This window comes from Armigeres subalbatus, unplaced genomic scaffold, assembly GCF_024139115.2.
Source record: "Armigeres subalbatus isolate Guangzhou_Male unplaced genomic scaffold, GZ_Asu_2 Contig561, whole genome shotgun sequence".
Classification (NCBI taxonomy): domain Eukaryota; kingdom Metazoa; phylum Arthropoda; class Insecta; order Diptera; family Culicidae; genus Armigeres; species Armigeres subalbatus.
In genome coordinates this window covers 261447-495220 of record NW_026943327.1, presented here as the reverse complement: position 1 = coordinate 495220, position 233774 = coordinate 261447, and the positions used below count along the sequence as shown (strand labels likewise).

The 233774-nt window shown below is 40.6% G+C and overlaps 12 protein-coding genes across 13 annotated transcripts; 4 read left to right on the top strand and 8 right to left on the bottom strand.

The window, feature by feature from the left end:
* The first annotated feature begins 10270 nt into the window (after positions 1–10270).
* On the top strand, positions 10271–11697 carry LOC134204386 (uncharacterized). 2 transcript variants are annotated; one of them, XM_062679202.1, is made up of 2 exons: positions 10271–11162; positions 11323–11697. In XM_062679202.1, the coding sequence occupies exons 1-2, from the start codon at positions 10361–10363 to the stop codon at positions 11340–11342; spliced, it is 822 nt and encodes a 273-aa protein (XP_062535186.1). In that variant the 5' UTR covers positions 10271–10360; the 3' UTR covers positions 11343–11697. The 2 variants fall into 2 exon arrangements, with proteins under 2 accessions (XP_062535186.1, XP_062535185.1); XM_062679201.1 differs by having other exon boundaries at positions 11233–11697.
* Positions 11698–45293: 33596 nt separating this feature from the next.
* Positions 45294–47237, top strand: LOC134204389 (uncharacterized). Its single transcript, XM_062679205.1, has 3 exons — positions 45294–45638; positions 45805–45969; positions 46750–47237. The coding sequence occupies exons 1-3, from the start codon at positions 45423–45425 to the stop codon at positions 47011–47013; spliced, it is 645 nt and encodes a 214-aa protein (XP_062535189.1). The 5' UTR covers positions 45294–45422; the 3' UTR covers positions 47014–47237.
* An 8036-nt stretch (positions 47238–55273) lies between these two features.
* On the bottom strand, positions 55274–57074 carry LOC134204387 (uncharacterized). Its single transcript, XM_062679203.1, has 4 exons — positions 57005–57074; positions 56615–56946; positions 56191–56547; positions 55274–56127 (listed from the first exon to the last, which is right to left on the bottom strand). The coding sequence occupies exons 1-4, from the start codon at positions 57072–57074 to the stop codon at positions 55402–55404; spliced, it is 1485 nt and encodes a 494-aa protein (XP_062535187.1). The 3' UTR covers positions 55274–55401.
* A 21420-nt stretch (positions 57075–78494) lies between these two features.
* On the bottom strand, positions 78495–92185 carry LOC134204398 (uncharacterized). Its single transcript, XM_062679214.1, has 8 exons — positions 91795–92185; positions 81586–81828; positions 81225–81520; positions 80485–81158; positions 79837–80171; positions 79380–79604; positions 79085–79323; positions 78495–79023 (listed from the first exon to the last, which is right to left on the bottom strand). The coding sequence occupies exons 1-8, from the start codon at positions 92167–92169 to the stop codon at positions 78495–78497; spliced, it is 2916 nt and encodes a 971-aa protein (XP_062535198.1). The 5' UTR covers positions 92170–92185.
* A 10352-nt stretch (positions 92186–102537) lies between these two features.
* On the bottom strand, positions 102538–124113 carry LOC134204408 (probable Ufm1-specific protease 2). Its single transcript, XM_062679229.1, has 5 exons — positions 123884–124113; positions 103751–104504; positions 103437–103691; positions 103225–103374; positions 102538–103166 (listed from the first exon to the last, which is right to left on the bottom strand). Exons 1-5 carry the CDS (start codon positions 123920–123922, stop codon positions 102574–102576), a joined length of 1791 nt encoding a protein of 596 aa, XP_062535213.1. The 5' UTR covers positions 123923–124113; the 3' UTR covers positions 102538–102573.
* A 1144-nt stretch (positions 124114–125257) lies between these two features.
* Positions 125258–127913, bottom strand: LOC134204402 (MAM and LDL-receptor class A domain-containing protein 2-like). The gene is made up of 4 exons (XM_062679218.1): positions 127778–127913; positions 127513–127716; positions 126515–127443; positions 125258–126457 (listed from the first exon to the last, which is right to left on the bottom strand). The coding sequence occupies exons 1-4, from the start codon at positions 127854–127856 to the stop codon at positions 126158–126160; spliced, it is 1512 nt and encodes a 503-aa protein (XP_062535202.1). The 5' UTR covers positions 127857–127913; the 3' UTR covers positions 125258–126157.
* Positions 127914–127984: 71 nt separating this feature from the next.
* Positions 127985–130330, bottom strand: LOC134204401 (MAM and LDL-receptor class A domain-containing protein 2-like). The gene is made up of 4 exons (XM_062679216.1): positions 130181–130330; positions 129912–130124; positions 129506–129841; positions 127985–129443 (listed from the first exon to the last, which is right to left on the bottom strand). The coding sequence occupies exons 1-4, from the start codon at positions 130272–130274 to the stop codon at positions 128050–128052; spliced, it is 2037 nt and encodes a 678-aa protein (XP_062535200.1). The 5' UTR covers positions 130275–130330; the 3' UTR covers positions 127985–128049.
* A 16560-nt stretch (positions 130331–146890) lies between these two features.
* LOC134204405 (uncharacterized) lies at positions 146891–184120 on the bottom strand. Its single transcript, XM_062679225.1, has 5 exons — positions 182924–184120; positions 152559–152802; positions 152253–152492; positions 151950–152124; positions 146891–147294 (listed from the first exon to the last, which is right to left on the bottom strand). The coding sequence occupies exons 1-5, from the start codon at positions 183663–183665 to the stop codon at positions 147145–147147; spliced, it is 1551 nt and encodes a 516-aa protein (XP_062535209.1). The 5' UTR covers positions 183666–184120; the 3' UTR covers positions 146891–147144.
* A 12402-nt stretch (positions 184121–196522) lies between these two features.
* LOC134204384 (epoxide hydrolase 1-like) lies at positions 196523–207902 on the bottom strand. Its single transcript, XM_062679198.1, has 6 exons — positions 207649–207902; positions 207408–207532; positions 207241–207353; positions 197096–197264; positions 196887–197026; positions 196523–196824 (listed from the first exon to the last, which is right to left on the bottom strand). Exons 1-6 carry the CDS (start codon positions 207847–207849, stop codon positions 196553–196555), a joined length of 1020 nt encoding a protein of 339 aa, XP_062535182.1. The 5' UTR covers positions 207850–207902; the 3' UTR covers positions 196523–196552.
* Positions 207903–214748: 6846 nt separating this feature from the next.
* On the top strand, positions 214749–215483 carry LOC134204396 (uncharacterized). Its single transcript, XM_062679213.1, has one exon. It carries the CDS (start codon positions 214749–214751, stop codon positions 215481–215483), a length of 735 nt encoding a protein of 244 aa, XP_062535197.1.
* Positions 215484–219047: 3564 nt separating this feature from the next.
* LOC134204406 (uncharacterized) lies at positions 219048–221483 on the top strand. Its single transcript, XM_062679227.1, has 4 exons — positions 219048–219614; positions 219682–220010; positions 220568–220938; positions 221018–221483. The coding sequence occupies exons 1-4, from the start codon at positions 219324–219326 to the stop codon at positions 221377–221379; spliced, it is 1353 nt and encodes a 450-aa protein (XP_062535211.1). The 5' UTR covers positions 219048–219323; the 3' UTR covers positions 221380–221483.
* LOC134204407 (epoxide hydrolase 4-like) lies at positions 221402–222772 on the bottom strand. The gene is made up of 2 exons (XM_062679228.1): positions 222348–222772; positions 221402–222292 (listed from the first exon to the last, which is right to left on the bottom strand). Exons 1-2 carry the CDS (start codon positions 222540–222542, stop codon positions 221480–221482), a joined length of 1008 nt encoding a protein of 335 aa, XP_062535212.1. The 5' UTR covers positions 222543–222772; the 3' UTR covers positions 221402–221479.
* Positions 222773–233774: the final 11002 nt, after the last annotated feature.

Below are 233774 nucleotides of genomic sequence, written 5' to 3'. Positions count from 1 at the left end.
GAAGTCCCGGAGACCCATAGTGTTATATACCAATCGACTCAGTTCGACGAATTGAGGTGATGTCTGTGTGTGTGTGTGTGTGTGTGTGTGTGTGTGTGTGTGTGTGTGTGTGTGTGTGTGTGTGTGTGTGTGTGTGTGTGTGTGTGTGTGTGTGTGTGTGTGTGTGTGTGTGTGTGTGTGTGTGTGTGTGCAAAACTACACATATTGATACAAAAGTCTCTCTCATTTTTCGGGCACTTACCCTCAACCGATTTGCTCGCAACAAGTTGCATTCGACGCAGAATCCTGTCCCATTGTTTCCTATTTGAAATTGGCCAGATCGGACTATGGGATCTAAAGTTATGGCCAAAATACAAATTCATACGAAAAAATCGCGTAAAAAATGTCACTCATTTTTCAGGCATTTATCCTCAACCGATTTGCTCGCAACAAGTTGCATTTGACGCAGAATCCTGTCCCATTGTTTCCTATTTGAAATTGGCCAGATCGAACTATGGGATCAGAAGTTATGGCCAAAATACAAATTCATACGAAAAAATCGCGTTAAAAATTTCACTCATTTTTCGGGCACTTACCCTCAACCGATTTGCTCGCAACAAGTTGCATTCGACGCAGAATCCTGTCCCATTGTTTTCTATTTGAAATTGGCCAGATCGAACTATGGGATCAGAAGTTATGGCCAAAATACAAATTCATACGAAAAAATCGCGTAAAAAATGTCACTCATTTTTCGGGCACTTACCCTCAACCGATTTGCTCGCAACAAGTTGCATTCGACGCAGAATCCTGTCCCATTGTTTCCTATTTGAAATTGGCCAGATCGGACTATGGGAACGAAAGTTATGACCAAAATACAAATTCATACGAAAAAATCGCGTAAAAAATGTCTCTCATTTTTCGGGCACTTATCCACAACCGATTTGCTCGCAACAAGTTGCATTCGACGCAGAATCCTGTCCCATTGTTTCCTATTTGAATTTGGCCAGATCGGACTATGGGATCGAAAGTTATGGCCAAAATACAAATTCATACGAAAAAATCGCGTAAAAAATGTCACTCATTTTTCGGGCACATATCCTTAACCGATTTGCTCACAACAAGTTGCATTCGACGCAGAATGTCTCATATTTTCTTATTGATGTTATGGTCAAATTACTATTTATTGTGAAAAAGAGTTCGAAAAAATCTAGCTCACTTTTTTAGCACTTAGACTTCATCTATTGACGCTCGCAACAGATTGCATTCGACGCAGAATCTTGTCCCATTGTTTTCTATTGAAAATTGGCTAGATCGGACTATGGGATCGGAAATTATGGCTGAAACACCATTTTTGCCTTTTTCTACGAAAAGGCTGTATGTTCGCTCCAAAACCAAACTTTTACAGAAGGCCTGGAGACTCATAGTGTTATATACGTATAAGCTCGATGAACTGCGATGATGTCTCTGTGTGTGTGTGTGCGCGCACCAAAAGTGCGAAAAGTTTAGCTCACTTTTTTGGAACTTATCCTCAACCGATTTAATTCCAACTATAGATAGTAGAATATATAGATGAGCGAAAGCATGGCTGAGTCGATTTTTCTGCCCGTGCACACGCACATATGACGTCACAGCCCTTAACGTTTCCATTGAAATCGTGACGTCATGCTCGTTTGGAGACACGTTTGACAGTTTGTTTGGAGACAGAGGATTTATCTTCACTCATCTATATATTCCACTATCTATAATTCCAACAAGTTTCATTCGACGCGGAATCCTGTCGTATTGTTTTCTATTGAAAATTTGGACCATGGGCACAGAAATTATGGCCAAAATATAGGGGAAAAGTGGGTAAAACCGACACCTTAAGCTAACTTTACAGTTTCTCAATCTATGAAGCAATTTTCCGGTCTAGAAATATCATACAACCATACTTTGGCTCTTCATGCATCAGTCCATGAGGTCTCACGACATTATTTCTTGATAGAATTTGATTTATGATGAAAACGCGAACAGTCCATCTTCCAGCCCAAACAACTGGGGTGCGGGTAAGATCGACACCACATAAGGGTAAAACCGACACATCAAGTCGTTATGGAATCGATCATTAGAACAATTCTAAATGATGTTACAACATGATTGAAAATGTTTAACAACATTCATTTTGATATTTGTGTATGAAATTCATGGTTAGGGGTCACTCATAAACGATGGTTGAACTAAATTTTATATATTCTAAATCATCACCACATATAATATTTTATTTAGTTTCTTTAGTGGGTCAGCTGAAAAATATATAGAGTATAAGAATGTTAGTAACAAATTTACTAACTACTGTAAATATTGACCTACATTTAAATTTAACTTATTTTAAAAAGTTGTTTATAACGGCGATTTAAAATAAATACGTATGGTGCAGTTATGACAAGAAATGAAAATTACTAGTTCCGTAGGTGACAAGCTACATGTTCACAGGGGGAAAATGGATCACGAAGAACAACACTAGAGAAAGGATTGAATATATTCAAGAGTAAAATAAGCCTAAAAATACGATTTTTCTTTGAGCGCTATTGTTATCCGACCTGCAGGTTTTCCTTGACGACTCAATATTACCTTCTATACCTATTGTCACGCCCAATGATGATATGGTATGCAATCAGTCTATGATTAAGTTATATTCCCCGGCGCCTCGTTTTCCAATACTTGAATTATATTATGTGAATGATGAGTCTAATAAAACAGAGGTATTTCGTGATTCGATGGCAGGTGTCGAATTTACCCCAACTGATAACATAATAATGATGAGATACATGTGGATGTTCATAATTAAAAAAAGTTAACTATTTTTCCACAACATACACAAAATGATGTTCAATTATGGATCAGAGATGGATTAAATACTGAAAATCAACAAATTATTATCGCAAAAGCTTATACACCGATGCCAAAATTTTACATAACTCATCTCCTCAATGGTGATCAATGCTAATTATATGTTTATTATGACTCTTACACGTCTTCACCAGTTACAAAATGACAAGAAATACAAGAAATCAAACGTTTATTCAAAGTGTGTCGAAATTCTGTCCGATAATCACTTGAAATCAGAGATTTGAAGTGGTGTCGGTTTTACCCGCAGTGTCGGTTTTACCCATAATTCCCCTACTATGTGTTATAAAAAAGCGAGTAAAAAAGTCTAGCTGACTTTTAATGGACTTACCCTCAACCGATTTACTCACAACAAATTGCATTAGATGTGAAATCCTGTTCTATTTAGAAAGTTGGCCAGATTGGACTATTACCTTTGAAATTATGGCCAAAATACTTTTTGCCTTTCTTGTGCAACAAAGTTGTACCGAAAGGCTATAATTTCTTTCCGAAAACGAACTATCGGATGCTTCCACACTGATACACTTCCCTTCCTCTTCATACGGGAGTTTGGTAGAAAGACGGTCATGAGATTTATATCATAATAAATATTGCCCTCCGCTCGCTTGATGGGAATGACATTTTCGTTTTCTTTTTGTGTAGTCGGAGCTTCAGTTCAATTTACATCCAAAAGTGATATCCTTAAAATATATGACTGGGTAAAATAAAACGGGTATGTACGTCAAAAAGATTGGAATAGGAAACAAAAATGTCGAAATTCTTATTAGCATATTGTAGATCAAGCTGAAAACCGAACCGAGGTCTCGCAACAATCGCATTTTCTCGCACTTCCGGATGTTGCAACTGCATCGCGAGTAGTGCGCAACTGTGCCATAGTCGGGCACCACTCGCGATGCAGTCGCGACATCCGGGAATGGGACAAAATACAATATCTTTGCCATAAATAATCTGATTTTCATAGAACGGACAAAGAAATTTGTCTTTTTTACTCCTAGCTACTAGCTCATCTATTTTCAAGCACACACATTTTACGAAGGTCGAGAAAGGCACCATCACCGCTAGGTGGATTAATCTGGGTTTTTAAGTAAAAATTTGACACCCAAATTTGGAGGAACGGCGAGCCAGAAGAAGAGAATAGAATCTGTTCCGACTTTAACTAATTCCTTATTCCGAGAAATGTTATGAAAGCTGAGCACGTTAGAACACTGAAGAAAAAATCAGCTAGCATTGCTTATTGATTTTATTTATTTAGCTTGCATCTAAAAGTTAACACTAAATCAACAATTTGAAGCCACAATATACGGCTCGATGCCACATTTCTCCATTCTCGAATGCGTCTCACGCTCGCCAAGTCGTTCTGTACCACCTCGCTCGCTGCGCACCATGCCGTCTCATACCTGCCGGATCGGAATATTTGCTGGGCTGCTTTCCGGCATTCTTGCAACATGCTCTGCCCATCGTACCCTTCCGGTTTTAGCTACCTTCTGAATACTGGGTTTCCCTGTAGAGCTGGGCGAGCTCGTGGTTCATACTTCGCCGCCACACACCGTCTTCTTGCACACCGCCAAAGATGGTCCTAAGCACCCGTCTGTCGAATACTCCGATTCTTTCAAGTCTTCCTTGAACATGGTTCAAGTTCCATGTCATTGCTGCATGCATTGCTTATCACAATGTTATTGATTGAACTGATTTGTTTCTTTTCCGAATAAAACAGTAAAACTGTTGCTTGAAAAGCTTCGCAATGTTTAAACAAATCAGCAACCGCGATGCATTTTCTTGGTTTTTATATGTTCCACCGTTATGGGGCCCTCCTTAGCCGTGCGGTAAGACGCGCGGCTACAAAGCAAGACCATGCTGAGGGTGGCTGGGTTCGATTCCCGGTGCCGGTCTAGGTAATTTTCGGATTGGAAATTGTCTCGACTTCCCTGGGCATAAAAGTATCATCATGCCAGCCTCATGATATACGAATGCAAAAATGGTAGCCTGGCTTAGAAACCTCGCAGTTAATAACTGTGGAAGTGCTTAATGAACACTAAGTTGCGAGGCGGCTCTGTCCCAGTGTGGTGATGTAATGCCAATAAGAAGAAGAAGAAGATGTTCCACCGATTGCGCACTACATAAAATTTGTGGTCAAAATATGTATATCAAGAATATAAAAAAACAGTACAAAGTTCAACCCAAATAGAAAATAGTCGAGTTTGTTCCTTCACTAATAGGGCATGGAATTAAGAAGATCTTTGTATATAGCTGCCAACATAGGTGTGAATGTTAGCGAACGTAAGCACGAATGAGACGTCGGTCGTATGATATGGCGACAAGAAAAAACAAAAAACACAAAAGAACCATATTTACTTATAGGCTAGGATACACACAAACCGGTGGCTCTTTATTTAGAGCAACCTCCTAGTTACCATCTAATTCATGAGCACATGCAGCATAGCATTATATACACAGTATATGTATATACCTAGAGTAGAACAGAGAAATAAAAAATGGAAGAATAAACGTAACAATCAAAATTAATGTCGTACGATGAAGAATATCACACCACATATAATAAAAGAAATATGCATAAATGATCTCCTGTCTCCAATCTCCATTTACATTCCTCTCATAGCTCTTCCCTGGTATACGTCGTTCCATTTAAATTAATCTGTCATAAAATCCCCCAAGCAGTTATCACTTTGAAAAAGAAAAAAATCATAATATCACAACTGTCAGCAACAGAACCTATCCCCAAATTATTACGACGCCTTCTGAAGACTGTTGGTTTATAATGATGCTCACATGGATTCTGGGAACTGAATGCAATCAGCGTTGAAAAAGGCGCGGAAACTTTGGACTGAAAATATTTTCCTAATTTATTCGAATCGTACCTAATATGTAATCAGCGCAGTAGTGTGCGGTTGGCTGAGTTGGCTCTCGCCTAGAGCGCCAACCCCCAGAGGGTGGTGAAATTAGAATTTAGTTCATGAGAAACAGAACTATTTTATTGGATACGAGACCAATTAACAAATAAGTTTCGAGAGAAAAAATCTGAATGTATGAAATTCGAATAAGTCATTTTCAAATCATACTGTTTGGTAGTTTTATTGGCCGGTTAACGAGAGACTTCTGGAACCTTGATGCTTTTCAGCAGTGAGGGCGAATTAAACCATCATCATTGGCTTTACATACCCTAGTTTGGTTGCTCGTTATATTTAGAACAAACTTCTACTTGATTTAAAAAATATTACAACCCAGTGATCAGAAATTACTTCAACCAAACATACACAACCAGAAACGTACATTTCTAGATTAGCATAGCATAGCATAGCATATGTGATAGTACAAATCGTGTATATTGTCGCAAATTGGTACTTGGGATTAGTACCTTTTCCTATACAGTAGCAGTTGTATACGTCCTTACAATCACGGAAGGAAGGGAAGGAATGTTAGTTCAACATCTACTAGTGAACATGCAGGGAACCCATACTACCTTCATAGCTGTCTCGGAAAGGAAAATTATTATTAGTGGGTAAGGTGAATAATAGGGAGCTCTATTCGGCAATATAGAGCGTTTGTCAATAACAGTATATACTGAAATATATTTAAATATATTCAATAATTTACTTACGAACCGTCCAAAGTGCGAACATTAACAACAGAACCAAAAACTCGGATTTTATGAATGTTCTAAATCCTACCTCCATATTCGTACATTTCTGGATTGCTGAAAAAATATTATTTAAAGTATTTAATAGAAAATGGGTACAAGGCAAAACCTTTTTTTGCGCCAAAAACGGGGTGCGCAAATTAAATCAGAGCGATATTTAAAATTTTTAGCTGAAAAAGGGTTATTTCGAATTTTGAGCTTGAAAATGTATGCAATCTTTTAGGTAAGCAAAGTTTAACATTCAACTTACTCTTAGAGAAAAATATATTAAGCTCGTTTAGTGGAATGAGTTAATCTTTGAATTATACTGTCTACTTTTCCTTGTTTTCACCTGATTCAAATTGTATCCCATTCTTGGTTGTTTCTTTCTGAAGATGTCAATCCTTCTTTGAACCATGCTTATTGCCACTGTTCACACAATCTTTTTACGATCAAATTCGTTCCTGATCGTCCTGATCTGATTTGCTTTGTCACACATTTTTATTTCACTTTGCAGCAACACGTCATTAGCGATTGTTCTCCTCAAATTGAGAAAAGTATTTCGCTCATGCCGCTTTTCTCAATTTGAGGAGAACAATCGCTAGTATTAATAAGGACGTGGCCTTCCTTAAGAAGTGCCTAAAAGAGAAACTGACACCCGTCAGCCATAAGATTAAGATGGGATCTCATGTACCAAAAAGTATTAATAAGAAAGCAGAGTCCGAGTTCATGAAGACATCGATAAAGAGGCATTACGCTAAATTAGAACGAGTGACTTTGGAATGCTATAATATGCATTTGAAGTTAGCTAAGGATAACCCGGAATCATTCGACCTGTTTTTGAAGAAGGTAAAGAGGGCAGAAGAATGTGAATCAGACCGGAAGCGGAGACTGCACAGGAAAAAACTGAACAAATTGCGAGTGAAATCAGCAGAGGAAATCCGTACTGACAAACCCACCGTACAGATCATAGAAGGATTCGTCGTGAACTGTCTGACACAGCAGTTTACGGAGGAACAACTAGCTCACCTCAACAAGGGACTGGGGTATGCGATCACACAGAAATCAGACGTGGAACAGATCATCGTGGACATGGAGACAGCGATTTCGGAAACATCGAGCAACAGGATCAAAATACAGCGAGGAACATCGTGGCAGACGCCATCAAAGAAGGGCGGCACGGGACAACGAACCATGACGAAAGGAGGATTCTAAAGGAGCTTAAGGAAAACCAGTATACTACGTAAAAGCCGATAAGGGAAAACGCAGTAGTGGTAATGGATAAAGAGGACTACGACGAACAGATGACGACGAAAATCAACGGAGGACCTTATAGACATTTGAGAGTGGATCCGCTACCCGGATTAATACGACTCACGGACAAAACAATAAAGGAGTGTAAGGCGATCATCGGAGAAGCCTGAGTAAAGACAGTAAACCCGGTTCTACTCTAGGATTAAAGGACTACCAAAAATCCATAAACACGGCAAGGAGATGCGAGATAGTTTCATCAGTGGGTTCCCTACCCAAAACATAGCCAAATGGTTGGTAAAGGAGTTCCAAAGTATGCCGAAACCATTCCCCAGCAGGTCAGTCATCAACACCCAGGAGTTCGCCCAGAAGCTGCTGTTGGAATCAGGACACATCGAAGAAGAGGACATAATGGTATCATTCGACGTAGCAGCATTGTTCCAGTGAAAGATGCTCTGAATCTTCTAGAGGATTGGCTGCTAACACAAAGGACGGAAACAACATGGCGAGGAAAGGTGAAGATGTACCTAAATCTGGCAAGGCTATGCATGACGGAGAACTACTTCACATTTCGTGGCAACTACTACAAACAGACGAAAGGAGCACTGATGGGAAATCCGCTATCACCGTTTTTAAAGTGCGAACTGTTCATGGCGAATCTGGAGAACAACCTACAAGAACAAGGAATACTACCCCAGAAGTGGTGGAGATACGTCGACGACATTTTCAGCATCATCAACCGAAAGGATCTACCCAGGATTTTGGAAGCGATAAACAACGTGCATAAGGACATCAAATTTACCTTCGAAGAGGAAAAGAAGGTAAACTACCTTTCTTGGATTTACTTAGTCATCAGGGAAGCAAATACAACATTAAGCCTCGAAATCTACAGGAAGCCCACGAACACCATGAGAGTCATCCCACATACATCGAACCATTCGTACCAACATAAATGGCAGCATTTTCATCTGTTACATGATCCACAGGATGCAGACGATACCCCTGAGCGAAGAAGGAAAACCAAGGAACTACAATACATCTTGGAAACAGCGAAGATCAACGGATACCAGGAGAGGACTATACGAGCGATCATCAACAAGAAGGAAAGGACCTTACGACGAAATGGACATACAACGCTGACACCGATAGAGGAGCCGCTGAAAAGAGTTTCGGTCCCATATGATAAACACATCACCAACCAGCTACGCCCTCGACTAAGGAAATTCGGCATCGATCTAGTATTCTCCAGTAGAAGCAACCAACTCAAGTCTCTATTGGGTTCAACGAAGGATAAAGTAGAAATGTTGAATAAGGCAGGCGTTTATAAGATAAGTTGTTCCCAATGTGAAAAAATCTATGTAGGCCAAACAAAAAGATCATTAGATATAAGGTTCAAGGAACATATGGCGGAAGTGAGTAAGGCGAAAAGAGAAAACGATAAGGGATTACATTACGAATTTAGATCTAAGGTAGCAGAGCATGTGTATAAGGAAAATCACCCAATTACGGCATCAAATATTAAAATCTTAAGAAATGTCTCTTCCCCATGGAAACTCGATGTAGCTGAGAGTTTGGTACAGGTACAAACAGCGCTGTTGAATAAGGATCAGGGAAATGGCAGCTCTTGGCTCTTCAAGTTTCTACCTAAACAATAAAGTGATTTACTGTATAGGTAAATAAAGTAGGCAAATAAGATTAGATTAGGTACCTAGCGTAGTATAAATAGTGTAAGTTGCGATTGTTTTCTTCAAGTCGAGTCAAGTACAAGACACTGAAGACGACCACACAGTTGTGGTCGAAATACGTATCTGCAAAGATAACGAAAATTAACTGGTGGAATTAAATGGACAGTACTTAATTCGTCTTAGACGGTTTACTCTTAGAGGTAATTATTTCGCTCATGCCGCTTTTCTCAATTTGAGGAGAACAATCGCTAGTATTAATAAGGACGTGGCCTTCCTTAAGAAGTGCCTAAAAGAGAAACTGACACCCGTCAGCCATAAGATTAAGATGGGATCTCATGTACCAAAAAGTATTAATAAGAAAGCAGAGTCCGAGTTCATGAAGACATCGATAAAGAGGCATTACGCTAAATTAGAACGAGTGACTTTGGAATGCTATAATATGCATTTGAAGTTAGCTAAGGATAACCCGGAATCATTCGACCTGTTTTTGAAGAAGGTAAAGAGGGCAGAAGAATGTGAATCAGACCGGAAGTGGAGACTGCACAGGAAAAAACTGAACAAGTTGCGAGTGAAATCAGCAGAGGAAATCCGTACTGACAAACCCACCGTACAGATCATAGAAGGATTCGTCGTGAACCGTTCGACACAGCAGTTTACGGAGGAACAACTAGCTCACCTCAACAAGGGACTGGGGTATGCGATCACACAGAAATCAGACGTGGAACAGATCATCGTGGACATGGAGACAGCGATTTCCCGAAACATCGAGCAACAGGATCAAAATACAGCGAGGAACATCGTGGCAGACGCCATCAAAGAAGGGCGGCACGGGACAACGAACCATGACGAAAGGAGGATTCTAAAGGAGCTTAAGGAAAAACCAGTATACTACGTAAAAGCCGATAAGGGAAACGCAGTAGTGGTAATGGATAAAGAGGACTACGACGAACAGATGACGACGAAAATCAACGGAGGACCTTATAGACATTTGAGAGTGGATCCGCTACCAGGATTAATACGACTCACGGACAAAACAATAAAGGAGTGTAAGGCGATCATCGGAGAAGCCCGAGTAAAGACAGTAAACCCGGTTCTACCTAGGATTAAAGGACTACCAAAAATCCATAAACACGGCAAGGAGATGCGAGAGATAGTTTCATCAGTGGGTTCCCCTACCCAAAACATAGCCAAATGGTTGGTAAAGGAGTTCCAAAGTATGCCGAAACCATTCCCCAGCAGGTCAGTCATCAACACCCAGGAGTTCGCCCAGAAGCTGTTGGAATCAGGACACATCGAAGAAGAGGACATAATGGTATCATTCGACGTAGCGGCATTGTTCCCTAGCGTTCCAGTGAAAGATGCTCTGAATCTTCTAGAGGATTGGCTGCTAACACAAAGGACGGAAACAACATGGCGAGGAAAGGTGAAGATGTACCTAAATCTGGCAAGGCTATGCATGACGGAGAACTACTTCACATTTCGTGGCAACTACTACAAACAGACGAAAGGAGCACCGATGGGAAATCCGCTATCACCGTTTTTGTGCGAACTGTTCATGGCGAATCTGGAGAACAACCTACAAGAACAAGGAATACTACCCCAGAAGTGGTGGAGATACGTCGACGACATTTTCAGCATCATCAACCGAAAGGATCTACCCAGGATTTTGGAAGCGATAAACAACGTGCATAAGGACATCAAATTTACCTTCGAAGAGGAAAAAGAAGGTAAACTACCTTTCTTGGATTTACTAGTCATCAGGGAAGCAAATACAACATTAAGCCTCGAAATCTACAGGAAGCCCACGAACACCATGAGAGTCATCCCATATACATCGAACCATTCGTACCAACATAAAATGGCAGCATTTCATCACATGATCCACAGGATGCAGACGATACCCCTGAGCGAAGAAGGAAAAACGAAGGAACTACAATACATCTTGGAAACAGCGAAGATCAACGGATACCAGGAGAGGACTATACGAGCGATCATCAACAAGAAGGAAAGGACCCTACGACGAAATGGACATACAACGCTGACACCGATAGAGGAGCCGCTGAAAAGAGTTTCGGTCCCATATGATAAACACATCACCAACCAGCTACGCCCTCGACTAAGGAAATTCGGCATCGATCTAGTATTCTCCAGTAGAAGCAACCAACTCAAGTCTCTATTGGGTTCAACGAAGGATAAAGTAGAAATGTTGAATAAGGCAGGCGTTTATAAGATAAGTTGTTCCCAATGTGAAAAAAATCTATGTAGGCCAAACAAAAGATCATTAGATATAAGGTTCAAGGAACATATGGCGGAAGTGAGTAAGGCGAAAAAAGAAAACGATAAGGGATTACATTACGAATTTAGATCTAAGGTAGCAGAGCATGTGTATAAGGAAAATCACCCAATTACGGCATCAAATATTAAAATCTTAAGAAATGTCTCTTCCCATGGAAACTCGATGTAGCTGAGAGTTTGGAAATCCACCGACAGGTACAAACAGCGCTGTTGAATAAGGATCAGGGAAATGGCAGCTCTTGGCTCTTCAAGTTTCTACCTAAACAATAAAGTAATTTACTGTATAGGTAAATAAAGTAGGCAAATAAGATTAGATTAGGTACCTAGCGTAGTATAAATAGTGTAAGTTGCGATTGTTTTCTTCAAGTCGAGTCAAGTACAAGACACTGAAGACGACCACACAGTTGTGGTCGAAATACGTATCTGCAAAGATAACGAAAATTAACTGGTGGAATTAAATGGACAGTACTTAATTCGTCTTAGACGGTTTACTCTTAGAGGTAATTCCTTCATTTTCGCTTAACTCTTAAGCGGTGCTTTCCCATACGCATTGTTTAAGGCATTGTTTAAGGATATATGAATGCTAAACATAGCTGCGTTGAATTGCAACTTGCTCTAATGATGGAGACCCGGAATGTCCTCGCCGACAGATAGTGGTCAATGATTTTATCAGGTACCTGGGAAGATTGTAGCGTTGTAATTTGTACACCAGCCCATCCTGCCATATATTGTCGAATGCCTTCTCGACAGCGAGCGAGATATAGTTGTGTTACGCAAACTTAAGTAGCCTTCAATTAATCGTATTGACAAACAGCTTGGATAACCCTGAGATAAGGGTAATGGGACGAAATTTTTGGGAGAGGAAAGATCCTTCCCAGGTTTTCAGATGGGAATGACTTTGGATGACTTCCGCAATTCTGGGAAATATCTGAGACGGAGAAACTTATCGGTGAGAGGTGCTCGAGTTAAAAAATCAGGATGTTCTCGAAACTCGGTGACTTCAATTCACTAGCTGAGATCTCTAACTCCTCCGAGAGGTGGTTTGAGTCAGATATATGTACACAGTACGAACAAAACCTGTAAATTTCCATTCAAGTAGATGTAACAAATCTGCTCCGTGTGAAACAACATAAAGTTATAGGTTGTTTCAAATTTACGCGTACTGGAATTTTACAGTTCTTATTTTTATTGAAAAACAAGAAAAAATAGGAGCAGAGCATGGGAATCGAACTTTGGTTCGCAGAGTAAGAGCCTAATTTGCTATCCTCTCGGTTATTTCCGCTTCTTGATATAGAGTCGATCAAGATGTAACAGGTTAAACGTTTTGGAGATAAGATAATTCGTTATTAGGCTAAACGATAGCTTAAATTTACATGACACGGAAACTCCTTCGAGCTGGAATCGTTTGAGACTCAGTAGGGAAAGGGGGGGCAATATGCCCTAGCTAAGCAAACACTGCTGTTCTCCCTGACTCGCAGACAGCTGGGGAGGGGTCGTCAAGCCCTTGGACATGGTCCATGCTGTCCCTGCTGTCCCTGCTGCCCCCAGGGAGAACTGCCTAGGGCGTGGTGGGATTTAGCAGTGGGCTCTGCTAAAATCCCTCCCAAAAAACCACAAATGCCCGTAATCAGACTCTATCAAAGCGACTGTGTGCCGCTTCAAAAGCACAAGCCCAGGGAGTGCCAATTGGCATGGGGAGTGTCCCTACTTCGGTAGGGTAGCGCGTGAGCTGCTTCGGCAGGGAGTGAGTGATCTGGTTGTGCTGAGGCAGGAGTGTCATAGCGTGTCACCGCTATTGTCACCTCGAAGCGCAGCAGAAGTCTGAGTATGGACTGCACATGCTGAGGTAGGATGATGTAGGAGTCGAGGTACCCATCGACACCTCGAGGCATTGCAGTGGAGTGTTAGAGTGAGCACCCGAAAAAGGGTCACATGGAGCGAATGTTCTTTGGAGAAGCTGCTTCGGCGGCAGGGTAGCAGTGGGTTGTACCCACACACCTACAGTTGTGCACATGTGGTGCATGGGGAGTGTCCCTGCTTCGGCAGGGTAGCGTGTGGTCTGCTTCGGCAGTGGTGGGATTGATCTGCTCGTGCTGAGGCAGGAGTGTCGTAGTATAATATCTGTAGGCCCAGGCAGTTACCGCTATTGACACCTCGAGGCATGGCAGCGGAGCGCCCGGGAGAGCATCCAAGTAAGACTCATATGGAGTGAATGGTGTGCGAGCACCCAAGTCAGTCTCGCATGGGACGAGTACCTGTGTGAGCGATAATGAGCGAGTACGCTTAGTACTGCCATCCCCCCCCAAGGGTAGTACTGCAAGGTAGTTCCTGGGGGAAACGATTGTGGAGCCTAAGGGAGTTTAGTCGGTATTACCGGTATGGTCGAGTCCGACACTCCAGTACACTTCCGTGTGGTAGTTTGGCAACTAAAATGCACGTGTACTGGGTTAGTGTGTAAATGCATTCTCCCTTGTAAAAAAAAAAAAAATAAATAAAATAAACAAACAAACACTGTTCTATTGTCTTATTTGTAACGCTATTCATGGGTATTTTTAAATTATGCATCAGTTAAACAAGATAGCTAGTTGATGCCATTCAAAAATTGTCAAAAATCTCAATCATATTGATAATATTCACATTTCAAAACAGTGGTGATATTCTGTTGCCGGAAAACTCATGAGGCAAAACGCCTTTTAGCTGGCAGCTCCTAGGGAACAAAGTACCACGCGTCGGCGAAGCAGCATTCTAGTATGGATAGTCCGTGGAGACGCAAGTACTTTGTAGGTTATTGCCACTAGGGCGTTTTGCCTCGCCAAAATGTTAGATGTTTCTTCAAAATGTGGAAATTTTCGGTTTTTCCGACCTTCCCATGCACTATTTTGAAACTTTTTTCGCCTATCCTACATAATTTTAGATCTAGTTTTGTTACGGACATCTTAATGACGGTAAATATGAGGGAAACCACAAAAGGCGGGGGGCGTTTTGGGGCCTCTTCCAATATGCTGAATGCATCACAGATTTCTCGCCGGAAGAAGCAAGAAACATAGAGTTGCAGCGATGAAATGCAGCATCATAAAGGCTTCTTTATTTTCATATGCGAAGATATCCGTTTAAGTAGATTCTTATATGAATAAAATAGGTGCCAGCTGCGGTTTGCGTAAAATACGGTGAAGTTTGTTTTGATTTGTTTTGACAGCCACGTGCTCGCTCACCAAGGTTTTCGATAGAGTCATGTAAAATTAAGATATATCCATTGAAATTTCAATGATTTTATCACATAAATTTAAAATTATGATCTGATACACATTCGGTTTCCAAATTTTACATTCAATTATGAATTCCGACGTGGCTAACTTTCATAATATTTTACTGTGTAGTTAGCATGCTAGTTAACGGGTTAAGACTGACGAAGTTCTGCCCAAGATTGTGTAAGCTGACGGAGTGACGACTTATTTCTCTCTCAAGAAGCTATCAAACGATTCTTAGAGCCAGAGCGTAAAATATTCATTTTCGTGAAGCTACTTCAGTCCGAATTTTGACAAACATCGCATGATTATTCAAAACATAGAATGAAATAGTCAGACGACTACTCCACGAACTCATTCATTCATTCATTCACTGAATGTGTTTACTATGTGCAGAAAAAAACATAATTAGCATTGTTTATATTGATGTTTACCATTGAAAGTGCCTCACGGATGCAAGTTGGATTCAGTTCAATGTGATAAATCACTTCACCCATTTAAAACGTGTTTAGATTTCAGATAATTTATCAATTTGTAGAATGTGGATAAATATTCAATGACTAATATTCAATCGAATATTGACATTCCAGTGCCGACTATGAATGCGTCTGAAAGTGAGCTGACAAGTGAAGAAAGAAGAACTTCACCAAAAAATTTCGATTAGGGTAAATCACTACTTGGGCCTATGGACCCGATTCCCGGCTCACTGCACAGGAAACTAATGATTTATACTGTTTGGAAGCCGTAGGTTTATGATTGATAATTTTTTAAAAGTCTCCCATTTATCTTTCACAATCTATATACATAAAAATGAATTTCTGTCTGTCTGAACCTTATAGACTCCGAAACTACTGAACCGATCGGCGTGAAAATTTGTATGCAGAGGTTTTTTGGGCCGGGGAAGGTTCTTAAGATGGTTTGAGACCCCTCCCTCCTTTGGAAAGGGGAGTTCCCATACAAATGAAACAGAAATTTCTGCATAACTCGGGAACTAAGCAGAGAATAAATCAATTTTAGGCGAAACGAAGTTCGTCGGGTCTGCTAGTACTCAATATTTTTCAACCACTTGTTTTACTCCTAATTGATCCAATTGTAGAAAATAAAAATGTAGATTCCAAAATTTCACTGTCCGATGCCACACCACTGAGCCGGAGTGATTCTTTCCACTTTTACAAAAAGGTATCATCAAATAAACACCTACCTGAAAATCGTCACAGTGCTCGATACAACCATTGCTTTAAGTTGTTAATCACCACACTATAATTCTAAACACACGCACTTCAATTCTTCCTATTAGTTCGTTTCACTAGAACTTATTTAAACATATTAGAATACATTTTAAAATGTATTCTCAAACCGAACAAAAAATCACCTCGGCCCAAGAACTTCTAGCCGCACCGTGCTGCCAAAAGGTCAGGAGTATGAAAATGATCCTTCATCGTTAACAGGAAAACTGTCTAATACGTTGACGCTATCATGTTATTTATAATACTCTCGATTTCAAAAGGTGAAAAGAATATTGTTTTTAAGTGTTTGGAAGAAATTTGGATGAGTAAATATATCTTCTCAGCCAATTAAAAATGATTATGAATAATACCATCTGGCATCTTGTTGTCGTGGAACGTGCATATTTTTGTTTACGTCTCATTTTCTACCGTCCCGAGAGAGAATGAGAGTAAAATGTTGAGAGATCGAGTAAAATTTTGTTTAGGCCGGGAACTGGTTTTACGTGTGCCGGAATGGCAAATCGCTATGACTGAAATGAGTGCTGCACCTCGTTAATTTAAATCAAACAAAAGCTTTTTTGAACGATATTTAGCACGAATAGCTATTTTTAAGCAGAAGTGAACCCCATTGCAGTATTATACAGCCCACAAAATTCAGGAAAAGTTGCTTCCTGTCATAAATATCAATTAAATAATGCAGTCGAACGCATGTTAGGCCGGGAATGGGGTAAGAAACCCTATTTGACACTCTGCTTAGAGCCATTGCTGTCTAATGGGCTCAAATGTGGCCGAGTCTTGGATTTTACACGGACAGAAAACAATTTACATTGAATCAAAAAATATGATTGTTGTTTTCAAGTAGTCAATTTTCATAGAAAATACGTCAAAATTTATTGTTTCAATCAGATTTGTTGAAGTAATATCAATGGCGAACTATTATTATTTCAACAATATTTATGGAAAAGAGCTTTTTCAAAAAGCTCGAATGATTTACATATATACATTTGAAAATGACCTCAGTAGATTTTGTGGATATAATTTCAAATTAAACATGTTTCCGTTATAGTTACAATAGCCATTTAATAAATGTTAACAAATGTCACTCGAAAAATGTATAATGTCGATTATAATTTGAGGGTAAATTTATCCGATTGTGGAGCTGTTATCCAGTATTCCACGCACGATAATGGGGGCCGACGATAATCAATCACAATATTTGTCTTTTCATTATTCTCCTGTTCCAGAATGAAGGGGTGGAAAATAAAAGTGTCAAAGTGTGAGAAAGTACCGTGACGAATTTATTTTCGCTCAATGCAGGACATCGTATACGCAAAAAGCTAGATAAAGTGGGATATCATTTTGAAGTTTAGTGTCACTAAATGAATTGCTTAGTCAGTAAATACTCATGTACCATTTTTCAATTTCCTAACTACAAAATGTTCGTCTTATATTCCTCTTATTAACTACGACTATGTTACCCTTTTAGAATACCTTTAAGTTGGCTTGATATATATGATTGAAAAGCCAGTCCAGTAGTTACGTACTTTTTATTTTACAGAAAATATGATAACAGCCGAAGATGAAACATACCCAGGTAATCATCGTTATTATTGTTCGCCTTTTTGACTATTATAGGGCCAGTATAGAGCTTATTAGCTCATTGTTAGCGTTATAAATGCATGTACAGCAAATATAAATGCTTACGATTACATATTTTGGTTAAACAAAAATAATTGGGCATTTTGAAATGCACGGCTTGTTTTTAGTGTCAACAGTCGTCGGAATTTAGACAACTTTTTTCCCAGAATTTTCAAAAAAAAACCTGCGCGCTTCATAAGATTTCTGGTAGGATAGTTGCCATTCATAAAGGTACGTTTTATTATGTTTTTACCATGAATCAATCTGTTTTCATTCTGATTTTGGCTTTTGATTAGGTATTACAAGACATGATACTCATAACACCCGGAGGGGAGTAACAACTTATCCTATCAGCGGTTCGAAAAAAAAACTCGCTTGCGCTGGAGAAATTATAAATATTGTCAACATAGTCAACGATGCCTAATAGGTTAACAATTCCAAACAGGTATGCAAATTATTTCCTTTTTCTTCTGATTTTACAACTCAAAAATAGATTTGGTTTCAGATCGGCAGTTGGTTCTCCTCTATTATGAAGCGGAAGTTGTGTAATTGTTTAATTGTGTACTGTGTCGGTATAAATATTTCGAACATATTTGGTAACAATAAAAATATGAATCATTAAACCCAAAAAACATTAGTAATATTTATTCAAATTCAAGAAAAATATTTCAAAAAGAAAAGCCAATGAATTTAACAATCTTTTTGTTTGAATTCAACATAGATCTCTTGTTGAATCAACAATATTATTGTAATCGATCGAAGCTTTTAAAAAAGCTTTTGAAAGCTCAAGTTTTCCAATCTGCTAAAAACAACAATACTGGATTGTTGAAACAACAATAATTCTTGTTACCGCCAAAACAATGTGAAATTCTTTTTGAATTTATGTGAAGAATTGTTGTTTTTAAAATAGTTTTTTCTGCGTGTAGAATTTTGGTCAATTTCCAGAATTACTTAGCACAGTCTGGGAGAACGCAGATCTTATTGGTCTTACATATTATTTTTGTCAAGCGATTGGAACATGTCTTAAGCGCTGGCAGTCTAGTACGTTGGTACTGCCTGCGAGTGACATTTCGCAAAAAAAATGTTTGGTGAATGTATAATTAGGGTTAGGATATTGCTTATCTACCAAGCCAAATATTTGGTTCATGTGCCTGGGACAACGCCTCTTGGATGGCATGTAGCTGCTGGTCGATTTTCTTCGCTATTGCCGGATAATGCTGTTGTCGTCAGCGATGATAGTTCCTCCGGGACTGCTGATGCCGATTTACTGAGAAGCCCACTGCCAGGGTTGTTACGACTACGCAGATTTCGCGATTTTCGCGGATTTAACGCGGATTTACATAACGATTTTAGAGTTTCGCGCGGATTTGGCGTGGATTTAGTTTTAGGTGGAAATTTAATAAATAAAATGCTAAATCAAAGGAAGTTTATTTGAAAATTAGTTCGATGCCTATCTGCACACTCAGTTTTTATTTCTGCAGCTCGGCAAAATCCGCACAGCCCAGCAAAATCAAAAACTGATATTTCGTCAAAAATGAGGTTTGTTAGCTGGGTTTCGGCAAATTATTTGCTGATTTTTAGCATCTTTGACAGATATCTTGGCGAAATACATGTTTACTGGGGCTCGGCTGTGCGAATTTCGGTAAAAGTTGATCAAATTGCTGAGATCCCGGTAAAAAATAAGTGTTGTTGATAACAAATTCACGTTTCAAGGTTATTAACATTATTTTTCAGATATGTCCAAGTCCTTATTTAAACAAATGTTATGAGGAGAGATACGCCACTTGTTGTCATTATTTATCCATTCTAAAACACGACGCACACAAACCATTGCCTATTGAAGGACATGAACACCCATTTTCATCTTGTCAATTTCTTTGTAATTCCAAGATATTTGTCAGTTTCTGATTAGTCGTTTCTTTTACGATGAACCACTCAGCATAATATATTATATCATTCTTCAAAAGTCGCCAGGAATTCTTTCATAATATTGGAACATTTTATATTTCCTTTATAACATTCATCTAGAACGAATTAGGGTTTATACAGCAATTGAAAACATAAAAATGTTCTGTGATTTAATGCAGATGCGTAAAGCACTGCGTAAAGAGGATTTCTGCAGCATTAAAAACCCGAAAAATTATAAAGACATTTTTGGAGAAATTTCCTGGAACGGTGACCGCAGGAATGACTATAGAAAATCCAAAAGAATGCCGCATTGAATTTACAAAAGAGTTATAGCGATGATCACAGAAATTTTTTTCCGCAGGAAATCACCAATTAATTTGGGAGTTCTGAAGGGATTTCTGCAAGTTAGCTCAGAAGATTTTCCGCAGGTTGTTCGTGGAAAATTTACTTGAACTCACGACAAAATTCCCAAATGAATTACAAAATAATTTCCAGGGGATTTTTTTGTAAGAATACTCGGAGGAATTCCCACAGATAAATTGGAGTGACTTCTGCACTTCAGAAGATTCAAGGGCAGTTAGATTTCGGCAAATATTTCCATGAAAATTTCCGGGAGAATTTCCGGAGGATGACCCGCAGAAATTTCTGGGATGAATCTGCGCACGAAAGATGAATTTCTACAGAAGTTCTCGGAGTTTTTAAATGAAATTACAACGGTCAAAAAAATTTCTGCACAAACTTTTAGAAAAGCTTGTTACAAGAATTGAAGGAGAAATAACGGACTCATTTCTGTTGGAGTTTACGCAAATTATTCTGCCATATTTCCAAAGAAATTTCTTCTGAAATTTCTAAAAATATTCCTCTGGAATTTTTGAAGGAATTTACGCTTGATTCTGACTTAAAAATCAACGGAGCTTGAGCAACTATGTTAGATTTTGTATTATTTGTTTCTTGATATGAATTCAAATTAATTGCATATTATTCGGCAACTCGGCCGTACGAAAACCATTTTTTTGTTAAATATCTTGGCTGTGCGTGCATATGCACAGCACATGTTTCGAAATGGCAAATTGATATGAAATTTGCGAAAAAGAATCCACGTGTCTGGGAGGGACTCGAACCCTCAACCTCCTACTCTCTAGATAGGCGTGATAACCCCTACACAACAAGACCACTTAAAGGCCACGTTTGCGGAAAAGCTATCAGAATCCGAGTACCAACCTCCACCGCGGTTAGCTCTCTTTTTTGCAAATTGAATTTCTCTCGGATGCTTGATTTGTTGCCGAATAATATGCAATTAATTGTAATCAAGTGTCGGTCTTTCACCGTCATTAGTCGTCTGAGTACACGCGACCGCTTACGTAAGGCAATGAAACTCATCAAATGCTTTAGCCAAGCAAGCCTTTGGCACAGCAGAGTGCGATTGATTCGCATTCTATACCATCCCGCCCAATCCGTTGTTGGGGGGCATGGAGTGCGATCCTCTTGTTTAATAAACAATGTGCACTCGCTTGACTGTGGATATACAACAGTAAAGCACATGTGAAGATTGGACAAATCAAGCATCCGAAAGATATTCAATTTGCAAAAAAGAGAGCTAACCGCGGTGAGGGTTGGTACTCGGATTCTGATGGCTTTTCCGCAAACGTGACCTTTAAGTGGACTTGTTGTGTAGGGGTTATCACGCCTATCTAGAGAGTAGGCGGTTGAGGGTTCGAGTCCCTCCCAGACACGTGGATTCTTTTTCGCAAATTTCATATCAATTTGTCCATTTCGAAACATGTGCTGTGCATATGCACAGCCAAGATATTTAACAAAAAAAATGAATTCAAATATTTGTTTTACATAAGTTTTTTTGGTGATCAATAACTACAACAAAGCTGCATATTTAATTACTGCGGTTTTGGCAGATTTTTTAATATTTGCCACGGTTATCTTTGATCAATTATGATCAAATCTGACCCTAACATTCATTTGTATATCAACGTACTTTGTGCCGAATTTTATAAAGTTCTATCAACAAAAAAAAACCATAATTGAAACAGATTTTACGACCGTAAAATCATTTAAAAAAACCCTGGCAATAACGGAACAAAACATGCCAAAGCCATCATCTAATCCAAAAAGCGGTACTTATGTAAATGATTTTGACTGTTTAGTTCTTGTTCCCTTAGATTCAGTACTTCTAGTAGTGAATAATGCCACGTAGAAGGGTTGTAATACTTACTGCGGTTTTATTAGTCCTGTTAGCATTTTGATACAAACATAGGTTGCAGTTTAAAATCATATTTCAAATCAGTAATATTGTAAAAAAAACAACTCGAAGAGAAGACGTTCAATAAATTGTTATACAAAAATTGACATTTAACATGTATTTGCTTAGAATTTAGATCGCGCGGATTTGGCGCGGAATGGATTTCATGTCACGCGGAAATTGCGCGGATTTGATTTTAGTCGGCGCAGATTTGGCGCCTGAAATATTTCAGGATCTCCGTAACAACCCTGCACCTCCGAATCTACTGATCTAACGATTGGCACAAAAATTGGATCTTTATCGTCAGAATAATCCATTATCTTTCCAAGGCGTCGGACCCAGTACTGCTGTATCGAGCAATCGACGACGGCAATCATTAGTTCATGCTGCACTGACCTACAGTTTCAAATTTTACTAGAAGTCAAGCTGATTTTACCATCCAATCGGTTGTCGGTCTGCACCTAGAATGTTGGGTCGGTTAAGCTCGCTGATCTTCGCTTTTTTGAGTCAAATCGAATCGATGCCATCATCGGAGCCCAAATGTATTATCGTCTACTACTGGAAGGTTTCATCAATCTTGCACCGGAGCTATCCCATTAAAAGGAAACGGTTTTCAGGTGGATAGTCTCCGGAAAAGTTAATACGTTGAATTCGGTCAACCTGCTACGACGCTCGTTTACAGTAACGCCGATTTGGAAAACCAGCTTGCACGGTTCTGGGAAGTGAAATCGTACCACTCGAACGAGACCCTCTCCATAGAAGAACGGAAATGCGGAACCCTCATTTGCTGCTAACATTACCCGAGATTGCACTGGAAGGTTTGTGGTTTCTTTGCCGAAAAAGCCAGATGTTATGAACAAATTAGGAGAATCTCGTACCACCTCGTACCATCGCTACTTGACGTTTCCTGTCGCTGGAAAGACGGCCTCGCGCAAATCCTTCGCTTTTAGAGAAATATGCAGCCTTCATGCTGGAGTACGTTCAGCTGGACCATATGGCACCGATCGATACTATGAAAGGTGCTTTCGACATACTTCTCTGCAATTCTGGAAGTCTTTTCGAAGAGATCTCTTGGAAGGTGCACTATTTCGCGTTGGGTGGTACCTTGTAGAAATCCAGTCAACGTTGAGCTGGATGGATTCAGAGGTGCATCCGAAAGTGCATATAGACCAGATCATTTAGAAATGGGCAACTTTTAAATGTGTGTATTTTTTAACTTTTCGTTCAATCGAAAAACTTTCTAATAATGGAGATACACGTGGATGACCGACAGGGTACCCGTTGTGCCCATAAATTGATATTTTTATAACTTCAACAATTTTCAACCTATTTAGATAATTTCAGCCGTTTTGAAAACAGAAACTCGTATACTTTTTGTCCACTTGTTGGCAAAGCTTACAGCCTTCGTCGCGAAAGTACAATGGTTGTTTCGTCAACTATGAAATCATGGGCAGATATATTCTGCGTTATCGAATAAATTTCGGAAGTAAGGCTTAAAGGTCTACACACGTAACCATACGTCTCAAAAGTGGTACATGCGGTATATTCCTTAGAAAAGATTGCCATCACAACATATGTTCCGTGTTATCCAAGAAATCTCTGAAGTAAGCCCTATAGAATCTACATGCGTTAGACCAGAATGTAAACTTGCCATTTCTAGGACGAATCAGAAAATATTCCCTGAACACATTGAATTCCAAGTACCACAAGCAACATCTTCCATATTTGAAACAAGCTGATAAACCTTCAGTAATGAGTGTAAATTTTAATGTCTTACTTAACGAATTAAATGAAAAGTTTTGAACATATCATGAGAACTCATTCTATTCTAACGCAAGCAGGACACGCTACATCTTTCAAATAGCGGCTTGTTTAGCTAATGGGGAAGGGTCGTTTGGCCGTAACCCATTCGGCCGAAAGCTATTTGGCCGAATGCCACTAGGCCGAAAGTAGTTTGAACAGACCATTAGGCCGAAAGGGTCATTTGGCTGAAAGGGTCGTTTGGTCGAAAGGGTCATTTGCCCGAAAGGAACGTTTGGCCGGAAGGATAGTTAGACCGAAAGGGTCAATAGGCCGAGAGAGTCATTTGGCCGAAAGGGTCATAAGGCCGAAAGGGTAATTTGGTCGGATAGAACATTTGAAAAGTGAGAAATTAGGAGTAAGAAGAGAGACGTCTCAATTCACGCTCCACAGTTCTCACTTCTCACTTGAAAAAAAAATGAGGAGCGCGAAGTGAGTAGTGGGACGTCTCACTGCGCGAAGTCTCACTTCTAATTTTTCATTTTTCTCTTCTCACTTCTTACTGTAAAAAGTGAGTAGTGCAAAATGGGTAATGAGACGTTTCACTACTCACTTCGCACTACTCACTTTTTACAGCGGGAAGTGAGAAACGAGGAGTGCGAAGTGAGATGTCTCTTTTCTCATTCCGAATTTCTCACTTTTCAAATGACCTATTCGGCCAAATGTCCTATTCATCCGAATTACCCTTTCGGCCAAATGACCTTTTCGGCCAAATGGCCCTTTCGGCCTAATAACCATTTCGGCTAAACGACCCTTTCGGCTTAATGACCCTTTCTGCCTAATAACCCTTTCGGCCAAATGACCCTTTCGTCCTAATGACCTTTTCGGCCAAATGATCCTTTCGATGAAATGGCTAAATGACCCTATCGGCCAAACGACCCTTTCGGCCAAATGACCCTTTCGGCCTAATAACCCTTTCGGCCGAATGACCCGTCTGGACAAATGACCCTTTCGGTCATATGACTTTCGGCCAGATGGGTTTCGGCATAATGGTTTGTTCGGCCAAATGGTTTTCGGTCAAATGTGTTTCGGCCAAACGACCCTTTCCTGACTTCTTGGATAATTATGGGTTGTTCCATGTCAGAAACAAAACAAATAAGTTGCTCAATTAATGATTTGGTTAATTGCTATTTGCTAAAATGTTTATGATCGGTGACATTACACTTTGTGCTCAACTGAGCAACATTTTATATTTGACAGTCCCCTGCATGTTCTCTAAAAAGTGTTGTGAAATGCAAATAACTTTGTTGATTACATATGTTGTGCATTTGAAGGTAGACTCTCCAAGAAAATTGTTGATTTGCTGGTGTTTTTATTTTCTTTGTAGCCGCAAGATCTTGTGCTTTCTGTTGCATGATGCCGTATAAAATGCAAAAGTGGAGGCGATATTGGTACTTCCTCGTACAACATGTACGTATATCGCCTCCACTTTAGCATCTTATGTAGCATCTTACGACTACGATTTTTTTAGGGGCAAAATCATGCCGAAAACACTAAATCGATTTGAAGCAAACCTAAATTTCAACCAATTGAGCTGAAATTTTCACCAGACGTCTATCTTAGCATAAGAATTGAGAATACCAGTTGACCGGTCGAGTTAATAAAAACTTTTTGAAATTTGAACAGATCTACTGTAGATCATAAGGCCTTACTCCAAAGATATCTTGGATGCAAGGATGCTAACGATCATTCAGTAATTTGCGTTCGATCATTTAGTAGTTTGTCAATAACACATTCCAGAAGCTGAATTGGAAAACATGGTTCTGCATAATGGTTCGTTGTTTGAATTTCACTAGTAACGGAGTTATAGCTATTGTTTCAGTAACTTAGACTAAATGATAACAAAATTCCAATCATTTAGTTTAAGTTACTGCAACTAGCGCTCTAACTCCGTTATTAGTTGAATTCTAATAACGAACCATTAGGCAAAGTTGTAGAAAAACCTTCGCACTAGAAGTTCACCATACAACATATTTTGAAATTCAGCTTCTAGAATGTGTTATTGACAAACTACTAAATGATCGAACGCAAATTACTGAATGATCGTTAACATCCTTGCTTGGATGATCCGGAACATATACTGTGAACGCATTCTATGCTAAGTACCACAAAGAGCATGTCTTCTTATTATTATTGGCATTATATCCCCCACAGGGACAGAGCCGCCTCGCTGCTTAGTGTTCATTATGCATTTTCACAGTTATTAACTACAAGGTTTCTAAGCCAGGTTACCATTTTCACATTCGTATATCGTGAGGCTAACACAATGATACTTTTATGCCCAGGGAAGTCGAGACAATTTCCAATCCGAAAATTGCCTAGACCGGCACCAGGTATCGAACCCAGCCACCCTCAGCATGGTCTTGCTTTGAAACCGCGAGTCTTACCGCTAGGCTAAGGAGGGTTCCGTATTTGAATTTAGACGACAGACCTTTGGTTACGCAGGCAGACCCTAAGATTTTACTCCATAGATTTCTTGCACGACTAAGGCCACACTCCAGAGTTTTTTGTAGACCTAGAAGATATACTGATATAATTAACTGATTGTGGGAGCACATAGTTTTTTGAGAATAGGGCACAAATCATTAGCTTACTATTGAAAATTATATAATTTCCAATAACATTACTGCCGTAATCTGAAAAAGTGACGTATGCGCCATTTTACAACATACATGTTTTCCATTTTTCTGTTAAAGAGTACGATGAGTACTACTCGTTAACACCATTTTAGGAAAATGGCGTATACGTCACTTTGCCAGATTACGGCAGAGTATGAATCTTAGATAAATTATCAATCGATTGATGACAAAATCTTGGAAATCCGTTGAGAAATTATTAACTTATTAGCCTCTAAACCTATCTTTTTTCGTGACGGTCTCATTTTTTAAATTTTGAAGTCACGTACCACACAGGTTACTCCACTCTAGCCTTAGTTTGAAAATAAATAAAATAAAGCATCAATGATCATCAAAAATGATGAAGGTTTTCAAAACCCTTTACCCACAATGAAAGTTTTTTTTCTCAATTACTAATGTATTTAGGTCCTTCTTTTATATCACGCACTTGCTCTGGAAACGGAAATAAAATATGATTTCTTCCTTCATTTCTCACCGTATGTCAACCTCTGACCTTGGCATACTAACTGTCTGGCACACAGTTTCATACAGAAATGAAACCTTTCCGTTAATTTGCACTCTTTCCTACCGCTTCTACGAACTGAGGTTATAAGCAACAAAGTTTTACACAATAACACCCAAAGATTGGGTCAACTGAACAAACCAACCCAAATAGTTGTTGTTAAGTTTTGTCACGGATGTTTGTTTTGGAACAAATGTAAGACAAACATTCGTGAGCAACGCGATACATTAGGTACGTGCCTCCCTTGCGGAATGAGTTCGCTAAAATATGGGCCACAACCAGAACTATATAGCATACCCCGATGGTATAATGTTGGTTAGATTGTGACGGAAGGTGAAAATATACTTCACCTTAACATTCATCGTGCTATGAGATTAGCATTGAAATGGCACTCACGGAATGGAAGGTAAATATCGCCCATCGGAACATGACATGTTTGCTTGCGATGGATAAGAAGCTAAAGCGTGCCCACGTTAAAGTTTGGACATTTTGATATCAACGATATTCAGTTTTCATGTTACTTCTCAAATCGTGAGGGACATTTTATTTCGCGGCCAACATCTTTTTCACTGGTAATAACATATTATGAAAATGCCTTTATTATCTGAGACACTGAAATTTATCGTGGATGAATACATTTTTGGTATAAATGCATTAGTCTTCTACTGGTCTATCGGTCTTCCTCTACAGATTTGGTAGATTCTTATGCAGAAATATAAAACAAAAAATCGTTAGTGAGATGTACTTATGTCTAACGTACATAATGCCCAGCAGATTATACACGATCAAAGGAATGCGGTTCTGCAATATTTTTAGCAGAAACAGCCACTTGTTGAAGGGTTCTGAAACTCGGAATGCAACGTTTCAAACTTAATAATTTATTTCTCAAATGAGTTCATACGAAAGTGTTTTAAGGGCATTTGATTCATCTGGCCAGATTACCAAGCAGTGAGGGGATACCAGAATTCCGGAACGCGCACATACATCAAACATAAATACAATATACTCTCCAATGAGCTTTATTTATCAAAATTACAAATTTTGGACGTGCTACCCAGGTTTCAAAACCAATCAAAGAGTTGCCGCATCTTCTAGGAAAGAAGCTTGTTCACATTCCAGGTTGTTCCGGAATGGAACCAGAAATACCGAGTCTCATCAAACACCTATGATGCAAAATCAAACCTTGAGACACCGGTAGACAAAACAGTTCCGGGGTAAGACCAGATAGACCGAATATATTTTTACTGGCATGTTTTGCAGTACCATGAAGTTTGAGAATATCGCATGCTAGGTTTCAGAACCGATAAAAATAACCAACTTCTTGTTGAAACCAGCGATTCAGAATGTTTGACCAAATACCCTCAGAATGCATTCTTATGGCCATGGGCATGTTTTGAAAAATCTGGAAGTTTCAGAGCTGATCAGAAAATCAGCATTCCGGGCTGTTACGAAATGGGATAGGAATTGCTAGGTAAGAGGATAAGGACCGCGAGATGGGTCTATTTCATTCCTTCAGGTACGACGTATGAGTACCAATGGTACGCATTACCTAGCATTTGCCGTGCCAATCTATATTTGGTTGGGTTCCAGCCAAATCCCACCAAGCGCCAAAGAAAAATTACCTCTTTTTTGCACAAATTTTCGTGTAGCAGATCAAACTGATCCCAAAGCGTATCGAATATTCGTTTACCCAACGGAGGATATCCAACAACAAATTTACGGATGAATTGATATGAATTACTTTCGGCTTTAATTCTAAGAACAAAATACCAAAAGTCAGTCAAAAAGGCGCTTGGTGCGGTTTCGCTGAACCTCGACCATTTGTCCATCAAATAATACTACAATAACGTATTTACCTACATCAAGTTATAATTTTCAAGCAAGTCAAAGTTTTTATTACTAAATTTTGAAAACAATGCTACGAGTTTTGTTGTTTTCTTTATATGTTGTTCTTCTGGAATAAATGTTCGATATGTTGCATACAACGCATGTCGTACGCCACAGCTGAAATAATATAATTTTCCACTTTTTACATCCACACGTTTACATATGGGATCAATGGCACGAATAAATGCTGAACAAAATGGATTTATATCCCATCCCAGATGCACTTCAACTGAGCAATTGCATTTTTAACGCATACGGCTTGCCTGAAGACCAGCCAATCAGGGGACTGACATTGTCGAAATTCAACTACTGACAGTTGTTTCAAAGTTTTTATTTTGATTTTGAACGTGGTTATCAATATAAGAATACTTCAAAAATACAAAACCTTGTAGTTGAGGTTTCGTACTTAAGATATTATGCATACATGCATTCTTGTTCGTGACAGCAAAATGTTGTGTGGGCTTCGTAACCGTGCTGTTAGCGACGTCAGTCATCTAGACGCATCTGATGCGAGTTGTGGTTTCGATTCCCGCCCTGGTAAGGAGAAAACTTTCCATAAAGCAGAAAATTCTTCACTATTCCACTGGGTGTTATGTGAATGTTCTGTCAGTTGTCAAATGCTAGATGTTATGTTTAGTCTGTGCGAACTCTGGTCAACGATGGTGATTCTTTTCATTTTTATAAAAAATAAATAAATAAAATAATCAAATGTTAACAAGAACTTTTGTAAACGAATGTGTCTTATTATGGCTCAATTATCAATTCTACTTTATCATACGTGAAAGTGAGTAATAAAATAAGAAATACCAAGTTTGACGGGCGTATCAGTCTCCTGCATCCGACAACGTGTAAGTAGGAGTGTGAAAAGCACGGGATGGTACCAGCGGTTTTCCTGGTCCTCTGAAAGCACTTTCCACGGTTATTTCCAATGTTATGTGTGCTTTTGCAACATTTATATGCCATAAGAGCAACAAGTAAAGCTACATATTAAAATAATGAAACAAAAAAACACCATTTTCGGCATATGACATTCATTTTTTTATTATTGCACTGTCAATTGCCATTTCAATTTTAAAATGAAAAATTATCTTGCTACGTCGAAGCGGAGTCAAAACATGCAACAGAGCACGTAAACTTGTCGTAACTGACTGTAAATGTAATGCACAATTGAGACATGCTGGGGCAGCACTAGCACATGATTATTTGAACGTGCTTTGGGCTTTCGCATATGGGGTAGTTTGAAATCCAAGTTATGTCCATGCTCGTTGCGAATACTTTTCTCCATCATCCGCTAATGAAACAAAATGAAAATTTGTTTCGTTTCATGAATAACAAAGTACTGGTTCTGATGCGCTCTTGCTTCGTGCAGATGAATAAAGCAAAAATACTGTAGCATAACATGTTGAATGTAGCTAATAAGGTAGATAAATTTGGAAACAGAACAGCAGATAGTTAACTAGCACACTAGAATTCGTAAAGTAGTCATATATGTAATCGCCCCATCGTTTAGATAACAGTTTGATATTTTGTTTTTCATAAAGATGTACAGTGTATTGGAAGAGTTGAACTTAATTATAAGGGGTTGAAATTTCCTATTGAACGTAAAAGCATTTCCACTTAGAGAGCATTTCCGACATTATTGCTTTAAAAATATGAAGTAAGCATGAGCATCAGCATGATGTCCGTACAATTCGTAGTTGCTACTACGCGATTGACCAGAGCCTGGGTGTAGCTTTCCATCATCATTATGCATGTTTCGGTATTTTACAGCTTCAAAAGTTCATAACAGTGCCGACGACGTTCTCACGGTCATCGGAGGAGGGGGTAGAATTTTAGAGTGATACCCGTTGTTACTTGACACCTTTGCATCTCCACACAGTTGACGAAGAAAGGATTTGAAAGAGGTTATCTATATAAATAAAAATGATTTTTTGTCTTTTTTATATATAGAAGGATGAAGGCAAATCGGTAAAAAACACCTGAAATTATCACTCAGGGAGTGGGGTTGACAGAAAGCCGACCCACTAAGCCCACCCAAGTAGCGGAAGGTTACTTGAGTTACCCTCTCTACCAGATCCCTGATATACCCTGATCCTCCCAGGAACTGCTTCCCAGCATGACTTCTGGGGGATAGGCAGTACTTAATGTACTCGCTCATTCACGCTCACACAGGGCCGCAATCTTGTCACTCGACCAGTATACCGGGCATTTGCCATTTCTCGGCAGGGCTTTCCTTGGCATGGTGGCATTGCACGCGCGTGATAGGACAGCTACAAACGCATTCCCGCTAAGACCTTCAGTGTTGGCTTCAAGTCCCAGGGCCGCGGTGAAAACTTCAATGTCGGAGTGATTGGTCCTTCACTAACGGACCTGACAGGGGTCCCCGGACCACGGATGTTGCATGCCACAGTTGATCTTAAAGCGAATTGATACGAAAATTATTTTAAGCTTTTAGTGGAATGTATTTACTTTTCATAAGACGAGTTAGTACAATTCCATTTAATTCCATCTGTACCTTTGACAGATACGTAAGGTCGTCTTCAGCGTCTCGTACTTGACTCGACGAATGGAATTGTACTAACTCGTCTTAAAGCGAATTGCTAGATGATCACTATGGGTATAACCCTCATCCACCCTCCAGTCCAAGTCTGGTACCAGACCAGGACTGACAAACGTTACACTACTAAAAATCCACACATATTTATTGGCAAAAATCCATAGATTTAACTTATGATGTATATCAGCGCACACATAACCATTCTCCACGCGAACTACTTATAAAATATATGTATATCCAAATAAACTTTATGTGTGGTCTCGAATTAGCAATTATTTAATTTATGTGTGGTTCTATATCGATTATATTAGGGTGGAGCTATTGCAAAAAATTATAACGGCGACACATATATCTTATATAGATATTTTTGGCAGTGTACGTCAATCCATAACTCAACCCCGTTCCTTCTGAACGTGCTAGCAGAACCATCATTGACTAGCACTGCGTCAAGCTTCGCTAGCGCCTCTAGTAACGCTTGACCCCTTTGATTGGTGCAACGGCTGCCCCACTCCACTGCCCAAGCGTTAAAGACACATTCCAGCGTAACACGACACCATGAGGAGCCGACTTTCAGCGAGAAATTAGGTCTGCATTCGAAAAATAGCCTCGGGGACATATGATTAAACAGGTGTAAAATTATCCTCACTAAATTTCCTTTCTGATAGAATATTCATTTTGAGATTTTTCGCTTTGAATATGATAAATATAGCGCGCTGCATTTCGTAACGCGACACCATCGCAGAATTGCACTTTTTCGCATTTTGAAATGCAATTGCGTTTTTCAGCTCTGGTATACGGTTTGGAGTCTCGATTTATTCTAAGCATTTCTCGTATACATCAACAGAAATGAGGCTGTGAATTAAAATCGCAAGAAAAAACGGAAATTATAATGAAAATAACTGAATTGATATGAACACCGCCGCGTTACGCTGATCGACAAACAGTCTTCTGCAAATGGTGTCGCGTTACGCAAACGATTTTATCGTTGATAGAATACGTAATTTCAGGTGATTTCGATGCGACATGTTATATTCGACACAGAATATTATCACATTATCTATCGTTGAATGTAGTTCGAGCTGGTGGTTACGATCTGGAGTTTCAGTTATTAAAGTTTGAGGGACTAACCGGCACAAATATAAAACTGAACCAATTCCATTCGTATCACATATTCAGTTCTAGAAACAAATTAAATGGTAATGGGTTTTCCTATTTTTATATTAGTCACACCCAAGTATGACCCGGATCGGTTTTAAGTACGTGGTCAGACGATCGATCCCCCTAGAAGTGAGTTTTTTTTACACTGAAAAGTTCTATATTGCCTTTTTTCTACGTTAACCATTTTGAAAGGTGATGATGGACCACGAAGCTCAGCAATGTTGAAGAGGATTATTTCTGTCGTTTTTTATTCTACGTTTCAACTGGAACGTTGTTTGTTTTCAACTTTTTATTTATTTCCGAAAAGATTGGAATACGTCTCATGTCTCAACCAACGTTTATCACAAGAACGTATGCGTAGTGCCCTGAGTGCACTACTACATTTTCAATCTTTACGCTATCATCAACACTACTCACAAAATAAATACTCAATTTTGAAAATAGTGTTTATATCCTGGTGTAAAATAATTGTCTTATTATTGTATATTCATTCAGGTCAAAGCGAAGTTTATTAGGATGCCTGATATAATATGTCTTTATTAACGAACCAGCCCAATGCTGGATCATCTCGATTAACATAAAATGGATTTTTTTTCAATTTATCACTCAGCAACTCTCTGTTAACCTTTTTCGATAGGCCCTTATTCTTGCATTGATTTGGTGAAGTTTTTTGCCTGACGCAATTCATTATATTTTCGACTACCGGTAACCAACACTCTTAAATTATTTCACCGATATTGACTGTGAAAATCTCTGTTAAAGTTCTTAAGATGAAATATCGACTAAATTGACGTATGTTCACGGCATCTTCTTTGAGCGCTGACGTACTCGGCTGTGACGATCTTGGTCAAAGAATAAAAAATGCCGAGCTAGTGAGAGCGAACGAAAGGAAAATTAACTAAAATATCAAAAATCATCAAATTAAATGGAGAAAAGAAAACACGAGTCTTTCGGTTCCTCAAAGCTAAAAATATATTTAAAAATCAAGATAAAACTTGTATTAAAAAACATAACTGCGGCTCCGTAACGCTTCACGTCAGATGAGCCTTTCAAATTAACGAACCATTGAAAAAAATATAATCATACTTGGCATCCACAAACAAGTTTGACGGTTCGTGACATGGTAGAAGGAAACCGTGTTCGTCAGCAAACTGTCAGTTACGTTTACTCATATGAGTGGCATGGTGATATTGCGTGAAAAAGAGAGAGAATTAAAAAATCCTCACAATTTTTAGAAAAAAAACTCAGTTTCACGTGACTTATTAACGGACGACCCCAAAGGGGTCACCAAACACCAAACATTTGTAATTTCCCACTACTCCGTAACATTTTTGTATGGTAACCTATTTTTTGTAGTATGGAGAGTTACCAAATGACACACCCCGTTACACCCCCAATTTTGTTACGCTATTCATGTACAAGCCCTAAATTACTTGAAATAAACCATTGTGATACTGTATCAATAAACCGAAAGCATTTTATCCCTTATTACAGAAGCACATTCAATTCGCGTAACGCGACACCATATTTTTGTACCTAGTGTAACTTCATGGAAAATGGTCCGATTTTGGATCTTAATACACGAATAGAAAGCTCTTGACGAATACTAAGAGAATCCGAAATATTACTTTTTCAATGTTTGTACCTTTTGTCTAGTATCAATTATACGACTATTTTCGTAACGCGACACCATTTCAATGTCACTGTTTTTAAAGTACAAATATTTCATGTAAACTAAAATTTTCGAAGCAATACAATGTGCACACAAAAAGATCATTAAAAACTGTATTTAATTACGTATTCATCAATACATTTTCACCCAAATAGGTGCGATAGAGCACATTTGTAAAAAAATGATTAGGGAGTCTTTTTTTTATACTAAAAGTCTGCTACTTTGATTGGCTATTAAACAATGTTCCGAAAACATTTTTCAGTGGAAGAAATGTTTTTCTTGTAATTCAATATGTATGTTTTCCTGTCCTACAGATATTGGATCCTAATTTTTAGTTTGAAATTTTGGTCCCTTGGTGTAGAAGTGCGTGGATTGTGTCATATACTGTAATATTGGTGTAGTATTTATAAAAAAAAAAACAAAGAATATTAGTAGGGTGGTTCAAAAAACGACCCAGCCCCAAAACGTTCACTCGATTCCGTCTTATGCTCCGAGTGTCCTCCAAAAACCAATTTGAACAAAAACTGGTTGAACACTAGCCGGTTCAAGTTTGTATGAAAACTAGTATGAGAAACTAAACCTTACACTGGCTACAGCGCCTCTCCTCCAAACGCTGGCGAAATGAGAACCCACATAACTTAAAGCAACATTCCGGAGACTTCACTGAACGAAAACCAAGTCAAGTTCTGGCTATTGTGTTGAATTACACGTTTCACTGATGCCTTCTGAGAAGCCTAATTATCATGCTAAAGATTCGCAACCTCGATTAAAATCGACTCCCAACCATTGAAACGACCATTCAATGTCCATTGTCTACTCTATGGAGTTAAAGCTCTTGAATATTTCATCCAGTCATATGGTCTCCCCCTCGCCAGCGCCCAATGACGGAGTGCCACAATCAAAATAATGTGAAATTCTACCTCGCCATATCAACTGTCATACAAACCTGAAACGACCTGGGCACGGTAAGCCTCTATTCAAACCAACCCAAACCATCGGATGACACCCAAATTATGAATCATAATTGACTGAGGGTGGCGGAGCAAAATCATTTTTTGAACCACCCTATGTATTAGTTTGCTGCTGCTGCTGCCAGTGTTTACATTCGCTCCGCGGTCAGTTTTTCGGTCGTTTTTTCGGGCAAAAATAGCAGTTTATATTAAGCTTTCGGTTCAAACGAGTCACTGATTTCAAAAAGTGATGTTCAATTTGCATTCTATCAACATTTCGGGCTGCTCATGTGCGGAGAAGTGAATAAAAAAAACTTTATTTTTCTATGCCCTTTACGAAGAAGTGAAGTGCAGTGATAACCCCATCAAATCGCGAACGGCTATTAAATTGGCACGAAACTGCTTATTTATGATATATTTCGAGCCGAAATAGATAGGAATCTTTGGAGAAACATGTTCATTATCTCGGGAAGTGAATAAATATGCTGTGAACAGGTAAGTAATTTGAATATTACACTTTTGTTCGATGCTGTTCGATGTTTGCAGCAAAGATAGTAGCTCGTGGCTCCTCGTGTAGCAGCGCTTGCGCTCGAAGCGTCCGGACAGGTGCGTATAAACTGATCCTCGACAGCAACTCAGAAGCATCGTATTCAGATGATAAAAGCTTGGCAATAAAAACACTCTGTGCCACATTCCACCGCTTGGCTAGAGTATCCATCCCGAGTAGACGACAGCGATCAGCGTAAGCAGGCAAGTTCAACGGGTCATTCCATGGAAGGTGACGCAAAGCATATCTGACGAATCTTCTTTGGACAGCTTCGGACCGCTCACTTCATACAGCTTGGTAGGGATTCCAAACAACAGATGCAAACTCTATAGTATTGAGCGTACCAGAGAGCAGTACAGTGCTTCGAAACACAACGGATCTTGGAACTCATTGGAGATTTTAAACATGAACCCAAGCTGACGATTGGCTCTATCGATGGTATTTGAGAAGTGGCGGCTATAGGTAAGCTTTTCATCCAAAACAACTCCTAAGTCTTTAACATGATCAACCCGTTGAAGTTGAGAACCAGCAATACTGTAGTCAAACTGGATGAAATTAGTCGTTCGTCGGAAACTTATGACACAGCTGGCACTTCGGAATGGATGAAATTAGTCGTTCGTCGGAAACTTATGACACAGCTGGCACTTTGGGATGCTCAGAACCATCATATTCCGAGTCATGGGAGATTTCGAGAAGGTTCTGTAGCTCATAGCAGTTAGTGAGGTCTCGGAAAACTACATACACTTTATGGTCATCGCCAAACCTCCACGTTGCAGTTTAAGGTGGTTATACAACAAAGCCACAAATCGGCCATCTTGGAAACCACGTGCTTTTTCTAGTGATTTTTCGAGAGCACGAATTGAAAGAACCACAACGCCCATGGGGATGAAACATCCGTAGATCGTTTGCTTACTCATGCTAAACAATCGACTTTAATTTCAGCATTGTACAAAAATTATTACGCTAGATTTGAACTTTTGATGTTACGAGTAGAAAACCTTGTGGTGAATTTGAAATACACCACATGGCTTGATTGTATAATCACCTTAAGGGTTACATCCTTTATGAAAAGCGAGGATAGCAATGGTCCAAGGAAGCTACCTTGTGGAACTCTAGAAAGGTTCGAGAAACAGTCGGACGAATTGTTTCCAATACTGACCGACATTTGACGTCCCACCAGATATGGCCTGAGCCAGGTGCATAAAGCAAAAGAACAGCCAATTTTTTCTAGTTTTGCAAGCAGCAAGTCATGACTAACTTTGTCCAAGGCAGATTTATGAACGGTGTAAACAGTAGAAGCATAAGTAGGGTAGAATACGGCATTGGCAGGGTGCGACAGTTGTTGGCACCCTCAACAATATTTGCGTTTTCCAGCAAACATACACTATTTATGAACATAATTTTGGTTCAATCACACAATTTCAAGTCTAGGCTTTCATTTGAATAAGTTGTTTGTGTAAAAGTAGCAAAATTTGACGAATTAATCAACGAAACAAATTTGCACCAAGGGCTCATTCACAAATTACATAACGCAGAAAAAAACACAATTTGAACCCCACCCACCCCTCTGTGACTTGTTGGAAACATTTCCTCTATACCCACCCACCCCTTTCGGTGACGCGTAACGTCGGACTAAAAATTCACAAAAAAAAATTAATTGATATTTTTAATGAACTCTACTTTAACTCTCTACATAGTAAATAATAATGCTGTCAAATCTTAATTTGATTAGTGATTTCATTTTTTATATTATTCGTTACCCGTAAAAGAACTGAACAAACCCACCAACCCCCTAAACAAGCCGTAACATTTTGTAACGGAATATTGGGTACCCACCCACCCCTCAGGGCGTTATGTAATTTGTGAATGAGCCCCAACGAAATCCTTGCCATTATTGCATTGCCCAAGAAAGCAGCACACGAAAAGTAAACTGTTACTTACTTTTTTGGATCGCCTATTTCTCGTCTTTATTGTGCATGACACGACACATTAAGTACGTAGACTATTTTTTACACTTTATCGCCGCTTAATTATCACCACAAAGAGCAAATTTATGCACTATTTGCTCTATGTTTCACTAAATAAAATCGGAACTGTTCGTTTTCTTTGACAGCAGCACATTTCGGAATACAGCGAGAGAATGTGTTTGTGAGCATATCAAACACACGCTAAAAAGATTCCACGCTTAATTCTATGTGATTTGATTTTGGCAAAACTACGAACAAAATATCCGGCGTTAGCATTTATTTTTAAAAAGTGTTAAAATACAAATGCTTCTATTCAAATTTTTACGCAGACCATGAATTATATCAAAAGTGATAGCCACACCGTAGTATTTTAACCCTTATGTTATGCCTTTTGCAATTTCAATACTTTCCAAGCTAATCAAAAAATTCATAACCATTCCCGTCCTATATAGCGCATTTCAACAATAATTAATTGCCTACTTTTAGGGTATTATCTATTATTCAACTGTGAAACGTAGTGTAAGAATGGGATGGCTCCAGCGGCTGGATAGGACAGTGCTGCCCATTATCCAAGATATGAAGACTCACGAGTTGGAATATTTTGTTAATTAACTATACTAGCAGAACCGACGAGCTTCATTTCACCTAAAATTAATTAATTATATATTTTTGCCTTTCTCGTACAACAAAGTTGTACCTGAAAGGCTTTCATTTCACTCCCAAAACGTACTTTTTATAGAGCGCTTGTAGACCCATAGTATTATATACCATTCGATTCAGCTCGACAAACTGAGCAAATGTCTGTCTGTCCGTGTGTGTGTCCGTGTGTGTGTGTGTGCGTATGTGTGCACATTGAAACATTAGACAATTTTTCTAGTACTAAACCTGAATCGATTTTGCTACAACAAGTTGCATTCGATGGGGAATGTTTTCTTCTTGTTCGCTATTGAATTTCATAATGATGGCACATCTCAAAAAATAGTAAATATTCAAAGAGTTATGAGACATCATTATTTCGTAACAAATAAGCTATCGATTTTCTAGGTTATGTTCTCCCAAGACACAATTTATTCGAAACCGGCACACTGACAGCATAGAATACACAGCTTACACGGAAGAAAAAAAAACTTCACAAAAAAACATAGAAACCCATTAATGAGTTAAAAAGTACCTATTTTAAGATTTCATGTATACACTATAGATAGTAGAATCTATAGATGAGCGAAAGCATGGCTGAGTCGATTTTTTTGCCCGTGCACACGCGCATATGACGTCACAGCCCTTAACGTTTGCATTGAAATCATGACGTCATGCTCGTTTGGAGACACGTTTGACAGTTCGTTTGGAGACAGAGGATTTATCTTCGCTCATCTATATATTCCACTATCTATAGTATACACTGAAAATTCTAGTTTATTTTTTCAAAATGACCTAAGAAACATATTTTCATGAATGAATTTTAATATTGCGATCAACAGACCAATATGATAGCTTTTGATTGCGGTGCACAAATTAATTCATGAAAAAAAGGTGACATATGTTCTTTTTAAAAGTTAAGCGTCATTTCTGCCATTTCTTTCCCCTATGGGCCGATGTGAGCAGTGAGAAGTGAAAAGTGAGACGAGAGAAGTGCGAAGTGAGGAGTGAAAAGTAAGAAGTAAGAAATGAAAAATGAGAAATGAAAAATCACCAGATGATCCGAAATGACAAAACAAATGTTTTTCCAAATTTAACCTAGACTATCCTTTGAAAAGAGCTGGATTTTTTTTGCTAATATTTTTAAATGGATAAAATAGAAAAACGACGCATCCCACAATAAAGTGTTGGATGGGTGACCATCGCCAAATCAGTCAAAATTTCTAGTGCACATATCAGACACAATCCAAATTGAGCCCTACACTGAAAAAAATCAGTTTAAAAATTTTAAAGTCGATTGAAATTTGAAATGAAATTTTGTCTCAAGATAGGTGATTATGTTCCCTACCAACCGTCCAACAAAACTTTTTCTTGTCGGAATTATTTTCAGTGTATTTTCATCTGAAACTAAACCAATGAAAGCCATCGTTATAGAACCCCAAGCAAATCTATTTTTATGATACATTGTCTAATTTAGTCACTAAATATAGTTTGTTTTTAAATTAAGAGTAATATTGAAAAGGGGTTTATATCTTCAAAAAAATATTATATTCCATTATTAGCTTCTTTAGTTGCGACCAGTTACGACCAAAACATTGTACTCTGCCTGACTGTACAGGAATACTTAATATGAGTATATATGTATACATATGTTAAATCCACCCCTTAAAGACACTGAAAAAATCAATTCTGTCAAGAAAAAGTTTTTGTTAGAAAAACTTTTTTCCCTTAAAAGTGCCCGGCTTGCGATGTATGGACGGTTGGTAGGGAATATAATCACCTATCTTGAGACAAAATTTCTTCCAAATCAAAAAGAGCGTTTTTTTTTTTGCAAATTGACTTTTATTTTTTTAAATTGATTTTTTTAGTGTAGGGTTCTATTTAGAGTTTTCAAAAAGTTTTATTAGAAAGTTTGAATGATTTTGCGACAGTCACCCATACAACACTTTTTTGTAGGAAGCGTCGTTTATCGATTATATCCATTTGAAAAAATCAGTAAAAACAAGTTTGACCCTTTTCAAAAGATAGTCTGCATCAGATTTGGAAAACCTAAGTATGCACTTTTCTTTTTACAGCACCTTTTAAGTATTGACCAATAAATTTACAAAAAGTCAACTTAACAATAAGAACACTTGCAAGTTCCCAAAAAGTCCTATTTGGCTTCATGCATTTCTATTACATTTCTCGCATAACTTTTCAAAAGGACCTAAGTAACATTTTTTCATGAATTCTCGCTTAACTTTTCAAAAGCACCTAAGTAACATTTTTTTCATGAATTGATTTGAATACTGCAATCAATAGTTTTCTTGTTGTTCTGTTGATTGCAGTACTCAAATTAATTCATTAAAAAATGTTACTTAGGCCCTTTTGAAAAGTTATGCGAGATTTATAGTACAGCAAAAAGCCATCTAGTAGAAAATCTAGAAGGATTATTCCATTGCTGACAAACGTTCATTTCGAACCAAACACCGCAAGTTGCTGGTTGATTTTTTTGTCATATACTCTGTCTTGCTTAAACCAACAGCGAATAATCTAACGACTACTTTCACGAACACTTTATTGTCAGATTTTCTGGATATGATACACTGCGCGGCGTTTGTAATGTTCCCAAATGGGTACTTGCACAAAACTTCACGCGGCGAATGACTGTCGAAAGGTACGGCCGCGACAAACGATACACCGCAATGCTATTCATCCATAAGAATCAAGTAAACGGTAGAAAGCGCGGCGGTACCTTTCATGAAAGGTTCGCCGCGTGCAATTTTGAGAAAATCATGCAATAAGGACCAGCCACTTTAACCGACCGTGTCCATTTAGCAGGGATGGTGTTGAATATAAACTGTAGAATAAAAAAAAAACATGAGAAAGAAAGTCGGCAAATAACCGGACAATATTGAGTGAAACATAGTAAGTGTGTAGCATTTCCACATTCGGTGAATAAATTTCGCACCGTGTATACTGACAGCATTAAAGTTTGTGTTGCTTCTTTCGTGCTTTATTGATGATGCTAACCTCTCAAGCAAAGCTTTCCAAAGCTTCAAATGTGGAACACGAAAACTAACACACGCGCTATAGAGACCGAAGCCGATGACTTTATCCGCTCGCATCAACACAGTTGTAAAATTTCATCGTTGAAATAAAATCGCATTCGTACATGCGTTCTCGTGCGCTCGTTACGTTTGCTGCCATTTTTTTCCTGCTTTGGAAGGAAAGAAGAGGCGTGTCATTGAGGCTAACTGCTTATTGGGTAGGGTGGTTTGGGTGGAATGATGGTGTAGTTTGGGCATTTGGGTGATTTGAACATAACGTTCGTTTTCATACACCTCATTATTTCCATATTATGCGGCTTTTTTCCATTGATATTTATGTGAATTGTGTTGTTAATTTTCACAAATGTACTTGTACAATTATTACACAAAGACATGCAAAATCAATGTATGACATACAACTAGTTTTATTGAACTTTAATATTACATTGGTGAAAAAACACTACGTGGGAATCGGCCCTAAAACAATTGTAGACGCGCTGTCTGGACAGTTAATCCATATTGTATTTTATAATGTATTTTTTAAAACGTGCCGCTGCGCTAATTATTGTACTATTTACCCACGATCGCATATTTGTAACATATGCATTTTTTCCTTTCTCGTACAACAAAGTTGTACCGGAAGGCTATATGATTGCTCCAAAAAAACTTTTGATAGAAGGCCCGGAGACCCATAGTGTTATATACCGATCTACTCAGCTCGACAAACTGAGGTGACGTTTGTTTTTTTTGTGTATGTATGTGTATGTGTACAAATTTTGTAGACACACGTTTTAGAACTTAGAATTATCCGATTTACTCGCAACAAGTTGCATTCGACAGGGAATTGTTTGCTATTGAAAATGGGCCCGATCATTGTTTTTCGGAATTATTGAAAAATCATTGTTTTTTCCCACAGGTCCCCCTTGGAAAAAAAATAAAAAAACAATTGTTTTTGAATAGTGGCAAGGCAAAAATATTAAAATGATCGAAAAATGTGATCTATTCACCCAAAGAGCTTTTTTGACCTTTTTAAAGTGATTTTTTCAATATATTTTATAATGCACGAGAAAGGCATCATCACTGCTAGGTGGATTAATCTGGTTTTTCCATTTGCAATTTATTTAAAAGGCGGTTAAGTATTCGAAATTTGCAAATTTGGATTCTATTTTTTAGATCACTTCTCGATTATAGCAGAAATTTGTACTTCATTTGTATGGGAGTTCCCCTTCCAGAAGAGGAGTGGTCTAATACCATCATAAGAGCCTTCATAGTTCCCAAAAACCTCTACATACAAATGTTCAGGCCGATCGGTTCAGTACTTTCCTAGTCTATACGGGCAGACACAAAAATTCATTCTTATGTGTATAGATTTGGTTTTACGTAGTTTACGTCGAGCAGTCGTGTCTTGTACACAACCCCCATGATTTTGTTTGATGTACCAAACATATCATGTAAGGACCTTCAATTCTAAGGACCGCAAAGAGCAAGTTGTATATTTGAAACTGGTTGATGGTCGTTTGCTTACGCGTGTAGACTGTAAGGCATTAAAAAAGACAAAAGATGTAAATCTCGGCAGCAAACAAAAAGTATATAAGCTCCCTTCTCCAAAATGGCCAACATTATTCGAATAGGTTGAAAATGGTATAAGTTATGAAAATGTCAATATCTGGGTACACGGGTACCCTATCTGCCATTCACGTCTGTTTTTGATTGGCCGCATAAGGGTTAAATTTGTTTTACAATGTGTTTACATGCTTTTGCCTATCTGTCTACATGACATAAAATTGATACCAAGGCTAATGTTTTATTTTAAGCCAGTTTTGATAATTAATCAATTTTTTTTCCAAAATTGAGTGAAGCGAGATGAGCGTGCGGCCGATTATTATGAATGAATTTTACTACTCGAGGATATAAACAATCAGCATTTGGCACCAATACATTACCAGTTTTCTACTTCCATGTCTAGTTGCTAAAGGGAGCAAACTCATTGCTGATAATATAAATTGCTATGCCAATAGAAGAAATATTGACCTGTTACTTTATATTAAATTTACTGAGTTTGTGGTAAAAGCTGTTATATTTAGTGAACACCAATCATCAAAGAAAGAGCATACAAATGTATACCAGTTAAACTGTACCTGTGTTTTAGTGTAATTATTCATTATTTTTATCATTCAATTTGGCGAATGTCTTAGACTGCCAAGAATAGGTATTTTCCCCTACTAGAACGCTAGTGGCGCTGTAGTCATTTAAATTATTTTGCCAAATTATGCTTCAACAAGCATCAATTGGCCATAATTTATGCATCATGTTGTAGTGCATGTTTAATTCCATCACCAACATCGGTTTGACACTTGTAGTACCGGTACTTTGGCTGCCAGGTCAAAGTAACCTAGATGTTAGTCACGCGAACAGGAGCGACATTAGCAATCTTATACTTTTAAATCAATTGTGTAAACGGCATCTATTTGGATTTTTTTACACATGTTCCCCATGCAAAATGAAGTTAAATTGGTAAGATTCGTTTCCACAGAGCGGCCGGGAAAGAAACCATGCTTATAGGGGCTGATGTAATTTTTGCAGGAAGCGAACATTCGATCGTTCATCAGCGACTCGAACACTTTCGACTCCACTCCGAGTGATGTAATGCCACGGTAGATTCTCACATCATGTTTGTCGCTTTTCTTGAAAACTGGGAACATAGTAGAGCATTTCCACTGCACAGGAAATTTACTCTGCTGGAGTGATAGGTTGAATAGTAGACAAAGTGGAGCAGCTAGAATATCAGAGTGATTCCAGAGCTAGAACATCCCGTGATTTGTCGTCACTAGGGAGACCTTTCAAAACGACTTTGAACAATCGCTCAGTTTTGTCGTCGTATGTGAAGAATTTATGGCGCTTCTCAGTTAAATACTGAAAAAGACGATTGCGATCGTCAAAGGATCCCGGCAAAACGCGACAGTCACCCTTCCTAGCAATCTGAAATGAAACCTTGATCCCCTGAAGGTTACTCAATATCTCATTCCGGAAGCCAGAAAACTCGGCAACAGATACCACAATTGGCGGAATCACCTGGGCTAGAGGTAGATTCGATTTGCTCAATTTCATCATTAATCAAATCGAACTGGTTGCTCGTTCGATAGGAGAAGAATTATTTCCGATATTAGAGTTAGAAGGAATATCTGAATTCTCCAGCTTCCTTCTATTTTTTCCGCGCTTTGGCAGGACGGTCTTGAAACCTTGTTTCTTAGAAGGAAGTGGAGCATTCAAAGACTCCCCCTTCCTCTTGTTTTTATTAATACTCATTGCTGAGCGTGGAGACGTGACCTTCTAAGAGGTTTTTAACCCAGAACGGTGTCCCTGCAAGATTACCACCGCTTGTCACAATTTTACTTCCGCAAACGGGTTCAACGTAAAACGAAGGCACGGGTCCTTGCAAAGACCGTAACGGGATCAGTGGGTACAAATAGCGCTGAGAAGCACTGTTGAAATTAAAATAGCTTCGGGTAGTATTAAAAACTTCCTTCCGCAAAGAGAGAAAATAAAACCGCACAGCATGATGCGGTCTGACAGGCCCTGATGATGATCCAAACTTCCGGATCAAAACGTTGGCAATGATTTAAAATTATCAACATTTTCATGTGACTGAAAGCTGAAAATCCTGATTATAAGCAACAAATCCAGTCAAAATCCTTAAAAGTTCCTGAAATAGCTTGAGACCCCTCCCCCTCCTACTTGTATGGAGCTACCCCATGGTGATAAGGCTGGAAATAAGAAAATCAAAACCGATACATTCACCTTGGTTTTGTTAGGTACAATATGAGGATTAAATCTTATTGAAATGCGGTGACGTGAGAAACACGAGAGTCCCTGTTACATAAAGACTGAAACCGAAAATAAAATAAATATCATGGTAGCCCTTGATTTACATTCTAGGCCGTCAATAACAAGGTTCCATTTTTTTGCATAAAAAGAATCCATTCCACTGACATAAGCTTTGAAAATCTCCTTCCACACAATTCCGTCCGGTCGACCGCACACAATAATCGCCAGAAATCCGGCCTGCCCGGCAGATCGACAATGTCCTGCTATCGATCGATATGTTCCGGTCGGCTTCCCAAGCAGCAGCAACAGCAGCGCATCCCATTCTCAAATCAGCACCAATTAAGTCTGACCACCTGGGTCGGGCTGCCGGTTGGTGGCTTCCTGCATCAATTCGAAACCCGATTGAACAGTTCGTGGCGGACTGCTCTGTTCATCAAGTGGTACGCCGTGCTGATCAACGTGGTGGAAGCGGTGAGTCGGTGGATGTCATTCCGTGCCGTACGAGCGAACGTTAGTTAGGCAGCAGCGGCCACTGAGTGGTTTTTGCGATGATGGAAATCCCTCGATAATTAGAGCTTTGTGCAATTTTCATCTCGTTTGTGTTGACAATTGTTGCGCTTCTTTTCTTCTCCGCCAGTGTTTTGCTCTTCATGAGATGACCGAACGGAAGCGAACTGGCACGGGCGGAAATATATCTTCAGCAGGTGGGGGTCGGTTCCGGTGTATAAGCAGAAATATGCATTTCGTTACGGAGATGGTCATGCTGCAATCTAATGGAATGGCAATTTATGGTTTATTGAAGGTATGCTCCCACTTTAGTAATTTAATCTCGAAATATATTTAACAAAATATGGAATCACATAACTCAGAAAATTAAAAGGCAACTTGCAATTTTATAGGAAACTGTTCCGTTTTCCATCCCACTGAAGATACATTCATTTCATCGCGAAACACGGAAATACACCCCCAATTTCGTCGTCTCTTTTTGCTACCATGCGGCTCACTGCTAAAAAATCACAAAAACTAAGAAACAAATCAAATTCCTTTCAGGGCTTTGTTTTTCGTGGAATAAATATCGAAGCTAAGAGATGAAGTCCAGGAGCAGTAACCCTAAGTGTTATGTTCGGGTGAGAGTCATTCTCAGCTCCCTGAGGAGTATGTACCCTTTGCGCTGGCCACAATAGATACTTATACGTTTACATTGATGGAAACGCTAATAGCACACCTAAAAGCGGGTCAAGTTCCAATTGAAATGTAAAACCATTAGAAGAAGAAGTATTTTAAGATTGAAATCGCTGTAATCTAAAATATAAATTGTGGTTTTAATTATGGTTTACTTTCACTAAACAATCAACAAACAAACTCGATTCTCCGTAAATGAGGAACTAACATATTTTGCCCTCATCACAGAATCGTAGAATCTGTCCTCCCCTAGTACCAGTATAAAATATTTCCATCGGCAAGCCACTAATCGTCCAACATAGACCGCTCGTTCCAACGTCGATCTTGTGTGGCGTCAAGTGATATAACAAACCAACACTCCCGCAGACCTCAGGCCCCGCTAATATTACCCTATTTCCAGCCAAACACCCTGCTGCTGGTGCCATACATTGTGCTGCATGTAATCACTCTGGTGCTGGAGTTGAACTATTTCATAACTCGGACTGCCCTCGGTTGGACCTGGGACCGGCCACCAACGTCGGGCACAAGTGCACACTCAATGCCATCATCCTGGAAGCCAAAGCGCGGAACGACATCACTGTCGATGCTGGTTTTTGTCGCATTTAATTTGCTGATAATGATCGGAGCGAAATTTGCCACCACTTTGGACCCCGTCTCGTACTGACGATTGGACAACGAACCGGGGAATAGGAGTTATGCGTGACCAGGAAGCCAGGATGCCACTTTGCCTATCTTGCCAAAAGCCACCGGAAGCACTGAAAAAGCATTCACTTTTGGCATCGCTGAATGGACCCCGTACCGGCAAAGTAGATGAACGACAGTGAGTGGCTTCTGCCAGATTCAGCCGGCGTTCGGTGCTTGTGGTTTCTGCGGTGGAGCTTAAATTATTTGGTAAATTCAAGCTCTATCTGGAATAAGGGCGAATGTCGCAAGAGAGGATTCTCTTCGTCGACTTCCCCTCTTTGAAATAAAAGTGACAAGCAGCTGATTTCTCTATGGTTTATCACCTCAGAACGATAGAAAACAATGCGAACTTGCATTCTGAGGTGATAAACTGCAAAGAAATCCTCTGCTTGTCACTTTTATTCAAATGAGGGGAAGTCGACGAAGAGAATTCTCTCTTGAGACATTCGCCCTTTTACCAGATAGAGCTTGAATTATAATAAAGGTTGTGTTGAAATTTATTGCTGCAACAGGTTTTGCGGTCACGCTGAAGTGTTGGATGTTATAAACGGAGCATAATTGAACATTTTTTCCTACATTTTGGCACGTAGGGAAACTTTTATTTCTCAACAATATTTGATCTGGTGAAGACAGTTGACTCGATAATGGTTTTCAGAGTTATTCGTTTAATTAATTTCGGTGGTGAACGATTATCTGATAGAGCTTGTTTTATGTCGAAGCGTCTTTTAGCCAATTATCGTAAGCATTAACAATATGACCGTACAATTTATAGTTACTACACCGTGATTGACAACAACTTGCGAAATTGAACAAAGAACCATTTGAATAGCGCTTCGGATTAGACATCCATTCTTAATGTACACGTTTTGGAAACTCACGTATTTTCTGTTAACAACGAAACTGGTTTGTTAAACTATTGAATAGGGACAAACGTTGATTAATATTTGGCGAAATAAGAGCCTTTTTAAAACAGCCCTGATTTTTCTTTAAAAAAAGGTTTTCTCCCAAATCTTCATATAATCATCATTAGTAGATGATGTTCCACAAAGTTTTCATAAATGTAATTTAAGCCAAAAAGGTATTTACCTGTCATAAGACGAGTTTATACAATCCCATTGAATTCCACCACTTAATTGTATCTTGACAGATACGTATTTCGACCTCAAAAGTAAGGCCGTCTTCAGTGTCTCATACTTGACTCGACTTCAGTCGACTTCAGTCGAGTCAAGTACGAGACACTGAAGACGGCCTTACTTTTGAGGTCGAAATACGTATCTGTCAAGATACAATTAAGTGGTGGAATTCAATGGGATTGTATAAACTCGTCTTATGACAGGAGTGTCTTCAGTGTCTCATACTTGACTCGACTTAAGTCGAGTCAAGTACGAGACACTGAAGACGGCCTTACTTTTGAGGTCGAAATACGTATCTGTCAAGATACAATTAAGTGGTGGAATTCAATGGGATTGTATAAACTCGTCTTATGACAGGTGAAAACATTCCACTAAAAAGCTCAAAATAATTTTCTTATCAAAAAGGTATTTTTTTACAAGGGAGAATGCATTTACACACTAACCCAGTACACGTGCATTGTAGTTGCCAAACTACCACACGGAAGTGCCGGACTCGACCGTACCGGTAATACCGACTAAACTCCCTTGGGCTCCGCCATCGTTTCCCCCAGGAACTACCTCCCAGTACTACTTCTGGGGGAAGCCAAAAAGGTATGCATTGGATCATTTGACCAACGGTATATGGAAATTTGATTACATTCTTAGAAAGTTGCAGCTTTGGGCAATTAACCAACAACTGATGCTCATATCAAATTACTATTTCATGTGCCACCAAATTTCTATGAAGCTTTTTGTTATCGCTACTCAATATAATTCTGCCACAGATATCTTCTTCTTCTTATTGGGATTACATCAGATATCTGAATTGATATAAATATTGTTGGGCATTAGGAGAGAACAGAACTTACCCCTTTTGAAAACTGTTTGAATACTTTGAAGTGAAATGAATTCGAAATCCTTTAGGAATCTCACTATGGATAATCATAAGAGTTTAAAAATATCACCAGAATCTCATGTATCTTCAATACATCAAGGAAATTCAAAATCCTTGGAGCTCATGAGTCACAAGTGCCAATGATTTAGGATGGATTTTCTTTGATTTCTTGAAGATACAGATTTCTATGTAAATTTCTCCGAAGTTCTTGTCAAAGTTTTAGATTACCATGATTATGCATAGTGAGATTTGGAGAAATAATTATGATTTTTTCATACAAGTGTGGTACACCTTACTCATGAGCAGAGATGCATTCTGAACATAACATGAGCCAAAAGTGTGCCTTACTGTTCTTAGTTTGAGCTCTGAACACAGTTCAGCGTGCACTGGGGTGGTACGCAAGCAAAAACGATAATGGTATCAAAGGTTCCCTAGAATCGAAACTATGCAAAAACATACGAGCATGATTGATTTCTATCCGATAGATGCCCACATGTTCCATTACTAGACGAAAAATGTGGGCAGAATGCATCTCTGCTCATGAGCCTTCCATTTAATACTTTAATAATCCTTTCTGGATCTCTAAATTTTCTCAAAATACCCAAACACCCTTTCAAAATTATAAAAGGAAAAAAATCTTTTTAATAATGATAGAAAAATCTACAAAGCATTCGAATTTAGCAAAAGTATTACACAGATAGAAAAATCCACTGAAATTTACGCCAAAAATCATGCACATAAGTGGAACGCCATTTTTCGCGTAATTCCACATGGGATGTAGCCTAAATGTATACAATATTTGACGTGATTCATCAATATTGCATACAAGTTTCAAGCAATCTTGTTAGGAAGATTCCAGCGTAGAATAGCGTAATTTTCCGCATGTCAAGTTTTATGCGCTGTTTATTTTTCATATTTTTTTTTTCTGTGTAGGACAAAATCTAATTTAGATGGCCAAAAAACTCAGATTAATCCACCTAGCGGCGATGATGCCTTTCTTGTGTATCATGGCATGTTTTAATTCATTTATTTAGTCTACATCTAAACAGATAACACTGAGTCAACAATTTGACGCCACAATACACGGTTCGAGGCCGCATCTCTCCATCCTCGAATACGCCCCACGCTCGCCAAGTCGTTTTGCACCTGGTCTGCCCATCCCGCTCGCTGCGCTCCACGCCGTCTCGTACCTGCCGGATCGGTAGCGAACACCATCTTTGCAGGGTTGCTGTCCGGGATTCTTGCAACATGTCCTGCCCATCGTACCCTTTCGGCTTTAGCTACCTTCTGGATACTGGGTTGGGTTGGGCGAGCTCATCATTCATTCTTCGCCGCCACACACCGTCTTCTTGCACACCGCCAAAGATGGTCCTCAGCACCCGTCTCTCGAATACTCTGAGTGCTTGCAAGTCCTCCTCGAGCATTGTCCATGGCTCATGTCCGTAGAGGACAGCCGGTCTTATTAGCGTCTTGTACATGATACATTTGGTGTGGTGGCGAATCTTTTTTGACCGCAGTTTCTTCTGGAGCCCGTAGTAGCCCCGACTTCCACAGATGATGCGCCTTCGTATTTCACGACTAACATTGTTATCAGCCGTTAGCAAGTATCCGAGGTAGACGAATTCCTCGACCACCTCGAAGGTATCCCCGTCTATCGTAACACTGCTTCCCAGGCGGGCCCTGTCGCGCTCGGTTCCGCCCACAAGCATGTACTTTGTCTTTGACGCATTCACCTCCAGTCCATCTTTTGTTGCTTCACGTTTCAGGCGGCTGTACAGTTCTGCCACCTTTGCAAATATTCGACCGACAATGTCCATGTCATCCGCGAAACAAATAAATTGGCTGGATCTGTTGAAAATCGTACCCCGGCTGTTACACCCGGCTCTCCGCATGACACCTTCTAGCGCTGTGTTGAACAACAGGCACGAAAGTCCATCACCTTGTCTTAGTCCCCGGCGCGATTCGACCGAACTGGAGTGTTCGCCCGAAAGTTTTGCACACCATCCACCGTTGTTTTGATCAGTCTGGTAAGCTTCCCAGGGAAGCTGTTCTCGTCCATAATTTTCCATAGCTCTACGCGGTCTATACTGCCGTATGCCGCCTTGAAATCAACGAATGGATGGTGCGTTGGGACCTGGTATTCACGGCATTTTTTGAAGGATTTGCCGTACAGTAAAGATCTGGTCCGTTTTCGAGCGGCCGTCAACGAAGCCGGAAGATGATCTGGGATATCACTTTGTAGGCGGCATTAAGGATGGTGATCGCTCGAAAGTTCTCACACTCCAGTTTGTCGCCTTTCTTGTAGATGGGGCATATAACCCCTTCCTTCCACTCCTCCGGTAGCTGTTCGGTTTCCCAGATTCTGACTATCAGTTTGTGCAGGCAAGTGGCCAGCTTTTCCGGGCCCATCTTGATGAGCTCAGCTCCGATACCATCCTTACCAGCTGCTTTATTGGTCTTTAGCTGTTGGATGGCATCCTCAAATTGCCTCAAGGTGGAGGCTGGTTGGCTTCCATCGTCCGCTGAACTGACGTAGTCATCTCCTCCGCAGCCTTGACTTTCACTGCCTGTACTCTCAGCGTCATTCAAATGTTTCTCGTAGTGCTGCTTCTACTTTTCGATCACCACACGTTCGTCCGTCAAGATGCTCCCATCCTTATCCCGGCACATTTCGGCTCGCGGCACGAAGCCTTTGCGGGATGCGTTGAGCATCTGATAGAACTTGCATGTTTTTTGTGACCCTAGCAGCACAATTCACGTTGATTTGGTTGAAATAACTCATATATGACCAAATTTAGTCATATATGAGTATAATAGACTGATTTACAACATGTGTGTTGCTCGGGGAACGGCACAGCTGTTTCATCTCCTCGCACTCCGTTTCTTCCAGGCGGCGTTTCTTCTCCTGAAAAAGGCGGGTCTGCTGTCTCCGCTTCCGTCTATAAAGATCCACGTTCTGTCGGGTACCTTGCTGCAGCGCAACCGCCCGCACTGCGTCCTTCTCCTCCAGAATCTGTCTGCACTCCTCATCGAACCAATCATTCCGTCGACTTCGTCTTATATACCCGACGTTGTTCTCCGCTGCATCGTTAATGGCTGCTTTGACTGTATTCCAGCAGTCCTCAAAAGGGGCCCCATCGAGCTCACCCTCTTCTGGCAACGCTGCCTTGAGATGCTGCGCGTATGCAGTGGCGACATCAGGTTGCTTCAGTAGCTCTAGGTCGTACCGCGGCGGTCGTCGGTACAGAACATTGTTGATGACGGATAGTTTTGGGCGCAGTTTAATCATCACCAAATAGTGGTCAGAGTCGATGTAAGCGCCACGATATGTCCTGACGTCGATAATGTCGTAGAAGTGCCGTCCATCAATCAGAACGTGGTCGATTTGTGAGTCTGCCTGCAGTGGTGATCTCCAGGTTTACTGATACGGAAGGCTGTGTTGGAAGTAGGTGCTGCGAATGGCCATATTCTTGGAGGCGGCGAAATCAATTAGTTTTCGTTCGTCAGCCGGTGAGCGCTGAACTTCCCAATAGTCGGTCTAAGCTCCTCCTCTTGGCCAACCTGAGCGTTCAAATCTCCTATGATGATTTTGACGTCGTGGTTCGGGCAGCTGTCGTACTCACGTTCCAGCTGCGCGTAGAATGCGTCCTTATCATCATCAGTGCTTCCGGAGTGTGGGCTATGGACGTTGATTATGCTGATGATTCTCAAACTTCATTGATCGACCACCACCCGATCACGCGCCTTTTCATATCGCCCATCACTATGAAAGCTGTTCCCAGCCCGTGTGTGTTGCCGCAGCTCTGGTAGATGGTATGCTTACCTCTAAACGTTCGCACCATTGATCCCTTCCAACAAACCTCCTGCAGCGCTACGATGCCGAATCCACGGTCCTTGAGCGCATCGGCGAGTATGCGTGTGCTCCCGATGAAGTTGAGAGATTTGCAGTTCCACGAACCGAGTTTCCAATCGCTAGTCCCTTTTCGTCGCAGTGGTCTTCGCCGATGGTTCCGGTCCGTACTCTCTTGTTGATTGTTGATTGTTCGTTGCGTGAGATTTTTTTTGGCTGGCTTGCAGGGCCTGACACCAAACCCCCTAAATTTCCGGAGGACCGTTCCTCCTTATTCCCAGTGGACCATGGTGCACAGTTTCACTTAGAGTCCCTCGCGGGCACTCGGACGATGATCAGCCGCCCCTAACATGGAGAACAGACGCTGTTGTGAGCCGAACCTGACATGAAGAACAGACGCTCAGTAAGATTGGCACCTCCGGAGAGGAGCAAACCCCCCCTTCCCGGTCAGCATACGACTATAGTTCCCAACGCGGTTGGTTACCCGATCTTCCCTAAGGTTGCTCGTATCCCGGCCAGCACCACGGGGAGGTAGGGATAGGAGTTGCTGGGTAAGAGGCTAAGGACCGCGAGATGGAGTCTACTTTATTCCTTCAGGTACGCTAAGTACCTACCAATGGTACGCTTTACCCTGCATTTTCCATGCCGTATCATGGAATGTATTGAGAAAATAAAATCACATGGCGGCATCACCGAAGAGCACCTGAATCGCGATGTGGCAAACAACGGTGGCGGAATGGACAACAGTGGCGCGCAGGACATGCGACTTCCGGCTCCGAATCTCCAGGAAATCCAGGATGAGATCAGCCGGCTGAAAAAAAACAAAGCCCCTGGAGTTGACCAACTACCATGAGAGCTGTTTAGATACGGTGGTGAGGCACTGGCTAGAGCGCTGTACTGGGTGATTGCCAAGGTTTGGGAGGATGAGGTTCTGCCGCAGGAGTGAATGGAAGGTGTCGTGTGTCCCATCTACAAAAAGGGTGATAAGCTGGATTGTAGCAACTACCGCGCAATCACATTGCTGAACGCCACCTACAAGATACTCTCCCAAATTTTATGCCACCGACTAACACCAATTGCAAGAGAGTTCGTAGGGCAGTACCAGGCGGGATTTATGGGTGAACGCTCTACCACAGACCAGGTGTTCGCCGTACGTCAGGTATTGCAGAAATGCCGCGAATACAACGTGCCCACACATCATCTATTTAAAGACTTTAAAGCCGCAAATGATACAATCGATCGGGACCACCTATGGCAGCTAATGCACGAAAACGGATTTCCGGATAAACTGATAAGGTGATGTGATGTGCGTGGTGATGTGCGTGATTCGAGTTTCAGGGGCATTCCCGAGTCCCTTCGAAACGCGCAGAGGGTTACGGCAAGGTAACGAGATGGTCTTTCGTGTCTGCTATTCAACATCGCTTTGGAGGGAGTAATACGAAGGGCAGGGATTGGCACAAGTGGTACGATTTTCACGAAATCCGTCCAGTTATTTGGTTTCGCCGACTTTTTTCGTAACTTTGAGAGGATGGACGAAGCCTACATCAGACTGAAAAGCGATGTTAAACGGATTGGATTAGTCATCAACTCGTCGAAGACGAAGTACATGATAGGAAGAGGCTCAGGAGAGGTCAATGTAAGCCACCCACCACGAGTTGCTATCGGTGGTGACGAAATCGAGGTGATTGAAGAATTCGTGTACTTGGGCTCACTGGTGACTGCCGATAACGATACCAGCAGAGAAATTCGGAGGCGCATCATGGCAGGAAATCGTACGTACTTTAGACTCCGCAAAACGCTTCGATCGAAAAGAGTTCGCCGCCGTACCAAACTGACTATCTACAAAACGCTTATTAGACCGGTAGTTCTCTACGGACACGAGACCTGGACGATGCTCGTGGAGGACCAACGCGCACTGGGAGTTTTCGAAAGGAAAGTGCTGCGTACCATCTATGGTGGGGTGCAGATGGCGGACGGTACGTGAAGGAAGCGAATGAACCACGATCTGCATCAGCTGTTGGGAGAACCATCCATCGTTTACACCGCGAATATCGGAAGACTGCGGTGGGCCGGGCACGTAGCCAGAATGTCGGACAGTAGTCCGCTGAAAATGGTTCTCGACAACGATCCGACGGGAACTAGAAAGCGAGGTGTACAGCGGACAAGGTGGATCGATCAGGTGGAGGACGAAATGCAGCCATGGACCGACCCGAATGGAGAAGACTTTTATGTAATGCACAGGCCACTCCGGCTTTAGTCTGGTAATATAATAAAAAATTGTAATTTTCTGCACCGTTCATGATATACACAATTTTCTGTTATCTTTTTTTCTCATGTTTATTTTTAGGTAGATGAGTTGTCTAATACAAAATAAACTGTTTTTGCTCTCCTAATTCGAAAAAATAACTCTTTTTGCGAGTACAAGCACCATCCAGGATAAAATTTATAAAATAACTTTTTTATAACAAACATCAAGAAGTAACATTTTCGAGACTGTTCGTGAGAATTCAATTAAATACCAAGCAAACTCTCGACTGGTTTCGGCTTAGCTGGATGCTTTGGAATATCAATCTGCCCTTCATGGATCTCTTCTTCTTCATTCGTGGCGATAATAGGAATCTTCTGCTCCTCGGCTATTTTTCCTGCTTCCTTTCGGAACGTCTCAAGGCTGGAACTATTATCTTTATTGATATCGGCGGGGGTGTCATGTTTTTCAAAAATAGGATCCCTTACATCTGTATTATTTTTCATATTATGGGGACCATCATTATCTCCCTTTGACACAAATGCAATGACCACGTCAATTACTTTGTATAATGCACGTAACAGAAAACTCGAAATTGTTTCTAACAGATTGGTTGATTTCTGCAGATGTTCAATGGCCAATTCCAAACGATCAATCTCTTCATCGAGATTATCATGGCCAATAGATTTTCTATTATTATGTTTGGTTCTTCTTGTGTTGGAATCATCATCCTCGCTCGTCAATTGTGATGAGAACACTTCGTGAACTGAGCTCAACAATGGATAATTTCCATCTCCACAAATTCCCGCTCCATCATCGTAATTCAAAAGAATTGAAACTCCTTTCAATCTATGTTTAGTGCACTGAAGCGCACGTTCTTTAGCCGTCTCCAAGTTGTCATAAAAAAGCTTTGATCTACCATCAAACAATATGCACTGACGATCGCTTCGCCAACTGCAGAACCTTGCACCTTGATCACGCAGCTCACAAACCTTAAAATTCAAATCGGGTCAATAATTTAAAACTGAATAGTTATTACTTTAGCTCGAAACTACCTGTCCATATGGTATCAAACCTATTGATACACACTTTTTGAAACATTTTTCATATTTGGCCAATGGGTCTTTAGCAATCCCGGCAGTTTTCAAACCTAAAACAATTTTTTTCGGAGGGATTCCGTTTGCCAGCAACTGTTCGATCGATGTATCTGCATATTTTCGCACAACGAATTCTTCACCCTGATCTACATTACCAATTAACTCATCCTTGTAAGATGTTACGAAATCAACGTTCTGAATGATTGCATTGTTCAACGGTCCCGATGATAAGAGTGGTGCATCCATTGATAACGAAATGATTATTTTTGAACTCAATCGTTGTCTGAGCTTAGCCAATATCTGACCAAAGACTATCTAATTTTCGAAAAAGAAAAAAAAAGAATAATATTGTTTTCACCATGTCGCATCCATATGAACTTACCTGATCCGATAATTCCAATACAAATACATTGAAATCCAGATCGATTCCGTCGTATAAACCATCCTTCACGCATTGCTCAATTTCGTGGCAAAATTGCTCGCTGTCTTCCTCAATTCTCAGCTCAAAGGATTTACACTGAGTGGGATCGAGCATGATCTTCGCTGTGGGCACCATCTGCTTCAGGAAGGTAAGTTTTTCTCCGGCACACGACCGCACCGCTTGGCCGCGATCGCAAACATCATCGCACACTACGACGTAATCGCATTTTTCCAAATAAGATCTTAGCGATTCGTCTAGATCGGTACGTAGCCTCCAGTAGCAGACGATTGATGCTGGAACAAGATAACAATTTGATATCCCGTGAAATCAAAGCAATCAAAGATACGCAACCTCTTGAAAGATGGCCACATGCTATTCCAATTAATTGCAGACAAACCAGAAACTTCAACCACGTGCACATTGCATAGAATAAATGAAACGTCACTTGCCAATGATTGAATCTGCATTGTGCTCTCAGTATTTATGGTGAACCAATGAGACGAGCCTTATCATTCCACATGTCGAATGGAGCAGAAAGACAGGTACCGAGATAGGTCACATGATCTCTAATTATTTATTAGTTTGGGGATGATTCCCAGTCGGCTTATTATTCCGATAAACTGCCGCTAACCGCAAGTCGAGTACATCTGTATATGGAGGCCCAGTAAAGCACAGAGGCACAAGATGCTGAGAAAGGTCTTATAGTTGAAGTGTTACAATTTTTCGTGCACCAACGGCGCAACCAGAGTAGCTGTGATTGCGTGACGCATCAGTGGAATTTGAAAGTTTCTTGTAGCTCTGCTTTATTGTCCTTTAGAAACCGAAATAACCGAAATAATTCATCATGGGTGACAATTCCAAAAATACGGTTCCAACTTTTGGACCCTAAATAACGAACCTATCAACTCAAAGGGTGCAACGATCGGCATTACTTCCTGTATGTAGCCTCAAGGTCAAGAGCAATTATTTGATCATCGGTACCGCCCTTGGTACCGCCTAAACATGAAAGTTCATTCATAGCAATTGTTTTTTTCCCGTGGACAATGAAGCTGATACAAATATTTAAAAACAATTATGTCTCCCCCCCCCCTCGGTTTTTTTTGCCCAAAAATTATATTTTGAGGGGACAACAAAAAAGAATTCGGACAGTTTTGAGGATTTTCAAAACATTCTTTAACAAATCCGAGGAGTTTTATTATTTTTTTCCATTTTAATATTTATTTTTTATTATCCCCCCCCTTGACCTTTCGTAGATCAGTAGGATAATAGTAGTTTGTGCAACAAGTTGCAAAAAGATGATTTTTTCAGCACGAGTTGTACGTTTATCCAACGAGGCTTGCCGAGTTGGATAAATACTACGAGTGCTGAAAAAATCGAGTTTTGCAACGAGTTGCACACGCTATTTTTTGCGATGACGGAAAATGGACTTTAATTTGATAAATCTGTACCAAAATTGTACAGTCTAATTTACTCCACTTGATCATTATTGCCAAAAAATTATGTTGCTGCTGAGAACAATCAGATTCCATGTTACCGTGCCACATTGCATAGTTCGATAAGCCGTGATGCGATATATGTGCTTGCCTTAGGAAATGTTTGATATCATATCCACCAAACTATTCATTTTATTACGGGGCGCATAGAATACACTATTTGAGCACTTACTAAAGCTAATTTAGTAAAATATAGTCATGTAACTACTGTTCTGATGTTGGTTTTTCATTATAGCACCCAAATGAGTGTTATAATGAATATTATGCAACCCATTTGAGTTGCATAATGTTCATTAAAGCACCCATTTCGTTGGTATGGAAAAGTAGGCCGTTTTATCACTCAAAGACGAACTGTAAACCAGATATTATGATCAGGAATTGCAAAAAAGAAATTTTAGTTACCAGATAAAGATTGTTGCTTTGGTTCACTTTGTTCTGCTGTCCGAAACATGTGTGGTATCTAACTGTCAAATCGTATGTATTCATTGACATTTAGCTCCCCTTTCCTCGCCAGCAAAAGATGTTCCGGACAGCGACGACAGCGACAATCTTTATCTAGTAACTAAAATATCTTTTAGTAGGACATAATTTAAATTAAATATTTGTAACGGCCTAACGAAAGATGGTGTAAGAGTACATGACACATAACACGCACTTCTACGCCAAGGGACCAAAATTTTAAACTGGAAATTAGGGTCCAATATCTTAAGGACACGAAAATATATATATATATATATATTGAATTATATATATTATATTGAATTATTATTATTCGGCACGGCAAATGCTGGGTAAAGCGTACCATTGGTACTTCGCGTACCTGAAGGAATAAAATAGACCCCATCTCGCGGTCCTTAGCCTCTTACCCAGCAACTCCTATCCCTACCTCCCCGCGGTGCTGGCCGGGATACGAGCAACCTTAGGGAAGATCGGGTAACCAACCCCGTTGGGAACTATGGTCGTATGCTGACAGGGAAGGGGGGGTTTGCTCCTCTCCGGAGGTGCAAATCTTATTGAGCGCCTGTTCTCCATGTCAGGATCGGTTCACAACAGCGTCTGTTCTCCATGTTAGGGGCGGCTGATCATCGTCCGAGTGCCAGCGAGGGACTCTATGAAACTGTGCACCATGGTCCACCGGAAATAAGGAGGAATGGTCCTCCGGAAATTTAGGGGGTTTGGTGTCAGGCCCTGCAAGCCAGCCTTTAAAAAATCATAAGCAACGAACAATCAACAAGAGAGTACGGACCGGAACCATCGGCGAAGATCACTGCGACGAAAAGGGACTAGCGATTGGAAACTCGGTTCGTGGAACTGCAAATCTCTCAACTTCATCGGGAGCACACGCATAATCGCCGATGTGCTCAAGGACCGTGGATTCGGCATCGTAGCGCTGCAGGAGGTTTGTTGGAACGGATCAATGGTGCGAACGCTTAGAGGTAATCATACCATCTACCAGAGCTGCGGCAACACACACGAGCTGGGAACAGCTTTCATAGTGATGGGCGATATGCAAAGGCGCGTGATCGGGTGGTGGCCGATCAATGAAAGAATGTGCAGGTTGAGGATCAAAGGCCGGTTCTTCAACTTCAGCATAATCAACGTCCAAAGCCCACACTCCGGAAGCACTGATGATGATAAGGACGCATTCTACGCGCAGTACGACACCACGACGTCAAAATCATCATAAGAGATTTGAACGCTCAGGTTGGACAAGAGGAGGAGTTTAGACCGACTATTGGAAAGTTCAGCGCTCACCGGCTGACGAACGAAAACGGCCTACGCCTAATTGATTTCGCCGCCTCCAAGAATATGGCCATTCGCAGCACCTACTTCCAACACAGCCTCCCGTGTCGGTACACCTGGAGATCACCACTGTAGACAGAATCACAAATCGACCACGTTCTGATTGATGGACGGCACTTCTCCGACATTATCGACGTCAGGACATATCGTGGCGCTAACATCGACTCTGACCACTATCTGGTGATGGTTAAACTGCGCCCAAAACTATCCGTCATCAACAATGTTCGGTACCGACGACCGCCGCGGTACGACCTAGAGCGACTGAAGCAATCTGATGTCGCCTCTGCATACGCGCAGCATCTCGAGGCAGCGTTGCCGGAAGAGGGTGAGCTCGATGGGGCCCCTCTTGAGGACTGTTGGAATACAGTCAAAGCAGCCATTAACGACGCAGCGGAGAACATCGTCGGGTATATGGGTCGAAGTCGACGGAACGATTGGTTCGACGAAGAGTGCAGACAGATTCTGGAAGAGAAGGACGCAGCGCGGGCGGTCGCGCTGCAGCAAGGTACCCGGCAGAACGTGGAACGTTATAGATGGAAGCGGAGACAGCAGACCCGCCTTTTTCAGGAGAAGAAACGCCGCCTGGAAGAAGCGGAGTGCGAGGAGATGGAACAGCTGTGCCGTTCTCAAGAAACACGCAAGTTCTATCAGAAGCTCAACGCATCCCGCAAAGGCTTCGTGCCGCGAGCCGAAATGTGCAGGGATAAGGATGGGAGCATCTTGACGGACGAACGTGTGGTGATCGAAAGGTGGAAGCAGCACTACGAGGAACATCTGAATGACGCTGCGAGTACAGGCAGTGAAAGTCAAGGCAGTGGAGGAGATGACTACGTCAGTTCAGCGGACGATAAAAGCCAACCAGCCCCACCTTGAGGGAAGTTAAGGATGCCGTTCAACAGCTAAAGACCAATAAAGCAGCTGGTAAGGATGGTACCGGAGCTGAGCTCATCAAGATGGGCCCGGAAAAGCTGGCCACTTGCCTGCACAAACTGATAGTCAGAATCTGGGAAACCGAACAGCTACCGGAGGAGTGGAAGGAAGGGGTTATATGCCCCATCTACAAGAAAGGCGACAAACTGGAGTGTGAGAACTTTCGAGCGATCACCATCCTTAATGCCGCCTACAAAGTGATATCCCAGATCATCTTCCGTCGTCTGTCACCATTAGTGAACGAGTTCGTGGGAAGTTATCAAGCCGGCTCCGTTGACGGTCGCTCGACAACGGACCAGATCTTTACTGTACGGCAAATCCTTCAAAAATGCCGTGAATACCAGGTCCCAACGCACCATCTGTTCGTTGATTTCAAGGCGGCATACGACAGTATAGACCGCGTAGAGCTATGGAAAATTATGGACGAGAACGGCTTCCCTGGGAAGCTTACTAGACTGATCAAAGCAACGGTGGATGGTGTGCAAAACTGTGTGAAGATTTCGGGCGAATACTCCAGTTCGTTCGAATCGCGCCGGGGACTAAGACAAGGTGATGGACTTTCGTGCCTGTTGTTCAACATTGCGCTAGAAAGTGTCATGCGGAGAGCCAGTGTAACAGCCGGGGTACGATTTTCAACAGATCCAGTCAATTTATTTGTTTCGCGGATGACATGGACATTGTCGGCCGAACATTTGCAAAGGTGGCAGAACTGTACACCCGCCTGAAACGTGAAGCAACAAAAGTTGGACTGGTGGTGAATGCGTCAAAGACAAAGTACATGCTTGTGGGCGGAACCGAGCGCGACAGGGCCCGCCTGGGAAGCAGTGTTACGATAGACGGGGATACCTTCGAGGTGGTCGAGGAATTCGTCTACCTCGGATCCTTGCTTACGGCTGACAACAACGTTAGTCGTGAAATACGAAGGCGCATCATCTGTGGAAGTCGGGCCCAGGGTTCTTATATCAGGGTTCATTCACTTCGACAGTAGATGGGAAAGACTAGCGCGGGGGTGAAAAATTCATTTTCAGTGCAAAACATAAACAAACTCGGTGGCTGCCCCATATAAAAATCCAAGATGGCTGAATCATGTAATTGGCATACTGCTACACCTTGGTCGGGCCTACTTCACCTTGGTCGGGCCTACTACGGGCTCCAGAAGAAACTGCGGTCGAAAAAGATTCGCCACCGTGAACCATGAGCTCGCCCAACTCTACGGCAAACCCAGTATCCAGAAGGTAGCTAAGGCCGGAAGGGTACGATGGGCAGGACATGTTGCAAGAATGCCGGACAGCAACCCTGCAAAGATGGTGTTCGCTTCCGATCCGGCAGGTACGAGACGGCGTGGAGCGCAGCGAGCGAGATGGGCAGACCAGGTGCAAAACGACTTGGCGAGCGTGGGGCGTATCCGAGGATGGAGAGATGCGGCCTCGAACCGTGCATTGTGGCGTCAAATTGTTGATTCAGTGTTATCTGTTTAGATGTTAACTAAATAAATGAAATGAATGAATTGAATTATAAGAAAAACATTTGTTTCACTGAAAATTAGTTTGGGAACATATTTTAATAGCCAATCAAAATAGTAGACTTTTGGTATGAGAGAAATACTTCCTAATCCAATTTCTAGAAATGTGCTCCATCGCACCTATTTAGGTTCAAATGTATTGGTAAAGTAATGATAAAGTAGAGTTTATGATGGCCTTTTTGTGAGCCAATTGTATGGCTTCGAAAAAAATTGTTTTCTTGAAATTTGTGTACTTTGAAAACAGTGACATTGAAATGGTGTCGCGTTACGAAAATAGTCGCATAATTGATACTACACAAAAAGTACACACATTGGAAAAATAATACTTCGGATTCTCTTAGTACTCGTCAAGAGCTTTCCTTTCATGTTTTAATATCCAAAATCGGAGCATGTTTCACGAAGTTACACTATGTACAAAAAATTGGTGTCGCGTTACGCGAATTCAGTGTTTTACTGAAATGACTTTCGGTGTATGTATACAGTATCACAATGGCCCAGAAATATAGAAAAAAATTATTTTTAGTATATTATGGTTTGTACGTGAATAACGCAACAAAATTGGGGATGTAACGGGGTGTATCATTTGATAACTGTCCATACTAAAAATGAGTTCCCATGCAAAAAATGTTACGAAGTGGTGGGAAACTGCAAATTTTGGTGTTTCGTAGAACTCGTAGGGGTCATCCATAAATAACTCATGAGAAATTTGAGCTCATTTTTTTTGTTCTAATAGATTGTGAGGCTTTTTTCTTCGCGCTCGATATCACCATGTACTCATATGAGTAAACGTAGCGAACAGTTTGCTCCCGAACACGGCTTCCTTCTACCCTTTCACGGACCTTCAGACTCTTTGCGGATGGCATGTAGAATGTTGTTTGCTTCAATTGTTTATTTGAAAATTCATTTGTCGTGAAGCGTTACGGAGCCGCAAATAGTAGCTTGTACAACAAGTTGCAAAAAGATGATTTTTTGAGCACTTTCTATTATTTGAATTGAAGTCGAAATAAAATCAAACTTTGCTAGGAGTTAAAAGTCAATTTAAATGAATATCGAACGTTATTCATTTGTTGGAAACAGCTGAGTTTTACATTCAATTTCCATTACTTTTTGCTGTGGAGAGTTTATTGCAGAACCATTTTAATTAACGTTTTTACAGCTATAAGGTAACGGTACCAATAGTGGAGGTATTAGTAGATCCACAAAAGAAAATATTTTTGAAAAATTGATAATTATGGGAAATTTACTGCTTTAATATCTTAGTCAATAGATAAACTAATAAATTTGCTAACAAAAATGAGAAAGATGTCATTTAACATCTACAATTACCAAATATTGCTTGCACCACTATGGGTACACTGTTCCTTTAGTGGCGCTAAAAATTAATTTTGGTTCCTATAGTGGTGCTATCCATTGGTTTCTTATGAGACTCGCCACTATTGGTACAGTTGCACCACTATAGGTGCAAGGGAGTCAATTTTGTTAAGGAAAATCAATATTTTCAATAGTTTTTCAAGCGAAATCTTAAGATAAATTGCATTTAACAGGATATTTAAAGTACGATGCATCAACTGAAACCATTGTAAAGTGTATAAATATGATAAATCTTATAAAACCCCACTACCTCCACTAAGGGTAAGGTTACCCTATAAACAAACCTTTTTTTACCTATTACAAAATACTTCAAACGCCAATTGTCTATTGACCCTACTAAAAGATATGCCAGCATCAGTTTTGTTCATAAAACAGTCATTAATATGACCCTTAGAAAAATTCTCTCTTTTGAAGAACTTAGAAAAGGCAATTCATAAGTTCAAACATAACCTTATAAATGTTTCTTTTTATACATGCATTCGATACAGTGGAATGCTATTATTCATTGTAAACAGTAATATTGTCTCTTGTGTGCGTGTGTGCGTCATCCTCTATCCCTCACCCAACCGGGGGCGTTGATTAAGTAGTACTACGAATAATTTGATCAGATCTCATGCTCCGTAATGGTGCCCTTTTTGTTACGACAACTAGTACGACAAAAAGGAATCACATCTGAAGCAAGAATTGTTTTTTCAGGATGTGGAGGAAAGGGATGTACTAGTTGTTCATAACAGGCACAGCAAAACTTCACAAGGACGCCCTTATTCATACTAACTACTCAGGGAGTAGAAGGTCAAGAAGAGCCACCGTTGCTAACTGAAGCGTGAACCGGATACCTGGGACTCCCACAATATCCGCGGCAATAGCAGCAAACGATGCCCTGTACGTATTTAGTTCATTTTTTTTGTATAGATTGATAAAGTAATGAAGGAAAGAAAAGTAAAGAACTGGAACGTGCTCACCAATTTAGTTTGTCCAAAAAAGCTCCAATTTTGAATAGCAAACACCAAGGATATCCGAAGAGACCACATAATTTCCTTAAGTTTTGCATTTGTTATTCTCCTTTGCTTCCAATGAAATCGTGGTAACCACGTGGCGGCTACGAAATTTTCATGTGAAGTTATCAGCTTCCGATAGCTGTTATTGTCCTGGCTGCTATAGTCAAGTTGATTCAGCTCAGTACCAGCTCACAATTTTGATTTAACACCTTGAAATGAGCAGATATTAGGAAACGTTCAGATTATTGAAAATTGAGTTCTTGAATCGGGTCTCAAAGCATGGGTGCGATTTGTGGAAGCACTAAATAAATTCATCATCCTTGCAGAAATCAGCGGCTGTCTCTTGACGTTTAAAATTCTAAACACGCAATTGCAATGAACCGAGTGTTAAAATGCACTGCGGATCAAATCAACCTTTACGTGTTTGAATGGGGAATAGATTTGAAGTCACTTAATTTTCTTCTCACTAATGTTTGCTGGACAATTGTTCGGTAGTCATTACACCATGACCGCGACGTCGGATGGTAACACTATCACACATATTGGCACGGGATTAAATCGCGGAACATATCGGACAGCTGGTACCGTGGCACTATCGAGGAATGTAGATCAATTCTCAAACGGATAAGTTGGAGGCCATGTGATGATGTATTTTTAAACAGTAATATTGTCTCTTGATATGGAAACTTAATTTTTAACCCACTTTCATTCTCAATACAAGAAGCGCATAAAATGTTGCACATTCGAAAACCAAGCTCGAAAAACAAAAACCAATGTGCGATTGCCAGAAAAAATAATTGCTCGAACATTATTCAACATGGAACTGGAAAGGGGCAGATATTTCTTATTGAACTTAAATAATATACATTGATCACATTTAAAGTTGAAAACTCCGTTCCGCAGCGGTTAGAAATCTTATCTGCATCGTTCAATATAAATTATTACTATAGTAATGTATGAACAGGTAGGGCTACTGCTCCTGGACTTCATCCCATAGCTTCGATATTCATCCCGCGAAAAAAACCGATGAAATGATATTTGATTTATTTCTTATTTTTGTGAATTGTTTCAGCAGTGAGCACGCATGTTAGCAAAAAGAAGGGACGAAATTGATGCCATATTTTTTTTTGTTTCGCGATGAGATTCGTTCGGTGAGATGGAAAATGGGGCAGTTCCCCTACATACATACCTAATATAATTTAACCTAATTGAATTTATTACATTCATAGTTTCAATAGGCTTTCAAAATAAGCAGGTCGAAACGAAAACGCATTCATGTATTATACTCAATGAGGGATATTGATATGAGGAAAAATCCGTTTAACAATTTTCTACTTCAGGCCATTTTACCTTTCCGTTCTTAAAAATCTCATCTTTGGTACAAGCTGCTGCACGAACTGGTAGATAGATGGTCGTTAACGACACGTCGTCACGACTATAACCGCAGTTATCTTTCCACTCGACATTTTCTAGCTCTGCAAAATCAGTGAAGTGTTATTCTGTTGTTGTGAAGCAACTCGACCAACTTCCCAACAACGTGATCTAGCACCAAACAAAGTGTGCGAACCATCAGCGATAGCGGAAACAACTTGTGCTGCAGAGTTTATGCGAAAACTTTCCCTCAGACCGATAGCACTGGCGCTGGGGTACACTTCGACAACGGCAAAAAAAGTCAGGTTCAATGTTAGACGCGTTTTAACTAACTGGTTGCAATGTGGAGAACGCATCGAACCATAAAAACAGAAGCCATGATATGGAACATTGCTGAAAATCTGATCTAAATCTAAATGGTGGAATAATCTTCGGAGCAGAATGGTTGCTAGGAATAGGCTTGACACTAAACTAATGGAAAAATGTCCAAATTTCAGGATTTATTAAAATAAAACTTTGTTGTACGAGAAAGGCAAAAACAAGCAGAACTACGATCGGATGTGATTTTCCTCTTCTTTTGTATGTAAAATCGTAAGAGCCAGTTCGCGAGAAGCGCGAGCCCCTCCTCTTGTATCGATCTTCTCCAATTTGGATGAAATTGTCAGGATTTGTTCATATACACGCTAACTTTCATCTACTCAGTGACTGAGTAAAATTGTATTGCTCTCTCTTCCTATCCCACGAAATTTTACTAAATTTCCGTCAAAAGCAGAACAACTCAAAACTATGAGTAATCCTGCTTTTGACGGAAATAGAGAAAAAAAATTTATGGGAAGAAAATAGATGGCAATACAATTTTACTCAGTCACTGAGTAGATGAATGTTAGAGTGAATGTAAAAGAAGACATCAGTTGATAGCCGTTACTCAAACCATTCGGACGTGTATTACCTTCTTCTTGTATTTCGGCGTGCTCCAGAATGAGTGTTAGAAAGAATACTCTGGTGGTATACTTTAGCGTTCTTCCAGTGCGGCCTGATGTCGCTCAAGTGCAAAAGTTTTTGGAGACTGAAATCCGCCTGAACCTCGCGGATGTATAAAGCATTCAGTTGCACAACACACGCAACTGTGTTTTTATTGAAATGTTGGACAACGCTGTAGCGCAGCGTTACGAAAAAGCGCATAATATAAAACACGATTTTGTTTGTAAAGAAAGGCATTCCAAAATCCCGTGTATGTGGATAGCGAGGCAGTGACAGTTCGAATACATGACCTCCCCAGGGATGCCAGGCATACAGACATGTCTGTATTTACTTTGGGCTGCCAAACAGAATCCTGTTGGGCCTTCCAATTAAACCATTCTGAGCTTTCAAACAAAATAGTTATGGGGATTTCGTACGGAATTCTATAAGGATTCCAAACGGCATCATTTTGGAATTCCGAGTGGAGCCTTTTAGGCTTCTGAAAGTGATCCCTTTTGGGTTCCAATCAGAATTCTCTTAGAATTTCTAACGGAAAGATTATTTGAATCCTTTCTGAAACCTAAAAAGATTCCATTTAGAAGTCCAAATTAATCCATTCTGAAGCCCAAAATGATCCAGTTCAAAAGCTCAAAAGAATTCCATTAGGGTGACCAAAAGATGTCCGTTCGTACGGATTTCCGAACTTTCAAACTCTGGGCTCCCCAGAGAAATCCGTCTGGACTTCCAAACTGATGGAATTCTGAACAAAATCATTCTAGAATTCTGAACGGAATACTTTTGGTTTTCCAAACGGAATTCTTTTGTACTTTCGATTGGAGCGTTCTGGGCTTCTGGACGGAATCCTTTTCTGCTTCTGGACAAGAGGTTCTGATTAGAATACTTATGGGATTTCCTAGGAATCGATTCGAAAACCCAAAGAGTTCTTTCCGAAAAACAAAAACAAAACAAGGTTCTTCTCTGGGTTTCCGAATAAAATTATTTGGGATTCTGGAAGGAATTCTTCGAGGGCTTCAAAATATTTTTTTTAATAGATTTAAAAATTAGGAGTTGTTTTTCCACTTACCCCAGTGGGATGGGGTGAGTTGTAAACCCATATTACCATGACCTTCAATTGTGATGAGTAGTTACTTTTAACTGAAATCAAAACTATAATTGCTCTGAGTATCTTTTGTTGAATAGTTTCTTTGGCTAACGGAATAGGTCCCCAAGGAATTTTCGTAATAACAAGTGGAGGGCTGGTTTTGCCTAAGTGTACGTAAAATCTATTTGTTCGCCCTAAAGATGAACTTTTTATAGTAAAAATGGGCCTTACAGGATTATAAACTAATAAACTTAGTTTAACGAATGATTTGAAATGATGTCTGTGTGTGCGTGTTTTGTATGTGTGCAACACACGTACAAAATTATCACCTATTTTTAAGCACTTGTCCTTTACCAATTTGTTCGCAAAAAATTGCAATCAACGGCGAAACTTGTTATGAATATAAATCAATGTGAATTATGGAATATATTCACCTATTAGTGCTATTTTTATTTCTCTTATATTTTTTTTCATAAGTATTTCATCCACTTCTCCCTCAGTGTTTGATACCTGGGGTAAGTGTAAAATCTTTGAATTATTTGATTTCATGGTACAAACCACTACAAATTGAATGGGTTTAGTTTGATTGTATTATAATGGTCACCTGTGATAAAAATTCACTTGAAAAAGGGACAATTGGTGCAAATAAGAATTGATTTTATGAATGCCAAAATCAACTTTTTGCGAAACCTTAAATGACAGTTCAAGCGTTAACCGTGTTAGTGTATATATTATTCAAATTTCAACATACAGGGTGTTCAATAAGTTCGAATACAAATGTTTGATCATTCACCCAACCAGCGGATGGCAGATTTTAATACAGTTCTGCATAAGAACCTTGCAGAAACTGTATAATAATTGAGCATATACAAAATCTGTATTATTTCAATAAAATTATTGTATTGAAATAATACAGATTTGTATTATTTTAATACAATATTTGTATAAAAAGCTTACAGAATTGTATATGCCCAGATTTTATACAATAATTGTCAGATTTGTTTTTTGGGTGCTGTGTTTGTAAGTCCAATGTACATATTCTGTATTAGTATTGGTGTCAGCGTTAGCGGTATATATACGCTATCGGATGTGTGTGGTGTTGACATTCTGTCACTTGTTGTTTGTTTATTACGCGTGTTGAAAATGGATTGGGGCATCATAAATAGCCGTTTTTAAATGTCAAAATCGTTGCGGCGTACTACAAAACTGAGGTTTTGGGGACGATTGATGCCCCCAGTGGCCCGGTGCTAAGACGGAGATGAGCCATACTTGTTCCAATAGGACGGAATATACACGAAAATTGCGATTTTAGGCTAATATGGGGACAATTTCATCGACTTTTTGGACAAAACTTTGCGACCTCCCAGCTTCCCGGATTTGAACCCTCTTAACTTTTTTGTTTGGTCCTTTATTATGTTAAAGTTGTACCTTGGACCAGTTCAAGACGTAATTCTCAAAATCTGGAACGAAATGCCCATGCAGATCGTGCGTTCCGCTTGCGATGGGTTTTAGAAACGTTTAAAGCTCATGAAGAAGTACAAAATTGAGGTCATTCCAAAAGAAATGTTACAAACGTTCCTTATAAACAATACTTCCAATGAAATGCAACTGGGAAAAGAAATAATTTAAACTAAATTTTTAAACATTTTTTGAAAGTGTATTCGAACTTATTGAACACCCTGTAGTATTAGTGTGAGCATCAAAGTACACGGTTAGAAAAAAGTAGCTAATTTTAGGTACTTTTTGACCCTTCCTTCGGAAGTGTCTATAATTTCACTTTGTATGCGTTACGCAGGTGTGTTACGTATTAATCTATCAAGAAATCTCGTGAATTATAAAATAAAATGTATGGTATTTGAAACAAATTCACTTTGACGTTGAAAATATAATTATAACAAATGATATGATATGGAATTATATGCCTATTTTTCTGATTTGTTTCAAAGAAACAAATGATTTTTATTGAGGAACATATAGAAGCATGTACAAAAAAATCTTCTCAGAAAAGCAAAAACGTAAAAATTGAAAGGGATTTCAAAAATTTCTTCAGTAGAAGCTAGATAGCAAATGTTAGCATGTTTTAAGACACTAATAGATCACTTGTATGCATGTATGTGTGCGTATGTGTGCAAATTCTGAAATTTACTACCATAAAAATCTCGCTCATTTTTAAGGTATTGAACAAGTTTAGTTTTACCAAATTAGGCATCCATAAGGTGAAATATATGTTATTATTGAACGCTATTGAGTTTCGCTCAGATCAATGACTGATTTAGTTAGTTCTGGTTAAATTAATATCGAGGTCTCTGGAAATTACGAGTACAATATATGCAACCTGCGTTACGATAGTTGCTGATAGTCACAATAGTTATTCAATCCGACGAGCGCCTTGTAGATAGGCAGCATGAAGTACAGTACGTTATCATTCGTTAAGTTGTCACTCAACCCAAGACATCCGCCTTTGGGTAGGCAATTATTTGGCACTTTCACGGTAAATCGCCGTGGGAAGCTAAGTAGTTTTATCTCGTTTTAAATACCGGAGTCTGAAAAAATTTCCTTATAACTAAGGAAGGGTCAAAATCTCACTGTAGGTGATTTAATCTCGGTTTAATCTATTGCATCTCCTCCCTCTTCCCTTAGTTGTCAAAATGAAGAGCAAAACCACTCAACAAGGGCAGTAAAGTGTGGGAACCCAACGTTAAGTAATCTCATGTTTACAAAAGTTGAGTAAAATCCACCTAACTTTTGGTTAATTTCTATTTAAAACTAAATATATTTTACTTAATATTAAGTGAATTCTACTTAATTTCGAGAAAAAATTACTTAATATTAGGTTCCCACAGTGAAAAGTACCCAATATTAGGTACTTTTTTTACAGTGTATATTCTTGCACAATGTTATGATGTGGAAAAAACTGTTAAATATGTACAATTTTTCGAGTCGATTTCTACACTTACCCCCTTTTTCCACTTCCCCCATTGTACCTTACCAAAAAACGTATTTCGACCTCTACTACAGCAACCTTACTTGTCATCAGTATCTCGTACTTGACTCGACTAAGTCTTACACCGACTTTTTCATTATTGAAACCTCGATATTCTATACGTAGTCAAAAGTGCACGGTTTGTAAATAGTTTTCTAATTCCTGTTCCGTAATCCGGGGGAACATTGATCAGTGGGGTAACGTTGATCAGTTTCACCAAAAAAGCACTCAAAACAAGTATAATAACTCGGAGACGAGCCAGCCTCGGGCTGAAAAGACTTTAATAAAGTCAAAAAAAAAAAGTATAATAACAAAAAACCCAGAATAATCCACCTAGCGGTGATGGTGCTTTTCTCGTGTATTATAAAACAAGAAAACACATAAGGATAAGAGTAATAAAAGAAGCACATAATAGAGGTCAAAATTGCACTTTAGGGAGATAGATTCAGTTATTTAAGTCAATTCACATTTATTTGCATTCATTTGAATGCATTGCAGACTGCCGTTCTACGCATGCTTGTACCAAATTTAAAAAAAAGTCAATTGAGAAAATAACATTTGAAATTAAATCGTAATTTTCATTGCAAATTTTAGAATATTACGCCACAGGGCCACTCACACACTTAACTCATTTTACAGTATTCGGTAAATTTTACCGAATTCTCAACAGCAGATCTGTTCGGTAATTATTTTACAGATTTTTTGTAATTTTTTCCATTGTTCAACTGTCAAAATCACCGAAAATCCGTAAAATTATTTACCGAACAGTTCTGCTGTTGAGATTTCGGTAAAATTTTACCGAATTCGGCGATTTATTTTAAGTGTGCAGCAAGCTCCATTTAATTGAAATCATTCTAATTTTTCACCCACAAGTAAATAGAATTCACGATCATTATCATGAAAATATTTTGGCGGTACAGTTATGCCGAGAAATACAGCTCTTATTTGGTGGTTTTAACTATAGATAGTGGAATATATAGATGAGCGAAGATAAATCCTCTGTCTCCAAACGAACTGTCAAACGTGTCTCCAAACGAGCATGACGTCATGATTTCAATGCAAACGTTAAGGGCTGTGACGTCATATGCGCGTGTGCACGGGCAAAAAAATCGACTCAGCCATGCTTTCGCTCATCTATAGATTCTACTATCTATAGTTTTAACGCATACCGGTCCCGCTCAGTGCATGATATCGTAAATGACTACTGCGATTGACATATGACTCTCCATGCTTCATCTATGGAAGTGATCTGTCCACGTGGTTGCAGTGATTATATAGCCTAAAATGACAATTTTTCAAATTGTCCCCATTAGTCACAAGAACAGACTAAGTTTGAAAGATATAAACAGAAAATACTATTCCAATAAGTGTTGCACCATTATGAATCTTTCATAATCATGAATTTAATCACCGCGAGATAGTTATGCGTAGAAATTGAGCAATGCAAGACAAAATTTTCAAAACGACTTATCTGCTTTTGTAAACATTAAAAATTGTAATTAATTGTATACTAAATTGAAAAAATTGTAAACATTTTGTAAAGATTCAAACGACGATTTGACGAATCTGATAGCTTTTCCACGCAAACCAACACCACCAATAGGTAGGTGAAGGTTTCCGCTACCTGTTGATTGTGTTAGATAAGTCGTTTTGAAAATTTTGTCTTGAATGGGACAAATGGACTTGATGTTGTTTTCAATGATTTTTCGAACAAAGTTTGATATCTATGAAAGTTTTCGAAAAATATACGTCAAAACAGATTGTTCTATGGTAAAAAGTCAACACCCACAAAAACTAACATGGGACAACTATAAGCAGAAGAGCAGAGCAGCTTTTGTAAAAAAATGAAGTTGTTCGAACTAGAAATACTACAATAAGAGATCGGCGAAGACGCCATCTTGTTTCCAATCGAACCGTCAAAAGCGGTTGCAATTCGACTTGTTTACATTTTGCATCCATAAGAAGCAAGCAAAAAGTTCAAGTGCGGCCAATCTTATTTTTACAATATCATGCATTTTCATACGTTGCCATTTCGACAGTTTTTCACTCCGCCGGTCTCTGGTTATAGGGTTGCTAGTTCGAACAACCATTTGACAGTTGGTTGGCTCGGTTGAAAAAATCAAAGCGGTTTAATTTTCTTTTGACCTGTCGGGGGTGGAGTCAAAGTTTGCCGAACATTTAAAGCGTTTACAGTGAAGTCGCACAAACCCCCATATATTTTTTAATGGTTGGTGTTCAAGTTGGCATGTTGGTCGTTCGTGTGTTGGTTGTGTTCGTTGTTGGTCGAATAAATTGAATGTTCGTGTCGCGGTTTGTAGAACTTGGTCGATACTTGACCAAACGAGAGGTGGAGTCAATGTTCGTCAAACTGCTTGACCGTGTGTATGCTGCATTCTACATGATGTTTTTTAGGTAGTCTCCATACAGATTCTACCTATGCACTTCTCGAAGCCGGTCTGCAATGTTAATTTGCCAGAATGGTTGCCAGTTTCGAATGGTTTCACGGGGTTGTTTCGAATCAGATGATCATCCGCTTGCAAATTCATCGTGGCTACATCGCAACGAGAAACTTCTTTTCTCTTTTGCTCGGATTCATGCACATTAAGGTGGCTCAAAAAACACTTTTAAATTTTTTTTTGGACAAAATTTTAGCCGAATCGGTCAACGTTTGGGCGGTGCTGAACTAGATGGAAGTTCATATGGAAAAATGTATGCAGAAACATCAAAAAACGTTGATTTGCAGTTGGACGGTACGATTTCCGATGAAGAACTATGATACCAATTCAGTTTTTTTGTGGAATTGAATACAGAATGTTAAGCTGCAAACCGCGAGAAGATTGGAGTTTATTAGGCAAAGTAATTTGCATTTTACTGGAGTGTCCTATGGGTGAATTTATTTCTTTTCAAAGGTAAAAGAAACGAAATTTGCTCAAATCCCGCTTCAGAGAAATGCTAATAACTTCGCCGGGTAAACATTAATCTTTTCGCGGTTTTTAGTATAGCATTCTTTAATAAATCCTTCCAGATCTGAATGAGTATTATAGTTCTTCATCTTAAATTGTGCCGCCCAACTGAAAATCAATGTTATTCGTAGTTTCTGCATACATTTTTTCATATGAACTTCCAACGAGTTTAGCACCGCCCAAACGTTGACCGATTTGGCTGAAATTTTGTCCAGAGCATCAGGGCATCATCAAATAGAACCGAATAAAAGGGCGGCCAATCAAAAAAATTGAAAAAAGTTTTTTTCGTACTAATTTGAAGCACCCTAATGCACATGCATGAACTCCTACTTCCTATGATCTTTTCTAGCAACCCTATAACCAGAGACCGGCGGAGTAAAAAACTGTAGAAATGGCAACGTATGAAAATGCATGAAATCGTGAAAATAACACTGGCAGCACTTGAACTTTTTGCTTGCTTCTTATGGAAGCAAAAAGTAAACAAGTCGAATTGGAATCGCTTTTGACGGTTCGATTGGAAACAAGATGGCGTCTTCGCCGAACTCTTATTCTAGTATTTCTAATCTTTTCCAAGCGGCGACCGCTCGTTCATCCGCAGCATGGTGAATTGGGTACTAAAATGAAGAATCGATATTCGATTTTCTTTCAGGGAACGATGAAGTTAATCATCCTGAATGTGTAAGTTTTTCTTTCGACCCAAAAGTCGAAAGAAACATTGTTTAAATTGAAAATTAACAATAGATTTAAAGTGCCTTATCGACATTTTTGGTCTTGTTTGACGTACGGAATAATATTATTGAAACGCACTAGCAAAACACCGCACACACTCGTTTCAAATCACTCAGAGACTGAGTGAAATTGTATTGCCATCTCTTTTTTTCCCACGGAAATGTTACTCAATTTTCGTAGAAAGTGGAACTACTCAAAATTTGCAATTTTTTTTACAATTAATATACTATGACGTTTTAGGTAAATGCTTCATTCGATCTGATATGTTACCTTTTCAGCTACAAACGTTGCACAGCCCAAAACATGTCTTAAAAAATTTGGGGTTGTATACAAGACACGACCGCTCGACGTGAACTTCGTAAAACCAAATATAGTACACTCAACCAGCTATTCCGCTCTAAATAGAAGAGAAGGAACCATCGACAACCACGACAATGCTACCCAGCTTTAGCAGGATCTCCCACTCTATGAGAGAGATAGAGACTTCACTGTCTAGCGGCTGGGCCACCCCATTCATACAACCCAGTTCAATAATAGATAATACCCTAAAAGTAGGCAATTACCAAGAATTGGAACGGGCTGTATAGGGGATGCATGATGCATGAAAGAACTAAAATTTTCAATAGTTTAGCGTTGATAATCAATAGTTTCAATACTACTGGCAAATTGGTGGAGAGTTTACGAATCGATTGATATATAAATCATTAAAATCCATTGAAAGATAAAGGACCTATTAATGTTACAAATCTTACATGATTTCGTGACGGTCCCCAGTTTTGAAATTTTCATTTGTCACCCTGTATCCGAGTCTTCCCCTTACACGGAAGAAAAAAAATACCCAAAATTGAGTATTTTTAAACTTACTTTTGAGTTATTTTTTCTCTTCTCTTTCATCCACTCTTTCTTTTGTTGTCAAAAACAAAAGAGCCAAACAAACCAACGACGCCAGTTCAATACGGGAAGCCAATGTTGAGTTTTATTACCTGAGGTCGAAATTGAGTGAATTAAACTTACATTTGGGTAAATAAATTTTCCGTTGGGTACTTTTTTAACATGGGAGTAAAGGCAAACTACTTCGACCCTACTTACTCAATTTTGACTTCCCGTACGGATGTTCGAGGTTGGGTGAATTAAACTCACTATTGGGTAGTTTATTTCTTCCGTGTAGACGTAGTTTACGTCAAAATCTCAAACATCAAATAGTAGTTTGTACAACAAGTTACAAAAAGATGATTTTTTCAACGAGTTGCACATACTATTTTTTGCAATGACGAAAAATGGACTGATAAATCTGTAGCAAAACGGTCCAATCTGATTTCTTTCACATGGACATTCTTTCTAAAAAATCATCTTGCAAAAAACAATCAGATTTTACGTTATCGTGCCACATTGCGTAGCTCGACAAACCATGAAGAGATAGATTAATCTACCTTCGGAAAATTTTGATGTTCTGTCCATCAAACTATTTCAGTTGTTACGCAAATAATGCACTATTTGAACACTCACCTAGCTAATTGAGTCAATTGAGCAATGTAACACTGCTGTTATACTGGTTTTCCATTACAGCACCCAAATAAGTTGCATAATGTTCATTAAAGCACTTTTTTCAATGGTGTGGAAAACTAGGCCGTTTCATCACTCAAACACAAACTATAAACTAGGTATTATGATCCGGAATTGCAAAAATATAGTTTCAGTTCCTGGTAATAATACTTGGTTCGTAATAATACAGTTCGTCTTTGAGTGACAGAATGGCCTACTTTTCCATACCAACGACATAGGTGCTTTAATGAACATTATGTAACTCTAATGAGCACCCATGCGGTAACAGAACAGTAATTAGGTACATAACTACATTTAGCTGTTTACGTTTGGAAGCTTGGAACATGGAACTGCAAGTCGCTAGGTTTCGCAGGTTGCGACAGGATGGTCTACGATGAATTACATCCCGGCAACTTCGACGTCGTGGCGCTGCAGGAGATTTGCTGGACAAACAGAAAGTGTGGCAAAGCGGGCATCGAGCGACCAACCAAACCAACCAACCAAAGCTGTGGCCCCACCAACGAGCTGGGAACCGGCTCGACGACGATAAAGAAGCGTTCTATGCACAGCTGGAGCAGACATACGAGGGATGTCCACTGCAGGACGTCAAAATCGTCATTGGCGACATGAACGCACAGAGGAAATGTATAGACCGGTCATCGGACCGGATAGTCTGCACACCGTATCGAATGACAACGGCCAACGATGCATAAACTTCGCAGCCTCCTTTCCCCGCAAAAATATCCACAAGGCCGCATGGAGATCACCTAACCAAGAAACGGAAAACCAAATCGACCACGTTCTAATCGACGGTAAATTCTTCTCCGACATCATGAACCTCCGCACTTTCCGCAGTGCGAATATTGAATCCGACCACTACCTCGTTGCAGTATGCCTGCGCTCAAAACTCTCGACGGTGTACAACACACATCGAAGTCGGACGCCGCGTCTTAACATTGCATTGGGCGGCTACAAGACGGTAGACTAGCCCAAAGATACGCGCAGCCGCAGCAGCTGAAAGTGGCACTCCTAAAGGAAGAGCAGCTAGGCGCAAGGCAGGGTCTCTTGAAGATGGCTGGAGAGCTATTCGATCCGCAATTGGTAGCACCGCAACTGGTGCACTTGGCACGGTACCCCGGATCAGAGAAACGACTGGTATGACGGCGAATGTGAGCATTTAGTGGAAGATAAGAATGCAGCATGGGCTAGATTGCACCGCACACCGCACGAGGGCGAACGAGGCACGATATAAACGAGCGCGGAACAGACAAGACTCGATTTTCCGGAGGAAAAAGCGTCAGCAGGAAGATTGAAGAAAAAGAAAGCAGAAACAAGAAGGAACAAGAAATAGAGAAGAAGAAGTAACAAGGAACAAGATAGAAGTAAGAAGGAAAGAGAAAGAAGGAGTAAGGAAAAAGAAGTGGGAAGTAGAAAAAAGGGCGAAGAAAAAGCGTATAGGAAGGAAAAGAAAGAAGAAAGTGAAAGGCAGAAAGAGAGAATATGGACTACGATATCAATTTTTGATTCTCATATTTTACATCTCACAATTCACATCTCACTTTTTACTTCTCATTCTTCACTTATCACATCTCATATCTTCCTTCTCATTTACCATAATTCACTTCTCATTTCTCATTCCTCACTAAACACTTCTCAATTCTTATTTCACACTTCTAACATCTAAATTATCACTTCACACTTCTCACGACTCGTTTGTTCACTTCCCACTTCTTATATACTATTTCTCATATAAAGTTAGAAATGTCTCATTCCTCACTTTTCGCTTCACACTTTGCCTTTTTTACTACTCGCTTTGCATTTCTCACTATTCTCGACTCGCAACCGGAAGAAAATATTTTCACCTATTCGGCCAAACGGATTACGGTCAATCGACCCATTCGTGAAAACGGCATTCGGCCACATTACGTCTGGCCAAACGGAAACGGTACTCTACCAAATGGCTCGACACTCAAAATAGCAAGAGGAGCTCCATAAATATGTCAAGCTACGTAATTTAAGCCATGCCCTACAAGTAAAAAAAACAGTCCTTCAAAAAGACTCAACAAATTTTATTCTACCTCCCCACAGGTAAACCAGGCAACCCTGCAGCTCCCGCTGGACTACTAAACAGACCGAGATCGAGCCCGGTTACTTTCTTAATTAAGTCATTAACTGTTTTTAGCAACGCTTCAAGAAGCCCAAGTTTCTCGCCAAACTTATCCATGTTATTTTGATTTTTGGTCATAGCCTCACTCCCATAGGATCCATTCGTGTTATTCAATACGATCACTATATTGCCCATGGAGTCATTCAATTGCTTCAAATTCTGAATGGCATCCCTAATGGTCTCATTTGATGCAGTTAAATTCAACAGTTTCTTCAGCACCTCCAGATAATTGTTGTAATTGCACCGTGGTTTTCGTGTAGGCAGGGTATCCGTCGGATATGGTATAGGTACCGGGAGGAATTTGGTATCGTTGGTAATCTGAACAGGGCCGGTGAAGGTGCACGCAGTTTGGTTGCACAAAACTCGAAGGAACGGGATGCATGTGCCATTCATCCGATCGAATAGTTGCCCGGGCGGACACTGATGAAGAATATGGCTACAAGGAAATTTACGTGTTAGAAATAATGATTAATGACGATTGAACTTTTACTGCTTACTCTCCGTTGGAACAGCTGAAGAATTGAGATCGATCACGTGGATTCGGAATGAAGCCTTCAAAGTCACATGGTTCTTTCTCTTCCAGCAGAACAGATAGCCTATTCAACAATGGGTACGATCCCTCTCCACAGACATTGCTTGAATCATCACGATCTAGCTGAAGAATAGCTCCAAAAAGATTTAGGCAACGGACCGTACTAGATATGTTTTGCAGTTGGAGCACCTCTGTTGGACAATTCTGTCAATGATGATTAATGAATATTGTGATGAAATTCCATAACTTTGGCAACGTACTATCACAGATGGAAGCGTCACGTCAATTACTATTTTACGGGAGCTCAAACCTTGCGCTATGAGGCTCTGTACAACAGAAGTCAATGGACAATTCACTACGTCTACTGCGGCATTCAGAGTGCTGACCAGCACAGTTCCCAAGTTGGGATTCTCAATCCTGACGCCAATTATGTATCCTCTACCAACAGTCTCGCGCAGTTGATGGAGACAGCAGCTATAGGTTGTCTGGAAGAAGAATGTATGGTAACTTATCCCTATATCTTTATATTACGAACCATCTATCAGAATTATATTGTTACAGATAATTCGTTCCAAAACAGTGCATAAAACCTTATTGATTCATTCAACACGGATACTCAATTCATCGAGCTAAGTTCTAATAGTTTTACAAATAGTTATGAGACGAACTTTTTGCCAAAACATAATGACCTGATTATCAAAACCACAAAACCATTACCTCATTGACTCCATTCATTGTTGGATCACACTGCAAATCCACACCACGGAAATCACTTTTTTCAAGCTGACGTTTGACAATATTTGTGAAGGAAGAACAACCATTTGTTGTCCCAATCATGTTCGAGAAGTAGCCACATGCCGACGAACCGCTGTACATCGAAAACAAATCGGTGAAACCTGCGCAGTTACTCGTGGACCGCCCTCCTTTAGTTTGTATAGATTCCACCGGGTACACGCGATATGTGCACTTTTTCAACACTTTACATCGTGGTTCTTTTGTAGGATCCTCGATACGACATGCCACATCATAATCTTGAGCTAGCATTACGCGAGCTATGGTAAATAGCAACAAAATCACTGAGAAAACCCGATGCATGACTAATAGTAACTTTCTCCATTGACCAACTACTTGCAATTGATGAAATTAGGTGTTCGCTACAAGTTTATATATTTATAAACTCATTAGTGATATGAGGGCTGGATATGACTTACGATACGGCACGTACCTCGCACGCATTATGCAGGGCTCCCTATCCAGCAAGAATGTGATAGAAATAATTTTTCAAGTTTATTAACCTCTGGCACATATATTACAAATAAAAAAATAGTATAATAACAAAAATAAAATGCTACCGTCTTCCCAGACCTGACAATGCACCGGTAGCTCCTGACGCAACACTTGTGTCAACTGGTGCGGCCTTGCCGGCTAGTCCTCCTAAGGCACCGACAGCCCCTGCACCTGGAAGACCACCGCCTCCTCCTCCTCCTCCACCCAAAAGGTTCAATCCAAGCAGATTATTCAACAGATCTAACACTGCCTTCAAGAGCTTCTCCAGCAGTCCCATCTGCTTTTGCATTTGGTCCATCTGTCCCAAGGTACCACCTATTGCATCGTCGTGAAGCAATAAGCTGCTCAGAAGATTGTTCACTTGACCCACAATTCCTCCCAAGGCTTTCTGTAGGTCTCCCGTGAGGCTATTAACTATTTGAAGAGTTCCTTCCAGTTGTGTATTGTCCAAAAGGTCCAACAAGGCGGAAGTTTGATTGTTCAGGTAGAAAATGCTTGTGATATTCAAACACTCATCTGAACCACCGGAATTAGAACCTCCGCACGTCGAATTGCATCCAGTATAGTTGCCCTGACAGCTTCCCGGATTGAGAATGGGGTACGGAATCGGGATGGGTATTTGTTGGCAACCGCCATTAACGGCTCCAGTCAAGGTGCACGAGTTCGAATCGCAGTTGACCTGAACCACCGGTTGGCAAGTGCTGCTACATAGGTCAAAGGCTAGCCCTGGAGGACATTGAAACTTGTTTGTTCTGAAATGCATAATCATATTAAGATGTTGGAATGTTAACATTATTGAAATTAATTTGATCACCTACATTCCATTATTGCACGAATGAAAGCTGGAGCAGTCTCTGGTGTCTCGAATGTAACCCTTAAAATTACACGGCGCAGGTGTACTAAAAACCGGAGGCGCATAAGTTGTCACTTCACACCTTTTCAGCAACGAATTTAGCAGCGTAAACAATGGATAACGACCTTTCGCACATACACCTGCCGTGTCATCGCGGTCTAGTTGGATTGTAGCCCCAAGCAGTTGTTGATTGTCGATAACATTAACCGTATTTTGTACCACCCAGAACAAATTGTTCACACCGCTGTCCAATGGGCAACTCTAGAAAAGTAACTTTTTTATAGTATTGCAATTATTGTTAATGGTGCGTCGTTCATTAAACTTACCACTATTTCGGGTAGGGTAACATCAAGCAGAATTTTCAGACGGCTCACACCTTGTCCAATCAGGTTCTGGGCCAAGGCAATTTGCGATACACATCCATTCAACGGAATGGTAATCAAATCGACAACGTCACACAGTACGGTTACCACGGACGGTTCGATATTGACGCTCTGTAGAACCACCGAAATCACATAACCACTGCCAATTTCTTTCCTCAGCAAGGTCAGAAAATCTGCATAGTCTTGCTGAAAAAAAGAAGATTTTTTTTATTAATGAGTGAGAAAGGGATAAGTTTGATAAAATTGATTGCACAGCTTAGTTCAAATAGCATAAGCATATGTACTGCCGCAGCTTTATGCAGTACTTCAAGTGAACTTTTCTTTTTTGGATGCCAATCTGTACTGAGATTGAAAGAGGCGAGCCAGCCTAGGGCTGCAAACCTCTATAATAAAGACAAAACAAACTGCGAATGAATGTCGAGTTGGCTGTGATTGAATGCGGAATTAAGATGTTGGCATCAAAACAAATCATATTGAAATCAAGTTGGTGCTGCTGTTTATTCTCACAGTAGAGCTGAAACACTGTATGTCCGCCAAAGCCTAGTCTCTGTATACTACAGTTGGTATTCTCCTAACCCTTTTTAACTGATTGAACGAGTATATACTGTGCTACAACAGTTGGTAGTACGTTACATCGGAACAGGAATAGTTTGGTTGAATTAAAGAGGATTGAGGTACAATTAGTTTCCTCAGGTAGGCTTCAGTGTTATATGCCAGCCGAAGCCTATGGTGCCATCCCGTGAGAAGAAGCCACCTGCACAGAAGCTGTTAATGATCCAGCTGAAGAATACCCAGACATCCGGGGAAACCATTTGGAGATTTGAGGAGGGCTACCTACGGACAACAATTGCAAGTCAGGTTGACATGCGGTTGCAGAATATTGATTAGTTGTGGCAGATGTATGGGGAGATTCTGGCAGATATTCAGGCACACGATTCGAAAAAGAACGGCGTTCAGTGCTTGGTCATGCGACCCTACACCTTGTACGACTACAACAAATAAGGCTGCAGGTGTTCAACGGAGACATCGATGAATGGACTGGTCAGCGCCCATCGACTGACGACGGCCTACGACTATTAATTGATTTCTCCGCCTCCAAAAATATGGCCATACGCAATACCTACTTCCAACACAGCCTTCTGTGGGTTTGAGTAAGTTATCATCAGCGTGTACGTGTATACATCAACACCTCAGCATGTTAATCGGTGAGCAGCAAACCATGACTCGGCCTCTTCTTGTCAGATATCCGTGGCGTGCACAGTGCACTGCACACGCACCGACGGAGAGCTGCTGTCATCGAATTTCGCTCCGGCCATTTGGGACCACACACCTTCCGTATCGGTACACCTGAAGACCACATCTGCAGACAGAATCACAAATCGACCACGTTCTGATGTACGGCACTTCTGCGATATTATTGAGGTCAGGACATATCGTAACGCTAACATCGACTCTGACCTATATTTGATAATGGTTAAACAAACCGACTTGTCGACAAGTCGAGTCAAGTACAAGACATCGAAGACGACCACACAGTTGTGGTCGAAATACGTATCTGCAAAGATAACAAAAATTCACTGGTGGAATTAAATGGACAGTACTTAATTCGTCTTAGACGGTTTAATACATTCCACTAAAAGCTTAATATATTTTTCTGAATGGTTAAACAGTTAAAGCAGCTATTAACGACACAGCGGAGAATAACATAGGGTATGTTGGACGAAGTCAACGGAACGATTGTTTCGACGAAGAGTAAAGACAGTTTCTGGAGGAGGAGGACCCTGGCAGAGGCAAGGGACCCTGCAGAACATGGAACGCTATAGATGGAAGCAGAGGCAGCAGACAAACCTCTTTCAGAAAAAGAAACGCCGCTGGAAGAAGCGGAATACTAAGTGCAACAGCTGTGCCTTTATCAAGAAACATGCAAGTTCTATCAGGAGCTTAACGCATTCCGATAAGGCTTCGTGCCGCCATAATGTGCAGAGGTAAGGATGGACTGACGATAACGGATAACAATTGACTAACGAACATGTGGTTATAGAAAGGTGGAAGAGTACATTAAAGAACACCTAAATGGCGCTAAGAGTGCAGGGGGTGAAGATCAAGGAAGCGGAAGAGACGACTACGTCAGATCAGCGGACAATGGAAACAAAGCAGTTTCCACCTTAGGAGAAGCTAGCCATCCAATAGCTCAAGAACAATAAATTAGGTGGTAAAAACGGTATCGGAGCAGAGCTCAACAAGATGGGCCCAGAAAAGCTGGCCACTTAGCTGCACAAACTGATAGTCAAAATCAGAGAAACTGATGGTAGCTGTTCACTATCATAGGAGTGGAATGAGGGATCATATGCCCCATCTACAAGAAAGACCATAAGAGTATGATAAGTTTCGAGTGAACACCATCCTTAATGCCGTTTGCAAAGTGCTATCCCAGATCATCTCCCGTTGTCTGTCACCAATAGTTAATGAGTTAGTGAGAATTTATCAAGCCGGCTTCGTTGACAACCGCTCGTCAACGGACCAGATCTTTACTGTACGGCAAATCCTCCAAAAATGTCGTGAATACCAGATCCCAATAGATGGTGCATGGTGTATATCGATTTCGAGGCGGCATACTACAGTAGGGGAAACTGGCCACACATGATCCCCACTTTTTGTTTCTGATATATATCCCGATGTAACATGCAAAAATCTATACGCTTCAAGATGGACTTGATAAACAATATAATTAGTTACACGGGTAAACATCCGTTCCCGGAATTGTGAAAATAATTCATGACTTCATGAATCCAACTTGTTTTAATAATATGAAAATACATCATGAATATAAATCTTGATTTCATGATTTACTTTCGGGTAACGCAACCAATACGTTACGATTTAGTTGTGGAGATCGAAAAAAAAACTCGACAGGGTATTTGAACTTAAGTACACTGAGTGCGAGCCGGGAGTACTACCTGACCTGCCATTTTACGCATAATTATCCCATGTATATAGGGAATTCCAGCAAACATGGGACAAAAAACCATATGACGGCAGTGACAGCTCTTCATACTTCTTGGAAAGGGAGTGTTCGAAGTATAACCGGTTATGGATTTTGTCGACTGATGAGGATTGCGCAGTACCATGAATAATGTTCCTGGAATCATGAATTATAATCATGATTTCATGAACAGACATGATTCTTGATTCAATGATTTTTTATTCATGATTGTGGGTATGCATTTATTTCCGTGTATTCAAAAACATCATTGGAAGCAATTTTTTTTTTCATGAAAGTTATCAAAATATTGATTTTTCTGAAAGATAGAAAAATTGACATTTTCAATAGAAGGAATAACGGCTTTGGCAGGTTTTGTTCTATTATTGGCAAGGGGTTTTTTTATGACTGACTAGGCCTAAGCATTCTTTGCATATCAAAGAATATTGTGGCCAAATTTCATAAAATTCGGTCGACAGAAACCCCCTGCCAATAATAGAACAAAACCTGCCAAAGCCGTCTTTCCCCCTACTTGCTTGGAGACTTTTTTTTAACTAATTTTATTTGCTAATTATCTAATACATGCATTCATCGCTTAGACTAGGTGTTCCGTGTTTTCTTAACACTATCATCCTTATTTGCTTTGTTACTTTTAGTTATTATTAATACATTTCAATTCCCTCTGGCAGTTAGGATTTTTCCTCTGGTTTAATTGAACCATGTAGGAATTACAATGTTTTTAACTTAAACTAAATCTAACCTAATTTATACTAAGGGTACAAGGAGCTAATCATTGCAATAGAAGATTGCAACGATTTTTGTTCAAAATTGGAAATTATTTTGTTGGACATTTGTTGCAATGTCTCAATATTAGAAATTCAATGAAGTTCATTGGTACTATACCACGGAGGGTACTTCAGAATCATTTTCAAAATTTTATTTTGAATCCTCTGAAGTGCCTTCTTTCTGGTATTGCAGCAACTAGTCCATATTGGCACAGCATACAACATGGCAGGTCTAAAAATTTGTTTTTAAATCAAAAGTTTGTTTTTAAGACAGTTTAAAATTCTGGTAGTTTACCTGAAGTGAGCGATTTGAAATTAAGATTAATCAATTTTACAATCAAACCTTCATACCAAACACTGTCAAATGCTTTCTCTATATCAAGAAGAGCAACTCCAGTCGAATATCCTTCAGATTTGAATTCGTAACTCTTAATAACTGATGAGTGGTTGAATGCCCATGGCGAAAACCAAATTGCTCTTCAGCAAAAATAGATTTGTCATTAATATGAACCATCATTCTATTTAAAATAATCTTTTCAAATAATTTGCTTATTGAAGAAAGCAAACTGATTGGGCGATAACTAGAAGCCTCAGCTGGATTTTTGTCCGGCTTCAAAATTGGAACAACTTTGGCTTTTTTCCATTTATCTGGAAAGTATGCCAATTGAAAACATTTGTTAAATAAATTAACCAAAAAGGATAAAGAGCTCTCAGGAAGCTTTTTGATAAGTATGTAGAAAATACCATCATCACCCGGGACTTTCATGTTTTTAAATTTTCTAGTAATAAAATTTTATTGCCCTCTTTAAGCGCTGGAATTGGCTTTTGAGGTTTTAAAAGAATTTTCGTTAATTTCCAAAAGGGTTTCGAACTGGGATCCAACTTCGAGACATTATTCTCAAAGTTGGTATTTCTCAGTATAGCGAAACGTTTTTTAATTTCATTTTGCAAATCTCGCCAAATAACTTTCAACGCGGGATCGCGAGTTCTTTGGTATTGCCTTCGCCTCACATTTTTAAGACTGATCAGTAGCTGAAGATCGTCGTCAATAATAATGGAGTTGAATTTAATTTCACATCTAGGAATTGCAATACCTCTGGCTTCGACAATTAAATTTGTCAAAGATACGAGCGCATTGTCAATATCACTTTTGGTATCGAGAGGAATATCAACATCAAAATTCCTGTCGATATACGTTTTATATAAATCCCAATCAGCTCTATGATAATTAAAAGTAGAGCTGATAGGATTATAAATGGCTTCTTGTGAGATTTCAAATGTCACAGGAAGGTGATCAGAGTCAAAGTCAGCATGAGTTACCAATTGGCCACACAGCTGACTTGAATCCGTTAAAACCAAATCAATTGTCGAAGGATTTCGAGTGGATGAAAAACAAGTTGGGCCATTGGGATATTGAATAGTATAATATCCCGCAGAACAATCTTCAAATATAATTTTGCCGTTGGAATTGCTTTGAGCATTATTCCATGAACGGTGTTTGGCATTGAAGTCACCAATTACGAAGAATTTTGATTTGTTGCGAGTCAGAATTTGAAGATCAGCTTTCAACAAATTCTTTTGCTGCCCATTGCATTGAAAAGGCAAGTAGGCTGCAATAAAAGATAATTGTCCAAAATTTGTTTCAACAGAAACTCCCAAGGTTTCGAAAACTTTGGTTTCAAACGAAGAATATAATTTATGTTTGATACGTCTATTAATGACAATGGCGACCCCACCACAGGCGCTGTCAAGACGATCATTTCGGTAAATAAAATAATTTGGATCTCTTTTAATGGAGAGTCCTGGTTTTAAATATGTTTCAGTTATAATGGCAATGTGCACATTATGAACTGATAGGAAGTTGAATAATTCATCTTCCTTACCCTTTAAAGAGCGGGCATTCCAATTTAAAATTTTCAAAGAATTATTTGGATCCATTAAAACGAAGTCCAATAACAATTCTTTGAGTAAATTCGATACCAACCTGAACAGCTTCAGGAATGGTATTTGCTTTAAACATTGCATCAATCATGTGATGCAATTGTTCATTAAGAAAATCAAAGTCGGAAGCAGACATGCTACCTGAGTCGTCAAAACGAACGTTATTTCCCGTTGAAGAATGGGTATGAAAACCATTCATCGTCGGTAAATTTTCAGAAATGAAATTTTGCCTGCCTGCAGCGATGCTAGCATAGGAGGGCGTGTTTGAAAAATTAGAATAACTTTTCGTTACCCGATGAGAGGTAGGAGCAAAATTTGTTCGTTGATTGTAGTGGATATGAATTGCTCGACCGGCAAATGATTGCGGATTTTGAGCGTTTGAAATATGTTTACCCGGCGAATCTGGGATCCTACAAATGCTCGGAACGATGGGAGGGCAGCAGTTGACCTCCACAAACGTAATTTGTAATTTTGTAATTTTGTTTATTTTTATTGGACAAGGAAACCTGTTAGTGTGACACTTTGTATCAGGTCAACAAACGTCAAATCAGAGACTAGCCCACAGGCAAACTGGCGGTAAACGAGATATAATCTTGGTTTATTTTTCCATTCAATGAGAAATGATCGATAAGGTTATTCAGTTCTAGAATAATAAAACTATGTCCAGTAAAATTAGACACGTTTTGGTTGAATTTTTTCGAAGTTACTAAACTTTTTTCCTTTAAAGAGAGAACGCTAAAATAATAAAACCTCTTTAAAACCCTTAAATTATATCAAATGTTACACAAATTTAATCATCAGTGGGATAAATATGTAATTATTATTTGAGAAAACAGGGGGAGTCGTCGATTTTCCCATAGACCGCGTAGAGCTATGGAAAATTATGGACGAGAACAGCTCCCATGGGAAGCTTACCAGACTGATCAAAGCAAAGTTGGTTGGTGTGCAAAACTGTGCAAAGATTTCGGGCGAACATTTCGTTCAAATCATGCCATGAACTAAGACAAGCTGATGGACTTTCGTGCCTGTTGTTTTGCGCATTGAAGCTATCATGCGAAGAGCCGGGGTACGATTTTCAACAGATCCGGTAAATTTATTTGTTTCGCCAAAGACAAAATACATGCTAGTGGGTGGAAACGAGCGCGACAGGGCCCGCCTGGGAAGCAGTGTTACGTTAGACGGAAATACTTTCTGAGGCGGTCGATTATTTCGTCTACCTAGGATCCTTGTAACGGCTGATAATAATGTTTGTTTTGATATAGGAAGGCGCATTATCTGTACAAGTTGGGCCTACTACAGGCTGCACCAACCCGAGCAGCACAAATCAAAGTAACTTATATGTGACCAAATTCAGTCACAATTAAGTTGTTGCAACCAGATTCACTTGACTTGTGATGCTCGGGAAATGTATCATGTACAGAACGCTCATAAGACCGATAGTCATCTACGGTCATGAGACTTGTGCCATGCTCGAGGAGGACTTGTAAGCATTTTGGGGTGTTCGAGAGACTCGTGCTTATTAGGGACCATCTTTGGTGGCGTGCAAGAGAATGCGAAGAATGAACAACGAGCTCACCCAGCTCTGCGATCCAAAAAATCGGTAGCGGATCTGCACACTCTGACTGACGGTTTCGAACAGGTCGTTCAGAATCTGGACCAGGTCGTCCAACTGGAAGATTAGAAGGACGTTCTGCTCGTTAACCTTCTTACTATTCGACTGGATCCGGCAACGCGCCAAGGTTAGGAGGAGCATGCCTTAACTAAGAATCGATACGATACGTTTGCAGATCTCTCGGATTTTTTGTATCGTAGGATCCGAATTCTGGAATCGCTTCTATTGAAGGTAATAGACTCCATGCAGGATATCACTTCATGCTCCACAGTCATCGGAACAGAAGGCGTCAGCTGTGTATTCCAGCTACGGTTATATACAAGGCGAACCTTCCTCTATATTAGTGTTCTTCATCCCAATGTATATCGGTGCGAGAAAGAGATGTGGTGTTAAGATCGAACTCCCTGTGTATTCTGCTTCAGATCGGGTCACATAGCGAGAGACTGTACGACGTACGTACAAATATGTACATGGGTCCTAGCTGTTATGGTCGTAATCGGGTCCGCGACGTTAGACATAAATACGTTAGGTATAAGAACGTTAGGCATAATGTACGTTAGGCGTAATGGACGTTTGGCATAATTCTGCCTTCTTTATGTCGTAGGCTGTTCTTTGGGTCATTTTATGCCTATCGAGTCAACAGTATTATCCTTCAAGCTTTTGCTGGCTACTGCGATCGTTATCGTGGAAGAGCTGACTATAGTAGCTCCCGACGCGTGCTCTTTTGAAATCCGGCTCCGTGAGTATGGTTGATAACATCGACAGAAGGTATATGTCTCTGTTCTCGCACGCGAGTTACGGCTTACTCGTAGAACATGAATTTTCTCGTCCTTCCAAAAGTTACGATGGATTTACCTACGGCAAAGTTGATTACAACACATGGATGGGTGATTCCCAATGCAAAAAGATAGAACTGGCGGATCCGAGTATTTTCACTCCACGTTCAGTAGGCATGGTACAGCGTATCGATTTTTTTTTTCGATTTCTTTAATGTCGTTTTCGGTTTTAAACCTGGGTCAGGTCCGACCCCGACTCTGAATAACCGAACGAAAAACGAATCGGGATCGAGTCAGTATGATGGTATTAGTGAGAACTCAAGCCCTATCATCTGTTTTGTTTTCAATTCGCACTTTTATCAGCTGGCAGAAACAGACATATTTTATCTATTGAATTTTGTTATTAGTGTTATTTTTTTCTTGTTTTATGAATTATGGGGGAAATCAGACGTTTCTTTTGTTAATTGTTCAATGATTAAAATTACTATTAATCCATCAATGAATTAATGTAATTAGGAGCTTGTGATGAATGACGACGGCAATGTGGATTGCCGTGAAAGAATTTATGCCAATCCGTGTTTCCCGGTAAACTATTATGCTGATTCTATATGGCTTTTTGGGTAGTCATTGTGTTACAGTAGATTTGAATTATTAATTATGTCATTGAAATGGAACAGAACAAGGAAATATGCAATACCAAATTTATTTGGATTTGGTGCCTTTTATTTTAAAACAAAGAATCAAATCGTACAAGAGTTGAACAGCATTCTTTTTTGCTATTTGCATTCTTTCTGCTATTTTTCTCCCCAGAGGGGACCCTTTGGGATAAATTGCGATTTCGTCAGAACTACAAAAACCAAATATACAAAAGAGGCTAATAATGTTTCACTACAAAATCAAAACAGGAGATTTAACATAATAAATATCAATGGAATAAATATGTCTTTGTCGGTTTTTAACGAATTACAATTAAAAACCTTACTTCCACTCAAAATTATGCACAATTCGTATGAAAACTGTTCCTAAATTTGTTGAAGGCAACATAGTTGCTAAAGCCTTATAAATGGTTAATGCCAGGGTTAATACATTATGTGTATATTCTTCAAATCCGTAACCTTGAACAAATTATGCACAGAACTGCAATAATGAATAAAATAATGGTAAGAACATTTTGGTATAAATAACTTCATAGCGGCAGATACTCTGGTACGCTATTTTCCTATTGATAGAGCAATTATACCTAAAGTACTTATATGTACGAATACACAACGTAATAGTGAATAAATAGCAGCTACCTTCTCGTCACTGCATTTTATAAATCACATTTTCCACAAAATGTTCAACCCTCATTTTGTTTATAATGGAGCTACCATCTGAGGTAATCAGCGAAAAATATGTCGATATCTGAATCCGATTCACCATCACAGAAACTTGAAGACAGGACAGCATTAAAATATAATCAATGTTTGCGTGGAAGACAGCAACAAAATTGATAAATTTAACAAATGAAACAAATAAAATCAAATACCCATCCGTGTCTTTTACGTTTTCATTATCCTTTGGCGTAAACATAAACACCAGCTTGACTGTTTGTGTTCGAATGTATTGGTGAATCTAGGTTGGATCTCGATAAATCGGCAGAGCGAACCTCATTCATTTTGGGTCGGATCTGGTGCGGATCGCGATCCAACCTGAACGAATAACCGAACGTTTTGACAGCTGTTAGAGCGGATCCGGTGCAGAACTAGGTTCGACCCAGCAATAACCGAAAACGACATAAGTCTGCACACTCGGAGAGCAAAAACCGACACTAAACGAATCGGTGATCGAATGAGTGGTCTGCGAAGGTTTGTGAAGGTCTGCTAAACCCCACACAAGACTTACGTTTCAATTTTTGTACAGCAACTGCAAAAAAGACCGGGACGGCTTTCAATCTGTTGATTTTCAATTATCTTTCGATCATCTACTTCCTCATACTTTGAGTAGAAATGACTGATAAAGCCGATAAACATCTCATATTTAATTAACTTATCCCTATAAAAGTCCCCCTAATCCTACCTGATTGATCTGTGGAAGCCCTGGATCGCACTGAAAGTCCACTCCCCGGAATCCACTCTTCTGCAATTGCTTCTGTACGGTTTCCACCAGAGTTTTCCGTCCTTTGTGGCAGTTGATCAGATTTCCAAAATACCCGCATGAGCTCGGTCCTCCGTACAGAGAGAACAGCTTATTACGGCAACTCATACTATGCGGTCCACCGATGAACTGTGCCATTTCCACTGGGTGCACTTCATAGAGACACTGGTGCAATTGATCACAGTCCTTCACCGCTGACACATCGCCAATCCGACACACTACGGCAAACTTTTCATTGCACAGTATCCGCCCTGCCATCAGCAGCAACAACACTGTCACGATACAGTGATCCATCATCTCGTCCTTCGCATTATTGTTTTACCAAATTCGCGTCGATACCGGGCAATCCCGCTCAAGAGAACTAGCGGGCGTAAACTTCCGCAGGCTGTTTTTATAACCGGGAATCAATCGCACGTGCTAGACGGGCAATGAAGAACGCATTTTCGTCACAAAGAATACCGTTTTTCGGTGGTACAAATCGGAAACATTGCTGATAGCGTACGACGTTGCTCCAATTATACGGACCAGCGTAGTCAAACGCATGGCTACTTGAAGCGGAAGTTAATAAACTGCATTGTGTCACGTGTGAAGATTCAGCAAGGTTAGACTAGTTTTTAGTAAATAAATAGGGTGTACAATCATAGTTTGAACTAGTGCAAAAGCGTACCATTATTTGAACCATTTCGAAATTAGCATTTCATTGGTAGGAAATTAACTTAAAATAGTATGAAAGCATATTTAGCTATACTGAAGTTATGTAGTTCATTTAAACATTTAATCATATTGTTTTAGTAGTAAAATTAAGCGATTTTGAAACGTCCTGAAGTTGCAGCAGTTGTCCAGTGTTACAACTTTAAAAAGCAATTTTTATCTAGAATCGATTTACATCACCGTAGAATCGACCAAACAATTTTGAAATAATTGAAATTGTTACATTTATACCAGGTGACAATTGATCAAGGCTAGAGTATTTTGTTAACATGTAAAATGGCAATTTTCTTATCAATAATTTAGACGATTGTCATACGTTTCGTGTTACTTATCCAAAACGAAACGATAAATAGGTATTCAAATTTGTGTCTCTTTTGGGATTTTTCAGTTTGTGTATTTCATTCCGAATTTGGATTATAATTGAGAGCTGCTGCCAGTAGTTCAAATCATGATACGAAATTGGTTCAAACCATGATCAGAATAGCTCAAACAAACCATGGTACGTTTAGAGATGTCGTAAAATCCCGATTAATTGATTAGTAACTAATCGATTACTCTCGATTCTTGTCGATTATTGAATCAATTAATTGTTGGTTAGTAATCGATTCAAAATAATCGATTATCATAACGACGAATCGATTAATCGAAGTAATCGATTAATTTACGACATGCGACATGTCTAGGTACGTTGCTTTTAATAGATTCGTACGCTGCTTGATGGATCCAAATCGAGCGTCTGAAACTAGCTTATTATCCGTAAGGGTCAGATGGACCCCTGGCTACTCCCCTGGACACTGGTCTAGCCACGGTGTCCACTTGGGGTGGGCTTCACAACAGCCTCTTTCAATTGTGTTTAGTTTACAGGGTCGTTCATGAAGTGTTAGGTTCCTGGTAGAGACTGACTTCCCGTTTGGTCATTAACAATTTGATTACAGAAAACAAGCAGAACAACAAAATGGCATGGAATGTAATATTTTAGAATCTTAAAACTAATCAATTTGGCTCAGACAAGAAAACCCAAATAACATTTTTGAAATTCCTGATAATAATATCTGGTTTACAGTTCGTCTTTGAGTGATAAAACGGCCTACTTTTCCATACCAACGAAATGGATGCTTTAATGAACATTATGCAACTCAAATGGGTTGCATAATATTCATTATAACACTCATTTGGGTGCTTTAATGAAAAACCAACACCAGAACAGTCGTTACGTGACTAAATTTTGCTAAATTAGCTTGGGTAAGTGCTGAAATAGTGTATTCTATGCGTCTCGTAATAAATTGAATAGTTTGGCGGTCATGACATCCAAAATTTCCAAAGGCAAGTACATCTATCGCTTTACGGCTCATTGAACTTTGCAATGTGGCACGGTAACATGGAATCTGATTCTTCTCCGCAGCAACATAATTTATTGGCAAGAATGATCATGTGGAGAAAATTAGACTACAAATTTGGAACAGATTTATCAAATTAAAGTCCATTTTTCGTCATTGCAAAAAATAGCGTGTGCAACTCGTTGCAAAACTCGATTTTTTCAGCACTCGTAGTATTTATCCAACTCGGCAAGCCTCGTTGGATAAACGTACAACTCGTGCTGAAAAAATCATCTTTTTGCAACTTGTTGCACAAACTACTATTTTAGTTTTATGACGCTCTTGAAGACCATCATTTACTCTACAAGAGTGCCTTAAAACCATTGGGAAACCAAAATGTTACTGGGGAACATTTTAAACATTTATTCAATAAACTTTTGTGTTGTAATTTTTAGAGCATTTTGTGTGAAATGTGTTTAATGTGAGATACAAATTATTTTATCTTACTTGAGTTTTATTCTCTACAACCTTCTAATACTTTCACACATCTTCTCGTTGCGGCCGATCGATGGTCACACGTTGGTCGACATACAGCAGAACAGCAGGGGTGCACAAACGATGACGGCGAAGCCCGCAGTAAAGGGGTACTGGGCTAGATGGATGGTGACGGTTGTCTTCGCTTTTCCGTGTCATGGGGGCACATAAACTTCGTCGCGATTCACACAAGGGACCCACTAGTGACACTATGACCGTAATGTAGCGTTTGGTCAATGTTCCGATTGTCCAGGGAGTGGTACCTTTTCGCGCGTGCACTTTGCAGTATGGTCCCGCCCAACCGGAGCCGACGATACCAGTTTTTACAGAACACCACCATGTGCTTTCACTTGTTCTAGGCACATTCATCACCGTCAACTCGGACCACTATACACCGGCACTGTTCTTCGCAATGATTTGCACCACACTCGCTCGGACTTTTGTATGGTAAGATTTTGGCCTAGCTATCCTGACTCGGTTAGAAATAACGTTCACTTATGGACTTGATCTGGTGTCTACTTTTCTTAACCGTCCATGGTGCAGCCAAGCATAGGCCAGTACCTGGTTTCAACTTTTAGCGATTTTTAACTTCAGCTGATAAGTTTGAAACTTTTAACGAAATAATCACTTTAATTTAGTTCGTAAGTTTTAAAATAGTTTTAGATAATCTCACAAACTACGGAACTACGATTTGCGGGAAAACGTGTCAAATTCGCGGGTGTCACTAACTGTTCGTCACTCCTCTGGACCGGTCGATTACTTAAGAGAGCGACTCTATTCCGGCCTTGCCATTTTATTCTACTCTTGCCGCCCCAAATGTAACTCCCATAGCCTGCCATTTCGTTATTCCGGTGTGCGTTTTGGTGAATCGCTGCGTTTCTCGTTGATTGTTATTAGTATAATATCCAGGGGTTTTGGTTGATGTTGCGTTTTCAAATTTTAGATTTAAATTCAAATAATTTTAGCTAGATTGCATGCAAAATCTGTACATATTCAGCCCTAACTGCTTGTTTTCCTTTTTTTCATTTCTTTATTTAATTTTGTATGAAAATATTCAAATGCAAATAGTCAAAATAATTTCAAAAAACAGGCTAGGTAAATATTCTAATAAATAATGTAAATAAGAAATTAAATAAATAATGTATATTAATAATATATTTATATATATATATATATATAGATATATATATATATATATATATATATATATATATATATATATATATATATATATATATATATATATATATATATATATATATATAAATAATGTAAATAAATATATATTTTCAACACCAACCAGGAGGTAAACAAACAACTAAATATAATATACAAATTTGGACTCAAACGTCATCTTTTAATTAATATAATTGTTTGTTTACACCCTACAGCTCCTATATACAAAATAAATATCAGTCAAACATACAAATATGTACCACAGACATTTATTTTATATACAGACATTTAATAATAAATTAGTAGACAAAAACACAGAAACATATATTTACATTTTTTTTGGGGTCTGAGCTAAATTGGCCCAGAACCAAGGGGTTTTAATTTTTACCCTAAAATGGCGGGTTACACGTCAGAATATCTTGTGGGACATCCGACTCATCCGTGACGTTAGATGGACTGACGTAGGGTGATGCGTTTTCTAATCTAGGTGTTCCGTGTTTTCTAAAACACTATCACCCTTATTGGCTATGTTACATTTTTAGTTATAATTAATTGCTTCTGGCAGTCAGGACTTTTCCTCTGGTCGAAAAGAACCATGAAGGAACTACAATGTATTTTTTTTTAACTTAAGTTAAACCTAACGTAATTTATACTAAGGGTACAAGGTGCTTATCATTGGAATAGAAGATTGAAACGATTTTTGTCTAAAATTGGAAATTATTTTGTTGGACATTTGTTGGAATGTCTCAATATTAGAAATTCTATGATGTTCATTTGGTACTATACCACGGAGGCAACTTCAGAATCATTTTCAAAATTTTATTTTGAATTCTCTGAAGTGCCTTCTTTCTGGTATTGCAGCAACTAGTCCATATTGGCACAGCATACAACATGGCAGGTCTAAAAATTTGTTTGTAAATCAAAAGTTTTTTTTTTGGCGTAGAACCACTGCGTCCATTGAGTTGAACTTTTGTGGTATACCCCTGATTACTATTAACTATTCGCATCTTCTAGGTTGATCACCATTTGTCAAGTAAACAACCTAAGACGCATCTTTTCCCAGTCCGGTATAATTGAGTTAATAAAAAACCCACTACCTTTCCAGGATTTGCATTCCAAATATCTCCTGGTTGCATAAAGTCACTATTTAGAAATTTAGATCTACCCTTGTACAATGCATCACAACTGCAAAGCAGATGTTCCGAGGTTTCACGTTCCATGTTACAGAAACGACAGATATCATTCTGAATCTGGCCAATATTTTTCAAGTGATATCTGCTCGGGCAGTGTCCGGTTATTAGGCCAGTGAAGGTGCAAAGAGCTCTCTTGCTGAGTTCTAACAGCTTTTCGATTACTTCAACATTGAGAATTATAAATCTCTTTGATTGAGCACACTTTTCAGCAACCAACCAGTTTGTCATCAACCTTTGTGCTTCCCAGGATTTCATTTCCATTTTTATAGTACAGTATGATATACCGTAAAAAGGTTCTAGGCCAATAAACTGTGTGTTTGAACCTCGTTTTGCAAGCTCGTCTGCCTTTTCATTACCTCCAATGCCACAGTGTCCTGGAACCCAGTACAGATTTACGGAGTTCTCTTGGCACACTTTTTGCAACGAAAGAATGCAGTCCCAGACAAGTTTCGATATACATTTAAAGCTACTCAATGCTTTGAGTGCCGCTTGACTATCTGTGAAGATACAAATATTTGCATATCTATATTTCCTCTCTACACAGATATTAGCACATTTCATTATAGCACAAATCTCCGCTTGGAACACCGTTGGATAGTTTCCCATTGCCACTGAGATCGATATCCCAGGGCCGAAGATTCCTGCTCCCGTTTTTGTTCCTATTTTTGAGCCATCTGTGTAGAATTTTATGGAACCGTCCCGAACAGTGGGACCTCCGACTTCCTAGTCCATACGTGACGACTCACGTATGTTATAAGGAATATCATAGTTCTCCACAGGTTTCATCCAGTCTCCACTCATATTCATCACTGGCCCATATTGAAAATTTCGTGAGATACTCAAGTGGCCCACTAAATCACCTGACTTGAATAACTTCAATCGTTTAAGTTTTTCTTTTTCACTTCTAACTGCACGAATTCATACAATGGTAGCAGATTTAGAATTGCATCTAACGATTTTGAAGGAGTGCTAAGCATTTGGCCTCCCGTTATAGCAATGGACACTAACCTTTGCAGTTTTGTCAGCTTCTTCTGTGCAGTAGCCTCTTTTGTTTTTGGCCACTATACAAGAGCAGCATATGTCCGTTTTGGACGAATAATGGAAGTATAAATCCACTTTATCATTTTTGGTCTTAAGCCCCATTTTCTTCCAAATGTTTTAGAGCATATCCAGAAGGCACTAGTTGCCTTTTCGATCGCACACTCAATATGAGCATTCCAGTTCAGTTTAGAATCCAGAATGACTCCCAGATATTTGACCTGTTCACTAAGCTGAATTTCTAGCCCTCCAAGCTTTAGAGCTTTTAGATTAAGTTTCCTTTTCCTAGTGAATGGTACAATTACAATTTTTGACGGATTAATGCTAAGGCCTTCCTGGATACACCACGATTGGGTAAAATTTAGAGCCCATTGCATTCTTTCAGAAATGATATTGTCGAATTTCCCCCTCACAATGATGACAATATCGTCAGCAAAGCCTACAACCTCGAAACCTTTTTCTTCTAAGCTTCCTAGAAGATCGTCTACAACCAAGGACCACATTAGTGGTGAGAGGACCCATCATTGAGGGCAACCTTTTGTTGCCCATACTGTAAGAGACGAACCTCCCAGCTCTGAAGAGATTTCTGTTTTTGCAAGCATGGTGTGAATCCATTTGATAATGTTCGTGTCGAAGTTTCTTTTTTTCATGGCACGATCCATTGACGAATAAGAAGCGTTATCGAAAGCTCCTTCAATGTCCAAGAAAGAACAAAGTTCTATTTATTTTACCGAAAGCGCTTTTTCCACTTTAGATACCACTGTATGAAGTGCCGCAATTGTTGACTTACCGGACTGGTAAGCAAACTGGAACTTAGACCAGTGGTGCTCAGCGTTTTGGGCGTTTTTACCCTTAATTTGCTTGTCACAAAATGAAAAAGGGATTTCTTCTATCAAGTTAGTACTTGGACGAAAGCTTTCAAAAATATCTGTCAGCTGAGGGTATTAAAAAGAATATTGGTGTTGAAATCACTCCATACGACTTGATCAAAGTAAAATTATACTGCGGCCCGCGGGCCGCACCTTTGTTTTGCTTTGATCGTTTTGTACGGCGTGAATTTAGGACCAATATCCGTTTTATTACCCTCAGCAGATAGATATATTTGAAAGCTTTCGACCAAGTGGTAATTTGTATGGTCAAAGCTCATTTTTATTGTGTGAGAAGCAAATTGAGGAAAAAAACACCCAAAGTGCTGAGCACCACTGACTTAGACAGTGGATGTTTGATCATGTAATTTGAGTTGATATAATCACTTAACACCTTAAGACAAAGTTTTGATTTTCTGTAGACACTTAATATATTTGTTACATTTGGCTTGAATGCTTGCAATGTGATATATAAAGTTATTTTTTGATCTAGCAGAAGTCCTAAATATTTAGCTTCACTAGACCATATAATTGGAGCCCCATTCATAGTGACAATATGTTTGCAACTCCAGTCGAATATCCTTCAGAATTGTTGAGCCGAATTAAATTCGTTACTCTTAATAACTGATGGGTGGTTTAATGCCCATGGTGAAAACCAAATTGCTCATCAGCAAAAATAGAATTGTCATTAATATGAATCATTCTAATTAAAATAATCTTTTCTAATCTTTTCTAATTAAAATAATCTTTTCAAACAATTTGCTTATTGAAGAAAGCAAACTGATTGGGCGATAACCAGAAGCCTCAGCAGGATTTTTGTCCGGCTTTAAAATTGGAACAACTTTGGCGTTTTTCCATTTATCTGAAAAGTATGCCAATTGAAAACATCTGTTGAATAAATTAACCAAAAAGGAAGAGCTCTCAGGAAGTTTTTTGATAAGTATGTAGAAAATACCATCATCACCCGGGGCTTTAATATTTTTGAGTTTTCTAGTAATAGATCTCATTTCATCCAAATTGGTTCCCAACGAAGCGTCAAAAAAATTCTCTTGATTGAGAATGTCTTCGAAGCTCCGTGTAACCTGATCATCAATTGGACTAGTGAGACCTAGACTAAAATTATGGGCACTCTCAAACTGCTGAGCAAATTTTTGAGCCTTTTCGCCATTTGTTAATCTAATTTTATTTCCCTCTTAAAGCGCTGGAATTGGCTTTTGAGGTTTTTAAAGAATTTTCGTTCATTTACAAAAGGGTTTCAAACTGAGATCCAACTTTGAGACATTTTTCTCAAAGTTAGTTTTTCTCAGAATAGCGAAACGTTTTTTAATTCCATTTTGCCAATCTTGCAAAATAACCTTCAACGCGTGATCGCGAGCTCTTTGGTATTGCCTTCGCCTCACATTTTTAAGACGGATCAGTAGCTAAAGATCGTCGTCTATAATAATGGAGTTGAATTTAATTTCACATTTAGGAATTGCAATGCCTCTGGCTTCGACAATTAAATTTGTCAAAGATACGAGAGCATTATCAATATCACTTTTGGTATCGAGAGGAATATCAACATCAAAATTCCTTTCGATATACGTTTTCTATAAATCCCAATCAATGATAGTTAAAAGTAGAGCTGATTGGATTATAAAAAGCTTCTTGTGAGATTTCAAACGTCAGGATAATTTACCAATTGGCAACACAGCTGACTTGAATCCGTTAAAACTTAATCAATTGTAGAAGGATTTCGACTGGAAGAAAAACAAGTTGATCCATTGGGATATTGAATGGAATAATATCCCGCAGAACAATCTTCAAATAAAATTTTACCATTGGAATTCCTTTGAGCATTATTCCATGAACGGTGTTTGGCATTGAAGTCACCAATTATGAAAAATTTGGATTTGTTGCGAGTTAGAATTTGAAGATCAGCTCTCAACCAATTCCTTTGCTGCCCATTGCACTGGAAAGGCAAGTACCTAGGCAGCAATAAAAGAGAATTGTCCAAAATTTGTTTCAATAGAAACTCCCAAGGTTTCGAAAACTTTGGTTTCAAACAAAGAATATAATTTATGTTCGATAAGTCTATTATTTAATGACAATTGCGGCCCCACCATAGGCGCTGTCAAGACGATGATTTGGATAAATAAAATAATTTGGATCTCTTTTGATGAAAAGACCAGGTTTTAAATGTTTCAGTTATTACGGTAATGTGCACATTATAAACTGATAGGAAGTCGTATAAATCATCTTCCTTAGTCTTCAAACAGCGGGCATTCCGATTTAAAATTTTCAAAGAATTATTTGAATTTATTAAAACGTTGTCCAATAATAATTGTTTGAGTAAATTTGATACCAACCTGAACAGCTTCAGTTTTGGTATTTGCTTTGAACATTGCATCAATCATGTCAAGACGACTTTGAATAAACGCTCGGTTATGTCGTCGTATGTGAAGACTTTATGCCGCTTTACAGTTAAGTACTGAAGAAGACATTTGTGATCGACAAAGGATCCCGACAAAACGCGGCAGTCACCCTTCCTGGCAATCTGAAATGAAAACTTGATCACATGAAGGATACTCGAAATCTCATTCCTAAAGCCTCGGCAACAGATACCACAATTGGCAGAATCCTTTGCTTTTTCGCATGGATCGAATCACCTGGGCTAGAGGTAGATTCGATTTGCTCAATTTTGTCATGAATCAAATCGAACTGATTGCTCAGTTCGATAGGAGAAGAATTATTTCCAATGTTAGAATTAGAAGGAATATCTGAAGTCTCCATCTTCCTTCTATTTTTCCGTGCTTTGGCAGGACGGTCTTGAAACCTTGTTTCTTAAAAGGAAGTGGAGAATTCAGAGACTCCCCTTGTTTTATTAATGCTCATTGCTGAGCGTGGCCTCCAATGGTGACCATTTCCAGAAGTTTTCCAAGAAGCTTTTTTTTTCTATAAGAAGCGGCGGCCGAGAAATACCTACCCTTCAAGGGTAACTGAGTAACTTTCTTGACAGATACGTATTTCGACCTCAAAAGTAAGGCCGTCTTCAGTGTCTCGTACTTGACTCGACGAGTCGACGAGTCGAGTCAAGTACGAGACACTGAAGACGGCCTTACTTTTGAGGTCGAAATACGTATCTGTCAAGATACAATTAAGTGGTGGAATTCAATGGGATTGTATAAACTCGTCTTATGACAGGTGAAAACATTCCACTAAAAAGCTCAAAATAATTTTCTTATGAGTAACTTTGTCCTGGAACTCTGGATGAAACGCTCTTAGGATTCTTCCAACGATACAAAGGGAATTTCTTCCTATAGAATATATATATATATATATATTCCTATAGATTATATATATTCCGATAAAACTCCTTAAGGAATTCCGAGAAAATTCCTCCAGGAATTTCAGGAGCTTCAAGAAGATGAATTCAGAGAAACTTTCTCCAGGGATTCCGAGTACAACGCTTCAGAAATTTGTTATTAGTTAGAGAGAGTTATTCCATAAATTATAAATTCTCAAGGTCAAGCAGGGTGAAACTTATGTCTAAATCCGGATGGTCTGTGGGGAATTTTACTTATGCTTTTTTCAATATCCTATCTCATGGTTGTTTGCGTCTTCCACAAACATCGATTACAACCAAATTTGGGGCAAAATTCGCTATTTGACCAGCAACTACAAAATCGCACAGGCAGTTCAGACAAAGGCCAGGAAAATACAGTTTGTTCAGTATATGTTTTCAGATGAGCAGATAGGAGAGGTTGTGACCATGTATCAATTCGACAGTTAGCAACTCGTTCTTAGGTGTTCCTACTTTCGGCAATTTCGGTAGAAAAAAATAAAAATAGATAATGAAAAATGCTTTATTACATCTGCATCACTCCTTCAAAATATGTATGGTCGCTGTGGCATGCACAGATTATAATACGCCTTTTTATCCCAAAATTCAATACCCTTCCAACCACACCATCCTTTCGCTAACACAGTTCCAACTTCGTCTACCCCTGTATAATGAGGATCCAGAATCAAAAACTTCAAATCTCCTGTATTGCGATCAAAATCCACACCTAGAATGGTGTGTGCTAACACACCACCTCCAATCATGATCGGCGTTCCCTGTGTTTCGAAATGATATGCCAATTCGGATCCCTTCATTGCCAGATCCGCCCCAGAACTGACATGCATTATCTTGGAATCCACTTTCACGAACTCGTTCATGCACATTGATACCTCCGTCGATCCTATCCACTGACGAGAACCCACGAATGTTGCCGGCTTATCTCCCACTCTGACCAAATACTTCTGAATGTCGTCATGCGACGGAATCCGAACGTCTGCGTATCCTTGATAGATGAACCAGGATATGAGGGTTTGCAGTGATCGATAAGCACAGCCCCAGCCATCGTCGTTGAAGCCATCCTGCATGTAGTGATGGTAACTGTACCGTCCTTGAACCACAGATAGTTTCCCGTCCGTCACTACAAAAAGAAATACGGATAATAACGCTGATATTTTACAGAAATAGCAGATTTTTACATTGACGTTTAACTCCAACGTGTGGGTTGAAAAGTAATTTACTTTTCCCTTCTTTGAAACGGAAGCCATTGGCTTTTCGGAAATAGGGCCGATTGGCAGGTACTCCGAATTGTTGGTGGAGGAGTCTTCGCTTGTCCAAAAGGAATTCATCTGTAAGCAAAAGTGATTAAATATTCGAATTGAATCCTTATTCAACCAAAATATGATCATACCGTCCTCTGGCACGGTGTCACCAACTGGATAAACGCAAGTCCAGAAATGGCCAAGTCCATCTGGATACATGTGATAGCACTTCGACACATAAATTTGGCTAAATTTGTCTAACTGTTCCAAAAAACTGTGCTCCATCAGTCGCAACGCACGGCATATGCTTTCCACCAAAACGTCATAGCAAAGAAGGGATTTCGTCTCTTTATGCAGCATACTAAGTACATCGACTTGTAACGGTACTCTCATTTTTCCACAACCTAAAACAAATAATCCACATGCTACCAATGACAAGGCTTAAAAGTACAAAATAACATACCGTTTTTACTATCTATCGTAACATTACACGCCTCCCTCCTGAGACGCTCGTCTTGGGTGTCTTTTGACTTCTTCACCAGCATGTTGATATTCAATACCTGATACTCCGAAGGAATCAAGTTCAAAGGCGATTTTTTCTTACCGCCTTTCGAACCGAAGCCATCATCTTCGGTTTTAACTGTTAATGCATTTAACGACTCTACCGTATCTTCACCGCTCGCACCTACAACCTGGCACCCGGTCGAACCTCCATTTAGTATAACTCCCGTACCGGCCAGGCTGAACGCGACATTTCCCGACGCCAAACGTTTTCGTAGTATGAACGAGTTCTCTGCAATGGACTTCTCATTCAGCTCGCAAAACAGTTCCAAACTACACTGCAGCCTCAGGAACATGTAATCCCGGAACAAATCTGCTTCGCTAATCACTTCATAGCTAATTGCCTCCAGTTGACCATGCTTGAAGAGTGACGCCTTCAGATCCCCATTGGCATCGCAATTAAGCAGAATAGGATTATCCGTGATGTCCACATCCTGAAGGATTTCGCCCAGATGTGCCTCGGCATCGCTGCACGGTCCAAACTTAATCAATCCGCACAGATCCACCTCGGTGGGAAAGTTGTTCTGGGCTTTCCGGTAGTTCATGGTGGTCGATTCTTCCTTGCTTTCCAGTATGAACCCCAGGACGGTGAGCGTTCCCTGGGTCATGATGCCGAACAGTTCACCACTGCATTGGGCCGTCACCTTGGCGATGCGCTGGAAGAACAAAGTCAGGGTGTCAAAAACTTGGCATATGTGTCATCCGGGAAAAAAAACTTGGGTTGTTTACAAGACACGACCGCTCGACGTAAACTACCTAAAACCAAATATAGAACACTGAAGCAATTATTCCGCTCTGTATCGAAGATAGGTTTCATCCCACCGACACTATTATGCAGCTTTAGAAACACCTCCCATTCTGCGAGGGAGTAAGGGAGTACAGGACTCCACTGTCTTGCAGCTGGACCATCCCATTCATACACCCTAGTTCAATAATTGATAACACCCTAAAAGTAGACAATTACCAAGGACTAGAATGCACTGTATGAGGAATGCAAAATGCACGAAAGAAAGAAATTTTTAATAGTTTAACGTGGATAATCAAAAATAACAATACTACTGGCAAATTGGTGGAGAGTTTGCGAATCGATTGATATATAAATCTTTGAAATCCATCGAAAGATAAAGGACCTATTATTAATCTTACATGATTCGTGACGGTCCCAAATTTTGAAATTTTCATTTTACACCCTGTATCCGAGTCTTCCCCTTAGACGTAGTGAAATTCGCTTGTGTTCCACTGGTTGGTTGGAACTCTCTTGCAATTGGTGTTAGTCGGCGTCATAAAATATGGGAGAGTACCTTGTAGGCAGCGTTCAGCAATGTGATTGCGCTGTTTAGTTGCTACAATCCAGCTTATCGCCTTTTTTGTAGATGAGACACACGACAACCTCCATCCACTCCTGCGGCAGAACGTCATCCTCCCAAACTTTGGTAAGTACCCAGCGCAGCGCCAGTGCCTAACCACCATGTTTAAACAGCTCTCCTGGTAGTTGATCCACTCTGTGATGAAGTTTAAAATTGGCCACTTTTACGAATGTTCCGGATCTTCCGGAGGACCGTTTCTGGGACATTTGGGGGTCACAGAAGACTTTAACTATAGATTGCACCCACAATTTGGCAGAATGAATGATTACGAAAAAATCGCGAAGCTGAGATTAACTTTTGGAATTGGCTACTTTTACGGATTTTCCGGATCTTCCAGAGGGCTCTCTGATGACCGCTCTAGAGATAAATTTGCCCAGAAATGGCATATACAAGATAGCAAATACAGTTGGCCCCAATGCGCAATGTGTCACTTTTTTCTAATGTATTTTTTTTTTTTTTTTTTTTCCAAATTCGTTTATTTGGTAGGCTCAGGCGTGTATAACACTTTACGGAGCCATATTTCTTTGTGATATATACAATCAATGTCATTTTTTCAGTTAGTAAGAGAGGGATAGGAGCCAGCGTACTCGTGGTGACTCGAGGTTAGTTTACAATATTAAAGGATGGACGAGGCTTAGGATTCGGAATCAAGGAATTTCGGCTGCTGATCCGGGCATTTGGCGTAAGGGACGATGTGGCGTGTCGTCGTGCTCGAGGATTGGTTCTACTGGGAGCGTCTTCCGGATGGCCTGAGTAACGGAGATCTACGGAACATAGAGACAGAGACAGTACAAAAAAAACTTTGACAGAAGAAGAAAAAAAAATAGATTTTGATGTCAGAATCACAAATGAAACTATAAATGGCCTGCATATAGACCGCATCACGATCCCCCAAAACACCTCGAATTTCCCTGAAGGGTTGTTTACCTCGGGCCACTAGGGTATCCAATAGTCGCTCTCTGGAGGCGTCATTTTCCGAGCAGAACCAAACTACGTGATCGATGTCATCATAACCGGCTCCGCACCTACATAAGTTGCTTTCGACAAGGTTTATTCTGTACAGATGTGCGTTTAGTGAATAGTGATTGGACATAAGTCTCGACATCACGCGAATGAAACCTCGACTTAAGTCCTCACCTCTGAACCACGCTCGCCCAGAAACATTTGGAACTATGGAAAATAGCCACCGTCCGAGTTCATTGTGTGTCCAATTCCTTTGCCAACTTTGAAGAGTACTCTGACGGACTAATGGGAAAAACTCGTTACTCGAGAATTGTCTATCATAAACCTCACCTTCCTGTGCGCCCACCTTTGCCAGCGAGCCTGCCTTCTCATTGCCGTAGATTGAGCAGTGAGATGGGACCCAAACAAAGGTAATCTTGAATGATCTTTCGACCAAAACACGCATCTGCTCTCTTATGTTTGTAAGAAAGTAAGATGCGTGCTTAACAGGTTTCATCGACCGGAGTGCCTCGATAGAACTAAGACTATCCGAGAAGATGAAATAATGGTCTACGGGCTGATTGGAAATTATCCCCAAAGCGAAGTTAATTGCTGCCAGCTCAGCAACATAAACCGAACACGGTTCCTGAAGTTTTCGGAAGGTGGTTGAAGTTACATTGAAAACACCGAAGCCAGTGGATCCGTTGATGCGAGAACCATCAGTGAAATATCTGTTGTTGCAATTGACATGTTCATATTTATCAGAAAAAGTGAGGGAATAGATATTTGTCGAAGATGATCTGGTATTCCTTGAATAGCATGTTTCATGGACAGATCGTATACAATTGAGGAACTGTCGTTGGTGAAGTGAACTCGAGGGGATTATAACACGGAAGACAAAGATCTGATGATATGTAGTTGAGATAAACTCTCAGGAATCTTGAACGACAAGTTAGTTCAAGCATATTATCGAAGTTATCTAGAACAAGTGTGTTACTTGTTCCACATTTGATGAGTATTCTAAGCGAGAGCTCCCAGTAACGGTGCTTTAAAGGAGTGACTCCAGCAAGCACCTCCAGGCTCATGTTATGCGTTGAATGCATGCAGCCAAGGGCAATACGCAAACAACGATACTGAATTCGTTCCAATTTGATCAGGTGGCAATCAGCTGCTGAGAGGAAGCAGAAGGAGCCATACTCTAAAACAGAGAGAATAGTCGTTCTATAGAGTTTGATGAGGTCTTCCGGGTGAGCACCCCACCATGTTCCGGAGATAGAACGTAGAAAATTGATCCTTTTCCGGCATTCTTCTTTCAAATAATCAACAAGGAGTTCCCAGGTACATTTGGAATCAAACCAAACCCCAAGGTATTTAGAAAATAGAAATTGTTTGATGTCAACATTCAACAGCTTTAGTTTTAGTTGAGCAGGGTACCGCTTCTTAGTAAACACAACCAGCTGAGCTTTTGCGGTGGAAACTCGATCCCTAAATGTCTGGCCCAAACAGTCAGATTATCCAGGGTACTTTGCAATGGTCCTTGCAAGACAGCTGCACATGGACCTCTTAGAGAGACCACGGCATCATCTGCAAGTTGTCTCAGCGTGCATTGTCCTTCCAAACAATTGTCAATATCTTTGACATAGAAATTATAAAGCAAGGGACTTAAACATGAACCTTGGGGAAGGCCCATGTAACTAGTTCTGGAAGTTGTCAGAGTGCCGAGTGTGAAGTTCATTTGTTTTCTGACAACAAATTGTACAAGAAATTATTCAAAATAACGGGTAATCCATTACTGTGCAGATTGTCTGACAGTACTTCTATGGAAACTGAATCAAAAGCGCCCTTAATGTCCAAGAATACTGAAGCCAATTGCTCCTTGTGCGCAAAGGCCAGTTGTATATCTGAAGAAAGCAACGCTAGACAATCGTTTGTTCCTTTCCCTTTTCTAAATCCAAACTGAGTATTTGAAAGCAATGCATTTTCTTCGACCCAATGGTCGACTCTTGAAAGGATCATTTTCTCCAATAATTTTCTCATGCATGATAGCATGGCAATCGGTCGGTATGAATTGTGATTAGACGCTGGTTTCCCAGGCTTTTTGAATAGCTATTACTTTGACCTGTCGCCATTCAGGTGGCACAATGTTGTACTCCATGAAACAGTTGTACAGGTCAAGTAATCGTCTTTTGCGATATCTGGGAGGTTTTTAAGAAGATTGAATTTGATGTTATCGCATCCCGGAGCAGAGTTATTCGATGAAAGAAGAGACATAGAAAGTTCCAGCATTGTGAATGGTCCACCCAATGAACCGGGATCAGTGACTGATTCTCGAAATAGCGGTTCTGCTGGTACGGAATCTGGGCAGACCTTTTTGCGAAGTTGAATATCCATCGATTGGAGTATTCTTCACTCTCATTGGTGGAAATGCGGTTCCGCATGTTGCGAGCCGTTTTCCAAAGTGTTGTCATTGAGGTTTCTCGTGATAGTCCTCGACAAAACGTCGCCAGTAGCTACGTTTTTTGCCTTGAGAAGATTTTTGAGTTTTCTTTCGAGCCTCAAATACTCTTCAAAGCTCTGACCTTCCGTGTTTACGGAAGGCCTTGAAGGCATCAGATTTCTCAGAATACAACTTAGTACATTCATCTTCCCATCCAGGAGTGGCTGGTCTTCTGATGTCAGTTGTTCTTGGAACGCGCCGTTTCTGCGATTCTCGTGCGCTTTTCGTAATCAACTCAGTAAGGAATCGATATTCATCCAAAGGGGAAGAGTATCAGTTGATTCAATACCAATTTTTACCGCCGATGCCAGTCAATGTTCTTCGTGAGATCGAAAGGAACATTAACTGGCTCAGATTGTTGATAGCCACTCTTAATTGTGGTGACTATCGGCATATGGTCACTACCATGGGGATCTTGAATTACCTTCCACGTGCAATCTAATGATAGTGAATTTGAACATAAAGACAGATCAATACGGCTTTGTTGACCATTTGGTCCTATTCGAGTTACTTCACCAGTGTTCAAAATATTCAAATTGAAATCGTCACACAAATCATAGAAAATAGGCGCTCTATAATCGTCATACGTTTCGCCCCATCCAATACCATGTGCGTTCATATCACCCAATATCAATACTGGAGATGATAGGAGGGAGACTGCGCTCCAAAATGTCGACGATTAATAGAGGCATTTGGAGGAATGTACACTGAAGCTATGCAAAGATCTTTATTCTTTACATTTATTTGGCAAGCGACGATCTCTAGGCCATTAACAGTCGGAATGGGAATTCTGTAGAAGGAGTAGCACTTTTTGATCCCCAAAAGAACGCCACCATAATGATCATCCCGATCTTGGCGAATAATATTAAAATCGTGGAAGTTGATTTCATCTTCAGAAGAAAGCCATGTTTCACAGAGTGCAAATATATCGCAATCGGTATTGCGAATCAAAAACTTGAACACGTCTAATTTATTTTTCAGACTATGACAGTTCCACTGCAGCACAGTGATTGTATCTTGCATGGCCGTATTATCCATCGAAAGATACAATTTCTGCAAGAAGGGGCCATGAAACAGTCAATTGCTTCAGATAACTTTCTACTGTTGGTATAAAGAGGTCAATGAGTGGCCTCAATGAATTCGGAATATTGAACAAATTCAAAAAACGAGGTCCTTAAAGGAGATCAATCCTCGCTTGGACGGAATATTTTTTCTGGAAGTGCGAATTGCATTTTTCTTTCATTGATTCTTCCTAACCGGATGTTTCTTGGAAACATCGGTTTTAGGCAATGGCGGGAATGTCTTGCTGCAACTAGGGATCCAAAGGAGCAGTGAAGACAGATTGCTTCGGGATTTTAAATAATCCCCATTACCTTCAGATTTTGGCAAGCTTTATGGATGACTTTTGTTCTCTTACGGCGCGATCCCGGGAAGACGGTTGCTTCCTCTTTTCGGGCACGTGTACCTCGAAGAATCATCCATATCAGCTACGTCGGAGTCCAATTCATCAGTGGCAATAGAATCGTAGTAATCACTTACTCGAACGGCAGCTGAAATAGCAGCCGTGGCGGTGGTTGTGGCGGATGTGTCTTGCGACTTAACCATTTCCGCATACGACTGCTTGGAGCGCTGTACCAACGAGCGCTTCACTTTTGGGTGCGCTTTTGTACACCGGGCATTCTTGCAAACCATGGGGAGGATCCATGCCACAATAAGCGCACTTTGTAGCTTGTTGTTGACAGGACTCCTCCTATGCTTTTCAAAACATTTGCCACAACGGGGCTTGTTGTCGCAAAACTCGGCAGTGTGCCCCAACTGTTTGCAGTTGGTACAATTGAACACCCTCGGCACAAAAAGACGCACCGGAAATAACATATTTTCAATATCTACATATTTTGGGAGAATCGAACCGGCAAACGTCACCATGGCAGCTGAATGCAACTCCTTGCAATCCAGAATATCCACAGTAGACTCCATTGCATTCTTTAAGCGGCCTTTTCCCGCAAGTACATCCTTGCAAGTCAGGCTCGCTGCGTTGATCACACCTTCGATTTCGACCTCCCGCGAGGGGACATAAACCAAATATTCAACATTGTAGGCCTTGTCTTTAGCGATTTCGTTTGCATCCTTGTATGTAGGTGCGGTTATGCGTAGTTTGTTCCGATTTACCTGATGGAAATCAGTTTTCGGAAAACGACGCGTCAAATCTCGCTTAATGCCGAGAAAATCTAGGCTTTTCACTTTCTGCCGAAAGTAAACAACCCAAGGCCCAGGAGAAGATGCATGGTAGAATCGTGTGCGACCACCATCTTTGGGAGGCCCACTGCCCTCCGCAGTCTCCGCCTCCATTATCACCTCGCAAGGTGTTGGAAGTATAGTTATTACAAGCTAAGAACTAATAACTATTAACTAATTAGAAAAAACCAATAAAAAACTAATTCAAACTATTCTAATCAGACCCACTCTGTGGGAGAACAATACAACAATCTTTGCCACTTATCTGCGGCTGCTGCTGTAGGTAGCAGCAGTAACAATAGCCTGCTTCACTGGCGTCGCCAGAAGCAGCTACTTCCCCTCGCCGACAGTGATCGCCTTGGATCCGTAGGTAGGATACGCACCACACAATAGCACTCGCACTATCGAACACAATCCGCGATGAGACACAGCACACACGTCTGGCTCGTTCGAACTATCGTCACGGAATGTTTCTAATGTATTAGGAAGGTTAACGAACCCGAGTAGCACACATGTTCCACATCAGTTACAGCAAGCTACTTATAAACCGATTCGATCACAATCAACTTGCTGCAACCAAGTTAGTCTGAAATGTGTTGCTTGGGAAGCTGTCAAACCCCACCACATCCTAGGCAGGAACCACAACTCGCAGATGGCCTGGGGGGGATCGTCACGCGCTTGGACATGTCCCTGCTGCCCCGGGCCCGGAGATGCATTGTGGCAGAAAATTGTACGTACTTTGGACTCCGCAAAACCATCCGATCGAATAGAGTTCGCCGCGCCGAACCAAACTGACTATCTACAAAACGCTTGTTAGACCGGTAATTCTCTACGGACACGAGACCTGGACGATGCTCGTGGAGGACCAATGCACTCTCAATGCACTGCACTCTTGGAGTTTTCGAAAGAAAAGTGCTGCGTACCATCTATGGTGTATACGTGGAGGAGGCGAATGAACCACGAGTTGCATCAGCTGTTGGGAGAACCATCCATCGTTCATACCGCGAAAATCGGAAGACTCCGGTGGGTCGACACAGCAGGCAAGGTGGATCGATCAGGTGGAGGACCATTTTCGGACCCTCCACAGACTGCGTGGTTGGCGACGTGCAGTCATGGACCTTGCTGAATGGAGAAGACTTCTATGCACTGCCCCTATTCTGGTAATAAATAGGGTAGATGTACCAGTTGTGGCTATAGCACCAATTGTCGCACTAGTGCTTTATATGCCAAATGGCCAATCAAATCACCGCAAACCAAGTGCATATTGATAAAGCATATTCATATGACACAAAAAAACCTTTGATCTCCTCCAAAACAAGCGAAGCATAAATGTAAACATTCATTTTGCTTAATTTTTGACGTCCTTTGCACCAGTTGTCGCACTAGTGGTCCCTATTTGGCCAGTCCCATAAGAAAACAATGGGATTTGCCAAATAAGGAACCAAAATTAAGAATAGTGCCACAACTGGTGCATGCGTTCCTATTATGGATTTATCAATTTTGATGATTATAACAAATTTTATTGTGGTTTTCACAGCTGTTCTGAGGAGCAGGAAGTAAAACCTTTCGCTTGATATATAAAGTCCACCCACATGCCTTTTACTTATTTTAAAAAAAAAACACTCGCGCTAACCTCTCGCAACAACTGTCGAAGTAAGTGAACCCTGATATAAGAAACCTGGTAATTGTCGTTCAATGATAAGGTTTTCAGAGAACCGGTTAAAAAGCCTAAAACAAACATTTAATGAATTAGACCGCATCGTGCTTTCGTGCTGTGCAGTTCTTTCTCTCTTTGCCGAATGAAGTTTTTAATACTACCCGAAGCTATTTTAATTTCAACAGTGCTTCTCAGCGCTATTTGTACCCACTGATCCCGTTACGATCTTTGCAAGGACCCGTGCCTTCGTTTTACGTTGGACCTGTTTGCGGAAGAAAAATTCCGACAAGCGGTGGTAATCCTGCAGGGACACCGTTCTGGGAAAAAACCTCTTAGAAGGTCACGTCTCCACGCTCAGCCATGAGCATTAATAAAAACAAGAGGAAGGGGGAGTCTCTGAATTCTCCACTTCCTTCAAAGAAACAAGGTTTCAAGACCGTCCTGCCCAAGCGCGGAAAAAATAGAAGGAAGCTGGAGACTTCAGATATTCCTTCTAAATCGAACGTTGACATTATTTCTTCTCCTATCGAACTGAGCAATCAGTTCGATTTGATTAATGATGAAATTGAGCAAATCGAATCTACCTTTAGCCCAGGTGATTCAATTCATGCGAAGAAACAACGGATTCCGCCAATTGTGGTATCTGTTGCCGAGTTTTCTGGCTTTCGGAATGAAATCTTGAGTAACCTTGAGTTTCATTTCAGATTGCTAGGAAGGGTGACTGCCGCGTTTTGCCGGGATCCTTTGACGATCGCAAACGTCTTCTTAAGTATTTAACTGAGAAGCGCCATAAATTCTTCACATACGACGACAAAACTGAGCGATTGTTCAAAGTCGTCTTGAAAGGTCTCCCCAGTGATGATAAATGACTGGATGAGATTAGAATTGAAATTTCTCAATTACTTGGATTTTCACCAGTCCAAGTAATTAAGATGAAAAAGAAATCCCACTCTGGTACTTCCCAGAGGGGCATTTCACAAGAATTTTATTTAGTTCATTTTAACAAAAGTGAACTAAATAATATGAAAAGTTTGGAAAAGGCCTGTATTATGTCTCATGTCCGTGTTACATGGGAACATTTCCGCAGGCCTGGGGGAAATTTCCAAAACCCCACCCAGTGCCGTAAGTGCCAAAAGTGGGGTCATGGAACCAAACATTGTCACATGGATGCTAAATGCATGATTTGTGGTGGAGCCTCTCACGCCAAGGACGAATGTCCTGTGAGAGAAGATTCCAATAAATTTAAGTGCGCAAATTGTGGGGGCAATCATAAATCCAATTTCTGGGAATGCCCTTCACGCAAAAAAGTTTTGAATTCCCGTGCAAAATTTATGACGGGAAATTCCAATCGGATCCCAGATTCGACGGGTAGAAATTTTTCAAACGCTCAAATTTCGAAACCAGTTACCGGTCGAGCAATTCATACCCACCACAATTCACAAACAAATTTTGCCGCTCGTCAACGGGTAGCAAGGACTTCAGTAAATTCCAATTTTTCGAATGTACCGTGCGGGACCGAAATCCGTACAGCACCGAAATCCGTCCACCTTCTGGGATATCAATGCATTAAAGGAGATTAAAGGTAATTCATGAAGAAATAATTTATCTTATCCTGTTCAAATACTTGGCAGTAAGCTTCTAGGGCATAGAAATGGAAAGAAGGCTTTGAAATTAAAACAACAAAAATCAAAAACAAATCGCCACCCACCAAACGCGGAGTTTTTGCCGCCATTTTGTTTTCGGCTTGAGCATAATTACACCAAAAGTAGCTGTGTTTTAATTGCTTATTGCGAATCTTTACATAAGATAAGCGGAATACAAATCGAAGAAACCGCTTCTCAAGGTGCGATTCGAACTATTTACAGCGTTAGTTTAGTCAGTCAGACTGCTTCAATTTAAATATTTAGTTAAAAAAAATAGCTGTACGGATTTTGATCCTTTGATTCGAAATCCGTCCACGGTGGACGGATTTCGAGTCAGGAGTAGTAGATTTTATTCATTATTTTATCATGTTTTTCGTGGTTTTAATGAGTAAAAGTGAAACACTTCAAAAGTAGGAGCCTTCATGTTCCTGTGTCAATGACAATCGTTTTATTTACATTCGATTCCTATTTTCTAATGACTTTTTCATATACTAAACTGGTTAAGTGTACGGATTTCGATGCTCCACGGTACCTACGTATGCAACCATCGCTGCTGGTAGACAAAATTTCTCTTCTCAAAATGAGGTTTATACCCATGTCCCAACGGAAAATAACGGTCATGTTGCCAATTCAGGTAGCATGACTGCTTCCGATTTTGATTTTTTAACTGAACAATTGCATCACATGATTGATGCAATGTTCAAAGCAAATACCATTCCTGAAGCTGTTCAGGTTGGTATAAAGTACACACAAAAATTGTTATCAGACTCCGTTTCAATGGATACAAATAATTGTGTGAAAGTTCTAAATTGGAACGCTCTCTAGAGGGTAAGGAAGATTAATTATTCAACTTCCTAACAGTTCATAATGTGCAAATTGCCATTATAACTGAAACTTATTTAAAACCAGGACTCTCCATTAAAAGAGATCCAAATTATTTTATCTACAGAAATGATCGTCTTGACAGCGCCTGTGGTGGGGTCGCCATTGTCATCAATAGACGTATCAAACATAAATTATTTTCTTCGTTCGAAACCAAAGTTTTTGAAACCTTGGGAGTTTCTGTTGAAACAAATTTTGGACAATTTTCCTTCATTGCAGCCTACTTGCCTTTTCAATGCAATGGGCAGCAAAAGAATTTGTTGAAAGCTGATCTTCAAATTCGGACTCGCAACAAATCAAAATTCTTCGTAATTGGTGACTTCAATGCCAAACACCGTTCATGGAATAATGCTCAAAGCAATTCCAATGGTAAAATTTTATTTGAAGATTGTTCTGCGGGATATTATACTATTCAATATCCCAATGGACCAACTTGTTTTTCTTCCAGTCAAAATCCTTTTACAATTGATTTAGTTTTAACGGATTCAAGTCAGCTGTGTGGCCAATTGGTAACTCATGCTGACTTTGACTCTGATCACCTTCCTGTGACGTTTGAAATCTCACAAGAAGCCATTTATAATCCAATCAGCTCTACTTTTAATTATCATAGAGCTGATTGGGATTTATATAAAACGTACCTATATCGATAGGAATTTTGATGTTGATATTCCTCTCGATACCAAAAGTGATATTGATAATGCTCTCGTATCTTTGACAAATTTAATTGTCGAAGCCAGAGGAATTGCAATTCCGAAATGTGAAGTTAAATTCAACTCCATTATTATTGACGACGATCTTCAGCTACTGATCCGTCTTAAAAATGTGAGAAGAAGACAATACCAAAGAACTCGCGATCCCGCGTTGAAAGTTATTTGGCGAGATTTGCAAAATGAAATTAAAAAACGTTTCGCTATTCTGAGAAAAACCAACTTTGAGAATAATGTTTCGAAGTTGGATCGCAGTTCGAAACCCTTTTGGAAATTAACAAAAATTCTTAAAAAAAACCTCAAAAGCCAATTCCAGCGCTTAAAGAGGGGAATAAAATTTTATTAACAAATGGCGAAAAGGCTCAAAAACTTGCTCAGCAGTTCGAGAGTGCCCATAATTTTAGTCTAGGTCTCACTAGTCCAATTGAGGATCAGGTTACACGGAGCTTCGAAGACATTCTCAATCAAGATAATGTTTTTGACCCTTCGTTGGGAACTAATTTGGATGAAGTGAGATCTATTACTAGAAAATTTAAAAAAATGAAAGCCCCGGGTGATGGTGGTATTTTCTACATACTAATCAGAAAACTTAATGATAGCTCTTTATCCTCTTTGATTATTTTGTAACAAATGTTTTAAATTGGCATACTTCTCAGATAAATGAAAAAAAAGGCAAAGTTGTTCCAAATTTGAAATCGGACAAAAATCCAGCTGAGGCTTCTAGTTATCGCCCAATCAGTTTGCTTTCTGCAATAAGCAAACGTGTTTAAAAGCTTATTTTAAATAGAATGGTGGCTCATATTAATGACAATTCTATTTTTGCTGATGGGCAATTTGGTTTTCGCCATGGGCATTCAACCACCCATCAGTTATTAAGAGTAACGAATTTAATTCGGCTCATCAAATCTGAAGGATATTCGACTGGAGTTGCTCTTCTTGATATAGAGAAAGCATTTGACAGTGTTTGGCATGAAGGTTTAATTGTAAAATTGATGAATTTTAATTTTCCTCTGTACATCATTAAACTGATCCAAAATTATTTATCAGATCGCTCACTGCAGGTAAACTATCAGAATTCTAAATCTGATAGATTACCTGTTAGAGCTGGTGTTCCCCAAGGCAGCATGCTGGGGCCCATTTTGTATAACATTTTTACTTCTGACTTACCTGATTTACCACCAGGGTGTCAAAAATCTTTGTTTGCAGATGACACAGGTCTCTCAGCCAAAGGGCGAAGCCTTCGTGTCATTTGTAGTAGATTGCAAAAAAGTTTGGATATTTTCTCCACTTACTTGCAAAAATGGAAAATTTCCCCGAATGCTTCCAAAACTCAGCTTATAATTTTCCCACATAAGCCGAGAGCTTCTTATTTGAAACCTTCTAGCAGGCATATTGTCACTATGAACGGGGTTCCAATTAATTGGTCTAGCGAAGCTAAATATTTAGGACTTCTGCTAGATCAAAAATTAACTTTTAAAAATCACATTGCAGGCCTTCAAGCCAAATGTAACAAATATATTAAGTGTCTATATACACTTATAAACAGAAAATCAAAACATTGTCTTAAGAACAAACTTTTGATTTCCAAACAAATTTTTAGACCTGCCATGTTGTATGCTGTGCCAATATGGACTAGTTGTTGCAATACCAGAAAGAAGGCACTTCAGAGGATTCAAAATAAAATTTTGAAAATGATTCTGAAGTTGCCTCTGTGGCATAGTACTAATGAACTTCATAGAATTTCTAATATTGAGACATTGCAACAAATGTCCAACAAAATAATTTCCAATTTTAGACAAAAATCGTTGCAATCTTCTATTGCAACGATTAGCTCCTTGTACCTTAGTATAAATTAGGTTAAGTTTAGTTTAAGTAGAAAACATTGTAATTCCTACATGGTTCAATTCAACCAGAGGAAATATCCTAACTGCCAGAGGCAATTGAATGTATTAATAATAACTAAAAGTATGACATAGCAAATACGGATGATAGTGTTAAGAAAACACGGAACACCTAGTCTAAGAGATGAATGCATGTATTAGATAATTAGCAAATAAAATTAGTTGAAAAAAAAACATTTAACGAAACCTCACCAGTTTTTGATTTGATGTTTGCATTTTACTAAAGCTTATTCTATCATGAAGATAGTTTACGTTGACTGTTGTTGCGTTAATTAGAATGGGCATCGTTGAGACTAAACAGACGACAACCTAAATCATCATCGACACATTCAAACCTAGAATATTAAAACCAAGGTAGGGGAACTGTTCCGATCTCCATCTCACTGTACATTTATCAATCTCATCGCTAAACAAAGAAATACGGCACCAAATTCGTCGCTTCTTTTTGTCAACATGCGTGCCTACTGCTGAAAAAAATCACAAAAATAATAGACAAACCATATTCATTTCCATTGCTTTGCTTTTGATGGGATGGAAATAGGAGCTATGAGATGAAGTGGTGAACCGTTCCCCTATGTATTATCGGCATAGCATCAAATTAGAATTCCGAAGTCGGGACTAACGAAATTTTATCTGTCAAACTAATTTATGCGCTGTTTAGCGCGAATCCAGAGCACTACTTCCGAAGTTGGGTAAGTTGCCTGTATCTAGAGAAAACTCCAACTTCGGTATTAAAAGCGTACTAACTTTGTTCCGGATAGACAATCACCCTTATTCTTGTTTACGTACGAATGCGCTTTCGAACAAAAGCCGATGCGAATTCTCGTTGACGCCAGCAAAATCAAATGAATAAATAATTCGAACGAACTGCATTCGTTCGAATGTTTCGTTCGTCTGTAAACAAGAATAGTGGTGAATATGAAAACCACCTATCACAGCAAGTTTCAACCTAGGTATGTAGGCCTATATAATAGCACTGATTTTTATTATTAGGTATTGTACGTTAAATGCAATTCTGAACCCGACGGTTTGGAATCGCAGTTCCATTGAATCGTCGCTGCAATTGTAGGTCAATGAAGGAGTAAGAGAGTAACAAAATTTATTGTGTACAAAAATTACTACATTAATGGCCGCACCAGTTATATTTTAACTGCTATATGTATTTTATCTTTCGAGTTGTGTGCCTCTGAAAGCATGAGGTAGTTTTGAAATTGGATTTGGGTTAAAATTCATGGGGCCTTCCTTAGCCGTGCGGTAGGACGCGCGGCTACAAAGCAAGACCATGCTGAGGGTGGCTGGGTTCGATTCCCGGTGCCGGTCTAGGCAATTTTCGGATTGGAAATTGTCTCGACTTCCCTGGGAATAAAAGTATCATCGTGTTAGCCTCATGATATACGAATGCAAAAATGGTAACCTGGCTTAGACATCTCGCAGTCCATAACTGTGGAAGTGTTTAATAAACACAAAGCTGCGAGGCTGCTCTGTCCCAGTGTGGGGATGTAATGCCAAGAAGAAGAAGAAATTCAGCTTAATAATTTGTAGAAATTTAGAAAACCATAAAGATTCGAGAGAATGGTTCGGTAGAATTTTTAGAAGTTTAGTGGAAATTTATGATATCAATTTCTTTTTCTTAATTTAGTAGGGGAAGAGATTCAGTTGTGGGCACCGTTCGGTTATGGGCACCTCTACGTATCTTTTGACAGATAACAGATGCTGTCATTCTGACAACCGTTATTTGTTTGGTATAGTAACATGATGTAGAGGGGGGTCCCGTAGCGTAGTTGGGTTCGTTTCCCAGCCCCTCCATCAAAACCTCGTCAGTCGCTGGATGCGCGCATTCCATACGGTAGCGTTTTGGGGTACGCGCCTTACCGGGCGCTTGATGACGACTGACAACTTGTTCTTCTTGGAGGCATCCCTAATAAAAAAGTCCAATAGAATTACAACAGATATTATTGTAACAATACAATAAATTTAATTGTAATTGCAATAAACTCTACTGTTGCTCACAATAGCACAACAATTAAAAATATTGGCAAAAATAAATGGCACTTTTACAATAGAAAATAGGGGTTGTTAGTTACCGTAACAATAAAAATATCGATTTTTCCTCGAACAAATTTTTTCCATTACAATAGAATTTATTGTAATTCTATTCTATTGTCAACATTTTTCTGTCAATAGATTTTATTGTACCTTTATTGGAACAACATTAAAGCAATTTAATTGATACAATAGAAAAAACAATAGAATTCATTGTTCATTAATAAAATGTATTGTAATTTTATGATATTTTAATGTAATTCTATTGTATTTTCTATTCGGGATTCCTTCAACGTTACCCGTATAAAAGGCAACCGAACAATGCAACGATCATTGGATGCACGACATGGACAACGGACACAATGGACTCACGATGAAATGGACTGGCAAGGACAAAATGATGATAATGGAAATCTAAAAATAGATTCTGTGTGGATTCTGTACAGCAGAATACCACAGTGGATATCGGCACAGTAGCGGTCAAGTAACACAGAGTGCCTAATAAATAAAGAATGGAATAAAAAGTAACATGATGTTATGTTGCAAATAGATATATCTACTTTAAACTAAGGACAAATCAATTGTTTATAAGAAAAACAACACGGAAGTTTTATTTACCTTTTTCAAAATGTTATAGATTAAAGAATTTAATTTTAAAAGCGATTTCCAATGTGTATTAATACAGTAAATTTAATCTATTTGGGGGCTCAATAACGTTTGGGCACCCTTATTGGACGGTTATGAGCCCCCTAATTTTAATGACAAATCAATAATTATCGCTGTAGTTGACACCTAACTTATTTTGTATGTCGTTCTTACGCAGTTATTGTAATAATTTAGACATAAGTGATTGAAATAAAGATTTTATTTATATTTTTTGTTTTTTGGGCATGTCTAGTTATTGTCACTAGCGTAACTACAGGGGGGCTTGGGAGGCTTTAGCCCCACTTAGGATTAAATTAGCCCCTCTAGAATTTTTTGCTACTTTGCATAAGTTGCACATATAAGATTTGTCTTTGAAACTATTTTATCTAGTTTTGTTATTTTAAACATTGATTGTTGCTTCCGACTATGATTGATTATTGACGACGGTATTTTTTGGTTTTTTCATTCTTTATGACAAGCTAAAACAGGTTTGCGTCTACTATCTGACGTTTCGGTGTTTATTACATCTTCTTCAGGGATTTAGAAGCAGAGTTTTGTTGTAATTATGTGTGTCATACATGACATATTGCTTTCCGAGAGTTTTTATAATGGCGTCCAACTTCGGCTAATTTTGGTGCATGGAAGGTGTTTCCATGATTCCAGTATTTTGCGCTCGATAATGGCGGCCTAGTGAGTGCCTTTTTGACATTCAAAAGGTAGAAAATATTTACATTTTTTAATCAATGTAGGACATGATTTAATAAAAAACATTGGCACTCATGCGGTATCTACAAACAAACCAGTGTCAAAAATTTTCCGTTTTGTTATTCAAGTATTTATATTTTTCATATGTAATATGATAAATTCGATAAATAATCATTTGATTTTCTTTTCTAGGAATGTGAAAGCCACAAGAAATCGATGAATCTATAATAATATCATCAGTGTTTTTAGGACAGGAAATCTTTGTGAGGCCTGATACCCTTGATGATACCCTGGTAGTATTTTGGATTCACTAAAATCGACTCATTGAAATCCTCTAAAATCAACTTCCTTTGTACTAGCCAGTTTTTTCTCCGGCAATAGTGCAAGTAGTGGCTGTTTTAGGATTGCGCTTACTGCTTTGCGTGCCCGCCGCGGCCCAAAATGCCGCCTTATCTAGAAGACCACCTATACTGTTTAAGACTTACAGACCTTAGACTTAGACCTTAGAATTGCGGGCCGGAGGAAATTAGCTAGTGCAAAGGGAGTTGGTTTTAGTTAGTAGTGAATTCAGCCTTACACTATCTCGTACTATCTAGGTATCGCTTCACCCAAGTTGCAGATTTCCTCTCCTCTTAAGACATTCATCATATTCATTATTGATTCGTCGATATCTTGTGGCTTTCATATTCGAGAGCTACTGGCAAGTTTCTTATTTTTTATCTGTTCAATGATACATTTTGCATATTTAAAGTACTTGATCCGATAGAATGAGGTTAAGGAATCGTTACTGTTGTATGTAGTTAATAATAATCATTAATTTTTATTCAGAATCTTTGAATCGGACGACATATGGTAATTTGGGAAAATAGATTAATATATGTTCTGCAAATTATGCTAAAAACATGTTGTTGCGAAAAAAATATGTCTCGTGTCATTTCCGCTACCACACAAGTATCTGATAGTATCAAATCAACTGAAAGTCAACTACGGTGATAAAACGCGTAGAATAAAGTGTTTTTACAAGTATGTTATTGAAAGGAGATTCATCGCAACAAATTTTATTGAAATGTGAAATAGATATTTAAAAATCATTTAGATTAAGCTGTAAAATTTTACATGAAATGAGAAACAAATCATGCAAATGTACTGCGGCCGCTTCAACAGTTCAAAATAGCTATGCGACCATAGGTAGTAAGCATGCTGGGAACCTTAAAATCTAATCCATGTTCAGAAAAATATATTAAGCTCTTTTAGTGGAATATATTAAACCGTCTAAGACGAATTAAGTACTATCCATTTAATTCCACCAGTTAATTTTCGTTATCTTTGCAGATACGTATTTCGACCACAACTGTGTGGCCGTCTTCAGTGTCAGTGTCGACTTAAGTCGAGTCAAGTACAAGACACTGAAGACGGCCACACAGTTGTGGTCGAAATACGTATCTGCAAAGCTAACGAAAATTAACTGGTGGAATTAAATGGATAGTACTTAATTCGTCTTAGACGGTTTAATCCATGTTGTTCACTCAATTCTGTGAGCAACTGTATGCAGGCATCAAATCAACGCATTGCCATCTCTAACGTCGCGACGCGACATATTGCAAGCAATATTTCATGCAATGGTGTTGCTATAAAACTTGGTTTTAGCTTCTGCTAGCAAAAACTAGCGGTTGATGCAAGTGATTATTCTATGAATAGAAGAAGAAATAAATTTTATGAAGAAACAAAGTGTAAGTACAACTATAAATTTGTTAACTTCTATGTATGGCTAACCAACTGTTTCTTCAAGGCACCAAACTGTTGTACGATTTCAGTGAAAAATGGTTTCCACTAATGAAGATTAACTTGAAGATTAACCAGTGGTGCGTCGCAAGCACGATATATGTACATAGTTCTCAAAGACAACGTTTTTGAACCAAGTGGTGCGCCATCAAGTAACAAAGGCTGGCACCGCCACTGCATCCTTGGCTTTTCTTAGCATAGTGGTAAGACGCGCGACTTCAAAGTCCATGCTGAAGGGGACTAAATATCTACAACAATTTCTTCTTATTTACTAAGACAAATTTTCACGCCTCGTCTCAAAAGTGAGGACCTCTCAATTATTTTATTTTGTTATTCATATACATAGGTCCCGATTCCCTAGATATAAGGAGGACAACAGTAAAGTTGGTATATTTTTGTAAATTCAATAAAAACTCAACTCTTTATTGTTTCAATTTCCATATTTGCATTACCGCCAGTTTTTATTTCATCTATGTGCATGAATTTAATGAATTTCATGAACTTGGATAAATTCTCACGAGATAAGCCAGCCACGGACTGAAAATCTCGATAACACAGAAACAAATAATTTAATACAATTTAGTTTCTAATTCATATTTCGAATGACATAATTTAAGTGAAGTGAGGTTTTAATGACCGATTATGATCAAATTCTGACTGACATGTGTCACTGTTTGAGCATTTGGTTCTTCCCACAATAAAATAAAACATATATACCTCAATGATCGTGTTTATTCAATCCCATTGAATTGAACAATCATTTTATTTGACATATAAGCAATAATTTCACAGAAAAACTTTTCACGGAGACGGAGTTCAATATTTGAGTAAGACGACACAAAGACGTCTAACTGAACTAACTGCGAATGATATTAGTAAGGAACAAAACCTACTGAATTCTTCATTTCTTCTATATAATTCAAATATAAGTAGGTGAACAAAAACTCTACCATCTCGTACAAGATAATTGCATTTAAGGAACAATATATTCGACTTTTCTAATGAAGAAAGCCCATCCATCTTACTTACCTTTAGCACAAAGTCTGATAACTTCAATTTTGGTGTCATTTTGGTCTTCCAAAGTTTGTAAATGTTTTAAAATAATGCACAAAATCAATGCTCAGTCACATATATGTATCAAAATCTCGCTAAAATGAAAACAATCTTCAACTACGTGTCAACAAAATATACTCCGTGATAGAAATGATACGCCTAAGCAGGCTGACAGCTGCATTCTCTCTACCCACATCTGCCACCGCGCACTTCAGTTTTATCGAAGCAACCAAAGCAAAACAAAGTATGGAAAACGCACGGAGCGATCGATGATGGTTCAGTAGGAAATGTACAAGAATTATAGCAACTCGAGAGAGACGAACATATTGGAAGCCACTAAAACTGAGAGGAATGCTACAATTTGTTCTTGTTGGAAATTTTGATAGGTCTGTTATCAGAATAAGCCAATATCAATGAAGGCCTATCTAAGGCCTTTTTGATCGCATGTATACGAATAATGTTGATTTAAAACACATTTAATTATTGTCAAAAATTTATTTAAGACCATAATACGCCCAAACTTAACCGAATGATTGTTCGTATATCGAAAGCCTTAGAATGATTGATTTTACCCTGGCATTAATATTTAGAACAAAATCTGTTGAAGTTAACGATCGTCAATAATAATAATTAGGGGTAGTGACGGCTTTGGCAGGTTTTGTTCTATTATTGGCAGGGAGGTTTTTTATGACTGATTATGCTCAAATTTGGCCCAAACATTCTTTGCATATCAAAGAATATTGTGGCCAAATTTCATAAAATTCGGTCAACAAAAACCCCCCCGCCAATAATAGAACAAAACCTGCCAAAGCCGTCTGTTCCCCTAATTAATTATTAATAATTATTCTTGTGTAAATGCAGTAGGGTAAAACGATTTAATTTTTTTTAAATTACCTTTTTCCGCATTGCAATAGTCGCATAGGATGCTCGTTAACTATAGTTTCATCAATATTGCGTCAATTGTACTGAAATCATGTTATTTTGTTTTTTTCACAATAATGAAACATTTTGATTTTCCATCATTTTGAACGGAATTTTGTCAAACAAAACTGTTCTAGTCGTTAATTCGAAAAGTTTTAGCGTATCCACAATTTTTTTTGATGCTATTATATCTAGAATGGACTATTTTAACACTATACCGCAACATTAGAACATACCACAACGATAGGACGTTTAACCCTTTTACAAGGTTTTTTAAACGGTTTTATATGTTGACATTACATTCTCCACTTTGCATTAGTAGGTATCATGGTTTTGCTTGTAGTTGATTATTCTTGCATATGATTTGATGTCCGGTTGTAATTTAAATAACACATATTACGTAAGCACTTATGGGGGGAGGGGGGTTTGGTCAATATCTTACGCTAAATAACACTAAATCTTACAAGGGGCGAGATAGGGGGGTCGAAAAAACGAGAAAAATTGCTTACGTAAAAAGTGTACGACCCCTAAGGTAAAAGCTATAACACTGTTTTCGTGACACATTTATTATATTTTCAATCTTATATATAAAAATGAAATGGTCTGTGTTCGTATCCGCATAACTCGAAAACGGCTGGATGGATTTTTTTTTTCATTTCTTCAGCAGAAACATTCGTTATAGTTTCCGACGGGATTATATAATATTTTATAATGTAAAAATTACGAGTAAAGTTGAGCAAATCATGAAAAACTAAAATTGTGATTCCTATGCGAACTTTGCATGGGCAGTTCGGAATGCACATTCTCGCCTACTATGCAGGACAACGTCTACCGGGTCGACTAGTATCTTATAAACAATGAAACATGCATTACACACTTTTCAGGCGAATGGATTTTGCCAGTTTTTCCGTCTACCTCGATTTCCACATCATTTCAAATACCACCTGATTTTCTCTGATTTGTTGTGGATTGGGGTCAACTCAATGATTTAAGGTGATTATACAACAAAGTCACAAATCAGCCATCTTGGAAACCATGTGCTTTTTATGGTTATTTTACAAGAGCACTAGTTGAGAGAACTATAACGCGCGTACATAGTGAAACAATGGTAGACCATTTGCTTACTCATGCTGAACAATCGACTTCAATTTCAGCGCTGCACGAAAGCTATTTTGTCAGGTTTGGGTTTTTGAAAATAGGAGTGGAAAAACATGCGGTGAATTTGAAATTCACCACGGGACTAATTGTATAATCACCTTAATCAATTCTAAAACCAAACACAAACCGCGTAAAAAGCGACCCCAGTGTATATCAAAACATTTCGAGCTTCTATGATGATCTTACAGTAACAGAGCTTCCAAAATCTTCAGAGAAATCACTGAGTGTGTCATTTGCCGACAAAAAATGAACATCTTCGGCCATAGTATAGGCATCTTCTGGATGATTCGATCGCCATCTTCTGATCACACTTAAAACCTGAAATCTGGAAACTTGACAAAAACATATAACAGCCATGATTATGCTCGAAAGAAAAAATACTGTTCCCAATACACCCAAAACAATCGATGTGGAGTCCGTGACCTTAGAATTTTGTTGAGTATCCCACCCCAACATGTCAGTTTCCAGGTTCTGAAAGTGTACATCACTGTAAGACACGGTTGGTATGTAAATCTCAAGCTCACCTACCACATCCTCTTCAGCTACAGTTGACCCGTCAAAAACACAAATCTCCGCATAGTCAGGGCAGCAAGGGTTATCGTCATTGCAATCGTTATTACAGCCACAATGAATTACGTTTTGATTATTTTCGCCACTGGAATCTGACATGTTTTTACCACAACGACCAACGCACGAATCTATTCGAATAATATCATCATCACTTTCAGTGATTGTTTCCAAAATGGTATCGTTAGTATTGCAACCACTTCCATTGAGCAGTTGAACGTCATCAATTGCAATATCACTTCTGTAACGCATTCCTAACGATGCTTGAATAACAAACTGAAAGCTCTCGTTCTGCTGCTCCACATCCAAGCAACCTTCGATCCACGCGTTGCCTTGGTTACCACTTACTGAGAATTGAGCAGTTTGCTTCAACATCTCTCTCAAACTCAAAATGAGGGGCTTCACATAAACGGCTAGCGTGCCTACGTCACCGAACATGTGATAAAAGAATCGGAAGCTTGCAACCGTACTGTAATTTCTGTTGTAGATCGGAGATATTAGACGTGCCGTTGAGTTTGGATTTTGCTGCGATGAGTCCACCATCATGAAATGACCATTCAAAGGCTCTCCCGTTGTGTGATCGTGTTTTGGGCCAGTTTTTAGTGCACGTCGTGACGCAACTCCAGAACTTCTTTCCCAATCTACGCTATGCGTTGCCTCGTTCTCCCATCCGCATAGGTCGTCCACTTCAAAATCGCATGACACAGCTACTGCCATTCCCGTTGGACGGCAACTACCCAGCAAACGATCCCACGAAGATCCATTGCAGTAACTGTACATTGATCCTGCCAACTTGTATCCGCCGTCGCAAAACAGTGTTGCCGCTGCTTTTTCATTCTCATATAATATGAAGCCATTATCCACCGCGGCTAGATCGACGCAACCCGACTCTATGATCAAAATTGGTTTATTATTCTTCCGGTACTATAATCCACTAAATGCATTGAAAAACAACTTACTGACACAAATAGGGACTGGTGAATTCCATTTCCCATTCTTACACAAAAGAAGACTCGACCCTACAAGTGTAAAATCAGCATCACACTCAAACCGTAGATATTTTCCTCGAAGCCGCATCCGTATGAGGCCATTGACAAACTCTGGTTTCGGGCAGATATTGCTGTAAATATTTCGCAGAACTGGACTGTAACGACTTCGTCTAACTAAGAAATGAGAAAATTAATTGAAATCAATCTAATTTCCGTGGACGCAATTTCCATTTACAATTAATATCAGCGGTAATTTCCACAGTCAACGTCAAAAACACCAAGATAAACGTTTCCAATAAACGACTAGTGATCATTTTGCTGAATGTCTATCGTACGACTGCGGTAGCAACTGAAACGTTGGAATCGTAAAGCCGAACAGAAAAATCTGAAAGCCTTATCAGAAGAAAATGGAAGAATTCTGGATAAGATGCATACATTTACGTATTGCTTACAGTACCAAACATATTTATTCACAATAAGTTACAGTCATGTTCTTACGCTATCACTCTATTTCTTCCCTCTCTTGTTGGGTTTTTTCTCTACGTCATCGTTTCCTTCGACGCCTTCGGCGGCTTCTTCCACATCATCGTCCGGAACACTGAAGTCCAAATGTTCGTCAGCAGCCAAGAAGCGCACATCCTCGAAGACTTCGTTACTGCCGAATTTGTTCTTCATCGATTTTTGCTTCAAGCGGTTCAGCACGTTCGAACCGGTGTTACGCCGGATGTGTAACACTATCAGCAGGACGACGCATCCAAAGGAGATAACGCCGATCCCAGAGAAAAGGAAAAGGCGAGCTAAATTCGGCTTGGAATCGCCAATCTCCAGCGTCGCGTCGTCACTATAGCGAGCTATTAGCTTTAGAACGACCTCTTCTGTGGTTGTTGTAGACTCTGTTGTAGTGGTTGAAGTTGTGGTGGGTTTACGTGTGCGAACCATAGGCAGAATGACCGGCTTGATTGTAGTTGACTGTCTAGGCCTAAGATTGTAAGTTTTAGTTGTCGTAGAAGATAGCTTTGTTGTTTCTGTAGTTTTGTTAATTGTTAGTGAGGTAGATCGAGCTGTAGAAGTTACAGTTGTCCGTTGGGTAGTAGTCGATGTAGTGGCTGGAGTCGTTGGAGTAGTGGTAGGTTTTGCGGTTGTAGTGGTAGATTTAGTTGTGGATGGAGTGGTAGCAATTGTTGTGGTAACAGTTGATGTTACTGTCGTTGTTGTTGGAACCGTCCTCCCGGTAGTTGATGTTGGCGAGGTCATCTTAGTACTCGTAGATATTGTGGTGGAGCTCGCGAAGACAGTTTCGTTGAAAACGCATCGTTCTGCGTAGTCTGGGCAGCATGTTTTAGAATCAACACAACCTTCAAAACAATCACATTGTACAAAATTTACACCTGTGTCAGGAATGGTGATAACCGACGAAACATTCACACCACAACGGTTTTCACATGAGCCAAGTTTGAATACATTATCTTCGCCAGGGACTTCCGGGGGGAGCACTTCTGCATTAACGTCACCATCTTCACTATCGGGCATCGGACGACAGTCATCGCCATTCAGCAAACTGACATCATCAATTGCTATGTCACTCTTGGCTTTCATACCCAATGACGCCTCTATCACTATTTGGAATTCTTCAGAATATTGCTTTACGTTGGCATAACCTTCGTTCCACACGTTACGTTGGTTACCCTTCACAGTGAAGATGGCATCTTTGGTGCGAATGTTGTCTAATTGTTGGGATACTGGTCTTACGTACACGGAAAGCGTTCCAACGCCATCCCCATACATATGATAATAAAACAAAACACATGCGTTCGTGCTATAGTTTGCAGGATAGATCGGTGATATCAAACGTGCCGTTTCGTTTGTAAACTGCACTACAGAGTCTACCATCATGAAGTGTCCTGCGAAAATAAATTATGATATCATCATTCTGATCAGTTACCCTTTCTTAGAAAATATTCACCAGCCAACGAAGTTCCAGTCGTATGATCATGCTTCGGTCCAGTCTTCAATGCTTTTGGGGATACAATGCCATCACTTCGCTTCCAATCGAAATCATGCGTAGCCTCGTTCATCCAACCACAGAGATCGGATGCCTCAAAATCGCAACTGGTTGCGACACCCAAGCCTGTCTCGCGACAATTCCCCAACGGGCGATCCCAGTGAGATCCATTGCAATAAGTCTTCGAAGGACCAGCCACCTGAAAGCCACTGCTACAAAACAACATTCCTGCCGCTTGTCCGTATTCGTAAGAAATCTGTCCATTATCCACAAGTGCCAGATCTGGACATCCCGATCCTAAATAAAAATAATGCTTAATTAGTGCAAAGCCGTACCATTATTAGTCACTTCCTGTAGTCGCACTTACTTATGCAGATCGGTATTAAAGCATCCCAACGCCCTTTCTCGCACATGGAATACATGTTTCCAACTAAAGTGAATCCACTGGCACACGTGAACCGGATCATCTTATTCCGTTGGCGCGCTTTGGCCACCCCGTTTGGAAAATATGGCGTTGGACACTCTGGGCCGCTTTTAAGTTGCGGTTGCTTCATTGGTCGACCCGAACGAAACGGCGTGACTGTAGAAATACGTTAGCATTATTAGAGCCTTAACAATTGAGTTGGTCAAACTTACGCCGATACTGGACCTGTCCGGTGACCAAGGAAAGTTCCAGTGCCAAGCATAGCGCCACCGCATAGATCGAAACCTCTGATAAGTGAGCAATCATCGCAACATGCACTAATAGTAAACAGTCAACATCAACTATTCAACTTGAAAATCGGAAGGAAACTGAACGGAGATTGAACGAGACGTTAATGAATGGAGAAACAGTAGGGTTTATCGTGCTTCTGTCTGTCCTTCCGAAAGAAGGGGAAAGTGTATAGGGAGAGAACTGATAAGAATAGTGTTACGTTCTCACCCAAGGAGAAAGCCAGCGTGGAATATGCTAAATTAGAGAAATATGCAAAACACTTCTACCCAAATCACTGGTCATGAAAAGAACAAGAGATAAAATTGGTTGTTTTGTGTGCAAATCTGATTCATTTTGTTGATGGGTCGAAAAAAATCGGACGTCTTATTTATTTACCAAGAGCAGAAATTTAGTCAAGTTATCTACTTCTAATTAAACGATTAATCATGATTTTACATAATTATTTTCTACAAAAAAAAACACTTGTTCAATGATAGTAATTTAGGACTGATACTAAACGCATCCAACGATTTCTCAGGTTAAAATGGCCTCAAACATGTATAAAATATGATATCTAGATCTCTCTTGAATGACAAAATTATTCATCTTCATCGTTATGTACTAGGAAATAGTGGAACCCTAAACCCACCCAATCAGCAAAAGATAACATTTATATCACAAAAAAATGTAAGTTTCTCATAAAGGTAAAAAATTGTCTACTTTTATTCATTATTTGTATATTATTTTGAATATGTCCGTCCAGTGTCTAAAATGAATGACCTGACTTTATGCGATAATTTACGAGGCATCATGGCCGCTTTCCAAATTCATTGCAAAGTATCCCTTGCCGAATTCAGAAGAAGGTCGATACGACTTTCCAGCGACAACAGGCCGGGCTCTGTTCTGAAAGATCATGTGTGGACCATATTATCACGCTCCATAGCATTCTGGAGCAGATTAAAGAATTCAAATAGTATCTTTACTTAATTATCATTAAAGACGAAAAAGCTTTCGACTATGTCAAATGTGAGTGGCTCCGAGACGCAAACGAGTTCGTGAGAAAATCATAGGCCATAGAACGACGCTTCTCGTGCAGACTGCAGGGTACTGCACAAACGGGTCGGTCTCATGGTTTTATCCGATTACATCGTAGCTGGTATGGAAAAATAATGTATTCTATCACCACTATCAAAGAAAATTCACAGTATGGTAATTACTTCAGCAAACAGCTTCACCGTTAGAACTGGATTCTCTACAACTTCAATGTTATCGAACTGCAGTAGCTGCAGAAGTAACCAATTTTACTGTTGAATTTTCGTACCCGGGCAGAAGCCATGAGCAGAATAACAAAACATGATATGGACTTGATTGAAATAAGAGATAAAAGAACAGGTAACAATATCAAAAATTTGCACCGAAATTCATTATAAAATCAATATAGTTATGGATAAGAACAAACTAATGGCACATGATATTGATCACTTATTACAAATAGCATAACTTGGTCTCCCCATGATATTTCAGTGCAAAATATTGATATTGTCGTCTGATCATTTATCTCTTATATCAATCATGTCCATACCTCATTTTGCTATCTAATCAACATTTGATATCATTGAGCTATTTTCGTCTACTCGGGTATCGGTGATGTGTTCAAATTGAGATAATTAATACCAAGTTGGTCATGATTCTGTGGGTTATGCGATTCCCTTTCATGGCTGATTTCTACAAATTTCCGAGTCAGGACTCCTAATTATTTTATTTACTCAGACTAATGCCAGAACGAACTTGACAGCACATAAAAGTATTCTCCATTCAGCTCAGCGCATGGCTGCACGTCACCAACCACGCTGCCTTCGGTTCCATAAATCGTCTTCAGCTAATCAATTCACCTTGCTCGTTGCGCATCTTGCCTTCTTGTATCCGTCAGATCGTTGTCAAGAACCATTTTTACCAAGTCACTTTTAGGTTGTCTAACAATTCGGTATTAGAGCCTTCCAAACCTGTATAAGAACTAGGCATATGCAAAATTGTTAGATTCTTATACAAAAAATGTACGATCACAAACAAATATTGTAAGAAAAGCTTGCAAAATTGTAACTTACTTACTTATGGGTCCTGTACACCTCCGGTGGTGCAAAGAGCCGACTTGAAAGGTCTCCATCCTGAGCTATCTCAAGCTATCGCTTTAACCTGTTGCCCGGTTAGATTTCGGTCGACTTCTTTTATGTGTTTATTGAGGCTTCGCCGCCATGAGCCTCTGGGTCTGCGTCTGCTGCGATGTCCCGCTGGCCTCCAGTCCAATGCCTGTTAACAGATTTTGTTTTCGCCCTAGTGTGGCCGACTCAGCCCTACGTCAGATTCCAAATTTCTGTTGCTATCGGCCTCTGGTGACAAAGATGATGGAGGTCGTTGTTTGAGATCAACAAGTTGTGAGGCCACCAGGCCTGAATTATATATCGCAGGCATCTGTTGATGAACACCTGCAGCCGTTGAATGTTCTCCACTAATACACACCATTTCGCTAGCGTATAACATCACAGACTTCACGTTAGAGTTAAAAATTCGTATTTTGGTGAGTTTCCTTATCTGCCTGGTTTTCCAGATATTTCTTAAACTTGCAAAGCCAGCCCTTGCTTTATTGATCCGTGAGCCTATGTTAATATTGGTACCGACGTCTGACGCCATTTGGCTACCAATATATTGCAAGCTTTCAACATTCTCCGCCGATTGCCCGGCTACTGTGAAACAGGAAGGGGTAACCGTGTTTACATCCAACGATTTGGTTTTGTTGACGTTGATGACTAAACCTGCTGAAGAGGAGCGCTCGGAAAGGTCGTTGAGATTATTCTGTATATCAGAGCGCCGTTGAGCGAGAAGTGCAACGCCATCAGCCAATTCGAAGTCGTTTAGGGGCCCCATTGTGTAGCACTCTACACGAGAAGGCCTCGTACTGTGCCTCGATGAGGCCGATGATTTTTCCAAACCCTTTTGCGTCTCAGGGCGCCTCCCTAACAGCACAAGTCGAACTGATTTGGTCGCTACAACTCAAATGTTATTATTTATTATTTTGTAACTCAAATGTAACCGTAGTTGTATATAAGTTGCGGAATCCTTTACACCACATGTGTGCTGCTCGGGCCCACATATTCTCGTGATTGAGACGGTCGAAAGCTTTTTTCGTAGTCAATGAATACCAAGTAAAGGGACTCTTGGAATTCGTTGACCTGCTCCACTATGATACGGAGCGTGACAATATGGTCCACACAGGAACTTCCGGCACGGAATCCAGCCTGCTGCCGCCGGAGAGGCGCATCGATCTTCTCCTGAATCCAGACTAGGATAACTTTGCATAGAGCTTTAAGAAAGGTACACAGCCACATAATGCCTCGCCAGTTATCGCATACAGTCAGGTCACCCTTTTTGGGTACCTTCACTAAGATACCTTGCATCCAGTCGACCGGGAAAATTGCGTGTCCCAGATATTACGAAATAAACGATGCAGTAGTTGAGCGGATGTCATGGGGTCAGCTTTGAGCATCTCGGCTGATATGCGATCGACCCCTGTTATACGCGTGTTATACGTCAGATCCTAGCCAGATCATAACGAGGTGGTGGTGGCCTGGCTGGCACTTTCTTTCGCGTCTTTCACAGGCATCGTTGCATTCATCTTCGCCCCGCTTAAGCGACGTGAGATATCGTAGAGGAGGCGAATGTCCCCGATTGCGGCGGCTCTCTCGCCTTTGTCGGCCAGAGAGTCCACCCACGCTCGCTTGTCCCGTCGACATGAGCGTTTTACTTCCATCTCCATAGCCGAGTATCGTTGACGGGCTAAGACTTTGACTCCTCTGGTTTTTGATCGCTCAATCGCGGCTTTGGCCTGTCTTCGTTCCTTTATCTTCCTCCAAGTCTCATCGGGGATCCATTGTTATCTCTGAGTGCGCAGTTCGCCCAGATTATTCTCGCTGGTGCCGATGAAGGCATTCTTGATGGTGGTCCACTGGTCTTCCACGCTGCCACCTTCCGGAATATCTGCAGCACGCGTCTCCAGTTCTTCAACGAAGGACCGTTTCACCGTGGCATCTTCCAATCGGCGTGTGTTGAACCGTCGTCCAACTCTTCCCTCCTGCCGACGAATCCGCGCAATGCGCAGGCGTATTTCGCCGACGAGGAGGTGATGATCATACGTGATATCGTCCGTACATCAAGAAGGCTCCGTTTCAATTTTCGATTGATGCAGATGTGGTCGATTTGATTTTCTGTAAAGCCATTACGGGAGACCCACGTGACCTTGTGAACCGGTCGATGAGGGAAGAGCGATCCCCCGATCACCATGTCATTATTACCACAGAATTCTGCGAACAGCTCTCCATTTTCGCTAATTTATCCGAGACTATGGCGTCCCATAATGCGCTCATGGTTCGAGTTGTGGCATTGAAGTCGCCCGTACAGATCTTGATATCACCCTTCGGAATCCTATCTACGACGGCATTGAGTTGACTGTAGAAGTTCTCTTTGTCTTGCAGATCGGCAGCATCGGGTGGCGCATAACTTTGGATTATAGTAAGGTTTCGGACCCGTGTTCTAAATCTGGCAACGATTATCCTTTCACTTATAGGTTCCCACTTCATAAGCGCAAAGTGTGCCTGAGCGCTTAGTAGGAAGCCAACTCCGCGATGCCAGGGGGCGTGTTCACCGCGTAAACCAGAGTATATCAGAACTTGTCCCGACGGCGTTCTGTGTTCTCCAAAGTTTGGCCAACGGAGTTCACTCAATCCCAGGATCTCAAGCTTCATGCGGCGTGCCTCATTGGCAAGCTGTGCCAATTTACCCTGCTGGGCTAGGGTTGAAACGTTCCATGTACCTATTCGTGTCCGTTGTTTCGCGCTAAGAGTCGTCGCCATAAAATCAGTCCGTATTCTTTCATTATCGGATTCTCGAACAAATTAATGTTTCGGGAACAGTCAGCGCCGTAGCGTGTGGTTGGCAGGGTTGGCCCCCGCCAAGGGCGCCAGGTTTTAGGGGGGCGCCGAAATCCAGAATTCCGCTATGGGAAATATGACAAATTATTCACCAATTCACTGGTTCAAAGTAATACAAATTTAACCTCTTATCACAATTCTCTCGGGGAATACATCCATAATAAATCGTTTGACGTATTTTCAGAAGGCCCTGTTCCTCCAAAAACTGATACAGGTTATTACCGAATGGTAACACTTTGTGTATGGTGTTGAAATGCTGGGAAATAATTTGTCAAGTTAGAGTCTAACCGTCATTTCAAAACGGTGAATTTTAGCAAAGTGGTTGGGAAATGAATACGGTTACCAAAAATATGAGCTCCAGAGGCTTCGATGAAGAAGGCAAAAAAGGAAGAAAGCGATCAGTCGAGGTACGAGATACTAAGAACCTACAGTCAATTCGCATCTTTGAAGTTTATTTCATTCCTCGTGAAACTCGGAATTTGGAGATAAGTCCAATATTGTGACGTTCGGGAACGAACTAAGTGGGAATCCAGCTATGTGCTATGTGTGGTGATTGCGCCTTTTGGACGCCTATGTCTTCTTCTTCTTCTTCTTATTGGCATTACATCCCCACACTGGGACAGAGCCGCCTCGCAGCTTAGTGTTCATTAAGCACTTCCACAGTTATTAACTGCGAGGTTTCTAAGCCAAGTTACCATTTTTGCATTCGTATATCATGAGGCTAACACGATGATACTTTTATGCCCTGGGAAGTCGAGACAATTTCCAATCCGAAAATTGCCTAGACCGGCACCGGGAATTGAACCCAGCCACCCTCAGCATGGTCTTGCTTTGTAGCCGCGCGTCTTACCACACGGCTAAGGAGGGCCCCGGACGCCTCTGTAGGTGCTACTATTAACACGAGAACGCCATCTTGCAAGTCGGCGTCCTGTTGCCGGTAGTTATCCGCTTGCCTAAGTGCACCTCCGGAGCGAATACTGCCAGGAATTACCATTCGTTTCCGGGGTTGCCAACTGTTGGCCCCAATACTGCGAGACGACTTCCGTGGACCAAAGCTATCCGGTCGGCAGACGACTTCCAGTGAGCGGTGCGTAGTGTATAAGCCACCGAAAGAACCACCGAGGCTGCTAACATCCTGCCCATAGGTGCCGGGACTTCTACGTATTCCTGAAAGTACTTTCTCGTCCAAACTGACGGGCGGTAGCACACCACGAATGTCATTTTGTCATACGGCGTCCTAACAACGACAGCCATTTTTTCCCAATTTTTCTCACGCATCGTGCCAACTAATGCCGTGTTATCGGCTTCCGTCAATAGATGAAAATTCCTCAATTTACCTCGTCCATAAGATCGTCGACAAGCAACGCCTCGCGGACACCGCTGGGTCATTCGATAACCATCTGGCTGAACGCCATCTGCGAAAGTACCACCGCTACCCAACCAAGCCATTGCCACTGTATCTCATCGCCGCCCAAACCGCTGAATAAACTATAAAGGTAAACTGTAAAGAATAAATTCTATTTAGATTATTCACCATTCGAAAACTTCCCACACTCGCACGCCCTGGGACCTGGGAGAAAAGAGGCCTTTTGCGCCCACCCCGGAAGCTGCCGTTGGTCAGACCAGCAGCTTGGAGTCTAGGCTAGTCCCTTTATGGGACAGCAAGAACTCCCGGGGTCATAACGTTTCAAGGTATCAGGTATCGTCAGCATGCTCCCCTAATTTGGAAATGTCTTTTTCATAATTTACTTGATGGAAAAGGAAATGGAAGGAAAAGGAAGGAACAGGAAATGCAAGGAAAGGAGCATGAAACAAGCTTCTGGGAAAGGAGCACTAGATAAGGACTTAAATAAACCAAAGGCGAAACACAGAGTAGACTAAAAAAGCGTAAATCTAATACATAAAGTTTTTGCTCGCGACTAAAAAATTCAAACCTTTATCTAATAATAGATAGTCGGAAAAGTACTGATAAAAAAATTATGTGAATTTGAGCTAAATTAGCTCATTTTATGCAGATAAACTATGCGATCGCATTTGATCCAGTGTAATCTTTAAAAACTGGTAAAGGTTAACGGGGTAAGTATTTGAAATGATGGTATGCTGAATATAAGAATATGCATCGAGGGATTTCAGTAACGACAGCAACTAACTTTCGGCAAAGTTTAAATTTATTGGTTCAACCAAAACAACCAGTGCCACCGAACTACCGTCAGACCCACTCCAAAAATGTATATATCTTGATCCGAATAGGCCCGTTGGTTATCAATACAATACACTCCGGAATTGTTTTGTTCTTGATACGACTTGACCCAATCGCTATTCTCACAATCACAATCACAATCTCCAAATTTGAAATGCATTGAAAGATCAGTAGTTTTTGCAAACCACCGAACAAGTCACTATGGAGTTGGATTTTTCGTCATCCGAAGGTCATCCAATCCACTCCATAAAAGAGTTCTTCTCATTCCTTGTCGTGTTTCTGGACGAGCCGGACGTATTTTACTCCCGTGTCTCATCACGTGATGCGCTTTATACCGCTAGAGTTTTTTTTCCCCCGTTTAGTATTCGGCGGGTTGTTTTTATATCGTTAAGTTGCCTACGCGAGTGTAAAGCTAGTTACAAGGTGATTTATCCAGCCGACTAGTTAAGGAAGCGAGCTGTTCTAGCGATGCTATTGCAGTCTCGTTAGTTTGTTTTTTTTTTTTTTTCATCAAGTGCTGCGACGACGATCAGTATCAATCAGCATCAGGTCGTCATCGACAACGCTACCTACTCGGGTAGGCAGCAAACAGGCTAAGTAAAAAGATTGTATCCCATTGTCTCTTTGCATTCGTTTAACTTTCATCCACGCACCAGTGGTGAAGCTTTTGTGTGCTCTGCCTGTCGTTAGGCAAGGGTGGCACCGTTGCATTAGAGTGGGACGAAACGCAAAAAAGGTTGCCTGAATTATTATTAAAAACTTTGAATTTTTTTTCTTCTTTTTTTTTGTGTGTGTGTTTGTTTTGTTATTATTATAATTAAAACCTATTAGTATTATTTTTTTTCTCTTCTATTTTTTTTTTGGGGGGGATTTTGTATTACATTTCATGGACGAAGAAAACGGAGGCGAGACGCCTCCCAAAGACAATGTCGTTCGCACGCGATTCTACCAGGCTTCTTCGCCTGGGCCTTGGGTTGTTTACTTTCGGCAGAAAGTGAAAAGTATTGATTTCCTAGGAATCAAACGTGATTTGACGCGTCGTTTTCCGAAAACTGATTTTCATCAAATCAATCGGAACAAACTACGTGTAACCGCACCTACATACCAGGATGCAAATGCTATCGCAAAAGACCAGAACTATAATGTGGAATATTTGGTTTATGTGCCCTCGCGGGAGGTCGAGATTGAAGGCGTAATTAACGCAGCGAGCCTGACTTGTAAGGATGTGCTTGCAGGAAAAGGCCGTTTAAAGAATGCCCTGCAATCTACCGTGGATATTCTGGACTGCAAGGAATTGCATTCAGCAGCCATGGTCTTTTTGTACCCAGAGTTTTCAATTGTACCAACTGCAAACAGTTGGGGCACACTGCCGAGTTTTGCGACAACAAGCCCCGTTGTGGCAAATGTTTTGAAAGGCATAGGGAGGAGTCCTGCCAACAACAAGTTACAAAGTGCGCTTATTGTGGCATGGACCCTCCCCATGGTTTGCAAGAATGTCCGGTGTACAAAAAGCGCACCCAAAAAGTTAAGCGTTCATTAGTACAGCGCTCTAAGCAGTCGTATGCAGAAATGGTGAAGTCGCAAGACACATCCGCAACTGCCAACGCAACGGCTGCTATTTCAGCTGCCGTTCAAGTAAGTAATTTTTATGATGTCATTTCCATAGACGAATCGGACTCTGACGTAGCCGATATGGATGATTCTGCGGAGGTACACGTACCCGAAAAGAGGAAGAAACTGTCTTCCTGGATTGCGCCGTAAGAAAACAAAAATCATCCCTAGAAGCTTGCCGAAATCTGATGGTAGATTATTTAAAATTCCGAAGCAGCCTGTCTATACTGCTCCTTTTGACCCATGTTGCAGTAAGACATTCCCGCCATTGCCTAAAACTGATGTTACAAAGAAACATCAGGCAAGGAATATCTCTGAGCAGAAAACTGCTACTCGCACTTCTAAGAAAAGAATCTCGTCCAAGCGAGGATTGATATCCTTTAAGGATCTTGTGGATCGTATTTTGAACTTGTTCAATATTCCGAATTCATTGAGGCCAATCATTGACCTCTTTATTCCAACAGTTGAAAGTTATCTGAAGCAATTGACTGTTTCATGGCCCTTCTTGCAGGACTTGTATCTTTCGATGGATAATACAGCCATACAAGATACAATCACTGTGCTGCAGTGGAACTGTCATAGTCTGAAACATAAATTGGACGTGTTTAAGTTTTTAATTCGCAACTCCGATTGCGATATATTTGCACTCTGTGAAACATGGCTTTCTTCTGAAGATGAAATCAACTTCCACGATTTTAACATTATTCGCCAAGATCGGAATGATCATTATGGTGGCGTTCTTTTGGGAATCAAAAAATGTCACACTTTCTACAAAATTCCCATTCCGACTGTTAATGGTTTAGAAATCGTCGCTTGCCAAGTAAATGTAAAGAATAAAGACCTTTGCATAGCTTCAGTGTATATTCCCCCAAATGCCTCACTTAATCGTCGGCATCTTTGGAGCGCTGTCTCTCTTTATCATCCCCAGTTTTAATACTGGGTGATATGAATGCACATGGTGTTGCATGGGGCGAAACTAGAGACGATAACAGAGCGCCTATTTTCTATGATTTGTGCGACGATTTCAACTTGAATATTTTGAACACAGGCGAAGTAACTCGAATAGGACCTCAAGGTCAGGAAAGTCGAATAGATCTGTCTTTATGCTCTAATTCATTATCATTAGATTCCACGTGGAAGGTAATCCAAGATCCCCATGGTAGTGACCACATGCCGATAGTCACCACAATCAAAAGCGGCTATCGACGATCAGTGCCAGTTAATGTTCTTTTCGACCTCACGAAAAACATTGACTGGCAAAAATTTGCATCGGCGGTAAACATTGGTATTGAATCAACTGATATTCTTCCTCCACTGGATGAGTATCGATTCCTTACCGAATTGATTCATAAAAGCGCACTAGAAGCTCAGAAACGACGCGTTCCAAGTACATCTGTCATAAGAAGACCAGCCACTCCTGGATGGGATGATGAATGTGCTAAGTTGTATTCCGAGAAATCTGATGCCTTCAAGGCTTTCCGTAAACACGGAAGGTCTGAGCTTTTCTAAGAGTATTTGAGGGTTGAAAGAAAGGTCAAAAATCTTCTCAAGGCTAAAAACGTAGCTACTGGCGACGTTTTGTCGAGGGACTATCACGAGAAACCTCAATGACAACACTTTGGAAAACGGCCCGCAACATGCGGAACCGCATTTCCACCAACGAGAGTGAAGAATACTCCAATCGATGGATATTCAACTTCGCAAAAAAGGTCTGTCCAGATTCCGTACCAGCTGAACCGCTATTTCGAGAATCTACGCTTGATCCCGGTTCTTTGGGTGGACCATTCTCAATGCTGGAACTTTCTATGTCTCTTCTTTCATCAAACAATTCTTCTCCGGGATGCGATAATATCAAATTCAATCTTCTAAAAAACCTCCCAGATATCGCTAAAAGACGATTACTTGACCTGTACAACTGTTTCATGGAGTACAACATCGTACCACCAGAATGGCGCCAGGTCAAAGTAATAGCTATTCAAAAGCCTGGGAAACCAGCGTCTAATCACAATTCATACCGACCGATTGCCATGCTATCATGCATGAGAAAATTATTGGAGAAAATGATCCTTTCAAGAATTGACCATTGGGTCGAGCAAAATGCATTACTGTCAAATACTCAATTCGGGTTTCGAAAAGGTAAAGGAACAAATGACTGTCTAGCGTTGCTCTCTTCAGATATACAGCTGGCCTATGCGCACAAGGAGCAACTGGCTTCAGTTTTCTTGGATATTAAGGGCGCTTTTGATTCTGTTTCCATAGAAGTACTGTCGGAAAATCTGCACAGTAGTGGATTACCCGTTATTTTGAATAATTTCTTGTACAATTTGTTGTCAGTAAAACACATGAACTTTACTCTCGGCACTCTGACAACTTCCAGAAATAGCTACATGGGCCTTCCCCAAGGTTCATGTTTAAGTCCCTTGCTTTACAATTTCTATGTTAAAGATATTGACAATTGTTTGGAAGGACAATGCACGCTTAGACAACTTGCAGATGATGCCGTGATCTCCCTAAGAGGTTCATGTGCAGAAGTCCTGCAAAGACCATTGCAAAATTCCTAAATAACCTGACTGTTTGGGCCAGACATCTAGGGATCGAGTTCTCTCCGCAAAAAACTCAATTGGTTGTGTTTACTAAGAAGCGGTACCCTGCTCAACTGAAACTAAAGCTGTTGAAAGATGACATAAACCAATCTTTATCTTCTAAATACCTTGGAGTCTGGTTTGATTCTAAGTGTACCTGGAAGACCCATATTGATTATTTGTTAGAGAAATGCCGAAAAAGGATCCATTTTCTCCGTTCTATCTCCGGAACATGGTGGGGCGCTCACCCGGAAGACCTCATCAAACTATATAAAACGACTATTCTCTCTGTTTTAGAGTATGGCTCTTTCTGCTTCCTCTCAGCAGCTGAGTGCCACCTAATCAAATTGGAACGAATTCAATATCGTTGTTTGCGTATTGCCCTTGGCTGTATGCATTCAACGCATAACATGAGCCTGGAGGTGCTTGCTGGAGTCACTCCTTTAAAGCACCGTTACTGGGAGCTCTCACTTAGAATACTGATCAAATGTGGAACAAGTAACACACTTGTATTAGAAAACTTCGATAATATGCTTGAACTGGCTCATCATTCAAGATACCTGCGAGTCTATCTCAACTACATATCGACAGATCTCAGTCTTCCATGTTATAATCCACCTCGAGTTCACTTCGTCAACGACAGTTCCTCAATTGAATACGATCTGTCCATGAAACACGCTATTCAAGGAATACCAGATCATCTTCGACAAATATCTATCCCTTCCGTATTTTCTAAAAATATGAACATGTCAATTGCAATAACAGATATTTCACTGATGGTTCTCGCATTAACGGATCCACTGGCTTCGGTGTTTTCAACGTAAATTCAACCACCTTCCGAAAACTTCAAGAACCGTGTTCGGTTTATGTTGCTGAGCTGGCAGCAATTAATTTCGCTTTGGGGATAATTTCCGATCAGCCCGTAGACCATTATTTCATCTTCTCGGATAGTCTTAGTTCTATCGAGGCACTCCGGTCGATGAAACCTGTTAAGCACGCATCTTACTTTCTTACAACTGTAAGAGAGCAGATGCGTGATTTGGTCGAAAGATCATTTAAGATTACCTTTGTATGGGTCCCATCCCATTGCCTAATCTATGGCAATGAGAAGGCGGACTCGCTAGCAAAGGTGGGCGCACAGGAAGGTGAAGTTTATGATAGACAAATCTCGAACAACGAGTTTTTCCCATTAGTCCGTCAGAGTACTCTTCAAAATTGGCAAATGATTTGGTCACACAATGAACTTGGACGGTGGCTCTTTCCATAGTTCCTAAAGTTTCTGCGCGAGCGTGGTTCAGAGGTGAGGACTTAAGCCGAGGCTTCATTCGCACGATGTCGAGACTTATGTCCAATCACTATTCACTAAACGCACACCTCTATAGAATAAACCTGGTTGATAGCAACCTATGTAGGTGTGGAGCCGGTTACGATGACATCGATCACGTAGTTTGGTATTGCTCGGAAAACGACGCCTCCAGAGAGCAACTATTGGATACCCTTGTGGCCCGAGGTAAACAACCCTACAGGGAAGTAAGAGGTGTTTTGGGGGATCGCGATGTGGTTTATATGCAGGCCATCTATGCCTTTCTTTGCTCGTCTGACATAAAAGTCTAATTCCCTATCTTTTTTCTTTCTCGTTTTTGTTTTTGTCTTATTGTTCTGTGTAATACGAAGCTATGGCCATCCGGAAGATGCTCCCTGACGAACCACAACTCGAGCCCGACGCTACGCCATACCGTTATTGACGTCAAATACCCGGATGAGCAGCTGAAATACCTCAAACCTAAATCCCAACCTAGTCCGTCCTGAAATTACGCAATCTAACCTTGAGTCGCCACGAGTATCTTGGTCTATACCCTTTCCCCTTACTAACTGTTGATAATAAGATGATATCGATTGTAAATATCATAAAGTCTCGGCTCCGTTAAGTGTTATACACGCCTGAGCCTGTCAAATAAACACAATAGATAAAAAAAAAAAAAAAAAAAAGAGTTCTTCTTGATGTGACTAGATTCGATAGCAATCAAACCACAGACTGGCATAATTGAGAGCTATTTTATTGACCTAATTAAATCCTATTTTTTTCGAGAATCCACGCACTACTGGATCTAGTTTGTTTTACTTGCATTGGTTTATTGAATCTTTCAGAAAAGCGTTAAACTTTAGGGGATTTCTAGAAATATTCTGGTCTTTTAATGACCCTTACTTGCTACCTATTGGAACATATGCAGGTTATAGAGGCTTTAGGAGTTCATAAAACAAAAAATCATTAGATCCTCCCCGCAAAAAAGTTAATTTTTAATCTCCCTGCTCTTAACACGCTCTTTGTTTTAAACATTTGCAAGAGTGAGGGGCGCCCAATAAAGGTTTCGCCAAGGGCGCTGGGAGTCCACGCTACGGCTCTGGGAACAGTAGGCTGTTGGCCCAAGGTTCCCTATCCACCGGGATAGGGCTGCCATCTTAGCTTCAGGGGAATAGCATTTCATACTCAGCCGCTGGATGCCAGAACAGACGCTGTTGGAGCTGCACCTCCTTGGTAAACAGACGCTCGATCAGTCGGGTCAAATTTGTAGGCAAGTGCGCTTTGAGCGGCACACGGTCGCTTTGATAGGGCCTGCTTGGGGACACATGCAGCTTTTTATAGAAGTTCAACAGAGCCCACTGTCGAACCCCACCACATCCTAGGCAGACCCCACAAGACGCACCCTCTCACTCTAGCTGATGTCAGAAGGACAACAGTGCCCAGGCTACACTACCAGCTAAGTACGCAACCCTATGCTGGCGATCAATTGTCATCAGAAGACCCGTGGAAGCGTGAGTATTGGAACTTTTGAGCACCAGAGCTATGTTAAGCCTTCCTTCCCGGGTGTCAACTCACCATTTCGTAGCCCGAAATAGGACCGATTTATTTTCAATAAAATAACGCGCCATTGCAATGAATAACAACCGACAGCTATTTCCCGCTAAAGCACCTTTTCGATGCGAATGAATTTTTCACAGCAACCACGCCGCCATCGAAGCTAAGACTACTGTCCGTGGATTTTCGAACAAAATTAAGCGCGTGCGCGAGAGTCTTTTTATGCACAGAGAAAATTGAGCCGTGAGCCAGAAGACCGGTGACTGACATCAAACTGGTGTCCGTGTTGCAAACGGGCTTGGTAGGTTCCAAAATTATTTACTGGGTTTGGCAAAAAATGGAATTTTCAATAGTTTATCGTAAATTATCAAAAGTTTTAATAAAATTGGAAATTTGTTGGAGATTTTCCTAGTCGATTGATCTATAAATCTAAAAATCCATTGAAAGATAAAGGCTTATAAGACAATATTTAAAAATAATGCAACATTCAATCATTTTTCCATCAAGACGAAATAGCCGTCTTTAAGACGAATGGCTGTCATTTGTCGAGATTGTAACCATGCAATAAATAACTAATCATGTTAGCCACTTTTTAATTGTTTACGTAACAGTTGTACTGAAAGACGTACATTAAGGACTATTTTAATTTGATTCAAAACAATAGTGGAACACGACGGAACAAAACAAAACATTGTGCATTCGGTAGCTTAAAACCGAATCTTTCAGATGGTGGCTGTTTGCCGTTTTTCATGGTGTGTTGATGTGAAAATTGACTATTTTTTCTAAAGATTCCTTAATAACATTGACAGGTTTCAAGATAGATCAAAGTAGTCTTCTAGACAAACATGTTTTTTGTCATTATGCACAACTTTCTAGAGCCATGGTGCTAAAATCATTTTCAAAAAAGTTATGCTCAAAATATGATTTTTGGGGGTCATTCATACAAAACGTGCTCTAATTCGTTACAAAACCGTTTGTCCAATATTGTGTCTTCAGAAAAGATGTTCCAATTCACATTCTTTATAACATTGCAGAGGACAACCACTGCTTTTGTACATCTGCGTAATTTTTTTATTTCATACCGCCCTTCTAGGTGGATAGATCATTGATATTTTCTTATCAAAAGAAAGCCCAAGAAATATCCTTCAACTCTTCTGAAGACATCATGACTCTAGAATGTACTTTTTAGGTCGAAAACTAAAAAACGCATGTTTTGGGGGCTTCTGAACCAGTGTGCAACGGCGTAAATGATTAGGCCACATTTCATTTCGTTTGTTGAAGCGAGGAACTATCGGAAGAAGTTGTCAGCAATATTTTGACGATGTTCCAATTTTGAAAATGATTTTGTGATTAAGCCAAGGACTTGTCATCAGTATCGAATTGAAAAACCTATTTCAATGTTTATACTCCATTTATTGTGATGAGTGTTGTATTTCCTAACACAATGTTGCAACAAAAAAGAGTATCATGTAATTTGCCCTTTCACTACGGTGTTGAATATTTGTTTTTGTTTTTATTTTCAGTTTTGGGTATGTGATTTTAGTTCCTAATCTATGTAAGTACCTAATATGAAGAAATATCAACGTTGGCGGTTGGGAATTTTACAGAAGATAACCATTTTTCTGGGGAATGATTTCCAAAATAATTAAACGATCTGCTTTAGCTGTCATTTACTAACGTGTATTTGCTCTACTGATGTGTGAAATTAGTATGAGATTTTGTGTTGTTGTACATTAGGCTAGCTCAGATTTTGTGTATACATGTAGGAATGATAGTTTTCACTCTGAATTCACTATGTTCACGTGTTCGGAAGATTTCATCATCAATTTCATATCTTCTTCATTCCTGGCTATGTTCAGATTGATACGTTCCAACCGCTATCATATGATTATCTCATTGTTCAACGTTCATTATTACAGTTTTCGTAAGTCTTGCAAATCACCATGGATTCTTTATAATTGTAATTTTCTTCTATCTCAGTCCTTGGCCGTTACAGAATAACAAAACTTTCAATTTTCCTACCAGCCGTTTATTAGCTAGCATATCTTTTAGCTTTGCAAGGATTGCTCCTCCTTACCTAGTTGATAACAGAATTTTATAGGATTTCTCTAACGATTGTTTAATGTTTGTCAAAAAGCTGGGGCATATATACTGACGGTATTCCGATTCAGGCTTTAAGCATTTATTGAGGATTACATGTCTTGCACTGAGTATGGAACATATTCAATTCGATCATTGTCTAAACAAGGGAGATACAGATAACGTTATTGGATATATTGTACTGGTTAACGGTCGTGTTTGGTTGGCGTAATATTTTTCTGATTTTTGGATAATTTTGTTACACAACAATTAGCGTTAATTCGATTGGTTTGTGTTCGCCAACGCATATCCTATTGTAGTCCTTTAGTTCTCCTTTTTATTTTGCTGGTTTATTGTTACAATGATGTCTTAGCCTGAGGCTTCGTTTATGTTACTGCTATTGAATGATCTCTATTTTCGTATTTTGTTCTGTATCGTTCCCATTAGCTATGATCCTTTATTCTAGTATTTACAGTGGCCATTTTTACAGTTACTCATTAAGAACGTAACACAGTTTTTGAAGTGCAATATAGAGATAAGAGGCTTATTATCGTCGATTTCATTATGCCTATCTTTGGTTGGTACTGGTTGCTGCCTACTGGAGTTGATATTTCTCCATTTCGAGCAAATGGTCGTACAGTTGGTCCTGATCAGGCGACATGCCAATCACAACCCATCCGAAAATAGCACCAACACTGCGGGCTATCGATAGAGTATTCCAGATGCTGAGTACTTTGTTCGTTTCCTAAAAGATAATTAAACATTTCATATTAGTTTTGCTTTCTTTCTAATCGATAAAGGAGCGAATTTAAGATGTTGATCAATTCAATGTTATTTATTCCAATGTTTTTCCTCCGCATAAATTCTATTCTGAGGAATGAAATAAATAATAGTAATCTATGTTTCTTCACTTATAGATAGGAGTATACTATTCACAGTTTTGCGGAATTTGAATCAAGTATAGCAAAAATAATTTTACCTAAGAGTTTTGTATTGCCACTAAAACATGTAATGCTTTAATTCAATCTAAACAATAAGAAATGTTTGGATCCTTCGTACAATTTGTACAAAATGATAAAATATTGAAAAAAATGTAAGAGTAGTTCAATTAGAGGCTTTCTCAATTGATCGTTACAAATTTCGTGCAACGTTTTCAATCAATTGGAAAATTGATAGAAATTTGAAATTCGAAGGCAAGCTTAAAGCTGGGATGCGACTTGCAAAGGGGAAAAAAGTAACTTCATCTGCTTTCAGGAAATGGCTGTCGTCATCAAGCAGAAGCATATGAAGTATTTTGGGGCTTTCCCTAGCCGTGCGGTAAGATGTGTGGCTACAAAGCAATACCATGCTGAAGGTGGCTGGGTTCGATTCCCGACACGGTCTAGGAATTTTTCGGGTTGGACATTTATTCGACTTCCTTGGGCATAAAAGTATCATCGTGTTAGCCTCATGATATACGAATGCAAAAATTGTAACTTGGCTTAGAAACCTCGCAGTTAATAACTGTGGAAGTGCTTAATGAACACTAAGCTGCGAGGCGGCTCTGTCCCAGTGTGGGGATGTAATGCCAATAAAAAGAAGAAGAAGAAAAAGAAGAAGAGAATAAAGTATCATCGTGTTAGCCTCATCGTATACAAGCTGCGAGGCGGCGATGTCCCAGTGGGGGATGTAATGCCAATATTAAGAAGTAGACGTAGTATTTTGCATTACCTTTGTTTCACGAAGACTTTTCTTACTTTGAAGAGTATTCCAAAATAGCCGGGCAACTAAACAATATTTATTATGCGTTTTATTACCGATATAAAAATAATTTACGAAATTTAGCTACGACCTGTTAGACCAAATTTTAAAAACTAGTGCATTGAAAAAAGGGCCAGCAAGTGTATTAGCATCAATTAGCTGCCTAGAGGCTGTTTCGAAAGAACAAAGGCAAATTTTCACGTGATTTGTTGCGTTTCGCCGATTTCCATGGAGCGTTACATTTCCTGGGTGGGGATGACCTACCAATTCTCAATTAATACGTTTCAGAAGCTCAAATATTTTCCATCACTAATGGCGCGGACCACGTCCTTACGGTCATAAAGTGAGGGAAGGATTGCTAGTCCGACTCTCCTTGCCACTATAGAGACCGAGTATACCTCTGCGTGTCCACGATTGTCTTAGGGTAGGATATCGTTTTAGTTACAAAGGATAATTTATCTGGATTCACTTCGGTAAGCGATGCGATCTATGGGATGGGATATAACTAATTATTTACCTACTTTTCTTTTTATCATCCATCCTGCCATTCAGTCAATGAAAAGCAAAACCACAGTAGCCGCAACAGCCGGTCAAGTCAGCACATGCTTCTTCTATTTTTTCTCCCCACAATTAATGTTTTCGTAAACTAATTTCATATCGTATGACCGTTTTTTGGTGGGAAATATTCATTTCATTAAGGCTCCCCTGACCTAAGCGATTTCATTGCTACGACGGCGAAAACTATTCATCGCGATTCTATCGTTGAGTCGCTGCAAGCAATGTTACATTTAGGCTTTCATACCAACGGCGATAGAATCGCAATCGCCAAGCGATAGAATCGCGTCTCATGTGTTCGGGGGAACCTTTACTCCTTGCTCATTTTAGAGATTAGAACTAACAAATCATTACCTGTGGCTAGCACCCTTTCCAGGCTGTGGACCACAGGTAATTAAAATGGATTCAATTTTTGTTTTTGCGCTGCGCATTAACCAAAGCAAGAAATCTCATGCAAATGCTGATCGCACCGGCTGTTACGAGACTCTCACGTAGCGGCAAACAAACAGTTTGGCGATGAAGACAGCTGCATTTTTCAGCAAACTGTCTCAGTTTGTCGAATTTCAACAGAAATTTCCGAACATTTTTTTTTAATTCGAGAGGGTTAAAAAATGTCTTCTAAAAATTTTGTCTCTGGGGGGCGGGGGTTATGTCCAAAACCCCTCCCCCCCGTGGCCACTGAGTCGAACTGATGATGAATGCGTCGAAGACAAAGTACATGATAGTGGGCGGAACCACATACGCTCGTAACACCGGTGGTCCTTTACGGATATAAGGAGGACTTGTAAGCACTCGAGGTATTCGAGAGACGCGTGCTTAAAACCATCGGTGTGCGAAAGAAAGATAAACCACGAGCTTGCGAATTTAGTATCCAGATGGTGGCTGTAGCTGGAAAAGTAAGATTGGCAGGGCATGTTTCAAAAATGCCGAACAGCAACCCTACAAAGATGGTGTTCGCTTCCGACCCGGCAAGTACTAGAAGGCGTGTAGCGCAGTGAGCCCACCAATCGATTTGGCATACGTGGAGCGCAACTGATTCAGTATTATTTTTTAGATGTAATTGAAAGGGCTGCGAAATGGTGAGTTGACATCCAGGAAGGAGCGCCAAACATAGTTCTGGTCCTCACAAGTTCCAATACTCATGCTTCCACGGGTCTTCTGATGACAATTGACCGCGAGCTAAGGGTTGCGTACTTATCTGGTAGCGTAGCCTGGGCATTGTTGTCCTTCTGACATCAGCTAGTGTGAGAGGGTGCGTCCTGTGGGGTCTACCTAGGATGTGGCGGAGTTTGACAGTGGGCTCTGTTGAACTTCTATAAAAAGCTGCATATGTCCGCAAGCAGGCCCTATCGAAGCGACCGTGTGCAGCCCGACTGATCGAGTGTCTGTTCACCAAGAAGGTGCGGCTCCAGCAGCGCCTGTTCTGGCATCCAGCGGCTGAGTATGAAATGCTATTCCCCGGAAGCTAAGATGGCAGCCCCATCCCAGTGGATAGGGAACCTTGGGCCAACAACCTACAGTTCCCGAAACATCAATTTGTTCGATAATCCGGCAATGGAAGAATACGGAATGATTTTACGGCAACAACTCTTAGCGCGAAACAACGGACACGAATAGGAACATGGAACGTTTTAACCCTAGCCCAGCAGGGTAAATTGGCACAACTTGCCAATGAGGCACGCCGCATGAAGCTTGAGATCCTGGGACTGAGTGACGTTGCCAAACTTTGGAGAACACAGAACGCCAGCGGAACAAATTCTGCTATACTCTGGTTTACGTGGTGAACATGCTCTCCGGCATCGCGGAGTTGGCTTCCTACTAAGCGTCCAGGCACACACTTATGAAGTGGGAACCTTTGAAAGTGAAAGGATAATCGTTGCCAGATTTAGAACACGGGTCCGAAACCTTACTGTAATCCAATGTTTGCGCCAACCGATGCTGCCGATCTGCAAGACAAAGAGAACTTCTACAGCCACCTCAACGGCGTCGTGCGAATGAGCGAAAACGGAGAGCTGTTTGCAGAATTTTGTGGTAATAACGACATGGTGATCGATCGCCCTTCCCTCATCGACCAGTTCACAATCTAATCGATCACATCTGCATCAGCCGAAAATGGGAACGGAGCCTTATTAATGTACGGAATAGACGCAGTGCCGATATCGCGTCCGATCATCACCTCATCATCGGCGGTACCAAGATCGACATAGGCGCACGGATTAAGAAAGCAAGGGCTGCCTTTGCAACTTTAAGAAATTTCTGGAAAACAGGCAGGTAAAACGCACCAAAATACGAATTTTCAACTCAAACGCGCCCCACTCTAATGAACATTTTCTCAGGATTTTTTGGGGATTTGACAAATAGAATGAAGCTTTGGCTTGAAAAGAGTAGATACATATAATGAAAAGGGGATCAAGTATCCTCAAATTGTACGATTGCATACACTGTTAAATAACAAAACTCGTTCATGATTATGTACAGGATAGTCTGAAAATCTCCATAGATTTAAAGGAAAATATTTGTAGAAAGAGAGCACCTATCTACTTTAACCAAACCAAGTTCTTGGATAGATATCAATAACGTCGGAACAAATTTTATTATCTTCTTCTGTCTCCACTTCCCTCAAAATTTCGTGGTCAAATTAAATTATTTAAGGGAGGATTTCAAATTTTTACCGAAAAAGTAATAAAGTTTCGGACTTTTATAGAAAATTGTTAAAAAATACTTAAAGAAAAAAAAATTTTTCGATTTCATCAGTTTATTAATTTATTTTTTATTCCCCATTCCCTTCATTTTTGAAAGATCAATGGGACAAAAGAAGAAATTAATATTTGTTCGAACCTAATACCTGAATATTTTGAAAATTCGATTTTTGACAGCACTTCAAAAAATATAATGGAAATAGAAAAAGATATCAAGACTTAGTCTCCTCAGTCTTTCTCAAGCTTTACAAGTACCCCAAAAAATAGTGAGGCTAGATACCCCTTTACAAAGAAAAAGTTCAACTTGTTTTACACAAGAGAAAAAAATACTTTTTACAAACCTTTTTCAACGATTATATATTGGAAAAGCGATCAACGGATACATAAACATCTTTTAGAAACTTACCAGTTCCTCTTCCCACACGGTCACATTAGAAGCGGACAGGTAAAGGCGTTCGTCCATCGATCCAGCCGACAGACTCAGTACAATCGTTGCTGCATATATCATGATGATAACCACAGATCTAAACGAAATGTTGTTATCCGTCGCACTCGATAGGCTGAAGTGTGATATGTCCATTCTGCAACGATGAAACATATAATACGTTAAATCCAATTAACATCTTTATACATATGTCACTGCCGGAAGCACGGCTTCGATGGTTACGCAAGCAAGCAGGCAGTTGACACCAGTCCAGCGCATACCCACCTATCGAATATCGAAACCATACAGATGATAGCCAAACAGTAAAACGTGTTGGCGTATACTTCCGCAAAGGCCGAATAGTGCCGTATGGAAGCTTCGACCCAATCGTACGGTCTTGTTGTACAGATCAGCAGCAGATGAGCCAGGGCCAACCCTCCCAGCAAACCGTGACATACGTTGGCTATATGCAGCCATACTCTTTGCACCGCACAGGAAAGATGCACTGCTGTTCTTATTGTGTAACTGGAAAAGAATAGCCAAATATAGGAAACACACAGTGCCGAAGATAGATCAGACCAGGGACCATACTTATTGCTTTCAGGGTCACCAGCCAAACCACCGCCACCGCCACCAGGCCTCAGATGATGGCGATGGTACTGCGAGTGATGATGGTGCAGGTGATGGTGGTGGTAAGTATTGTCTACCGGCCGATATCCGCTAGCCGTCTGGATGTACATTTTATCGATTCTGGTTGGGGCCGCTTCCGTCGTTGGCGACACGACTGGTGTGAATGGGTTGTAGATTTCGCCATGGTAGGTGGAAGTGTCTTCACCTGCAGGAAAAGATAGATTTTTGTTTATTTAACGTTTTCAATGTCAATTTAATATTCTTCGAATTAAAGGATAACATCAATAATTCAGTTGTTTTGGCCTAAGAAATAGATGCACTACTTCAAAGAGAAACCACGGAAAAGCGCAAGGTTCAAATCCTTGTCCTGTTTTTGATACTTTCTGTATACTCAAAAGTATTATCTTATTTGATTATATTTATTCTTTTTTGAAAGTATTATCTTATTTTTATCTTATTTATATTATGTTTCTTCTTCTTCTTTTAATTCGATGGCTCTACATTCCAACTGAAATTTGGCCGACTCTTCAACTTACTATTCTTAGTATTTAGCATTTCCTCAGTGATTGAATTGTCTTTATTTGTGTGGCAAGTAGTATGGATACACTTTGTCCAGGGAGTCGAGATAGTTTCCAACCCGAAAACAGCATAGACCGGACCTAGAATCTAATTCGCCATCTTCGGATTGACAATCCTACGCCTTTACTCACAAGGCTACCGCACATTTACCTAAATGCATTTTTCCCGATATTTGCTTCAATACGATACAGACCCCAATCCTCACATTTCTCCAGAGCCATCTTACAGTTTCTTTGATGTGTAGAAGAAACACTTTGAAATGAAATAAATACATATCTTGATATTTTAACTTTAGGTGTTTTAGGCTTCCGAGTAGGGGAGTCCGGGTCTGGTTAGCCGAGTTTTGCTTTGGAAATGTCTTTACTCATTCTGGTAATACTATTCGAAAAATGAGCTTCACATTTATAAATATACAAGTCTTGAGCACATTTGTCAATTTCATTCGAGGTACAATCAAGTGGTGGAATTAAATGGGATTATTCGGATGGCTTATGAAAACTATTTTTTTGTAGCAGTGCCTTCGTTACACAACAGCTCAAAACTGAAATATATTGTTATTGTGTTTTAATTATATGGTATATTTTTTTCATTCAGTAGTAACTTACATGAATAGTTTTCTCTCCAACAAATCTTTTGTTTTTGCCTGTCTATTTGATGCGCGATACTTCACTATTCCTGCAAATTAACTTATTAGCTAACTACTTTCCACTCCGCAATATAATAATACCTTTTCCAACTATGAACGATTAACTATTTTCTCCTACCGACTTATATTCAGTTTATTTATTAACGTCCACTAACAATCTCAAATTTTATAATTCACTTTTTTTCACCACCTTTATTGTTTTCATTTACAGATTTCATTTACTCTCTACCTCTTTGCTTTCCCACAGACATCGACAGTTCATCTACGGATTATATGACTCGCAGGTACATCTTCGCGCAAGTAGTGTTGTCAGTTAGCTGCACTCTGTCGTCATCGGTGCCTCAACAGCCCCTCCCCGTAACATTGGCGAAGGGTCCTTTCCGTAGCTATGATTACGATTCCGCACTTCAGGCACCGCCAGCTTAGCCACCGGTCGTCGGTAGACTCCTTTCGCTGTCCGTACCACCGCTTGCCTGATTCTGCCATCCACACCTCGCTTCACTTCTTCAACAATCGCTCGTACCCAGCATTTTCGGTTATCGTCGTCAGCCATGAACACCACCTCACCTACTTCTAACGCAGGCCGCTCGCTGTGCCACTTCGTACGCCGATTGATATGTGGCAGGTATTCGACCAGCCATCGCTTCCACAGCCGATCAGCAAGCACCTGCGACCTCTTGTGGCTGTTCCTTAACGCCTCCGCTTCATCGCTGGCTGGAACACAGCCTTCCTTCTCTCCCACCGGAAGACCCTTAAGAAAGTGGTTTGGCGTTATCGATCCGCCGTTTCCTGGGTCCTGAGGGCTATAAGTCAATGGCCGAGAATTGACCATATCCTCTGCCTCAACCAATGTCGTCAACAATACTTCGTCGGTCAGTCTACGTCCGTCGTCTAACACCTCCATCGCCTCCTTAACCAACCGCACCAATCTCTCCCATACGCCCCCAAAATGGGGCGCCGAGGGTGGGTTGAAATTCCACCGTGTCCTTGGAACGCTTGCGAACAGTTGGTTTCTATTTTCTTCACTATCTCCTTGCTGGCACCCACGAAATTCGTCCCGTTATCGGAAAAGTATTCGATCGGAACTCCTCGCCGGCAGACAAACCTCCGGATAGCCATCAGGCATGCCTGCGTGGACAAGCTGTGGACTACTTCCAGATGGATGGCTCTTGTTCCTAAACAGGTGAATAACGCACACCAACGCTTCTCGCTGCACCGTCCCACAACGACGTTGATCGGACCGAAGAAGTCCACTCCTGTGTAGCTGAATGGACGGATGAACGGAGTTGTCCGTTGTACTGGAAGTGGTGCCATCCTTGGAACCATCGGCTTACATTTGTGCACCTTGCACCAAACGCATTCTCGTGCTACCTTGTCGAGCTCTCTGCGAACAGCTGGAATATAAAATCTTTGCCTTAGCTCGTTTACTACAGTCTCCTTATTGGCATGGCCAAACAGCTGATGATAGTGTTCGATTATCTTGATCGTCACCGGATGGCCTCTTGGTAGAATGACCGGAAACCGCAACTCGAACGGAACAAACTCACCCTCTTGCACTCTGCCGTCCATCCGCAACACATTATCTTCATCCAGCACCGGAGACAACTTGAACAGCGGACTGGATTTTTCAAGTTCTCCCACCCTGGCCTCTTGGTAGAATGACCGGAAACCGCAACTCGAACGGAACAAACTCACCCTCTTGCACTCTGCCGTCCATCCGCAACACATTATCTTCATCCAGCACCGGAGACAACTTGAACAGCGGACTGGATTTTTCAAGCACCTGCGTAGGACCGTTACCTCATCGACAAATGATTCTTCCTGCGCCATTCTCCACAGTAGACATTCTGCGGTCTGGTACTCTTCCCTCGAAAACGATCGCTCTATACACCGCACTGTAACCGCTACCACTCGCCGATTGTTACCAACTGCCGCGTCGGTTGGTAGTACCTCGATCGGCAAATCTTGTTGTTTTCGCCGGATGTTGGAAATGAACCGAAGAACATTGGCGATGATGCGGACCGTAATGGTCCACTTTGAAATCCTGGTGCAATCGATCAATCCGCTTGCTTCCTCAGCTCGATGAAACAAGAAGCTAGCCCGAAGCTCATCAACCACGTTCGGCCGAGGTGGCTCCGGGCTTGGCCACTTGCCTTCCGCCTCTAACAAAAACTTTGGTCCAGTGAACCACGCGCTGGTGGACTCTATCTTCAATCCCGCCTTCCACTTCGTCAAGTCGTCTGCTATGTTTAGTTTCGTACGAACCCAACGCCATTCCATGGGGCTCGTTCTGCTTAAAATTTCGCCGATCCTGTATGCGACGAATACTTTGTACCGGCGGTGATCTGACACAATCCAGGAATACACCGTGCTCGAATCTGTCCAGAACTGAACGCGCTTCACCGTCAAACTATGGTTCGCTCTAATCGTCTCGGCCATTCTCGCTCCTAGAACCGCCGCCATGAGTTCCAGACGTGGGGTTGAATACGCTCGCAGAGGTGCTACTTTCGATTTGGCTTGCACCAGAGAACATCGTGGAGCTCCATCGACTAGCATACGAAAATATGCCACACAGCCGTACGCCCCTTCGCTGGCATCTACGAAGACATGTAACTCCAACGAATCGTAGTCCAACGAACCGCCACCTTGAAAATAGTGACGGGGAATTGTCACCTGCTCAACATCTGGCAACAATGCTGTCCATCTCTGCCACTTCTTAAGACAATCATCGTCGATGACTTCATCCCAATCGCAACCCGAGCGCCACAGGTCCTGGATCAACATTTTGCCATGGATGGTGAACATCGTCAACAGTCCCAGTGGATCAAACAAACTCATCACGATGCTGAGGACGATTCTTTTGGTCGGCCGTTTGTTCCCTGACAGACAGGGCTGTATATTCTCCGGCAGTTTCATCGCAAACGTGAACACGTCCGCTTGAGGTTCCCAGACGATACCTAACACCCGCTCGTTCTCCTTGGCTTTATCGGCGCTGAAATGAACGACTTGATTCGCTTTTGACTCACCTAGCTGCTGCAATACTTCGACGGAGTTTGACACCCAGTTCCGAACTTCAAACCCGCCCTTGGAATAAATGTATCGGACTTCGCTCGCCTTTTTTACCGCCTCCTCGGCGCTCTCTGTACTATCGATGTAGTCGTCCACGTAGTGTCGGTGGACGATCGCATCGACGGCATCCGGGAATCGCTCCACGAACTCGTTGGTGTTACGATCCTTCACGTACAACGCCTGACTTGGCGAACATGTCGCCCCGAAAATTGCACAATCCATCACGAAGATCCTTTCATCGAACATGAACCGCAGCACTTGCTTGTCCTCCGGCCGAATTTGCAGCTGGTGGAACATCTCTCGGATATCTCCACCAAATCCAATGCGATACTGTCGAAACTTGCACACCACCGACGGCAGCGATGTGAGAAAGTCTGGACCTTTTGGGAGCTTTGAGTTCAATGAAACCCCTCCCACAGCGGCTGCATCATCCCACACTAGGTGAACTTTATTCGGCTTCTTCGGATTGATCACAACGTTCAGGGGTAGGTACCAGATCTTCTTCTTGTATATCTCTCTCAGTTCTTTCGCTGACGCTTCATGACAGTATCCTTTTGCTTGATACTCGATCAGTTGATTCGCGACATTCTGCTGCAACTGTGGAGTCTGTGCCAAACGTTTTCCAATGTCTTCATACGGCGCGCTGCCATCGGGTAACTATCTGGAAACGTAGGGTTGTCTTCCCTCCACAGCATTCCCGTGACGAATCTGTCTCCTACTCGCCTAGTGGTGTTTTCTAGAATCTCACGGGCTCGTCGATCTTCCACTGACTCCGGAAGTACCTTTACCGTAACTCCAGCCTCTTCTAGCACGTAGTGCGACTTCAGTAGATCGTACAGCTGCTGATTGGATACACCAACGCACGAATGATGACCGACGTACGCTGTTCTTACACTTCCTCCTTCCTGCGGACCATATACCGTCCAACCCAGTTTGGATCGGATAGCTATCGGCTCTCCAGGCTGTCCAACTCGCGATTCGAGTGGCACGAACAAATGTAGGTGTTTCAAACCTATCAGGATCCTCGGCGATTCACTCGAGTACTCTGCTAGCGGAAGGTTCCGTAGGTGACTATACCGCTCCGCTAGTTCGCGATAGTTTAGTGACTGTTTGGGCAACTTGAGTTCCTCCACGGTGTGGACTTCAATTATCGGTAGCTGCTCCTTCGATCCGATGGCGGATATTGTCAAACTGACCACCACCGTATTTCTCTCCAACCTACTCATACCTGCCGTCCAGGTCACATGGAGCGGCTGTGGTTTCCCGTTGGTTTTCAATTGACTCGCGATGGAGCCCTGGATCAACGAGAACGAGCTACCTTCGTCGAGAAAGGCCATGGTATTGACTGACCTTCCTCCGTAGTTCAACGTTACCGGAATCATCCGGAAGATAATCGGCGTATGGGCAATTGCGTTGTGGGCGTTGCAGTCCAATCGCATCTCTAACTGCGGACGATGGAGCATTGTATTGTGCTCGCCTGGTCGTCGACACCTCTCCACTTTAAACCGGATGTTCGCCTTGCACCCACTTTTTCCGTGGCCATTCAAGCAGGACGGGCACAGCTCGAATCGATCTACCAGTTCCAGCCGTTGAGGAATGCCCATTTTTTGGAACTCGTCGCAATTCCGTAGCCGATGATCCGTACGTCTACAAACTGGACACGGCGTTCTTCTGTGTTCCGGATTTTTTGGAAAGTACTCGGCGTGTGCATGTAGGTGGCTCTCGTATTGACGTAGAACTACGTCTGTCTTTTCTATATTGGGGTACACTTTAAAATTGCAAAAAATCGAAAAACGTCACGAAAACATGATAGACTTTGATCATTAATATCTAACCCGTTTTTCGATGGATTTTCAATTTTCTTGGATCATTCGATTAAGGAAAAGTCAACGCTTCATACCCGATATACACTGAAGTTGTTTTTAACCCGGTTTCTTTACACGTATCGCTTTCTATGCGTTTTTTTTCACTCGATTTTCGGGATTTCTGCGGTTCATTCAGACATACTTTGGAATTTACGCGGGGTTTAACTTTGTTTTTTATTCACGTGGCCCATATCATCCGCATAAAAAATGACTCCAGTGTATTACAATATATACGTATGATAATGTTCAGTATTGAAACTTGCTAACAGTTTAGGAATTGGTTTCGGGGAATCAGTAAATCTCATAAGTGCATTGCAAGCTTCTTCTTCCATAGCACTACATTCCAACTGGAACTTGGCCTGCTTTTCAACTTAGTAATCTATTAGTATTTCTTTAGTTATTGATTAAAAGCTTTCCTTGCCCGCCATTGCATAGACGTCAGGCGGCATAGACGACATAGACGTCAAATTAATGCAACTTACAGGACTTTCAACTCGTTTCTGCTAACTTACACGCGCGTTTTCTCTGTAAAGCATGGGGGCGTTTGACGACAGTTGCCGGCTTACGTCTATTGATGGCAGTAGAGTTGCTCGGAATCTTTTTCGCTGCTACAGTAAATGCGTTCTGGTAATCTTTCTTCGGCTCTTGGTGTCGGCTGGAGTAAATGCAAAGTCCGACTCCTCACGTGAAGGAATGATAATTATTATCAATAAACTCTCAAACTGTCAAGCAGCGGCCAAGGTAGGTACACTATCAGCCAGATTTTTGGAATTATCATTTCTCGCTTAACTTTTCAAAAGGACCTAAGTAACATTTTTTCATGAATTAATTTGAATAGCGCAATCAACAGAAAAACATGAAAGGTTTCGATTGCAGTACTCAAATTAATTCATGAAAAAAATGTTACTTAGGACCTTTTGAAAAGTTAAGCGAGATTTGATAACTTCGCAGGTGTGAATAGTAGGCGAGTTGTTATCGGCGATAACATTTCAAATCTTGCAACACAAAATTATTATTTTAATGTAAACCAAACTAATCTAGTACCAATTTAATGAAAACAATGAAGCTCAATCGAATGTTTGGCATTGTGTTTTGGTGTTATGTAGGGAAAAAAAGTTCAAAAGTAGCATTCACCAATAATGCTTCGAATCAAGATACAATTATCGAACGATTCTTACTCTCTAGCGAGTTTTTATTAATTGATAATTTGGATATGTGATCGCTTGAGAGTGTTATTCATCCTCGTTTATTTGAAAAAAATATTTTTATCATCCTTTTTAAATGTTAGTCTAAAATCTCACTCAATCACAGGAGAGCAGGATAAACAGCGAAAACAGATTCATCCTGGGCTTGAAACACGCTTGCTTTGGTCTCATCCAACAGAAAACCTGTACATTACATACAGCTACGTAGTTCAACGTCACCTTTGCGTACAACCCGATTGGGCTGCACCTTTGAGTTTTCCTTCTGCTTTCCTCCTCTGGCCTTTCCAGGACGATTACCGGATGAATTCGGTTGTGTATCGATCATCCCAGTCGCTTCACTTGCTGTTGACACAAGATCGGCCAAGAAATCTGACAACGTTCGTAGAGTGATCCTAACATGCTGCCTCTTGAACCGCACACATTCCATTGTCGTCGACGGCGGCAGCCTTTCGACCAGTTCCTGAATCAATAAAGGGTTTATCAGATGGTCGTTAAGCTGCGTCGCTTCGAGATGGTCGCATAATTGCTAAACTACCATCCCGAAACCGATGAACGTTTCCAACCAATCTGCTTTTGGGGGTTCCGCCTTCCGAACTTTCACTAGCAATGTATTTAGCAACTGTTCCGGTCGTCCGTACAGCATTCGCAACGTGTCGATGATTTTTGGTACTGCTTGCGGCAACAGCATCCGACTACACACTGCTTCTCTAGCAGGGCCTCGTAAGCTCTCCTGCAGTCGCGCCAGGTTCTCCAGATTTGAAAACCCGCACGCTTTCGTAGTCGTATTGAAACTGCTTATGAAGATCGGCCACTCATCTGGCTGGCCGGTGAAATTTGGCAGCTTTCGGGAAAGAAACTGCCGAGCCGATATTTGCGCTTTCGTCGGGGCTGCTTCTTCTTGCGGCCGGATACGCTTCATTTTTCTCACGGAGGCTTCTTCTTCCTCCTCTTCTTCCTCGTGATGCTCTTCTTCCGACTCCCTGGATCCGCTCGATTCCTCTTCTTGTGAACTCTCTTCGTCACTTTCGGTTTCTCCTCTTCGTCCTCTGGTCACACTTGCACAGGAATTCTTCTTCACCATCGTGGTCGTTAACTGCTTCCGTTCGACGGTCTTCTTCTTCGCTCCAGTCGCAGACGTGCTTGCTTCTGGATTAGCTATCGGAGTGGAACTCACTGGTCTTTTCGATGTATATTCGATCTTCGTCGCTTTCGTTCCCTTTCCTTTTGCTTCCTCTTTCCGCCGCTCCAATTCCTGAATCTCCTTTTCCGTTTGCGTTTCTCCGTTACCAAGTTTCTTCAGCTGATCCTTCAGCTTTTTCTTTTCTAAATCCTTCTTCTTCTAGAAAGCCTGTTTGGAAGCGATCTTCTTTTCCATAATCTGCTTCTCTAGTGCCCATTCCATCTCCATCTTCTCGTTTTCGAGCTCCATTTGGGCCTTAGCCAACGTTAGCCTCTGCTCCATCCTTCTCTTCAGACGCTCTTTATCCTTCTTCATCTTCTCTATTGCCATAGCAACCTCTTCGCCGTGGATGGTTTGAGACTTACCAGCGTTTTCCTTCGCAGCTCCATCAATGGTGTCGTCAACGGAAATCGCATCACATGCCGGATCATCTTCCGGATCCTTATCCTGGCACGAAAAGCATCGTCAATCGTCGTCGTGTTTGACCTCTGCTCCTACGTCGGCGCAGCCGAAGTGTAGCCATTCCCTGCAGCCCTCGCAGAACACCATGTTGCTCTCGTCGTGATCCGGACGGGTACAAATAACACAGTTGTATGCCGTCAGATCCTTGTTGAGGTTAGATCCATCCTCCGCTTGATGTTTATTCATTTTTGAGGATATTCGGATGGCTTATGAAAACTATTTTTTTGTAGCAGTGCCTTCGTTACACAACAGCTCAAAACTGAAATATATTGATATTGTGTTTTAATTATATGGTATAATTTTTTCATTCAGTAGTAACTTACATGAATAGTTTTCTCTCCAACAAATCTTTTGTTTTTGCCTGTCTATTTGATGCGCGATACTTCACTATTCCTGCAAATTAACTTATTAGCTAACTACTTTCCACTCCGCAATATAATATTACCTTTTCCATTATGAACGATTAACTATTTTCTCCTACCGACTTATATTCAGTTTATTTATTAACGTCCACTAACAATCTCAAATTTTATAATTCACGTTTTTTCACCACCTTTATTGTTTTCATTTACAGTTTTTATTTACTCTCTACCTCTTTGCTTTCCCACAGACATCGACAGTTCATCTACGGATTATATGACTCGCAGGTACATCTTCGCGCAAGTAGTGTTGTCAGTTAGCTGCACTCTGTCGTCATCGGTGCCTCAACAGGGATAGTACAAACTCTTCTTATGATAAGTGATGACATTCCACAAAAAACTCAAAATAATTTTCTTATTAAAATCATATTTGTTTATTTTTAATCAATGTTATAAGTTATAAACTTAGCCTGGCGTAGCTTGATTGACTATACCCATCGTAGTTGCTAGTCGTGATTGGCCGAGAAACAACAAATAATGGACAGTTCACCAATTGAATAGTTTTTTCCGGGACTAGAAAGCTATTCTCACTGTACATGCTTCGAAGTTTCTTTTATTCGAGACCACAAACGACGCCGACCACGTGCACATAGTCAATTAGGATAAGGGGAGGAAAATTAGTTCGACACTCATTGCTACAAGAGACCGAGGAATCCTCTGCATCTCCATGAGCGCACTGGAAAGGAATAGTATGTTAGTTGGGAAGGGAATATATTGGAAATCGCTTTGGTAAGCGACTAATTATTTCTGTTGATCGACGCCATAATGATACAAAAACGGAAAAGCAACGCGTGTCTAACGTATTTTCCCGAAGACTAATTCGATATCTTAACTACGAGAAAGTAAAAGTTTGTTTCTTGTCCGGTCGTGTTTCTCCAGTAAGCGGATCGACCGGTCGTCAAAGTTTAGTTTTGCTTTGTGCGGGTGAGTAAATAAATCAGAAAGTGAAAGTTTGTTTCTTGTCCGTTCGTGATCACAATCAATCTCTCAAAATTTCAACTCAATCGCTTGTTGCATAAGCTGGCGCAGTTCCCGTGGAATTCGACCATTTTTTTCTCCCCATACTAAGCTGAGCCAGTCTACTCTACACATGACATCAAGTAACGAATCGTGAGAGGCACAAAAAACTGATACAAGAACGGTTTTAAAATTCCTTAGAAAATGCCGTTTCTTTTGCACGTTTCCCGATGAAAACAAATCATATCCTTCCTATGCGCTTGAAAAAAAGATGATTAAACGTCAGCAACCCTTATGGATCAAAATAAAGTGTGTCATGGGAATATAGCAGAAATGTTATTGTTTTTCTTGACCATGTCTAACGGAACATATTTTTTTATTAATCGCTAAATTTTAGCTTTAGCGTAGTAATGGATCTTAATTATTCTAAATTATTCTTAACAATTCTATGGATTTATGGTAGCGTTTTATGGAACAATCAGGTATTCAGGAAAAATATTTTAAGCTCTTTTAGTGGAATGTATTCAACCGTCTAAGACGAGTTTAGTACTTTCCATTTAATTCCACTACGTTTTGTTATCTTTGCAGATACGTATTTCGACTTCAACTGTGAGGCCGTCTTCAGTGTCTCGTACTTGGCTCAACTTGAAGTCTCGTAAAACTCGTCGGTTGAATCAGATATTATTTACGGATCGTTTTCCATTTTTTCATGGATCGTTGGTATTCGAGAAAGGCAAAAAACTCGTTGAGCTCGACCTTCGTGTACAACCTTCCAATCAGAATCAGGACTCGACCTGCAGGTCAACTGTTCTTAAAGGTAGAAAGCTATAAATATATTCCCAACATGCGACTTCCCAATTGAAACGAGCAGTTATTTCTGAAGCTTTATTTTACAACGACGAAGTAAAAAACGTTCGGTCCCTAAGTGGCACCATTTGCTTTCAGCATTCCTTCATATCGCACCGCTAGCGGTCTCCCACCGTCACTAACGATTGCATCTATAGCATTCGCGTCGCAAACCCTTCCTTGGCAAGCAAGTCAAGAAAAGCATGAAAGAGACTAAATTTAACAGACACCAAGAATGAGGAAAATCCCACATAAGTATATACACTTATTGATAAAACCACCCCACCATGATTCGAATGACGTCATTGGTGGGGTTGATTATGGTACTCCCTTTGCTCCCCTCCGACGTTGACTGTGCAAACTGTAACCGAACCGGCTATTGCGTCCGTCGAGACACCATCGCCGTTGTCTGCGCGCTCACGCTCGCTCATAGAAACCGCGACACCTAAATTAAATAGAGAAATTCTGAGAATTGAATTTACCTAAACTGAAGCTGTAGAAAGTGTCGCTGAATAACATATAAGTAAATAATAAATTCTGGAACCCTATCATTCTGCTATGAAGGCAAACTTTAGCGATAATTTCTTTTCACCTATGTTCCTATGTTCAATAGTTAAAAAAATGTCAGTCAAATTGTTCTTCCGTTTATATTCTAACTTATTTTAATGATTATGTTCAGTTTATATACAGGGACATTTCAAGTGTTTGACCCTATGATCCATCATTTATACAGCGTATTTACAGTATTCATCGAATCCTTTGCCAGAATATAAAAAATGTTAGAAAGCCACAAAATGCTTGTAATTTTGACTGGAAACATCGAAAAAGGTTATTGTCCTCTTTTTCGGGCTCTTTTTAGTTTGACATTCAAGAAAAACTAGGTACACATCAAGTTTTTCAAGTTTATGTAAAATACGCTAAAGCCAGCTAACGACAGCTAAAAACGCGGAAAATGTAAAATTTCTTATCGATTGCATATTTAGTTTCAAGTTACATGAATTTGCGATGTCATGAAAGTTTCTTGATTTAATCAAAAATTTTGAATCCTCTTAAAAAAACTTTTATTTTAAAATCAATTGTTTTTAAAATTATTATGCATTGGAACTCTTATCGCCAATGTTATAATTGTTTAGGAAACTGGTATCAAAGCCATTGTTGCTCGAACGTGCTTCAAGATAGTGAAACAAACTCATTTTTACATAGATTCGTGCAATTAATAAACCATCCGAATGCTTCCAGAAAAGGGCCTCATACACTGTCGAACATAACACTTAACCATTATATTGAAAATTTAGTTTGAATCATGACATCACAAAACAATTCAATGTTAGAATACATGTTTCCTCTGGGCCGTTTAGAGGGATCGACAAGAAATTTAATACTATTTTTCGTGATTTCAGCTAGTCATCTTATCAATAGAGGGCCCTAAAACATGAAGATGGATCAATTAAATAGTAATAAAGGCATCACAATATAATTTTAAATGTACTCCGAAAAAAATTGTTGTCAATATTTTCTACCTCTCAAATGAAAAAAAATTAAAAGAATTCACGCCGCCATTACCGAGCCTTTTTGTTACATATATGTGTACAAGGGTCTCCAGTAGCCTTGCGAGCAAAGGCGTAGGGTTCACTTGTCATAAGACGAGTTTGTACAATCCCATTGAATTCCACCACTTAATTGTATCTTGACAGATACGTATTTCGACCTCAACAGTAAGGCCGTCTTCAGTGTCTCGTACTTGACTCGACTTACACAGGCGTAGGGTTGCCAATTCGGAGATGGCGAGTTCGATTCTCGTTCCGGTATAGGATGTTTTCGGGTTGGAAACATTCTCGACACCCTGGGCATAGTGTATCCATTGTACTTCCCACACAAGATGCATACTCGGCGGACATATGAAGCTTTCAATTAATAACTGAGGAAATGCTAATAGAACACCAAGTTGAAAAGCCTGCCAAGTTCCAGTTGGAATGTAGAGCCAAAGAAGATGTGTACAAGAATAACAAAAAGAACACTTCCTCATATATATAGATCACATTCGATTTTAGTCAATCGTCCGATATTTTATATTGCCAAAATCGATTTGTTTTTGTCATAATGCTACACATTTCTTCACTTATTGTGATCAGAATCATACAAAATCATCAGTAATGATGAAAATATAGAAAAAACAATGCTATACCTAAGGTGGCAGCCCCACCAGCGCAATTCAGAGAACACGACCCCGGTAAGGTAGCATATTAAAGCCTTTCAAAACCCACGAAAATGGTGAAAAATGGAAAGCGAACGTTATTTTTGGCAACCGACACGGCAACAAAATAAGGACTATGATTAAAAACTCGGTTCTCGGAATGCTATGAACAGTAAGCCTCCTGGCTCTTGAACTGCAATAGGTTGGGGTGAATATGGCGGCTATCCAAGTTCTGCGGCCTGAGAGCCGTGGATCGTTAGCAGATCTGTGTGTTAAGGATGCGGGGAAAATTCTTCAATTACAGCCTAATCAACATATACGTACCGATAAATAATAAATCCGATGACGTAAAGGACGATTTTTATAAATGTCTTGATAAGCGAGAAGAGAAATATGAAAAGTATCTAATGCGAGGTGAGAAATGAGGAGTGAGAAGAACAAAGTGAGATGTGAGATATGAGGAGAAAAAAGCAAGGAAGGAGAAAGCAAGAAAGAAGAAAGAAAGGAGGAAATAAGTAAGAAGCAAAACGAAGAGTGAAGAAGAAAGGATACATGGAAAAAATAAAGAAGAAATAATTTTCAGAGAAAAGAGATAAATAAAAATGAAGAACTAAAAAGAAGAAAATTGAAAAATGATAAATAATCGTGACCAGCTTCAAATTTAATTCATATCGGTCTCGATACTACTCCTAGTGGAAGGGAGCTGCGTGTGTGAAAGCAAATGGGAAAAAAACAAAATCGGAAAGTAATCGCTAGGTTGCGACAAGTACACCCCTACAGTTATGGAACGCTTAACCTTTTGTCTGTGCTCTGGGGTCAATATTACCCCAGGCCACTTTGAATGGCTGCCATTTTTTTAGTTTTCAACCGATTCTCCTAATTTTTGGTAGTTTGGTAAACTTCGCCGAGATCTGTCTCCTTCATTCATTTATTCATTTATTTAGTTAACATCTAAACAGACAACACTGAATCAACAATTTGAAGCCACAATGCACGGTTCGAGGCCGCATCTCTCCATCCTCGGATACGCCCCACGCTCGCCAAGTCGTTTTGCACCTGGTCTGCCAATCTGTCTCCTTGAAATTCTTGAAAATTCTTGAAAATATGCGCTATAGTGTGCTTTTTTAAAAAAAACTTAAACGTTGTCTATGCTCTGGGGTCAAATTGACCAAATTTAGATTGTTATAACTTTTTTAATGTTTGGCTAATTTAGGGTTTTAGGGGCTGTTCCGAAAGATAATTTAATCATCTTTTATCGTTACCAAAGATTGACTATTGATGGGCGGGTAAATCGCATGGAGGGGTTTTCGTAAAAAAAGGTACAAAAACAGTGATGCTTATTTTACTTATATCTGAAAATCCTACCCATTTTGAACTGCACATTTTCAAAAATGTTATGCAGGAAGGCGTGTGCTTTAACATGAGGCATTGATTAGTTAAGAGCCTGGTCGCTAGGTGGCGGTATATTTGAATTCATTATTTTAGACTACTCAAGTAATTCCGATATATGAACTTTTCCTCATTGTAAATATTCTTATCGCACAAATTTGAATTTTTGTAAAGATGACGTCTATAACAAACTTCGTCTGGTGGGAATGAACTGTCTTGTGACGAAATCAATAATTGAGAAATTTACAAATAGACGGCGCTAGTGTACTTGCAATATTCTTTCATATTTGAAATATTGCTTTAGCTTGAGATCCCTCATACCTACACTCAAGTTGTATTCGGCAACATTGTTCAGGATGCCCAGCGGTGCTCAATATAATGAGCACTTCTTCCATGATGCGACGCTAGTGAGCTGTTATATTTGAGTATATTGTTCCATGTGAGATCTGATGTATTTTGGTTTGTAGCATTATTGGCAAATATGAATGTTGAGGTTGAGTGCATCAAAAGTTTTCTTTGTATTCAACCTGCTCCAGCGATGCTGCAAATAATAGCATTTGTTTACAGAATATGTTTTAGGTCATCCAAGAAAACCCTGGAATTAAGGCCTTTGGATCTACATGCGTAAGTAATAAGATCAGCCAATTTGCCGCCTATTTGTAAAATTCCCAATTATTACTTCCGTCCGAAGACAGTTCATTCCCACTAGATGCCATTTTAACAAATTTGTTGCAGTGCAAAAGGTGGAGTTCGAAATGGGTGGGATTTTCGGATATAAGTAAAATAATCATGAAAAATCACGGTTTTTGTACCCTTGTTCGCTAAAACCCCTCCCCGCGATGTACCCGCCCATCGATAGTCAATCTCTGGTTACGACCTGAAAGATGATTAAATATATGTAACAGGGGGAACAAACCCACCTTTTCAAATGCCATCAGGCAAGAAGTTCTTGATTTAACCTTGTGTAGTCATACACTTTCGGAAAAAATCAAAAATTGGCATGTATCAGAAGAAATATCTCTATCTGATCACATGCAAATATTATTTGAATATGAGGCTGGAAATCAACTCATAGAAACCAAAAGAAATCCCAGGAAAACTAACTGGGAAATTTATATCTCAAATTTAACTAGCAAGGCGGAAAACTTGAGCACTTCATTAAATACCACGGTGTGTCTGTGACCATTATTAACGAAAAAAAATGTCCATCCATTCTGAACTTGCCTTTCGAAAGATATAATATCCAGGCGTCTGCTATGAAAATTTCAAAATCTTTCATCTAGGGAATCGAAAGTTATAGCAGTTACAAATTTAATGATTTTTGCGTTCGATATCTCACTAATAAGCAACCATATATACCGTGAATTTCTTCCTGATTACATCCAAATAAATTATCATCAAATATGCAATTGGCAACCTCAATTAACTATAACCTAAAACCTATTCTTTGAATAATAGAAAAAAATAGCCAGGGGGTTAGAGATAACATTGTACAAATATCGATGGCAAAATAGACAATACAACCAAAATACAGTATTCAAATTACAGAATTATTGCACTTCAATCTCCTAATCATACCAAAGTGTGAATATTGTCTATGACAGACAAGTAACTACACTCTGTATGATGATTCTGCTTTTATTAAATATGATAATAGTTGGTAACATAGAATACCGCGCTGAAACAATGTTGTCTTTCATGGGTACTGGGTAGTTAGTAAGACTAGTAACCAACATTTAAACAACAATGTGCATCATTTGTTGTCAGTTATACAACCATCATCCAGTTCGATTCAAGCAGTGGTACGAAAACGAGTTCCATTTGGAACAAAAATAGAAAAGGCTAGATCACACGAGAAAAACCGCCTTTTCCGAGAACGGTAGACGGAAAAAGCATATATGCACCACTTCGGAACGTCTCAACAATTTAACTGACTTGCTGAACTACGATACATTTACTTCATAAATTAATGCATTTACTACATAAATTAACTGGCACAGGGAATACTAGTATCCGACTAGAAGATGGAAACCATCGCATTTCCATGAAGACAGATAAGAAAATGAGAGATTTCAGAAGACTGAAACTATTTAAGAAATATTTCACTGTCATGAGACGATTTTAGTACAATTCCATTTAATACCACCAAATCATATTACATATCGTATTTCGACCTCAACTGTATGGTCGTCTTCAGTGTCTCGTACTTGACTCAAATCAAGTCGAGACACTGAGGACGACCTTACAAGTCAACAGACTAAATACTCACGCTCCTTTAATGTGGACGTGTACTATACACATATGGAAGTGTTGGCTTGACAAATGGATTGCGAGTGATTTGACTATGCGTCTAATTTAGGAATCTCTAGCTCATTCAGTAGCCTCCAGGTTGCGAAGGCCGATGGAGGTCCTTCGTAGCTTAGTTGGTTAAAGCACTAGTCTAGCGTACTGTAGGGTCGTGGGTTCGAGTCCTACCGAAGGGAAATTGGTTACCTCCAATACATTTTCAATTCATTATCTTCCACAAAATGTACATATTCACATATAAGTTTTCATAACATTGTAAATTATTTATGTAGTAAATGCATCGTAGTTCAACAAATCAGTTAAATTGTTGAGACGTTCCGAAGTGGTGCATATATGCTTTTTCCGTCTACCGTTCTCGGAGAAGGCGGTTTTTCTCGTGTGATCTAGCCTTTTCCATTTTTGTTCCAAATGGAACTCGTTTTCGTACCACTGCTTGAATCGAACTGGATAATGGTTGTATAACTGACAACAAATGATGCACATTGTTGTTTAAATGTTGGTTACTAGTCTTACTAACTACCCAGTACCCTTGGAAAGACAACATTGTTTCAGCGCGGTATTCTATGTTACCAACTATTATCATATTTAATAAAAGCAGAATCACCATACAGAGTGTAGTTACTTGTCTGTCATAGACAATATTCACACTTTGGTATGATTAGGAGATTGAAGTGCAATAATTCTGTAATTTGAATACTGTATTTTGGTTGTATTGTCTATTTTACCATCGATATTTGTACAATGTACAAAATCTAACATCCTTTGCTATTTTTTTTTCTATTATTCAAAGAATAGGTTTTAGGTTATAGTTGATTGAAGTTGCAAATTGCATATTTGATGATAATTTATTTGGATGTAATCAGGAGGAAATTCACGGTATATATGGTTGCATATTAGTGAGATATCGAACGCAAAAATCATTAAATTTGTAACTGCTATAACTTTCGATTCCCTAGATGAAAGATTTTGAAATTTTCATAGCAGACGCCTGGATATTATATCTTTCGAAAGGCGAGTTTAGAATGGATGGACATTTTTTTCGTTAATAATGGTCACAGACACACCGTGACTAGTCATGGACTTGAAAAACGTTCTAAGCAACTATCTTGCTTGATACTGAAAGCTTTTCAAGTCAGCTGCGCTGCTAAAAAACGTTCCTTAATTAGAGACGTATCTTGGTGGAATACTAATTTACAAAAGATGCGGAAAAAACCCGGAAACTCTTTAACCGGGTTAAACGTACACAACAGTGGGAACAATACAAAGAATCCCTCACTTCCTACAATAGAGAAATTCGAAGATCTAAAAGGATAAATTGGAGGCACACTTGTGAAAACTTTGAAAGTACTCCAGTAGCTGCTAGACTGCAGAAAGTCCTTGCTAAAGATCACACAAATGGTCTTGGTACTATTAAAAAAGATTATGGGTCTTTTACCAAGACAACTTATGAAACATTAGAAGTAATGATGCAAACACACTTCCCGTGTTCTATCAGAATGTATCTGTTACGCAAACTAGTCACATTTATCCCAAAAGCTAATAAGAAGGATAAATCATCCCCAAAATCCTTCAGACCAATTAGCTTATCGTCCATAATACTAAAAATAATGGAAAAACTAATAGATGAGCATATAAAATCATCTTATTTAACGAATACTCCTCTGAGCAAAAATCAGTTTGCATATTAGGAGGGTAAATCTTCAGTAACAGCGCACAAGTTAGTTACAAAGTTGGAAAGATCTTTTGAAGTAAAAGAAATTTTACTTGCAGCGTTCCTTTACATTGAAGGAGCATTCGATAACACATCTCACAGTTCAATGAAGAATGCTATGTTGAAACGAGGTTTCGATGTATGTATTGTTGACTGGATTAGCGAGATGTTATCAAAAAGAGAAATATCAGCTAACCTTGGAAGCTCATCAATTAGTGTAAGAGCAGTAAAAGGGTGTCCTCAAGGAGGCGTTGACGATCTTCTCAAACAACTGGAAGCTCGAGGCTTCGAAATAATCCGCTTCGCGGATGATATAGTTATATTGGTCAGAGGAAAATATGACTGTGTTATTTCTAATCGAATGCGAATTGCCCTAAACTTCATCACGTTATGGTGTGAAAAAGAAGGATTAAACATAAATCCTTCAAAGGCCACATTAGTGGCGTTTACAAGGAGAAGAATTAATTCTTTTCCTACTTTGAAATTGAAAGGACCAGATTTAAAACTTTCAAACTCAATCAAGCGGGGACTAAAGCCAAAAATGTTTCAATGGATTTATACGGCGATTGTGAAACCCAGAATATCATACGCCGCATTAGTATGGTGGCCAAAAATAAAAGAAAGGGTGGTACAGAATAAGTTGGAAAAACTTCAAAGATTAGCTACTCTTTCAATAACTGGTGCAATGAGAAGCACGCCGAACAAAGCGCTGGACGCTTTGCTCCACGTGCTACCATTGGATCAATTGATTCAATTAGAAGCTTTGAAGATCAAAACAGATTCAAACCTCTTCGAAGGTGACTTAACAGGGCATCTTAGTATTCTAAGCAAAATAAGTATCAACTCACTGATTACAAACAACGATGATTGGATGAGGAGAAGATACAACTTTTATCGATGTTTTGATGTAATTAATCTTGAGCGAAGCATATGGATAAATGGTGGACCAAATCTTCATTCAGGATCTATTGTTTTTTACACCGATGGTTCAAAGCTGAATAATCAAGTTGGAGCAGGCGTGACTGGCCCAGGGACGAATATTTCGATTCCCGTGGGAAAGTGGCCAACTGTTTTCCAAGCTGAAGTTCAGGCTATTCTTGAATGCTCTAATTTATGCTTACGGCGAAATTACAGGCATTCAAATACTTGCATAATGTCTGATAGTCAAGCAGCATTGAATGCTCTGAAATCAGCAAGATGCACATCTAAACTCGTTTGGGAATGTGTTCAGTCACTCCAAACCTAGAGTAGTCGTAACAAAGTGAACCTGTATTGGGATCCTGGTCATTATGGCGTTGAAGGCAATGAAGGAGCTGATATGCTGGCAAGACTTGGTTTATCTCGACAATTCATAGGTCCCGAACCATTTTGTGGTGTATCTGCGTGTTTTCTTAGAATGGAACTCAAATCTTGGGAACATTCCAAAATAGAAAACATCTGGAAAAACACCGTAATTTCGAGGCAGTCTAAACGTTTCATCACACCAAACGTAGTTATCACTCGCAAAATTTTAGATCTTTCGAAAAAAGATCTTAGCACATATACAGGTCTTATAACAGGCCATTGCCCGAGCCGTTATCACTTGAAGCTGCTAGGAAAACTTCAAGATGACATATGTCGTTTCTGCGGCATACATGTAGAGGACTTGGAACATCTGTTATGCCATTGTCCGGCAATTTTTAGGAAAAGAATACAGTTCTTCAACAAGGAGCTGATAGAACCCTCTAAAGTTTGGAGAACAAATCCCAATATGGTAGTACGATTCATCAGAACCATAATACCGCATTGGGAAGACGCTGGCAGTCAAGGTAATGCAATTGCTCTACGTAACAATGGTGCGTCAACTTGACAAAGCTATATCAAATGGGGCATATATCACAGTAGATCTAACAAATGGTCGCAGTGATTAAAATACCCAACAAGGAAAAAAAATTATCTTTCGCAACAGCCCCAAAAATCCAAATCGGCCAAACAATAAAAAAGTTATAGCAATTTCAATTTGGGGTTAATTTGACCCCAGAGCACAGACAACGTAAGTTTTTCTGAGCACAGACAGAAGGTTAAAGACGTTCTCAACATTGAAATTGATCATGATGTATAGCCTCCCGAATCAGTTCCTTATCATGACAGCTATGTATACAATACATCTATCTATCTTCTATCTATATATCTATATATATAAAACTCAATGTTTGTGTGTTTGTATGTATGTTTGTATGTATGTTTGCATGTATGTTCCAGCATAACTTCTGAACGCATTGACCGATTTCAACCAAATTTGGAACACTCATTCTTTATCTTAAGGAGACGACGATAGGGTGGTTATGGATGTTGTTTGGAAAAGGGGGAGGGTGTGGGGGGAGGGGCATTGCTTAGTCATCGATCAACTCAGTGTACCTTCTGAACCCCTTGGCCGATCTCTACCAAATTTGGAACACACATTCTTTATCTTAAGGAGACGACGATAGGGGAGTTATGGACGCTGTTCGGAAAAGGGGGAGGGTGTGGGGGGAGGGGTATTGCTTAGTCATGGATCAACTCAGTGTACCTTCTGAACCCCTTGGCCGATCTCTACCAAATTTGGAACACACATTCTTTATCTTAAGGAGACGACGATAGAGGAGTTATGGATGCTATTCGGAAAAGGGGGAGGGTGTGGGGGGAGGGGTATTGCTTAGTAATCGATCAACTCAGTGTACTTTCTGAATCCCTTGGCCGATCTCAACCAAATTTAAAACACACATTCTTTACCTTAAGGAGACGACGATAGGGGGTTAGGGATGCTGTTCGGAAAAGGGGGCGGGGGTGGGGGGAGGTGTATTGCTTAGTCATCGATCAACTCAGTGTACCTTCTGAACCCCTTGGTCGATCTCTACCAAATTTGGAACACACATTCTTTATCTTAAGGAGACGACGATAGGGGGGTTAGGGATGCTCTTTGGAAAAGGGGAATGGTAAGGGGGGAGGGCTATTGCTAAGTTATCGATCAACTCAGTGTAACTTCTGAACCCATTGGTCGATTTCAACCAAATATGAAACAGACATTCTTTATCTTAAGAAGACGACGATAGGGGGGGTTAGGGATGCTCTTTGAAAAAGGAGGAGGGTGAGGGTAGCGGTATTGCTTAGTTATTTATCAACTCAGTTTACCTTCTGAACCCCTTGGCCGATTGGAACAAACATTCTTTATCTTAAGGAGACGACGATAGGGGGTTAGGGATGCTCTTCGGAAAAGGGGGAGGGTAAGGGGGGAGGGATATTGTTAAGTTATCGATCAACTCAGTGTAACTTCTGAACCCCTTAGCCGATTTCAACCAAATTTGGAACACACATTCTTTATCTTAAGGAGACGACGATAGGGGTTAGGCATGCGCTTTGGAAATAAGAGATGGTATGTGGGGAGTGGTATTGTTTAACAATCGATCAACTCAATGTAAGTCTTGAGCCCCATGACCGATTTGAACCAAATTTGTATCAAATATTGTCTGTCCTAAGGAACCGATTTTAGTGGATATTGGTAGGTCCTTCTAAAATGGGGTGGTTGTGAGAGAGGGGTATTGTTTAGTTAGCGATCAATTCAGCATAACTTCTGAACCCATTTACCGATGTCTACCAAATTTGGAACCCATATTCTCTGTCTAAGGAAGACTATATCAGGCTAGGAAGGACTGTCATAGCTGAACGAGAGAGGGCATATTTATTAAACGAACAGTTTAGTATACCTTTCTATCGCATGGGTGAATTCAAATTAAATTTTTAAGCACGTATTGTTTACCCAAAGGAAATTATTTGAGAGAGGCTGGGAGGAGTATTTGAAATGCGGGAGAATGTTGGGGTTGGGTATTGTATAGAAAACGACTTAATTTAAAATCCCTCTATTTAGTTCATCCGAGGTTCTTTGACATTTTACAATGCTCCGAAAACAATTCTTCAAAAATAGCCAATCCTCGATAATGACATTTCTCTAAAAATGACATAACCCTGAATGAAGCAGGCCATTAACATAACACTATTTGGCCTAAGGTCATTTAACATGAAGTGAATTTGGAATAAAACTGAACATCATCAGAAAAAAATTTCATATAAAGCATGCATTTGCTGGGTATAAAGCAATGATAATTGTTACCCTTCATCGGAGTCATAGTTTGCCCAGTGAAAAGCAATGAATAATGTGTTTCCTTCTGGATGGTGGATGTGATTGCTCCTTTAAAAGTATGCATTTTCTCGGAATAAGGCAATGGTGGGTGTGATCCCTTCTTTAAAAATATGCGTTTGCCCGGAATAAGACATTGGTGGATGTTTTCCCTTCTTTAGAAATAGACGTTTGCCCGGAATAAGGCTATTCAAACCCACAATCCCTTCTTCAAAATCAGTCAATATTTCCAAAAGCCTTCTTTTAATCAAATGATGAAGTATCAACAACTAAACACAATTACCCTGTTAACCAATTGGTTTTATTATTTTCTGATTGTGAAAAAGAACTGCAAACCAAACTGGCAACTCCGAGCAAGGCCGGGTACATAAAGCTAGTAGACGATAAGTGAGAGACTTTTTCATTCTCGGCTCATGCGCTGTTTACTATGGCAAACAACGGCGAAAGTGAATAAAACAACTTGGGCGGGAAATTAACATTCAATAATATCATCGCCTAACCCAGCTATGCATTTCTAGCGCATGAGATGAGTGGATGAGTCTCGTGAGACGTACATTGAGACACGAACACTAGCTTCTCTCGTCACACCGAATCGATACTACGTGAGCTTGCGTCGCTCATGGCAGACTGTCTCATTCATGTATACACGAGAGTTAAGAGACTCTGCTGGAAAAGAAGACAGAAGGAAGAACAAAGAAGAAAAATAGAAAAGAAATAAGAAAAAAAAAAACAAGAAACAAGAAACAAAGTATATGGAAAAAAAAGTGAGCAGATAGAAGCCTAACGAACAAAAAGGAAAAATAAAGAAGTGAGAAGAAGAAAACAGAGAAAAAAGAAGGAAGAAGGAATAAAATACGAAGGAAGAGGAAAAAAAGAAGTGAGAAGAAATAAGAAGAAAAAAAGAAAGAAGATAAAATAATAGAGAAAAAAAGAAGAAACAAGATAAAAGAAGATGAAAAAGAAAATGGAAAGAAGAAGCAATCAAATATGAAAAAGAAAGAATAAAGAGAAAAAGAAGTAAGGAGAAGAAGAAAGAATAAAGGAAAATAAAGAAATTAGAAAAAAAGAAAGGATAAAGAAGAAACAATAAAGAAAGAAGAAAAAGAGAGAAGAAAAACCCAGATTAATCCACCTATCGTTGGTGATGCCTATCTCGCAATTAGTTAAGACACCAACCTTATATGGGGCCTATATGGTTCGGTGTACCATTTTCTTCATAACTTCTAAACGCAATGTCCGATCGTTATCAAATTCAATAGTGATCAACAAGGCTTTGTCCTCTGTCGAATAAAACTTGTTGCGAGAAAATCGGATAAGGATTACTATACGAAAAGTTGTCTAATGTTTTCTTTGGATTTTGTGCACACACATACACACACACATACACACACACATACACACATACATACACACGGACAGACAGACATGTGCTCAGTTCGTCGAGCTGAGTCGATTGGTATATAACACTATGGGTTTCAGAGGCTTCTATAAAAAGTGCGTTTTCAAAGTGAAATGATAGCCTTTCGGTACAACTTTGTTGTACGAGAAAGGCAAAAAGAAGAAAGGAAAAAAAGAGAAAGAAGACAGAAGAGAAAATATTGAAGAAATTAGAAAAAAGAAGGTTAAAAAAAGAATAAAGAAAAAGGGAAAAATGAGGAAGAAGAAAGAGGAAAGAAAAACTAAAAAAAAGAAGGGAGATATGAAAAAGAAGAAAAAAGAAAAGAGGAAGAAGATAGAAGGGAGAAGAAACAAGTAAGTAAGACGAAGTAAGATAGATGAATTTAGAAAGACCAAAGTATCAAGCAAGAAAGAAGAGGTAAGAAAAAAATAAAGAAAGGTGGAAGAAAATAAAGGAAGAAGGAAAGAAAGAAAGTAGAAGGCAGGAAAAAATTAATGCTTTCAAGAAACGGAAGAAGAAAGAAAAGGAAGAAACTTACTTCCCCCTTCCCATATTTCATTCACTGCCCGTCTACGCATAATTGTCCCTTGTTAGCTTTTGGAGATTTTGACTTTTTTATCACAGAGCGCTCTATTTCGATGGGTTTTCCCGTAAATACTTGAAGATATCGAACTTTGTTCAAAAAATCTATGAAAACAACATCAAGGCGATTTGTCCCATTATTGAATTTCGACGCATATTTGTCTCGTAGGAAATAAGCTCATCATTATGACAGAATCTGTTATTTTATAGAGTGCAGCCTATAGAAATGGTATTCAATACTTAGATCTTAGATCTGGTATTCAATACTTAGAAGATAATCGAAGAGATCGCTTCTCAAGGTGCGTATTGAACTATTTACAGTGGTAGTTTAGTGCTCAATGCTCTGCAACGAAATCAAAATTCGTTCACGATGGACGGATTGCGATTCAGGAGTAGTTGATTTAATTCATTATTTTATCATGTTTTTCGTAGTTTTTAAAGTGTAAATATGAAACACTATCGCGTTATTTTCACATGGCAAACGAAATATAGGATTGTGGACCTAAACCAAACCTATCCAAATGTAATATTGATGAAAAAATGTATGTGCTTCGGACGGTCCATATTACCCCCACAAGAAATTGTCCGTTTTACACCACCGTTATCCTATTTCTTAGAAAATTCTCGAAAAATCGATTTTTGATATAAATACGCAATGAATACACTAAGTTTGAGATCTCTGCGTAGAATGAGGATTTATTTTGACGATTTCTGCTTCAAAAGCCTAAATACTGCACATGAAAAAATAGATCAGCATGTCATTTCAGCCATAATTTGTATTAAATCATTATTAACAGAATATTTTTCATTATTTGAATGCGGTAAAACAAGTCGCACTCCGTTTTGCCTTTCTCGTACAACAAAGTTGTACCGAAAGGCTATAGTATTACTCCAAAAACCAGCTTTTTATAGAAGGCCCGGATACTCATAGTGTTGTATACCGATCGACTCAGTTCAACGAAACGAGGTGATGTCTGTATGTGTGTATGTGTGTGTGTACGTGTGTATGTGTAGAAATTTTGTAGACACACTTTTCGGAACTTATCATTACCCGATTTACTCGCAACAAGTTGCATTCGACGAAGAATGCGGTCCTATTGTTTGCTGTTGAAAATAGGCCCGATTGGATCATTGTTTTTTCCCAAGGGTCCCCCTTTGAAAATCAATTTCAAAATTTCCAAAAAAAATTGTCAGGAATGGTGACAATGCGTATTAATTAATTTAAAAACATGCAAAATGATTGAAAACATGCGATCTATTCCCCTAAAGTACTTTTTTGACCTTTCTAATGAAATTTTTACAATACATTTTAAATGCACGAGAAAGGCATCATCGCCGCTAGGTGGATTAATCTGGGGTTTTGTAATAAACAATGAGATCAAGTTGATAAAGAAATAAATCTAGACCAACATCTGAAATGGGCGTAACAGAAAAAAATTATTCCTTTAGATTCCTCGTCTACATATAAAGCTATATTTGTAAACGGAGAATCAAGAGGAATAAATTTTGGCTGTTACGCCCTTTTCAAATGTTGGTCTAGAAATTATAACGACTTAGCTCAAAAGGGACCCCGGGAAGGATCAACTGTTTATTGTTAATTCAACTTTGAATGACTATGCAGTCTTTGAAGATTAAAACTATATTTTTATTTGTCTAACGTTGCGAAACAGAGATTTTTCATCAGGGGACAAATAAAAATCTTGTTTCAATCATCAAAGATTTGTTTACCCTGATTAATCCATGGTGCTTAAAAACCCTGATTAATCCATGGTGCGTTTCCTGATTAATAGTGCATTTCTCGTGCAAAAGAAAAAGATGTTTTAGCGTGTTTAATTTTCAATTGCAAATAAAAATTCCTTGATGAATGAAACCTGTTGCGAGTAATTCGGACAATGCTAAGTTTTTAAAGTGTATCTACAAAATGTGTACACATACACATACAGACATCACCTCAGTTCGTCGAGCTGAGTCGATTGGTGTTCAACACTATGGGTCTCCAAGCCTCCTATCGGAAATTCGTTTTTGGAGTGTTCATACAGCCTTTCGGTACAGCTTTGTTGTATAAGAAAGGCAAAAATACACTGTTGTATAAATTTATTCAGTCGATTTTTTTTTTATGCGACCCTCCACTCTCCCCCACACCAAAAGGCTCTACGATTGAGCCTCCTGGAAATGGACGCATCTATGCTCTCAGCAAATTGACAACACAAAAAAAAAACTAACAATTAGACTAATTGCTGAGAACTAAAATTAACAAAAATAATAAGGGCAGTGGAGCAAAAGGACATGAAAACTGCCATTGTGTTTTCAGTGGACATTAGTCCTTTTAAGAAAACACATTACTTAATTTAATACTTAATTACTTAATTTAATACAAATATGAATCTTTGGAGGGTTAATATATTGCTTTGGTAATTTATATCAAAAGTGTACTAATGTTATTTTTCAAATAATGCCTGACACTATTTTTAAAGGTGTATCTATTTGTTATGCGCTGCAAGTCTTGGGGAAGACTGTTAAACTTTGATGGGCCAATAATTGAAAATCGTTTCTGACCAAAACTGGAGATTGCTCGAATTTGTACAAGATTATTTACTCTCCTTGTGTTATGAATTCGTGAAGTTGTTTGTAATACAAAATTATGATGGATAGTTGTGTTATTGATAACATCATGAACAAGCATAAGAGCTTGTAGTTCACATACTCCAATTAGTGGTAATATTTTATGAGGTAGGTTCGAATATAGGTTCACTGTAGGATAAAGTATGGGTAGCTTGAATATGGTTTTTATGCATCTATTCTGTAAAGTTTGTAACCTTTTGAGTTTCGATTTACATGCACGGCCCCAATTCAAAATCAAATAGCTCAATATTGAGTGAATATGTGCATTATAGAATTGTAGAAGTATTTTTTGAGGGACAAAACTACTGACACGTCTTAAAACTCCACACAATGATGATACTTTATTACAAACATGTTTTATATGGACATCCCAAGAAAGAATATTGTCAAAATGAACGCCCAGATATTTGAAAACTGAGACACATTCAATTTTATGAGGCCCACGTATTGGATCCTCTAGTTGCGGCAAAGATCTTCTTGACGAATGGAATATCATGTACTTAGTTTTACCAATATTTAGTGATAACAGGTTGCTAGACAAATATTTTTGTAGTTTCTCTAAATCGTGATTGATATGCGAAATAATAACTTGGAGATTACTATTGGGGTACAAAAGAGCAGTGTCATCTGCAAAAAGCCTAGGGATTCCTTTCAGACCAATTTTGTATAAATCATAAACATAAATTAAGAAAAGTAACGGTCCAATATTACTTCCTTGTGGTACACCCGTGTTGATTAATTTGAAAGAGCTTTTTTCACCATCTAATGATACGAACTGCTGACGATTATGTAAATAGCTACAGATTAAGTCATTAGCTCTACCTCTGATACCATAACGATCAAGCTTCTTAAGTAAGATTTCATGATTCAATGTATCAAAAGCCTTCTTCAAATCGAGAAACAGAGCGCCTACGTGTTTTTTTGAGTCGATATCAGATATCAAACTATCAACTAACTCAGTAATGGCTATAGTTGTACTACAGCCTTTTCTAAAGCCATATTGCATACTATAAAGTACGTTATTCCGTTCAATGAATGTTAACAGACGGTTGACTAAAAGCTTTTCAAGAATTTTGTTAAAAACTGATAGCGTGGATATGGGCCGGTAATTATCCGGTTTGCAAGGATCACCATTTTTAAAAATAGGCACTATTCTGGCTAATTTGAGACACTGTGGATAGCATCCAGTTTCTACTATTTTATTGAAGCAATCAGATAAAATTTTGGCAAATAAGTCAACATTGTTTTTTACTATACTAGATGGAATGTTATCCGGTCCAGGACTTTTATTATTTTTTAAATCCCTAATTAAAATTATAAGCTCATTAATGCTAGCTGGTTGAATGAAGATAGATTCCGTGATGGAATCCACTACTCTCAAAGGGTCTTCTCCATTAATTGGAATCGTGCTGGCTAATGCAGACCCAATACTTGCAAAGTGGTTATTTAACACTTCACAATCTTCTACTTTCGACGTTGTTTGAATTCCATTTAATATTAAATTTGGTGGTGAAGTTTTTTTCGGAGAACCAAAAAGAGCGTTGATATTCTTCCAAAGTTTAGAATGACATGTGTTGGATAGCAGATTTTCATAGTACTGTTTCTACTTTTTTTGAAACGTGTTTTAGTAACTCTAAAGTATTCTCATCTGACGGATTTCTACGGTGTCTCTTCAAATAATTGTTTTTGATTTTAATTAGGGGCCAGATTTCAAAATTCATCCAAGGACAATGTGTGCCTTTCAGTTTTGCAGCTCTAGTTACCATAACAGTGCAATTTGCAAGAAGCTCGTTATGCTCGATTTTGTCCCCAATGTCTAACACGTTGTGATTATGGTCTCAAATTTCGAAAACTCTGTTTCAAATACCAAACTGCACCAAAAACCAAATAGCATAAGCTAGATGGGGTTTTCTTGTTGGACGGTGATAATCATTAAATTAGTCCTATTGAGAGAATCTGTTTACTTTCATTTCAATTCATTTCATCATTTCAACTTGAAGTTTTGAATATGAGTCTACGCGAGATTTGATTTAAAACTCTTAAAGCTAGCATGACATTACATATCAACCGCGTAAAGTCGTGGCCTAGCGATTGCCTTTGACATCCGTCGAATACATATATGTTGAATTTGCAGGGCTGTGTAATCACAGGAAAATCCAGCAAGAGACTTTGGCGCTAGTGATATATAGCCCAAGTAACAAGAATAAAGCTCTCGGAAACAGCGATTCAATTTTCATCTAAGCTATAAAACCGCAATAAATTTGTCGATATTCCTAGGGAGACGATGTACCAAAAGTTCGTATTAGTATCGTCTCTTTTTGTTCGTTTTGTTCTGTCAATCGAGCTCACAATTTGATAGCTGTGGGCGCTCTTATACAAAAAATTCAAGAATTATTTTAAAACAGTCCGATACTACACAATAGACGTCTAGCGAATGTTGGAAAATGTCTAATTCAAAACCAAAACGTTACTCTTATCACCAAGCTACTGGGAACTCTTCACTTTACTGTTCTTTATAAAAGCGTTCTTTATAAATGAGTTTCCATTCCATGAATTTGTTCTTGTAATTCCATTATAATTGGCCAAGTAAACACTGGATTGTGATTTCGTGACTATGTCCATAATCATTACTCTCGGCTTTATGGTCACACTGAGTACACCCATTGCTCGTTCTATAAATAATTCCCTCATAAAGTTAACACGAAATGAACCAAACAACATAATGCTATATTTAGGATTACCAGTATGCTTCGGCGCGTTCTGCTGCTGGTGTTTCCGCTCTCGCTGCGACTTCGTCTTCCGGTGCACCCGCCTATCTTCGAGGTTTTCCGGAATCTCCAAATCACCCGAAAGCGACGCGTCATTGAAATCGGAACACTGCTTCAGATACCGCATCAGCGTTTCGTTTGCCTGGCGCACTTCCATTTCCCCAGCAGCGATAATTTTCCGCTCTCTCCGCCTGCGGGATTCCGATTTGCTGCGCTTTCTGCGTGGGCTTTTATCTAGGCTACTTCGGCTGCGGGTGCTCCGCTGAGCGGGACTTTTCTGCGGATCTGACAGCGATTGCACCTTCAGCTGGCGGTCCATGTAGCCCAGGATACCCTTTTGCAGTTTGTCGTCCGTTCCCGGAACGGTGTCTACGGAAGTCGTTTCCACGCGCTGCTGATCGTGTGGATTTCTGTTAGCATCAATTGCATCATCAACATTGTTGTTGTTGTTGATATTGTTGTGGACTTTCGTGCTGCTGGCGTTTGTCGTCGTAGAGGCGCTATCTAGATTTTCATCTGGTCGTGAAGAATGTGAACCTCCTACGGTAAAGGGTGCTCTATTTTTAGAAACTTCTTCATCGTTTCGCGGCCTGCCTGGAGATTGTTCGGAAGCTTCCAATCGCTGATGCCCACTGCTGGTCGACACTCTCCGCGAGCTGGATCCGGACCGAGAACTACGGTGTTTAGTTTTGGCATGCACGCGCACTTGTTCCATTTTTTAAAATTTTCACTTGCCAACCTTATGTGGCATTCTACTGAGAACAACTCCGAAGCCTTTCCTCGGAGATTTTAAACGGCACAGTATTTCAATCAAGACAGGAAAAATCAATTTAATATTCCATCACAAGTATCAGAAACAACACTCATAAGAACCAAAAATATCGCAATCATCACTCTATCCTGTGGGGGTGATTTGGGCGTATGTGAGAAAGGAAAATTCGAACACCGAATGCACTACACGGTAGGCACAACGAAACGGCCGACGACGACAAGCGGTACCGGAAGGGCGGGTGGAGAAAAACACCATTTAGGGTGGTAGCACACTAATTTCCCAGCACCGTACCGAAGTTTGTGCTACGAACGTCATGAAATCTCCTCGCCAACTGACACAAATCTGGCAAATGGTTGTCCATGGACTGTAACTTTTCATCGCCACTCAGTGCCTTAGTATATATAAACAGGACGCCTCCGACAGTAACCGAACGGGGAAAAGGCTGTAAGCATTCCACTGTAGGAAGCTCCAAACTATCTCATAAACGTAAAGTAAAATATACACATGTAAGAGCCACAATAAAATTGAAACGAAAAAAAAGAGTTGCTTTTTGTTCTAAAATAGGTTTAAACACGAACTTTCGATAATGTTATAATCATGGACTAAAATGGTATTCCCAGTCACAATATCCTATAAGAAAAGTAAACCCACCCGACGCGATCCTTCCTACGCTGCACATATTGCGTTTTCCATTGGAGCTTGTCCTGCGCACTAGTCATCACCTGTGCTGTCCGCCTCACTGCTGCCTTTTTCTGTTGTTTTTATCGATCCCGCGAAAACGTAGCACTGGTGGTGCAAAACAGGAGTCGAAGGGGTGGGTGGATGCATTTGAGAGTGGCGACCTGATTCATAGGTACGTGTGTCCTCCTGTGCTGGCAAAAGCGCCACGAAAGGGGGATCAAAACACAAAATTCACGCTGCACTTCGCACTCATACGCAGCCCACCATGACGCTGGGGATTACGGGAGGCACACATAGCCTACTGTGACATCCACGCGTAACTACTTATTTAGTTGAAACCCCCAACCAGGATGAGGAGCGAGCAGAGCTGTGTAGGTGCTTTCGTTATTGAATTGCATTGGGATTTGCCCGTTTCGGCATGTGCATGGTAGTTTGACCTTTCGGGGGAGAAAAATCGAAGTGCCAATACAAAGGGCACGAACTTTGGAAAAATGCCAACGCATTAGCCGAAGATCGCAAAAAGGTCATCTCAAAACCTACAGACACTCATAGCAATGAAGAAGTGATGATGAAGACCTACTGTTGAAGTTGAAAGCTGAGTTCATATGTTATTCACTGCAACCAGACAAAAGCCCACCAATAAAGGAGAAATCATAAACAAATCAACCATAATGTTGGCTTCAAAAGGATTCACCAATAGTTTTTAACATAAATAAAGAAGAAAACTATTTTACTGCTAGTGGATTGTCTTTGCATGTTATACAGCCAACTCTCTACATCTCGATGTTCTATAACTCGATATCTCTCCCTATGTCGACAACTCGTTAATATCGCAATGTGCTCTGTTCAAACTTCGTTCAGGTTTTTTCTCTCTATGTAGATGAATTCATATTTCTAGGCTACTAGATCATCGTTGGACAATAACAAACTCATCAAACACAAGAGATGACATTTGTTCTATTGTCGTTCTTCATAGCAACGAGCTATTTTAGATCTAGTACCCATTTCAATTTTCCTTCCATTCCTCGATCTCTCCTTATCTCGATGGTCCCTTTAATATTGATATGTGGAGAAACGACTGTAGAATGTGTTGGTATTAAAGTTTGTCGATAACTCATTCCAGAAGCTGAATTTCAAAATATGTTGTATGGCGGACTTCTAGTGCGAAGGTTTTTGTACAGCTCTGCCTTATGGCTCGTTGTTTGAATTCCCCTAGTAACGGAGTTATAGCTATAGTTTCAGTAACTTAGTCTAAATGATAACAAATTTCCAATCATTTAGTTTAAGTTAGAAGTCCACTATACAAGACATTTTGTAGAAAAACATTCGCATTAATTACCACCACTTCATTATACATAAATGTACAGATTCAATTTATTTATATAGCTTACATCTAAACAGATAACACCTAATCAACAATTTGACATCACAATACAAGGCTCGAGTCCACATCTCTTCATCCTCGGCTGCGCCCCACACTCGTCAAGTGATATAAGGGCACTTTTGTAGGATTTTCCCTACAGTGAAGATCTGATCCGTTGTCGAGCGGCCGTCAACGAAACTGGCTTTTTAACTTCCCATGAACTATTTCACTACATTGATTTATGACTATTAGCGTGTGCAGACAATTTGCCAGCTTCTCCGGCCCCATCTTAATTAGTTCGGACATCATCCTTAACTTCTCTAGGGCTGGGTGGTTTCCATCATCTGCTGAACTGACATTTTCGTCTCCTATGTAGCCGTGACCTTCTCTGCTTGTAATCTAAGTGCCATTAAATTAAAATCAAAATGTCAATTGCTTTGATTATCTTTTGCTCAATAGTTTTATTGAATTGACGGAAACGGCCCTCAAGGAATTCTTGGAATAGCTAGAGAAGTTTATCGAATTGAGATGATGTCTGTGTGTGCGTGTTTTCATGTAGGAGTGTGCGCAATACACGTACAAAATTATCACCTTTTTTTAAACACTTGTTCTTAACCGATTCGTTCGCAGAAAATTGCATTCAACAATGAAACTTGTTATGAATATAAATGAATGTGTATGCAAGACCATGCTGAGGCTGGCTGGGTAAGATTCCCGGTGCCGGTATAGGCAATTTTGTGTTTGAAAATTTTCTCTACTTCCCTGAGCATAAAAGTATCATCGTGATAGCCTCATGATATACGAATGCAAAAATGGTAACTTGGTTTAGGAACCTCGTGATTATTAACTGTGGAAGTGCTGTATGAACATTTCAGAAGGACCTCTTGAAAAGATGCTTCCAAGCCTCTTTAAAATGAAAGGAATCCTTCCAAGTCTTTTGAACTAAAACTTCCAAGTCATATAAGAAGCGGTTTTAGAGTCTCTTGAAAGCAGCCTTCTGTGCCTCTTAAAGGAAGGCTTTCGAGCCGTGTCAAAGAAAGCTTCTCAGCGTCTTCGAAGGACGCTTCTTAGCCTATTGAAAGAAGGCTTCCGAGCCTCCTGAAAGGAGGCTTCCGAGCCTTTTGAAAGGAGGCTTCCGAGCCTCTTGAAAGGAGGCTTCCGAGCCTCTTGAAAGGAGGCTTCCGAGCCTCTTGAAAGGAGGCTTCCGAGCCTCTTGAAAGGAGGCTTCCGAGCTCTTGAAAGGGAGGCTCTGAGCCTCTTGAAAGGAGGCTTCTGAGCCTCTTGAAAGGAGGCTTGAGCCTCTTGAAAGGAGGCCTGAGCTCTTGAAAGGAGGCTTGAGCCTCTTGAAAGGAGGCTTGAGCCTCTTGAAAGGAGGCTTCTGAGCTCTTGAAAGGAGGCCTGAGCCTCTTGAAAGGAGGCTTCCTGAGCCTCTTGAAAGGAGGCTTCTGAGCCTCTTGAAAGGAGAGGCTTCTGAGCCTCTTGAAAGGAGGCTTGAGCCTCTTGAAAGGAGGCTCTGAGCTCTTTGAAAGGAGGCTTCTGAGCCTCTTGAAAGGAGGCTCTGAGCCTCTTGAAAGGAGGCCTGAGCTCTTGAAAGGAGGCTTGAGCTCTTGAAAGGAGGCTTGAGCCTCTTGAAAGGAGGCTTCTGAGCCTCTTGAAAGGAGGCCTGAGCCTCTTGAAAGGAGGCTTCTGAGCCTCTTGAAAGGAGGCTTCTGAGCCTCTTGAAAGGAGGCTTCTGAGCCTCTTGAAAGGAGGCTTCTGAGCCTCTTGAAAGGAGGCTTCTGAGCCTCTTGAAAGGAGGCTTCTGAGCTCTTGAAAGGAGGCTTCTGAGCCTCTTGAAAGGAGGCCTGAGCCTCTCTGAAAGGAGGCCTGAGCCTCTTGAAAGGAGGCTTCTGAGCTCTTGAAAGGAGGCTTGAGCCTCTTGAAAGGAGGCTTCTGAGCCTCTTGAAAGGAGGCTCTGAGCCTCTTGAAAGGAGGCTTTGAGCCTCTTGAAAGGAGGCTTGAGCCTCTTGAAAGGAGGCTCTGAGCCTCTTGGAAAGGAGGCTTCTGAGCTCTTGAAAGGAGGCCTGAGCCTCTTGAAAGGAGGCTCTGAGCCTCTTGAAAGGAGGCTTCCTGAGCCTCTTGAAAGGAGGCTTCTGAGCCTCTTGAAAGGAGGCTTCCTGAGCTCTCTTGAAAGGAGGCTTCTGAGCCTCTTGAAAGGAGGCTCTGAGCCTCTTGAAAGGAGGCTTCCTGAGCCTCTTGAAAGGAGGCTTCTGAGCTCTTGAAAGGGAGGCTTGAGCCTCTTGAAAGGAGGCTCTGAGCCTCTTGAAAGGAGGCTTGAGCTCTTGAAAGGAGGCTCTGAGCCTCTTGAAAGGAGGCTCTGAGCCTTCTTGAAAGGAGGCTTGAGCCTCTTGAAAGGAGGCTTGAGCCTCTTGAAAGGAGGCCTGAGCCTCTTGAAAGGAGGCTTGAGCCTCTTGAAAGGAGGCTTCTGAGCCTCTTGAAAGGAGGCTCTGAGCTCTTTGAAAGGAGGCTTCTGAGCCTCTTGAAAGGAGGCTTCTGAGCCTCTTGAAAGGAGGCTTGAGGCCTCTTGAAAGGAGGCTTCTGAGCCTCTTGAAAGGGAGGCTTCTGAGCCTCTTGAAAGGAGGCTTTGAGCCTCTTGAAAGGAGGCTTCTGAGCCTCTTGAAAGGGAGGCCTGGAGCCTCTTGAAAGGAGGCTTCTGAGCCTCTTGAAAGGAGGCTTCCTGAGCCTCTTGAAAGGAGGCTTGAGCCTCTTGAAAGGAGGCCTGAGCCTCTTGAAAGGAGGCTCTGAGCCTCTTGAAAGGAGGCTCTGAGCCTCTTGAAAGGAGGCTTCTGAGCCTCTTGAAAGGAGGCTTCCTGAGCCTCTTGAAAGGAGGCTCTGAGCCTCTTGAAAGGAGGCTCTGAGCCTCTTGAAAGGAGGCTTCCTGAGCCTCTTGAAAGGAGGCCTGAGCTCTTGAAAGGAGGCTTCCTGAGCCTCTTGAAAGGAGGCTCTGAGCCTCTTGAAAGGAGGCTTCTGAGCCTCTTGAAAGGAGGCCTGAGCCTCTTGAAAGGAGGCTCTGAGCTCTTGAAAGGAGGCTTCTGAGCCTCTTGAAAGGAGGCTTCTGAGCTCTTGAAAGGAGGCTTCTGAGCCTCTTGAAAGGAGGCTTCCTGAGCTCTCTTGAAAGGAGGCTTCTGAGCCTCTTGAAAGGAGGCTCTGAGCCTCTTGAAAGGAGGCTTCTGAGCTCTCTTGAAAGGAGGCTCTGAGCCTTGGAAAGGAGGCTCTGAGCCTTCTTGAAAGGAGGCTTCTGAGCCTCTTGAAAGGAGGCTCTGAGCCTCTTGAAAGGAGGCTTCTGAGCCTCTTGAAAGGAGGCTCTGAGCCTCTTGAAAGGAGGCTTCTGAGCCTCTTGAAAGGAGGCTCTGAGCCTCTTGAAAGGAGGCCCTGAGCTCTCTTGAAAGGAGGCTCTGAGCCTCTTGAAAGGAGGCTCTGAGCCTCTTGAAAGGAGGCTCTGAGCCTCTTGAAAGGAGGCTTGAGCCTCTTGAAAGGAGGCCTGAGCCTCTTGAAAGGAGGCTCTGAGCCTCTTGAAAGGAGGCCTGAGCCTCTTGAAAGGAGGCTTCTGAGCCTCTTGAAAGGAGGCTCTGAGCCTCTTGAAAGGAGGCTTGAGCCTCTTGAAAGGAGGCTCTGAGCCTCTTGAAAGGAGGCTCTGAGCCTCTTGAAAGGAGGCTTGAGCCTCTTGAAAGGAGGCTTGAGCCTCTTGAAAGGAGGCCTGAGCCTCTTGAAAGGAGGCTCTGAGCCTCTTGAAAGGAGGCTCTGAGCCTCTTGAAAGGAGGCTTGAGCCTCTTTGAAAGGAGGCTCTGAGCTTGAAAGGAGGCTTCTGAGCCTCTTGAAAGGAGGCTTCTGAGCCTCTTGAAAGGAGGCTTCTGAGCCTTCTTGAAAGGAGGCTTCTGAGCCTCTTGAAAGGAGGCTTCTGAGCCTCTTGAAAGGAGGCTTCTGAGCCTTCTTGAAAGGAGGCTTGGAGCCTCTTGAAAGGAGGCTTCTGAGCCTCTTGAAAGGAGGCCTGAGCTCTTGAAAGGAGGCTTCTGAGCCTCTTGAAAGGAGGCTTCTGAGCCTCTTGAAAGGAGGCTTGAGCCTCTTGAAAGGAGGCCTGAGCTCTCTTGAAAGGAGGCCTGAGCCTCTTGAAAGGAGGCTTCCTGAGCTCTTGAAAGGAGGCTTCTGAGCCTCTTGAAAGGAGGCTTCTGAGCCTCTTGAAAGGAGGCTTCTTGAGCCTCTTGAAAGGAGGCCCTGAGCCTCTTGAAAGGAGGCCTGAGCCTCTTGAAAGGAGGCTTCTGAGCCTCTTGAAAGGAGGCTTTGAGCCTCTTGAAAGGAGGCTTCTGAGCCTCTTGAAAGGAGGTTTGAGCCTCTTGAAAGGAGGCCTGAGCCTCTTGAAAGGAGGCTTCTGAGCCTCTTGAAAGGAGGCCTGAGCCCTCTTGAAGGAGGCTTCTGAGCTCTTTGAAAGGGAGGCTTTGAGCTTCTGAAAGGAGGCTCTGAGCCTCTTGAAAGGAGGCTTGAGCCTCTTGAAGGAGGCTTCCTGAGCCTCTTGAAAGGAGGCTTGGAGCCTCTTGAAAGGAGGCTTCTGAGCCTCTTGAAAGGAGGCTCTGAGGCCTCTTGAAAGGAGGCTCTGAGCCTTGAAAGGAGGCTTTGAGCCTCTTGAAAGGAGGCTCTGAGCCTCTTGAAAGGAGGCCTGAGCCTCTTGAAAGGAGGCTTCTGAGCCTCTTGAAAGGAGGCTTTGAGCCTCTTGAAAGGAGGCTTCTGAGGCCTCTTGAAAGGAGGCTTCTGAGCCTCTTGAAAGGAGGCTTGAGCCTCTTGAAAGGAGGCTTCTGAGCCTCTTGAAAGGAGGCTTCTGAGCCTCTTGAAAGGAGGCTCTGAGCCTCTTGAAAGGAGGCTTCTGAGCCTCTTGAAAGGAGGCTTGAGCCTCTTGAAAGGAGGCTCTGAGCTCTCTTGAAAGGAGGCTTCTGAGCCTCTTGAAAGGAGGCTTCCTGAGCCTCTTGAAAGGAGGCTGAGCCTCTTGAAAGGAGGCTTGAGCCTCTTGAAAGGAGGCTCTGAGCCTCTTGAAAGGAGGCCTGAGCCTCTTGAAAGGAGGCTTCCTGAGCCTCTTGAAAGGAGGCTTGAGCCTCTTGAAAGGAGGCCTGAGCCTCTTGAAGGAGGCTTCTGAGGCCTCTTGAAAGGAGGCTTCCAGAGCCTCTTGAAGGAGGCTTGGGCTTGCTGAGCCTCTTGAAAGGAGGCTTCTGAGCCTTCTTGAAAGGAGGCTTCTGAGCCTCTTGAAAGGAGGCTCTGAGGCCTCTTGAAAGGAGGCTTCTGAGCCTCTTGAAAGGAGGCTCTGAGCTCTTGAAAGGAGGCTTCCTGAGCCTCTTGAAAGGAGGCTTCCAGAGCCTCTTGAAAGGAGGCTTCCTGAGCCTCTTGAAAGGAGGCTCTGAGCCTCTTGAAGGAGGCCTGAGCCTCTTGAAAGGAGGCTTCCTGAGCCTCTTGAAAGGAGGCTTCTGAGCCTCTTGAAAGGAGGCCTGAGCCTCTTGAAAGGAGGCCTGAGCCTCTTGAAAGGAGGCTTCTGAGCCTCTTGAAAGGAGGCTTCTGAGCCTCTTGAAAGGAGGCTCTGAGCCTTCTTGAAAGGAGGCCTGAGCCTCTTGAAAGGAGGCTCTGAGCCTCTTGAAAGGAGGCTTGAGCCTCTTGAAAGGAGGCTTCTGAGCCTCTGAAAGGAGGCTTGAGCCTCTTGAAAGGAGGCTTCTGAGCCTCTTGAAGGAGGCTTCCGAGCCTCTTGAAAGGAGGCCTGAGCCTCTTGAAAGGAGGCTCTGAGCTCTTGAAAGGAGGCTTGAGCCTCTTGAAAGGAGGCTTCTGAGCCTCTTGAAAGGGAGGCTTCTGAGCCTCTTGAAAGGGAGGCCTGGAGCCTCTTGAAAGGAGGCTTCTGAGCCTCTTGAAAGGAGGCTTCTGAGCCTCTTGAAAGGAGGCTCTTGAGCCTCTTGAAAGGAGGCTTCTGAGCCTCTGAAAGGAGGCTTCTGAGCCTTTGAAAGGAGGGCTTGAGGCCTCTTGAAAGGAGGCCTGAGCCTCTTGAAAGGAGGCCTGAGCCTCTTGAAAGGAGGCTTCCAGGCCTCTTGAAGGAGGCTTCCTCTCTTGAAAGGAGGCTTTGAGCCTCTTGAAGGAGGCCTGAGCCTCTTGAAAGGAGGCTGAGGCCTCTTGAAAGGAGGCTTTGAGCCTCTTGAAAGGAGGCCTGAGCCTCTTGAAAGGAGGCTCGAGCCTCTTGAAAGGAGGCTTCTGAGCCTCTTGAAAGGAGGCTTCCTGAGCCTCTTGAAAGGGAGGCTTCTGAGCCTCTTGAAAGGAGGCTTCTGAGCCTCTTTGAAAGGAGGCTTGAGCCTCTTGAAAGGGAGGCTTCTGAGCCTCTTGAAAGGAGGCCTGAGCCTCTTGAAAGGAGGCTTCTGAGCCTCTTGAAAGGGAGGCCTGAGCCTCTTGAAAGGAGGCTCTGAGCCTTCTTGAAAGGAGGCTTCTGAGCCTCTCTTGAAAGGAGGCCTGAGCCTCTTGAAAGGAGGCCTGAGCCTCTTGAAAGGAGGCTTCTGAGCCTCTTGAAAGGAGGCTTCCTGAGCCTCTTGAAAGGAGGCCTGAGCCTCTTGAAAGGAGGCTTCTGAGCTCTTGAAAGGAGGCTTCTGAGCCTCTTGAAAGGAGGCTTGAGCCTCTTGAAAGGAGGCCTGAGCCTCTTGAAAGGAGGCTTCTGAGCTCTTGAAAGGAGGCTCTGAGCCTCTTGAAAGGAGGCTTCTGAGCCTCTTGAAAGGAGGCTTGAGCTCTTGAAAGGAGGCCTGAGCCTCTTGAAAGGAGGCTTGAGCTCTTGAAAGGAGGCCTGAGCCTCTTGAAAGGAGGCTCTGAGCCTCTTGAAAGGAGGCTTCTGAGCTCTGAAAGGAGGCTCTGAGCTCTTGAAAGGAGGCTCTGAGCCTCTTGAAAGGAGGCTTCTGAGGCCTCTTGAAAGGGAGGCTTCTGAGCTCTTGAAAGGAGGCTCTGAGCTCTTGAAAGGAGGCTTCTGAGCCTCTTGAAAGGAGGCCTGAGCCTCTTGAAAGGAGGCTCTGAGCTCTTGAAAGGAGGCTCTGAGCCTCTTGAAAGGAGGCCTGAGCCTCTTGAAAGGAGGCTTCTGAGCCTCTTGAAAGGAGGCTTCTGAGCCTCTTGAAAGGAGGCTTCTGAGCCTCTTGAAAGGAGGCTTGAGGCCTCTTGAAAGGAGGCTTCTGAGCCTCTTGAAAGGAGGCCTGAGCTCTTGAAAGGAGGCCTGAGCCTCTTGAAAGGAGGCTTCTGAGCCTCTTGAAAGGAGGCCTGAGGCCTCTTGAAAGGAGGCTGAGCCTCTTGAAAGGAGGCTTCTGAGCCTCTTGAAAGGAGGCTTCAGGAGCCTCTTGAAAGGAGGCTGAGGCCTCTTGAAAGGAGGCCTGGAGCCTCTTGAAAGGAGGCTGAGCCTCTTGAAAGGAGGCCTGAGCCTCTTGAAAGGAGGCTGAGCCTCTTGAAAGGAGGCTTCTGAGCCTCTTGAAAGGAGGCTTGAGCCTCTTGAGGAGGCTGAGCCTCTTGAAAGGAGGCTTCTGAGCCTCTTGAAAGGAGGCTTCTGAGCCTCTTGAAAGGAGGCTGAGCCTCTTGAAAGGAGGCTTCTGAGCCTCTTGAAAGGAGGCTTCTGAGCCTCTTGAAAGGAGGCTTTGAGCTCTGAAAGGAGGCTTTGAGCCTCTTGAAAGGAGGCTTCTGAGCCTCTTGAAAGGAGGCTCTGAGCCTCTTGAAAGGAGGCTTCCTGAGCCTCTTGAAAGGAGGCTTCTGAGCCTCTTGAAAGGAGGCTCTGAGCCTCTTGAAAGGAGGCCTGAGCCTCTTGAAAGGAGGCTCTGAGCTCTTGAAAGGAGGCTCTGAGCCTCTTGAAAGGAGGCTTCCTGAGCCTCTTGAAAGGAGGCTTCCGAGCCTCTTGAAAGGAGGCTCTGAGGCCTCTTGAAAGGAGGCTTCTGAGCCTCTTGAAAGGAGGCTTCTGAGCCTCTTGAAAGGAGGCCTGAGCCTCTTGAAAGGAGGCTTCTGGAGCTCTTGAAAGGAGGCCTGAGCTCTCTTGAAAGGAGGCTTCTGGAGCTCTTGAAAGGAGGCTTCTGAGCCTCTTGAAAGGAGGCTTGAGCCTCTTGAAAGGAGGCTCTGAGCCTCTTGAAAGGAGGCTTCTGAGCTCTTGAAAGGAGGCTCTGAGCCTCTTGAAAGGAGGCCTGAGCCTCTTGAAAGGAGGCTTGAGCCTCTTGAAAGGAGGCTTCTGAGCTCTTGAAAGGAGGCTTCTGAGCCTCTTGAAAGGAGGCTGAGCTCTGAAAGGAGGCTTGAGCCTCTTGGAAAGGAGGCTCTGAGCTCTTGAAAGGAGGCTCTGAGCCTCTTGAAAGGAGGCTCTGAGCCTCTTGAAAGGAGGCTCTGAGCCTCTTGAAAGGAGGCTTCTGAGCCTCTTGAAAGGAGGCTCTGAGCCTCTTGAAAGGAGGTTTCTGAGCCTCTTGAAAGGAGGTTTCTGAGCCTCTTGAAGGAGGTTGAGCCTCTTGAAAGGAGGCTTCTGAGCCTCTTGAAAGGAGGCTTCTGAGCCTCTTGAAAGGAGGCTTCTGAGCCTCTTAAAGGAGGCTTCTGAGCCTCTTGAAAGGGAGGCTTCTGAGCCTCTTGAAAGGAGGCTCTGAGCCTCTTGAAAGGAGGCTTCTGAGCTCTTGAAAGGAGGCTTCTGAGCCTCTTGAAAGGAGGCTCTGAGCCTCTTGAAAGGAGGCTTCTGAGCCTCTTGAAAGGAGGCCTGAGCCTCTTGAAAGGAGGCTTCCTGAGCCTCTTGAAAGGAGGCCTGAGCCTCTTGAAAGGAGGCTTCCTGAGCCTCTTGAAAGGAGGCTTCTGAGCCTCTTGAAAGGGAGGCTCTGAGCCTCTTGAAAGGAGGCTTCTTGAGTCTCTTGAAAGGAGGATTCCACATAATGCCGCAGTTTTCTCTTAACGAGATGTTGGGAAAGCTCATAATTTTTATTCAAACCAAGAGCGAATCTTATCTACCATACAATCGTTCCTCCATTTAACATAAATTATTTAACTTGTTTTGAGGAATATCTTTACCTTGCAGTGAGTTGACGATCCTTACAAGTGTTAACAATAATTAGCGTCCTAATACATTTTTGATGTTTTTGAAGTAAAATAAGGACATATGAGTGAAACGATGCAATTTGACATGAAAGACATAGCCGACTAACAAAATACGCGATGATGCAAAGAAACGATGAAACGTGTTGACCAAAACCCGTACCTGCTGTACTGGGAGTGGGTGACAGAATCAATGGACTAAAAAAAAACTTTTAAATTACAGAGAAAGCTTTACGCTGTCGACACTATCATTGAAAAATTCAACCCATGGCGATTATCAGTTAGGAATTATGTTTTAATTGCGTTAGAACTTATAGAGCGATGGGATATTTTCAGTTTGTTCTTACACTTGGAATAAATAAATGCGAACAAATAAATGTCATTCGAACAATACAAAACACCATTGAGGATTTATGTGATTTTGAAAATCGCATAATAATTTAAATTGATGAAGAAACAATAGTTTGATAATTTCAGTGGTCCACAAAAATCAAATTTAAATGATGTTCGTTATTCCGAGTGCAAAAAAATGCATCACAATAAATTATTATTTCGACGGTTTCGTGCAATACTGACACTACTCAAAAAAAATTGTTCTTCACATTTTTATAGCAAAGCACGGAAAATGATACAAAGTTCATTTGACAAAGACCCAGGTCAAAATCCACAATATATCAAAAGCGACGATTTTTTTTAAAAATAATTTCACAACGTGAATTTTTCAATTTTTTAAAAGCTTTTTTGCTGCAACACACAAAACCTATCCACCCTATCCATTTCCATCTACCAGCAAACAGATCCGTGAAATTCGAAATATCCACAAAAATATAAAAGATACTTTTTTAGATTCAGAAATTTATAACCTCTTTTCTGAAAAATTTCAGATTTTGAGTTGTGCCTGTATTGCACGAAACCGTCGAAATAATAATTTATTTTGATGCATTTTTTTGCACTCGGAATAACGAACATCATTTCTATTTGATTTTTGTGGACCACTGAAATTATCAAATTTAAAGTTTAGGTCTCAGTACCACGAAAGTTTAATCTGTACACTAGCAAACCCTAACGCAACATAAAATCACACTACAGTTTGCCACGAAACCTCAAAAGTGCCTAGCAGCAGTCAACATATGGCACTATGCATCCTTCTCACATACACACACACTTTTCATCTCACACTTCAAATACCTACTGCAATCCCATTCAACCAGACCACCTTGCACGTACATCCCAGCCAACCATTCCCAACCTGATGAATGAAAATGTAGTAAACGACCGGCATTTCTCCCTGCCCTGTTCCGATCCGAACCGGCAATATCCACAACCTACACAACGCAAACGGAGCGCGCGCAAAGCAATTCTCAAGAACACGATCCGACCATACATCCCTCCGCAGAGTGACGTCAACTTCGGCTGATGACGTCAATGGAAAATCATGTTTCGTAGGGACTCCCATTTCCACTCTCCTGTTGCCATCAACGTTAAATCACCTACCCATTCCCACCAACATCCTTCGCTAGGATAACTCATCGGAAGTGGCGGTGATTTTACTCCCCCAATGCAAGCGTCGAGAATTACAGAGAAGTCGCTAAACCACCATACGCCCACACCATCATTGATTACCCCGGGGTTGTTGTCACGGTCGAATCGGTTAGGGCTTGCAGAACAATTATTAGCACCACAAATTTCGTCTCCGTCGCCATTCCAACGGGATTTATTTTTTCGCTAAAAACTCTCTCATAATCTGATTGACCAGCTCCGGTTTGTCCTGCTGCACAAAGTGGCCACCTCCTGGTACGATTTTATACTCCAGATTGTTGAATTGTTCCTGCAGAAGAGGAGCGCTTGCTTTCGATATGAAGAGGTCTTTCTCTCCCAGCAGATACAGTCCGGGCACATGCGGAATGTCCGTCGGTGGACGGATGTTCCTTTTTGCATTGGGAGATAAATTGGCACGGTAGTAGTTGATGGGTGGAGTTAGGGCCCCTGCAATGGAGAGAAGCTCAGTCAGAGTTATCATTATTTGAACCAATGCATGCTGATCAAACCTTTCTTGGAAAACGTGTACTTGTATGCTTCCAATTCTTCGGGTGAACAGAATTTCCCTAATGCTATATCGAGCATCTTTAAGTCGTTCATTCGTACAAAAAGCTCCGGTAACTTTGGCATTTGGAAGAAGAACATGTACCTGTCGAAGATAACGCATCAAAGGCATAATTTGAGGTCCAAATTCCATATCATGACGAGAGTATCATACCACGACATCTTAAATTGCTCCTTAGTGCTCGTTATCAGCTTGTGAGCAACGCGACGAGAAGGAGCATCCATGAAAATGTATTTTTCCAGCATATCCATGTGTTGTGACAGGAAGTCCCAAGCAACGACTGCTCCCCAGTCATGCGCTACCAACGTGAACTTTTTGCGACCTAGAAAGAAAAACAAAACAGATTAATCCTAGCGGTGATGATGCATTGCATCTTGAGCATTATATACACACAAAAAAACTCTATTTATTAACTGTACACTTAACTTAACATAATTTTGGCCATAACTTCTGGAGCTTGTTGAGTAGAATTCTGGAAGGAATTCCTGGAATATATTGCTGAAGTAACGCCAGCAGGAGTTCGTTGATGTATAATTGAACGAATTCCAGGAAAAAAATGTGAATTCCTGCAGAAATTTCATAAGTAGTTCCAGGAAGATTTCCAGAAGCAGTTTCTTCAGGAATTCTAGTACGAGTATTTGGAGAAAGACCAACAATAATTACTAGAGGAGTTCCAGGAGGAACTCCCAGCGAAATTAAAAAAATTAAAAAAGAAGAACACCTGATAGAAAGAAGTCTAGGATGAATTTCAGGAGGAGCTTTCGGAAGAATTCCAGAAAGAATCGTTGTGTTAGTTAAGAATTTGTGTAGGAAATCCAGGAATTATTAGAGAAACTCCGAAAGAAACATCTGCAGGAATTCCCGGAGAAACATAAGGAGGTATTACCGGAGGACCTTCTGAAAGAATTCCAAAAGAAACATCCAAACGAACTTCGGGAGGAACATTAGAAAGAACTCCTGGGTGAATTCCAGGAGGAATTTCTTGATGAACTCCAAGAGAAATTCATGGCAAAAATCTAGAAACTACAGGAAGGACTACAGATGGAATTTCGAAAGGGAAATTCAAGAAGTTCCAGCAGGAGTTCCTCCAGGCATTCCTTCTGCACTTCGTCCAGGAATTTCTTCTGTAGCTAGTTTAGAAATTCTTCCCGAAGTTCCTAAAGAAATTCTTCCTGAACCTCATCGAGGGATAAATCTTGGAGATCCTCCAGGAATTCATCCTGGTGTTTCTGCAACAAATTATCCTGGAGATCTTCTAAATATTTCTTAAAGAGTAAGGAATCCTTGGGAGTTCATCTGAAGTTTCTTCAGGAATTCCTTCTAGAGTTCCTTCCAGTATTCCTCCATTATTCTCATTTCCAATGAGAAATGTCACGCGATGTTTACATATTTGTTTATTTGTTTATTTGTTTGTTTATTATCCAACTGACAATGATTGTCTCAATGAATATGACTTATTCTATTCTAAATCTATTTGGTAACGTCCGGCGGTACGGAAAACTTCTAGTAGTCGTTGTCGAAACACGTCAGCAGAAACATTGTAGTCAAAGTATGAAAAAAAATTATTTAATTGATGGCAGATTGCACGGACGGGCTCGTTCAAAGCATAATTGCTGTTCCTCGATTCCAGAAAAAGAAAGTTACGATGACGAAGCGGTCTTTCTGGTGCGTATATTTGAATTTGGGCCAGCAATGCTGGACAATCGATGTCACCTGTGAGCAATTTTCCTGCAAACGTTGCTTGAGCGAATCTTCTTCTGACGTCAAGTGGTTCGATTCTCAAAAGACGACATCGCTCCTCGTACGGTGGCAAATTCCATTGGTCACGCCAACCAATAAAGCGTAGTGCATACCGCACAAATTTTTTTTGAACGGCTTCTATTCGAGCAATCCAATTGGCTTGAAAAGGACACCAAACAACAGCATTCGATTCCAATAAAGATCTCACAATCGAGCAATAGAGAGACCTGAGGCACATCGGATCCCTGAACTCATCAGCGATTTTGAACATAAAGCCAAGTTGACGATTAGCTCTGGTCACTATATCGTTATAGTGGACACGGAATGTGAGGGTAGTGTCCAGAATAACACCAAGGTCCTTAACTTGCTGAACCCGAAGAAGAGTCTGTCCGTTGAGGACGTAGTCGAATGTGAATGGCTGATTTTTCCGATAAAACGAGATAATATTGCATTTTTCGATACTAGTCTTAGCAAGTTTCTTGAGCACCACTTAGCAAAGATGTTTACCATGTTTTGTAAATGTTAGCAGTCCGAGTAAAATTTTACTATTTTGTGTCGTCTGCGAATAAGTAGCCGCATCCAGGAGGTATCAACAGGGAGGCTTCATTTATGAAAATAGAAAAAAGGAGTGGCTCAAGATTGCCGCCTTGCGGGACTCCAGAATTATTGGCAAACAGTTAGGATTCTGAACAACCTAGCGTAAGCTGACTGAACGGTTTCGCAAGTAGGATCTAAACCAGTCTACGCTCCTTGAAGATGCTCCGAGTCTCTCCAGTTTGGCAAGCAGAATTCCGTGGTCAACTGTGTCGAACGCTGCCTTCAAATCCATGTATGCAGCATCAACCTGCCAACCTAAGTCCATGCTCCGTAAGCAGGAGGAAGTAAACTGTATCAAATTCGTGGATACAGAACGCTTCGGGTAGAATCCGTGTTGATCTTTGTCGATGTAGTTTTTGCAACACCTAAATAGGCAATCATTGACTATTATTTCAAATAACTTGGAGCAAGAGCACAAGGAAGTAATTCCCCGATAGTTTGCAATATCGCGTTTGTCTCCTTTTTTGTGGACCGGAAACATGAAGGAAAATTTCCAGTGTGTCGGGAACTCACTACGCTGAACTGACAGGTTAAATAGCATTGCTAATGGTTGGCTCAAAACGTCTTTGCATAGCTTTAGCACGGATGCTGGTATTCCGTCGTTACCTGGAGCGAACGATAGCTTCAATTTCTGCGTTGCTGCTATTACCACGTCAGCCCCTTTCAATATCTATAGAAGCGCGAAGGAGGAAAGGCATGCCACATATATCTCAAAAAATATTTATGCCGTGACGGGGCATAAAAGCGTGCAATATCTGCTTTATTTTTGTGTTTATTAACACTTTCAACCCGGTGGTTTAAAGGAAAATGATTAATTTATCGACAATCAATTTATCATCAAATTTAAGACAAAGCCTAACATCTTTTCATGACTGTCTTTCATACGTAATTGATCAAAGAACCCATGATACTTTTGTTTGGTCGTCTGAGATAGAAAAAGACGCTTTGCACTCTGCCTTATGACGATCACGACCTTTACAGCACTTCCTAGAGTTGCTCCTGCAGTTCCTCCTGGAGCCACTCCAGGAATTCCTCCTAGAGTTCTTCCTGGAGTTTCTCTCGTATTTTTTATAGTTCTTCCAAATATTTCTGCTTTGATTTTTCAGGAGCTCTTCCAGGAATTCCTTTTGAAGTTCTTTCAGGAATTCGCCTTGAAGTTCCTTCAAGAATTCCTCCTGGAGTTCTTCTAGGCATTACTCCTGGAGTTCCTCCAACAATTCATCCCGGAGATTATCCAGTAATTCCTCCTGGTGCTCCACCAGGAATTCCTCTTAGAGTTCCTCCTGGAGTTTCTTCAAATATCTCTCTCGAAGTCTATCCAGAAACTTATCCTGGAGCTACTCCATATTCTAAATAATCAACAAGAAGTAGAACGATGTCTTTACAATTCTTATGAGTTGAATTATCCTCTTCTGACATAATCAAATTATTATAGACACATTACAGTATTACACAAACATGTATGTACACTCCGGGCAGCAGGGCCTATGTCCAAGGGATTGACGATCCCTCCCCAGGCCATCTGCGAATTGTGGCCATAGCTAGGATGAGGTGGGGTTTGACAGTGGGCCCTGTTAAACTCCTATGAAAAGCTGCATGTATCCGCAAGTAGGCCCCACCAAAGCGACCGTGTGCCGCTCAAAGCGCACAAGCCCAAGTTCTGGTGTCAGGTGGGACACAAAACCAATAATAACGAGCAATATAAAAGATAATACGACTCGATATAATCGGCGACGAATAAATAATCACGATTGGAAGCTTGGAACATGGAACTGCAGGAAGCAGTTTGGAACATGGAACAGGTTGCGACAGGATGATCTACGATGAATTACATCCCCGCAATTTCGACGTCGTGGCGCTGCAGAAGATTTTCTGGACAGGACACCCTAGTAGCACACTTCAGACCAATTTGGTTGTAGCAACTCAAATATGACTATATTCAGTCCTAAATGAGTCACAGAAACCCATATATGACAAGTGTGTTACTCGGGCAGAAAGTGTGGAAAAGCGGACATTGATCGGCTACAGTCTACCAAAGCTGTGGCACCACCAACGAGCTGGGAACCGGCTTCGTAGTGCTGGGTAAGATGCGCCAACGCGTGATTGGGTGGCAACCAATCAACGCAAGGATGTGCAAACTGAGGATAAAAGGCCGTTTCTTCAACTATAGCATCATCAACGTGCACTGCCCACACGAAGGGAGACCCGACGATGAGAAAGAAGCGTTCTACGCACTGCTGAAGCAGACATACGATGGATGCCCACTGCGGGACGTCAAAATCGTCATCGGCGGCGTGAACGCACAGGTAATAAGGGATGAAATGTATAGACCTGTCATCAGACCTGATGGTCTGCACACCGTATCGAATGATAACGGCCAACGATGCATAAGCTTCGCAGCCTCCCGCGGAATGGTTGTCCGAAGCACCTTCTTTCTCCGCAAAAATATCCACAAGGCACATGAGGATCATTTAACCAAGAAACGGAAAACCAAATCGACCACGTTCTAATCGACGGTAAATTCTTCTCCGACATCACGAACGTATTTACGCACTTACCGCGGTGCGAATATTGAATCCAACGACCAAGCGCCAGCAAGAAGATCGAGACCGCGAAGAGACGGAGCAACTGTACCGCGCTAATAGCACACGAAAGGTCTATGAGAAGCACAACCGTTCACGTAAGGGTCACGTGCCACAGCCTGATATGTGTAAAGACATGAACGGGAACCTTCTTACGAACAAGCGTGAGGTGATCCAAAGGCGGCGGCCGGATCTCCAGGAAATCCAGGAGGAGATTATCCGCTTGAAGAACAACAAAGCCCCTGGGGTTGACCAACTACCAGGAGAGCTAATCAAACACGGTGGTGAAGCACTGGCTACAGCGCTGCACTGGGCCACCGCTAAGATTTGGCAGGAGGAAGTTTTGCCGCAGGAGTGGATGGAAGGTGTCGTGTGTCCCATCTACACAAAGGGCGATAAGCTGGATTGTAGCAACTACCGCGCAATCACTTTGCTGAACGCCGCCTACAAGGTACTCTCCCAAATTTTATGCCGTCGACTAGCACCAACTGCAAGGGAGTTCGTGGGGCAGTACCAGGCGGGTTTTATGGGCGAACGCTCCACCACGGACCAGGTGTTCGCCATTCGCCAAATACTGCAGAAATGCCGCGAATACAACGTGCCCACGCATCATCTATTCATCGATTTCAAAGCCGCATAAGATACAATCGATCGGAACCAGCTATGGCAGCTGATGCACGAACAACCACGAATAACCACGAGTGGTGCAATCCTCAGTAAGTCCGTCCAGCTATTTGGCTTCGCCGACGACATAGATATTATGGCACGTAACTTTGAGAAGATGGAGGAAGCCTACATCAGACTGAAGAGGGAAGCTAAGCGAATCGGATTAGTCATCAACACGTCGAAGACAAAGTACATGATAGGAAGAGGTTCAAGAGAAGAGGATGTGAGTCACCCACCGCGAGTTTGCACCGTTGATGACGAAATCGAGGTGGTGACAGCCGAAAATGATACCGGCAGAGAAATTCGGAGACGCATAGTGGCTGTAAATCGTGTTTACTTTGGACTCCGCAAGGCGCTCCGATCGAATAGAGTTCGACAGGTAGTCACGGACACGAGACCTGGACGATGCTCGTGGAGGACCAACGCGCACTTGGAGTTTTCGAAAGGAAAGTGCTGTGTACCATCTATGGTGGGGTGCAGATGGCGGACGGTATGTGGAGGAGGCGAATGAACCACGAATTGCATGAGCTGCTGGGAGAACCATCCATCGTTCACACCGCGAAAATCTGACGACTGCGGTGGGCCAGGCACGTAGCCAGAATGTCGGATAGTGATTCGGTGAAAATAGTTCTCGACAACGATGCAACGGACACAAGAAGGCGAGGTGTCCAGCGGGCAAGGTGGATCGATCAGGTGGAAGATGACTTGCGGACCCTCCGTAGACTGCGTGGTTGGCAACGTGTAGCCATGACCGAGCCGAATGGAGAAGACTCTTATATACCGCACAGGCCACTTCGGCCTTAGTCTGAATAAAAAGTAATAACGGTAGATAAATGACAGAGGGAGTGGGATAACTCGACTAAGGGAAGGTGGACCCATCGCCTAGTCCCAAGCGTTTCGGCATGGATTAGCAGACCTCATGGAGCGCTAAACTTTGGCTTGACCCAGTTCTTAACAGGTCACGGATGCTTCAAGTGGTACCTACACAGGTTCGGACACGCGACTTCTCCCGCCTGTCCGCAATGCCCAGACGTGGCAGAAACGGCTGAACACATCCTGTCCACATGCCACCGGTTCGAAACGGAGAGGCGTGCAATGTTGGAAGCATGTGGAACGGACACTACCAGTTATCGTCAGAAAAATGCGCCAGAACCCAGAGCAGTGGAGAGCGGTCGCAAGAGCAACGTCCAAGATAGCCGACATCCTACAACGCAGTTGGCGAATAGAGCAGCAGCAGGCAGCCTTTACGGATAGCGGATCATGAGCACTCCGTCGCGAAAGTCGTGAATATATATGTAGATAATGAATGGAAACGCCAGCGCCAGCTACCACGCGTAGCCTCAGAATGTGACGAAACGGCCGGTTTCGGAGGAGCTTCCGCTTTCGGGGGACTTCTCGTCAGATCCGCCATCGGGGACTATCCGAGTCGTTCGCGATCGCGACCGGGGCGGGAGCTAAATGGCTCAACGAATAAGGTGAGATTATTTTTTTTTATTTGAATAAGGTGAGCAGTGTTGTCCTACACTCAGTGCAAAAAATTCTACTCTTTGATTTTATAATCTTGATTTGATTTGATAATCTCTTTGATTTATAATCTTAGCTAAGTAAGTGTAACTAATAGAGGGATATTTGAATTTTCTAAATGTCATGTCAAACTATTGAAAAAATACACACCAGAGCCTCAGGAGCGCGCGTACTGAAAATACACTGGAGTGTTTTCACTGGAGTGTATTTTCAGGGCGCGCGCTCCTGTTGCTCTGGTGTGCATTTTTTTGACAGTTTGACATGACATTTAGAAAATTCAAATATCCTTCTATTAGTTACATTTACTTAGTTAAGACTATAAAATCGTTTAGATGGAGTAAAATCAGAGAGCAGATTTTTTCGCACTGAGTGTAGGACAACACTGCTCACCTTATTCAAATCAAAAAATTAATCTCACCTTATTCGTTGAGCCATTTAGCTCCCGCCCCGGTCGCGATCGCGAACGACTCGGATAGTCCCCGACGGCGGATCTAACCTACTCCGACGAGAAGTTCCCCGAAACTCGGTTATAAGAGTAGGCCAGGCCCACCGCCGGAGACCAGCTGAGTAGATCGTGGCGTGTGAATGCACCGGCTCCGGGTCGTCGGGCACCATTGAACCGGAAGTTATCTCCACCCGGAATCTTTGGTCTGACCTCGGCACTCGTCCGGTCATCCGTTGAAGTGAGCATGTGCGTAGGACTTGAGCGGATCTATGAACATGCTAACCAGGTGAAAGTGTAGTGTTGGTAATGTAACAGCCTTCTACGGATGCGGGTTGTCGGATTCGAGGGAGCTCCCGCCGCCAGGGGACTCCCCGTCAGAGTAGGATAGATCAGCCGCCGGAGACTATCTGAGTAGCTTGCGAGTACGTTGAGAGCTAAATGGCACTAAAAATAAAAAGAAAATAGATGTGGTGCTGAATGGCACAAGGAAAAAATAAAGCGCTCAACGCTTTTGTGTGCTTGCTGGCACCAGCAAGGGAGTCAAAGGGCTCAGACGTAGAACAAAACATCGAAGAGAGGCACTGTAAAAGGTGTTGTTTTGGGAGGAGTACTTTCAGTACTGCTTTCCCCCACAGAATTAGAAGAAAGGGTAACTCAAGTAACCCTCTGTTAGGCTAAGACGGTATAATGCGCCCCACCTGGCCAAAACGCCCCTCTTTGATTTCTAGAAAACTAAAACTAAGTAAGGGTAAAAATCAGTTGGTACCTTTAAATATTTGTAAAACCGCCATACTATGTGAATGTGGAAGTATTTTTGTATAACATAATGAAAATAATAGCAAAATACAAAAAGTGACAGTTTTGATGTAACTTTTATTGTTTGTTTGCTCAATATTCTGGAGCGATGCTAGCATATTGTCCGCAAAATTTGCACTGGAACACTTAGTTGGGCAACAAAATAACTTTTCTCAGTGATTAATGTAATATAAAATTGCTTCCATCTTCAAAAATGTAAAGGATTTCGAAAATATGTTTCACTGGCCAAAACGCCCCAGTGTAGGCAGGACGGTATGCCCTTACCAACTGGACACAAGCGCAGCGAGCCTGCAGCAGTTGCTTCCAAATTATATGGAAAAAATTTAAATGTAATTCACACCTGCTTGAATGGACTTATGTTGGTTTTTTAATGTCAAGTACATAAGGATTTGTAACCTTTTTATTATGGGATAGAAAAAATATTAATGAAGGGCTATGGAACGTCTCTGGCTAAGGTGGGGCATATTGCCCAGGCACTTTTTGAAATCCATTTTTTCACGACTTTTCAAAAAATCTTTATTACGTGTTCTCAGTAATATTTTTATATGACTACTCACAGGCAATGCATTTGCGACTTTTTGGACTACCAAATAACACAAAGTTTGCCTAAATTGTGTTGAAAAGTAAAAAGTTATCATAGGTGTTGCCTTAGGGGGGCGTATTATACCGTCTTACCCTACTTGGGTGGGTTTAGTGGGTCCGGCGGTCTGGCCTTCTGCCTTTCGCGCCAACCCCACTCCCTGAGTGATAATTTCAGGTGTCTGTATGCAGATTTGCCTTCATCCCTCCACAAAAAAACACACACACACAACATGAAACTATTGAAAATTGAATTACAAATAATAGATAGAAGTAAGAACAATTAAAATAAATTAAAATAAAGAAAAATAAAAAAAAACAAGAAAGATAAGAGAAAAGATGATTGATAAAAAAAAGATGGATGAAAAAATGATGAAAAAAACAATAATATTGCAAAAACGAGAAAAAACCATTCCCCATGTGACTAAATTTGATAATATATCAGTCACAGTAACTTGTCAATGTTGCTCGGTTTTCTAGTATTCGTCATTGATCTGAAAGACACTTATTTAAGCATTTTTCATGAATGCGCATTATTTGCTACATCCTCATAGGCGAATATTGGACTTGAGAGAAAACATAGAACTCATTATTTTTAAAACCATGTTATGCGAACAATATGCAAATTTGGTTTAAATTAGCATGTTAATCCTGTTTCTTTTCACCTTATAGAATTTTAGCACACATTTGACTGTTGCTTTAGCTTCATTTCTAGATGATGTAAGCTAAGTCATATGAGATGATGATGACTTTCCATTTTGAAAATTCCGTCTTGTTTCATGCAGGTATTAGCCAAGAAAACATACAATTTATATTGAAATCGAAAAATTGATTTTACGTAAACTGTACCAATTCCAAAAAATAATATGCATCTCAGAAAAAATATTTTAAGCTCTTTTTAGTGGAATGTATTCAGCCGTCTAAGACGAGTTTAGAACTTTCCATTCAATTCCACTACGTTTTGTTATTTTTGTAGATACGTATTTCGACCTCAACTGTGAGGTCGTCTTCAGTGTCTCACAGTTGAGGTCGAAATTCGTATCTGCAAATATAACAAAACGTAGCTGAATTAAATGGACAGTACTAAACTCGTCTTAGACGGTTTAGTAAACATCTAATAATAAAGATATTGATTGGATGACAAATCAAATTCCAGAAACAACAAAATTCTTTGAAGAAGAAGAAACATAATCATAAGCGATTCAAAAGTTCAAAAAATTGCTCGACTAAGTACAATGTAATTGATGTCTATGAAATGATATCAAGCAGTGTGATAAAACGCATATACACTGATAAGATGATAAGATATATCTGACTTTTAAATCAGCGGAGTCATGACTCCAACTCACCCAAAGCCGTTACAAGCTCTTTTATATCCTGCACCATAACAGGCACTTGATAAGCATCCAATTCTTGCGGTTTATCCGAGTCACCGTAGCCTCGCATGTCAACAGCAACCACCCTAAAAAAAATAATGAGTCATTTTTCGAGTGCCTTTCGAAAATCCACATCATACCAGTAGTCTTTGGCAAACTCTTTCAGCTGGTATCTCCACGAAAACCAGAATTCAGGGAATCCGTGAACGAACACCATCAACGGTTTACTCGGATCGCCATTCTCCACGTAGTGCAGCTTCACACCCTGCGTAGAATACGAAACGCAAACACATCAATACACGCGCATATTTCGGCAATTTACCTTAATTAATCAATCACCGCGATTCAAATTGATGGGCCCTGCTGGCAGATATAACTCACATTGACCGTAATCAGCTTATCCACCCCGCAGTCGTGCTTCTGCAGACATTGTGGTGGATATGGTCGCTTTTTGACCACCCAAAGTTTCGAATGTGGCTTGCGGAAAAACTGCACCGCTACGAAGAACAGCACCTGGACAGAATAAAACAAGCTTAGAGTCCAGATAGCAAGGGACATGAGCGTTAACTTTAGAGAAGCCATCTCGCGTGTAATTTCATCGAACCGAACTCGAACAGAATCTTCAAATGACTGAACAGTCGTCGCTAAACGGTTATCGCTGTATTATTCGAGTGAGGCGAAGTAGACTGACCTGGGAGCAAATCGAACGGGTAGAAGCGAAGATAATGTTTCTGCTGATGATCTTTCAAATTTAAATTGTAATCTTAATAACTGTTTAATCTCTTGTATATAATTATGATCAGTTGACGATACATGGGAAAATAAATTAAATTTTTACCATTATTACTAAAAAAAAACATTGTTTTTTATAGAGGTGAGCCAGCCAAAGGCTGAAAGTAATAATAAGTGCTCTGTTCATTCAAAGTAAATTGCCTATATTTCGGGTATTGGGTGGTTATTAATTTACAAATTTAAAAAAAACTCCCAAGTAAATATAACACCTCATACATAATGTACATATTCACATCGGAGTTTTCTGAATAAGTGCTCTTCATGAAGTATTTTTTTTTTTTTCAAATGAACCTTTAAATAAACAAACTGGTAAAAAATAAAATAAAAGTATTTTTCGGTTCTTCATCGCATACTTTCAAAATCATTCTAAAAACGCAATAGATTTGACTTCCGCTTTTTCACCAACATCGGTTTGACACTTGTAGAACCGGTACTTTAGCTGCCAGGTCGAAGTAGCCTAGATGTTAGTCATGCGAACAGGAACGACATTAGCAATCTTATACTTTTGAATCAATTATGCATATTAGTATAAAACATGTTGGCATCCAATCATACACACTTAATAAATTGCCGAATTCGGTAAAATTTTACCGAAATCTCAACAGCTGAACTGTTCGGTAAATAATTTTAGTGCTTGTCTGTGCTTTTGTCAGTTGATCACTGGACATAATTACAAAAAATCAGTAAAATTATTTACCGAACAGTTCTGCTGTTGAGATTTCGGTAAAATTTACCGAATACTGTGAAATGAGTTAAGTTAATTCTATAGAATTAATCATTTTCTACTTATAGTAACTAAGTTATTGCTAAAAGACATTATATTATTACAATTGCTACTAATATATACCATCTTGAGTTTGACTAGAAACAATCTATATTTTCAAGCTTGGGCTTTGTTCAACAGGCAACAGCTTACAAATTACAACACACACGAATCGTTATGTTATATTACGATGTCGTTATATTCATCCCTACTCTATGTAACTCTACTTTGGTTAAACTTGTTTTCACTAGACGGTCCCTAGAAAAGATTTCGTCTTTGTCATGGGACGTTGCATGCTGATATTTACGTTATCCAATGTGATGCGGGAGAAACCGTGGGCTGGAAATCTCTTTAATAAAGATAAAAAATAAAAATAAAAAATAAAGAGCTTGCCTTCAAAAAATGAATCAGCCTAAAGTGTAATTGATGCTAAGGGTGGTGAAATATCATACACAACACTGACGCAATGGATAGAAATTAGCACCACCCGACCCGACCGGCGAATGTAGCGTGCAAGCGATAAGCATGATGCATCGGGGATCTGAGCGGCGCAAACAATGAGCCCCCTCAGATAAACGAATTTGTGATTACAGTGAACACAGTAAGATTCAGACGATGATTTGGCGAAAATCGAAAAATATTAAATTGGTATGATAGTTTTGTTCCATGTATCTAATACAAAACTTGTTTTGCCTGCACGTGTGCACATTGGACGATAGCATAGATTCTGAACAAGCATGCGATGTTCTAGACTGTACGTCACCATAGAAACGCAAACAAAACAAAATAGGCTCGTATCTTTGTCAGTGGTTGTCTATTCATGCGCGTCCAGTGGCTATAGAAATGATTTGATGACTATTTCTCACAACATCAATAAATTGATCACTGAATACACACATCAATGTTTTTGGTGGGTGATCAAAAATTCCACTTCGTTATGATCATTTCTAAAACGATGAAGTGTGCGAGCTTACGCATGAATCAATGTTTATTTTATTTATTATAAGAATTTTAGTGAAATGACATCTTTTGTAATCATTTTTTACGCTCTCGGAGACTAACAAATTACCTTTGCAATACAAATAGCATGTGCACAGTATCACTCCATAACTTCTTCTTCTTCTTCTTCAATGGCTCTACATTCCAACTGGAACTTGGCCTGCTTTTCAACTTAGTATTCTATTAGCATTTCCTCAGTTATTAATTGAAAGCTTTCAATGCCCGCCATTGCATGAGTTGAGTATGTATCATGTGTGGCAAGTGCAATGGATACACTATGCCCAGGGTGTCGAGAAAGTTCCCAACCCGAAAACATCCTAGACCGGACCGAGAATCGAACTCGCCATCTCCGGATTGGCAATCCTACGCTTTTGCTCGCAAGGCTATTGGAGACCCCATAACTCCATAACACGGTGACCGAATGTCTGAAAATATCAAAGTAGATTTTTCGTGTTTTATTTGTGGCAACTATCTCATTTTTGGTTGCTATTAAATGTGACTCTCAATATTCTGAAGTAATTTTCCAAAGTTCATTGTTACATAAATTTTGTTAATAAGTGCGCAGATACATTGTTTTGACGTAGGACTTACGTCTTTCTTTACCAGTATAGTGTCATTTAGATTTTTTTCCCAATTTAAAAACCGAAGTACTGCTTGGCTAAAAAACTTAGAGTAAAGTATGTATGCCTAAGCATGCCTAAAAATAGGCATCAGAGTGTATTCTTCAGTTTGTTTCTATCTCTTATATGCACTTTGTTGTTTTCTTTTGTAATTTCTATACATTTTATAATTTTAATCTTGTCTTAATTGCAATAAGTTTCAAATATTGAACAAAATGATTGTTACTTTTATTGCTTTTACTAGGCTTATACTTTTTTTCTTAACAGGTAGGGAAACAGGACCCCTATCAATGCGCTTATTTCAAAGACTAAATTTGTTTTGTCTCTATTTCCGAGATTTTCAGCCAGTGGCTGGCTCAACTGGTTAAGACTAAATATATTATTTAACTCATTTTCATTCAGTAATCGAACACCATTAATGTAAAAAATACTTGATGATCACTAGAAAGACTTTCGAACATATGGTCGAAATAAGAGAAAAAATAATTTACCGGTGATGGATCGACTGTATGTTTAATTCTATTTATTGAACGGCTACTCAGTCTTACAATTTTCACAACGAGTTTATTATTTACCCGACGTTTCGACACGGGAATTGTGTCTTTTTCAAGGGGAAAATATTTCTGTTGTTACATACATACGACGACAAACAACAGAAATATTTTCCCTTTGAAAAAGACACAATTCCCGTGTCGAAACGTCGGGTAAATAATAAAATCGTTGTGAAAATTGTAGGACTGAGTAGCCGTTCAATAAATAGAAGAAAAAATAATAGAAATAACCATTTTAAACCAGATTTGAATCTGACGTATAGAAAAAGTTGACATATTTGTTTGTCAACTTTGCTTTTTGTGACACAAACTCATAATGTTCCACCATCGATCTTGCTCCAAACTCGCTGGCCACAGAATAAAAAATATCAAAATATTATATACACACGTTTTGTTCTTATCTCTTACGGGAAATCAGTAAGTCAGGAAAAATAGAGGAAATATTTCGGTACTTATTACTTAAATAATCAAATATTAAATCACTATGGTTATCCAGGCCTTCTATAAAAAGAATCGTATTCATTTCAATGCACAGGTTATGCCTTTGTAAGAAGAATAATTTGGTTTCACTCTATTGTCGCTCGATTTAAGAATAAACCAAAATGGGTAGAATTTGGCTAGTTAAAGTATTTTTCATCTATGTTTCTTATGAAGAAACTGAAATTGCAGACTTTTTTTTAAATGTAATAAAAAATTTTCATCAAAACATGGATTTTTTTATGCCATTAAATCATTGGCTATCTGTGTGTGATTTGATATTGTGAACAAAAACAACCCAACCATTTTGCCCCGCTGTTTAATTCATCTAACTCCGACTTTTTATTATTGACAGAAAAATAGACTTTTTCTTTAATGACCCTAAAAGATATTGAAAGTGGAATTTTCGTTATCTCATACCCTTGGCATACAAGTTATGAAAAAGTAAAAATAAATTAAAAAGGTAAAATAAATGCCCTAGGCGACCCATCTTGCCCCTCCCTACCCAATATACACACGTCGTCGTAAAAGTCGTCTTCGTTCCGTTTGACCCACAGAGGCAACCACGTCTCCGCCAACCACGCAGTCTACTGTTATGGAGATTGCAAAATTGCAAATCATCTTCGATCTGATCGTCCCACATTGCTCGCTGCGCAGGCCTTCTTGTAAAAGTTCGACATTTCAATTTTTTGCTTAGTTCCAAAACGTGTGTCTATAATGGTTAAATATGACTTATAAAAAGTCCCTGATTTACCCTCCTTCCGGTGTTAGTGCCTTTATCGTGCAAGTGCAATATTTTATGGCAAATTGCTCATAAAAAAAGTACAAATAAAGGCGTAGCCGGTCACACGTTCACCTCATAAGCGTATGGGCTTGGGCTCGATTCCCATCATCGCTAAACCATCGATAAAATGTAAGCGGAAGTGTCAAATAGAATACCAATGGCTCTCCCAACAGCTGATGCAACTCATGGTTCATTCGCCTCCTCCACGTACCGGCCGCCATCTGCCATGGTACGCATTTCCTTTCAAAACTTCCCGTGCGCGTTGGTCCTCCACGTCCAGTTCTCTGTTCGTAGAGAACTACCGGTCTAATAAGCGTTTTGTAGATAGTCACTTTGGTACGTCGGCGAACTCTATTCAATCGGAGCATTTGCGGAGTCCAAAATTCCAAAATTCTGGGTAGATCCTCCCGGTTGATGATGCCGAAATTGTCGTCGACGTATCTCCACCATATGTCGGATAGTACTCATTGTCCCTGTGGGTTGTCCTCCAAATTCACACAAAAACGGTGATAAAGGATTTCCCATCGGGTGCACCCCTCTTCTGTTTGTAGAAGCTTTCACGGGAATCACAAGGGCGTAACTGTATTGATCGATCTTTTTTCCATCGATTTTATATTCCGTTTATAACTCAACTGTTTCAAAAGCTACAATCGTGATTTTTTATTTGATTCGGTACAAGATGTAATCAGTTATTATTGTTATTATTATCGTCTTTATTAAAGAGGTTTTCAGCCCTTGGCTGGCTCACCTCTATAGATGTAATCAGTCTTGAAGATGCCAAACCATTAAATGCACGGTAAAGAATTGCTATTCACTACACTACTACAGTGTTAAAGAGATTACTTCGCCGAAGAGAAATCGATCAATGTAGTTACGCCTCTATGATATTAAGAGCGAAAGTTCTTCGTCATGCATTGCCTTGTCAGCTTTAGGTACATCTTCACCATTCCTCGCCATGCTTTTTTTTAACTAATTTTATTTGCTAATTATCTAATACAGGCATTCGTCCCTTAGACTAGGTGTTCCGTGTTTTCTTAACACTATCATCCTTATTTGCTATGTTACATTTTTAGTTGGAAAAAATATGTTAAGCTCTTTCGTCTAAGACGAGTTAAGTAACTCCATTTAATTTCACCAATTATTTCGATATCTTTGCAGATACCTATTTCGACCACAACTGTGTGGTCGTCTTCAGTGTCTCGTACTTGACTCGACTCGACATTTTTAGTTATTATTAATACATTTCAATTGCCTCTGTCAATTAGGATTTTTCCTCTGGTTGAATTGAACCACGTAGGAATTACAATGTTTTCAACTTAAACTAAACTTAACCTAATTTATACTAAGGGTACAGGAGCTAATCGTTGCAATAGAAGACTGCAACGATTTTTGTCTAAAATTGGAAATTATTTTGTTGGACATTTGTTGCAATGTCTCAATATTAGAAATTCTATATGAAGTTCATTGGCACTGTACCACCACGGAGGCAACTTCAGAATCATTTTCAAAATTTTATTTTGAATTCTCTGAAGTGCCTTCTTTCTGGTATTGCAGCAACTAGTCCATATTGGCACAGCATACAACTTGGCTGGCCTAAAAAAAATTGTAAATCAAAAGTTTGTTCTCAAGACAAAGTTTTGATTTTCTGTTTATAATTGGATATAGACACTTAATATATTTGCTACTGTGGGGAATAAAGTGAGCCTGAATAAATCATTCGCATTTTTTGATTAAATTGATAGATAAAGTAAAATGTATTTCTTATTTCATAATAAATTTGAAATTCAATCGTAGAAGGTATTTGCTGTTGTGGTGATGGAAGATGATCGAGGCCATAAGATACATGCTAGGGCATTGTTGGATAGTGCAGCGGAATGCAACTTAATTAGTAAGCAGCTGAGGAAAAAGCTTTCGGTTAAGGAAGATGGTAGCTCGATAGAGGTCATCGGTATCCAAGGGGTGGCATCCAAGGTACAAGGAAAAATTACTGTCTTAGTACAATCTCGATTGACGAGCTTCAGTCAGCAAATGGAAATGTATGTTAGGTGATCGACACTTACACTTACTAGAATATTCCAAAAGGGGTCCAATTGGCAGATCCAGACTTTTAGCAAGGGAAACGAATTGATCTTCTGCTGGGGGCAGAGTCATTCTTATCTGAACGTCGTATTCGGTTGGGTGACAATTTGCCATCGTTGATCGATTCCGCCTTTGGATGGGTGGTGACGGGCAGATATCCGGTGAGCGGACCTATTCAATCGGTCCTTTGCAAGGTAGCGGTTTCTAGTCGGCTCGACGAAGTACTTGAACGATTCTGGAAATGCGAAGAAATTGGACTGGAAAACACGTATTCATCCGAGGAAACGAAATGCGAAGACCTTTTTTCCAAAACTGTAAAACGAAATGATTCTGGGCGGTACACGGTGTCTTTACCAAAAAACGATGAGATGTTAGCCAGATTAGGAAGTTCCAGGTCGCTTGCAGAAAGGAGGTTTATGCAACTGGAGAAGCGTTTGGGCAGGGATGACAAATTACGTGAGGCATACTGCGCTTTCCTGGAAGAGTACGAGGCCCTGGGTCATATGCAACTGGTATCAAGAACGGAAATAACAGAAAGTCGGTGCTACCTCCCACATCATCCTGTTGTGAAGGAGGATAGTACAACCACAAAGGTGAGGGTTGTTTTTGACGCCTCGGCTCAAACAACCTCAGGACTGTCCCTCAACGATGGGTTGCTCGCAGGTCCTGTAATTCAGGATGATTTGAGGTCTATAATACTGCGAAGCCGAACTCGTCAGATCATGCTAGTGGCCGACATAGAAAAAATGTTTCGGCAGATACAAGTCTGCCCCGAGAATTGCCGTTTCCAGTCTATTTTGTGGAGGTCGCGTGCAGACGAACCATTATCTACCTATGAGCTTCGTACCGTTACATATGGCACGAAACCAGCGCCTTTCTTAGCCACAAGGACTTTGGTTCAACTGGCTACGGATGAGGAGGAAAACTTCCCACTAGCGTCGAAGGCTATAAAAGAAGACTTCTATATGGACGACGCTATAACAGGAGCAGATGAACCGATCGTTGCGAAGAAGCTTAGAATTGAACTGGAGGAGTTATTGAGGAAGGGAGGATTTGTCCTACGAAAGTTCGCTTCCAACTCTGAGACAGTCCTAGAGGATCTAGCTGTAGAAAATCGTTCAATCCAAACAATCGATGGAATTCAACGGTGAAGACGCTTGGTTTGGTATGGATGCCTAACACGGATGTTTTGCGGTTCAGTTTCCGAATCTCTCCATTGACGGAGGATGCGATATTAACTAAACGAAAGGTTTTGTCCGAAATCGCAACTCTTTTTGACTCATCGGAGCGGTTATAACAAAGGCCAAACTTACAATGCAGCTTCTGTGGCGCTTACAAGATGAAAACAACCACCAATTAGCATGGGATGTTTTTCAACTTCCTGTGAAGGTAGCAGAAAAATGGATTCGTTTTCATCGGCAGCTTCCCATTTTGAACAAACTGCGAATAGAAAGATTGGTCATAGTAGCAAAACCGGTGAATACCCAACTGCATTTTTTTTTTCAGGTGCCTGAGAAAAAGCATTTGTAGCCTGTGCCTACTTACGAAGCGAAGACGTAGAAACCCAATCAATCCCAAGATTGGAGTTATGTGGTGCCCTACTAGCTGCGGAGCTGCACCAAAAAATCAAAGCTTCGATTCGCTTCAGCGGAGAATCATTTTTTTGGGTAGATTCAACTACCGTCTTGCGTTGGCTGCTAGCACCTCCGGCGACATGGGCAACATTTGTCGCCAACCGTGTGTGTAAAGTGCAAGCAATGACGGAAAGCTGCAACTGGCGACACGTACCTGGCGGACAAAATCCAGCCGACCTCATATCCCAAGAAATCTGGCCGGAAGAAGTTATAAGCAATCAACTATGGTGGGAAGGGCCTTATTGGCTAAGTACAGCTTTGGAGAATTGGCCAATGCAACAACAATTCACTTTCGGAGAACATGAAGAAGAACGCAGGCGAGCTGCGTTTGTGGTATCCACAAAAGAAAATTAGATTTTCATCACGAAATATGTGGCACGATTTTCCAGTTTCACTACTTTGATCCAAACAACTACATATATACGACGTTATTTACACAATCTTCAAGCAAAATCTGGTTCTCGGAGGTCATCTAGTTTCATTTCGACGGAAGAGCTGCAACAGGCGGAAAATATCGTCATACTTCGAGTCCAACAATCGACCTAACTAAGGGAGCAAGAGTCCCACGACCGTCTCCCCTACGCTGGTATCATCCAATCCTGGCAAACAATGGGATGCTACGAGTTGGTGGACGAATGGGTCAAGCCCAAGAGCCAGATTATACAACTCATCCAATTGTACTACCTGCTCGACATGTGTTCACCACTCTGCTGATGTGTTATTATCATCATCGTCTTTTACACGCTGGACCACAGCTGATGTTGGGTACTATTCGTCTACGATATTGGCCTTTCGGTGGACGAAATTTGGCAAGAACGATTTATCATCAGTGTGTGCGATGTTATCGCACGAAACTAAAGGCTATTCGGCAGTTTATGACGGAGGTGCCAGTCCCTCGAGTCACCCCAAATAGACCGTTCGCATCTTCGGGAGTGGACTACTTCGGTCCAGTGTTCGTTCGAATGGGTCATCGACAGCGAGCAGTCAAGGCATATGTATCAGTTTTCGTGTGTTTTTCGACCAAGGCGGTTCATTTAGAACTAGTGACGGACATGTCGACGGGCGATTTATCCAGGCTTTAAGGAGGTTTGTCTCGCGTCGTGGGAGGTGCTCCAATTTATATTCGGATAATGGCACCAACTTTGTTGGGGCCAAGAACCAAATGAAGGAGCTGATCAAAAGGTTGAGGTCCAAGGAGCATCACGATGCTGTAGCGAAAGATTGCACTGATGATGGCATGGTGTGGCACTTCATTCCACCCGGCGAACCCCACTTTGGTGGGGGTACGAGCAGCAAAGGTGCATCTGTTACGGGTGCTTGGAGACACGGTAGTTACTTACGAGGATATGGTTACGCTCCTCGCTCAAGTGGAGTGCTGCTTGAATTCCAGGCCATTAACTCAGCTCTCCGACGATCCCGGGGACCTGCAACCCTTAACCCCTGGTCATTTTCTAGTAGGATCGGCCTTGCAAGCTTTACCAGATGAGGAATTGTTGCATATTCCTGTTGGAAAACTCAAGGATCTTGAAGCCACACAGCGCAGACTACAAGATTTTTGGAAAAGGTGGAGGTCTGAATACCTTACTCAACTTCAGGCTCGCACCAAATGGTGGCAACCACCTGTGGATGTCACTGTGGGCAGTTTGGTCGTAATAAAAGAGGACAACATTCCGGGGAGTTATCCGGTGAGTCACGTCGTCACTGTAATATAGGATAAGATAGTTAATCTAATAAATAAGTAGTTTTTTGATTAAAGTGCAGTGTTTGCTATATCCACGTTTGTGTTTTCACTGTACGGTATCGAAAGCCGCGATAATCGGTGACAAGCTTATCATTTACAAGCTGTGGGCAGTGATTCCGTCAGCAAGAACTGTGTTTGGCGATTTTCTGAGTTTAACCCAAGGGAACCAGTCTAGCTATCGAACACATAGAATAAATGGCAAAATAAAATGGTAAGCCATATGATAACTGTAAAAGGCAAAAAATAATGGTAAGCCATGAAGCAAATTTTATGGAAAAAGCTTCATTGAGAAATACATAATTTAAACATCGTGTATTTAATTTTGAAGTTTGTCTCGGCTTATGTGGGAAAATTATAAGCTGAGTTTTGGAAGCATCCGGGGAAATTTTCCATTTTTGCAAGTAAGTGGAGAAAATATCCAAACTTTTTTGCAAGTGTCGGACCAGGTGTTCGCCACTCGCCAAGTACTGCAGAAATGCCGCGAATACAACGTGCCCACACATCATCTATTCATCGACTTCAAAGCCGCATATGATACAATCTATCGGAATCAGCTATGGCAGCAATTGCACGAACACGGATTTCCGGATAAACTGACAAGCGACGATGGATCGAGTGATGTGCGTCGTTCTAGTTTCAGGGGCATTATCGAGTCCTCCGTAAACTGCGTGGTTGGTGACGGACCGAGCCGAATGGAGCAGACTCTTATATACCGTACAGGCCACTTCGGCCTATGTCTGAATAAATAATATTAATAATATAAACTCAGGAGGATTTTATGTAAAACTTCAAAATAATTCCCCGTGAAATTGCAAAATTTCCTCGTGGAAATCCCGAATAATTTCCCATAGAGCTTCCAAAAAGTTTCCCGTGAAAAATTCAAAGCATTTCCCGTGGATAATCCGAATAATTCCCGTGGAAATTCCTAAACATTTCGCATGGACATTTCATTTCGTATAATATCTAATTACCAAACTGTTTATCGGATTAATTCGTATGTATGTAATGTTTAATAAATCAGACCATATCAGCCAGCGCTGGATGATCGGCATTACTCGAAAACAAAAGAACAAACAATAACAAACGAAAACAATATGCTTAATCTTGAGATCGTAATATGGTGAAATAATCTGATCAGCAGATTAGAAACAGATCTCGATTTCGATAGTACCTATCCAACTAGCCCAGTCTTAATATATAAGCATTGAAACAATTGGTATGGAATAATAATCAAAAATGTTTTCAAGGACACATACTTGAAGCCGAATCAATTCAATCAATTTTTATTTTCAACAAATACCTATCGAACCGCGATATGGTTCATCCATAAGCTTGATAACAATACCCAATTTCATAGTCCACGTGCGGAAAATTTCCTTTCTGTTACGTTTTCAACGTGGTCATCCCTTTCAACGAGCAGGGTACTGAACTGAACCAATTGAACCGCACACAACAGCACACAACTTGTAACTTGGCACAGGTCGCATTTGGGTTGCCCGGACAACTGACGTAGTTTGTTGAATTTCTTTTGGTTCCAGAAAAAATAAAGTCAAGTTTGGTGAAGATAATTGATTCGCTGAATTTCATTATCACCTACGTGCCATTTTAGTGCAAGTATGCCCGAGCAGCAAATTCCGGCATACGATAGGCCATCTTCGAGTTCTTCGTCGGAGCCGGTTTCCCAGGAGCACTCCCTCGTGGGGGCCGTCGACGAGCGCAGAAACAACGCAAATGACCGCGAAAACCAATTTGTAGCCATCAGAAATTTGATGAATAATAATCGCAATTCGCGAAATGGCATTCGCGCTATGATTCCACACGTTCCATTCGAACGATCTTTTATTCCGGCACCGACAAGGTACTATCCGATAGTAATCCCAGCGGAACCAACAATTGAAGATCTTCTGGTAAGAATATGGTCCCAGGTCAGGTATGTTGACGAATGAATAATTCATTTTGTAAATCCATCCATAGCGCCAAGCAGCCGGGACCAGTGAATTGCATCGAGTGTCCGAAATCAAGCTCAAGGTAATATCTCACATGACCAGCCTGCAAAGAATTCCGTTCTTCATACCGAATTTGCGGGGGCTTACATTGGAGGGCAGTATTGTAACGACCTTGAGGGATTTGGGTTGCGATATGACGTCGCTTGTTTACCTGAACGTGAGTCGGTGCAGTTTGAAAAATTTGGATGGCACCAGTGGGTTGGAAACGTTGGAGGAACTGGTGGCTGACTATAATACGATTGAGGAAGTAGGACCGTGTACCAACTTGACCATGATCAAGAAGATCAGCTTGAAGGGGTAAGTTGATTTATTGTTAGATATCTTAACTTGGGACAGATGCATCACACTAGTACCAAGCTGTAATCAACTTCGGCGATCATTTTAAAGCTATAAAAACTGAATGAAATAGAAATTTAGGATATGATCTATTTCTTTTTCTATTTCCCCTATTTCGAGTATTTTTTTTTCATATTCAAAAATGCATATGGGCTTGAACTTTTATAGATTTTCTTTTTTTTTTTTATTTACACAGGAGGCAATGCACGTTCCATTATATCTGAGGGTGTTATTATTTTTGCATCTATAAAGACTTATGTGATTAGCTCAAGTTTATTTTTTAATTATGTATTACCAACCAGATTTCTTGTTCGTTTTGGAGTAAAATTTAAGGATTCCAATAGAATTTATCATCTCTTACTTAATTTTTTTTAAATATTTGTTGGGATTTCATCTATAACAAAAAATATAATTTAATTCAAATTCTAGAAACCCAATGGCGGTTGGTTGGATTGGAATTAGGTAGATACCATCTACTAGTCTTGCAAACCTAAAAAACGTTTAATTTATACTTTCAGCAATCGTATAACGGATCTCGGCAGCTGCACATTTCTCGCACTTTGTGAAAATTTGGAAGTGTTGGACCTTCGCGAGAATTTCGTTTCGGAAAACCCATCGTTTCGTCACATGTTGAAAGAAAATATCCCACAGCTTCGCTGTCTGAACGAGATTCCATTCTCCGAAGTTGCGCGAGAGGAAAATTCCGACATGTCCAGTTCCGAGTACAGGTCAAGCTCATCGAGTAATGATGACGAACGTCGAGGTCGCTGGGATGTTCGGGGAGCTGGCGACGGAGCTTGGAACGAACGTCAACTTCGACCCGCAACAAGCCATCAAGAACGAACCGTCACTGTGGAGCTGTTAGATGATGCTCGACCCGCATCGGCTGGTAATTAATTCCCATCACAAGCAATGAACCACACCAAGACTGAAGAATTCTATTTTGTTACCTCTTTTTAATCAATCAGACGCTACTAGAATAAAGAGTCAACTGACTTCAGGTGAACCGATTTGCGGAACAATTGTAACAAAAGCCCGTCGAACCCGAAGACACCGAACGGTTTGGGGTGAATCTACGTCCTGCTCCAGTATGAGTAGCTCTGATTCATCCTATTCAAAAGATTTTCCTGATCGCCTTCCACAAAAGCACGTTGATTTAGAGCTAGGCGTTATCGGTATGCAAAACCAACCAACCGTATCGACAGAAGGCGCAGGCGATGATTCACAAAGTTTGCTACGAGCGGCCCGAATGTGGCGGCAACGATCACTTCAAACGCGGGAAGCCATTCGTGAACATGACCAACTGACACGCCATATGAGCGAGGACTAGCGTTAGATTAATTTAAACTAAGTTTTCTTTGTTGACTGCACTTACATAGATTTTATTCTTGCTAATAAACTCTTAGAGCTAGTAGGAAAAAAAAACCATTTCACAAAACAAGGAAATCGCGGATCATCTTGTTAACGAGTACTGGATGATTCTGTTGCACGTAATGTCCGGACCCAGGCACAACTCTGCATCTTAATTGAGGTATACTTCGCATCAACAGTTGCCCACTCTGCATAGTTATAAATTTATCGTCATCTGCCATCAAATACAAACCTGGAGCATACTTTTCAATTTTTGGCAATTTTTCCTCTTTCCTAAGAAAACTAAAGTTCTCTCTGTAGTAATCGATCGCTCTCGTCAATGACCCACTGTTCGAAAATGTGTATTTGTAGGCCTCCAGTTCCGAACTCGTCAAAAATTCCCCCATATTTTTCTCGATATAATGGAAATCTCTCGCTCTGATATAAAACTCCGGCAACCACGGCATCAAAAAGAAAAATGCATACCAAGACATCAGAAATTGGCACCAACTGGTGGCCAACAGTCTTCTGAAAACGTCTAACGATGGTGCTCCCATCATGATGTACCGATCTACCATTTCCATGTGTTTTTGCACAAACTGAAAACCAATGATTGCTCCCCAATCATGTCCAACTAAAATCACTTTTTCATAACCCATCATAACAACAAAACTCCTCACATCTTCAACCAGCAAATCCAACTTATAGGCAGCACGATCATTCGGTGCACTTGATCTCCCATACCCTCGCAAATCTAGTGCTACCACTCGATAATCCTTCGAAAATTCCTTCATCTGATGACGCCAACTAAACCAAAACTCAGGAAATCCATGAAGAAACAGCATCAGCGGTTTTTCAGGATTTCCATCCTCGACATAATGCAGCTTGTAGCCCTAGAAGATAGATCTTTCAATGTGATAACATTCCTTTGACAGTTTATTTACTCACGTTAACATCAGCATATTTGTGTCTTCCGAAAGCAGGGTCGTCCAGTACGGCGGGAGACAAAGATCGCTTTCTTGTTGTCCAGTCGTAGGGATTCGCAAGGAACTCGAGTCCTGTATGGAGCACAAACAGAACCGCGTAGAACGCACTGATAGCATACACAATAACAGCTTGGATGATACGTAGGAGTTGTTGCATGGTTGCGTGCTCTTGTTATGACTGCTCTTCTGTTCCGATACTGCAGTCATACTTATGGAAGCCGGTACAACAGTCAATCGATTTGATCAGATTGTTAAAGGTACTAATAACAAAGCGCAAGTGCAAAATGAGATGGGCATCGATACCAGAGGTGTTGGAAGTGTATACAAAGAACGATTAACGGTAATGGTATGATTGATGCAAGGGTAGTCTCACGAATAGAGAAGATTATTCCAAATTTTGGAACGATAGGCGAGACTTGATCCCCTTTTCTCATTTCCGATATATTAAATGCAAAAAAGAAACATATGATTGAACTTTACTGATGAGCGACAGTCTGTTAATTGTCGTTGCTATTGATACACATTAAATTTTTTGAGTCTCTGTCAGAAATAGAATTTTCAAATACTCAGGGGAATTGATCCCGCTCTAAGAACTTGCTTCGATGGAAGTGCGCCGCCGTTTTAAATTTTCCCCGCCGATTCAAATTTGCAGAAGTCAGCAGAAATTTCCGTGGAAATTCCGAAGATTGAATGCAATTCCTCTCTTCATCTCTCCATCATAGCTAATTAAATGAAAATCTACACAAAATCTACACTACAACTTGGAGTTTCGAAAAGCTCTCCGTAAAAATTAAGACAGAAATGGAAAATGGAAAAATCAAATGGGAATTTTCCCGGTGGAATCCAAAGAATTTCTCGTTAAAATAAAATGTTTGAACGGAGAAATATCCTTCGGCAGAAAGCAATAAGACCCAAAGGCCGAATATGTCATTTAACCGACCAAACAGTTTGGCCGAAGCACAAAGTTTTTGGGCCGAAAATGTCATTTGGTCGAGCATTTCCTTCAGCCAAAAAAATCGGTTTGCCGAATAGCTCATCTGGCCGAGAATATCGTTTGGCCTTTGGTCGAATCGGTTGTTATTCTGTTAAACTGGGTCATCTGGCCAAAATGGACATTCGGCCGAAAGTGTAATTCGGCTGAACTGGTCTTTTTGATCTGTTAGGGGGTCGTACACATATTACGTAAGCTATTTTATTGCGTTTTTCGAGCCCCCTCCCCCATATAATATTTTTGTATACAAATGTTTTTTTTATTTATATGGTGCGTAGGAAAACAACAGACCACCCTTCCCCCAATAAGTGCTTGCGTAGTATATGTACGGCCATGGCAAACAACTTTTTCGGCTAAATCACCAGTTTAGCAAAATATCCCGTACGGCTGTGTATTACTTTCGGCCAAACCATTTTCAGCCAAACCATTTTCGACCTAATAACCGTTTCGGACTCATTCCACGTCGAGCATCCGTGCGAGACGGTTGTAAGTCCGCGTACGGTCTACTTCTCATTCGGTTTTTTTCTGAAGTACAGGTAGCGGTTTTTTCCGAAAGTGTTTTGAAGCATAGTGTTTGAGTGGAAATGGTGCTTAGCTGTAGCAGTTAAGTAGCCATTTCGTTGGTTTTGCAACTACGCAAAACTTTGCAGTTTATTCGGCGTCCATCGCAGGCGCAGGCATCATCGTCCCACGCCGACAGTCATCATCCATCGTGCGTCTCCACCAACACAGACGCTGCCTTCCTGCCGCCATCCATCCACCCAGTTGCAGTGTTGTGTGCGGCGAGAACACCAACAATAGCGTGGTTCGCTTCGACCGCACCACAGCACAGGCGAGTGTCCATCGAGCTAGTGTGTGCTGCCCAGGGTTCATAATGCTCACTCAATCTCAGGAGCACATGATTTTCCCTCACGAAAGTTTTCGGGGAGAAATCGCTTGTCGGGAAAGAAAAACAGCCTGGATAGTGATAACCAGGGTTCGTAATGCTCACTCAATCTCAGGAGCACAGGATGCTTCCTCACGAAAATTTTCGGGGAGAAATCGCTTTTCGGGAAAGAAAAACAGCCTGGAGAGTGATAACCATTTTTCGCTCACTTCGATTGCCGCCAAACGTTGGTTTGCTCTTTTTCCTTTATATTCGAGTCTTTTCGTGGCACCATAATTGCAAATGGTAGTAGCTTATGTGGACCAAACAGCATAGCGCTTTCATACAGATAGCGTGGTGGTGTGGCTAGAGGAAGCGCATCCCCACAGCTATTATTGTTACTATTCTGGGTTCGAATCCCGGTGCGGCCATACAATTTTGTAATTGTTCTGCGATAATTCTCGCGAAAAGTGAGTGAGAGGTAAAAGTGAGGAAACGAAAAAAGATTTTCAACTAATAGGCAAGATTTTCGTTTATCTTCCCAGGCTAATTCTGGAGAAAGATAGATGGGTGAAAGATGATCCTCAAAATAAACAACGAAAAAAGATTTTCCCTTGGCCCGAAAAACGCTTGCTTTGGTCTCATTGAAACGAAAAGTCGAAACCCTGGTGATGACAATTTTTCGCTCACTTCGATTGCCGCTAAACGTTGGTTTGCTCTTTTTCTTTCATATTCGAGTCTTTTCGTGGCATCATCAATGTAAATGGTGGTAGCTTATGTGGAACAAATAACTTAAGGCCCAAATTACCGTAATCCAGTCATTGACAAGAAAACAGCCACGTGCTTGTACCACCCCCAGGAAGAAATCCGCCCAATGAGGAGAAAATGCATTCCCCAGCTGAATCGGGGAAGCACTCTTGTTTTAAAACTACATCAACATATAGTGGTGACTTCAATACATCCGTGGGATGCTTCATTTGGATGAATTTCGTAATATTATTTGAAAAAACTGCCTTTTGCAGAAAATATTGCAAAGTTGAAAAAATATTTTTCCAGGAGGGGAAACCGTCGATTTACTCTCACGCTCTCTTATATTTTGCAGATACTCGAAAATCATCGTTCAGTGTTGCGTGTTGATTTGTTCTATATGTTATGCTTGTTTTCTCGAATATGTACGTAAACATCAAGCAATTGACACTAAATATTAGATGTGAGCTAGAACTGTAAAAACGCAAGCATTCATAAGCAACGCAGGTTATTTATTTTTTCATAATTCAAGTGTTGATAATGTAATGTAATGCTAAAATAATAATGTAATGCTAAAACGGCATCACTTTTCATGTACACAGAGAGAAGACCGATCATATGGTCATGTAAACAATCCATTGAATCTGGACGAACATTTGAGAAGGTAGTCAACTGCATCATAATTTTACATTCATGTAAAATGCATGTAGGAAATTGAGTAATTAGGAGAAGGATGCACAACAAATCAATCTCAGATGCATGTTTGAGGTTGTTTATGCGTATCACTATAATCTGTGCGCTGTACAGGCATTGAAAAGGACGTTAATATTTTGTGGAAATATATAGAGTTTGCTACCTTTTGAAATGTTTGTGTACTTTGTACAAAATCAGATCTGAGCGAATGAGTAGGCTCTCCGCAAAAAAAATAAGCGAACAGCAAGAAAAAGAAGTCGATTTGATGTAGGGTGACCATATGGTATCCTAAAGGAGGACATGTCCTCCTTTTTCGATAAAAATCGGATGTCCTCCTTTTGAGCTGAAATGTCCTCCTTTTGTACATTTTGAGGAAACAATTGACAATGCTAGACATTAATTTCGGTTGTGAATATACATTTGCGTTTAATTCGTTTCCAACTTGGAACCTTTTCCATCTAGCTTTCGATTAAAATCAATGTTAATACCAAACATTAGTGAAGTGTATTAGAAGATGTCAAAAAATGATTTGAAATAAGAGTTTGATAATTTCACGAAATTGTGAATAATGGGCTAAGAATAAAATGATTCAAATGCTTCTCAACCTGTGCTGCGATAAAGCATACATTGGTTGATTGAAAAATAAATCTAAAGAAATCTAAAAATGGTCACCTGTCATGAGTCGAGTTTTGTACTATTCCATTAAATTCCACCGCAACGTGGTCCCATAACAGGTAAAGACATTCCACTAAAAGAGCTTGATAAAATGTGTTGGAGGAAACATGGGACTCAAACTTATGACCCCATTTCAAAGACGGGTGCAAACATATATTCCCTAGTCAACGATGTTCTCTAATCAAACATAAAGTTCCTAATTTACAGTAAATGAAAAATTAATTGTAATCTTTCTTGAATTCATCTGAAAATAATACCTCGCAAAGCTTCAAAATCGTCATGAAAATCTCCGTAGTTGTATCCAGCCTGAAAACATTTTTGAATTTCTATGAACAACTATTGAAAGCATCGTGGTCATGATGCACGCCGTCTAGATGCATTCGCATGCCATGAACTTGTTGGTATTCAAGGAATAATCTCCGCTGGTCTTTCGGGTGTCTTAAGTAATATACAATCAGTTGTCTATTGCTCAACGTTGCGATGTATGCGACGGTTGAGTCATTCGAAAAATAATATTATTCCAGATTTTCTTGCTAAAATTCTGTGCATTGCTGCCAGCATATTGATACACCATACATTTGTAATCTTGTAATCTTGTAATCTTGTAATATCAACGCACCCTCTGACCATAGCCTATCTGCGTTGTATATAAATACCGCTGAGCGATACGTCTACTGGGCAACACGTCCGGTGTGCACTGCACTAAGATCTCCTTAGATGCAACCGGACCGAGATCTTACTTAAGGCTCCCAAGGGTCCGTTTCGCTGTGATATGTTGCCATAAAATAGAAATATATGCACTTGCTTTTCTAATCTACGGGAATATTTAAATTTACTAATGATATTGATTAGTGACAAGTAAATTCATTCATCGATCAGATTAGAACGAGCTCAGTGCAATTAAAATATAAACGCAATACTTATCTGCAATTCACAGAAGATGTTGGGATTGTCCTTGAAGTAATCACGTTGTGAACACAGACTTCCTGTATTTACGGTGGTTGTTATGAATATGAATACCACTGATGATACCGGAACAATAAGATTTTCTTCATCACTGGTCGTCTGGAAAGAGGTAGATAAAAGAATTGGGCCACTTTCACTCGCCGGCCCGCAAAACATTAGTAAGTAATTAATTATACTACAAAGACAAAAATACAGTTCTAATAATTCTGTCTTATTAATGGATATCACACATGCCCATCTGATACTCAACTTAACCAAAAACATATCCTCAATACTTAATAAATTGATAACTGTATATAGTTTTCTATTATTGTCCATATAGACCTACTATTCAATCTAGGATTCCAAATCGGATAAATTAATTCAGTTGCTAACTAAAAGCTTATCCTCAACGCTTTGGCTGTCAATAGTCTCCACAATATGAACCTTAAAGGTTATAACTTTGTTCAATCCTACATCTGTTTATATTAAAACCAGGGTTTCGACTTTTCGTTTCAATGAGACCAAAGTAAGCGTTTTTCGGGCCAAGTGAAAATCTAGTTTCGTTGTTTATGTTGAGGATCATCTTTCACCCATCAACCTTTTCTCTAGAATTAGCATTGGAAGATAAACGAAAATCTTGCCTATTAGATGAAAATCCTTTTTCGTTTCATTACTTTCACCTCTCACTCACTTTTCGCGAGAATTATCGCAGAACAATTACAAAATTGTATGGCCGCGCCGGGATTCGATCCCAGAATAGTAACAATAATAGCTGTGGGGATGCGCTTACTTTAGCCACACCACCATGCTATCCGTATGAAAGCGTTAAGTTATTTGTTCCACATAAGCTACTACCATTTGCATTGATGATGCCTCGAAAAGACTCGAATATGAAAGAAAAAGAGCAAACCAACGTTTAGCGGCAATCGAAGTGAGCGAAAAATTGTTATCACTCTCCAGGCTGTTTTTCTTTCCCGAAAAGCGATTTCTCCCCGAAAACTTTCGTGAGGGAAAATCATATGCTCCTGAGATTGAGTGAGCATTATGAACCCTGATTAAAACTCAATCCTAACTGCCCCGAAACCGCTTTCAACACATAACTGCCCCGCGCACAGCCACTACATGCGACCCACAGGACCCCAATCGAGGACGGCCTACACTATACCGTTATGAGCTTACACCCTCTCCTGGGCTGTGCGACGCTGAAAACATGCTCCTAACGTTTGATGCCTAAAAATAAAAATAATTAAACTAATTACACTAAATCTTACACTTTTGATCGAACCCGGCTGACATTCGCGTTAAACAATGTGTTCCATGAGTGCTGATCACTCATGATAACGCCCCGAATCGGCGAATAAAATTCAGTTTAACGCAGAGTCTTGCGCTAAGTAATGCTAAAAACCTAACTTCTAGGAATTTGATTCGTAGAAACAAATTATACTGAAATTGGTGCGTGGCAAAATAAGTTATACTATTAGCTAATTTAGTTAAACCCTGACTACCCCACATTATACTGGCCCGTTTGGAGTCATCCAGTGGCACTTGGTCTTAGCATTCGTTTTCTTTTTAAATTCTATAACAATTCACCACGCTTACCCCCATATTAGTAATATGTAGAACGAATGCTTGACTATTACTATACTAAGTATAGTAAAAGACCGGAAGTAATAATTGGGCCAGCCACCACCTGATACACCAAACATTTGTGTACCATTATTCAGATAGAGTGAAGCTTGTTTAATAGAATCTCACTATAAAGATGGTGATTTCGTTCTTTCTTTTTGCCTTTCTCGTATACTAAGTATACGTAAAGGCTATAATTTCACTCCAAAACCAAACTTTTGATAGAAGGCTCGGAGACCCATAGTGTTATATACCAATCGACTCAGCTCGACGAATTTAGGTGATGTCTGTTTGTGTGTATGTATGTATGTGTGTGTGTGTATGTGTGTATGTGTACAAATTTTGTAGACATACTTTTGGAAACTTAGCATTACCTGATTTATTCGCAACAAGTTGCATTCGACGGGGAATGCGGTCCCATTGTTTGCTATTGAAAATTGGCCTGATCGGACATTGCATTTCGGAATTATTGAAAAATCATTGTTTTTTCCCAAGGGTCCCCCCTTGGAAAAAAATTTTCAAAATCGAAAAAAAAATTTTTTTCAAGAATGGTGGGAATGCATAGTAATTAATGCAAAAACATGCAAAATGATAGAAAATATGCGATCTATCCCCCTAAAGTCCTTATTTGACCTTTCCTATGAGATTTTTTCAGTACATTTTACGATGCACGAGAAAGGCATCATCGCCGCTAGGTGGATTAATCTGGGTTTTTTTCTTCATTTTAATAAATTTGTATGTCGTATTTGACTTGACGCCCCGAAAAATCAGTCAATTTAATGTCAAATACAGGAAATTTTCGAGTTGGTAATTTCTTTTATATGTACTCCTTTCTCAATAAAATGTCCTCCTTTTTGGCACGATTTGAGGGAATTGTCCTCCTTTGAAAAATTTTCATATGGTCACCCTAATTTGATGTATGACATTTGAACCTTAACGCTTTCATACAGATAGCGTGGTGGTGTGGCTAAAGTACAGCTATTATTGTTACTATTCTGGGTTCGAATCCCGGCGCGGCCATACAATTTTGTAATTGTTCTGCGATAATTCTCGCGAAAGTGAGTGAGAGGTGAAAGTAATAAAACGAAAAAGGATTTTCATCTAATAGGCAAGATTTTCGTTCATCTTCCAATGCTAATTCTAGAGAAAAGATTGATGGGTGAAGGATGATCTTCAACATAAACAACGAAACAAGATTTTCCCTTGGCCCGAAAAACGCTTGCTTTGGTCTCATTGAAACGAAAAATCGAAACCCTGGCTGCCAGAACTGTTAGCCGGCGACACAGCAGTGTGAACGCAAGTCTAGGAACTTTTTTCAAATAGGCGTAACTGTATTTGACCTTGAAATTTGAAACAGCTCATACTCTCTCTATGCAGCATATTTCTTTCAACTAACGTTACTACCAGATAGATCGCAATCCATTCTTTCTGTTGGGTGCATTAGTTGACCAAAATAGTTTGAATTAAGAGCACAATCGCCATTCCAAAAATCAAGGTCAGAATCAATTAGGCCCATTTGAAAAAAAAGTTCCTAGAAGTATTTAATTGAGCTCCCTCTCATTGTTCCCCTCTCTTCTCCATCTTATTGGAATAGTTTTTTCTTTCTTTTTTACTCGTCTTCCCCTCTGTCCCAAATCATTATTTTGTTTGTGTGTGTGTGTTTTTTTTTTCTGCCCTTGTGATAATTGTTTAGTTTTAAAATAGATTGTGCCTCGCTGCAGCGGCGCATTTCGTGTCCGCAATGCGCGAAGGCGAAGTTGGCGGGGGTACTTCGTATGCCATGTCAGATGTTTCGTTGCATTGGTGCAAACCAAAACGAAATGGACACCAGCAACGCTAAAATTTCCTCTACGAGCCCCCGTCCCAAGTAAACACCCTCACGACTCTAGTGGGCCGTATGGTGTTTTCTTTCGACCCAAAGGCAAACGTTTGAATATCAGCCAGATCAGCACAGATCTAGAAAAGCGATTCTCATCTGTCATGACCATTGACATGGTTGGGTCCAGTAAACTCCGTGTCACGGTCAGTGATCGCAAAGAGGCCAACGGGATTGCCACCTGTGAGCTTTTCACTCTCGAATATAAGGTTTATTTACCGTCAGCAGTTTGTGAGATCGCGGGGTGGTGACGGAGGGAAGTATGACATGCGACGATTTGAAACAGGGTTTCGGTCGTTTCAAGAAAGTTTCTTTGCCTCCTGTTGCGATACTGGATTGCAAACAAATGTATTCGGTGTCGCAGGAGGGAGAGAAGCGGAGTTATTCCCCGTCTGACTCTTTCTGCGTCACTTTTTCCGGGTCCGCACTGCCTGACTACGTAGTGATTGGCAAACTTCGTCTACCTGTTCGGCTGTATGTACCTAAGGTGATGAATTGTGTTAATTGCAAGCAGCTGGACCACACCGCTCAGTACTGCTGCAATAAACCTCGCTGTGCATTATGCGAAGAGAAGCATGTGGAGGGCACGTGCAAGACGGCATCGAAATGTGTATATTGTAACGAAAGCCCTCCACACCCCACTAGCACAAGTCTAATGAAACTGGTTACAACAACTCATTTGTGACTAAATCTGGTCAGTGAAAAATGCGCTTTGCTGTTAATTGAATGCATTTTCAGGGTTTCAACTTTTCGTTTCCATGAGACCAAAGCAACCGTTTTTCGGGCCAAGGGAAAATCTTTTTTCGTTGTTTATTTTGAGGATCATTTTTCACCCATCTATCTTTCTCCAGAATTAGCTTGGGAAGATAAATGAAAATCTTGCCTATTAGATGAAAATCTCTTTTCGTTTCCTCACTTTTACCTCTCACTCACTTTTCGCGAGAATTATCGCAGAACAATTATAAAATTGTATGGCCACACCGGGATTCGAACCCAGAATAGTAACAATAATAGCTGTGGGGATGCGCTTCCTCTAGCCACACCACCACGCTATCTATATGAAAGCGCTCTGCTGTTTGGTCCACATAAGCTACTACCATGTGCAGTTATGGTGCCACGAAAAGACTCGAATATGAATGAAAAAGAGCAAACCAACGTTTGGCGGCAATCAAAGTGAGCGAAAAATGGTTATCACTCTCCAGGCTGTTTTTCTTTCCCGAAAAGCGATTTCTCCCCGAACATTTTCGTGAGGAAGCATCCTGTGCTCCTGAGATTGAGTGAGCATTACGAACCCTGCTGGTCACACATAAGCTTCTGCGATCTATGTACAACATGTGTGCTACTCGAGCATGCTCTTGAAGCTTGCCCAACGTACATACAGCAGCGAATCCACCAGAAGCGGTCTTTTCAGCAGCGTTCTCGGCGAAGTTACGCCGAAATGTTGAGGAAGGCCGCTCCTCCACTCGTTTCTGACACCATCTACTCGTCTCTTCCTTTAGACGATCAAGGTAGCTCTGACTCCGAGGTTGGATATGGGGTTCCCTTTGTTTTCAATGGCTCAACGAGGAAGAGAATAAAACAGAGCCAGCGACCCTCAAAAAAGCCTAGAAAACAGCCTCAAAGTGAGCCCCAATCCAACATGGTCAAATTCAAAGCGGGTGGAAATACTCAAAAACGTTCAACTTTTGTGGTTTCACATCGGGATGATCGAGAGTTTCCACCGCTTCCAGGGACATCTAAAATCCCAGATGCCCCAATTTTTGCGATTTCTCAGTCGGAAAGAGAACATAGAGAGCGAGCAGAAGAACTCCCGAGCGCTCCAATGTTCACACTTTCTGGCATCGTGGAGCTCATCCTCAACTTCTTTAATGCTTCCGACCCCGTGAAGAACATGGTCAAAACTGTTCATCCTATTCTGACTCCTCTCCTGAAGCAGCTGGCTTCAAAAATGCCCCTCCTCGAGTCATTTGTATCCTTCGATGGCTAACTTAGTCAATAAGGGTAACATGATTTCGATTCTGCAGTGGAACTGTCGAAGTATTCTTCCAAAATTAGATATTTTTAAATTTTTGGTTAACAAATTACATTGCGATGCTTTTGCTTTATGTGAAACATGGCTAACACCAGATGTGAACCTTCATTTTCCTGATTTCAACATAATCCGCCGCGATCGGGCAAATCGATATGGAGGGGTGCTTTTAGGGATCAAAAAACAGCACTCCTTCTATAGAGTTGATCTTGCGCCGATGTCTGGCACCGAAGCTGTCGCATGTCAGGTGACTATTCGAGGAAAAGACCTCAGTATCGCCTCGATATATCTTCCTCCAAACACCGCGATATCTCGCAGAGATCTCTCGCACATCTGCTCGGTTATGCCCGAGCCATGGTTGCTCCTGGGAGATTTTAACTCCCACGGAACAGGCTGGGGGGAACTGTACGACGACAACCGTTCATCAATGATATACGACCTCTGCGACGAATTCAATATGTCAATTTTGAATACAGGAGAAGTTATACGAGTGGCTCCTTCAGCAAGAGATAGCCGTCTAGATCTTTCCATTTGTTCGAGCTCATTATCGTTGGACTGTACTTGGAACGTGGTCCAAGATCCCCATGGTATGTAGTGATCATTTGCCGATCGAAGTCTCGATTTCCAATGGACGTAATCAATCTGTTTCTGTCGACCTCTCATATGACCTCACAAAGCACATCGATTGGGGATCATATGCGGAGGCCATCATTGATGGCGTAATGTCGATAGAAACACTTCCCCCGCGAGAAGAGTACGAGTTTCTATCCCAGTTGCTTCTTGACAGTGCTCTTCAGGCACAACGTCGGCCAGTGCTTGAAGCTTCGGTTCGTAGGATACCACACGGTCCGTGGTGGGATATCGAGTGTACACAACTTTATCGCAAGAAATACGCCGCGTTCAAAGAATTCCGGAAACATGGTTTGATCGTACTTCACA

What these genes read in the sequence shown, in the direction of transcription:
- LOC134204386 (XM_062679202.1), top strand. Translation starts at nt 10,361, where the DNA reads ATGGATAAAGAGGACTACGACGAACAGATGACGACGAAAATCAACGGA. An exon ending in CTTCGAAGAGGAAAAAGAAG is followed by an intron (nt 11,163 to 11,322) that starts GTAAACTACCTT and finishes CATGATCCACAG; the next exon opens with GATGCAGACGATACCCCTGA.
- LOC134204389 (XM_062679205.1), top strand. Translation starts at nt 45,423, where the DNA reads ATGTCCTGCTATCGATCGATATGTTCCGGTCGGCTTCCCAAGCAGCAG. An exon ending in TGATCAACGTGGTGGAAGCG is followed by an intron (nt 45,639 to 45,804) that starts GTGAGTCGGTGG and finishes CTTCTCCGCCAG; the next exon opens with TGTTTTGCTCTTCATGAGAT. An exon ending in CAATTTATGGTTTATTGAAG is followed by an intron (nt 45,970 to 46,749) that starts GTATGCTCCCAC and finishes CCCTATTTCCAG; the next exon opens with CCAAACACCCTGCTGCTGGT.
- LOC134204387 (XM_062679203.1), bottom strand. Translation starts at nt 57,074, where the DNA reads ATGTGCACGTGGTTGAAGTTTCTGGTTTGTCTGCAATTAATTGGAATA. An exon ending in ATGTGGCCATCTTTCAAGAG is followed by an intron (nt 56,947 to 57,004) that starts GTTGCGTATCTT and finishes ATCTTGTTCCAG; the next exon opens with CATCAATCGTCTGCTACTGG. An exon ending in TATTGGAATTATCGGATCAG is followed by an intron (nt 56,548 to 56,614) that starts GTAAGTTCATAT and finishes TTCGAAAATTAG; the next exon opens with ATAGTCTTTGGTCAGATATT.
- LOC134204398 (XM_062679214.1), bottom strand. Translation starts at nt 92,169, where the DNA reads ATGATGGATCACTGTATCGTGACAGTGTTGTTGCTGCTGATGGCAGGG. An exon ending in CAATGAATGGAGTCAATGAG is followed by an intron (nt 79,605 to 79,836) that starts GTAATGGTTTTG and finishes TTCTTCTTCCAG; the next exon opens with ACAACCTATAGCTGCTGTCT. An exon ending in TGACGCTTCCATCTGTGATA is followed by an intron (nt 79,324 to 79,379) that starts GTACGTTGCCAA and finishes CATCATTGACAG; the next exon opens with AATTGTCCAACAGAGGTGCT.
- LOC134204408 (XM_062679229.1), bottom strand. Translation starts at nt 123,922, where the DNA reads ATGACACCAAAATTGAAGTTATCAGACTTTGTGCTAAAG. An exon ending in TGACACCGTGCCAGAGGACG is followed by an intron (nt 103,375 to 103,436) that starts GTATGATCATAT and finishes TTTTGCTTACAG; the next exon opens with ATGAATTCCTTTTGGACAAG. An exon ending in CGTTGGAGTTAAACGTCAAT is followed by an intron (nt 103,167 to 103,224) that starts GTAAAAATCTGC and finishes TTCTTTTTGTAG; the next exon opens with TGACGGACGGGAAACTATCT.
- LOC134204402 (XM_062679218.1), bottom strand. Translation starts at nt 127,856, where the DNA reads ATGATCACTAGTCGTTTATTGGAAACGTTTATCTTGGTGTTTTTGACG. An exon ending in AATTACCGCTGATATTAATT is followed by an intron (nt 127,717 to 127,777) that starts GTAAATGGAAAT and finishes CTCATTTCTTAG; the next exon opens with TTAGACGAAGTCGTTACAGT. An exon ending in CTGTAGCTGAAGAGGATGTG is followed by an intron (nt 126,458 to 126,514) that starts GTAGGTGAGCTT and finishes GTACACTTTCAG; the next exon opens with AACCTGGAAACTGACATGTT.
- LOC134204401 (XM_062679216.1), bottom strand. Translation starts at nt 130,274, where the DNA reads ATGATTGCTCACTTATCAGAGGTTTCGATCTATGCGGTGGCGCTATGC. An exon ending in TTTAATACCGATCTGCATAA is followed by an intron (nt 129,842 to 129,911) that starts GTAAGTGCGACT and finishes ATTTTTATTTAG; the next exon opens with GATCGGGATGTCCAGATCTG. An exon ending in GACTGGAACTTCGTTGGCTG is followed by an intron (nt 129,444 to 129,505) that starts GTGAATATTTTC and finishes TTATTTTCGCAG; the next exon opens with GACACTTCATGATGGTAGAC.
- LOC134204405 (XM_062679225.1), bottom strand. Translation starts at nt 183,665, where the DNA reads ATGGAACAAGTGCGCGTGCATGCCAAAACTAAACACCGTAGTTCTCGG. An exon ending in ATGGTTTCGATATTCGATAG is followed by an intron (nt 152,125 to 152,252) that starts GTGGGTATGCGC and finishes TCATCGTTGCAG; the next exon opens with AATGGACATATCACACTTCA. An exon ending in CCGTGTGGGAAGAGGAACTG is followed by an intron (nt 147,295 to 151,949) that starts GTAAGTTTCTAA and finishes ATTATCTTTTAG; the next exon opens with GAAACGAACAAAGTACTCAG.
- LOC134204384 (XM_062679198.1), bottom strand. Translation starts at nt 207,849, where the DNA reads ATGGCTTCTCTAAAGTTAACGCTCATGTCCCTTGCTATCTGGACTCTA. An exon ending in GAGCAATTTAAGATGTCGTG is followed by an intron (nt 197,027 to 197,095) that starts GTATGATACTCT and finishes TATCTTCGACAG; the next exon opens with GTACATGTTCTTCTTCCAAA. An exon ending in GTACACGTTTTCCAAGAAAG is followed by an intron (nt 196,825 to 196,886) that starts GTTTGATCAGCA and finishes TCTCCATTGCAG; the next exon opens with GGGCCCTAACTCCACCCATC.
- LOC134204396 (XM_062679213.1), top strand. Translation starts at nt 214,749, where the DNA reads ATGCAACTGGAGAAGCGTTTGGGCAGGGATGACAAATTACGTGAGGCA.
- LOC134204406 (XM_062679227.1), top strand. Translation starts at nt 219,324, where the DNA reads ATGCCCGAGCAGCAAATTCCGGCATACGATAGGCCATCTTCGAGTTCT. An exon ending in AAGAAGATCAGCTTGAAGGG is followed by an intron (nt 220,011 to 220,567) that starts GTAAGTTGATTT and finishes TTATACTTTCAG; the next exon opens with CAATCGTATAACGGATCTCG. An exon ending in TGCTCGACCCGCATCGGCTG is followed by an intron (nt 220,939 to 221,017) that starts GTAATTAATTCC and finishes TTAATCAATCAG; the next exon opens with ACGCTACTAGAATAAAGAGT.
- LOC134204407 (XM_062679228.1), bottom strand. Translation starts at nt 222,542, where the DNA reads ATGCAACAACTCCTACGTATCATCCAAGCTGTTATTGTGTATGCTATC. An exon ending in ACAAATATGCTGATGTTAAC is followed by an intron (nt 222,293 to 222,347) that starts GTGAGTAAATAA and finishes TCTATCTTCTAG; the next exon opens with GGCTACAAGCTGCATTATGT.